Raw genomic sequence first — 223,127 nt, forward strand, 5'->3', positions numbered from 1 at the left:
TCAGGAGCCTGTAATTCAGTGATTGTCGTTTGTTTATGTATGTGCCTGTCCCAAGTCAGGAGCCTGTAATTCAGTGATTGTCGTTTGTTTATGTATGTGCCTGTCCCAAGTCAGGAGCCTGTAATTCAGTGATTGTCGTTTGTTTATGTATGTGCCTGTCCCAAGTCAGAAGCCTGTAATTCAGTGATTGTCGTTTGTTTATGTATGTGCCTGTCCCAAGTCAGGAGCCTGTAATTCAGTGATTGTCGTTTGTTTATGTATGTGCCTGTCCCAAGTCAGGAGCCTGTAATTCAGTGATTGTCGTTTGTTTATGTATGTGCCTGTCCCAAGTCAGGAGCCTGTAATTCAGTGATTGTCGTTTGTTTATGTATGTGCCTGTCCCAAGTCAGGAGCCTGTAATTCAGTGATTGTCGTTACATTATGTATGTGCCTGTCCCAAGTCAGGAGCCTGTAATTCAGTGATTGTCGTTACATTGTGTATGTGCCTGTCCCAAGTCAGGAGCCTGTAATTCAGTGATTGTCGTTACATTGTGTATGTGCCTGTCCCAAGTCAGGAGCCTGTAATTCAGTGATTGTCGTTTGTTTATGTATGTGCCTGTCCCAAGTCAGGAGCCTGTAATTCAGTGATTGTCGTTTGTTTATGTATGTGCCTGTCCCAAGTCAGGAGCCTGTAATTGAGTGATTGTCGTTACATTGTGTATGTGCCTGTCCCAAGTCATGAGCCTGTAATTCAGTGATTGTCGTTACATTGTGTATGTGCCTGTCCCAAGTTAGGAGCCTGTAATTCAGTGATTGTCGTTACATTGTGTATGTGCCTGTCCCAAGTTAGGAGCCTGTAATTCAGTGATTGTCGTTACATTGTGTATGTGCCTGTCCCAAGTCAGGAGCCTGTAATTCAGTGATTGTCGTTACATTGTGTATGTGCCTGTCCCAAGTCAGGAGCCTGTAATTCAGTGATTGTCGTTACATTGTGTATGTGCCTGTCCCAAGTTAGGAGCCTGTAATTCAGTGATTGTCGTTACATTGTGTATGTGCCTGTCCCAAGTTAGGAGCCTGTAATTCAGTGATTGTCGTTACATTGTGTATGTGCCTGTCCCAAGTTAGGAGCCTGTAATTCAGTGATTGTCGTTACATTGTGTATGTGCCTGTCCCAAGTCAGGAGCCTGTAATTCAGTGATTGTCGTTTGTTTATGCGTTACATACATGTACACAACAAAATGAACTTGTTTTTCGTTCATCTTTTTTTTACATAAATAATGCCGTTATTTTTTTGTCGTTTGAGTTGTTTTAAATTGTCATTCCATGGCCTCTTACAGCTGCCTAGAATCCTTTGACAAGTGTAATCGAGTTGTCATCATCTTTGTAACTGTGACGGTCAACCAATCCGTGATGTCGTCCGTAAATTTTTGAAGGGATGATTTCAACTTAATCACTTCGAAATCTAGGATTAAAAGATTTACGTTGTCCATTATTTTTTATGAAACATAACAGGACCAAGTCTTTAAATTTGTCTATAAGTTTGGAATGAGGAATACTTGTAAAATGTAGAAAAGTCAAATGTTTTAATATTAATATTAATGCAAGATGCAAAAGTCTTTAGAATAAGTTTGTCTGTAACAGATCTTCGGAAATTTTGTCCACATCCGATTCCCGCCGCCACTAGAATATTGTAGTAACTTTGAAGCCCCGGGTTGATTGCTGATGAAATTAATGTTATTTATTTAGAAAGATGTTTCGTGGAGCACTTGGGGAAATCGTATTCAAATTGTTTACTACAGCATGAACAGTAGTGCTAACTTTTATAATATGTTTATTCAAAGATTCGATAAGTTACTGCAATCAAACTAATTTTCGCGACGTTCGTGGAAAAATAACGCGATGATAAATCGTCGCGAAAAAAAAATTGGATTTTCATATTTAACTTATACTAATAATAACTGTACATCAAGTAAATTTGCGAAACGCGAATTTCAAATTAAATCACCGCGAAATGGGCTAGAAAATAATAAACGCGAAATAAAGTACTTAAAAAAACTAATAGGTTTACAGTAGTGAATTGTATTTAAATTTATGTGCTACGATATTGAGTCTCATTTGGTAACGTCAAAATTTGACGTTTTACGCCGATAATTGAGGATATTTGTTTTAGTTTAAAGATGTATATCAATATTAAGACTTCTAAATGTTTGATTGTACTGAATATATTTCACACTTGCAGTTACAGGAGCAATAAACACAATATATGTAAGTATTGAGTAAGATTATAGGGTTTATATAAAAATAAGAAGATGCTGTATGAATGCTATGACACATCTCTTTTGTGCCATTTTACAGGTTATTCAGGTATGCAATAACGGAAGCGTTAAATATTTATTGCTCTAAAAGCTTTGTCTCTACAGTATTCCCCCTGGATAATGGAGTGAGTGCAGTGCCACACTCATTTCTGAGGCTGAGAGTCACTAAAGTTTATAATTATATATGCAAGACTCAGATCGACGTCCGGTCCCTATTCGACGTCCATTCCTCAAATGAAAGTCCACATCTGATGTCACAGAAAAATATCCTTCCTAATCGACGGCCAATTTTAATGCTTATCTAATCGACGTTCATATTTTAGCTTCTCTAATCAACCTCCATTTTGGACACAGAATACAAAATTAACAATAACCGACAGCAGCTGAAACTTTTAGACATTTAGATATTTTATGTTGGGAAAATAATATATATTTAAAAAATAAAAAGAGATTTTTTTAAGATTCATAACATACTGGACTAAATATGTATGGCAAATAAGCAACCTTAAGACAAGGAAACCCAAAGTGAAACGACATCTAGAGGGCATTATTCAATCTTTAAAAATAGACATAAAACAGAATGCCGATTTCTTGCGTATATGTTTTATTCCAGGTGTAAACTCAGAAATTTGTTGAAAAATATCTTACACAGTGTGAATTATAATTCTGAAGAAGAAAAAAATGGCTGTACATCTTTATTTTGTCTATTGTTGAAGACAGAATAATGCCTTCTAGATGTTGTTTGGTTTTCGTTGTAGTTTTTTGTCGTTGTTTTTTCCTTGGAATACCCTCATAAGCATACCATGTATTAACATGAATAGACACACTACTTTGTAGATTGATTCGATTTGTTATCAAGATAAACTTTGATATGCATGATACCTATTTCGGGTTTAAAAAAATCTTTTTGAAAAGTATGTAAAAATGGTTGAACTCTACAAAACATGTACATATATAAAAAAGAAGATGTGGTATGATTGCCAATGAGACAACTATCCACAAAAGACCAAAATGACACAAACATTAACAACTATAGGTCACTGTACGGCCTTTAACAATGCGCAAAGCCCATACTGCATAGTCAGCTATAAAAGGCCCCGATAAAACAATGTAAAACATGTATATAAGTGTAAATAATTAAGTTTAGGAATTTATTATCGATTAAAATCAATCGGACGCAGTTTTTGGCAATACATGACTTCACATTGGGCGTCAATTAGAGGGTCAAAGTATTAGACGTCGATTTGAGAATATGACGACAGATTTGGGTGTCGATTTGAGGAACGGAGGTCAATTAGAGGCCGGACGTCGATCTGAGTCTAACATATATACAGTAGTTTTTCATATTCGAGGTGTCAAGTCGGACATTTTCAATTAAAACATAAAACAGGAAAATTAAGTGTGTAATATTTGATGAACACATTTTTAGTTTACTATCAGATCATACGTTCTGAAAATGGAGACCAAGTCGTTTATTGGTACCCCAAATAAATAAAACCTTGCAAAGCAAGTATATTTGTATAACAACTGACATAGATTGCAGTTCATTAAAAAACGGGCTATCTTATTTATCAATACTAGAACACACCTGTGGTATCGCGGGTCCGTCACTTAATTAAAGTATATAACTATGCGCAAGCCTTATTCTAGTATTAGTAGTGTTATCTGATAAAGTTATGCCGATTAAACGATACACAGTGTTCTCTACTTTCAAAGTCTGTTTGAACCCGTCGAACTGGAACATATCAATTATTGGTAATATTAATTATTTGAAAAACAAAAGGTCCTGGAACGGAGTATTTTTTAATCAACAGCATTGTCATATATTAGTTCTAAATTTGAATTCTTTGATTCGCTGTTTTACGTCATGCCGGCTAACACATTGAAAACTGTACCTATACGCCTTATTTTTAGTCCAGATTTTAGAATTCGTATTGTTATCTTAGAAAGTCTAAACTGATTAAAATTTGACAATTTAGAAGTTCCAACCCTGTGGATACGACCCGTGTATATAGCATATTAATCATGAATACACAGTTTGGTGGTGCGCCTGTCAGATGCGGAAAGTACAAATAAGGTTATCGGTAATAGGTGAATATACTATTGGTATCGGTATCGGACTCGATCCGGAACTTCTTAATTATTGGCAATATTAATTACGTGGAAAACAAAAGGGTTGGAGTGGTGTAATTTTTAATCTACAACTTTGTACTATATTAGTTATATATAAAGTCGAATTCTTTGATTTGTCGTTTTTACGTGATGATGGCTGACAAATTGGACCTCGTAATTTTAGTATTATAGATGGTATGCATTTGAGAGAAGGAATTTTCCAGACATGAATACATCAGGGCCGTCGCTTACAAGTTTTGTGCAAGGGTATACTAAACAATAGTGTTTCATGCTTTATAGAAAAACTCTATTATCGCGCAAATGAAATATTGTTTGTGGCGCAAATGAAAGATTTTTTGGGCGCAAATGAAATGCCAATTGGCGCAAAAGCAAAGCACCGATGAAAAAGTGTGTGGCGAATTACAAATTAAACGGGTCTTACTTCAAAAGTGTCCGATATGATACAAGCGAGGACGCTAAAAAATGTGTTAAACACCAAAATACCTAAACAAACAAACATTTCGATTTGATTTTAAAAGATACAAATTGTGTCCCGAATTGACAACGTTGGAAACGTAAGTAAATCGACCGACGAATGGATGTGTCAATTATGTCCCCACATAACTATACTTAATTGATTTTCATTATTTGTACGGTTTTTGTTTTGTGAATTGGGCAGTTGGTTAAAATTTGTAGAATAAACAAAGTTATATCTTTTAAAAAGAGAAAGGACACTTGTCTATAGCTATGCCATCAAATTACACATGTTACACTGTACTTGTCTAAATTCTTTTCAATAAGAATAATAAATTATGGCTTCAAACAAAATCACTACAATAAGCATTTTCGTGAGTATAAAAGTTTTTAGAAATTCTTTAATATTGCAATACACAATGTTATCATAAGTAATCACAAGAAATCATGATTACTTGAAAGAAAAGTAATCTAATGTAATCAATTACATTTGAAATAAGGTGTAATTGTAAAGTAATCGATTACATTTTATAAGTAATTTAATTGTAATTTAACTGATTACATTTCAAAGTAATCGACCCCATCTCTGGTTACAAGTGTCACATACTTTTTTGGTTACCTTATACTCTGTTTATTCATTAAGATAAAGAAGTCATATAAGCTGATATGTATTTAAGATTTTTATGACACTACACATGAGATCTCTTTGGTTGTGTTATTGATATAAACATTGCACAATGATTACTCACAGGTTAATAACTAGATTATAATACGTTGTATCCATTTACCAACTTTTGTAACATATTTCAAATGTAAAGGTTATATTTCTTTTGTATATGTGTTTCCTGCACAGCTACTTTTTGTACTATTTCTGTACTAAAAAATGCAGTACGATAAATTTACTTTTAATATTTACTACTATTTCTTTACTCTAAAGCTATTGTAATATTTAGGTACTTGTATTTTCCAGTACATGATTTGTACTAAATATTTCGGTTCAGAAATAATACAATATTCCATGTTTGAAAATCATAACATTAAGAGATTTGAAATAGAAAAACTTTCCAAATGCTGAAAATGAAACGGCAGTAATAAAAAAAAAATAGTACCTATATTTCAAGTACAAATAATGTATTGTAAAATACAGGTACTAGTACCTAAATATTACAATAAGTTTAGAGTAACAAAATAGTAATGAATATTAAAAGTAGATTTCCGGTACTACAATTTTTTATAGTACGGAAATAGTATCTTTGCAAAAGTAGCTGTGTAGGATTTCATGTAGTCATGATTTGGAGATATCAATTAATTTTGATTTTTATATATGATACGATAATCTAAAGCTTGAATTTTCTATTGTGCCAGCTGCGGTTGCTCACCAAATTGTGTCTATATGACATAATTTTTACAATTGTCTTACAAATAGGCGGTAAACAAGCTTGCTACAAAACAAGGTTTTACCACGATTATTTCCCTAAAAGTCAAGGGTAACATTTCCCCCTGTTCCGTTGATTCTGTTGATTAATAACATTTGATTTACAGGTCTATGCATTTTGCATTGGTTTGTATGCTTGGCGTTTGGCGAATGTAATACTTTGTTCCTTGAGATGTTTTAGTCATGATATGTTGGAGCTGATTATAGTTCATTAAAAGTCTGAAAGAGAGAACGAAGAGTGTTATTTCAAATAAATATGACGTCGTCGTAGCATTACTTTAAAGTAGCCTTTCAAGACCGCCATAATCATGGTAATTATTTAGACTATTATAATGGAAATAATTGTGAATTTTGGATCTCGTTCCATGTAATTGTTTGAATTTCAAGATTGTATATGAGAATTTGATTCACATCACAGAAATGCGTCAGCTTTTGTGGCGTGGTTCCATTCATATGACGTGCTGTTTAAAGTGTCCTATGCTGTCATTAGTTCGTGGGAGATATCTGTTGTTATTCTGTGGTTTACTATCAAATTAAGGAATAACAGTACTGTAGTTGAAGAGTTGCCACCGTCAATTGTAGATTTGACGGTCGCAAATGCAGTTTTACTGGCGACGCGTAGCGGAGACAGTAAAACGGAGATTTGCGACCGTCAAATCAAAATTGACGGTGGCAACTCTTCAACTACAGTACTGTTATTCCGATTCTAATGTATTGCAAAAAGAAAAATACGATAAAACTTGAAAAAAATGTCTAAATTTGTCAAATAAAAAAAAATCCGCGAAACTTCATGAATGATTTTGGCACAAAGACGTTATGGCTAAACGTGACGTCATACAAATGAAAACTTACAAACTGGAAGTTATTACGTTACCTGTACGCTTCAAATTCGGATAAAATTATATTAAAACGGCGAATTCGAGGTAGGTGTTGTTTTATTTTCGATTATATAGTAGTAATCGAACATTTGTTGATTCATCAATTCAAAATGGCGGGTCCCTCCTTAGTTACGCCTGGTCAACTGTGGATTTGACGGTAACTTTTAGCCAATGAAAAAGTTTGTTACATCTTAATTGCATTAGAATTATTCATATATGTATTTCTCATGTTTATTGTAGTATATTCTCGTCACGTAGTGTTGATTTTTAGCGGTATCTTTTTAACATTGCCATATAAACGGGAGTTGCGGATGCCTAAAACCCAGGTATAATCCCAAATTTTCTTTTCAAAACCGGAATATGGCAGCTGGTTCCCGTTACTTTGAATGTTAACGATATTTTTGTTGCAGTTTAGTGGTTGCGTTATTTTTCTCTTATAATTGACGTGTTTCCTCGGTTTTAGTTTATAACCAGGAGTTTTCTTCTCTTAATCGATTTATGACTCTTGAACAGTAGTATACTACTCTTGCATTTATTTAGAGAACATTTGGTGTGCATTTGATTATCATTATAGGTTTCAAGCTAGAACTTTGAATGCAGCATTTGATAACAATTTGTACTTTGTATTGAATAATTTGTTAGTTATACCGTATCTGGCTAAATTCCACCTTCGTATATTTGGGTTTGCCCTTTTACTGTTTTGATTCGAACACCACTGATGTTTCTTCAAAATTTAATTGTACGGTATATCACAGGTTAGATGATTGATTTGTGTTTTATTTATATGTTAAGTGGTGCTTTAAGGGAGTTTGCTTATCAGTTGCAAAGTAATTAACTTTTCAAAACACTAGTTTATATTGATAGGGTATTGATAAAGGAATCCAAAGAGTCAAAAAAATATATAGTCACCGTGCTTGTTTTCGAGATATTAGCCATTGACATTTTGGCGGGAAAATACTCTCTCTTGACTTTTCATGGCTTTATCATTGACAAGTTAAAGTTCTCAAAAACTGTTAAAAAATAATTAAAATTTTATACGACTTTTTCAGATGGCTTATCCTTATACATGTAACAGATTTTCAAAAAGAAAAAAGGGGGTCACCGGACAAATTTCAAGGCATTCAAATGGATAAAACCAGAGGATTCCGAAAATCTGACAAAAATCCAAAACATGACAAGCCAGCTTCCTTAAGCCAAAAGCTTGCTAAGCTTGAAAACATATGCATTTAGAGTCATATATAGATATAGGAAGATGTGGTGTGAGTGCCAATGAGACAACTCTTCATCCAAATAACCATTTAAAAAGTAAACCATTATATTGCATAGTTTTCCAAATAAATTTTAAAAGTACATTTGATTGTTTGTATGATTAAACTAAAGTAAATTGAATATGATCCATTAAGGTCATCTCAATATACTGTATAACTCTAGTTGTATGTCTTTCGAGAAGAATATTGACGATGTATGCTTTAAAGTTGCCGACATTTGTAACTAACAAACTTAAGCGTATTGACTTGACAGTGACACGGTCTTCATTTTTAAAATAATTTCCATACAGAAGTATAAAGAAATAACTCTGTCATGCCATGTTTATTTAAAAAATAAAGAGATGAGGTATAATTGCCAATAAGACAACTGTCCAGCTTTCCACAATGAGAAAAATACACACCTTATAGTCGGCTATCAATTAGAAAACTAAAAGTTTTCTTCATGACGAAACAATTTAAGAACAAAATATGACAGCCACATTAAAAATGAAGCGTTATAAAAACATGTTGATGTGCGTTCAACTTTTACACTACCCTATGACATTGCTGTTATCGCACAAAATAACAGCAAACTATAAAATCCATGAGAACAGAAAACAGAGCAGAAACATATCAATAATTAACACAGACCAGACATTGCAGGCTATCTATTAATCCCTCATCTTTGCCATCAATTTTAATAGTCAAAATCTTTATACTCAGCATCATATTTGTTAATATTTTTAAAACGAGCCTTAGCGAGCTGTACGATAATATTACTGTTGACAAATAAAAACATGATAATATGCCTACCATGTTAAAATGAGCATAGCATATGGTATGATATAATTATTTCGATTCGAAAAGACAATTTTCAACTTATATTTCTCGAAGCAGACCCATCATCCACGTTCAAAAAGAAGCAATTTTGATTCAATGGGGTCAAAAAGATATAATAATTCAAGCATTTCAGAATAAAAACAAATGTAAAATTCATGTACACTGATTTTCCGAATAATTGAATTTGATGTCTTATTAACAAAAGCGACATAAATATTCAATATGAACACCGGCGTTGTTTAGGATAATACCGTATAGCGGGTTATTTTTTGCGGGTGTATAATTTCGCGATTTTCCTTAAATAAGGTATACGAAATATTTTGGCGGTTATTATTTTGGCAGATTCAAAACTTTTATCAATACCTTTGCATATGCACTTTTAATTTGGCGGAATTTATTTTGGCGATTTCGTTCTATCCGCGAAAATAAACGAAAATTTACACCCCGCGAAAATATCCCGCTATACGGTAGTGACTTATCAAATCTTACTGTGACGTACGTATGTCACGTGCGACTCATGTACTGTTATAATTAAATAAGGGTAAAGAAGAACTGCATTTATTAATTCATTATAAAATCAAGAGCATCTAAACGAGTTAAGTATAAGAAAAGCCGTTACAGTTTTGAGAAGTAATATTAACAAACTGATAAGAAATAAGTGACGTTATTTAAACAATGAAATATAACAACATTATAGTTTTTTAAAACACAACACGAATGTTCACATGAGCTTATAAATGTACATTATACTGGTACTCGTCTGGACACAAAAATGCAGCAGTATTCTACATATCCGTACATCTTTTGGTAGTCGTCTACAACATAATATTATATACAATCATTTAATCAAAAGGTTGATTCAATTAATACATATGAGTTACGTACAAATTCTATAAAAACGTTTTGAAATCATACATTTGTGTACTATATATAAGTCAGCAGTTTAGTTGGTTAAAATATAATTTGACAGATGTTTCTATCAGATAAATCATTAGGCACATCACGGTACTTGTCTATCCCAAATTCATGTATTTGGTTTTGATGTTATATTTGTTATTCTCGTGGGATTTTGTCTGATGCTTGGTCCGCTTGTGTGCGTGTTACATTTCAGTGTTGTGTCGTTGTTCACCTCTTATATTTAATGCGTTTCCCTTGGTTTTAGTTTGTTACCCCGATTTTGTTTTTTGTCCATGGATTAATGAGTTTTGAACAGTGGTATACTACTGTTGCCTTTATTATATGCGATATATAACTTTCAGAGTTTTCATGAAGCTTGAAGAATCTGTACGAGATTGATCTCAACCCAGAATGTTTATAACATTTCTGTATTGAAATAAAAAAGAATCGGATGACATTGGTACTTAAAATGTACAATGGATTCATTAAAATATCTGTTGGCTAGAGCGTCAACATAAACGTAGTACATACGATTAAAGATATAAAACTGCTTGAAGTCTTGGATTGTGTAAATGGAAATCATATGAAAGTTGTCTCACTGGCAATCATGCCGCATCCTATTTTTGTTATATATGTTCATAATTTGGAAATGATACAACCTTAGACGCATACAATTTTACAGTTGTTGTAGTCCATTTATAGATTTAACAAAAAATAAATAACTAAGGTTATATCTCCCTTAACCAAGTTTGTTTGACTATTGTTAATATTCCCTGTGGGTAATATGTTTTTATGTTAATATATATAGAGAATAATACATGGCAAAATCCGTATCATATGTCGTATCATCCCGAGACATCAATACCAGCCCAAGGGCCTTAAGGCCCGAGGGATGATATTGGTCGAGGGTGATAGGAATTAGGAAAAATTTTCTTAACCAAAAAAAAACAACCAAAAACTGCCTTTATGTAAAAAAAAAAGTAGGGGTGTGATAAAGGGTGCGCACCAAAGTTGCGCGAGATGGATTAAACAGCAGGCTATTTATCAAACATGCAAAACTACTGTATTTACTACTAAACATATGATAATTATAGATTATCGTTGATCATCTCAACGAGATTGATTTTCTCGCTTGAGCTGGAACAGCGAAAGTGAGAAAAGCAATCGAGTTGAGATGGCCAATGATAATCTGTTAATCGCTAATTAACCTATGACGACGTTGTCAATTTCATTGTCAATTTCGTTAGCAACGCCACGTGGTCTCCTTAGTTTCTAGCGATAATTTTCAATCTCAAGCGAGAAGCATGATATGAAAATTAACACAAAAAAGATCAAAGAAAAAAATGCAAAAAAATAGCAATCAATATATATATATATATATATATATATATATATTTCCCTGACTACCAAATGTTTGGCTTTAGTTTATCTTGGAAGGAAACAAGAACCTAATTTGCAACGCATAAAATTACTTTATTGATATAATTTTGCATTTATATCGTTTGGTCAACACTTTCATTTAAAACACTAGTAGCAGCCATGTGTATCAGCTCAATAGTCACTGCATCGATTTTGACATAATTGATGCATACCTATCTTCATGTCTATTCCTAACCCATAAACTATGAAATGAATAAGGTTCAAATTACACTAGGAAACAATTACCCACAAGGATTATGTCATATATGTTTATATCCTTCTTTGTTATATCGCCCATCGAGTAATTCAGTGTTTATATTCATCCTTACATTTCAAATGTGATGCGTTGTTGTTTCCGATAAGCATATTTAGAAAAAAAAACCTGGTTGAACTCAACCATTATAGTGTATTACCATCATTTTCCTCACATATTCGGCAAAATTTAATGTGAACAGTATATCCCTAAAATATAATATGTGTTCTACCTTTTATTGTCAAATGAAACAAAATGTACAACACTGGGACAGGAAATGAGAAACACATATAATAGTAAGCGACCAACTACTACTATTAGATTCAAATGCATGGCTTGACATTTGGAAGGGTTGATATAATCTGTGACCTACACTGGTGGTGTAATATGACAAGACTAAAATGTAAAAGATCACCTCAACGATTGGAAAGTCATGTAGTGCACACACGATCCTTCACCTGATTAGGTAATCATTCTGTAAAAAAATAAAAACAACACATTTAATAATGTATTGCGTCCGAATCGCTTTATTGGATTTACCCTCATCAGGAATGTTCAAAGCCAAACATTTCAAATCCGAAGATGCAGAAGTACCGAATCCGTCAAAATGTCAAAAATACATAGAATAAATAGCCAATGTCATCTAAAGCTTTGTCTGAGGGAGTTGAAACCTTAGTTTCTTATTAATTTATGTAAAAGATGCAATCACAACATCAGATCCGGCCTGAAATATGTATAGTACTAAAATGTTCATCTGTATACGCAATACCAATGTTGACTAATATTTACCTTTATTGAGGACATATGCAGTGATGGTGTTCTCCATGAGGTTCGCATGTACATTGTGCTGGACACGCTATAGTAACATTTGAAGGATGGCACTCAATCGGAATTTCGCAGAAACAGCAGTTTGAAAACGAATTATTATAGTGACAGTGGGGTTCGTCACCAACATATTGACATGGTTTGGTGCAGTCATCAGTGTGCAGGTTGCATGGAATACAGCTAAGTGCAATGCCTGTAAAATACAACAAGAATACGTCTATCACATACATGTAGCTCTCAGCTAATATTTTGGAAATGGTAATAGTTAGACTTAGAGATAAAATTAGATTTCGATTAGACGTGATAACTTCGGAGGAAGACTATGTATCATACATTTTCTATTTTGGGATATAAAATAAACAAACATGTCATGTGCCTGTCCCAAGTCAGGAACCTGTAATTCAGTTGTTTTCTTTTGTTTATGTGTTACATATTTGTTTTGCGTTCATTTTGTTACACAAATAAGGCCGTTAGTTTTCTCGCTTGAATTGTTTTACATTGTCTTATCGGGGCCTTTTATAGCTGACTATATGCGGTATGGGCTTTGCTCATTGTTGAAGGCCGTACGGTGACCTATAATTGTTTATGTTTGTGTCATTTTAGTCTTTTGTGGATAGTTGTCTCATTGGCAATCATACCACATCTTCTTTTTTATTAACAATACATTTCAACTACATAAAGCAAGTAATCAAATATTTGATAGTACGTTTCGTATGCAGCAACCAAATTACAACAACTGTATGGACATAATAGACACGATACTAATTTGTACATACTTTGTTATAAACTTGTGGATAATACAGACGGAAACATGCATACACTAAATTTGTTTCTTAAAATAATAAAGCAAACCCATAACGATGTAACATACATGTAGCAGTAAACCATGTTCATAATTTAGGACAAACAATTGTTCAATCGACCTTTTGGAATATTCGTTATGAACATGATATCGGGTGTTATTTATGTCGTAAATACAATCCCATTCCCTTTCCATGAACACGATGAATGTGACCTACCGAATAAGACTATTTACTGGCTTTGTAAGAACCTAAGCAACACGACAAGTGCTAGTTTAAACAATTTTATTTATGTTTAAACTAGCACTTGTTGTGTTGCTTATGTTCACGACAAGTGTTAAATGTGGAGCAGGATCTGCTTACCCTTTTGAACCACCTGACATCAACCCCATGATGTGTTGTTGTTGGATCCGTATGCGTGACATTTTGATACCTTATCATTGTCAAAATAATTGAATTTGATGCGACTGTCATGCAAGTGAGAGGTTTAGTGCTAATAAAAACCAAGGTTCAATCCACCATTTTCTACATTTGTAAAATGCCTGTATTAAGTCAGGAAGATAACAATTGTTGTCCATTCGTTTTAAATGTTTTATTATTTTATTTTGCCATTCGATTAGGAAATTTTCGTTTTGAACTTTCCTGAGTTCAGTATTTTTGTGATTTCACTTTTTAAAACGTATTAAAAAATACAAATCAATTTGTGATTGGAAATTCTTTGACACTATAATACAAATTTAGTTAATGAAAAATATCAATTATGCCACAGTAACAAATCTTTAAGATAGGAAAGCAATATCAACAGCTAAACGTTTCGTTCTTCATAAAGTACCTATGACATTTATCCGTCTAGTGTTAATAGAAATAAGTTATAAAAAAGATTGTATATCCCCTTACTAGTTTGGTTGGTGGTTTGTATATTTTAAATAGTGTCTATCTGTTCAGTTCGGATTTAAACACAAGCTTATGTTAATTATGAATAAACATTTGCTTTGGTTATTTTCTGTATTGCATGAACATTGGTACAAAAAAAAAGCAAATAACACAATTGACATATTTAAAATTATTTTGTTATGTTAAATAATCAAAAGCAATCTTAATTATTTCCATTATGAGTTTTTAAAAAATGAGCACTTCATACATAGTTTATATATGAACTGTGAAATCAGGATTGAGTAAATACTGTGTATTTTAACCTACCATACAGACAAAGACTTATCACTCCAACAGCAAAGACTTTCATATCTAATGGTTATAACACGTGTTTGTTTGTGTTGCAACTTTTATGCTGTATTTATACCAAATTACACATTTTTGCTTTTGAGTGTATGATGACAAATCGCTAAATTCGATATGATTTATACATAAATTCAAATCAACAAAATTAAACGGTTGTGAATCTTCAACTATGACCAGGATCTTTAATAAATATATCGGCCCAATACAATAAAAAGTGCATTTATTTATGTAATCATTACACACACAAGATGCAAAGTGACAAAATATTTGAAGAGGTATTTTCGTTTCGTAGTGACTTGTATCCGTCTTCTATGGACATCAAATTTGACTTCTCCGACTAAATCCAAGATATACTGTTATAAGCTTGACATTTTGTAATAATATCAATTTGACTGTTAGCTTTAAACATTATATAAAAAAAAGAACTTCAGGAAGACGTGATAAGAATATTCAAATGAATCAGACATGTTATACGGACAATTGATGCTGACACGTACACGTTAAACTGAGGCATTTTTTCTACTGTATCCCTATGTGTGACAATTTTACCTATTATGTATTTTTGTTTTGTTCACGCATCGTCAATATAATCGATGTGTTTTCGACTGTCTGTCATACAAGTGAGAGGTTTAGCAAGCTATTAAACCATGTTTTCTCACCCTTTTCATGAAATGCATGAACGAAGTCATGAATATGACAGTTGTTATCAATTCGTTTGATGTTTGTGAGCTCTTTATTTTGTCATTTGCTAAGGGGCTTTCCGCTTACAGTTTTCCTCGGATTTCAGTATTTTTTGTTATTTTACTTTTTTCCCCAGTTCATTTATCAGCATACCTGTTATAATATGAAATATCATTGATACCATGGTCAGTTTAAGTTTTATCTTAAACATTCACTGTTTATAAAACAAAAAATCCGAAATAATAATGTTTCACCAACATAACTTTTTTTTCATCTTATGAATAAATTAATCGTCTACCAGATGTTTCCAACTGTTTTCACTCTAGCTCTACTGATGAGTGTTGTAAAGACAAAAGACGTGTCCGGCGAACTTATTCAAAAGTCTTGTAACTTCTGTGGGTGTAGAGGTTGTTTAATGCATAATGTCAAGATTTGAATTCACTATTTCTCTAAAATGTTGTATAATGGTGCTATAAAAAGTAAAATTACAAAAATACTGGACTCCGAGGAAAATTCAAAACCGAAAGTCCCTAATCAAATGGCAAAATAAAATGATAAAACACATCAAACGAATAGACATTAATGCTATGCGAGCATCTCTATAAAATAATCCCTTTTTCGGTGCGTAAATTTCAAAATAATGACAAAAATATTTGTTGAAAAGGTAACAAATTATGTATTTAGAAAAAAATATTATTATAAGATACTTAGCTTTGGTATTGCATATACTTTTCATTACTTCAATGGTTCTATAAAGATTATGGTCAATAATGTTTTAAATGGAAAATTTTGATTATCTAGCATTTGGTGCGTAAATTTCTATTTGTAGTTCGTCTAAGTTTGTTATTTGTTAGTGGATACATCAGATACCGGCACCTTATCCCGGCCTCGTTAAATGTTAGTAATATATACTAAATTTTGTTAATACTTGTTTGTTTAATTGATCTGTAATACATAAGTCTATAAATTATAAAATATCCAACTATTACCTTAATACATTTTTTTTACCTTAATACATCCTGTTGGAAAGATGCGTGGTTCCGTCTTCAGGTGAATCCTCCTTCCTCGGCTGTTTCGGCGCTGTCCACTACAACCTCCAGAGGTGCGCCGACTGGGGTGATCAAGTCCCAGCCCGAAACCACTTGGCTATCCATACCTGCCTCTACATTTATATACTATAATATACATGTGAACATATATATAATTGCAAATCATATACGTATTTTTTGTTCCGTATTTGACCTTTACTTTAAAATCCTTAAAGGATACAAGCTACAACTAAGAGCGGGGACTACTCACGTAACCTTAATATTAATCAAAAAGCAATAAATTAAGGTCATGGTCATATTTTCCTCTTTGACGAAGATTAAACTTTGCAAGTATTATGTATATGAAATGTAGGTATCCTATCATAAAAACAAATTAAGGGGATACAAATTCAAATGATTTAATCAGCGCCTGAACACTTGAAGTGGAGTATGATGAATAGAACTGTAAGACAATAAGCCATTTGAATACAAGATACATGTTTCAAGGATATTCTGAAATACAAATAAAGCAACTAGTACATGCACTTTGTTTAAAGGTTATCTTTTCAAATTTAATTTTTGAAATTGTGCCACAAAACGTTAGAAATTGACATTGTAAGTTAAGAGCCTGTTTCGGTCCATTCCTTTACACAACTCCGGCTTTTAATATCTTATCTGTCGTCTTAAATCACAGTTCGGTGAATGTTAAAGATAAATAAATACAAAAATAAAATCACAGTTTACTTGACGTAACGAGAAGGTTTTTTGTGGTAAATATTTTGTATACATTCGTATATATTAAAACATGACAAACCACACAAATCTCACTGTAGCAGATGAATCAGTGTTTTATATGTAATGTTTCGCTTGAGTGGGTTTTTTTTTAAATCTGTAGAATGAAGTAAATATTACGTCCTGTATAAAGTCATACATGTACATTATATCATTGATTAGAAGTATGAAATGAATTGGATTTATTTAAAGGTCAGTGATTTTTTATTATCAATTCATATTTTATGTAAAAAAAAATACGATCGATGTTAAATGATGGTCTATAGCCAACTAAACGGTTTGCGTACATTGTAAAATTGAACTATAACATGTAAGAAAGGTTATACGGTATAAATTAATTTTAATGAATATGTAAGAACACCTTGATGTCAGCCCAATAAGTAAGACCATCCCCCAAAAAGAAAGGATATTGGGTGAAAATGGAAAATGAGCATTTAAGTAAACAATACGAAAAGGGTTAAATGATGGTCCATAGCCAATTCAACGATTGCATAAATTACTTTAATTGTGGAGTAATACATGTAACAACAGTTATTCGGTATACATTTTGTGTTTGATGAATAACTTTTAACACCTTGCGGTCAATCCCAAAATGAGAACGGATGTGAAGATAAAAAAACAATAATGTCATCAACGTCATATGCATGCTAAATTAACTTTGGGAAATTGTGTGACATAAGCGTTTAAAATGCTTTCTTCAAGAACAGGCAGAGGATTAAGTAAGCGTTTAAATTATACTAGCTATTGTTACATGTATTTTACAAGTTATAAAAATGAGACGAATATAAACAAGATCTCCCAAGTAAAAAAATTAGGGGAAAATTGCGGTGTTTAAAAACTATGAAAATGTATTTAACACACACCATTAGATACATGTACATATGACAGCCTTTGCTTTAAGAAGGCATAATGTATTCTGGTCAATCCGTTCATCTGATAATTAATTCGTACGTTTTTCACGTATCACGTTAAAAAAAGGGGACGAAAGATACCAAAGGAACAGTCAAACTCCTAAATCTAAAACAAATTGACAACGCCATGGCTAAAAATGAAAAAGACAAACATAAAAACAATAGTACACATGACACAACATAGAAAACTAAAGAATAAACAACACGAACCCCATCAAAAACTAGGGGTGATCTCAGGTGCTCCGGAAGGGTAAGCAGATCCTGCTCTACATGCGGCACCCGTCGTGTTGCTTATGTGATTACAAATCTGGTAAATAGTCTAATTCGGTAGGTCAAATTCACGAAAGGGAAGGGGATTGTATTTACGACGTAAGGAACATATCCGATATCATTTGTGAAATGGTTATTCCATAACGGTCAACCAACTCGTGATGGCGTCCGTAAAATTTACGAAGGGATGATTTCAACTTCACCATTTGGAACTCTTGATTTAATAGCTTCATTGTGAGCAGTAACCCTCTATCAAGAAAATTATGATAGGAAATGCAAGCACGGGAATATCGTATCAATTGAGAGATATATACCCCGTATGCAGGTGCTGCTGGAATGTTGCTACTTAGAAATGGAAAGTTCACAATTGGAAAGCTGAAATCATCTCTTTTGTCGTAAAGTTTTGTCTTCAACCGACCATCATTGTCAATTTCTAGATGTAAGTCAAGATATGAAGCTGACTTAACTGTATCTGTAGTATCCTTTATCTCCAATTCGATGGGATAGATGCGTTCCACATAGTCACCAAATTTTGAATTGTCAAAGTTAATTCGATTCATTCGATAGAATAGTTATCAAAGGTACCAGAATTATCATTTAGTACGCTAGACGCGCGTTTCGTCTACATAAGACTCATCAGTGACGCTCATATCAAAATATCTATAAAACCAAACAAGTACAAAGTTGAAGAGAATTGAGGATCCAAAATTCCAAAAAGTTGTGCCAAATACGGCTAAGGTAATATATGCCTGGGATAAGAAAATCCTTAGTTTCATTAAATAGAATGTACATGACGTAATGGTAAAATTAACTTGCGCAAAACACATATCGCATAATCAGCTAAGTTCATTTCCTTCTCCAAAATGTGAAATACTCTTATATACGTATTTTTTAAAATTGCAACTTTATATATCTTCACGTATAAATATATAAATCTAGGTTTTTAAAGGTGTTACATTAATGTTTTCTCAAGCTGATTTGTATACCTTTTTTGATTGAGTTAAGTCTGCTAATTGATATTTTATCGTATGTTTTTATATGTTGTGATGTTATGCTATTGTTTCAGAAAAAGGGAGAAGGTTTGGGCCCATTAAAACGTTTAATCCCGCTGCAAATGTTTGCACCTGTCCTAAGTCAGGAATCTGATGTACAGTAGTTGTCGTTTGTTTATGTAATATATACGTGTTTCTCGTTTCTCGTTTTGTTTATATAGATTAGACCGTTGGTTTTCCCGTTTGAATGGTTTTACACTAGTAATTTTGGGGCCCTTTATAGCTTGTTGTTCGGTGTGAGCCAAGGCTCCGTGTTGAAGGCCGTACTTTAACCTATAATGGTTTAATTTTTAAATTGTTACTTGGATGGAGAGTTGTCTCATTGGCACTCACACCACATCTTCCTATATCTATATACCTTAACGATTTCTAACAAATATTTTAATATGTAACATTGAAGTGATAAAGTCACTTGACATTTAAAGATTCTAGTTAGTGTAAATTTACTGTTCATACGAAAAGAGGGACGAAAGACACCAAAGGGACAGTCAAACTCGTAAATCTAAAACAAACTGACAACGCCATGGCTAAAAATGAAAAAGACAAACAGAAAAACAATAGTACACATGACACAACATAGAAAACTAAAGAATAAACAACACGAACCCCACCAAAAACTAGGGGTGATATCAGGTGCTCCGGAAGGGTAAGCAGATCCTGCTCCACATGCAGCACCCGTCGTGTTGCTTATGTGATTACAAATCCGGTAAATAGTATAATTCGGTAGGTCAAATTCACGAAATTAGTTCAAAATATTTTAAGTCGTGTTACGGTTATATTATACGAAAATATATTTTCAATTTTATTCTTATATTAGGTGCATCTTGGGAATATTGTCAAATTATTCATTAAATTTGTAGCTTGACTAAAAGAATACAATCTCGTAGATAATATAAATATTTAAAAAATCGTTCAAATTTGCTGCTGCTACTTTATGGAACAGCCTTCCAAACCATTTCAGGACTGAAATAGTTTTTCATCAATTTAAAAGTCTTGCACTTGTGCAGTCCTGTAACGGATTTGAATGTCGCTATCGCTGTTCTGCTTGCAGATCATTTTTGAGCAGTTTTTAGTTTATGTTGCTTTTGGTTGCTCTGGTCTAGCATGTTTTGTTTTAATCTAAAACTGTTGTATAACTTTTATTGTATTTTATGTATGCGAGTTTCAACTTTGTATTACAGGTTGTTTCGAATGTCAAATTGGATTGTTTTTATGTTATTTATATGTTTTTATATTTGGTTAAAAGCTCCTTAGTGCTTGTGTTGTATATTTGTACTTTTATGCCGAATCAAAATAAAGTTTCTTATCTTATCTTATCTTATCTTATATGCACCCGTTCATCAATGAATTGTGCTTTGATGTACTGTTAATCAATCCAACTGTGCATGTATTGGTTGATTTTACGTCAAGTGGGAAATATCATAAATTCACAATAAATAATATGCAAACTCTTCATCATTTTTTGTGAGACAGAAATATGCTTTTACCGACTTTTATTAAATCTTAACACACGGAAGAGTACTAGATTAGTATTTTTGTATATTTTTTGGCGACAGTCCAAGCAGTTTTTGTTTTTGTTGTTGAAGTTTTGAATGTTTAGCTCATTGGTATTCTGTACTGATCTCCCATCTTTTTTTTTAATAATTATTTACCCTTTGACGTATTGAGTAATAACCTAGACTTATATTTATGTATGGAGATATGGAGATAATTTCATGTACATTTGTCCATTCTAATGACTTAGTAAACAGATCAAATTATTATATTGATTTTTTTTTTGTGATCAATATTTGACTTGAACATTTATAAGAATGAAGCAATAAAAACGTTACAGTTCACATTGACTTAAGGTCTAGGGGAGGGTTGAGATTTCACCAAAACATGCTTTAGGAGTTTAGTGAGACGTCCATGTTCACTGGACAAGTATATATGTTAAGGGGTCAGCTAGATCCCATTTCCGCCTGCGGAATTTCCTCGCGGTGGTGAACACCAATTGGTGGTCTTCGACTGTTTACTGTACTTTGGTCGGGTTGTTCTATCTTTGACTCCTTCTCCGTTTCCATTATCAATTTAATTGAAGATTAAACAAAATTCCCTCCAATTGTATGATGCAAGTATTTACATGTTGATGTAATTACTTTTTTAACTTACACATACTTTGAAACTATAGAGAAAAATATACTAGTACATAATAGTCATGACTGTTACAATAACAAACTCCGCATGTGACTACATTTGTATAAATCGTATGTAGCGGCTAATATTGTACATGGGGTTATTTTATGACAAAAGGCAAATACTCAATTGTCTGTATCTGAACTAGCAATGATAAACTGTTCTGAATACAAAATTTTGAAAACGTGGGACTGGGGACCATAAAGGAGTGACCGTTGGGAATAAGTATTTAAATTATCTATGCATTAACTATATCTTCGGCCCAATAAAGGGTCCATGGTCTCTTCCCCCTCATTACCTCTGATTGTTATTAAAACGCCAAAAGGATGACGTTGTTCTTATTATTCAATGTGTTCGGTTGACAACATGGAGTGGAAGCATGTTAGGGGGTCTTAGTAAATGTATTACTACTAACTAGCTTGTTCTGCATGACTATTAGTTATGATAATAGAGCTGCCGACTACATTAAATTTGATGGACTGTGTGTTGCAATTTTATAGATATCAGAAGATGTGGTATGAGTGCCTATGAGACAACACTCCATCCAAGTCACAATTTGTAAAAGAAAACCATTTTAGGTCAAAGAACGGCCTTGAACACGGAGCTTTGGGTTATGCATTTATGTTGAGTTGTTGCATGACTTCTTTGCTTGCTTTTGATTATCTTTTACAAAATTATTATTCGAGTGGGAATAAATAAATAAAACGAACTTGAAGCGTTTTAAAATTTTAAGAAGAATTCTATATGGGATGTTGGACTGTTGCCATTTTATGCATTTTGAATTTTTCAATATATAGCTTAAACTTGAGGTTTCGAGTTGAACAGATCTTTATCTAGTGGGAAAAGTAAATAAAACGCATTTAAAGCTAATATTAAAATTTTAAAACATTCTGCGTAGGACGTTTAAATACAGATTGGATATAGATTTGTACGTTAAGTTATTTTACGAACAATATAGGCTTATATGGCGATTCATTCAAATTAAGGACAATTTGTATTAAAATATTTACACTTAATAAATACCCAAATTAAAGCACAAATTTTCTGTAAAATATCAAGAATCTCTTTTATCTTCAGATTTAAGGACGGGTTTCAAACATGTCATTATTATGGATTTTAATGACATATTTTCTCCATCACCACAATCCACTATACTTTTTAGATATATTTACAGATTCTTTTGTTATATTTTATGTAGTTTAAAGTAAAAAAGAAGTAAATATCCGTGTTACACCCATAAATAAATTCAGTCATTATATTGTTTACTGCGTATTTTAAATATATCTGATTCGTCCTTGTTGAGTTGATTTATTTGAATTTTAGTAACAATGTTACAAATTTCCCCTTGTTACATGTGTAATAAGACCCCTTGTTTACAGTCACATAATTTTCACGTGTTTATTTACTTAAGTTACCCTTTTTTCTTATGTTTACAATATTTATATATTCTGACTTCCTGATTTGTATACCCTTGTGGTTCACACTTAGTACTATATACAGTTTGCGTTCAAATATTATTTATCATTACAGATTATGCTTGATACTTTAAAATCTTCTGTTTTTTATCATGTTTAATTAATGTACATTTAATTAAATAGATAATTATACACCATACTATTTAGTTGTAAATTTCAAATGTGAGTGAACCTAGCTCGCATTTATGAAATTAAATTGTCTGTCGCTTAATATGTTGAACAAGTACTTTATATCTTTATGTATTCTATTAGTCAAGTTCTATGACTGTGTCAGATTTTATCAATGTTTGTCTTGCTGTTTATGAAGATTTTCTATAAGGAAGCACAGACAGACAGACAGACAGACAGACAGACAGACAGACAGACAGACAGACAGACAGACAGACAGACAGATGTAAAAATATAAAACATTACAAGTACTTATTGTTGAAACGATTATGGTGATATGATTTGACTTTTATCTTCCAGTGGCAAATATCACATACATATCATGATGACTACAGCCATAGGACAGCAATGAGTTCCTACTCCTACAATGCATGTCCTTTCATTTCAACTAAAATCTAATTTTCCCCAAGTACCATTAGATGTAGAAATGTTTAAAGTTTTATTGTTTATTTGTCCTTGATATTGAGTATGCTCATTTTAATTATCTGACAAGGTGAACACAAAGAAAAGTATTTGTTGAAAAATTTGCTATGTATTCTAACCTAATCAAAATCGTAAAAACATTCCATTTGTGTTCAACCCTTCAAATACTGAAATCAAACCTCATAAAAATTATGGCCAAATAAACTATAAAACTTTAGAGATTGTTCTATCTTACATGTATGGCTTCTATTTTATAAATAATCGCTAATAAAGTTTATTTGATTTTTGTATTAGTTTTTTCTTTTAAAATATTGATTGTAGTTGAAATGAAGTGGGAACTCACTTTTGTCATATGACTGTATTTAGTGTCACATGCTAATATAAACGTTTTTCCTGGCGATATCGTCGTAAAAAATACATGACATATTTGCCACTGAACGTTTAGCAACCGACAATCAATCAACCTGTACGAGAAGACAAGATTTACTGGATTGTTAAATTCTCCTCCCATGCATATGATTTTTACCGTTTGTGTATGACCCTTATTAGAAGTCAATTTATTTGATCACATCCGTAGTGGAAGTATAAATAAGTTGTCTGTAAAAATTAACCGACCGTACACGTAGGTGACACTAAGGCCGGGTAGTTAAGGTCATAACCATCCGCATAGTAGATTAAAACACCAACGGAGTTTAATAGATATTATTATTCCACTGCATGTTGAAATAGGATTTTTTATTCAATGAACAAATCTTCATATCTCCCTCAGGCACTGGAAAATAAATGAGTAGTATCTATAACTGCGAAGTGTACATATTTTTAAAATAAATATTAAGATGTTGAAAAGAAATACTCCATAAGTAAATATAATTATTCAGACAGTAATAGTCAAATTACCATCAGTTCAACACTTCCCTATTCTACACTGACCAGGAACTGAAAGAAATACAATGGAAAGTAAGATATACATCAATGAACTTTGATACGACGAAAATTATTTCTCATCGGATTTCAACTACTGTTGTTAGAGAATACGGAATAATTACTCATTTTGCTGTTGTTAGAGAAAACGGAATAATTACTCATTTTGCTGTTGTTAGAGAATACGGAATAATTACTCATTTTGCTGTTGTTAGAGAAAACGGAATAATTACTCATTTTGCTGGAGCTTCACAGTTCAAACCCGTTTGAGTGAGGTTCGTATTGATAAATCTTCAGTTACATTTGTCAGATGTATTTCTTTTTCTATCAACTAATGACTTAAGCTTTTTACAACTGTATACTTTATTCTGTTGTTATGTTGTACTGTTACACCATGTTCCCAGGTAAGGACGAAGGTTTAGTGCCTACAAAATAGTTTTACCCCGCCAAGTTTTGCATGTGGTTGTTCAAAGCCAGGAGCCTATAATAGTTCAGTGGTTGTGGTTTGTTGCTACGTGGTATGGGTTTTGCTAATTGTTGAAAGTTATAAGGTGACAAATAGTTGGTAATGTCTGTTTCATTTGGTCTAGTGTGTATAGTTGTCTAATTGGCAATCATACCACATCTTCTTTTTTATATTTATATTTAAACGTAAAAATGCCATTATTTTTTTAATTATAATTAATAGAAAACGGATTGTTTTGTATCAAGGCTTTTACAGTATTTTATACTGTCATTTAAAGATACGTGTGTATAACTTGTACAACAAAACTTGTAAGGTGTTAAATACTATAGGACGAAAATGGATGCATATCAAGTAATCTGTGTAATGTGGGTAGTGTTACGGGTTGCTAAACGTTGTGAAAGCGTTGACCGTGCATGCATTTATGGAATTAAGCGCTTCCGCGATTCATACAAAACGTACTTAGATCAACGCATTTACACCCGAATGAAGTAACATAAAAAGCATGCAATTTTTAAATAAAAATAGAAGTTAATTTCAAATTCATTGAACGTTCCATAGCCAGTGTTGACACGAACTGTAGCCATTCATTATTTTTTTTTTTAATATTTACCTTAGGTATATATGTTTACGTATAGAAAGTGTATCAACAACTAAATGGTACAAATAGAATTTAAAATTAAAAATGTCTATCATTTGAATTTAAAATAGGCAGTATTAGTGTTGCGCATTCACCAAGGACTTATGAAGAACGTTTCGTTATTATGTTTAAGCTCTTTATAATGCGATTGAGTATTCCTTTTAATACGGTTAGACTTCCTTATATACTATTTCATTATAATTGAAAATTCAGTTCACTATATGTCATCTTTTAAATAACGTTGATACGTTATAATTATGAGGGTCACGATGGGATCCTCTGTTTGTTTACTAACTTATTTATTTGGACAGTTTTTCTCAATTTATTTATTTTTAAAGTGGTACCCAACACCTTGACTAAAATAACATGGTTCGTTTAATTTCCATAAAATTTTGACAAAATATCAACTTTGACCCTTTAAAAAAAATATAAACATTTAAAAAAAATGAACCACTTTGCCGGAAAAAAATCATTGGATGTATAGCTGATTGTCAAACACTACTTTTGATCATTGAGAAGCTTAATATCATTAGTTATATAACAAGTATAGACCGTAATTAAAACGTTCAGATGATGTTAAAGAGTTATCTCCCTGTAGTGTTTTGTACCACCTTAATTTGCCAACTATTCTCTATTCTTTTTATTATAGCACCACAAATAAACTCTCAATGCTGGATTGTTTTTGCTTATTTGTCTATTATAGTCTTTAGTATTTCTGTCCTTAATACTGCACATTTGACAATTATTTGCTACTCTGTAAACCCCACACAGACCCTCGTGTATATTTTTGAACATGTATATGAAAGTCCCATGAAACGGTCTAAGTGATACATTCGTTAGGTTATGATTTCGTTTTTGGAAATTCAATGCACGTAAAATGTAAGTAATTTATAATACTTTGGAAAATTTTACAAAAAAAAATATGAAATGTATGAACAATTTCTACTTGTAGAAATAAGAAACGACCAAATTTAAATCTGCAATAATTGAATCGAATGATGCACATGAATTTTGTATAAATGTAAAAAGACATTTATTATATCCGTAGATATTAGTTTTGTCTTTTACAATTGTGAGAAACTAATGTTAGTAAAAAACGTGCACAATGCACGTACAATTTCTACTTTGAAAGGGTGACGAAAGATACCAGAGGGAGAGTCAAATTCATAGATAGAAATTAAACTGACAACGCCATGGCTAAAAATAAAAATACAAACAGACAAATAATAGCACAGAAGACACAACATAGAAAAATAAAGACTAAGCAACACGAGCCCCTGGGAGTGATATCAGGTGCTCCGGAAGGGTAAGGGACAAATAGAAAATGACACTAGTCATATGTTAAACCGAATAATTCACGTGTATATTTCAGAGGATATTCTATTTATTTGTAATATTATACTTTTTGTTTAGTCGATTCATAGTATCTCCTTTTAACTGTAAGTACTTTTTTTATTCAACAAAGGGAAATATATATATATACATAATATACTGGAAAAACAAATCTTGTTCATATAAATCTGTAGTTAAATCGTAACAAAATTACCTTTCACAAATTTAATTTTTGAACCTAACATCTCCTGTTAGAACAAAATTCATAATCAAATTCTTAAATCTAAAGTATGAATATTAAAACCACCTTTTTATCCCAGTTGATGTTCTTTAAACAACTTAATAACCCCGCAGCATTTTGTCTGTCATGATACTGTATTGTAGTGGTTATGGTATGTTGCTGTGTTTCATATTTGTTTTTCGTTCATTATTTTGTACATAGATAAGCCAATAGTTTTCTCGTTTGACATTTGTCATTTCGGAACCTATACGATATAGCCTTTCCTTATTGTTGAAGGAAGTACGATGACCTATAGGTGTACATGTATGTGTTTGTTGGTTTCTTGTGGAAAGTTGTCATGTTATCATATTACATCTTATTTGTGTGTCCCAGATACGATAGTAGAGGAGCATTATCTTTCCTGCTCTGTGCGTTTGTTCGATGAGTCTTCGATCGATCGTCCATCCGTTCGTGCGTTCGTCCGTCTTTCGTCCGTCTGTTTCGCTTCAGGTTAATTTGGTTTTTTTTGTTGGTCAAGGGATTTTTTTTTAAGTTGAAGTCCAAACAACTTGAAACGTAGTACACCTGTTCACTGTGAAATGATCTTTCTAATTTTAATACCAAATTAGAGTTTCCATCCCAATTTCACGGTCCACTGACCATAAAAAATGATAGTGCGAAGAGGGCATCCGTGTTCTATGGACACATTCTTGTTTATATATATTTATATAAACTGGGTACAGATACATAATGTTTTCATTTCGTTGTATTTCAGAAACTCCCCTGAACATCATACAATGTTGACAAAAACGCAACAATACTTTAGCATTGCACTATTATGACTAGTGTTCAGTTTTTCACATGACCAAAGCCAACAGATATATATTTACAAAACACTTGATCAAAATGAATGTTTTGGTTCTGCTAACGTGTATTATTGGAATAAACTATTGGGTAAATGCTGACGATAACATTGATGGGAACAAGTTGGCACAGGAACTCAGAAAGATTAAGGAAGATATTGGCGTCAATCATATGCAGGTAATTTATATAGGTGGCAATGGTTTATTCCTTGAATGCCAACATCCTTTGATCTACAGACAATTTACCTGTAAAATTATGTTGGCATTCGAGGAATAGGTGCAAGAAGTTATCACAACAAAAGTGGATGCTTTTCAAAACAGTTATTCTAATTAAACAGAAAGGTAAATTCCAGGTAGTTATATCACATTGAATTTCATGTTTGTAAAAATGTTGAAAATTCATTTTTTGCTGTAACTGCTTGAACCAATATGCTCTTCTCTAAACTTTGAAATTGTTGCATCACTAAGTCTTTGGCTTTTTTCAATATTTCTATAGTTTTGTGTGCTGTAATTTTCTCCTATTTTATTTGATGGAGTTTTTCCAAACTTTGTGTATTCTCATACTTTTTTCATACCATAAAAGGAAGAACTTTTTGAATATTTGTTTGCAGACAGAGAACACAGAAAACAATACATATAACATAAGTAAACATATAAGCAGATTGAAAAAAGCATTATAAATCTTTATATGTGAATATTGTTGAATATTTTATACAAGCCATTTTCATTTAACAGTCTATTACAAGTGTAAAATTTAATTAATAATTGTTCAATCAAAAAAGTTAATAAAAGTTTATATTTACTTATATAAAATATTCAATATGAAATGGATTAAGATAAATCTGTAATATCCTTTTTTTAGTTTGAAATAATTGTATTTAACTAGAACTTTTTAATTTTTTTTAAATATGTCTTTAGTTAAGAAATATTTCCATTCCAAAAATATTTATTTTTAATAAAAAGTAATAATTCATAACACCTTTAACCCCAAAATCTTCTATAATTTCTTATCAAAAAGTGATTTAATGTTGCAATTTTCTCTAATTAAATTTTACAGTTTAATACTTATAAAATCATAAAATAAGTTATAAAAACACCTATTATTCTTAAGAAAACATCTATTGAAATATATTTGTTGGCATTCAAGGAATAGGTAACATATAAAATGTTGGCATTACGTTAGCACAATAACTTAGAAAGATAAAGACAGGTATTTGCGCTAATTATAAGCAGGTAATGTGCACAGGTAGCAATATGTTAAAGTAGAAAGATTAAGGAAGATACTGGCGTCAATTATAATTATGCCGATAATGTGCATAGGTGGTAATAGGTTAGCACAAGAACTTAGAAAGTTTAGGAAAATAATTAAGTCATGCAGGTTATGTCTATACATGGCAAAATTTGACACAGAAACTTTGAAAAATAAAGCAAGATATCCTTTTATGTCGTTAATATACATTAGCATAGTGACTATTGCATTCAATTTTAAATTTGATTTTCGTCCAGTTAAGTTAACGGAAAATATATGAAAAAACTGTCAAAATGTAACACTATAAAACTCAATTCAGAAATACCAATGTTAGGTCTATTAAATCTGTAAATAAAGATCGTTTTTGTAAAGTTGCTTTAATTTGCAAACTAAATATGCTGGTGTTAGTTTACGTTGAATTATCACAAGTATATAAAGCTTAGGAAAAGTGAGGCCCACAGCTGTTAACGCGAACTTATTTATCAAATAAAAGTAAATACGATTGCACTTTATATATTTTTTTTTATGTTCGAAGCGCTTTTTTGTATTTACTTTTATCGGGATGACTGAATAAACAGGCTAACGAAAATTCAAAAGCAAAGTCGGGATATACATATGTAGTATACAAATAGTTGTGTTTATGTCACATGATAATTTTGTCACGATTATTAAAGTATTATTAAAGCTGTATAAAAACTCAACAAATATACCTATATGTGTAGCATATATTTTTGTCTACAAACTCCTCATCAGTTACACCCGAATAAAAAGGAATCAAAAAGGTAAAATAAATAATCACAATTAGATTTTTTGATATTGATTTTGATTTCAGGAACAGTTCAATAATTTCCCCTATGAGATTAAGTCGGATACAGGGAACCAGTTATTAGAAAGGGTAAGAAACTTTTTTTTATGTTGTTTAATGTCCAGTGGCAAACATTTCACTCAATTTTAGGAATCGAAATCAATAATTTAACAATAAGGCAGTACTGCAAAGTAGGTTGACCGAAATAAATAGACCGGCGCTGAAAAAAAGAGTCTTCTCGATAGGGATAGAACATTTGTCCTGCAATAGGTCACCTTCTGCGCTAACAAGCCGTTGGTGTAATGCATTGCAGTTATGATTTTTATTGGACATGACTACACATAAATACATACATCCGACACCGCCAAACAGAAATATGCAATAATTTTACAACCATACGAGAATCAATTGAGGATCATATTCACATACATAATCAACGCTCCGGGGTAGGAATACTCATATCATCTAATAAAGTAATGCAGGGCAATACAAAAACAAATAAAAAGGGTCATGCTATGTAATATTAGAAAAATATTGTATATACTAGTATCCAGACTTGCAATACATATGGTTGTGGATGTACAATACTCGAAGTTTAAAATTCGTTTCTTATCAATCAATGGTGATGAATTTGTAATTCGAACTATTAATGCTGCACGCTATACAAGAGCACATAATCTAGTAAAATACTAAAAAGTCAACATAACCTTCCTTAGAAAAAAATATTTTCCTTTATTTATCACGTGATTACCTTGAAGTTTTCCCCCGCTTCTATTTAAACTTGCCAATATGACGTGTATCCTATGGAATGCTGTATTTTTTGTGTTCATTATTTCTTTTTTTATACCTGCAGATTCAATTAAGTTTAGACACGTCACTAAATGATTTGAATCGAGTCATTAACGATGTGTATACCAAAATTGTAACTGTGCATTCAAGTAACCCAGATTCTACGTCAACAAGTTTTGATCGATGCTGCGATTTACAGGATAGTGCCTTGACCTACTTACCAGAGTTCCAATCAAAAGTAAGTGATGTTTCATAATCCGTTTCTTATAAAACAAAACTCAGGAACCCCTGTACACATTTTTAAACATATGGTGACTCCCCCTAATGTAAGCACTACGTATTATCAGAGCACGATAAACTGATTTTTGAAACATTGATTTCAATTTGTTTTATCGATTTTCTTGATAATAATCAGATCAAATGGGACAATTTAGATTTCGACTTATTCTATACACACCTCTCTATTGTTAAAAACCATATGCTAATCTCTAGATTGTTTTGGTTTTTGTCATTGAGTTGCTGCCTCATACTTGTATACTAAGAATTCAAATTGTATCCATACTCACCTCTCGATAAATTCACACAGATTCAAGATGAAGTATGCTTTTTTATTTTATTTACATTTTAACTCCAATGAAAATTTGTATCAATGAAATTTAGTTCAGCGCAAGAAAACCAATGCCTTATGGACGCCCCCAATTTTATCAGAGAAAAACAAAAAAAGTTAAATACATAAATTTATCATTGATACTAGACGAGCGTTTTGTCTACAACAGACTCACTGATGATGATCCAATCAAAATGTTTAAAGACCAACTAAAGTATAAAGTTGAAGAGTTATGAATTAACGTGAAACAGGAATATATTTTAGTTATTTGTTTCTAATACCATTTATAGGTTGATCTGACCAAAGCATGTGTTACGACATCCCCTATAGCTGTAAACAATTTAAAATACCCGACAGAACAAATCGGTGAAACAATGAAAACCAACTACGAGTACAACAAGAACGTTTTATGGCAGCATTACAGCACAACAGAGGGCGTGTCTGTCATCTACCCCGCCACAAAGTGGCACAACTGTCAGAACTTTGATCCTAGATTTAAGTAAGATAAATTGTAGAGAATTAATGCTTTGGAGTGCATGTTTATGTTTGTGTAAGCATACAGTTGTAGGTGTATTAATGTGTTTTCATTTGTAATATCAAAGTATTGTTAACATGTCAATTAGTATTACTGAGAGCCAAAAGATTCAAAGGGATATTATAACTCATAAGTCGAAAACAAAGTGGCAATGCATGGCAAAAGAAGAATACACATTGTCAACATAGAAAAATAAAGACTGAGCAACATGAACCATACAAAAAAAAAATGGGGGTGTTCTAATGTGCTCCGGAATGGTAAGCCGACGATACTCTAATTTGGCACCCAAGACGAGATTTTGCATAATCTTCCAAAATCTGTCAAATTGTGTTATTTAAATAACACCTTCCGTGCACATGTTGATTTAGTGTGGAGATCAAGGGATTGTATTAATTCAATATGTTATGCAATTTTCGCGCGAAACCATCTCAATAGACGTCTATATATATTATCATTTTATTCAGGCATGAATTGTTAAATCGACTGCCAAATAGACACTACTGATGACAGAAACATTGATCATGCTTGTTGACGTCAACGAAAATAACATTATAAAAGTCGTATGCATCCAACGTGATTTGCTGTATTAACCTTCACTCGGAACATTCAAACACAACAAAAGAAAAACCAATTTGAAAGCGAAGGATGAAAAATACTTCTTATCCGTTAGTAGTTTTGTGATAACTTTTGTGTCTTTTATTTCCACCCTAAGGGGGACTTGGAAACATTGACGTTGATCTTATCACAATTAGCAATAAAACCTTGTTATAATATGGCGAGTGTTCCGCTGAACATGTGTGGATGTACAAGTACGCAAACACGTCCAGTCAGAATGGAGACGTTAAATACAATACACACTTTAGAGAAAATGCCACGCGCTGTTTACGATAAGAACCCTTGCCCAACTTTTTGAGGGAACTTACCTATTATTAAGCAACAATAAAAATCAAGGTTTAGTTAATCGCTTCAATTGTTACTAATCTTTGTTTTTTTCCTCGTTAGATCTTCATACGCAGCCGCTGCTTCGCCTACAGATAAAGATGTGGTTATAGTGATTGATACAAGTTCCTCTATGAGACAACCATCTGGAGTAATAGACAAAACCAAGATTGTAATAGCAAAAGAAGCAGCTAACAATGTCTTACAAACACTCAAACCAAATGATAGGGTAGGTAATTTTGTTTTAAAATTATTATGACCAGCTTTGTCGTTTTACTTCTGGCTGCAACTATTGTATGCATAAACGGAACGATAAAATTAAAGAGAACTTGGAATATACAAATTATTCTATCGGTAAGACATGTCTGGGACAACCGTCAATTTCTCTTAGTACCATTGAACGTAAATGGAGGAAAATAACACAAATCAATGTAAGTGTCTTCGGGTTTACCTGACTGGCCATGGAGACATCTAGAACTCAACATTAAATCTAAAAAAGAAAATAAATATTAGAAACTATTCTGATGAAATGACATCTATACAGTATAATACTTAGGTCCCTGTCGAATATGTTTCACTCTTTATATATTTTAAGTGACATGATCACATAGCCAAATAAATACCTCGAACAATATTTGATGATACAGAGTCGAAAGATGCGACAGGGATATCCTAACTCATAAGTAGAAAATAAACTGACAACATCGTGACTAAAAAAGAAACAGACAAACAATAGTACAAAATTTATTTAGAAAACTCAAGACTGAGCAACAGAAACCTCCTCAAAAACTTGGGTGATCTCAGTTGCTCCTGAAGGGTATGCAAATCCAGCGCCACGTGTGGTACCCGTCGTGTTGCTCAAGTAAGTACACATCTGGTAACATGTATATATAATTAATAAATAGAATTCAATAGAACTTTTTATTTTATAGGTAGGGATTGTTCGATTTGATAAAAATTCATATACCCCGACAGGAGATAACTATCATTCCTGTTATGAAAACCAACTTGCATTTGCAACAAAAGAAAATACGGACAAACTAAAGCAGTATGTGTTTTCAATAGTGTCAGGTGATTTTGAATCTAACTTTGGAAATGCTCTAGTATCTGCATTCGAATACTTTAACTCCACGGATGAAGTTGTTCAAGTTGAAAATAGAGGTAAATTTGTTTATTCTTTATGTATAGAATATATGTGTATATTTTAATTTATAATTCGTGTGCTTTGTTAAGGCCTTCTCATTTGCCGTATAGCATTATAATCCTGGTACCTTTGATAACTATTGAGTATATCATGATTACTCTCCAAAAAAATAATTTTATACATCATTTGCGAGGAATAGACGCACAAACACACATATGCAGAAAAAACATTCTTATGTCTTTACATGAAGCTGGAAATTTAGCAAGTTTTAATCATTTTAAAAGTTGTTGCTAGTTAAAATTCTCATATTTTTTATAATTATTGTGAGGTATTTAGAATATAGCTGTGTCCAGTTAATCTACCTCTCATCTGAATTTGGTTTTCAGAAATTTGTTTATTTCAAATGTTATATAAGTATTGTATTATAAGGTAATCTTCGATATATGAATATAAACAATATGAAGCAACACAAGTTCGATGTGAATTTAGAGTTTTTGAAATCGTGAAAAGCAATAACATAAAAAAAATTACCTTGTAATGTAGAAAGTTACGTATTTTATTAGCTCGAGTTTGTTTCTGCATTAGTTAACAGCCAATGTATTACCATATGGTCGCATATAGCCCCCGATCAGATAAAACATAGCACCGACAAACAAAGCGATTTAACATTTGCATAAATTAAACTTTTCAGAACAAATCATTCTTTTCATCAGTGATGGAATGTCCTCGTCTGGGAAAAACCCAATTCAAGTAATCAGCGACGAGAATTTGAAATATAGCAACAGAATTGCAATATTTACTTATCTGATTGGACAAGGTACAATGTAACTTAACTAATAAACATTTTTAAAAGATGCTTGTCCTCTTGATCACATAAAAACACTTAAGTGTTGTATGATGATTATAGAGCCGTGTGGTGAAAATGGAGGGACATATTTTGCTGTTTGGGATTAAGTTCACAAATTGAATGAACATGCTCAAACGATAAGATTGTCTCTCATGGGTATGTAAGACAGGAACTAAGCAATACACAGATCACGACATGTATACGCTACAACATCAGAACAAAAGGAAAACGTAAAAATTCGAAGCTCTATCCAGGTCCTCTTTTTTGCTATGTTTTAATAACAGTTCTTTCATATACACATAACTAAGAGACTCATAATTGGTTTATAGATATGTAGCTACGTTCGATAGAAGCTGACGTTACATTAATTTCCATGACCCAAATTGTATAGGGGAATTTGGAAAACAAGATATGCATCCAACATAATCGATTTTTTTTTTTAATTAGAAATTTAACATTTTATGCTGTCCGTAGCACGTTGTATAGCTAGTCTGTAACTCTTCTCTGAATATGCACTACATATTATCAATTGGACTCGAAGAAAATCTGTTCACAAAATCACAGAAAACTGATATGTCCAAACAACGACCTTGTTTTTTTGTATTAATTAAAACAAAAAAAGTGAAACACTAAATATAAGGTTATCATATTATTGAAAGATAAATAAACGTGTCTCTTTTTTTATTACGATGATTCTGTCTTTTATAGTCTAGAAAGTATATCTACCTTTTTGTCTTATTCTTTTGGTTTATCCAATTTGATCGGGTATACAGTTTAATATATCTATTAATAACTGATTAACCGTTGTACATTAAAAGAGGAAAATGCAAAGGCACAGTTACAAAGTATGGCAAACCAGGATCTATACAATCCATCTGCTGGACCGAAACAAGTAGGTATTTAAATTTCATCACATTTCGGAAAGTTTGTAAACAAGCATATTACACAATTTTCAATTATAATGCGGTTACAAATTGTTTAATGTTGTTTTACGATGTTTATCATCGAGTTTGTACTTACATACGCAACATGCAGCACCTGAGATAACCCCCATATAGGCTTCGTGAGATTAGTCTTACGTGCTCTACCTTATATTTTGTGTACTGTTGATTTGTCTTTTTATATCTTTTTTCGCAATGGTGTTGTCGGTTTGTTTTCAATGACTAAACACAATTCATCAGTCAACAACATATTGTTATTTCTATCCATTGCATTTTTTATTTTTTAGATTGGACATTTTGAATATTTTGACCAAACTAACCAGCAATATCTTTCAACTAGATTGGCTACGTTTTATGAACATTTGTCTACAGGAAGTCAATTAGGTGAATCCACATTCACTGTACCTTATGTAGATCCTTTCTCAGGAGTGGGTATGTATATTGAAAGAAACAGACACTTAATTATATATAAATAATGGAGGAACTGTCCCAATAAACGAAAAAGAAGTAATATGGTCTTCAAATACTACAAAAAGAGGAGATTTTAGCTTTTTTACAATTATTTTGTTGTTGAATTTTCTTGCATATCGTGGAAATAACGTTTCTGTGATATTAATTGACTTCTCTTTTAAATCCTTTTTGAACGAGTAAGAGGGAGAGAAACTAAAAAGTAAAATCACAAAAATACTGAACTCAGAGGAAAATCAAATCGGAAAGTCACCAACCCCATGGCAAAATCAAATGACAAAACACACCAAAAACGAATGGACAACAACTGTCATATTCCTGACTTGGTACAGGCATTTTCAAATTTAGAAAATGTAAAGGTTCTCAAGTAAAATCTTTGCATCTGCATAAAAAACTAAACGAAATTATTGAAAACAAGATAAGTGGATCGCACTTTTATTTTCTGCAGGATTGATCACATCATTATGTCGCCGTGTTCATGTGTCGACTGGTTTTCATGGAGTTATGTGCACAGACGTGAAAATAAGTAAACTATTAACCGAAATAGAGTACTTCTCCGAGGACGAGTTTACCTACGCTTTTCTGATAGATGGAACCGGAAGAGCACTTATGCATCCTCTGTTACCAAATGCAGCTTTTGTCAAATCTACAGAAGATCCTGTGTTATTAGATATAAGCGTTCTAGAAAGAGAACAAAATGCAAAATCAGTTATTGAATCAATGAAAAGGTAAAAACTGTCCAAAAATGATACCTCACTCTATAATTGGTGATATATTCATTCCACCTTGTGCGTCCATTCATTATATACGTATTTCCTTCAACACTTTCTCAACTGAACAGAATGGAATCAAATTTAGTCAGACGCATGAAAGTGACTTGTTTAAGCGATTTAGCAATTTCGGATTTGTTAAACCCCTTTGTAAGGTTTGTCGATATTTGAAACTGCTCATTGTGGTATAAGAGTTTAAATGTTTTCGTCATACTCCTCTAACGAACTACTTAAAATTATGGCTAAATATTTAGTCATTAACTTTGAAGTGATGAGTGTAGCTACTTTTCTTATGTTTTTTGATACATACATCTTGTTTTACCGAACAAAGATTTATGAGCGGGGTAATGCTTTATAATGCGTTATTTTTTTTCATCAATATTTACCTATACCCATGCAATCTACGAAAATTGATATCCCAGGATTAATAAGAAATTCACAGTAATATGTCAAACTGGACCTCCCTCGTCCATTATTAAAACTGCGGAGTGTTTAAATACGCAGCCATGTCAAGTCGAAAAAGGCTCATATACAATGTATGGATGAAATGACATGCTCTCATTACACGACATGCTGTTTGAAACGTTTGTATTTTTTGTCATTACAACGCCTTTTTCCGTTGCACTTGACATTCACCGGTAGACAATTTTGAAGAAATAATTTATTGCTCTGTTGTGTTATTTTTTTTTGACTTTTTGATTTGGATGACATATTTCTTCCCTGACGAAAATCTTGTAAGTCAGACCGACAACATGGGACATTGATCATATGAACGTTCGATACATAGATAAAAAATTAAGTTTGTTAAATCATGTTAGTTCCAAAATTCTGACTACTGAGCTGATGATACCCTCGGGGACTGACAGTCCACCAGCAGAGGTATCGACCCAGTGATGTAAAAAATTGAAAACAACACGTTTAATAATTTCTTGCGTCCGAAGCGCTTTTCTTGACTTATCTTCATCAGGAACGCTCGCAGCCAAACATTTGAAATCCGAAGATGTATAAGTACCGAAACCGTTGAAGAGCTATATGTCAAAAATACATAAAATAAATAGCCAAATGCATCTACTATAAATAGCCAACTTTGCCTGAGGGAGTTGAAACCTAAGTTTCTAAATAATTTATAAATTTATAAACGGACAATTTTAGTTTAGTTTGTTAAATCATGTCAGTACCGAAATACTGACTACTAAGCTGATGATACTCTCGGGGACTGATAGTCCACCAGCAGAGGTGAATGTTCTTCATAAAATGGACATCGTAGTAAGAATGAACATGAGTTTTGATATTCATCAATACACCTTTAAAACAGATTATTTATTCAGTTTGGCTTTTTCTTCATCAGAAAGATAGGATACAAATTGTTTATATACACAACATATTTTTATTATCCAGAGGAGGAACTGGTTCCAAATCTTTTGCTAAATTTTTCACGAAACCACGTGGTACACTGGTAAATGATGGTAGTAGTGATATCAGTCGACAGGCTCATTTCTTTTGGGGACCAGTACGTATATTATAACATTTGTCTATACAAGTTGGTGGTATTTCACTCTTCCTACCAGTTTTTGTTTGATTGGTTGTACGGTGTGGAACATGTAATTAAAGTGTAAGGAGACCACATATGCAAATTATTAGAAAATACACATAACAGATTATGTTTAAGACGAATGTAAGACCCGGCAATCTCATCGTTCAATACATAGATAACAATAATGTTTAAACAATCGCGCAACACTAAAATGTATGTTAGATAACTAAGTCAGCTAAAAGTATTTTAACATGTTTTTTTGACACACCCGATGCATTCGTGTTGCATTGAAAAGAATATGTCATCCTTTTATTTCGAATATTTAATTTTGTATTCATAAATGCCAGCATTCTGTAATATTTTCGATCTTGTTGACAGCAGCCTTTTGTGTTTTTATTTCTTTAAAACCAATCAGGTCTTTGATTTTTTCCAGTTTGAATATATTCATTTGTTCATAATTCATGTTTATTTATAGATATATTTGTACTGTAAGCGTATTTCTCATTGTTGAATACCGTACGTTTACATTATGTTGATAACCCATTTAATTTGGTCTGCTAGATAGTTGTTGCATATTGAGTATTTGACCTACCGAATTAAACTATTTACCGGATTTGTAATCACATAAGCAACACGACGGGTGCCGCATGTGGAGCAGGATCTGCTTACCCTTCCGGAGCACCTGAGATCACCCCTAGTTTTTGGTGGGGTTCGTGTTGTTTATTCTTTAGTTTTCTATGTTGTGTCATGTGTACTATTGTTTTTCTGTTTGTCTTTTTCATTTTTAGCCATGGCGTTGTCAGTTTGTTTTAGATTTACGAGTTTGACTGTCCCTTTGGTGTCTTTCGTCCTTCTTTTTTTGAGCAATCATACCACATCTTCTAAGTGTACTGTTCAATTTATTGAATTGTAGATTCCAAACAGCAACTTTTCCGTGTGTGTTGTCCTTGTGAACGAATCTTATGCCGAAATGACAGAATCTCAGTTCCCACTTAATGACGCAGATTTTGACAACGTTTTTATGAACCACGATCGGAGTTTGCTCACTGATTCATTTTCTAATTGTAAATTCTACAAGAGAAGGGTAACACTTGGTAGGTACCAGATCAATTTCAACAACCGTTATAACTAGCTAACTAACATTACAATTTCATATACACGAAACACATATTCTGGTACATGCATATAACAAATCAGATATTTTTTTTTTGCAATTTAGATGCTTAACTTTCAACAGGTACATAAGTACAGACTGGAAATGCAAAGTTTGCATAACAGACATAAATAAAAAAACCTTGTAATGGTTTTTGAAATGAATAATAGATAGAGATACAAAAAACTATGCTATTTAAGCAGTCATTGAGATTAAATGTATTTGTACAAGTGTTTTTGTACAAACAAATGTTTGAAAAGAATATGGAGGAAAAACAAATTAAATACCGTATTCCAAGGTATATTAACTATAGGGTGTGTCCATAAAACATGACAACATATATAGAACCCTAGACTAAAACAAATAACTTAATGAATAGAAAGAAACTGTTATATTGTTTACTTGGCACACGCATATTCCAGACAATTGTGGATTAAACCAGGTTTTATAGTTAGGCAGACTTCCTTCCACCGTGTATGACAGTTAGTTTTTTTGGGGACAAACTTAAATTCACAACCCAAACAGACATTATTGGTTAACTTAACAAAATATGTGATCCAAATAATAATAAATGCCATGTGACTCATTTAACATTTCAGATCGAAGTTGTGTCAAATTTTCACAAGCTGCATTTGAAAACCCGTTTCAATATTTGGACCGTGACGAAACTGCGAGGGATATTAGTAAATACAAGGATTTTCTAACGAAAACGAGCGTTACTAATCCCGGATTTCACGTAAATATCATATTTTGTCCATATATTATATTAAAAAAAACAAGGAGCAATTCGATACACGAAAGCTCAAAAGATACGGAAAACATGACATAAAAAAAGTAAAGAGGACAGACAAAGACCACTTCATAGAAAGCTTAAGACTAAAATACAGAAGAATGGCATACTGCTGATCAGTATTAAGCATAACAAATGCAATTTCACTTAACAAAAAAGATTGGTTTTTATCATGTGATTTTTTGAAATATATAGCACTTTTTAAAATGTATTAACTATGTTCTTATAGTCAACACTACGGGCATCGGTTTGGGCATCATACAAAGCTGAACAATTTTGGAAGAATCATCCGGCGACGTACGTGGCCTGGCGATACATAGCAACAAAAGCAGGACTTATCAGGGTATACCCCGGAGTTTTGTTACTAAAATCATATGACCATGAGAAACGCGCTTGGTAAGCATCACAAAACATTGATATACAGTTAATTAATAATAAATAGATCTTGCATACTGTTCAGAAATATTTGCGCTGCCTTTGTTTATTTTCTTTTAATTGCAAACAAACATCGTCCAAAACGAGACACGATTCTTTTTTTAGGAATCTCTCAAATTGATAAGACAACTTCTGAATCACTTATAAATTTGAAAGCTTTATACTTAAAATTGATTGTAATCTTATGAAACAACTGTTTCCAATACAAACAACAATACAATATAAAAAGTGCAATTCTAGATGTCAAATATGCTTTTAAAATTAAACACAAAGCTTACCAGAAGAGCAGAAGTCGACACTTCAACAACTAACCACAAGTCAATGTCTGGCAAAATGGACAATAGTAATTGTCATTGTATTTACAACAAGATGTCATTAAATAAGGGTGGATATCCTCCATGTATCATGCATTATCATAAAATTGATTTTATTTCCCACAGACCATCTCCTTAATTCGTAATTCTTGAAAGTTATTTAGTAATCTTCTATTACAATATATCGATATAAATTAAATACAAGCAATCGTATGTGTAATCTGACCATATAGATCTCGTCGTGAATATCTTTTCCAGGTGGCGACAGACAATGGCACATCCAGGCACCATGTTTCTAACAACGCCATATGTTGATGCCTGGGGATCTGGAATAGTTCTTTCCTTTGTACATACTATACATAAAAAAGGGTGAATAGTTCTTTCCTTTGTACATAATATACATATAAAAAGGGTGAATAGTTCTTTCCTTTGTACATACAATACATAAAAAAGGGTGAATAGTTCTTTCCTTTGTAAATACTATACATAAACATGGGTGAATAGTTCTTTCCTTTGTACATACTATACACAAAAAAGGGTGAATAGTTCTGTCCTTTGTAAATACTATACATAAAAAAGGGTGAATAGTTCTTTCCTTTGTACATACTATACATAAAAAAGGGTGAATAGTTCTTTCCTTTGTACATACTAAACATAAAAAAGGGTGAATAGTTCTATCCTTTGTGCATACTATACATGAAAAAGGGTGAATAGTTCTTTCCTTTGTACATACAATGCATAAAAAAGGGTGAATAGTTCTTTCCTTTGTACATACAATGCATAAAAAGGGTGAATAGTTCTTTCCTTTGTACATACTATACATAAAAAAGGGTGAATAGTTCTTTCCTTTGTACATACAATGCATAAACAAGGGTGAATAGTTCTTTCCTTTGTACATACTATACACAAAAAAGGGTGAATAGTTCTTTCCTTTGTACATACTATACATAAAAAAGGGTGAATAGTTCTTTCCTTTGTACATAAAATGCATAAAAAAGGGTGAATAGTTTTTTCCTTTGTAAATACTATACATAAAAAAGGGTGAATAGTTCTTTCCTTTGTACATACTATACACAAAAAAGGGTGAATAGTTCTTTCCTTTGTAAATACTAAACATAAAAAAGGGTGAATAGTTCTATCCTTTGTACATACTATACATGAAAAAGGGTGAATAGTTCTTTCCTTTGTACATACAATGCATAAAAAAGGGTGAATAGTTCTTTCCTTTGTACATACAATGCATAAAAAGGGTGAATAGTTCTTTCCTTTGTAAATACTATACATAAAAAAGGGTGAATAGTTCTTTCCTTTGTACATACTATACATAAAAAAGGGTGAATAGTTCTTTCCTTTGTACATACAATGCATAAAAAAGGGTGAATAGTTCTTTCCTTTGTACATACTATACATAAAAAAGGGTGAATAGTTCTTTCCTTTGTACATACTATACATAAAAAAGGGTGAATAGTTCTTTCCTTTGTACATACAATGCATAAAAAAGGGTGAATAGTTCTTTCCTTTGTACATACTATACACAAAAAAGGGTGAATAGTTCTTTCCTTTGTACATACTATACATAAAAAAGGGTGAATAGTTCTTTCCTTTGTACATACAATTCATAAAAAAGGGTGAATAGTTTTTTCCTTTGTAAATACTATACATAAAAAAGGGGAATAGTTCTTTCCTTTGTACATACTAAACATAAAAAAGGGTGAATAGTTCTTTCCTTTATACATATTATACATAAAAAAGGGTGAATAGTTATGTCCTTTGTACATACTATGCAAAAAAAAGGGTGAATAAAAAAGGGTGAATAGTTCTTTCCTTTGTACATACTGTACACAAAAAAGGGTGAATAGTTCTTTCCTTTGTACACATTATACACAAAAAAGGGTGAATAGTTCTTTCCTTTATACATATTATACATAAAAAAGGGTGAATAATTCTGTCCTTTGTACATACTATACACAAAAAAAGGGTGAATAGTTCTGTCCTTTGTACATACTATACATAAAAAGGGTGAATAGTTCTTTCTTTTGTACATATTATACATAAAAAAGGGTGAATACAATTTAAAGAGCTATAAGTAAATGTTGCGGAAACATCAAAACTATATAGCTAACGACAATATAAAATGACGAAAAAAAGCGTGAACTATAACGTATAAAAAAAGAAGATGTGGTAGTATTGCCAATGAGACAACTCTCAAAAAGAGACGAAAATGAAACAGAAAGTAACAACTATACATGTAGATCACTATACAGCCTTCAACAATGAGAAAAAGATACATTCAAAACTCATAAGTCGATAATAAACTGACAGCATCATTACAGAAAAACGAAGAATGATATGATTACAACCAATTCACAAACACTACATAGAAAAGAAAAAAAACTGCGCAACAAGAATCATATTATAATGCGGGTCGGTTAATTATATCTGATAATTCGTGGCACTCATCATGGTGCTCACTGAAAGTATAAAGGAAGTTGTTATAGTATCATGTTTATACATTTTGTAGATGTAACTAACGTTTTGCGCTTAGTACACACGATAGTATATATAACAGCAGTATGATATAAGCAAGCCGAGAACACCACGTGTACTGTGTTACCTGATTAAGATCGAGGGACACGAGATTCAATTTGATATTTCAATCAGGCATGGAGTTTGGCAGACGTCGTGGCATCTTCACACGTTGTTAAATGTGTTCACCTGCATTTTAAAACGTGTGTCTATGATGCAGAAATAACAGGATCTACCCAACATATTTGACAAACCATAACAACCACTACTATCTTAAAACTCTTCTTGATGCTATATGTTTGCATTTTTTAAGCTTGACCGAATGTCATAGGTATTTTTTACACAATTCAATATAAAAAACATGATTGGATCGTTTAAGTTTTTATCTGCATGTAACCAGTAATTTTCTCTTACACCCTACCGTAATCAGCTATAATCATTTTTGAATGAAAATAATTTGTATGTTTGGACATGTATTGTAGATCTGGATTCATTCTATTGTATTTTTGCATTTAACAATACTGGTTTTTTTTTGGTTAAAATTTAGAAATGTATAGTTCTACTTATATACTTATTTATGATTGTAGATCTAATATTGTTACTGCTGCAGCTGGTGCAGATTTCCCATTGGAGTACTTCAATTGGTTCATTACAAGTGTCTATCCATCATGTGCTGATAACAGGTAAAAAAATGAAAACCTAAGTATTTATTTTTAAAAAAGGTCAGAAAATGGCGAAACGAATTTTAGAAAATATAATAACCATAAACTCCTGAAATATTGTGAGTGTAAACATTTTCAAAACTTGTTTATCTGATTCTTACTGCATTTATAGTTCATACAGAATATATAAATATTTTATTATTTAGTGGGTACAGATGTATTATCGTTGATGACAGCGGATTTGTAGTTATGCATCCACGACTGAAGGAGACTACTGAAGAATCTGCATTTGAGGCACCAAAACATATAACTGTAGAGGTAAGATTACCCTTCCGGGGCACCTGAGATCACCCCAGTTTTTGGTGGGATTCGTGTTGCTTAGTCTTTAGTTTTCTATATTAGGACTTGTGTATTATTATTTGTTTGTTTGTCTTTTTCTTTTTTAGGCATAGTGTTGTCAGTTTATTTTCGATCTATAAGTTTGACTGTCCTTCTGGTATATTTCGCCCCTCTTTTACTTTTACTTTGCCATACTAACTGCAAATTGCTAAAATCTCAAAGGAATTTGAGAAAATGTATAACTATTAGTTTTAATTGTAAATTTAAATGTCCATTGTCTAGAGAACTACAGTTTACTTTTTATTTAAGCATGGTAGTGAGGGGTTGATATTACTAAAAGTTCTAAGGTTGCAATTTAACACTTTGTGATCTCATAGTTTGTGTGTCTCCAATCACTGGTATCATGTTCACCCTTTCCTGTATTCCTAATGTTAACAAATGCTTATAGCACAATGTAACCCGTTTTGTCATGTTCCAGTTTGCTATGTCACCATATCAAGGCAACAGCTACTTTTCCGTTTAAAGATGTTCAAAGTTATATTATTGTTCCCGTACTTTGTCTGTTCTATTGTTGAACTACTTAACTTATACATGGTATGTTTTAACCAACATGACCTATACAATTTGTGTTCAATTTTAGCATTGTTGCCTGTTCTACCATGCCGTTAACTACTGTAAGACTTAACAAAATTTACTATGTTTATACTTATTTACGAGTATAGTGTTTTTTTGTGTTTTATTTTTTACTTCCAATATATACAATGATAGATTAAACAAATGGTCATTTTAAACAAATGGTCATCAAATGTATAAAGGTAAAAAACTTCGATCAAATTTTGTTGACACCGTTATTAAAACAATGAAAAAATACCCGACAGCCGCAGTAGGTTAATAAAGTAATTGAATGCATTCAATTTCAGGAACCCGGTATTGCAAATATACTGAAAAGAGAAGGCGTGTTAAACTCAAAAGACTGCCAAGATTATTCGACGAATAAAGATCTTTGGTCCTATAGAGTGAGTATGTTTATTTGGTCAGAAAAAGGTCACAACCTATTTACAATGTCTTCATGGAAAACTGTTACTGGGATACATAATGGTTAACATGTCAGATATATGTATTTATTCATGCACTTCAATAAAAAAAACTACGAACACATTGAAAATAGCAACATACATTTTACGAATATTCGTTCCAATATCCCGTAAGATGAACGATTAGTACCTAGCATGAACTACGTTATTACCTTATCTGTGTAAAGGATTTGTATATTAAAAGTCTTACCATACATAGCTTTGTCTGTATCACTTGTTTGAAGCAATAAAATATTAACAGGCAGGTTCAAATAATATTTTTGAAATAAATTTGGTTTTCTTTATGCATTTATTTTTTTCTTTGTCACTACATATACTAGGTTTACATGTAACTTTATATTATCACCGTTTTGAGTGAGTTCAGATGAACAAAATACGAAATACATACTAAGTTCTGTACTTTTTTCAAAAGGTGACTGTACCATCCGGGAAATCTAGTGGACTAAATTTCGCAGACACAGATAATACATTTGAAATACGACCTATAACTGATACCAATCTGTTCATTATTAGAAGCCGGTCAACTCCAGCTACTTCAACGTGTACCTGCGTAAGTTATATTTCTGTTCAATTACCATAAATCGATTAAGAAAAAACAAATCTGGGTCACTAACTAAAACAAAAAAAAAACACCTATAAGAGGAAAACAACGGAACAAAAGAAACACTGACTGCAACAAACGCCAATATAAATAAAACGGACTATTGAGTAACAACAACAATTTGGTACAGGACATTTTAATATCAAATGGTGGTTGTATGGTTAGCAAAACCCCCCGTTTATATTGCAATGTTAAAAATAGCGCTTAAATGACAACTTTGCGTGACAGGAAACAGCACAAATAAACACACAGGACTTAAACATACACAAATGAATGAATATATTAAAATCAAACATTGGAATGAATATGTTTTTTTATTACTCAAAACACAATTAATATTTCATTTATATGTAACCAGTTGTTTTATTTTCTTTAAGCAGTCTTTTTTACATAATTATATACGTTGGTATATAAAACATGTCTGCTATTGAAAAATAAATAACAATTACATTTCCAGCATATAGATATTCAACCAATTTCATATACTTTTAGAAATCTATTTCTTTTAAATAGATTTAGCCTACATTAGTGGGTATAGTCATCCAATTACGTTGGTTTAAAATTTCAGAGTTTTAGTGTATCCATTCCAAGTTAAGGAATGTATATGCTTTGTAATGAAATTATGGTTTCTTACTTTTATTATAGAGTAATTTTGTCATAAGTTCTGATATTTTAAAAATTATAGGACGGGTCGAAGTCACCAGATATTGTAGAATGTAAGACCAACTGTAATTGTCTATGTCATCGACAAATCATCTACGATGTGTGTGCCAACAAGTATAATACAGAGTAAGTATCAATCGCAGTAACCTAGTTTCCAATGTTTGATGCTGTTTTGATTTCAATGAAGTTTGTCAAACATAGATACAAACTTGCTTTAGAATTATCAAAAACTCTGAGAAGATTTAAAGTTTAACATGTTTAAGAGAGACTACAGAAAACACCACAGAGCATGCAGAGCAAAACTAAGGACGGAGCAACAAACATCTCACGAAAAACTGAGTTGCAAAGTGGAAACTGCTTTTTCCGATTTTATTTAAATTGATTTACGGGTAATCATTGATAAGACACACCAGAACGATTTGAAAAAAAATCAATCTAGCATATGATTGTCACGATTGTTGATTCATTTATAATGTTAAGTTATAAAAGACCCAAGAAGCTTTTTATTTACATATCACACTGACTGTGATATATTTTTCGTCAACATGATGTTCCGTGAAATATTTATAAAAGCATAAGAAAATAATAAATACTAACGATATTTCCGTTCTAGGATATACACAGGGACGTATAACCCAAGAACAAAAACCCGTAGTATCTTCTCTTTTTCGAAAAGGGATATTTTACAATTGGATTTACCGTACAACAGACAGCTATATACTGATGTTTTTCATATCATAATTGATCAATTCATTTTGATGAATTGTAATAGCTGCAATATTTATTGCATTTTTCTTTATTTAGGTCTGCTACTTTACCATGCAGTGCAAGACTCCCTGATACATCAGGAGTAAGTGAACCTGACGTGACAGATGGACTGAAAGCATGCAATGTTCCAACTTGTCATCTCCAATCAACAAAACAGTAGGTTTACTTACGTTAAGACACAAACCTAAACCATGAAAGAGAGGGACAAAAGATACAAGAGGGAGAGTCAAACTCATAGACTGAAAATAAACTGACAACGCCATGGCTGAAAATGAAAAGGACAAACAGACAAACAACAGTACAGAAAACACAACATAAGTGTGAAACTAAAGACTAAGCAACATTAACACCATCAAAAAATGGGGGTGACAAACTTTAGGATTCAAGCTTTTGTCAATTTCTTGTCCCTCCCAGTGGTAATATAATCTCTGGTGACATTTGAATATCTTTAATGACTATGCGTGTGAATACTCACATTATACAGGTTTCATTGATAATGCTATTCTCCAGACGCTAAATACAACCAACAACCGATCCATTTTTTGTCTGATGCTTGGTCCGTTTCTGTGTGTGTTACATTTTAGTGTTGTGTCGTTGTTCTCCTCTTATACCTAATGCGTTTCCCTCGGTTTTAGTTTGTTACCCCGATTTTGTTTTTTGTCCATGGAATTATGAGTTTGAACAGCGGTATACTACTGTTGCCTTATTTATAAGAGAAAAAAACATCATTTTATATATATAAAAAAAAATATGGTTGCAAATTAGATAACTCTCCACAAGAGACCAAATGACAGAGAAATTAGCAGCATATTGTGTAATGCATGCTATCAAATGGTGTACTATAAAAAGTACAACACACTAACATACCAAAAACTCATTATAGAAACAGACACTCCACAGGTCACATGAAAATGGACGATTGTAATCGAGGTTAGCCGATGTCTTATTACCAAAGTGTACATTTATTCTGGTCTATCCGCAATTTAATTGAATACATGGTATTGAATCCTTCAATATGTTTGTGCTATTGTAGAAATTGCTTTAGCCAGTCAGAATGTAGCTGGTGTGAGTACACGGACACAGGTCAACAGATAGCAACACCATGCTGTAGACTAAAGGAGGAATGTACATTCGGTAAAACAAAGTCTACAAACAGAGATACGTGTGGTATGTTGTAACAAATAAATCAATCATCAACAATACAATATGGTGTTAGATTTATAAGAAAATTCAGATCTTGTTTTTCGAATCTTATATTTGACATCCATATGTACTTGTACTTTTTGTTGCTGTTTTTTAGATTAGGAACTTTCCGTTCTGAATTTTCAGCAGAGTTCAGTATTTTTTGTGATTGAACTTTTAAAAATGTTAATGCTTTAATGCCTCAAAAACACAAATGTAACTTGAAATTAAAAATATAATTCCTTATGAAAACACAAATAAGGTAAATAGAAATATACGTCAAGATATCAACACAATCAACTCAAATTTCCGAAACATATTAATTTATTTATATATCATTTGTACAACTAAGTTGCAGATTCCTAATTACCATTATTCTGTTAAACTAAATAAGGATTTTATTACACAGTTTTATTCTAAGTTCGTGTGTGCTAGTTTTGTATTGTTTTATCATCATATATTTGCAAGTTTATTTGAAAGCTTTATTCGTTGCTTATTAACTGTAAGATGTCTGAAACACTGATCTATATATATGCAATTGTCACGTGTGCTGCTGTTAGAATAATGTCAGACAGTTATCAGTAACTTTTGCATAAGCTTCCTATTAACTAGATGTATATCATAGATGATACATCGTGATATTCATTGCAAAGTTTCTATGTCATGTCTGTGCATGATCAATTGCTTTATTTGTTTTGCATACGTTAAAGAATTCGGTAAAATTCTACATTGAGTTTATATGAAAATGCATATGCATATTAAACCGCATTCAATTGAAGATTTCAATTTTTCAAATGAAGATCTCAAATGAAGATTTTCAACGAAGATATCAATTGAAGATTTCAAATGAAAAGTTCAATTCAATATCCCTATAACTGTTTTTGATATATTTTTAGTTTATATCACATGTCATCTGTGGATAAAAAAAAATATAATTTCAGGAATAAATTGTTATAATCTATCATAAGAAATATGTTTCCTAGGGAGTGATGATTATTATATATACTTGTCTTTAATAAAGTCCTTTTTAAAACGTTGTGTATTACATAAAATGTAGATGCTCAATACTGCAATCACTGCAGATGTTTTTAATTGGATGAAATAAATGAATTCAATTAAAACAGGATATGCATGTAATGCAATTTTGCCACTTTACCGTTTTTCGTTACAACATGTATAAACATCATATATTTATTCAAAGAAACAATTGTCATTTGAAATAAAAAGTTAAGAAACATTGTATAGTAGATATGTTATTATTTTATTTAACATTTCTTTCTCTCTCTATATATATATGATATGTAACGATATATATTGGCAGTTTAAATCATTTTCTTCTTTTAAAGCACCGGTGACCACAACATCAACAACAACTAAACCCCCACCAATCACAGAATCTAGTAAAATGGCAGCAATAGTTGGTGGATCTATAGCTGCGGGAGTATTACTAGTTCTCCTTGTATATGGAATCAGAAGATATTGTCTATATTATCAGAAAACACATGACAATGTCGACCCATATTTAAACGCTATTCCTGATAATCCGAATGAGCTTCATCAGTTTTCAGAGAAGGATGAATTCAGCGGTAAAGATCGGTATCCTCCACCATATCAGTCCGGACATAATCCTAACTTTTATGTCGATAATACAGGATTCACCGGTGAAAATGCTATCTGAACAAAAACCAAACAGATATATTATAATGCAAATTATCGAAACTATTAATAAAGATATATGATCACTCGATAAATCCATGTTAGTTGTATACTCATAACAAATATATTATATTCATCATTTCATACAAAGTTATGTAATTTTACTAAAGTAATGTTTATATCAGATATATAATGTATATTCTCATTATTTGAACATGTATACACATTACTGTAGATAGTACTCTTTATTTCAGTATTAGTTATTCATTTTCAAGTTCACTTTTTTTAAATTGCACTTGCCTGATTACAGGGGTAAGTGTTTTTTCATTTCCAAATTTAAACACATGTAATATTAAGGCACATTGAGTGGTCAGAAGGAGTGTATTTGCAAATTATCAATGTCTTTTCCATTTCGTCAATTTTGTAAAATTAAATTTGAATATCATTTCAATTTAATTCAATTCACAAATGTATTGTCAGATCAACTCTTTTGACAATAAGTTTATGACAAAGTATATGAATGCAAAAGTCAAACACAAAACATATTGTTATGCGTTTACTTTTCTACATTGGCTAGAGGTATGAGGGAGGGTTGACATCTCATAAACATGTTAAACCCCGCCGCAATTTTGCGCCTGTCCCAAGTCAGGAGCCTCTGGCCTTTGTTAGTCTTGTATGATTTTTAATTTTAGTTTCTTGTGTATAATTCGGAGTTTAGTATGACGTCCATTATCACTGTACTAGTTTACATATTTTTTAGGGGCCAGCTTAAGGACACCTACGGGTGCGAGAATTCTCGCTACATTGAAGACCCATTGGTGGCTTTCGTCTGTTGTCTGCTCTTTGTTCGGTTTGTTGTCGCTTTGACACATTCACCATTTCCTTTCTAAATTTTATTCACAAACAAAACCATAGTTAAACATATCCCATAAAACAGATAAAAGTAAAAAGCGTAACAATCTATTTATATATACATTCTTTTGTTTCTGATTAGTAAACGTGTATGCATGTGTACAGATATGGAATAAATCTGGCACATAATAAAAATATAAATAGTATTAATCTCGTAAGAAAAATGATAACATGATAAAACCTCTAAGTGTTTTTTATGACATTGATCCATAATTTATATGAAACATATGACATGCCGAAACTTAAATGTTTGCTAAGGATATAGGACAAACTTTAACGATATTTCAACAATAAACCATCATCACAATAAAACGGGAACGGCATTGTATTAATGTTTCCATAATCCATTTTATAAATATGTACTAATTATGTGTTTTTTTTCTTTCTTTTTTTTACGCTCATTTTATGACTTATCTATCAATAAGGATAGTATTAATCTTCAGAGCTTTCATCCAGAATGTGTGTGTCAAAAGTGATCTCAAATTTTCTTTTAAAAGTTATAACTTGTGAAAGAACATTATTTATACCTGTTCCCATCTATGGCATGTATTTTATAACGATCTACATATCTAACTGAGACGTTTCCTTTGTATTATGTTAATCTTTAGTGCGAAAATAAAGGGACAACAAACGTCCCCTGTCTTCTTATTTTCCATTCATACATTAAATGGCTACTACATAACATTTGTCAACGTAAAGTGTTGTTATTTCTCCTTATGACCGTTTCAATTCTATACAGTATAAAAAGAAGATGGGTTATGATTGCCAATGAGACAAATGTCCACAACAGACCAAAATGACACAGACATTAATTACTATAGGTCACCGTACGGCATTCAACAATGAGCAAATCCCATACCGCATAGTCAGCTATAAACGGTCCCGATAAGACAATGTAAAACAATTCATACGAGAAAACTAAGGGCCTTATTTATATAAAAAATGAAAGGAAAAACAAATATATAACACATAAGCAAACGACAACCACTGAATTACAGGCTCCTGACTTGGGACAGGCACATACATAAATAATGTGGCGGGGTTAAACATGTTAGCAGGACCCAAACCCTCCCCCTAACCTAGGACAGTGGTATAAATGTACAACATAATAACGAAATATAAAAATCAGTAGTTCTCTTTGTATTTGTACGAGATGTTCAGCTATCTTCACCATGTTTTGGTACTTTGTGGTTGTCTTGGTTTGTGTGTATGCTATATATTTTCAACGAGTTGGATTTAATAAATGGTCAGTGTGTAGTTGCTTTCCTCTTGTTTTGTCTTTAAATTTTGTCAGTTTCCGAATTTGCCTTGTAGTTCTGTATATTTGTTTATTCTTTTGTACTGTTTAATTCTGTTTACGTAATTTTTGCTATACTTTTTTTCTAATTAGCAATGTCTTATTAAAACAAGACTTTACTGCTTCTTTCTATTTATATTGTATAAGTCTTTAGAGGTGTTTTTGTTTTTACTTGGAGTTGTTGTCATATTTACATAACATTCTTTCTATTTATTATTAGGTGTGGTATTTCAATAATAACCTTTTTTTTCAAAATTTTAAAATGTCTTCTGTACATGCGTTAGTCTTTTTAGCTTTTGATTCTGAAAGTTTTTACTGACTTTCCCATTTTGCATTACTGTGGAGTTCGATATTTTTGTTTTATTTTTGTATTGTTCATTTTATTTTTTAATTCTATTTTATATGAATTATTTATGCTACCAATGTTTATTTAAAACAATATTCAACTTCTTCTATCTGTAATTATTATATGTGTATCATAGTGTATTTATCTTATACATGCTGTTGTTTCATTCATATACCAATCGTTCTTTTTATACTATTTTTCACACAACTGATAACATATGTTATGAAAGTATTGAGAACGGTAAATCAAACTTATAATGTACATGTAACTAAGGTCTTTAGTATTTTAAAATGCGAAAATCATCAGTTTTCCGAATACCGTAGCAAACATGAAGCATTAAAACTATAGATAAATCTTACTAATCTATCTAATCACAAAAAGACAAATTCTTCATTTGGGATATGCACATGCAATAAGATTCCAGTATAACATCTTAAAAGGGAGACAATCAAACTAACTAATAGATTGTACTTCCCTTTACTAATTTTATTGCGGGTAGATGTATCCTGTTGAGTCCATTCATACTTCTGCCTTTCAAGTTTGTTTTTTTATTATTTTTTTATAACTTTTTTAAAAGGAAAGTAATAATTTTTCCTTTGAATGTAAGTCATCAATTATCAATTTATACTTATAATACCTGCTCAATTTAAACTTTCTCTTTTTACGTATATGTGTATATGTAATGATGTGTGAATTACAAAAGTTTTATGATTTATCTTATTTTGTCAGGTTTGGACGCATTAGCGATTGACATTTGAAATGTATGTCCTGTTTTATATATGTAATCAGCATAAATTGTTAGAAATTGCTTTAAATTGTTTCTTTTCATAAAAATCTTAGAAACTAGTGATGTTGTTTTCAAACAGCCATGCTTTTTTTAAATTAAGGCTATGCCCATGTATCTGTTAGAGGGGAAGAACACATTTTATATATATTGTTCGCCATGCATTATAAATTCACTAATGAAAGTTATGATAACAGCAGTAAAGAGATCGACTAATGCTTCAAAATAATTTGCATTCTTTCGTCTGAAAACATTATTTTGACTTTAAAAGAGAGGCGAATACCAGAGGGACAGCCAAACTCATAGATTGAAAAATAACTGACAACGCTATTTTAAAGAAAGACCAACAGACAAATAATAATACACAAAATAGAAAAAACTTAAGACTAAGCAACACAAACCCCACCACAAACTGGGGTGATACCAGGTGCTCCAGAAAGGTAAGCAATTCTTGCTCTACATGTGGCACCCGTCGTGTTGATCGTGTTGATCATTTTATAACTAACCCGGCAAACAGTTCAATTCGGTAGGTCAAATTCGTGAAAAGGGAAAGGAATTGCAGTTATGACATAAACACATATCCGAAAGCATCTGTGAAACAGTCAACCAACTCGTGATGGCGTCTGTAAAATTTACGAAGGGACCATTTGGAACTCTTGGTTTTATAGTTTCCATTGTGAAAAGCAACCCTCTATCAAGGAAATCATGATATAAAATAAACCCCGGTAATATCGTACCAATTGAGAGATATATACTCCGTATACATGGGCTGCTGGAATGTTGCTTCATAGAAAAGGAAAGTTCACAGTTGGGAAGTTAAAATCATATCTTTTGTTGTAACATTTTATTTTCAACCGACCCTTAATATCAATTTCTAGATGTAAGTTACGATATGAGGCAGACGTTACTGTATCTGTTGTTTCTTTTGTAAACAGTTCAATGGGATATATGCGTTCAACATAGTCACCAAATTTAGATTATTTAATGAACATCGTCTACAGTATATATAGCAGAAGGTAAAATTAGGGGATAATGTTTACTTCTTTCTTCCTAAGAAATTTCTGTAAGAATTCAACCTTATAATAATAGAAAGAAACAAAAAGGCAATCAGAGGGACACTAATGGTATCCATCGAAATGCCGATAGTCTGTTAAAACACGCGTCCTCCAAACGTAACAAATATGTTGTCAACTATTATTTCACTTAATTAAACTGCATATTTTAAATCTCAAATATTAATTTCATATGATATAATGAAGTTCATATTATAGGTCCAAATGTAGGCTGTCTGTTCCGTTTTGTTTCTTGAAAAACATTGCTCGAATGCAACATAAAGGGTTCAAACTGCTGAAAACAAGTTTGAAATAAAAAAGAGAAATCAACATTGATTTTAAACAATTTTGTTTTGCATGTAACTATAAATATAGCAAGTATTCATTTAAAAAACAAAGGAGATGCGGTATATAAAGGCAACAGTAGTATACCGCAGTTCGGTATGATTCTCATTTAAACAACAATACATAAGAGTTCATATTAAATGCAAATGTAGGCAACTATACCGCTTTCCACAACGAGAAAATTATATTCCACTTAGCAGGCTATTAAGAGTCTCGACATGAAAAACATGAGTAATAACGATTGAAAAAAAAACAAAATACGGCTGAATTGATAAAAAAAAATCTTCAACAAACCTTTTAAAACAGACGTAAACTAACGACTGAAGCACAGGATCCTAATGTAATATGCACATACAGAATGTAAAATATTCTGTATAACAGACAGAACCATTCAACGGAATTGGTCTTGAAAACTTCTATAGTACCAGGCTTCCAGCTGTCAGAATCTCATAATACGTAAGATCCACATGCGCAATCGATCTCCAGCAGTTCTTGTACTACATGTCATAAGCATTCGGAGCCAACTATAGTTAAGATAATTTCTTCCAAGACTACAATGTATCAGTGCGCATTTAAAGCTAATGTTGATAAAAACTTAACTTAAATGACTGCTAATAGCGAATTTGCCAAAGAGACAACAACCCGACCATAGAGCAGACAACAGCAGAAGGTCACCAACAGGTCTTCAATACAACAAGAAATTTCCGCACCCGGAGACGTCCTTCAGCTGGCCCCTAAACAAATGTATACTAGTTCAGTGGTAATGAACACCGTACTAAACTTCTAATTGTACACAAGAAACTAAAAGTTAAAATAAAACAAGACTAACAAAGGTCAGAGGCTCCTGACATGGGATAGGCGCAAAAATGGGACGGGGTTAAACATGTTGGTAAGATCTCAACCCTCCTCCTATACCTCTAGCCAAGGCAGAAAAGTAAACGTATAACAGTACATACATTAAAATTCAAGTCAAGAGAAGTCCGAGTCTGGTGTCAGAAGAAGTAACCAAAAAAATAATTAAAAAAATGACAATAATACATAAATTACATCAGACTACTAGCAGTTGACTGACACGCCAGCTCCAGACTTCAATTAAACTGACTGAAAAAATATGTCTTCATCATATGCATATCAGGCAAAATCATCCCCGTGAGGGGTTTAGTATCATACCATCATAACATATATGAGAAGAACATAACCCGTATCATGTCAACAACTGGTTTTTAAATAAGTGTGTTTTTTTAGTTCCGATGCAAAGACCCTATAAGTGAATCAATATTAACGCCAAAATATGCAATCTTTAAAGACCTGACAACAGTTAGTCAAGGTATGAGACAGACTATATCTCGTTGGAATAGATTCGTTTAACATGATGTAGGTCAACGTGTAACCGGGTGGGGACGTTTGAATATTTTTATCCGCTGAGTTCGTACCAGTTTCCTGGATTAAAAAGTTCTTAAGTCAATAAAATGTTTCGCTATCACTATCAAATATGAAACAAATACTAAACTACACAAAACGAATTTCAACACCTATCAAACTAACCCGAACCTGTTAAATTAAAACTGCTTGAAACCTTTTCAGTCCGATACTGTTTGAAACTATAGTCTGAAACCTAAAAGTATGAAACTGGTTTGAAACATAAATATATGAAACTGGTCTGAAACATAAATGTATGGAAAGGGTCTGAAACCAACATGTATAAAACTGGTCTGACGGCTTGGAACTATTATCGGAAACCTAAATGTTTGAAACTGGTCAGACGGTTTGGAACTATAGTCTGAAACCTAAATGTTTGGAACTGGTCTGAAACCTAAAAGTTTGGAACTGGTCTGAAAACTAAATGTATGGAACGGGCTGAAACGTATCAAAACGAATGTATATAACTATTCAAATTGTTGTAAACTTTCGACGTATGAAACTTTAATAAATTAATATGTCTATAACTGTCGGATCATCAGGGGAGCACTAAGGCATGTTATGTAAGCAAACACTCACTGCAATAGTGAGAGATGTTAAAAGCAAAACCACTGTTTGGAAAATCTGTATCGAACCAACAGTCTCAGCCCCTTCTATATTCTGTCTGCAGGTTCCAAGGACTACATTTCACTAAAATTTAACCGTCTGCCTGCTATAAATACTTCCTTTCCAACCGTTTTGATGTTCACTGTCTGCTGTCTTCGGTACAAATGACAACTTAAACAACAAATGGAAGTTTTTAACGACCTTAACTGGCTATACAGCCCTTGCATGGTCGGTGAATAGCTACCCACTATATATAAAAGGCATAAGGGAATACCCCCAGATGAAATTCATTTTCTTCTTCAATGTCCGTCACTTAAAACTGAAAGGTCCAGTTTTATTTTAGATTTATCCTCTAAATTTACTAATTTTAAAACTTTAAATGACCAATCTAAATATGTATGGTTGATGTCAATTGTACAGGTGAAGATTCTGATAGCAACTAAGGATAAAGGGTTGATTTTAGATACAGTTTTTAACGATATAAAGATTAAATAGGAAACTCATAGAGATATCGGAAAATATATAACTGTAGAAATATTATAATATTCTTAAACAGTAAATTCGTAACACTAGTCACCAAATTTTCAATCATTTATTGAGAGAACAACTATATAGCGGAATGTAAAGTTTAAGGATATTTCTTAATTCTTATCTCTTTTCTGAAGAAGTGCATGTACGAGGTCAACCTCGAAATAGTAAGGAAACAAGTCGGCAAGAAGATGGGCACAGTTGACGCAATTTTGGCACAACTTATTTCTTCTGAAAAAAAGAGGATGAAATGGTACATTTGGTCTCAACATATCTTTAGTGATATGTATGACATATATTTTCCATTATGTTTATATTTTATTATTTTCTATTTGTGTCAGGAAATGGTCTTGTTATTGAGTTTTCAATGTTAACAAATTAAGTTTAGAGTATTTCCTTACATCAAAGGAAAACGGCCTGATACGAAAAGGAAAAGGGAAATTGTATATATTTTTTTTAAAATATTAATTTGAAAATGAAACATTTGAAGCGCTCATTTCCGTAAATATAAAAAAAAAGTTGGATCGGTCTGGAAGTACATGCAGGTCATAAAAGGGGTATTTTCTGCAGTGTATTCTTTGAATATAGGCTTTTTTTCTCTGGTTTTGTTATAAATGTTCAATTGTTTGCTATTCTTTATATTCTAGTACCTATTTTGTGCTCTATTCTTATCTTTTAACCGTTTTTCTTTTTCCTTATTTGTAAGGACCTCTATTATGTAGACCTCATCCATACCCTCGTATATTTGAAATTTTCTAAAAACTAAGGATTTTCTTATTCCAGGCATAGATTACCTTAGCATTATTTGGCACAACTTTTTGTAATTTTGGATCCTCAATGCTCTTCATCTTTGTACTTGTTTGGCTTTATCAATATTTTGATATGAGCGTCACTGATGAGTCTTATGTAGACGAAACGCGCGTCTGGCGTACTAAATTATAATCCTGGTACCTTTGATAACTATAGAACTTCAATGAATATATTAAAGTAATATTTCAGTTCATTCATTTCATATGATTATGACTGCTGATTAAAGGTGAGTAGTTTTAAGACTTGAGACGATTTAGCGCTTAACATGACTGTTAAGAAACCTGTCTTTTGTTTATACATGTATGGCAGTATGCTTCGTTGTTTTATTGTTGTCGGGTTTCTGTCGCCATATTTCTCCTATTCCTTATGTCGTGTTCAGTGAATAAGGGAAAACACGAAAAGACGAATTTTAAAAGATAAAGCACATAATGTTCATCTTTTACGGAGTATGGTTGGAGACGTTGTTTCTTTTCTAGGACAAACATTTTTTTTCTATTTTTTCCTCATAAACCATGTGTTTTTGATAGTATGCAGATATGATAAATTGTGTATGGAATTCTTTATCTTTTTCCTCCTTCCCCTTGATTTTGTCTATATAATGTGTACAGTGAATAAGGGAGCCCCAAAGTGATATTAAGAGGGTATAAATACACATCTGGAAATGTTTGTAATTATATACATGTATACAGGTGCACAAAAGTTGCACATATTAGAACAGCCATGTATTTACATGAATTGATGTATACAAGTTGTTTTTGGTCATGCTTAACGAACATTTTGGTTAATCGTAAAAATAACATTTCTGATGGTCACGTGATTTTAACATAAGACATGGTAGTTTGTAAATCTCTAAATGGATGTAACTTATCAACCATGTCAAACATCTAAAATATCTTAATATATCTATATTTTTAACAGTACCATTCCAATCACCGCAGTTTTAACTGTACGGGGAATATCCGTGTTTGCGTATCTATTAAAGTACTTTGTCACAGTCCATAGAATTTCATAAAGTAAATTAAATATCTATATACATAAATAGATCCTTTTGTACGATTGTACTTGTTTGAACGGAGTGTTGTTGTACGTCAAAGGATGACAATCGCATTAACACATCTTACGGTAAGTTTTATAGTGTATTTTAAAACGTAGCAATAGTGTACTATTTACATTTGTATTTACAATGATACATGGGTAATGAGAGAAAAAAAAACTACCCCCTTCAAAGTCGTCCCATAAATAACCAACGAGCAATTAAAGAATGATTGCATGTGATCTAGTGAAGATGTCAGATATTTAGAATAGTATAATAAAATAGTATAAAACCCACACAATTTTGTAATAAAAGTGGTATTAACAACTCGGAATAAGCTAATTACTAGAGGTTTTATAACGTTTAAGGATGTGAACATACATGAAATATTTGCCACTGGACATTAAGCAAGCGGCAACTAATCATTGAAAGTGTTCAACAACCTAATCCTGTGATAGTCCTTACAAGCGTGCTTTCTTTTATTCCGAATTTCTACATGCATGAAGTTTTTTTTTATTTTTTGGGGGAAGAAAATCGCAGGTTTTAAATCAACTGTGTTTATGTTTCACACTCAGGATACACATGAAGTTCTTTATAAAAATGTGGTTATAAGTGGTTAGCGCATCGGACTACTAACACAAAGGTGACGGGTTCGATCCCCGTTTTGGGTAGACTGATATAGTCTGTCGCAAGTTGACGATATTGGCTGGTCCGAGTTAAGAGAGCTATATATCTTGCACGTAAATGACACACTTGTAGATTTCGGAAAAGTGCAGGCCAATGTCGCTACAAGACAGCACTCGCACCTGCAAAGTAGAAAGGGGTTAATATAAATTGCAAAATATTGTTTCCCAATCCACTATAAATAAATACTTATAAACTAAGGGGAAATTAAACAAATCTTTAATCTGAAATTGATAGTATAAGTCAGAAGAGCCTTTATAGTTAAGAAACACAATTAACTAAAAGTATTGATAGGATAGCTCCTGTTCAATATATTTAAAATTTTCAAATGGCGGCAAAAGTCTGACTCGCACTTTTACTGTACATGTATGTATAAATTTGCATTCAATTTGGCATAAGTTGGGTCTCAAATTCAAAGGAAAGAAATCTAGATCAAATTTTGGTAAATGACCTTTTAGTCATATAAAAAGAAGATGTGTGTTTTGGTGTTGAATATTTTACCTTGTACCGTAGGGAAAAAGAACAAGGAGCCCGAACATCTGACAAAAAATCATAAACCTCACCTAAATACATTTATTATAGCGAACTTTGATTTGTAGAAAAAATGTCAAATTCTAAGTAATTTGTATTTTTATATATAATGGGTCTGTCAGCGTGCCACAAAACATGGCTTGGGGCAGTTAACATTTTACATCTAGTATAGTAAGATAACATATAATTTTACGAGGTGTGACCTCGCTAACCTTTCGTAAAAATGGCGACCTGTATAATTGAAAATATCTTAATCACGCATAGAAGATGTCTATTCGTTTTGTACTTCGATTTTTTTTTATTAGAAATTAACATTCTCTACAGGACCTCTGTGTTCCAACTAAGCTTAATTAGGCACCAACCATTTGATTTTCGGGGGGGGGGGGGGGGGCTATGTTTTTTTTTCTGTACAAATATTTTTTTTCGCGACAAGTCGAAAACAATTTTTTCCTTTCAATTTTAGCATTACATATAGTGGCAGCTGAGGGGGTAACACACTTTTTTTTCGGAATTCAAAACAAATTATTTTTTTCTCCAAAAACTCGAAACAAACTTTTGTTTCCAAAATAAACATAGCCCCCCACCCCCACCCCCACCCCCCAGAAAATCAAATGGTTGCTGCCTTAAGCACTTTCTTTGCTAAAACAATCGCTTACGACTGACTTTACCTCAATTAGTACAAAATGTATATAAAATTCAGTTTGACAGAACCGAAATTTCGACTTATCCAATTTCGACTCATCAGGGTTCGAATTACATACACTTATATGGAACAAAGTTCGGGACCACGTGAAAAATTCGACTCATCCGAAATTTTGAGTCAACCGAGTTCGAGACAACGAGAGTCAACTGTATTATACAATAAATATAATAAAAAAGGCAAACCTGGGACAGTTTTTGGTTGCTTGATGTCTTCAGACTCTATCCTGTATTTCTCTGTTATGTTTGTTTCTAAAGCATTGCAGCTTTTAAAGATGTTTGCTACTCCTGTTTTTTTTTTTTAACCTTTTATCACATATTCGGAGTTCTCAAATAGTTTTATCCATGTAGTGCCAAACAAATAACTTATCCGCTGACTCCTACTTTTATTTTCTTAATTCATTACGTAAAGTTTAAAAGGCAATTTATTTTAATATGAGAAAATCCTTGTTATCTGTAAATGCATTGTAGTTGTTCAAAGGAAAAGGGGGACAATATTGAATGTGTGAAAAATTTAGAGAGAAAAAAATAAAATTCACGCAAAATTTCGATTTGAATATATCCTAAAAACAAGGACACACGAGTACAATTTTTTCTGCTTACTAAGAACCATTATTTAATTACTATAAAATTATTATATGACAGTCTTTTTACAAATTTTACTATAATTGTTACCTGCATCTCCTGAAGGGTAGCCAGTACAAACGCACGCGTTTATGAATGGCATTTTGTAAATGATGCAGGATACGAGGGCGCACTACATGGTCCGAGAACACAATTAATCCGTAGTGCATTTCTTTTAGAACTTAAATGAAAATAAAAAAAATCCCACCTGCGCTTTCACAAAGAAACTTTCACAGTGTGTTGTACTACTTTTGGGACAAATTATATCAAATTTATAGAAAACTTCATCGCCTCTAACTCAAAATATGGACAATTTTATGTTTAGGACGTCTTGAAATCTTTTGACAGCTTCCGAAGTGCTCATTTTCAACCTTTTTCAGCTGGACCAAATCACTACTTTCCATTAAAATTCTGGACCCAAAATTTTTTACAGTGTAATTTCATCCCCCTACTTGCAATTTGTGGAATTGAACATGGAGAAATAAATTTGGAAGGGGTATAAAAATTAATGGTAAGTAACCCACTGTCAACACTAGGGACTATATTTGTGGACCACATGTACGACATAACAAATAATGTTACGAGAGTCCATTCGTCTCAACTCGACCGATTCCGTACTCTCAGAAGGAGAGTAGCGAATTCCACCGAGGATTGCCGAATGACGAGAGTTGTGATGGGGTGTACACTACAGAACGAGAATAGAGAATAACAGTACTGAATATGCTATTTTTTTTTCTTTTTTATAAAAATAGAAGAAAAAAAAGTAGTGTCTAAAAACATAAAGAATAACTAAGAAAATTCAAGAATTAAGCAATGGAGGTACTGATTACATAAACTAACCGTAAACGGAACAAAGAAAGCATGTTAAATTACAAATAAATCTTATGGTGAAAAGAGTTTAATGAGAATTTTACAGAATAAGCATTATTTTCAAAGATAAAGAAATAATATCACAAAATATTTAAACATACAGAGGGGAAAGGTCCCCTTCAATTCATTCAGTTATAAAGATTGGATGGCTGGTTGTAAACAATTTATCATATTTTTTTTTAAATCTAAGTTTACACCAATTTTACAGAATATTGAAATAGGATTTCGATTTAAACTTCTATTACGCAAAGGAGACATCAACATAACCATGAAAATCCTTATGCGCTTTCTTGTTACTAGTTTCCTAAAAATATCATACATATGGAATGGAGATTGTTTGGTATGCTACAGCTTATGATATCTATATAAATAAAGTGTTTAAGACATTCACAACATACATCATAAACCGTGTTGTATTAAAGATTTATTTGTAATTTAACATGCTTTCCTTGTTCTGTTCATAGTTAGTTTCTGTAATTAGTATTTTTACTTCGTAGGATTAATTGCTGAGATTAACTAACAGGCGATTGCCAATACAAATCTTTACTTACTTGATCAACACGACGGATGCTTAATATAAAGTAGGATCTGCTTTTTCTTTCGGAGCACCTCATATCAGCCAGCTTAAGTTGTTTATGTGGTGAACTGTTATTTTTTTACATTGACGTTGTCAGTTTGCCTTCGTGTTTGATTTACAATTGACATTCTCCGTCTCTCTTCTGATGTTTTTTTTAAACTTCAAGTCTGCTGCAAATACATGTTCATAACGAAAAGATTCGTGATTGACAATTTAAATCTGAACTTACTCCCTTTTCTGTCGGAAACCCGCTAAAATATATACCGGTAATGCACTTATCTTGAGATCATGCAATTAATAGGACTTTAAACTATTGTGATTCTATCATACATGTAACAACGCCTCTATTGTCCCTTTGGAGCCGCCCATAGCCAAAGGATATTGATGCTGGATTACAACAATTTAATTGTTGGTTGCTAAAAGTCCAGTGGCAAACATTTCATACATGTTCAGGACGATAAACCTTTTTGCGCTCGGATCCCTTTAAGTTAAGTCAGAACCCTATCATTCGAGCCCATAGCCCGAAATCATTGCACAAAAGATCCGTAGCTTATTTTTTTTATACCCAACGAAGAAATAAGGCTGGAGCTCAGATTCACGAGATTCAGGGTTTTCTCCATATTCGAGAGAGCTAGTGGTTAAAAAGTTGTAAAAAATAAGATCAAGTTGTTTCTTTAGCCAGCGATCCTTTTACCGACACAATTAAAATAGATGTAAAATTATTCTTTGATCATAAGAAGTAAAATAATTTTTGAGATCCGCCTCTGAAAATAAAATATCAAACTAATTGGTTTTTGCATCTTATTACTTACTAACTTAATCGATTCTACAAAAATGTAGTTCAATAGACTCACGGATATTTAAAATACACAACATAATACATTATAGTTATTCCAAGTGTATTTACCAATACCCATTATTTATTTCAAAATTTGATGACGGGTGGAATATTTTTTGAAGTCATTCATTTTACAACTACATACATTTAAATAATTATAAAGTTAAATCAATAATATATAGTCACACCAGTTGCATGTACATAAACAACAAAATGTTGACTCCGAAAAGGTAAGGTTTGCTTTATTAGTTAAAAAAGTAATTACTAACTAGTGGTAATTAAATTTAAAATAAAGCTCTCATAAATTTTTATGCTTACATGTTTATATATGTCCATTAGTAAATTTCTCATCAGGTTATATTTTTATCTATTAATTCCTTTTTCACCAAGCGTCATATCAATGTACGTATCTTTTATTATCAAATGATGACGTTTATTTCAAACCATATATATTTCAGTTCATTTATATCGATTAATATTTATGTTTTGGTAAAATTGGGATAGTGTGTGTTTATATTGAACTAACTGTTAAAGTACAAAAATATTTACGCGGTAGGCCATTTTTAACAGTTCACAGGATATCCGTAATTTGTTTGATATTTTTCTTCGTATCAACATAAAAATGTACACGAAATACATTTGTTTACTTGTGGTGCTCTACACAAAGTGTACAAAATATATAACAGGAAACAAAACTAACATAGGTATGGTGGACATTTGATTTTGAAAATGGATGGCACTTTATTTTTTAACAGTTATATATTCAGGTACTTTTATATTCTCTCATTTTATTGAAACGAATGTTGACTTTTGGCCTTATTTTAGTCTTATTTTTAACATTTACCCTCACCCATGTTGTATTACTAAAAGCTTCCAATGTACATGTATATCAATTTTTAATTCTAATAAATTCGATTATTTTGTTTGAAAAAAAGTTATAGCTTTGAACGTTTCATAAACCAACCATTTCCTTTCAGTACAGTATTTTAAACTTTAAGTACATGTAGCGCACAGACGCTTGGGTATATGATACAGGTATTATTATTATTTGTTTTTGTTGTTGATTAAAATACATATCGATCACTTCTGTGCATGTCTCACCTAGTTTAAACGACTTTGAGAAAATACCCAATTTTACTATCCATTTAAGAGTCGTTTAAATCACTCGAAACTTTTTAAAATGAGACATGCACAGAAGTGATCGATATGTATTTTTGGGTCAAAAGTATAATTTGGCTTTAAAATCAGAAAGATCATATCATAAGTATCATGTATACTAAGTTTCAAGTTGATTGGACTTCTGCTTCATCAAAAACTACCTTGACCAAAAACTTTAACATGAAGCGGGACAGACGAACACACGGACGGACGCACGTACCAGAAAACACAATGCCCCTCTACTATCGTAGGTGGGGCATAAACATACCGAGAAAAAAACAAAGTAAACAAAGAATAGCTACTAGTATGTGCTAAGATATAGACAATAGTGGATAACATAAAAAAATAATAAAGGAAAGAGAATAATGTGGTGCTAAAATATAAAAGAATGGTGAATAATAGTCTCCGTATGTTTTTGCTATAATCCACTAAAGCAATACTCTCCTTACCAGTATTGCCTGTGTCTTTGATAATTTCCGCTGTATGACTATGTTATTCTCTCAGCTAGTCTCTTAGTATTTGTGCTATTATCCATTTCTGATATACTCTTTGTTAGTCTTTTTGTGTACGTGCGTTAGTTCACTACTCGAAATCTCTCAGCCTCTCCTAGCTTATAACATGAAAACTCTCAGCCTCTGCTAGCTTATTACATGAAAACTCTCAGCCTCTCCTAGTTTATTTGTTTGTGTCTGTGATAAAGTCTCCTCAAAGAATACACTCTCGGCTAGTCTTTTTGTGCCTGTGTCATTGTCTACTTCAGGAATACTTGCTCGGCTAGATTTTTCTGTCTAAGATATAAAAAAAATCAGGAATATGCTCTTTTGGATACATTAAATTGCTCTGATACACGACATTGTGTTGTTATAACCTGCAGCATGCATGGACGGATCACAACATTTTGACATTTCCAAACTCGGTCTATGTTAGGTGTTGGCAAAGTGTAAATGAACTCTTCCTGAACAAATTAAAAAGTTCGTGTAAAAGATGTGTCAGTATTTTCCCCTCATACATGTAAGAGGCGCACATTCGGCAACTTAAAAAAATCAAGCTTTGTCGTATACTAAGCATATTTTAATAAGATATAAATGTACGATTATATTTGAATATAAAAGAGTTACTTCCTCGCAAATGGGTAAACAAACATGACATAATCCTCGTTCACTGTAGATAATCGGGCTTGTCATGACTAAAATGGGTCAAGTTGTAAAATAATACAGGGGGGGGGGGGGGCGGGGGGTAGCAAAAAGTAGTCATTAAAATTATTGCTTTGCAAGCATTTATTATAATTTTGTTGCATTACACAGAAGGTAACCAAAATATTATCATCTTGCAATATGAAATATTAATTGCAGATGAATGCTCATCCTAAAGTATATTTGTTTAAATTTAAATGTCATTTGAATAGAATTAGTGTGTTATAATGTTCATTATATGTTGTTCTAAGTGTACAAATTCTTTAATTTACACTATCACATATATCTATATTAAAAACTAGTACAAACCAGAAAACCACATGAAGTTAGTCAATTAATTGATGGCCTAATTTCAGCACTAATTGGCTATTTAATGTTTGTCAGTTTTATTGCCAAAGGAAGCTTAAGTACCCGGACAGGACCGCCGACCTTTGGTAGAAAAAAAAATGACATTCCTAGTCACTTTAGATTGGAGTTGCACGTACTTGTTGTGTGTTGGATTCGATCTCCCGACCTTATTGTTGAAATGCTACATGTAGAGGTCTAAGTGGTCGAATTACTGTATTAATGTAATCCCACAGGCAGGTGCTTTCAACTCTCATCTTAATTGACTATGATTATTAGCTTCGGATCTAAGGATGGTGGTTCTGTTCAGACACTCCGACTTCCTTCAATAATAAAAACTACCTCCACAAAATAGACAAAAGTGCTAAATTCGAAAGTGGCGTTAAACATCAATCAATCAATCAACCAATTGTTGAGAGTTATTATAATTCCGTGTAATAGCCAATCTAAAATGATACTTAACATTTTAACATAATTAATTAAAGATGGAAAGGGGTATTTATTATTGTCCATTGCTAGGAATATCATTTCTGTTGATGGCTCGCACTGCTTTCGCATATTAAGTTTATGAAATGTTTACTTATTTCCATTTCAGGTTGAACCATGACATCAAACACACATGTAATGTACTGGAGGTCACAATGAAAATAATAATTGTCCTGGCACTATCCTGTTATGCGTATGGAGTTATTGCTCAAGATTTAGACGCCAGTTTACTTTCAAATAGACTCAAGGAAATAAAACAGAGTATTGGGATTGATTACTTGCAAGTAGGTTTATGATTACGAATTATCATTGGAATACAAATTCCCCGTCTAAAAAAATGAAATTTAAAAAAAACTACCTCTTAGAAAGTATTACAATCCCTGCCAAAAATAAATACCAAGAAAACATAGTGCCTCCAAAAACAGAAATTCCGTACGTATATGAAAGTGGAACAAATCTTTAAGTATACGTACATGTAGATATTCAAAAAATCTTTTAGACCAAGTCACCAAGGACACCAGTGACTTGGTATATTGCCATTTATTCTATTTCTTTCACTGAATTTTGAAGCCATGAAGAACACATGAATTAATCAATCTGTTTGAAATACTTTCAGAACATGACATTGTGTCCATACTTTGCTGAAAACAGATTTGTAACCGCCATGACTGATTTGCCTTTTCGATTTGAAGGTCGAGGTGTTTTCTTCGTAATAACTCACCATCAAATGTTTGGCAATAAAAAAAAATCAAAGAATGACTACAGTTTTATTATTAGAAAAATATTTATTTTTTTATATATGCGTTTTCATTCACCTTCAAGATATTGTTGTTTTACAGGAAGAGTTTAACAAACTACCATTTACTACAAAAACCGGAAATGGAACGAAACTATTAGCTGATGTAAGTTTTGTTTGTTGATAACACAATATTTGATTGTGAATTTGAACATTAAGCATTTATCTGTTATAAGAATGCATAAATAAAATGGAAATCGGGAATGTGTTAAAGAAACAACAACCCGACCAAAGAGCAAACAACCGCCGAAGGCCACCAATGGGTCTTCAATACAGCGAGAAATTCCCGCACCCGGAGGCATACTTCAGCTTGTCCCTAACCAAACATATATACTAGTTCATTGTCAATGGACGCCATACTAAACTTCGAAATATACACAAGAAACTAAAATTTGAAATATACAAGACTAACAAAGGCCACAGGCTCCTGACTTGGGATTGACGCAATAATGCGGTGGAGTAACATGTTTGTCTCATATATACCTGTAGCCAATGTAGAAAATACAAATGCACAACAATACGCACAGTACAACAATGTTAATACTAATATATTGGGTTTTATTTTACATTTAAATCTAACAATGGACAAATTGAAATTAAACATCATATATTTTTTTTAAAGTATTGTATTTCAGTTTCAATTTTACTTTACAAAGACAACTTTAATTTCCCCCACGTCAATTCTGATACATGCACACACACTATATAGTGTCTATTAGATACTGATGCAAACCTATTTGTATAATTGTTTAATCTAATAGACCGGACTGTTAGTTTAATTGATCATATTCGTACATTCGAATACTTACCTATACATGTATATATACATTTATCAAAAAAGTATAGTCTTTTCGGAGTAAAACCAGATATCAACGTTTGCATGAACCTTGATATACGGTATAAATATTGGTATTTTCTCCTCTTTCTTGTATGTTATTTCAAGTAGACCTTTTCTTTCATATATCTGATTGAAAGATTGTCATGTATCTTTTTCGTGCATTGCAATCGAGAAAACACAATATACTATATATATAAACAATTAAGATCGTTGTATTGTACGTCACTTAACCTTTAACATCTTACCCAACCTCGATTTGATACTAGCGCGAAAAGTATAAAATGGTAAATAAAATCTCATTTCTTTTAGAGTACATGGATTGTTTTTACATATTTCGTTGTGATCATGTCTATCATTGTTTGTTTTCGTAAATTGTATTGTTACAAGGTATATATGAGGCCTTTGAAATTTGATATCTGCATTTGAATGTAGGAGCCTGTTATGCTGCATATAAGGCATGGGATTTACCCATGGCTTAAGGTGGTAAGGTGACCAACTACCTTAGCCTTTTCAGAAACGTCATTTGAACTTTGATGGAAAGTTGTATCATTGGCACTCATACCAATTTTCCGTTTATTTACAGAACGAAAGTTGCCTAATTGTCAATTATTCCACAACTCCTATTGTTATATTGAAAGTGTATATATATCATATGATGAAGCGTGCTTACATCCACCAATCTATTTTTAATGGAAACTGAACGGAGTAATTTTAAAACTGTTTGTTTTAATTGTGTCCGTTCTAAGTAGCCCTGACAACGATCATATTATTTATTAATTGAGCGCAGTTTATTGAAGAACTTTCTCACATATACATAAATTAAAGCTGCCCTTTATATGATCATTTGACACCCCACCCCCACCCAATATTTAATGTTTACGATAGTAAATAGTGTTTGATAAAATAGATCACATGTGTAACTGTCAACTAATTGTTGATTTTCAGATTCAATACAAACTAGCAGCATCACTAGTTGGATTTACGAATGTTCTAGACGCCGTGAGACACGAAGTTTTACAGAATGAAGACAGATTTACCACTCAGGCGACGCTTCCAAAATGTTGTGATAAAACTGGAACATACGTGTATGATCCAAAATTCAGAAAAGAGGTATTTCAATGCAAGGAAACTATTTACAAAATGAAATTATAACTAGCGTAGAGTCACACAAAGTCTCGTATAAGAAATCATTAATTTTACTAATTAATCAAACGGTGAGATTCGTTCCGGTGTAAAGGTTACAATAGGAATTGACCCCTTTTGGAATTCGTATCTGTTCCAGTGTACTGTCTGGTACCCAGTTGAGCAATTTAACAGTAATGAAAAGGAAGAAAAGAGGGAAACATGCATATGCTGTTTACAGTGTTTCAAATTTAAAAGAAACAAAAAACTGAAGTGTTCAAAAACCACCAATTAGGGTAAAACGTTTATGAACAATATACGTTATGTATATGATAAAGAATTCTACTATTAATTGCAGCGGCGAAATATTTGGCACACTAATTTTGCAAACAATTCCAAGGAATTGCATTTTGTAGCACATTTTATTATGTGCTTGACATTCAAATAGATATCCCACAACAAATAGTGTACTTCAACAATTGTGTAAGTACGATGTATACATGTACATCTGTTAAAACATTTTCTTTTCTCAAGGTTGATTTTTCTACAGCCTGTGTTACAAGATCTCCTAGTTCTACTTCTGATGCCAAATATCCACACAATACCGTAAGCGACATCATGAAGACCCAGTACGATCAGAATAAGAACGTTTTGTGGCAGCACTATGGTACCTTAGAGGGCGTGTCCATCATATACCCATCAACCTATTGGAACGACTGTTATAACTATGATCCACGCTTTAGGTAATAAAATAGATAATTTTAGTAAAATATGTCTATTGACTATATTAATGCATGGCAATAAGTTTTAAAAAGCTATAAGAAAAAAAAGAGTCAAAAAGTCAAATTAAACACTAAGCAAAATACAATAATGAAAAAGCTACAAGAACGCCACAACAATCTAGGAGATTCTCTGGGGCTCATGAATGGTTAAGAATAATAACAATAATAATAAATTCTTTATTTAACGAAGGTAACCCATTTAACATACAATTGTTAATATCACACAAGGCCTTCATACATTTAAATGAATAATCCACATAACAATTAATGCATATAACACAATAATCAATTATAGATATGTACACAATTACAAATATATATATACACAAGCATATCGTGCTCCACTTGTGTCACCCGTCATGTTGTATATGGTTGTCGATAAGTCTCATTCAGATGCACCTCTGAACATAGCAAAAACCGAAACCCTTGTTCAATACAAAGAAGTTCGATATTTGCAACATGCCAGTGACAGCTAACAAATCTAAGATCAAACAAGTAAACAATTCATTGTTTCAAAGTCTACTGCATTCTGGTTAAAAAATTAAAATTATACATCTTGACGTGTTAGTTGGCTTACAAAGTTCGATGCAATGAAAATTCAACCAATGCTATAACATTATTTAAGGTCAGCCTTCGCCGCCACAGCTTCACCAAAAGACAAAGATGTCGTGATTCTTATAGATTCAAGTTCATCAATGAAGCAGACTTCTGGCGTTACAAGTAAATCAAAGATGAGCATAGCTAAGGAGGCTGCTCGTACGGTGATAGAGACCCTTAATCCAAACGACAGAGTAAGTCTCTATATTGATATTACCTTGAGTCATACGGGATCACCTTCATACATTTGGGATCACATTTGATGTCAAAGTTGAAAAAAATGATTTCTGCAAAACGTCAGAAGGTTGTTTGCAGCTAAATATAGGGCAGTACGGAGGAAATTCATCTTTGTAGATAATGTTTATGACAGGGATCATTTAATTCTTTAAAGAAAAATTACAATGATTTCATGGTTTATATTTTTTGCTGTTAAGTGCACATAGTTAGTACCATTCGGTTTTACTTTGATACAGGATTCGCCGATTTTGTGTAAACGTAAGTCATAACAATTAAATCATATTACATGAAAATGAAAAACGAAGTCTGTCAGAACACTTGAAATTACAAGCGCTATTATTACAGTGATAATGATACGCGAGATATGGGATTTTGACAAAATAAGAATCGGGATCTGAGATTAGATCCCCCTAATGAGATATCCAATCTCAAGTGTTGTATGTTTATTTGCGTTGAAGCCTGAACTAAGTCGGGTGTGTCTATTTTTCTGTGTTGGTCTTTGCATTATGTATTCGGGTTGTGTTTTCTGTAATTAGTTTATTCTTCAGTTTCATTATGTATATCTTTATATTTATTTGATAAAATTTAGTGTTTGCTATAGCACAAATTGTTTTATATAATAAGGATGTTCTTATCCCAAGCATAAAAATATAGCTGTATTTGACACAACCTTTTTCAACTTTTGATCTTCAGTGCTGTACAACTTTGTACTTTTGTTCACTTTCGATCTTTTATATCTTGGCGTCACTGGTGATTCTTGTGTGGACGAGGCGCGTTTTTGGCGTATTGAATTTTAAACCTGATGCCTTTTGTTATCTATTGATTATGTGTTTCTGTGTCTAATACGTTCTCCTATTTATTTGTATTGTATTCCTGTAATATTATGTTGTCATTTCAATGATATATTTAACATTGCCATTAAAGTGCGAGGTTTGGCATGCCACAAAACCAGGTTCAACCAATAATTTTTATCATTAAAAATGTCCTGTACCAAGTCAGAAAAATGGCCTTTGTCATATTATAGTTCGTTTCTGTGAGCTCAACATTTTAACGTTGTGTTTCCGTTGTGTCGTTTTTTTCTCTTATATTTGAGTGTGAATTCACATTACTATAAGACGTGTCACGGTACTTTTCTATCCCAAATTCATGTATTCTGTGTGTGTTACATTTGAATGTTTTGTTGTTGTTTTCTTATATTTAATGCGTTTCCCTCAGTTTTAGTTTTTACCCCAATTTGTTTTTGGTAACAGATTTACGAGTTTTGAATAGCGTTATACTACTGTTGCCTTTATGTGTAGTACTAACCAATGACGTCTGATCATGCCGGTTACAACTGAAAAACAAATACTACATGTGTGACCGATACTTAATTATAATGCTAACACTTCGAAAGAACATATTAAGATCTCTGCTAGTTTTTGGTTGTGTTCGTGTTGTTCAGACTTTGGGTTTCTGTGTTGTGTATTGTGTACTATTGTTTGTCTGTTGGTCTTTTTTAACCATTGTGTTGCCAGTTTATTTTCGACTTATGCGTGTAAATGCCCCTCTTCAGGCTCTTGTATATCTCGCCTTGCTTTTACACCAGACATGTTTTTTCAGGTTGCAGTGGTATCATTTAATTCAGGAGTTACTGTTCCCAGTGGAGATTCAAATCACGACTGTTATAAAGACACACTATCATTTGCCTCCAAAACGAACATTGATAAGTTACAGGAATTTGTCAGTTTATACATCCAAGAATCTAACACTGGTAATACAAACTTCGAAAACGTTCTCATCAAGGCTTTCTCTTACTTAGGATCAACAAACAGCAATGTGGATGTTTCAACTAGAGGTAAATATAAGGCTATTATGGTACAAAAATCTGGTACAACAAATGGGTATTGCAGGATAATACCGTACAGGTTGGGAAAGAAGCGTAATAAATATGGGACTTTCAGTAATATCAGATATTGGAATTGATCCGTAAGTTCGACCAACCCTTCAATATATAATTCTATTCAACAATTTTCTATTGACTTTCTAATTGTTAGTTTTTTTCCATTTCTCTCTGTAATTTAGTGTACCCATCCGTTTGTTGAAGCTGTATTACTATTCTTTACTTTTCATAATATTCATTCCAGATTTTGCAATTTATTGAACCATGAAAGTAAAAAAAACATTACTTACAATGAATATATCATTTGCCTATCTTTTAAATAAACAAATTGAACAGAGCCTTTTGTAATACACATATGTATATAAAATAATATATATATGACATTGAAAATTGATCTAAAATTTAAAATTTAAACATCGCATTTAAAAGCTAAACATTATAGTGTTGTTCTATTTTACTATAAGTATAAACGTATAATAAATTTGTTTATAAATCTATTAACCTAAATTTTTTAACATTATAAGATGTCACTGTATTACATGTAAGTGTTTTGTACTTAATGAACCATCATTGTTTGTTAAATGGATAAAAACAGGTAAACAAATAGTAAGGTCAATGTATCCTGAATTTATTTCATACAAACGGAACATTAAACAATCTTCTTATCTTTAGAATATCTATAGGGGAGCTAGGAGGGAGTCTCACCCCGAATTTCCGAAAAATTAAACGCAAAATCTTGAATTCTCTATAACCATAATATATATAATAATATGTGGCAGGGTTAAACACGTTTGAAGGCACAACCTCTCTTCTAAAATCATAAGAGAAATACCAAATCATGTGCCATATCAGATTTATCTACTGTCGACAGATAAATATAATTATTATTTTTAACGCCGCTCGGTATTATTTCAATTCCATTAATTTTATTTTTAATTTGGAAAAAGATGCAAGAAAAGTATTCCTTTGGCCATGGTATTTATCTTCGAGTACTGCAAATATCGTCTTTGAATCAAACCATTTTGTCACGGAAAGGGACGGGGTCGAGGAATTTATTCAAATCAAATTCAGTAATTTTACAAAGTAATAAAATAATGAAATGTAAAAAGAGACGGATTTTTCATTTAAAATGTATACTTTATTAAAAAGGAAGTCGTATGCATCATGTGCATTCAAAACGAATAGTAAATAGTCAACAAAAATATAATTTAAATATTTTTTTGAATATCCGCCTTTAGAGTATTTTCTTTACATTCGGCACAACTCGACAGTTGTTTAATCAAAATAAAATTTGGTTCAAGGTACTGTATATGCCGCGCTTTTTCGATTGATTTCCTGTTATGTCAAATTTAAATTTTGAATAATTAAAAAAAAGACAACTAAGAAAAAGTATCTTCGACCATTTCCGACTTTAAATGTGTCGAAACATCATTTAAGCAACAAATACAATAAGATGTAAAGTATACATATACCTCAATGAGACAGCAACCACACTATTCATATACCGATTGTTTTCTTTTTCCAGATCAGGTTATACTTTTACTTACTGATGGTGGATCAAATGAAGGGCGAGACCCAAGGGAGGTAATCAGCGACGAAAATGCCAAATTACTAAATAGGGTGATCGTGTTTACCTACCTGCTCGGTCCTGGTAAGTCTAAACAATATGGTATGTATAGGTGAAAAAGCTATGATTGGTAAATTATGATGGATTAATCTCTCTTCATATGCATAGATTACCTTAGCCGTATTTGGCATAACTTTTTGGAATTTGGGTTCTCAAAGCTCTGTTACTTTGTACTTCTTTGGCTTTTTAACTATTTTGATCGGAAGATGATGAGTCTTATGTAGATGAAACGCACGTCTGGCGTATTAAAGCCTGCTACCCTTGATAACTATTTTCAATTCAGGATGGCAAAGCAAGGTGTTCGTAAGCTTTCGATAAGACTATTTACGTTTTAACAAGTGTGTCATGCACTTAAATTGATTTTGACTTTTAAGTCTTCTTGTAACTCTCAAAATCATATTTGATTTTTTTTTAATTAGTGTAATCTTATTCTTAAATGCCTCAAACTATGAATTAGTTATCCATTTCAGTGACATTGTCATGAGAAGCACGTGCTGTAATGCTTGTTTCATTTTATTGAGAAATAAAATCTAATTTCAGAATGCCTTGGGACAGTTGTCAGCCAATTAAAATTTCGGATTATTATGAAACACACATAAATAAACTCATCATCGATACCAGGATTAATTTATGTATTTACTCCAGACGCGCGTTTAGTCTACAAAAGACTCATCAGTAACGCTGGAATCCCCCTCCCCCCAAAAAAAATAATGAACGAAGTTGAAGAGCATTGAGGACCAAAATGCCTAAAAGTTTTTCCAGATACAGCTAAGGTAATTTATTCTGCCTTAGTATTTCAAAAAATCAAAAGTTTTGTAAACAGTTGATTTATAAATATGACCATATCAATGATAATTGATGCCAGCACAAGACATTTATATATATATCAATTATGCAATTGGGGCTTGTAAGACCTGATTCATAAATATCCAGTATAAGGTCAATGTCAGGAAAATATAAATCTTTTTTGTACGCGGCTGAGAAACTGAGTTCTATCGAGCCATTCCCCAGTTTTGTGCCGAGAACAAAAACGTTTTTTTTTATTTTTATAACATTGACCTAATATTGTTATTATACTGCAACTTAAATTAATACATTGATAGCTTTTTAAATCGTAACGGAAATGCCAAACTTATTTGCATGCCTTAATGGACCCCTGATTGTGGAGAAAGTGTTCCATGATGAAATTGACATTATACAAAATATAGCTATGTTACTATAATCAGGAAACAAATAAATACAACTAGTTGCAGTATAAATCAATACATTTTGCAGTTTTATGCATCGTGAAGGTATTATAACAAATTCCAAGACATTTTTATATATATATATATCAATTATGCAATTGGGGCTTGTAAGACATAATTCATAAACTGCTTTGAAATACCATGCACACTCGTCTTAAACTGTTTACAGGAGCAACGGACGAGATGAAACAACAATTACTAGAGATGGCAACTCAAGTGAAGTCAAATTCAACTTACGGAGACATCCGGGTATTTACCTTCACATTTTACTTAAACAAACAAAAACACATTTTACGCGGAAAAAATACTGCATTATTTCAATTATAAAAAGAAAGACCTAATATGATAGACTGAGTGTCAAACTGATTGTGAACTGACATTCAAATGACTTTGTCAACGTGATGCTAATAGTTATCAAAGGTACCAGGCTTATAATTTAATACGCCAGACGCGCGTTTCGTCTACATAAGACTTTGTTATAAAGCCAAAGAAGTACGTTGAAGAGCATTGAGGACCCAAATTCCAAAAAAATATGCCAAATACGGCAAAAGTAATCTATGCCTGGGATAAGAAAATCCTTATTAATTCGAAAAAATCTAAATTTTGTAAACAGGAAATTTATAAAAATGACCGTACAACTGATATTCATGTCAACACCGAAGTGCTGACTACTGGGCTGGTGATATCCTCGGTGACGAAACGTCCATCAGCAGTGGCAGCGACCCAGTAAAATTGTTTTAAAAAAGTGTGTTGAAACGGACGATATAGTCCAGTAGTAACTAGTGCAATGAATCTATATATGTTCTCAAGCTGCGTCTGTTCAATGAAAAATATAATATATGACATTGCTAATTGAAACGGGAACACTTCTATTCAATGAAAAATATAATATATAACATTGTGAATTGAAACTGGAACACTTCTATTCAATGACAAGTATATTTTATTTTATTGAGAATGGAAACGGGAAAAGCCTATTCAATGAATAATATAATCAACGCAATATTTATTGTAGGGAGGACTTTTTACTTACGTTGATCAGAATCAGCATGCGAGTTTATCAATGGAAATGGCCACGTTTTACGTCAAACTACGATCTGGTATAATAAATAATAACCCGGTTTACAGTATTCCATACGTCGATCCGTTTTCTGAAAGAGGCAGGTACATTATATTTATCAGAGGATGTACGACGAATCAAATACTGAGTGTCACCTTTATTCAGCTACAATTTCCAATGTTAATTGTATAGCTATAGTATTATACATGTTGTTTGTAAAAACAAAATCTTGATAAAACACTCGTCAGAGTTATTCTGATTGTAAAATATGAACTTCAATTTTATCGACAAATCTTTGGTATACAAAAACAGGTTCTATCTATTATTGTTTACCATTTCACTTAAACATGATTTATTAAGGTACACCATTATCGGATCCAACAATACTAAACACGAAAGAATTGGCAGAAATATTAAGAAAACTATTTATAAAACTTATCCATAATAGAAACATGAAAGGTAATTCGGAAAAAAATAAATACACTGTTTACATGGAAATGGATAAAGTAAAATGGAGAAATAAGGAATGCACATTAAATAATGATATTCAGAAAAAAAGATTGAAAAAATTGAACGATATACGGCAAAAAAAATTAAACAAGAACTAAAATATTTGTTTTGTCACAATTTAAATATCTTACTTTTTGTATTTGCATCACAGGGCTAATAACGTCAATGTGTAAAACCGTCTACGGTACATCGGGAAATATGCAAGGTGTATCATGTACTGATGTTAAACTTAGCGAGCTTTTAAAGGAAGTCGAATATTTTGAGGAGGGGAATTCATCATACGGTTTTATGATTGACAACACTGGGAGAGCTTTAATTCATCCATTACTTCCAGAGCCTGCCTTTGTAGAAATTAATGAAGATCCCGTTCTTGTGGATATAACTAGTCTAGAAAGGACATCGGGGACAGCAGACATAATTAATTCAATGAAAAGGTACATAATTACACAAAGACATTATAACAATGCTAAATGAAAAGTATAAACTGGTAAAAGAAAGATAAAAGATTTCTAAGGAATATTCAAACTCATAAAGACAAAAACAAAATGACACTGTCATGGCAAAACTGCCAATCGATGAAAATACAAAAACAGTATACAAAACTGGACATGGTAAAATAAACACTTGGCAGTACGAAACAAACAAAACCACGAGGTTACCGCAGGTGCCCAGAAAGGGTAGTCATATCCTGCGTCACATGTGACAGCCGATATGTTGCCCATGTAAGTACAAACAAGATGATAAGTCTTATTTGGAAGGTCACGTCATAAGAGAAGAGAACGTGATTATGTTTACGGCCATGCATTGTTACATTAGCTTGTCATCCGTAAAACAGATATTCCATAAACCAACTCATTATGTCGATTTTAATGTCTAGGGATGATTTCAACATCACCACTGGGAATTCTTAGTTTAATAGTTTCATCGTAAGCATCAGCCATCTACCAAAGAAGTGTTGATAAGAAATACAAAGCAGGAAGAAAGTACATAAAACCGATTTTGCTCCCTTTTTACGAGGATTGAATTGTTTATACTTTAACATTTTCAGTAGTTTTTGCTTGAGGCTTATGCATTTTAAATGCTACTAAGGTTTTATCTTAGTTTTTCAAATACGTTTTTTTTCTACACAGAGGTGAATCGGGTAAGAAGACTTTACCAAACGTGTATTTTACCTTGCCTAGAGGACGTCTTGTAAATGAAGGAAGTCGATATTTGTATTTACAAGCAACATATTTTTGGGGACCTGTATGTATTTGAATTAATGCAATTATCAATGTGAAAAAAGAAAATACTAATGTGTACTCATACTGTTATACTTCAAAGTATGCTTGCATCAACACTAATAAAAGAAATATACAGTATAAGGTCAATGTAAAAAAATATAAACTTTTTTGTATGAGGCTGAGAAACTGGGGAAGGCTGAGAAACTGGGGTAGGGCGAGGTTCTACCAAGCCCGTCACCAGTTTTGTGCCGAGGACAAAAAGGTTTATATTTTTAAGACATTGACCTAATATTGTTTTTATACTGCAACTTAAATTAATACATTCATAGCTATTTAAATTGGAACACACATTTCAAACTTATTTTCATCCCATAATGAACCCCTGACTGTGGAAAAAGTGCTCCATGATGAAATTGACATTGCACAAAATATAGCTATGTTACTATATTATGGAAATAGACACAACTAGTTGCAGTATAAAAAGGAGTAATTGAAAATTAACAGTACGTACTGTAACATGTGTAATACACAGAAAAATAAAGAAATGAGCAACTTTTTTTACTAGCCTTTTAACTATCATGAGCTCAAGTGTGAGTGATACATACCGTGGTACCAGCTCTAACTTAACATTACCCGTAATGAAAGGTCATAATCGGTAATTAGTGATACATTAGGACGTTGAAGACACCCTTTCTTCAATTTATTTTAGAAGAATATATTGAGGTATTTTGCAGTCACTGTATCCGTACCAATTTATTTGCTATTGCAATTTGCCGTCATATTTTGAAGTATGTTCAAATATTTAACTATTTTAGTCTTACATTTTTCCAGTACTCTTGGACTAAAAGGCTTTTAATATTGGGATCAGCTTGACAGCTGTAATGTGTGACCTTTTATCTTTTCTTTTACTTTCTGTTACCGAATATTTGTGAATATGATTTGTAATATGCTTCGCACAACACGTTCATTACACTTTCTTTCGATATATGTCATTGGTTTTACCTAGAAACATGTATCGTATGTTCAAAAATATTTTTTTTGTTTAAAAAAGAACTTATTAGGATGGTTGATTCTTTTTTTGAATAGGAATGTAAAAATACGCAGATGTTCCTGATCCGTCAAATTACTTTGACTCTGAAAGAGTGCTACTGCCTATATACTGTTACGGCTATTTTCCACAATCAGTGATGAATTCGTAGACACATCGACAAGAATCCCGATACGTCTTTCTGTTTGAAAAGTTTTGAATATTTTAGTTAGACTTATCAATTTTAATTATATCTTTTTTAGGTGCAAAACACAAAATTTTACTTATGTATTGTTTTGGGCGAGGAAACGCATACTGTCATCTCGGAAGCGGATTTCGATATTTCAAACTCAGAGCTTGAGAATGTTTTCTTATATCATAATCGAAGTCTTGCATCTGACGGTCAGCCAGATTGTAGATTTAATTATAGAAAAGTAACGTTAGGTATGTTTATATGTATATGTTTTGCCTTTAGATAACGGTTTGTTGAAAATCCTTCTATAACAAGGATATACCGTATAGCGGGCTATTTTCGCGAGGTGTACATTTTCGCTGATTTTCGCGGAACGAACAAAATCGCCAAAATAAATTCAGCCAATGTAATAGTGTACATGCAAATGTATTTAAAAAAGATTTGAATCCGCCAAAATAATAACCGCAAAATATATGGTATACCTTATTCAATAAATATCGCGAAATTTTACACCCGCTATACGGTATGTTGCAAAGACCATTTTAAAATAGAGTTAGGAAAGTCGGAGAAAATGGACAACATGATGAAAACAATAATGTGCTTTGTATCTATTTAAGACTCACAGTGACGCTCAAATCAAAAAAGATAAAAAGGCCAAGTAAAACAAAAAGAAAGAACGAAGATAAACAGCCCTAACGACACAAAACTTCAGGCCAAATACTACTGACTTACCAAGAGTGCTTCGTCGTAAACTCATCTAATCACAAACTTTAACATTTTGCGTTTTAAAGACAATATACCGTAACTGGGCAGTGGCAAAATTAAGATGTGTCACTTCTATTACAACTGCATATCAATATCCTATCATACAGTTCATAAGCCACATATGGCACCAGCTGTCATAAGTAAAGTATCATGATATTGTAACTAAAAATTAGAAATACCATTGCGATATTTTGTCATAGAAACAAGTATTGTTAGGTAAAAAAGAGGGGCATAAGATACAAGAGTTACATTCAAACTCATAGATATAGTTTCAAATAAAGCAAAAATTTGTGTATCCATCTATTTTGCTAAGAGTTTATTTGTTTTATAAAATTCATCATTTGTTTTTTTTAGCACAGTCGGCTATAAAATTTACACCTTCAGCATTTTCAAATCCGTTTCAATATATTGATGAAACCGAAACAGCACAGGATGTGAGAGAATATACAGATTATTTAACTAGGACAAGTTTTCAAAACCCTGGGTTTAATGTAAGATATTAAAATTCAGACAAATAATAGTGCAATGAAAACTAAAGTCTAAGCAACACGAACCCTACCAAAAACAGGGGTGATCTCAGGTACTCCTTATTATTTATACATTTCGTCTTTTAAATGATTTAAAATTTAGCAATACATATATGGTAATGACTATGACATAGCAAAAGCCACAAACGAAAAGACTTAATGAAATAATGTCTTTAATCGCAATAAAATAACAGTTTTTCATTGGTTAAATATATGGTGACATATTACACTAGCACAGTGCTCAGAAGGTAACTTTTAAAACAAATCATCATTTGCAAAGCAATAAAAAGTTACAAGATATTATAATTATAATTCATAGCACTTAATTAAATAGCACATAGATAAATGGATGATAAGGCATATTGTTACACCTTGTCATAGCATTGCAAACCTTGGAGAATCAGGGTTTCAATAAAACTGTGGATTCATCAATACAAATACAGAGGCGAAAGATACCGAACGGACTTTTGAAAATCGAAGAGAAACTGCCAAATTTAATATCATTGAAACATGAAATTACCGTGAATGAAAAGACAAACAGTGTTATCTTGTGCCCCGTTGAAGGAAACAAAAGCTGATATCAGTGTTACCGGCTGAACTCATCTAGTAAATATACATAGACATTCGGTGAATTTATCTATCGGTTGCCTGTTTTTATCAGAAACCGTTCGACCTTTTGTCGGTAACAATGCATGATTCTTTTGTGCTGTTTTATGTGCTGTTTTGTTTTGTTCTACGTGGTGTTCGCTTTTATTCTGTGGTTAGTCACCACTTCGGTGTTGACATTAACATCAATTATATGGTATTTTTATGCCCCACCTACGATAGTAGAGGGGCATAATGTTTTCTGGTTTGTGCCTCCGTTCGTCCGTCCGTCTGTGCGTCCGTTCGTCCGTCTGTGCGTCCGTTCGTCCGTCTGTGCGTCCGTTTGTGCGTCCGTTCGCTTCAGGTTAAAGTTTTTGGTCAAGGTAGTTTTTGAAGAAGTTGAAATCTAATCAACTTGAAACTTAGTACACATGTTCCCTATGATATGATCTTTCTAATTCTAATTCCAAATTAAAGTTTTGACCCAAATTTCACGGTCCACTGAACATAGAAAATGATAGTGCGAGCGGGGCATCCGCGTACTTGAGACACATTCTTGTTTTTTTTAAATTTACTGTTTGCAAAAGTTAAAATTATTCTAAATACGAAGGAATTTCTTATCCCAGGCATAGACAACCTAAGCCGTATTTGGCAAAACTTTTTTTTTTATAATTGTGGGTCATCAAATTGAATGCTCTTCAATTTTTGACTTGTTTGGCTTTCTTTGCTATTTTGATCTGAGCGTCACTGCTGAGTCTTGAGTAGACAAAACGCTAGTATGATGTATTAATTAATAAGCGTGGTACCTTTGATAGTTATAAGCATGTCGAAATGTCCCATTACAATGTTAATTTGTGTATTACTGTGTCCTGAATGTTCTTGCATTTATTTGTACTGTAGTCCTTTCATGTAATGTTGTTATTTTAGTGTTATAATTGCCATCAAAGCGCGAGGTTTGGCTAGCCGCAAAACCATATAAGTATCACTTATCACTGTTTGGAATATTACTGTAATATTTTATCAAAGCGCGAGGTTTGGCTAGCCACAAAACAAGGTTAAACCCACCATTTTTTTTCTCAAAATGTCCTGTACCTAGTCAGGAAAATGGCAGTTGTTATTTTATAGTTTGTTTATGTGTGTGTGTTGCATTGTCGTGTTAATTTTTTGTTGCACTTCATTGTTTCTGTTGTTTTGTTGTTTTCTTCTTATAGTTGATGTTTTAACCTCAGTTTTAGTTTTTACCCGGATTTGTTTTCTCAGAATCGATTTATGACTTTTGAACAGCGGTAAATACTGTTGCCTTTATTGACCTAATATTTTAGAAATGCTAGTTTTGTATAGCATATTACTGTAATTTTTGTATGATTAACTTCTTTTTGAATTAAGTTACAATCTTTATGTCGTCTACTATAGGATGATGTCAGAGCCACAGTTTGGGCTACGTATAAAGCTGAAATGTTTTGGAAACAGCAGTTTGAAAGTCAACTGGCTTGGAAATATATTGGAACCAAAGCCGGTGTAATTCGAGTGTATCCAGCCGTTTCGTTGACTAAGTCGTATGATCATGAAAAAAGAACATGGTAAACTTGATCTAAAATAGTTACATTGGTTACATTTTTTAAGTTTGTTATTAAATTGACGTTTTCGTGGAAACGCTGTGTTACAACAGTAAAGTTTTAGGTCAGATAATTATTTAATTTTCCATTCACCAGCATTTGTCCAAAGGGAATGCGTTTGTATATGTGTTTGGTTATTTAATAATATAACATTATTTCAAATTTTATCCTTTTTTCAAACATTATGCAATAAACCGAGTGCCAATAATTGGACAGGATCATTTGATAAACAATTTGTGTATTGATTTTTTATATATTTAATTTAATAGGTGGAGGGAAACGACATCTCATCCTGGAATGATTTATATTACCTCACCCTATCGGGACGCTTGGGGTTCAGGAATCCTGCTGACATTGGCTCACACTATATACAAGAGAGAGTATGTAAAATCATTTTTAGTAAACACAAATCAATAGAAGCAATATTTTCTTCAATGAAAGAAGATTGATTAGTATCAACACTTACACACACCAAATGGGTTGGAATGCAGTCATTTGATTGCTTACATTTTATTTTTATGCCCCACCTTCGATAGTAGAGGGGCATTATGTTTTCTTGTATGTTCGTCCGTTCGATTGTTCGTCCGTCCGTTCGTTGGTTCGTTTGTCCGTCTGTCCCGCTTCAGGTTACAGTTTTTTGTCTAGGTAGTTTTTGGATGAAGTTTAAGTCCAATCAATTTAAAACTAAAAACATTTTCTCTATGATATATATCTTTCTATTTTTAATGCCAAATTAGAGTTTTATCCAAATTTCACGGTCCACTGAATATAAAAAATAATAGTGCGAGTAAGGCATCCATGTAGTAAACTAGAAATACATTGTTACTATTTTTTTTAATGTACCTTCCACTAAAACAATTTCTTCATGAAACTTGTATATGAGTTTGACTGTCCCTCTGGTATCTTTCGTCCCTGTTTTGTATAATTATAGTCTCCTTAATCAAATCTGAACTAAATCAGTAACACATATTTAGGACATATATGTGTAATTATACCATTGTTAGGATTAACATTTAATGGGTCTTTTTTTCACTAGACGCGCATTTTGACAATGAAAGACTCTTTAATAATGCACATTTGAGAAAGATTGAAAAATATTTTTTCATGAAAATGAACTTGAAATGCACCAAAAGAAGCGTTAACCAGAGAAGGCATATTGATAATCATATCTTTTTTGGTATATTTCATCATAATAACCTATATATCTTTTACAAAAGTTCCGACTCAAAGTATAGGTTAACGAGATCGACACGCTCATGACCTTTTTTTCATTGACATCTGTTCTTTTTGAGCCATTTATTCTACACATTTCCCCAATCATTCTCTAATCTGTAAACCTCATCCAAACCATTTCATTTATAAACCGAAGGGACAGATATATTTAAAATTTATTATTGGAGTAATACATATTGCTCTTATTTTATAGTTCAAACCAAGTAACAGCAGTAGTTGGTACAGATTTTCCCCTACAGTATTTTAGTTACTTTATTGATAACATATATCCTGTTTGTACGACACAGGACTTCAAGTAAGTTTTGTAAAATACATCACTGTTTAGCAAAACACGTGTTAAAAATAAAGGACCTAAAATTATATACAAATGATATATAAGTAATCTTGAGATTCAATTTGAAATGAAATAATTTACCAGTCTGTTATGATAAATCAACTGCAAAATGTTGATATGCAAGTTTTTAATAATAATAAAAAAATAATGAGTAAACACTAAATTTTAATTAGAGCATGTTAATAAAATATAAGGAGAATAGAAATATTTGATAGTGAAGTTAGTTTAAATAACTAGTACGCTTTTTTTTAATGGCAACCATTTCTTGAATTATTTTCTACACAAATTGTAAACCTTCTTTTATGATGGACAGTGTACACATACCTACTTGAATTATCTGCATTAAATTAACAGAGGAATTATTTGTTTTTCAAAAGATGTATGATTATAGACGACAGTGGATTTCTGGTCATACACCAAGCTTTTAAAGAAACTACTGACCCAGAATATTTTGATGATCCTAAACACATCACTATTTTAGTGAGTATTCTGTAGAAGGTACTCATACAACAGTTGATGTGGTATGATTGCCAATAAAAAAACTCTTAACAAGAAACCAAATGACATGGAAACAAACAACTTACAGTCACCGAACGGCCTTCAACAATGATCAAAGCCAATACCGCATAGTCAGCAATAGTTAACTCCCATATAAGGTTAGAATTCTAAATAGATAGAGCAAAAACAGATAGAATCGGTAGGGCTCTAATGTAGAAAGTATTCTAGTTACTATTTATATTGTTATAGAAAAACAAAAGATATTTGATATTTATCTATACATGCACAGCAAAACCCTAAAATAAAAACCCGAAATTTAATTGCTATTATTCATCTCAAAGTCGTGGTTTTATTTATTATGTTTGAGTTCATTTATGGGCTTTGAATTGACACATGCTAATTTGTTTTAGTCTTCATTGTTCTTGATTCCGTTTATGCCACATAGAACAGTAAAGAACCTTTTCGGCGACGTTGGCATTGAAAATTTGATGTCATGCAGTGTTTGTTTATATTCTAAAATTCATTTGGTTATTGAATGTATTTATATTTATAATATAGTACATCAATGTGATTATTTTCTTCATAGGAACCCGCCATAGCAGATGCAATGAAACAATATGGCGTGTTTAATTCACTCACTTGTGAAGATTTGTCGACAAAAAAGGAACTTAAATCGTTCAGGGTATGTTCTAAATAAAATGTGCAATATGTATTATAGTTGTATAAGGTTATTGATTTACGTATCGGTGTAGCAGCGGCACCAAACGAATCCACCATTTGAATGGGTACAGGGAATCAGCCAGTAACATTGAAAATAAACATCAATATTCGCATCTGTCAGATCACTTTGTCTATTTGCTCTACTTTGATTGTCAATACATTGGTTGAATTGGAAATGTTTCTAAACACTTGTCGCAAGTATATGTACTAATAAAGTTTAAAATACGTTGTGATCATGTTCATGGCAGACTTCATTGATTTTTATTTTGTATTCAGCAACTTCTAGCATTCATTTCCACTTTGTCATAATTTTAGATAAAACTAAATGCATATTATATGTATACCTTTGCCTCGCTTCTTCGAAATAATTAAACGTACATTAAGGGGCATTAATGAGCACAAAACTTCCCAGAACTACAAAAAAAAATAATGCAGATGTGCGAAACAAGCAAAAAGTAAAATAACAAAAATACCGAACTCTGGGAAAAATTATAAATGAAATGTCCCTAGGCAAATACCAAATTCAAAAGCTCAGACTTATCAAACGAATGGAAAACCATTGTCATATTCTTTATTAAAAATGTTACTGGTTTTTTTCTCACGTAGAAATACGCTTTTCTATTTCATTTTTTACAAACCCGATTATTATTTAGAAATATCGAACACGGGTAAAAAAAATGATTTTAATTTCTTAACCTTTAATAGCACACTTTACTTTCATAGCATAATAAATTTCCTAGTTATTGCACACCTTTTAAAATGACAGCTTTTCGTAGGAACAATTGTTGTGTATTTACAATTTTCTGGTAAATTTGTCATGTCTTGTCCTAAATAAAGATTCTATATTTGAGCAGAATGCAGTATAATTTTGAATGGTGCGTTGAAATTTATGACCGATTTTCGAAACTCTCATACACATGCCTTATGTTTTCCGATACATCGAATTACGAGTAGAGTATGTTTAAAAAACAAAACGTGCATTTGTGTTAATATTATTAGGTAATACAAACAACGTCTGTCACGTTAGTAAACAGACACATTTAATATATACAAGAATATGTTATATGTGCTTCACAGGTCACATTACCAGCTGGTAGATCTACAGGACTCAGTTTTGACCAAACTGATAATAAGTTTGAGTTGAGGCCAGTTATGGACACAAACATCTTTATTTTGAGAATAGCGAAAGGATCAATACTTGATGGCACAACATCATCAGCATGCACATGTGTAAGAGTATAAGAATAAGAATACTTTATTAATCCAATTATGGACCCTTGCGGGTTTTAAATTTCATACAATGATTACAATGATTTGTGTTATAACAATGAAATAATAAAATGAAATACATCACAATAGAACACTGAACAGTTATTGCATACACATGGAGGAGAAAGTAATATGGGAGACAATCAATTTCTGTAAGGATTATTCCCCTTTAAACAGATATGGTGTTTTGAGCTGCATAAAAATGAAATGCAGCCCAAACTGTTTATATATAAGGGTATTTTTCTCCCATGTACACACAGCAACCAATTATTAGAAATTTATGTATATAATTATATTTCTTTTACAATTGCAAGAATATGATAAGCACCTTAGAGATTTGACTCAGTTTATTAATGCATATAAAGCATTTACATATTAATAGATGAAATATGCATGCACATAGATAGAGAAATATGTATTTAAATTTAATTTTTGAATTTAAAATATATATATGGATAAACTAAAAGAGATTTAGCCATTTACAGAATTTGTGGATCTCAATTCAAAACTCTGGATAAGAAAAATACTTAACTTTTTAAGTATATGTTTATCTTCAGTGGTCATTAACCATAAACGTTCTGATTTGCAGTCTAAGTTATTAAAATTTTGACGGTGCTCATGAGCTTGTGCAAACAATGATTCCCGACATTTATTAGTATATATTTATTTATTAATAATTTAAAGATGCATAACTACATCCAGCTGGTGCAACCAAGTGGTAAAAGCAGAATATGTACATAGCAATACATAGTTCCGTTTGAGTCAGACATCTTTAGCATACTGTATAGAGTTATATCATGTATATAGATTTCTAACTCTTCTGAATACGAGCCATGGAAAACAAAACTTTTCCTACCATGTGCGGAAGCAAATAATATTAAATGTGCTGCCTAAATTAAGTTTTAAGAAAAATAAAATGTGAAAAGTCAGATATCATATATCATATTTTTCTAACGGTTTCGTCGCCAAGATATAGCCTTTTTGTGCTAATGCGGCGTAAAGCAACCAACAATCAATCAATCTAGCGGTTTCGTTTTTTGTGAATAACTTATATACCTTAAACTTTGTTGTTTTGTCATATCGCTTATATCGACTTTAGATGTAAAAAGTGTGTTACTCTCTGACGACATCTGTTTGTTGTTAGTTTTTGTTTGCTCGTTTGGTGTTTTTATTTTGGTAATTTCTGTCGTTGGAGTGCTATTTTATTTTAGTTTAGTCCTCATCTGTTTGATAGTTTTACTTCATTAATATCTTATTTCTTTTTTCCCCCATTTTAGGACAGTAACGTTCAACCAGATTTTAGAGAGTGTAATAACAACTGTAACTGCATCTGTTATACACCTATAGTATACAATGTTTGTACGAACGTATACACCACAACTTCAGCGTACGTATAAAAACTATGCTTAATACGCTATGAGTATACGCTATATGTAGATTGTCTGATACGAGCATTATTAAAATACTACAAAATGACTTCTGTATCATATATTAGATTTACACTATCATTATTAGTACCCCTTTTCAATTCGGATACAAGCGAAGATTATCTATTTCAATCTATCTGTATTAAATTGAAGCTTAATATTATTATGTTGCTAGTGATAATATTTTGCTAGTGATAAATTATACAATCTATCGTTGAGCTCTCATGAAATGCACTTCCATTTCTTAGTTCAATATGAAACCGTATAACATAGTATGGATACAAACAAGACTGATATCAGAGTTAATTGACAACTCTCCATCAAAATCACAGTGCATAAAAAGATAAAACAAAATAAAGGTCAAAGTATGGCTTTCAACACGGAGCCTTGACTTACACTGAACAGACTGCTATAAAAAGCCCAAACAAATAACTAGTATAATTCAATTCAAACAGGAAAACAAACGATCTAATCCATATAAAAAACGAGAAAATCTCATGAATCACACCAACAATTAACAATCATTGAGGAACAAGCTCCTGACTGAAGTATGCTTCGATGTAAAAAGTAAAATCACAAAAATACTGAACTTAGAGGAAAATCTAATCGGAAAGTCCATAATCATATGGATAAATCAAACAACCAAACACATAAAAAAATGGACAAGAACTGTCATATTCCTGACTTAGTACAGGCATTTTCAAATGTAGAAAATGATGGATTAAACCTGGTTTTATAGCGCTAACCCACTCACTGTGATGACAGTCTCATCAAATTCCGTTATATGTACAATGATGCGTGAACTAAACAAACATAATAAATAAAATAGTCAAAATATGGGTACAGCAGTCATCATCGTGTAACGATTTTAAAAGGAACGATTTAACAGAACACAAAAACATCTATCATCAAACAGATTCATAAATTCGCGTGTCTGACGTCAGAAATTTTTATACGTCACATATATTTGTCGTTCAATGTATATTCAAACAATTTTAACATTTCACAGGCAAATAAAATGTTACTACAATCACTGGGGTAAAGCTGATGACCGTACCTGCGTTCACGGTCATCCCAAGATGTCTGATGAAAAATAGGTCAGTATCTGTATTGTCTGTTAAAGTGTTTCTAAATCATTTTCTTTTCAAAGGAGACATTGATACGATGTAAATTTGTAAAAGATTCACACGGAAATCACAAATTACTTCGGAGAAATGTTCATGAAACAGGAAATTCGATTTGAAAAAATCGCTAAGATGACCGTAAATCACAATCGAGATGACCGTAACAGAATCGGCGATTCATAACAAGGGTGACCGTAATTGGTTAAAAGATGACCCTAATTTGTAAAGAATGACCGTAACTTTTAAAGGATGATCGTCAATCTTAAGAAATATCCGTATTTGTATAACTACCTGTTTGTATCAAATGATTAATGGTGTTGATATAAAACTTATCTATATAAGAGTATTATTCTATAGGTAGAAGAAAATAAGACGTGCTTTAAACACATAGTTAACATATATTTTATTTTACGGTAGAAGGTATAATTTTTAAAATGAACATACAAGAAGACATGCACATGAACAAATGGGGAAAACAAAAGCGCGATTGAATGACACCTTACAAGTATAATAAAACAAAATTTTGCAGCACAGCCCCCAACTAAAACCAAAAGATTTGTTTTCTGGAATCCCTTGTTATGACATATAATAAATGCACTCTTTTAGAAATGCCAATGGATGTACACCCATTGATATTATATCGTCTTTGATTGGTCTTCTATTTTGTCTTGCAAGTAAAATAACAGAACCTGTTTTAAAATATTACGACCAAACTAGTGAAGGTGAGCTTCATCAAAGTAGATACTTAAAATTCTTGTACGTATAACGTATCACATGGGGCAGGGACGGATTCAGCCATTTTCAAAAAAGGGAGGGTCCCAATCCAGGGTAAAGGGGGAGGGGGGGGTCAAACTAAATGTCCAAATGCAAATGCATTGATCGGTGAAACAAAGGGGGTTCATACTATATGTCCCCATGCAAATGCATTGATCGGTAAATAAAAAGGAGGTTCTAACCCAAGACCCTTCCCCTGGATCCGCCACTGAGGGGGCACTTGTCAATTTGTATATACAGCAATGTTATTCATATATCAAGACAAATTAAGATTTTAATCTGTTTCCTCTGGAAACATACACATAGGCTCGATTACCGGATATTCATATGTTTGAATAATTATTTTTTTTGCTCCATTTATGGGCATTATGTGTTTGGTCTGTGCGTCCGTTCGTTTGTTCGTCCGTTCGTCTGCTCGTTCGTCCGTCTGTCCCGCTTCAGGTTACAGTTTTTGGTAGAGGAGGTTTTTGATGACGTTGAAGTCCAATCAACTTGAAACTCAGTACACATGTTCCCTATGATGTGATCTTTCTTATTATAATGCCAAATTACAGGTTTTTCTCCATTTCAACGATCCATGGAAAATCATAGTGTAGATGAGGCATCACATTCTTGTTTCTTCAACTTTTCATCGTATCGCTGTCAATCTGTATTTAAATTGTAACGTCAATATCAATAAATATTTTATTGTGTACGAGAAATATGCAATTTACTATCATTGTCATGAACTCAAAATACGACAAATAGTTAAAAAGAAATTGATGAAACATGTTTATATCCGATAACCGAGCCCCTATTGAGACAAACACAACAAAAAGCTATGAATACAAATACGGATATTCTTAGAATTGAGGATCATTCTTTCAAAGTTACGATCATCCTTTATAAATTACAGTCGTTCTTTACAAATTACGGTCATCTGTTTACCAATCACGGTCATCCTTGTTATCTTGAAAATATTTATTAATGATTTACGAACATCTTAGCGATTTTTTCAAATTGAATTTTCCGTTTCATGAACATTTCTTGGTAGTAATTTGTGATTTCTGTGTGAATCTTTTATAAATTTACGTCGTATCAATGTATACTTTGTTAAGAAAATGATATAAAAACACTTTAACAGACAATACAGATACTGACCTAATTTTTCATCCGACATCTTGGGATGACCGTGAATGCAGTAACGGTAATCAGCTTTACCCCAGTGATAATGTATATGAATAATTAACACTTAATAAAGTAAAATTTTCCATTATCTTAGAGACTCCAGTTTGCCATGCAGTGCTCGATTACTAGATAAATCTGGAATAAGTGTAAATGAAGATTTGACAGGACTACAATCGTGCTTTGATCCCAAATGTAACGAGAAAAAGTCTAAAAAGTAAGAAAAATAAAAAAAATATAATTAGTTATTCTGTAAGGATCAGATTTTTTTTATTTGTTATCACATGCCGTTTTTATGTCCCACCTACGATAGCAGAGGGGCATTATGTTTTCTGGTCTGTGCGTCCGTTCGTCCGTGGGTTCGTTCGTCCGCGTCTGTTCGTTCGTCCGTCTGTTCGTTCGTCCGTCTGTCCTGCTTCGGGTTAAAGTTTTTGGTCAAGGTAGTTTTTGATGAAGTTGAAGTCCAATCAACATTAAATTTTGTACACATGTTCCCTATGATATGATCTTTCAAATTTTAATGCCAAATTAGAGTGTTTACCCCAATTTCACGGTCCATTGAACATAGAAAATGATAGTGCGAGTGGGGCCTTCGTGTACTGGGGACACATTCTTGTTTGTCTCTTAATCTCAAAAAAACTTATCATCAGCTTTTGTTTTTATTTCTCCAATATCAAATATACTTTACATTAGTTTGGTTTTTTTTTTCAATTTTGCGTTAGATTCGTCAAATTCTGACCCCCTCCCACTTTTGATCCTTCTTTTGTATCTTTTGGTATACTCAGCCTATTTCGTTTAACAACTTTGAAATATGATTTTTGTTTTTTCAAAGGTTTATATGATGATAGCTATGTCATAAGAGTATATAACAAGTCAGTCAATAGGGGTTAACAATTAGTACAAACCGTTTTAACTAACCAATTAAACAAATATGTAAAGCGCGAACACTATATGATACACATGCAAGTATAACAACTACCAACTATAGTGTTGCATTTTAAATGTAAATTTGAAGCAAAAGCCTTGGGCACTAATGGTGCTTTTTTTTAAATTTTATTTCAACATATTATATTTTTTAATTGCTTCATATTTTTCATTTATTTCAGTGCTGTGTAATGTTCCATATGATTCGAACACCTTCCCTTTACAGGGTTAGTCGGATATATTACAATGAATCACCCCTTTGAACAATAAGCTGAAATGAAATTAATAATCCAATCAAATACAAACATGACAAATTAAGGGGGAAATATACTATACGATAAAGCGTAAAACGGAAAGTATAACTGCCGAGAATAAACTTAACACACATAACAAGGAAAATCTGAACAGACAAAAACAGGTGAATTTGCCGCTACAACATCAGCATACTTTAAATATGTTTTTTTTAATCTATCAGAGATTGCTACAGTGAGTTCCAATGTAGTTGGTGTGAGTTTACATTTAGAGGAGGAATTATTCCAGAACCTTGCTGTAGAATTAAGGGAGAATGCTCTTTTGGAAAGACTAAAGACTCAAACTCGGATATTTGTGATGGTATGTTTACATTATGATATGAAAACTATTTTGATTGGTTTTCAAAAGTTAAATCTAGGAAAATATTAAAAGTATTTAGGATAAATATACGTTATCATGGTACGTTATCAAGTTTCATTCTCCTTTGTTAACCATATAAAATGGTAAGGATATTTTATTATGTGAAGTTACAAAATATGAAAATTATATCTGCAAAATGATGTTACAAACATCCATATTATTTTCTATGTCCATCATTGACACAATTTTTTTAAAGCTAAATATAATAACAGTGGAACAATTTTAGTGGTGTTTTTCTTTGTGCGTATATTCGTATCGTGTTTTTTTCATAGACATTGATTAATTTACTTTTATATATATTTCATAAAAGTAACATAAGAAAATGCAGATGTACACCCCTGTGAAGAGGTACTGTGGAATCATTCATTTTCGTGGAATGAAGAAAACTTGCATGTTCGATTTGGCAAAGTCTGCATACAATGGTTTACTTTAATAAACTGTTATTTGGATAGAGAGTTGTCTCATTGGCACTCACACCACATCTTCCTATATCTATATCTTCCTTTAGGAAATTTGTAATTCTTTGAAAGTTTAAATGGTTCCCCTGTACTCACAAAATCCAACGAATATAAATGAATCTATAGCATTATTTTTTTTATATTATTAATGAACATAATTATAAATTATTTATAATGTTTTTCAATAGCTTCACATAATGACGTCCTACCTAATGAAGCAGAAGGACCAAGTACCGGTGCAATAGTTGGAGGAACAATAGGGGGACTATTAGCTGTTATTCTCATAGTTGGTGGAGTCATTTTTCTTTTGAGATACTTACACAAAAACGATAATTGTGATAAAGAAGACACGTACTTAGATGCTATACCTGACCATCTTGACTTACAAAATGCACAAAATTACGGGTTTGAATCTAATGGTCACTTTAATCCGCCATCCACAACCAGTAACTTTTCTTCTGGAAGTCTTTCAAATGGAGGAGGAGTAAGACATAGTTCCATTTCAGTGGTAAGTGACGAATCACGGTATGATAAACCTACTGAATAACATACATCGAAGAGAAGGATAAGATACTGGAATGTTTAATTGTGGATTCTGAAGGCCTTATTACAGGGTGTTTGTTTCTCTGCTCAGGATAAATTGTAGGATAAAAGCTGTACAGAGCTTATGTTGCAATGTTATGCATGTATGTATAACCGACTTTAAATAAATCTGTTATGCTTATTATGGATAACAAACAGGTATCAGCTGTTTGAGGTAAATTTTGTGAAACTTTTATTCATCATGGATATTAAAAGTTAAACAGACATAAGAAAGACATACATTTGTACTTGTATGGTATAGTGCTGATTGTTTTCCATACTTTAAGAATTCAGATCAGGAAACAATCACATGGACTGAATATTAACACCCATAAGTGTTACTTCAGGTACATGTAATGGATATTGTGCAATATGTCAATACCTTAGTAAACATTGTATCACATTTATACGAATCAATATATATTTTGTCAGGTTTAAATTGTATATTTTCACAACACTTGTAATTGTAATGTATATGTTATGAATGTGAAAATACATTTGTCATACTTTTCAGTGTATTCGATACTAATATGTATATACCTCAGGAATATATTACCTTAGCTGTATTTGGCAAAACTTTAAAGAATTTTGGTCCTCAATGCTCTTCAACTTCGTACTTTATTTGGCCTTTTTTAAATTTTTGGATTCGTTACTGATGAGTCTTTTGTAGACGAGACGCGCGTCGGCGTAATTAAAAATTTAATCCTGGTATCTATGATGAGTTTATTTAGTATGTATAAATTTTAAAGTAAATTTGCTTATACTAAGAGCTAATTTAACATTAAAGTTTTAGTTTGAAACAGATAATTGTTTTCTCTAACGACTTAGGAGTTTTGAACAGTGGTATACTACTGTTGCCTTTGTGTAATATTCCATTATACGATAATCATGTATTCATCGTCTGTTAAATATCATTTAAAGGAATGACTGCGATGCTTGTTCTGTCTATGAAGAAATAACATCTTAAATGGGTTGCACACTGAATAACTCGCGTCATTTCTTATAATTTAAGTCTAAGCCGCGGTAAATCATGAAAAACGTTGTTTACGTCACTGTCACATGATAAAATTATGTTTATAAGTTGAAAAACACTGTCAGCAAATCAGAAGACGCGTTTCATTCAAAATTTTATTAGTATCGGTTGTCATAAATGTTGTTACAAGAGGTATATTTCACGATAAGACAATATCTCCATTAGAAAAAAAACCGAGGATGTAAGCAAATGCATGCCAATGAACAGCCTTCATAATGAGCAAACATAATACTATATGGTATACATGTATGTATAATGCCCTACAACAAAAATATATTTACCTACATGTATTTGTCTGACAAATTTTTAGGATTGTTTGCACTCAACGCTTTTCAACTTCGTACTTTATTATTCTTTGTTAAATTTTGTTTTATTCGAGCGTCACTGATGTTTTTTTCTGACGAAACGCGCGTATGGCGCAAATACAAAATTTCAATCCTGGTTTCTATGATGAGTTTATTTGAATTGCATATAGCAATACGTGAAATAATTCAAAAGTAATAACATATATCATGTATAATATTGTTAGTTTGAATAAAGTAATATAAATAAACGAAAAGCAAATATTACAGACGAACACTAGCTTAGATCCATTACATTTTTTTTCATAAATCAGCAAATAAAATATGTTATACTTACTGATATACTATGTATATGGAATTCATGACATTTCAATATATGTTTATTTTTTCAATTTTACATTTGCCATTTTTGTATTGAATTTTATGCATGTATATTCTAACGTTGTTTTTCTTTTAGAGACAATAAACTGTTTTTGATTACCTAAAGGTTCAGAATTCGCCAATGAGAAAATGTTAGCATAAGGAAAGATTCATTTTAAAAAAAGTGAAAACACAAAAATGCTGAACTCCGAGGAAAATTCAAAACGGAAAGTCCCTAATCAAATGGCAAAATAAAATGAGTAAACACATCAAACGAATGGACAACAACTGTCATATTCCTGACTTGGTAAAGGCATTTTTAAATGTAGAAAATGGTAGATTCAACTTAATTTTATGGCGCTAAACATCTCACTTGTATGACAGTCGCATCAAATTTCATTATATTTTAAACGATGCATGAACAAAACAGACATGTATAATAGGTAAATAGTCAAAATATGGGTACAGCAGTCATCATTGTGTCACATTCTCAAAACAAACACAATCACATTGACAGATCATTTGAAAATAATATGATTTGTGTTCAGCAGCAAATGTTACTTATCTGTTTGTATGCACTAGCTTTTGGCATGATGTGTTTCCGTGTATGCGTCCGTTAATCTGTTCGTCCGTTCGTCCCGATTCCGGTTTAATTTTTGATTGAGGAAGTTTTAAAGGAAGTTGAAATTCAATAAACTTGAAACTTAGTACACATGTTAACCGTGAAATGATCTTTCTAATATTACTGCCACATTAGAGTTTTGACCTCTATTTTCACGGCCCACTGAATATAGAAAATGGTATTGCGAGTGGGGCATCAGTGTACTATGGACACATTATTTTCGACAACCTCGAGCTCTTTGTCAATCATTTGTACTAAACCAGCACACTGAGGTTAGAGATTTTAATCATTAACACATTATTTGTATGCCCCACCTACAATAGTTAATGGGCATTGTGTTTTCTGTTCTGTGCGTCCGTTTGTTCGTTCGTCCGTTTTGTTCGTTCGTTTGTCCGTCTCTCTGTCTCACTTCAGCTTAAAGTTTTTGGTCAGTGTAGTGTTTGGTGAAGTGTAAGTCCAATCAATTTGTAACTTATTACACATATTCCCTATTATACGATCTTTCTCAATTTTTTGCCAAATTTTTGCATTAAAGTTTTGACCCCATTTTTACAATCCACTGAACACTAGTTTGACGGTTTGGATGGGGGTCCTTCCAATCTAATTAAAATATAAAGCTCTGATGATTTCGGTAAACTCGTATAAAGTATAACAAAATCAAAGTTCTATATCTTAATTATTTTGGGGTACTTCTTTTCATCAGTCTTTTGATTTTTAGGCCATTTTTTCTCTCTTTTCTTTTGGTGAAACACCATCAAGACATTGACGTCACATCCAGTTGTATACGAAAATAGGTCGCAAAATTTATTCCCTCGAATTTTACAGTTGTAGGTGATTAATCCTAAAAGGGGGGTCACAACCCAGGGTAAAGGGGGGTTCGAACTAAATGTCCCCATGCAAATGCATTGATCGGTAAATAAAAAGGGGGTTCAAACTATATGTCCCCATGCAAATGCATTGATCGGTAAATAAAAAGGGGGTTCCAACCCCCAGACCCCCGGAACCGCCACTGAGGGGGAACCTTGTCAGTTTGTATATACAGCAATGTTATTCATATATCAAGACAAATTAAAATTTTAATCTGCTTCCTCTGGAACCATACACATTGGCTCGATTACCGGATATGTTTGATTAATTGTTTTTTGCTCCATTTATGGGCATAATGTGTTTGGTCTGTGCGTCCGTTCGTTTGTTCGTCCGTTCGTCTGCTCGTTCGTCCGTCTGTCCCGCTTTAGGTTACAGTTTTTGGTCGAGGAGGTTTTTGATGACGTTGAAGTCCAATCAACTTGAAACTCAGTACACATGTTCCCTATGATGTGATTTTTCTTATTATAATGCCAAATTACAGGTTTTTCTCCATTTCAACGATCCATAGAAAATCATAGTGTAGATGAGGCATCACATTCTTGTTTCTTCAACTTTTCATCGTATCGCTGTCAATCTGTATTTAAATTTTAACGTCGTTATCAATAGATATTTTATTGTGTACGAGAAATAAGCAATTTACTATCATTGTCATGAACTCAAAATACGGCAAATAGTTATGAATAGAAATACGGATATTCTTATAATTGAGGACCATTCTTTAAAAGTTACGATCATCCATTATAAATTACAGTCGTTCCTTACAAATTACGGTCATCCTTTACAAGTTACGGTCATCTGTTTACAAATCACGGTCATCGTTGTTATCTTGAAAATATTTAATAATAATTTACGAACATCTTAGCGATTTTTTCAAATTGAATTTTCCGTTTCATGAACATTTTTTGGTAGTAATTTGTGATTTCTGTGTGAATTTTTTATAAATTTACGTCGTATCAATGTATACTTTGTAAAGAAAATGATATAAAAACACTTTAACAGACAAAACAGATACTGACCTAATTTTTCATCCGACATCTTTGGATGACCGTGAATGCAGTTACGGTAATCAGCTTCACCCCAGTGACAATGTATATGAATAATTAACACTTAATAAAGTCAAATTTTCCATTATCTTAGAGACTCCAGTTTGCCATGCAGTGCTCGATTACTAGATAAATCTGGAATAAGTGTAAATGAAGATTTGACAGGACTACAATCGTGCTTTGATCCAAAATGTAACGAGAAAAAGTCTAAAAAGAAAGAAAAATTCAAAAAATATAATTAGTTATTCTGTACGGATCAGATTTTTTTTTATTTGTTATCGCATGCCGTTTTTTGTCTTTTAATCTCAAAATAACTTTCCACAAGCTTTTTTTTTTATTTAACTCTAATATCAAATATACTTTATATGCATTATTTTTTTATTTTTTTTTATCAATTTTGCATTAGATTCGTCAAATTCTGACCCCCTCCCACTTTGATCCTTATTTGGTATCTTTTGGTATACTCAGCCTATTTCGTTTGAAAATTGATTTAACAACTTTGAAATATGACTTTTTTTTCAAAGGTTTATATGATGCTAGCTATGTTATTAGAGTATATAACAAGTCAGTCAATAGGGTTTAACAATTAGTACAAACCGTTTTAACTAACCAATTAAAACAAAAATGTAAAGCGCGAACACTATATGATACACATGCAAGTATAAAAGAGGGACAAAAGATACCAAAGGGACAGTCAAACATTTACCAACTATAGTGTTGCATTTTAAATGTAATTTTGAGGCAAAAGCCTTGGGCACTAATGGTGCTTTTTTTATTTTTATTTCAACATATATTTTTTAATTGCTTCATATTTTTCATTTATTTCAGTACTGTGTGATGTTCCATATGATTCGAACACCTTCCCTTTACAGGGTTATTCGGATATATTACAATCACCCCTTTGAACAATAAGCTGAAATGAAATTAATAATCCAATCAAATACAACCATGACAAATTAAGGGGGAAATACACTAAACGATAAAGCGTAAAACGGAAAGTATAACTGCCGAGAATAAACTTAACACACATAACAAGGAAAATCAGAGCAGACAAATACAGGTGAATTTGCCACTACAACATCAGCATACTTTAAATATGTTTTTTTTTTTTTTTTATCTATCAGAGATTGCTACAGTGAGTTCCAATGTAGTTGGTGTGAGTTTACATTTAGAGGAGGAATTATTCCAGAACCTTGCTGTAGAATTAAGGGAGAATGCTCTTTTGGAAAGACTAAAGAATCAAACTCGGATATTTGTGATGGTATGTTTACATTATGATATGAAAACTATTTTATTGGTTTTCAAAAGTTAAATCTAGGAAAATAAACGTTATTATGGTACGTTATCAAGTTTCAATCTACTTTGTTGACCATATAAAATGGTAATGATATTTTATTACGTGAAGTTACAAAATATGAAAATTATATCTGCAAAATGATGTTACAAACATCCGTATTATTTTCTATGTCCATCATTGACACAATTTTTTCAAAGCTAAATATAATAACCGTGGAACAAGTTTAGTGGTGTTTTTGTTTGTGCGTATATTCGTATCGTGTTTTTTTCATAGACAATGATTAATTTACTTTTATATATTTTTCATAAAAGTAACATAAGAAAATGCAAATGTACACCCATGTGAAGAGGTACTGTGGAATCATTCATTTTCGTGGAATGAAGAAGACTTGCATGGTCGATTTGGCAAAGTCTGCATGTAATGGTTTACTTTAATAAATTGTTATTTGGATGGAGAGTTGTCTCATTGCCACTCACACCACATCTTCCTATATCTTTATTTTTAGGAAATTTGTAATTCTTTGAAAGTTTAAATGGTTCCCCTGTACTCACAAAATCCAACGAATATAAATGAATCTATAGTATTATTTTTTTTTTATTATTAATGAACATAATTATAAATTATTTATAATGTTTTTCAATAGCTTCACATAATGACGTTCAACTTATGAAGCAGAAGGACCAAGTACCGGTGCAATAGTAGGAGGAACAATAGGTGGACTATTAGCTGTTATTCTCATAGTTGGTGGAGTCATTTTTCTTTTGAGATACTTACACAAAAACGATAATTGTGATAAAGAAGACCCGTACTTAGATGCTATACCTGACCATCTTGACTTACAAAATGCACAAAATTACGGGTTTGAATCTAATGGTCACTTTAATCCGCCATCCACAACCAGTAACTTTTCTTCTGGAAGTCTTTCAAATGGAGGAGGAAAAAGACATAGTTCCATTTCAGTGGTAAGTGACGAATCACGGTATGATAAACCTACTGAATAACATACAACGAAGAGAAGGATAAGATACTGGAATGTTAAATCGTGGATTCTGAAGGCCTTATTACAGGGTGTTTGTATCTCTGCTCAGGATAAATTGTCGGATAAAAGCTGTACAGAGCTTATGTTGCATTGTTATATGTATAACCGACTTTAAATAAATCTGTTATGCTTATTATGGATAACAAACAGGTATCAGCTGTTTGAGATAAATTTTGTGAAACTTAAATACATCATGGATATTAAAAGTTAAACAGACCTAAGAAAGACATACATTTGTACTTGTATGGTATAGTGCTGATTGTTTTCCATACTTTAAGAATTCAGATCAGGAAACAATTACATGGACTGAATATTAACACCCATAAGTGTTGCTTCAGGTAAATGTAATGGATGTTGTGCAATATGTCAATACCGTAGTAAACATTGTATCACTTTTATACGAATCAATATATATTTTGTCAATCATTAAGTGTTCAATTTCACAACACTTGTAATTGTAATGTACACTACAGCTCAGGTGGATTTTGCTTTGTCCACCCGTCCACAGGTGGAGTGGGCACCGGTTGGGCAAAATTTCTAGCTTGTCCACTCTGCCCACCCATAGGAGTGGGCATGCAATTTCTTTTGTTTAAGCAAAAGATTTGCAAGTACAATCAATTAAAAAAAAACAGATAAGCAATTATAATCAATGTTTTTACAAAAAAAAGAGATTATAGCTGGAGTGGGCACGGGTGGGCTGTCCACGGTGAGCCGGTGGAAAAAGCAAAATCCACCCGGGCTGTTGTGTATATGTTATGAATGTAGAAGTACATTTGTCATACTTTTCAGTGTATTCGATACTAATATGTATATACCTCAGGAATGCATGTGAAGATTACCTTAGCTGTATTTTATTTGGAATTTTAGTCCTCAATGCTATTCAACTTCGTACTTTATTTGGCCTTTTTAAATTTTTGGATTCGTTACTGATGAGTCTTTTGTAGACGAGACGCGCGTCGGCGTAATTAAAAATTTAATCCTGGTATCTATGATGAGTTTATTTAGTATGTATAAATTTTAAAGTAAATTTGCTTATACTAAGAGCTAATTTAACATTAAAGTTTTAGTTTGAAACAGATAATTGTTTTTTCTAACGACTTATGAGTTTTGAACAGTGGTATACTACTGTTGCCTTTGTGTAATATTCCATTATACGATAATCATGTATTCATCGTCTGTTAAATATCATTTGAAGGAATGACTGCGATGCTTGTTCTGTCTATGAAGAAATAACATCTTAAATGGGTTGCACACTGAATAACTCGCGTCATTTCTTATAATTTAAGTCTAAGCCGCGGTAAATCATGAAATACGTTGTTTACGTCACTGTCACATGATAAAATTATGTTTATAAGTTGAAAAACACTGTCAGCAAATCAGAAGACGCGTTTCATTCAAAATTTTATTAGTATTGGTTGTCATAAATGTTGTTACAAGAGGTATATTTCACGATAAGACAATATCTCCATTAGAAAAAAAACGAGGATGTAAGCAAATGCATGCCAATGAACAGCCTCCATAATGAGCAAACATAATACTATATGGTATACATGTATGTATAATGCCCTACAACAAAAATATATTTACCTACATGTATTTGTCTGACAAATTTTTAGGATTGTTTGCACTCAACGCTTTTCAATTTCGTACTTTATTATTCTTTGTTAAATTTTGTTTTATTCGAGCGTCACTGATGTTTTTTTCAGACGAAACGCGCGTATGGCGCAAATACAAAATTTCAATCCTGGTTTCTATGATGAGTTTATTTGAATTGCATATAGCAATACGTGAAATAATTCAAAAGTAATAACATATATCATGTATAATATTGTTAGTTTGAATAAAGTAATATAAATAAACGAAAAGCAAATATTACAGACGAACACTAGCTTAGATCCATTACATTTTTTTTCATAAATCAGCAAATAAAATATGTTATACTTACTGATATACTATGTATATGGAATTCATGACATTTCAATATATGTTTATTTTTTCAATTTTACATTTGCCATTTTTGTATTGAATTTTATGCATGTATATTCTAACGTTGTTTTTCTTTTAGAGACAATAAACTGTTTTTGATTACCTAAAGGTTCAGAATTCGCCAATGAGAAAATGTTAGCATAAAGAAAGATTCATTTTAAAAAAAGTGAAAACACAAAAATGCTGAACTCCGAGGAAAATTCAAAACGGAAAGTCCCTAATCAAATGGCAAAATAAAATGAGTAAACACATCAAACGAATGGACAACAACTGTCATATTCCTGACTTGGTAAGGGCATTTTTAAATGTAGAAAATGGTAGATTCAACTTAATTTTATGGCGTTAAACATCTCACTTGTATGACAGTCGCATCAAATTTCATTATATTTTAAACGATGCATGAACAAAACAGACATATATAATAGGTAAATAGTCAAAATATGGGTACAGCAGTCATCATTGTGTCACATTCTCAAAACAAACACAATCACATTGACAGATCATTTGAAAATAATATGATTTGTGTTCAGCAGCAAATGTTTCTTATATGTTTGTATGCACTAGCTTTTGGCATGATGTGTTTCCGTGTACGCGTCCGTTAATCTGTTCGTCCGTTCGTCCCGATTCCGGTTTAATTTTTGATTGGGGAAGTTTTAAAGGAAGTTGAAATTCAATAAACTTGAAACTTAGTACACATGTTAACCGTGAAATGATCTTTCTAATACCACTGCCACATTAGAGTTTTGACCTCTATTTTCACGGCCCACTGAATATAGAAAATGGTATTGCGAGTGGGGCATCAGTGTACTATGGACACATTATTTTCGACAACCTCGAGCTCTCTGTCAATCATTTGTACTAAACCAGCACACTGAGGTTAGAGTTTTTAATCATTAACACATTATTTGTATGCCCCACCTACGATAGTTAATGGGCATTATGTTTTCTGCTCTGTGCGTCCGTTTGTTCGTTCGTCCGTTTTGTTCGTTCGTTTGTCCGTCTGTCTGTCTCACTTCAGCTTAAAGTTTTTGGTCAGGGTAGTGTTTGGTGAAGTGTGAGTCCACTCAATTTGTAACTTATTACACATATTTATAGATTATCGTTGATCATCTCAACGAGATTGATTTTCTCGCTTGAGCTGGAACAGCGAAAGTAAGAAAAGCAATCGAGTTGACGGATGACCAATGATAATCTGTTTATCGCTATTTTACCTATGACGACGTTGTCAATTTCAATGTCAATTTCGTTAGCAACGCCACGTGGTCTCCTTAGTTTCTAGCAATAGTTTTCCCATATCAAGCGAGAAGCATGATATGAAAATTATCACAAAAAAGATCAAAGGAAAAATGCACAAAATAGCGATAATCCCTATTATACGATCTTTCTCAATTTTTTGCCAAATGTTTGCATTAAAGTTTTGACCCCATTTTTACAATCCACTGAACACTAGTTTGACGGTTTGGATAGGGGTCCTTCCAATCTAATTAAAATATAAAGCTCTGATGATTTCGGTAAACTCGTATAAAGTATAACAAAATCAAAGTTCTATATCTTAATTATTTTGGGGTACTTCTTTTCATCAGTTTTTTTGATTTTTAGACCATTTTTTCTCTCTTTTCTTTTGGTGAAACACCATCAAGACATTGACGTCACATCCAGTTGTATACGAAAATAGGTCGCAAAATTTATTCCCTCGAATTTTACAGTTGTAGGTGATTAATCCTACATTTTATTGCAGTCAAAGATTTCTGTGTTATAAATATATGTCTTGTGTTTTATAAAGCACCATTATTTTTTATTTGGGGTTTCTTTAGAATATTTTGGAAACTTGAAGTTACATGGTTCTTAAAGCTTACACACAGGTTAAATAAGGGGGGATTAGATTGCTTAACCTCAAGTGATTGTTATTTTTTTCTATGCATGCCAATGAAATGTTATATGATATATATGACAGAATAAAACTTTACTCACGCCATGTATTTCTTTATTTGAAACAAAAATAAATTCTGCACGTTTCTTTGAAAGGACCAAATTTAGCAGAGACTGGTAGGGCAAAATTAATAGAGTTATTACACCTTTATACTTTTCGCCCATGAAATTGTCACACGTTTTTATGAGTTTGTTTTTGTTGCCAATATTGGTCAAGCAAGATAACTGATGGGGCATGATTAATGTTTTCCTAAAGAAGACAAGTCTTAGTTCTGCAGGCTGTTGTAGTCCATACAGTTCATGGGCGATATTTTGGTTTGGACAAGTCTCACAACGTGTCGTCAAACAACTATGTCGGTCATTTTTTTACAAGTACTAGTAAGCACTGAGACTTTTTAATTATTCACTTTTTAGATAAACGAATGAGTATTTGAAGAATGTGGTACATGCCTACATGTAGTACGTTATAATAAAAATGCACAATTTAATTCGTACGTAAAGGGTGTCAATGGGGATATACAGAATGAAGAATAATGGGCCAAAAATATAGTGAACAGAGACAAATGGACAGACAAAAAAGATAACAGAATAATTAGGCGCTGAAATATAAACAATAGTTTTTGGTCGAGGTAGTGTTTTATGAAGTTGAAGTCCAATCAACTTGAAACTTAGTATACATGTTCCCTTTGATATGACATTTTTAATTGTAATGACAAATTCACGGTCCACTGATTATAAAAAAAGGATACTGGGGACACATTCTTGTGTGTCTCTGCGCTGAAGATGCATTGGTTGCCTAGACCGTTCTGCTTATTTGTCGGGTTGATGTACCCCTGTCGCTTTCTCCGTTTACATTTTCAATTTTGAGTATTCCAAAATTCCTATTGGTTCAAGTCATGAGGGTCTGGTTGGGGTATACAGAATAGTCTATCATGAGCAAAATTAACAGAAACATATCTACAAAACAAATGAAGAATTATAGAGAAAAACAAGTCAACAAATTTAAAAACAAGATAATAAAGAGTTGTAAAAATATAAAGAATACCAGATACATTCAACAATGACAATTGATTTTAAAAGTATCCTAAGAAATGAAAGACAGAAATGAAGAACCCTCATCTACAATCGTCAATACATATGTACAACATGTTGCACGCTTAATATGGTACCTAACACTAGAGGGAGATATATAACTCTGTAAAATCAGCTTAACCGTTGTATACCGTTGGTTTTCCCGTTTGAATGGTTTTACACTAGTAATTTTGTGGCCCTTTATAGCTTGTTGTTCGGTGTGTGCCAAGGCTCCGTGTTGAAGGCCGTACTTTAACCTATAATGGTTTACTTTTTAAATTGTTATTTGGATGGAGAGTTGTCTCATTGGCACTCACACCACATCTTCCTATATCTATTAACGTTTTAATCACGTTATTATTAGATTCCGAATACTTTTCAAAACGATTATATAAAACTCTTGAAAAAAAATTCCTAAGCAGCTAGAAAGTGCTATACCTCTGTAGTTTGAGGGGTTATTAAAGCATCCTCCTTTAACACTGGTATTAAAGAGATAATCGTAACTGGAATTACGACTATCCCAATATGGCGACGGCAGATATATTTAATAGGTAAAATCTTAACAGTCATTTTTTCTCAAATGTAGCATGTTTTTGTCAATAGTAACTCATCTGCAAAGTTTTTCTGTACCAATAAATCATATTTGAATCGTAACAATGCACTAGAATTGACTAAGCGCTACGTAAAAATTGCCGTTGAAAAATTCGGAATGATAATCGTAAACTCGTAAAAAAAGATAACGTAAGTATGGTATTCAAGAATGAAAAGATAATCGTAAAAGGAAAGTGTTTTATTGATATTGACACTAAAAACATGTATATGGAGAGAGAGTTGGAGAGTTGTCTCATTGGCACTCACACCACATCTTCCTATATCTATATATGATAGCATATTATGAAATTATGGCGATGAATTAATTACGAAACGTTCAATATTTTTTGTTAGTAAATAAGGCCGTTAGTTTTCTCGTTTTAATTGTTTTACATTGTATTTCGGAGCCTTTTATAGCTGACTTTGCGGTATGGCTTTGCTCACTGTTGAAGGTCGTACGGTGATCAGATTTTTAATTTTTTGGTCATTTTGGTTTCTTGTGGCGAATTGTCTCATTGACAATCATACTACATCTTTTTTTTTATGTTAGCTACTTCCATGATCGTCACTGAAATTTCGATATCTCAGAAAATAACTATAATCAGCACCAATTTAATTTTGCAATATAATAATAAATCCTTAAAACATTTAATGCTATATAAGACTAGAGAAAGGTTGGGATGCTTTGTGTGTTATGAAGTTAAGCACATTCTAACGTGGAGTTCGTTGTCAAACATGGATTTGTGTTCTTTTATAGTTTGGCCAAAAGCCCGAAAATCAAGACACAAAATTGATGTGGATTTAAATTTTCTTACAAGTTATACTTTTTCAAAGAATGACTGCATTGTTCAGGAAAAAAGTAACGCATATTCCGACATATTAGAAACAAATTAATTCAAAAATTCAGTAATTAAACCAGTTCCATGCACTGTAATGATATTATTGGTTTTTTTCAGTCCGTCAAATGTAATTAAACCAGTTCCGACTGTGATGATCTACATGTTATGCCCTTTGATGTAATTTATCAATATACATATTTGTGTTTTTTCCCGTCTGTCAAATGCTTCATAAGACTATAGGTAAGGCTAATAAAAAAAAGTAACAATTAACAAAAGTAACTATGAACAAAAGTAACAATTAACAAAAGTAACAATAAACAAAAGTAACAATAAACAATAGTAACAATAAACCGGTAACTATTCTAGATCCTTTACCATTCACACTGTTTTAAGAAAATTAAGTTCCTAAAATACATGAGAATTAGATCAAAACATTTGAATTTAATTTTTAAAATCATATATTATATCAGTATGGAATAGAAAAAAGTGAATCCAAGGGAAAAAATATGGACGGGTATATTTATTGAATTATAAGAAAAAGGAAAATATGAACACTCATCTACCGATAAAAGTATCAACTGTTAAATCATAACGCAGTTATAAAGTTATTGATGGAAACTTTTGTTCATTTCGCGCAGAATTTTATTATACACGTGATATTGGAGGCAAAACATATGACCAATGATGACATATGAAAATGTAGTATAAGAAACTTTCATTTTGAGCAATGAATTGAAAAGATTGCACTTTTGGGATATGGGATATACCTAATCCCCTCTCCCCCGCCAAAATAAAACAAATTAAACGCGCACACAACATTGAAACTTTGAGAAAAAAATATCTACTTACCACAAGAACTGACTCGACAACTGCTTCATTTTTCATATATTTAACAGGTACATGTATATATTTAAATTTCATGAAACTTAATGAGACAAATTAAGTTTAGTCAAGGTGTTTGGTATGATCTTAATATATATAGTTATTAATTTTTAGTGTAGTGAAATGCGATTTTTTTTAAATTCACAAATGGATAGATAGGATCAATAAATATAACAAAAATACCCCTAAAGCAGTGCAGACGCTAATGATTTTAAATATACTTTATATATATATATTTATTTAAATGTATTTTCCGATTGAATGCATTGAATTCAACGACCTCGGAAAAATACGTATCCTGTAACTGAAGAAAAACGGTCACGCAAACAATGGAAAGTTTTCTATAAAAATACAGGTATGGAACCTTATTATAATTTTCATTATTAGTAATACATTTTTAATCAAAACCATAAGATTATTAAAAGTTTTTTTGTCATCCTCCTAAAACGACATGTATCTAACTACAAAATTAAGTTTTTCTATCAGTAAGTTGTGAAATCGTTCGGCTAATTCGTTAAATACGCATCTGATGTCGTGATTATTTTGTTGTTACATCTACATGTAAATGTAATGATTGTTGTTATATGTACACGTGATTGTAATGTTTGTTGTTACATGTACATGTAATAATGTAATGCTTATTGTTATATGTACATGTAATAATGTAATGCTTATTGTTATATGTACATGTAATAATGAAATGCTTATTATTATATGTACATGTAATAATGTAATGCTTATTCTTATATGTACATGTAATAATGTTATGCTTGTTGTCACATGTACATTTATAATGTGATACTTGTTGTTATATTTACACGTGATTGTAATGCATGTTGTCACATGTACATGGAATAATGAAATGATTATTGTTAATATATGTACATATAATAATGTAATGCTTATTGTTATATGTACATGTACTAATGTAATGATTATTGTTATATGTACATGTAATAATGTAATGAGTAGTGCTACATGTAAATAAAATAATGTATGGTTATATATGGTTTAGACGGTTACAAATATTTAAATGTCTAATAACTACATTTACGCTTAAATATCATAATGCATTAGTGTTCTCATAAAAGTACTTTGCAATGTCAAGTTCATGTTTATATAGTTTACGAAACCTGTTAGTCATCAGTTATAGGAGAAATAACAACTCAAACTTCTAAATTATAATTAAGTACGTCAGACGCGCGTTTCGTCTACATAAGACTCATCAGTGACGTATTAAACCTTGTGATTTGGATGGAGAGTTGTCTCATTGGCCCCTTATAAACACATCTCCCTATATCTAGAGTTTTTCAGATTAACCAGTGAATTTTATTTAAATCAAATTTGACATAACATGACATTGTATTCCCTATTTTCGGATACTATACATTTGTAAGTAGCAACATTCCAGCAGCACCTGCATACGGGGTATATATCTCCCAATTGATACGATATTCCCGTGCTTGCATTTCCTATCATGATTTTCTTAATAGAAGGTTGCTGCTCACAAGGAAGCTATTAAACCAAGAGTTCCAAATGGTGAAGTTTAAATCATCCCTTCGTAAATTTTACAGACGCCATCACTAGTTGGTTGACCGTTATGGAATAACCGTTTCACAAATGATATCGGATATGTCCCTTACGTCGTAACTACAATCCCCTTCCCTTTCATGAATTTGACCTACCGAATTAGACTATTTACCGGATTTGTTATCAAATAAGTGTAATGCGGGAAAAGGGGGAAGAATCGCTGCACTGTCGGGTTGTCTCCCCTTTTCCTCGAAAACGTTAGTAAACTTAAATGTCGGGGGACTGGCATCATTTACTGGGGACTATTCTCGCTTATATCGTATTCTCGGATAAGGAATCTAAATTAGCCTCGGACAATATCTTCGCTCTGTAATCTGGGGAATACTAGCTCGCTCATTTCAGGTCTATGTAATACCTTCTGCTGTCGTGTCCCTCATCTCGGACACTTTCTCCTTTCGAGGCCTAGCGCTGGTGAATAAAATACAATGATGTTTCAATTATTTATTCCAAACAGCAATCTACATTAAAGTGTGATATGTGATCTGTGATCTAAATAGTAAACTTTGTTTTAACTTATTTCTGTTAATGAAAATCTTTATAAATTTAAGTTAAGTTTTAAATACGAAACTAAGTTATTAAATCAGAAGTTAAATTCTTACTTTTAAAATACATTTGAAAATAGTTTATACTTTAACAATTTACATACCTGGTGAAAAAAATACAATGATGTTTCAATTATTTATTCCAAACAGCAATCTACATTAAAGTGTGATATGTGATCTGTGATGTTGGGAGTTTGTGGTGTTCCCTTTTTAACCCCAACATCACGTGCTGATTGGAATTATTTTATTCACCTATGAAATTTAAGCGTCAATTTTGAATTTTATAAAGTTACTTTTTATTGGTCAACTATTCTCTTTTTATGTTATAGATTTATATGATTAATATATATTTTATTTAGTTACATAAAAGCAATTAAGGGCATACGATACAGTTACAGGGAAGGCAGTGACGTTGCTAACGTAATTTGTTATTTTCGCGACGTCAAACTGTGACATATCGGGAAAAGATGCATTTTTCGGCTGATTTTTATCATTTAAACTGATTTAATTTGAAAACGAGTTCATGGACCCCTATTTTTCAAAACGGCTTTTTGTTTCATTTTTCAGGGAGATTATGTGACCCAAATTTTATAAAACTGTAAATAGAGGATTTTTTTTAATTTAGATAAACATGCAGTAAAAAATGACGTTTTTTCCTCAATTCATGAACATTTGATAAATATGAGTTATTTCTGAATAAAAAATTGCATATTTTTTTATGATATTTATAAAATACAGAAATTACCGATTATTTAACAAAAAGAAAATTGTGTTTACCTTTTATAACAAAAAAGTTATGTCTTTCTTTCCAAAAAGAAATTACGGCCACAAATCTGAATTTTGAGCAAATCTACAAAATTTCGACCGCATTTTACTCAAAAAGTAGCACATGAAGGTATATTTTTTATTACATATTTGATTTAATGAGGTAAAAAATAGCCTATTTGCAAATTTTCATGAACTTGTAAATACAGGATCAAAACTGTATCGTATGCCCTTAAAGGATTATCAAAATCTTAACTTACTTTACAGAATTATTAAGTGGACAATAGAAACACTTTAAGGGTTATTTTCCTACGGCAAATTACAAACTTTTTTGTTCTTTTAAAAGATGACAGTTTATTTAATTTATTTCTCAACGTCAGATTAATAGGTTTGATCAAAAGAACTCTAGAAATGAGATCAACTATATTATTAAAAAAAGACGAAACTATTTATAACTTAATCTTACGTCACATACTTTGCCTTGGAGCTTTAGCAATACGATTTAATTCAATTTTATTTATTTATTAGTTTATTTGTCTAAGTTTACTTTATTTTATTTTCCTTTTCCAACATACAATTTTCCATCATTATATAAGCACCACGACGGGTGCCACATGTGGAGCAGGATCTGCTTACCCTGCGATCACCCCTAGTTTTTGGTGGGGTTCGTGTTGTTTATTCTTTAGTTTTCTATGTTGTGTCATGTGTACTATTGTTTGTCTGTTTGTCTTTTTCATTTTAAGCCATAGGGTTGTCAGTTTGTTTTAGATTTATGAGTTTGACTGTCCCTTTGGTATCTTGCGTCCCTCTTGCATAATGATAGAAAAATCCAGTAAACCAGGTTTAGCAGCATCCACAGTTTTCTATATATAGTGTTAACACAAAGCAGTATCTGATGGTATTGCCAAATCTATCTTAATATATATTTTTTCTGGCTTTTTATGTTTATACTTAACCTAGGGGCATAATGTTTTCCGGTCAATACATTCGTTCGTTCGTTTGTTCGTTCGTTCGTTCATTCGTCCGTCTGTCCCACTTCAGGTTAAAAAAAATGTTTATCAAGGCAGTTTTTGGTGAAGACGAAGAATAAGTCCAATCAATTTTATACTTAGTACGCATGTTCCCCATGACAAGATCTTTCTCATTTAAATGCAAAATAAGTGTTTTGACCCCAATTTCAAGGTCTACTGAACATAGAAAATGAAAGTGCGAGTGGGAAATCAGTGACCGATTGACACATTCTTGTTCCGTATGATACTGTTACTCTTTTTTCTATAAAAAAGGTAGGGGTTGAGATGTCAAAAATCTAAATGCCGAGAAGAACAGGCTCAAACAAATAATTCCGTCTGAACAGTCCGACCCCCCCCCCTTTCCCTCCAAAAAAAACCCCATAAATAACTAATTGATCGCCTATGAAGCACGTAGGTCGGGCTGTTGTCTCTTTATAACATTCCATATTTCTGTTCTCAATTTTACTAAGACATTCGTAGAAGCAACCACATTTTTGTTTGTTATTTGAATACACAATTTTTCAGAATGATGTCCAGAACATTTTGTTTAAAAACGATTCACAGAAATTGAATAATGAATGTAGAAAATAACGAGAATGTAATTCGTATATGATTTCAGATTTGTTTGATAAAATGATAATGATAAATATCGTACGATTGTTCCCTTTTAAATGTTTTCTTCAGCTGAATGTATGAACAAGGAAAATATATGTCAAAACGCCTACTAATGATTTTTTTTCTAAACAAAATTGGATTCCAAACCTTTCTACGCATTATGTAAAATCATGTACAAATGTATTTCATTAGGTCAATAACAAAGAATTTTTGTGTATTATGTTTTATATAAGGAAAACTTATTTTTTTTATACTAAAGTTTTTAGATTTACAAACAAATTTCTTGCAGTGCAACTTTAAACTGCAAATCTCATTTCTAAAGAAAGGAAATATTTGAAGAATCGACGTAGAAAAAACATTAAATATTTCTAATAATACTGAACAAAAAAATATTTGGATTTTATGACAGATTCAAGATTCACATAATATGAAGACAATAGGAAAATTGGATTTAACATTGGCGCCAAAATGAAGTTTTTAGTGTTGATGACTTTCCTTCACGCCGCCATTGGCGTAGATGACATTTTGAATGGACAACAATTATCAAACAGATTAAAAGAGATAAAGAGAGGCGTTGGCGTCGATCATATGCAGGTAGTACAATTGTACTCCATGTACATATATGTTTCTACGTGTAAATAAGCTTTTCCCTTTTTTACGGAAAAGTTGTTTACCGTGCCTACATATTTAGAAACGATCCTGGTAAATTTATTGATCCTGTCAATAAACTTATTCTAAACGGTAACTAATTCAATACTGTATATTGAAACTGAATATCATTCTTATTTGGTATTTGAAAATAATGATTTTGTTATCAGTAAATTAAAATCAATTGATGAATACATATATGTATATGCATGGCTCTACAATTGGTAAATACAGTCCTGTATATTGGCACTGCGCATGATCATCTTCTTTTCCTGATTCTTCGATCCATTATCTTTGTAACTGAGTCTTAGATGCATGATATTTTTATTATTTATGATTGGCTGTCTTTGAAATGGCTTTACGTAACTACAAGTACTCTCCGATCTGTACATAGTGTCATTTTGTTGTTGGGATGTACAAGTACGCGACCTTGTCCACGTTCTGTTTTTGTTAGATGTGTTTCTATTTGTACCAATCTTGAGTTAATATAAAAAAGAAGATGTTGTATGATTGATAATGAGACAATTCTCCACAAAAGAGACCAAATGACACAAAATTTAATAACTTTAATAACTTAGGCCCTGAAAGCCTTTATCAACTGATCTTTTTATATAGTTTGTTCTTTATAAGATGAACTGTTACACCACTGTCTAAGGTTTAGCAAGAATTGGTCACCAACTAACATTTTATATCCCGCCACATACTGTTTGTGTCTGTTCCAAGTCAGGAGCATGTTACTTAGTGGTTGTCGTTTGTAGCTGTGTTGCATATTAATTTTGTTTTTTGTTCATTATTTGTACATAAATTAGGCCGTTATTTTTTTCGTTTGAATTTTATAACTGACTGTGCAGTTCGGAATTTTTTATAGTTGATGGCTATATGGTGACATAAAGTTGTTTATTTATGTGTCGTTTGGTCTCTTGTGAAGATTTGTCTCATTGGAAATCATACCACCTGGTCATAATGATATGTAAAAACACAGTATAATGGGAACTTAATTGAGGGGGGGGGAGGCAATACCTTTTTGTTTTAACCTGTTATATCCCTCAAGGTGTTGTTAACTGTTATCTGAGACTAATTTAAGCTGTTAATTTTTTGAACCCACTTTGTTAACTGTTATCAGCATTTATGCATTGTTTTGCTTTCTGTATTTGCAAAAATCGAGGTGTTGTTAACAGACCCCCTATTGTTCCCTCTTAAATAAGGATCAGGACAAAAGATGAAATACTTCGACATATAAATTCAACTTTCATTCCTATGAAAATTTTCCCTGTGTCAATACAGTTTCATAAGATCCTTTCATTAGCTATAATTATAAGAGACACAAATTTAAAGTTATAATTTCTTTCGTCGTGGACGATCTTTTTAATATAATATAATCAAAAGTACTTTAATTGTTCGTTTAATTGTACAGCAGACAAAAATTTGGAGCACAAAGCAAATTTAACCATAGCATTAATTTTTTCGACCTAAATGTTTTTGTCAAGTTTGTTGTGCCGACTACAAACTATGCACTACATACTAAAATTCGATTTGGCAATTAAAATGTTTAAAAAATGATATCTTACACAGTAACTATATTAAAGATCGGCGAAAGATACATGTGTACAACAGGGCATTAAAACTCGTAAGTCGAAAATAAACTGACAACGCCACGACTTAAAAAAAAAACAACAAAAAACCGATAGTACACAAAACACAACATAAAAAACTAAAGACTGAGCAACAAGAACTCCAACAATAAAATATGAGGTGAAATCAGGTGCTCCGGAAGGGGAAGGAGTTTCTGCTCCACATGTTCAATTATATCTAGAATGTGTACATGTTGGAATCGATAGTTTGCTACATGAACATTTTATAGTTTTTTTTTAGTTAGCAATTCATGATAAAACTAAATTAGAAAAAGGACTACTTAAATAACAATACAAAAAGTCCATAAAGATTGTTCGAAAATAGTCTCAGCAGCATGTATTACAGAGTCGGGAAATATCAACTAATTTTAAAAAAAGACTACTAATCGAGACGATTATGTGAGACACATTTTTAATGTGAGGCAGATAATGTGAGACAAATTTTTCAATTATTAGCTGCTCTCTTATGTACACTACCGTTTGTGTGTGGTCTTCTAATTTTTATCCCAGTCGGCGGGGATTGGGATTTCCGTTTGCTGCCTAACACCGCTGCTCCTCCGAATCTGCTAGATTCAAATCATTTAATTTAAAAGTTTATCCTACACTTTGTTACGTCATTTCTTGTAGGAAGTTTACAATAACATTACGTTTAACCCGAAGACAGACGATGGAAATGTATTACTTCAAAAAGTAAGTATATATATTTTTTTAATTACATTGTAATTATAATATAAAATTATGTATTATTACTACTCTTTGAGTTCAACGTCTCTGTTCAGCTATGATCAATTCTTCTTTGATCAAATTAAGAATGAAAATGGGGAATGTGTCAAAGAGACAATAACCCGACAAAAGAACAGATAACTGCCGAAGGCCAATAACAATGGGTCTTCAATGCTGCGAGAAACTCCCGCACCCAGTGGCTTGCTTTAGCTGGACCCTTAACCGAAGTGTTTACTGGTTTAGTGATAATGGACGTATATGTCTACATAAAATACGTCAACTAATCAATATTGAATATGCAGGTCTCCATGGGTTTGCTTTTAACCAATGATAATCTTAGAAATATATAGGAGATAAGATAATCATTGGATATTAGATCAATGTCAAACAATGTTGTATGAGGCTCAGACATTGTGGAATGGCGAGGTTTAGAATTAACTGTTTCGTGTCAGTTGATATCAATATCCTGACATTGACTTACAAACAAAAATTATATTATTTTTTATACAACAACTGAATATGGCTTCAATCAAAAATAGAAAAATGTCAACACAAAAAATAAACTTATTTTGTTAATCCTATGTGAAACTAGAACTAAGGGAAAAGTTACCTGAAATCGAGCTTGCACGAAATATCACTTTATTTCTTTAATTTGGCAGAACAAGAAAACAGGAAGTGTTCGAGATGAAGTACAAACAAATATATTTTCATTATATAATATTGTGTTTATTTCACCTTGATGAAGGACATATTTATGTTTCTTTTCAGTATGGTTACTGCAGCTCTCTATTATGTTTTTTTTTCTATCCTTTGTATTCACATGCACAATATAACGGGGTATCTTTTTTTTTTGTAGTCTGTATTCTAAAATTGTTGTTTTTTGTAACCAGTTTAATTTTATTAAATTCGTTAATTTTTGAAGTTATTCTTCATATTTTTACAAACCATTTTTCTTTATTCCCCCTCCCCCCCCCCCCCCCCCCCCCAATTTTTTGATTTATTCTTAATTTATTTTTACCAATTATTCCTTATTCTGTTAACACTATCCACACCATCATATAATCTGCAAGCGAAATTGAAATCATTTCAGTCTAAACAAAAATATATACATGTATATTATTGTTTTACTACATACAGATATGCACAATATAACGGGGTATCTTTTTTTTTTGTAGTCTGTATTCTAAAATTGTTGTTTTTTGTAACCAGTTTAATTTTATTAAATTCGTTAATTTTTGAAGTTATTCTTCATATTTTTACAAACCATTTTTCTTTATTCCCCCTCCCCCCCCCCCCCCCCCCAATTTTTTGATTTATTCTTAATTTATTTTTACCAATTATTCCTTATTCTGTTAACACTATCCACACCATCATATAATCTGCAAGCGAAATTGAAATCATTTCAGTCTAAACAAAAATATATACATGTATATTATTGTTTTACTACATACAGATACGAACAAGTATATCCTCAAGTTTGAGTGAACTGAAAAAAAGCTTGGACATAGTTGCTGAAAAGGTACTTGAACAGGAAGACAATTTTTTAAAAACATCGTCTCTTCCTCAATGTTGTCGGAGCAGCGATACCTATCAATATGATCCAAAGTTCAGAAAGGAGGTATGATTTATCTATTTTAAACGTTACCCATACCGTCAACGATTTTAAGTTATATACACGGTTAGTAAACAGATACGTATTTTAAGGGGACAGGAGCGACATACAATGCACATACGTAGTAAATTCATATACATTTACCATAATAAATTACGTAAGCTAGATCACGGCCCCCTAATACAAAATCCCGGACCACATTTCGTAAAGAAAGGTTTAAGATACCAAACGAACATTGAAGCTCAACAAATCGTTATCAAACTGATAATGCCATGACAAATTAAAAATACACCGAAAAAAAACAAACTTACAACAGTATCCCAAACATTTCCCACGTTTACATTGGTTAATGGTATACTGTTGGACAGCACCAATAGCTTCAGTTCCAATAAATTCCCATATAGTTGATTGGTTGTTGTTAACTTAACATCCATTGATTGGCAATATTTCATACATGGTCAGAAGGAAAATAAATTTACAACACTTACAAAAAGTATGCCTTGTAATAGGAAATGATCGGGACTACTGTTTGAAAATTTGGGCTAATAGAAAATTAAGTAAATTATGATTGGGACAGAAATTTTGCTCTGCAACAGTACCAAACCCTGAAAGTAATGTTACAGTAATTGCACAGAGCGGGCACTCTCTCTAAATGAGGCATCATATTTAACATCCTTAAAAAGTTTTGATCGGACGTAGCTGTGTATTTGTACATTCCGCACAAACAAACGTTAGTAAATTCAACTTAAGCAAGGGTTTCATCTTGTTTGGTCGTTATACATATTTGGCTTTCAAATATTTGGCTTTGAGTGTTCCTGATGAAGGTTAATTCAGAATAACGCTTCGGATACATGAAATTGATAAAGTATTGTTTTTTATTTTTACTGCCAATCAGAAGAAGACCAACAGTGACCATATTCTATTCAAAGTCGTCCTTGGCATCTATATCTATTTTAATATAAATTAAACCAGTTTATTCCCTAGTAAATGCGTCCTTAAAGGCATGTCAATTACACACAAGAAAATGATAAAAACGACAAACATATATACATTTATTAATAAAAATTGCATTAAAAACTGACATTTTGTAAAGTGAAGATCCGGGTTACTTTAAATAAGCTACAGGTAATAAAGTTCAGTCGTTAACTTTAATATATTTGGGTAGCAAATATACTTGAGAAATGGATTTCATAACACCGAATTTTAAACGTCATTTAAAGTATCAAGGGAATCCCCTTAACTTTTTTTTTCTATTTAGATTTTCTATTTAGATCAATGTGTTATGACAGGTTAATCATTTTACCGATATTTGTTTTTTTTCAAATTTCTAAAGAAAAAAAAATATTTACTTAACTATGTATAATACAGCTTAACAATTGAGAGCTGCTTTTAAATCTTTAACTATCATCAAAAAGCAATCATCTGAATTTTGTAAATCAATGCTTACACCGTAAAGAATTGAAAGAACTATAAGCATTTAATTTAAATAGCAGTTCAAGGATAGCAAATACTTATTTTATTGAGAAACGAATTCTTCTTTTGTATTTTTTTTGGGAGTGTATAAGTGTTGACCGAAGCACATTTCTTCCGCTCTTCATACTTTATCGACAATAAAAGTGTATTTACTTGACATATCAACGATAAATTATATTAAAGAATAATGTTTAGAAACGAGGAAAATCCAAGGCTCTAAAGAGCTTCCAACACCAATATGTCGTTGATATGTTATATCACAATACAGTATTATTGTTTGAGTATTGACTAAAATATAAGCAATAAGCATAAAACATAATGATAATTTACTGCCTTACCGACACACAATATTCCCATTTACAATTTATTAAAAATTAATTAATACAAATAAAACTGTGAAGAATAAATTGAATGTATACACACTTCGAATTCCCATAAAACTTTAGAAAACTTTGATTTTGTATTACACAATAGCATGTATAATTTTTTTTAAATATGTAAACTAACTTGAGCAAATGTCTATCAAGTTTAATAACTATATTCTATATCATATCATAATTCTATTCTTTTATAGGTGGATTTTAATACAGCATGCGTTATAAAGTCTTCCTATGCTGATAATGAGGCATTATTCCCACCAGCCGAAATCGGTTTGACTATGAAAAACAAATATGAAAATAACAAAAATATTCTGTGGCAACATTACAGTACTATTGATGGAACTTCGATAATATACCCCGCTACAAACTGGACCAAATGTAGCGATTTTGATCCCAGATGGAGGTAATACTAATTTCATAAAGAAGAAAACGCATATGTACGTTTTACACAAAACAAGAAATAAAATATCAAAGAACTTCATTCTAAATTAGTTCATTGAGAATCGTCGAATGTTTTTGGGGAAAAACTCGTGGCACAATGAAAATGCGGAATTGCCAATTGTTGTTCTTTGGCCAGTTAAAAAGTTGCTTCACAGAAGAAGCCAAGGTTTGACCATATTGCAATACACAAGTGAACCCTTGAGGTCGCGAACATGTCATTCTGTACTTCATGTACATGTATGCATACATTTGTATGATAATAGATTCCTGCACTAAAGTTACAAAATGGTCTTTACAGAATTTTTCGTCTTTATATTGCGATGTTTTTTATTCATAGGCAAGTGTCTAATTTTTAATAAGATAAACTTAATACCCCAAAACATGGGGCGGAAGATACATAATCGGTATTAAAAACTTAAGTAAGTAAGTTGAAGAAACAATGACAACATGAAAAATAACTCCACAAAGACCAAAATAAACACAAAGAAATCTACAATATACTAATCAGAAACGGAACCAGACGAACCAAGCCTTAATATCATTACATGTATGGCTTTATGTTAATATTCAATTACTGCATCGAAGACATTTGCAACATATCTTCATTCTCGCGGACATTAATTAATAAACAAAAGTATTTTACTTGCAGGTTGTAGTATTTTTGTTTTCATTTCATGTTTTTCAGGCCAGAATTTTCTGCAACAGCATCACCGAGACCTAAAGACGTCGTCATAGTAATTGCCTCAACACAGTCTATGAAAGCACCATCGGGTGTTCCAAACAAACAGAAGCTTACTGTTGCCAAAGAAGCTGCACATGCAGTTATAAATACACTAAATCCTAATGATCGGGTACGTTTATTGTGTACTGTGTATTGTGTAAGGGCACACTGTTTGACAATTGCACTTCAAAATTGTATGCGTTCAAAGCATGCTTTAGATTTTAAGAAACGCTGCTTTAACATGGCTTAGCAAAAGAGGGGCGAAGGATAGCAGAGGCACATTCGAACACTTAGATTGAAAAAAACTACCAATGCCATGGTTTAAAATGAAAACAACTAACAGAAAAATAATATAAATAAAGGCAACAGTAGGATACCGCTGTTCAAAACTCATAAATCCATGGACAAAAAACAAAATCGGGGTAACAAACTAAACCCGAGGGAAACACATAACACATGACACAACATATAGTTCTAAAGACTAAGCAACACGAAACCCACCAAACACTGGGGGTTATCTCAGGTGATATGGGGTGGTAAGCAGATCCTGATTCCAATGTCGCACCTATTGTGTTGCTCATGCAATTACAATGCTGGTAAACATTCTAATTTATCTATAAAAACACATTCAACTAATTTAGATATACAATAACAAAAATGACTTACAGAGTAAGGTTGAGACAACACCATGGCAGAGCAATGGATTACTTTCATAAAATGTATTGATATGTTTGTTTCCCAAAGGAAAGTTAGCCTACACATGTATACACTTTTCTACTTAAACAGGTCTGTGCTACGATCAATTTCTGGGGTGAAGTCATGACTGTTTTAGCCAAATATTAAACTTATTATGAACATATAAGAAGCTAATAAATATCAATTATTTTCAAGGTTTCTGCTATATCCTTCAATTCGGTCGTCAGGAGTGAACCCGGTTGCTATAGTGATACGTTGGCTTTCGCAACAAAACAAAATATAAAGACAGTAAAGGAATTCGTTAGTCTTCTACCAGATACTAATACAAATATTCAGAATTTTGAAAAAGCAATTACGGCCGCCTTTTCATATTTTAAATCTTCAAACAACGACAGTGTCTCAGAAAGAGGTAAATATACAAATACCATTCAGTGTATGTTCACTTGTGTTTTTTTTAATATATCTTTTTATTGAGTTAAGCCATTTCAATTGATATCTTATAGTGTTTATTTCTATTTTGTGATATTACGCTATTGTTACGGCAGGATAGAGTAAAGGTTGGCGTCTAATAAAACGTTTAAGTCCGCTGTTCTAGGTCAGGAACTCGATGTTCAGTGGTTGTCGTTTGTTGTTCATTAGTAATTCTTGTTTCTCGTTTTTAATGTAGATAAGACAGTTTGCTTTCCTGTTTAAATGGTTTTTACAATTATAATTTTTGGAGTTCTTTATAGCTTGCTTTTCGGTGTGAGCCAAGTATCCGAGGTGAAGGTCGTACTTTGACCTATAATGGTTTACTTTTATAAATTGTAATTTTGATGGAGATTTGTCTCATTGGCACCCAAAACACATCTTATTTATCAAATGACATGTTTTCATTTATGATCATTCTATATTTTTATACTTTTTACGGAAGGATGGGTTTATTAACGCCAAGCAGTATATATGCATGTATGACACCCTAATCAGGACGTTGTTAGAATACGATTAAAACTGACTATATGCAACAGTCAAGCAAGTGGTAGGTTTCTTGGACAGGAAATAAACTTATCATAGATACCAGGACTAAAATTTGTATATACGCCAGACGCGCGTTTCGTCTACAAAAGACTCATCAGTGACGCTCAAATCCAAAAAAAGTAAAAAAAGGCCAAATAAAGAACGAAGTTTAAGAGCTCAGAGTCAACGCGTCGAGAACAAATCTTTTCACTCAATGTTTGTAATAACATTCAACATATCTGACTTGGATATTTAGTTTGCCGAAGTCATTGCTGTATTTTTTCTAGGTTTAAATTTGATTGAGGACTGGACAGAATTGTCGCAAAAATCTCAATTTGTGGCAATTTGGGAAGTAAAAACTATAACTCTTTTTACTAAAACTTTGACAAAAAAAGTTCCATTTAAATTACTACATACCTTTTCGTCGCCTAAAAACTTTTTTTCTTCATGATACTCAAGTATAACTCTTACCCAAACGAAAACTTTTGCTTTTGATACTATATCTTTATGCATATCCTTATATTATGTAAATTTTTGTTAACATACGTGAGGCCTTGCATGCTTCATGGACAGTGAAGTGGATCAAAAAGATAGTGTTTACTGGTGTGACATATACTGTGATATTTCTAAGACATCCAAATGATCCAGATGCGCATTAAATTTTGATTCTTTGCATTTATTTAAATTGTCTTTCATCATCGAATCATTTGGTTTCGTTTACTGATTCACGCCTTTAAAATGTTTATTTTAAACTTATACGCAATTATAATCTTAGATCAGATAATTTTATTCGTTACTACTGGTGAAAAGACAGACGGTAGGAATCCAGTGGAAATTATTAGAGATGAAAATATGAAACTTCAGAATAGAGTTGTGGTGTTTACCTATCTTCTAGGTCCAGGTTTGTAAACAAAATTACATTGATCGAATTAAAGATTATAGTTTGATATCATCAGCGACGCTCGAATCGAGCTAATAATAATATTTATAATAATAATGATATCTTTTTTTAAAGAGAGTATCTCATTTGAATTAAATCAATTTTCAATAAAGCTCTCAATGTTAACAATATGAATAAAACATAATTAATGTACTTTTACACACATGTAAATGATAGACGTATATAAAGTGATATAACAACAACAACAAAAACACCTATGGTATGCATTGTGGCTTAACTTATAAATTTAACCCTTTAAAAAATAAAATGACTTGTAAGAGTTTTTTGGACCACTAAAAGAAAAACTTGATTTGTATAAAAGAGGGACGAAAGATACCAAAGGGACAGTCAAACTCATAAATCTAAAACAAACTGACAACGCCAAGGCTAAAAATTAAAAAGACAAACAGAAAAAACAATAGTACACACGACACAACATAGAAAACTAAAGAATACACAACACGAACCCAACAAAAACTAGGGGTGATCTCAGGTGCTTCGGAAGGGTAAGCAGATCCTGCTCCACATGTGGCACCCGTCGTATTGCTTATGTGATTACAAATCCGGTAAATAGTCTAATTCGGTAGGTCACATTTATGAAAGGGAAGGGGATTGTAGTTACGACGTAAGGAACATATCCGATATCATTTGTGAAACGGTTATTCCATAACGGTCAACCAACTCGTGATGGCGTCCGTAAAATTTACGAAGTGATTATTTCAACTTCACCATTTGGAACTCTTGGATTCATAGCTTCCTTGTGAGCAGTAACCCTCTATCAAGAAAATCATGATAGGAAATGCAAGCACGGGAATATTACATCAATTTGGGAGATATATACCCCGTATGCAGGTGCTGCTGGAATGTTGCTACTTAGAAATGGAAAGTTCACAATTGGAAAGCTGAAATCATCTCTTTTGTCATAAAGTTTTGTTTTCAACCGACCCTCATTGTCAATTTCTAGATGTAAGTCAAGATATGAAGCCGACTTAACTGTATCTGTAGTATCATTTATCTCCAATTCTGTATTTGATTTAGGGACAATAAAATTATCCGCTGATGAAAGTTGAGTTTTGTACGATTGTTACTAAGTGTAGGCACAATAAGATTGGACAAATATTTTGGTGCCAGTTGGTGTTTTGATTTATACGTTAATAATGATTTGTGGTAAAGTATTCTCTTAGTAACAGGAATAATTCCAGATTCCTTAAACAGTTCAATAGATAGTAAAGGAATACCGTGTTTGTTTAGAATAATTCTTGCTGCCCTTTTTTGCCATGTTACTAAACTGTCAACTAAAAACTAGTTACAGTTAAATGATCAAACAGCAAAAGAAAATGCAAGCTTGAGGTGAAACATTCGATTTTTTATCGAAAAAAAATAAATAAAATTGAATATAAATATGTAATCATACAAATCATTTATAATTCATGTCACCACAGAAAATTTAGTTTTTAATTAATATAATTTTTTCAGGGTCAACAGATAATTCAAAGAAACAGTTACGTGAAATGGCTCAACAAATACAGTCAAATTCGTCATATGGGGCTATTCGGGTATGTTAGAATACTATACATTTGTAATCAAAATAGTATAGTATAAAACAAATGATAATTGCCAACTAACAATCAAACACGATTATTGAAAAGAATTTACGTTTTCAGTGACGACAGTACATATTGTACATACAATTGATGTTTGTTTTATTCACACAGCATTTTCAATAAATGGGAATTGCATGCGATTGTCATTCAAGTGTGAGGTTTAGCTAGATATAAAACCAGGTTCAACCATTATTTTCTTCATAAATAAACAAGGAAATGCCTCTACCCAGTTAGCAATATAACAGTTGTTAGTCATTCGTTTTGTGTGTGTGAGCTTTTTACGTTGTCATTTGATCATTTGACTACGGACTTATAGTTTTATATTTTCCTTGGAGTTCTGTATTTTTTATTTTTTTTTACTTCTCACTTTTTTTTCGGTATTGATGAATACAAGTATATAGCTTTTAAATGCATTTATATTGTGACGATTCTGATTTAACAAAATTAACAATATCAGATATTATTTCGTATAATATTCATGAAGTCATGATATATTTAGGGAGAGGGGCTACTTTAACGACATCACGAGTTGGTTGACCGTTATGGAATAACCGTTTCACAGATGATATTGGATATGTTCCTTACGTAGTAACTACAATCCCCTTCTCTTTCATGAATTTGACCTACCGAATTAGACTATTTACCGGATTTGTAATTACATAAGCAACACGACGGGTGCCGCATGTAGAGCAGGATCTGCTTACCCTTCCGGAGCACCTGATATCACCCCTAGTTTTTGGTGGGGTTCGTGTTGTTTATTCTTTAGTTTTCTATGTTGTGTCATGTGTACTATTGTTTTTCTGTTTGTCTTTTTCGTTTTTAGCCATGGCGTTGTCAGTTTGTTTTAGATTTACGAGTTTGACTGTCTCTTTGGTATCTTTCGTCCCTCTTTTAAGTATAAGAATACACCAACAGTGACGATAGATGAATCAATGATCATCCTGGTACAGATTTTGAGTACTGTGGATTCATTAATATTCGTTGGATACCAATTTCGTGGGTTTCGTGGGTACTGGTGAACCACTCATTCAAATGTCCAATGAATAGCATATTTTGAATAGGCTTTGTATACAGTGATTGACATAACAACGAAATCAAACATCCACGAATTTGCAAGTTTTCAGCAATCCACGAAAATTGATATCCACGAAAATAAATGAATCCATAGTAATAGGTTAATGGTAACACAGTTTTACTGTCAAAAAGTGAGAACCAGTCACGATAAAATAAACTAAAAACAGACATCAGGAATCGCAGTACTATTGGACAATACAAAATACCACAACACACCATCTTTACAAGATACTGTAACAATGAAAGTAGAACCAACGAAAGTATCCAACGAAATACAAATAATTCGAAATGCCGATATTGATAAATGCACAAATTGTCACAATAAATACCAATCAACTTATTTTGTACTCCAAATACATTTTCCGATACTCAGCATTTACATTATACTTGGACATGTTGAATATAATTATATAAATATCTATAAGTACACATATACAATATGATGTAGTAGGGCAATTCCATTCGGTTGGAAAATATAAATCTATGAAACATTGAAACAATAGCTCTGAACATGTTTATGCGGGAATTTCTCGCTGCATTGAAGACCTGTTGGGGACCTTCTGCTGTTGTTTTTTTCTATGGTCGGGTGGTTGTCTCTTAGAAACATTCCCCATTTTCATTCACAATTTTATTTTGTAGATGGGACAATATTTATATTTTGAAAATCTGAAAACACTTGCTATTGACATGTCCACATTTTACCTTCATCTCCGTAAACCTTCAGCTGATCCGATCTATACTGTTCCATATGTAGATCCTTTCTCTGGAATAGGTAAGTTGTTTATTGTTTTGCTTCTTATATATTTATATGAAGACCCTTTTCCTTGAAAAAATGTTTTATTTCCTTAAGGTAGTACCTCACACTACATGGAGATAACTCTTGAAAATCAGCTAAACGTTTAAATTACGTTGTGTTGCAATTGGTAAGGGAATATTAAGCTTCCCAATTATAAAAATGGGTGTTTTTCAAAATGCTATATAACCAGTGTAATTTTTCTGATAAAAGGGTTGGTTCAAATTTTTCGAAATTTTTATACTTTTGTCAAATGGTCAAAGTAAATACTTTGTCGAAATTTTATGAAAATTAAACGAGCCAGATTTATTTTAGTGAAGGTGTTGGGTACCACCTTAATTACATTTTTCTAGCTTGATGCAGTCTAATTTCTTCACGGCGGGTACCATATTGACTAAAAGGAAAAATAGAACAGTTACCACAATAGAATGTCCCTTTGTTTAAAAAGTCAAAAACTACTTTCAAGTTTGTATTTAATAATCAATATCATGTTAACCGTAACGTCTTTAAGGGCCTTTCCATCTGTTTTAACTTATATATGTTTTAATGTAGGTAATAATTCTATATCATAAAGACATTTTGGATGTTCTCGTGAAAACGGAAATATCATTAAATAAATCTAATATTTTTAAGGATTTGTGATTCATTAAAACTTGCATTTTTTGATCACATGAACATTTGTATTTACTCAGTTTGCACGCCAATACTGTTGTGTTTAGTTTTTCGATCAAAAACCGGACATTGGACAGGGCATACAGCTTGTTACTAAAACTACATTCTAGAAGTCCCCAAATTTACATTGTTCATGCAATAGTTGTAGATTAATATTCTAATTTGACGTGCTTCTTTCGCTTTGTAAACAACACCGTATGAAAATTCTCGATTGATCTATACTTAGCGCAGACTCAGGAATATTCAAAATAATGGATGTTACAGTACACCTCCCCGTAAATCCACATGTATTTGAACTTATTTGCAAAGGCATTGCCGATTTTATTGTATTAAAAATTGAAATAAAACAAAATATAAAAGAATTTTTATTCTTATTCGGATGCATAATAAAAAGAAATAATATACTACAACTAGTTGTATTTATTACCTAAATATAGTAACACAGCTTTCTTTTGTGCAATGTCAATTTCATCAAGGAACAATTTCTTTATAAAGTCAGGGGTTCATTAAGAGATGAAAATTATCTTGGCAGATGATATTATACAATTATAGCCTTTGTATGAGGTCGATATAACATCGTATTGATCTCAACCAAAGGCTACTGTGTTATATTTAAGAAATAATTCATGGAAGCCATAGATTTAATGGACATTTACACATGGCCTGGGCCGTAATATTCGAATTTTATCCTGAGCATTTCCGAATACAAAATCCCACGAGAATAACAAATATGACATAAAAACTATATACATGAATTTGAGATAGACAAGTACCGTGACACGTATTATCGCAATGTGAATTTACACTCAAAATATATTGTTTCGTCAAAGACTCAACGATTACTATATTGAAATTAAATAACTCGGATTTGAACCAAACAATATCCAGTTCTCACTCTTTACGAAATCTGTTTATAATTATATTTTATCGAGTATCAACGATAAGCCCTTAATATATCCTTACAGTTGTATCAGTATGAACAAGATATTTGGTATGTTCTTTTCTTTTTTATTTATCTCGAAATCAAATACTATCATGGTACATTATTATGTTTTATGTTATCAAAGTCAATGGTAACATTGAGAATGGAAATACATTATTATCTTTTATCTCGCTTACAAAGAAAAAAAACATGATATAGTGTTGTTTGTAATCTTGGTACCACACACAAGGTCTTTGAATTGTTATTACTATACTTGGTCTTTTGCTTTTTTTATTCTAATGATTGATTCAATTGTATCATGTGTATGTTTCCCTTATTATTTAAACTAGGATTAATGACGTCGATGTGTCGACAAGTCAGCATTACACGAGGATTTAACGGTGTTGCATGTACGGATGTTAAGATAAGTGAACTATTGAAGGATGTTGAATATTTTGACGAAGGTAATTCATCTTACGCCTTCATGATTGACAGGAATGGTCACACAATTGTTCATCCTTTACTTCCTGACCCTACTTATTTGAAAACTGACCCTGTATTAGTCGACATTACAACATTGGAAAGGTCTCCTGGATCAGACAGTGTAATGTCTAATCTAAAAAGGTATTTTACTTTGCATACATATGGTAGTGTTTATCGTGTCAATACTATAAACTCGTATGATCACAAAAAATTCTAGGATTACAATTTACATGTAGAATAACAAATCCTTAAAAATTGTCAGTGTCGTATTTATTTGGCGTCACTATAAATATAGATATATATAATGAGGGTTTTTTCAAGCTGAAGGTGTAATACTACCTTTGATTTCACCATATTAGTCTTTGTTAAATTTGCACTTTTCAACCAGTTGTGCAGAATTTATCTTTGTTTCAAATAAAATGAGTTAACTTTTATCCTGTCTAGTACTATATACAAAATGTCACATACCATTTCCTTGCATATAAGAAATTGACAATCACTGGATGTTAACCAATCAAATTTCTCCCCTTGATTAACCTGTGTACAAGCTTTGGTAACCTTTTTACCTCAAGTGTACAAAATATTCTATGGAAACATGAAATAAAAATTTAAAGTGCTTTAAAAAACCCAAGACTTGTGTTAATATAATAGCAATGTTTAACTGCAATGAAATGTAGGATTAATTACCTGCAACTATCAATGTCAAGGGAATATTTTTCTGATCTGTTTTAGTATACAACCGGATGCGACGTAATATATGGTGGTATTACACCCGAAACCGCCTCTGACATACACAATTATTAGTCTGGTATCTTTAATGAGTTTAACTTTCAAAGTCTTAACTGTTTTCTATAATTAAAAACAAGATGATCTGTGAGGATACGTATTAGAGACTACAGCTGACCATTGACCTTCAACAAAGCACAATCATTATGCATTATATAAAGCTCCAATGGATACGTATTTATTTAATTTTTTATCACGTACATGTAATTCAGTATAAAAGTATCTCTAGATTTTACTTTTTTTAATACATAATATATTTGTATAAAAAATCATCATATATACCAGGACTAAATTTAGTATACGCCAGACGCGCATTTCGTCTACAAAAGACTCACCAGTGACGCTCGAATCCCAAAAAAGTTTAAAAGGCCAAATAAAATACGAAGTTGAAGAGCATTGAGGACCAAAATTCCTAAAAGTTTATACTATATGTTGTAGTGGACTATCTGGTAATAAGACATTACCATCAGTATATTTTACAATTCCACGTGGTAATTTGATAAATGATGGAACTAGTATCAGGGTTGTTAGTGCAACGTTCTTTTGGAGCTCGGTAAGAGACTTTGATATTTGTGTTTGTTTGTTGTATGATGGAAGCAAATTATGTATGTCTTACATGTTATAATATTTCAATTCAAAACTAAGGGAACATATATGTATTCTAGTGAGCTTCCCCCAGGCATGCTTGGAGAATGCTTCGTGCATTTTAGAGAAGCTACTATCGTTAATGCACCATTACACTCCCATTAATGTCAATCAAATAGAAGAGTTTATAGTTAAGAGCTTGTATGAGCTTTTTGTGAGCCTTTTGTATGCCTGTAATAATAAAGTTTTACTATGTTGGCCTAGAAATTTAGTTAATTGAAACAAAAAAAGATCCTTTAAGACTTGCGGTTAAACAGTTTAGGGATGAAAAAGCTCTAATATAACTTAAAAATATTTATATAAAGCCGATAAAAATAACACAACAGTGGTTTTAAATAAAATCGATTACATCCAAACAGTTACAAGTCACCTTAAAAGTTATAATTACATAAAAATGAATATTAACGTTGTTGTCAAATCTATAAAAGATATTGTTGAAAACTATATAGGAAAAAAGAAATTGATTCATAAACTTATACTTTTTTTGTAGAATGATAACGAATCAAAACATGGACACACATACCTTCTTCAGAAAATTCATAAAATCAATCTAGAAATAATTATTGATGCATTTCAAACTGGTCAAATAGGTAGCAATATAAACATTTCTTACTGACCAATCATCCATAAGTGTTACTTTACCACGAGATGCATTGAAAGATTACTGGATCTAATTCTAAAACCATTATTGAAGACTCATCACTTTTACAATCAAGATACGAAAGACTTCATTCATAAAATAGAGTCATACAAGGTAAAGAAAGAATGCATTTGTTTTTGCCTATGATGTAACGTCAATGTACACAAATATGAAGATTGATAACTAAGAAAAAACAGTTATCAATGCATTTTTGTCAGTTGATAACAAGAATATGCTTTAAAAATTTCAAACAAACAGAATAAACTGCATTTGTAAAGTTAAGAAACAATCAACGTGAATTAAATTGACAGCTATACGTCAAACAAATTATTGGAGCGCCTTTCGGTGGTATATTTTCTCCGACATGCAGATTTACATCAGCCTGTCCGATTAAAAATATCTTAGATACGTTCCAATGGATAAAAAACATCAAATTGTACTGCCAATACCAAAACGACAATTTTATGTTCTTCACAGGCACATTAGAACAGATTGAAGGTTTCGTTAACACAGCGAACAACATTGACCCTCTGCTTAAAATCACATTACAAAGATTCCATAATAATAACTTACTTTTTGTTAAATCAAATATACAAAAACGCAAAACGTATCAATATTTACCAATCACTAGTGTCCATCCTAAACACACAGTAAAAGTATTACAGTTTTTTAATATATATGTCATATTAGAAATAATAGTCACATCGCTGAATTAGATAAACAGTTAAAATTTAAATATTGATACGTTTCGCGTTTTTTCTTTATATTGGATTGAACATCAAGTATGTTATTATTATTGAATCTTTCACCTTTGTACACTTCGGTAAATAAATATGTCACACTAAATCTAGACATCTCAAATGTGATTTTAAGCAGAGAGTCAATATTGTTCGCTGTGTTCAAGAAATCTTCAATCTGGTTTAATGTGCCTGTGAAAGACATGTATTGGCAGCGCAATTTGATGTTTTCTATCTATTGGAACTTAGTATCTAAGATATTTTTAATAGACCAGACAGATGTAAATCATAAACCACCAATAGGCGCTCGTATTATTTGTTTGTATAAATGTCCATTTAATTCAAGTTCAATGTTTTTCAACTTTACAAATGCCGTTTATTCTGTTTGTTTGAAATTTTCAAAGTATATTCTTGTTTGTCAACTGATGAAAATGCATTGATAACTGTTACATAATAGACAATGAGAATGCATTCTAAATGTACTTTGTGGGACTCTATTTTATAAATGAAGTCTTTGATATCTTGAATGTAAAAGTAATGACACTTCAATAACGGTTTTAAAATTAGATCCAGTAATCTTTCAATGCGTCTCGTGGTAGAGTAACAATTATGGATGTTTGGTCGGTAAGAAATGTTTATGTTGCTAGCTTTTTGACCAGTTCGGAATGCCACATTAATTATTTCAAGATTGATTTTATAAATTATCGGAAGAAGGTACATGTGTCTATGTTTTGATTCGTGATCATTCTTCAAAAAATTATAAGTTTGTGAATCTATTTATTTTTTCCTATATAGTTTTCAACAATATCTTTTATAGATTTGACAACAACGTTAATTTTTATTTTCAAGTAATGATAACTGTTAAAGTGACTTCCTTCTGGTTTGATGTAATCCATTTTTTACTGTTTTTTACTGTGTTATTTTGATCGGCTTTATATAAATATGTTTTAGTTATATTAGAGCTTTTCGTTCTCATATTGATGAAATGTCCCGAAACTGTTTAACCTCAAGTTTTGATTTATCTTTTTGTGTGTCAATTAACTAGTTTTCTAGGGCAACATTTTAAAATTTTATTATTACAGGCGTACAAAAGGCTCACAAAAAGCTCATACAAGCTCATAACTATTACTTTTATATTTGATTGACCTTTATTGGAATTTAATGGTGTATTAACGATATTAGCTTCTCTAAAATGCTCGGAGGATGTGCCTGGAGGAAGCTCACTAGAATAAATATATGTTTCTTAAAATAAAAATACACATTGTGAACTACATTTACAATAAGAAATGAGTAATCATTTCGTGTGCTCTGGTGTGAAAATTCCAATTGTGTGATATTTAAGATTTGTTTTCTTCAGATGCACTCAATTTGTGTATTAAGATGATAGATATTCAATTGTGATTTTAAGATTAACGAATATCACAATCTCAAACTTACAACCATCTAAGTATTTACATTTCTATGAAAAACTTATAAAATGTTAAAGAAATCTAATATTTCTGACAATTTCTATTTCATTAGGTAGAAAATACAGACTTTTCCATTTGTATTGTATTAGGAAATGAAGAACATTCTGAAATTACGGAATTGCCAAAGCCTACTGGAGACTTAGGAAAAGTGTTTATGTATCACAACCGAAGTCTCTCAGATGACAATTATTCTAACTGTAGGTTCAATGCCAGGAGTGTAACATTAGGTTTGTAAGCTAGATGTTTTTTATGCCTCAACTTGTGGCATCATGTTTTTCGGCCTGTGCGTCCGTTCGTATATCCTTTCGTCCGACCGTCTGTCCGGATTCAGTTTAAAATGTTTTGTTGAAGTTGTTGGTCATATACTTTTTGATGAAGTTGAAATCTACATAATTTGAAATTGAGTCCTATCTGGGTTTTTTTATATGATAATGCGTTTAGTCCAGTCAAACTAATATGAACCTCACACTAATTGCAACAATAAATGTTTTAGTTATAATCTATAGCATTAAGCCCCAAATATACACAGTCAGTTTTTGATTGATTTTCTTAAATTTTAAATTTGATGTAAAATATGATACTAAGAAGGGGTTATAAGTTCGTATTTGACTACATTATATAATCTTCTGCAATGTACAAAACCGAAGTGTTATTGTTATATTTGTTTTGGCACATATTCATTGAAGAAATTGCAAATTTATGGCTTTGTGACCAATTTGAAAAAATAATGCGAATATTTGGTATTGTTTATATCTGTGAATTATATTTATGTAGCATCTTTCTTGTTTGAAGAAACTTTAAACCCCAAAAAGAATATATGATTTATTAGTTTTAAGGTCAATTTGAGATTCTTTCCTTGACATGCTGTAAAATCTAATAAATGGTTAACTCATTAATTATGAAATCAGGATTATAGCTTGACAAAAGATATGAAAACACCTTTAGAGTTGTTTGTTATACTCTAAAGACGGCTAAAATATCAAGAATCAATACATTTTGTTGAAAAGAAGCGGTAAAGCTCTAATTTTGTATCAATTTTAATTGATATATCTGGGTTTTTTTGCAGAGTTATCCCCCATATCAATGCTTATATCAGTAGAAATTTTAAAATCATGATTTTTTAGTTTTTCCTTAAGTTAATTATTATGGGGCTTTTTTATGTGCATATTTGGGGTATAATGCCTAAGATTAAAACTTAAAAAAGGGTCAAATTTATGCTAGATTGATTAATTAGGTTGACTGGACTAGTATGTCTAATTAGAGTGTTAACCCAAATTTCACGGTCCACGGAACATAGAATATGAAATGGAGAGTTGGGTATCCGTGTACAATTGACATATTCTTGATTTTATAATATACAGGAAAAGAAATCTTTAACATCGAAAATTGCCATACTAAAGAAAAAGAAAAATAGTACGTGCCCATTTTTGATAAACCTTTTTCTAACAAAATGCTTAAAAGCTTTCTCGTGAAGTATCAGCACCAAAGTAAGACGTTTTGATCTATACCAACTGTAACAACAGACAACATATACTTGCTTGATTTTAAGGAACTTAAAACTATTCGTATTGCATACAGCGAAGACATCCACTTCTGTGACTAATACTAATGTTTATCTAATTTAAAAAAAAATATGATAGGTTCTTACTACTGAGTTTTCTTCTTCGATATTTGTTTTTAATGATTAAGCGTGATCTGTTCTATTTTGTTTGAGATCTGCAAGGGTATATGATGTTTTTTTCTGTATTTTATTTGATTAAAATCAGGTAAAGGTTTAACTCTACTAAGAATACAACCTTCAATACATCCAAATAATCAAAGCTGTGGCGTAATTAATAATCGAAGACATAAAAAAAATGGCAACAGTAGTATACCGACGTTCGAAAATTCACAAATCGATATAGAAAAAACAAATTCGGGCTACAAACTAAAACTAAGGGAAACGCAATTAATCAAATAGTAATCAAACTGCACTTTCAGAAAGAAGCAGCATTAAGTTTTCACCATCTGCATTCGTAAGTCCCTTTCAGTACACGGACAAAGATGAAACAGGTGAAGATGTATACAAATATAAACAATATTTTACCACAGATTCTGAAGAAAATCCAGGATTTAAGGTAATAAGATTGACATGATAGTTATCAATAGTACCAGGATTATGATTTAGTACGTCAGACCCGCGTTTCTTCTTCATTAGACTCACCAGTGACGCTCTTATCAAAATATATATTAAGCCAAACAAGTTCAAAGTTGAAGAGCATTGAGGATAAAAAATTCCAAAAAGTTGTGCCAAATACGGCATAAGATGGAAAATTATACAGGTACATGTATATGTCAAATGCATGTCAAATGAATAAGGTTTCGTATTACATGATCATGCTACCTTAATTTTCGAAACAAAATTAGAATACGAGAGCAATGACAAAATATGATATTCTGTAAATTTCCTGTGAAATCAGGTGATTGTTTAAAAAAAAGGATCAGGACACAAAATGTTCAAGTTGCACAAAATGATTACAACCTTTGGATACAAAAAGGACGTTCAATACTTAAAGTTGAATAACTATAAAAATCTAATATCTTCGTTTAAGGGGTGAGAAAATACAGACATGGGTAGTCTGGTTTTATGTGGGTTGCCTTGTCTAATACATTCATAAAAGTAACAAGGCTTATCTTTTGGTATACAAAACCAGCGTTTAGTCTACATCACTATCAACAATGAAGCAATTTCTTATTATTTATTGGCACACGTTCAATTTAATTAGGTCTGTTTGTCGATTACTTTATGCAGGAGGATTATTGGTTTTGATGTTTGGTATGATTTGAAGGTGTTTATGTCTGTCTGGCATAGTCAATTTAACCTTGACCCCATTTACATTGATTGTTGATAATGTGTGCTAAGTACTAGTAAAAACTAAAAATTACAATCTTTATATTTAAATTTTGCAAATATAACACCTAATGAAAGCATAAGGATTATATAAGTTTCTCTGTTCTTAGACTTCAGAGTTTTGTAAACTGTAATTTGCCTTTTCAACCTTTGTTTTACAGGGTATTGATAATTTTTATTCACTTTCTCAGTTTACAAAATTTGAGATACAGAGACAAAGTTTGCTAACACGAATTTGACATGAATCTGACATGAAATTCACAAGAAAAATTTCACGTGAGATTCACCTCAATCGAGCTTATACATGAAACTCACGTGCAAATTGTCATGTGAATTTCACATGAATCTGATGTGAATTTTTTCCCGTGAAATTTCACGTGAAATTTACAACAACAAAAAAATTGATATATATCTTTCATGATTTTAATCAAATTTGAAAACTTCAAATGTTAATTGAAATACTCTATTTTGAAAATTCATGTGAACTTCACATGAAAAAAATTAAGTGATTTTTATGTGACATTCACATGAGTTTCACATGAGAATCACGTGAAACTCACAAAGATTGATTTTACGTAAGTTTCACGTATATTCCTCGTTTGAGGTGAAATTCACGTGAGGTTAACAAGAATTTAAATTCAAGTGAAATTGATGTGAATGATATTTGCCTGTGTAGATGATTTTACATGTAGGATCCAAATGACCGATTGTATTTGACTGAACTTTTAATCAACTTATTTCATGAAAATTAACAATAATGCAGTATCTTTAACTATAAAGTATCTCTAGTGAGACTATTTACCTCCAACTTCTTTCAGCGTTAACAACAGGTCGGCATGATAAAATAGAAGAAAAAGTCATTGACGTTTAACAATCTGTCAATCAACAATTTGAATAATAAATCAAATAAATATATTCTTGTGATTCTATGGATTTATTGATATTCGTTTGGATACCAATTTTCGTGTATGTCGTGGGAACAGGGAAACCATGCATTTTTAAAAATGTTCATCGGATTCAATTTTTTTCTAAAGATATGTATGTTGACTTTACCACATCCACGAAACTTAATATCATCGAAAATGCAAGAATTCTACAATCCACGAAAGTTGGAACCAACGAAAAGAAAGAAACCCACTGTATAAAAACTGTTCAAAACTCTTTGCTGATAGTTCATAATAATATCTGTTATAATATTTACCTTAGAGTTCAATAAGACCAGATGTATGGGCTACATATGAGCTAGAAAAATTCTGGAAGCGCACCAAATCATCACATCTTGCATGGAGATATATAGGAACTAAATCTGGTGTCATGCGTGCATATCCTGGTGTTTCATTGGAAAAGACGTATGATCACGAAAAACGAGCATGGTAAGGGATTACTATTTTTTAACATTCATAATTATAATTATTATTGCACATTTTGCTGTTTTAACACATTACTTAATGTACAGCATTCCATCAAGTATCGCCGTTACATGTAGAATAACCATACATTGTCTCGAAATATCAATGTTATTTGTTCAAGGCTTAGAAACAGGCAGAAAGCCGGTGTCGAGCATTTCTACCTGTTTCGAGCCGAGTACAAATAACCGATTGATATTTCGAGACAAGGTATGGTTATACTTTATATACTGCAACTCGTATAAGTGTTTTAAATGAAGTATTTAGGGTAAAAATCATCTTTTTTAATTTGGAGCGAACGACGTAAAATTTCCGCGAACCTGTATGTTTTATTGACGTCATAAATAAAATTCTACGGAAACGCATTATCAACCTCATAAACAAGGTGATATACGGTCAGGGACTGTATATGACATCTAAATATACATTCAATGCAATTTAACTGCTCTAATAGCACAGCTGCAGTATATATACAATCATAACTGATATCAAGGGAGAATATACAGTAAAACTTGTCTTATATGAAACATAGCCATTTAATACATTTTTATTTTCTATAATTAATAAATAAATAAACATAATATCATATAAAATCTTATCGAAGTACTAAATAAAGGCAACAGTAGTATACCGCTGTTCAAAACTCATAAATCCATGGACAAAAAACAAAATCAAGGTAACAAACCAAAACCGAGCGAAACGCATTTAATATAAGAGGAGAACAACGACACAACACCGAAACGCAACACACACAGAAACGGACCAAGCATCAGACAAAACACCACGAGAATAACAAATATAACATGAAAACCAAATACAAGAATTTGGGATAGACAAGTACCGTGCCACGTCTTATCTCAATATCTCAAAAATAAGAGGAAACACAAACGACTCAACGTTAAAATGCAACACATAGAGAAACGAACAATAATATAACAATGACCATCTTCCTGACTTGGTACAGGACACTTTTAAAGGGGAATACAAGTGGTGGGTTGAACCTGGTTTTATGGCATGCCAAACCTCGCACTTTAATGGTAAAGTTAAATATAACATTGAAATGACAACATAATATTACAGGACTACAATACAAATAAATAGGAGAACATATTAGACAAAGAAAAACATGATTAATAGATTAACAAAAAGCATCAGGTTTAAAATTCAATACGCCAAAAACGTGCCTTGTCCACACAAGACTCACCAGTGACGCCCAGATATAAAAGATCGAAAGTGGAAAAATTACAAAGTTGTACAGCATTGAAGATCAAAAGTTGAAAAGGTTTCGCCAAATACGGCATTGTTTTTATGCCCGGGATAAGAACATTCTTATTATATAGAACTATTCATGCTATTGCAAACAGTAAATTTTATCAAATGAATATGAAAGAGATATACACAAAGAAACTGAAGTATTAACTAATTACAGAAAACTAAACCTTAATACATAACGCCTAGATATAAAAGATCGAACGTGAAAAAGATACAAAATTGTACAGCACTGAAGATCAAAAGTTGAAAAGGTTTTGACAAATACGGCATTATTTTTATGCACGGGATAAGAACATCCTTATTATATAGAACACTTATGCTATTGCAAACAGTAAATTTTAACAAATGAATATGAAAGAGATATACATAATGAAACTGAAGTATTAACTAATTACAGAAAACTAAACCCGAGTTTATCACAAAATAGACACACATAAAAGATGTTACAGACAATGTGTCGTGTTATTTGCGGAACAAATCCGTTATCGGTTCTTGTAATGGTAAGGGATTACTGTTATGTTATAGAAAATAAAGGAAAACAGACAAAAAATAATGCTCAAAACACAATGTTCAAAGATAATTAAAGACTGACCAATACAATTCCGACGTAGCTTGTTCGTAAAAACTGGCCAATATCATCATAAATGCGAATGCATAAACGTTCTATTAGTATAATATCTATGTTGATTTTTTCATTCTACGCTAGTAATATGAGTACTGACCTGAATATATTTCATAAATAACGAAATCCTTTTACGTGCCCCATTTATTTGCATTATGTGTTCTGGTCTGTCCGTCCGTCAGTATGTTCGTACGTCGGTCCCGGACGCGTTTCAGGTTCAATTTCTGGTTACAGTTTTTGGTCGAGGTAGTTTTTTATAAAGTTTTACGACATTAATTTTTTTAAATAAATTTTGTGGAGCACCTGAAAGATCAAGCGATATACCTTTGTGTGTAAAGACACTTATATAGCAAAAGAGGGACGAAAGATACCAAAGGGACAGTCAAACTCATAAATCTAAAACAAACTGACAACGCCAAGGCTAAAAATGAAAAAAAAAAACCAGAAAAACAATAGTACACACGACACAACATAGAAAACTTAAGAATAAACAACACGAACCCCACCAAAAACTAGGGGTGATCTCAGGTGCTCCGGAAGGGTAAGCAGATCCTGCTCCACACGTGGAGTTATATAGTTTAGATATCCAATATAGTGATGGAAGATTCAGTGTTTCATCTTTGGTCGAAGTTCTTAATAAACAGAGAACAAACCTATGATTATCTATGATTTTCTCTTTAGTAAGTGTCAAGGGGTATATCTTGAGTTTCAAAGTGTATTGTCGATAACAAGTTTATGTATTGGGATTTACACAGGAAAACAATGCTGTTTTGTGCTTTTTCTGTGGTTACAAAAAAAAACTTATGTCATGGAGGTATGGATAAAACTTTTGCAGCATTTGGTTCTTTGAAGATTTGAATAGCATGGATTTGATAGACCCATTTAGTGTCTTAATCTGATTTGTATTAAAGACTTATCAGCTTTAATACACTCAGAAAAAGTATCTACGTATCCCTTGCCTGACTTTTCGACTGAATCCATCTGTATTTTAAAACTTTTGTTTTTATTTGATGGATTCAGGGTCACGATAATTCGGGATCGCACGAATTTCTTATTGTCAATGTTAGGTCAATTTCCTAAATTATGTTTGTTAAGTAGTCGACTTAATGTCTTTCTATTCAAACATTGTCTTGAGGAAACGATGATAGTCCGTCGGAAGGGACGATAAATGGCTGACCCGTGTTATTAGAGCCATATCTATTGCACGTTAAGGACACCCTTGTAGATTACGAAAAAGAGCAGGCTAATGCCGCTTTAAGGCATCAATCGTACCTGCAAAATGGATAGGGATTAATATTAGTTGAAAAAACTTGTTTCCCAATCCGCTATTGAAAAATATGTTTAAATTAAATTAAAATTAAATATGGTCTGTCTAATTATTATAGGTTTAGACAAACCGTTGCACACCCGGAAACAATGTTTGTCACACCGCCATATGATGACGCTTGGGGATCAGGGATATTGATTTCCTTAGAAAATACAGTATACAAAGGAAAGTAAGATTGTTTAGATTTATATGCTGTTTTCAAACTTGCAATTATTCACTTTTAAAATCAGTTATATTGTTAGATATCAAAGGTACCAGGATTATAATTTAGTACACCAGACGCAAGTTTCGTCTACATTAGACTCATCAGTGACGCTTATATCAAAATATTTATAAAGCCAAACAAGTACAAAGTTGAAGAGCATTGATTTGTGAAAGTATATTTTTGAATTAACTTCTTTCTTTAAATTCCAATTAAAAATTATATGAGATCGATGTAATTTTCGATACAGCTAGATGTCTAAGAAAGCTATCTTTCAAAATGATAGTGCAGAGTTTATATATTTATGAACGTTTTCATAAGTTGTTGTCTACAACATAAACTCTAAAGAAAGGCATTAAAAAATTAATGATTATTAATTTATTTAATACAATTCTTTTTATGGTCATTTTCCTCAACTCAATAATGTTTTTATTAAAGTTCTTTTATAATCAATAATACTTGTATGATCTGATTTACGGGTTCTTTCATATATTGGATGACCTTGAAATTATATTACGAGTGTTCTGTGCGTAGTATAAGATGAAAACTGAGTTGTTGCACCTGTTTATTTTTTAGTGTTTATACGATGCTCTCAGCTTTTGTACATTTATCTTGCATTGTATCTTCTTGATTGATTGATACGATAATATAATAATTAACTACTTTAATTTGACACTAAATACCATAGTCTCCTTTTCGAATTCACAGGGAATGAAATGTAAAAAAAAAAAACCACATTTTTCGTAAATATGCTGGTATTACATAACCGAATAAAAATCTAAAAGTATGAATAAAATTGAGAATAAAAATGGGGAATGTGTAAAAGAGACAACAACCCAACCAAATAAAAAAACAACAGCAGAAGGTCACCAACAGGTCTTCAATGTAGCAAAAAATGCATTTGGATTTCCGGATAAAAACTAATAACTTTAACATTTGAAAACTTTATAGATATAGGAAGATGTGGTGTGAGTGCCAATGAGACAACTCTTCATCCAAATAACAATTTAAAAAGTAAACCATTATAGGTTAAAGGACGGCCTTCAAATAACACAGATAAAAGGGACATTAGCATTTCTTCACTCACCTCAGTAGATTTAGTTATTTTATTTTCAATCTTCTTGCATAAAATTGAGAATGGAAATGGGAAATGTGTCAAAGGGACAACAACCAGACCATAGAACGGACAACAGCATGTTTGTTTCTATCCCCCCTGTTTTTGTCTCCTTTTTTTACTTTGAGTGTATGAATGTCCACTTGATTTATAACTGCCTTTGTGTTATTTAGATCAAAACAGGTAGCAGCTGTCGTTGGAACAGATTTCCCACTACAATATTTCAGCTGGTTCATTGACCAGGTATACCCTTCCTGTTCCATGCTAGCATACAGGTAATTTAAATAGTTATCAAAGGTACAAGGATTATAATTTAAAACGACGGACGCGCGATTCGTCTACAAAAGACTCGTAAGTGACGCTCAGATCAAAATAGTTATAAAGCCAAAACAAGTGCAAAGTTGAAGAACATTGAGGACCCAAAAATTCCAAAAAGTTGTTAAAACAGTTTTGTGCTGCTGACTGTTGAACAAACAAACTACGTACTTAAAAATTTACCACAGAATTAAATTTAAATGCAAGTAAAGGAACTATCAGTAGATACTAGTATTAATTGATCATGAGTTGTTCTTAATAGTTATCAAAAGTACCAGGATTATAATTGTATACGCCAGACGCGCGTTTCGTCTACATAAAACTCATCAGTGACGCTCAGAGGAAGGACTTAAAATTCCAAACAGTTGTGCCAAATACGGCCAAGGTAATCTACTCCTGGGGTACGAAAATCCTTAGTTTTTCGAAAAATTCAAAGTTTTGTAAACCGAAAATTTATAAAAATGACCATATAATTGATATTCATGCCAACACCGACGTGCTGACTACTGGGCTGGTATTACCCTCGTGGACGAAACGTCCACCAGCAGTGGCATCGACCCAGTGGTGAAAAACATGATATATAATTATAGCATAAAATATGTACATGTAAGGGCCTTTTCAAATATAACATCTAAAGTAAAACGAAGTAATTGTTGTTGCATTTTTTTTTAAATAATTTGGATTTATTGCACTTATTGATTGTGTAGTAGGTCGAGCACTACCGTATAGCGGGTTATTTTCAAGGGTGTAAAATTACGCGATTTTCATTGAAAAAGGTAACCAAAAATATGTTGGCGGTTATTATTTTGGCGGATTCAAAACTTTATCAATACTTTTAAATGTACAGTTTTAAATTGGCGGAATTTATTTTGGTGATTTTGTTCTATCCGCAAAAATAAGCGAAAATAGCCCGATATACGGTATTTAGATCATTTTCATAAGTATTTGGTAAAAATGTATGATAGACTGATCATCGTTGAAAATTGGAGAAATAATGTTATGTGTTGTTAAAGAAAAGGATATCCACAAATAAATAAATGCTTTAAATACATTTCTTTAGGTGTATCATAATTGAAGACAGTGGATTTATCGTGATGCATCCAACATTTAAGCAAAGCACAAGTAAAGAAAAGTTCGCAAAATTTATTCATATAACAGTCCAGGTAGGAATAATGCACATATTACTATCCAACCTTTAAGCAAAGTACAAGTAAAGAAAAGTTTGCACAATTTATTCATATAGCAGTCCAGGTATGAATACTGCTAATATTACAATCCAACATTTAAGCAAAGCACAAGTAAAGAAAAGTACGCAAAATTTATTCATATAACAGTTCAGGTATGAATAATACACATATTACCACCAGTAACTTCAATCAACTTTAATAGAAATTATCGATTATTATCCGCTAACGTTAACTACTGTTAGTATGCAATATGAGGAATTTGATGGTATACGCTCATTTCAGGTTCCGTATATTTTTTTGGCGTCCTTTCGAGTTGTTTTTCGTTTTGAGAATTGAAAAATTCTTAAAAGGAAATGTGAGCTTTTCTCATCACTTGGCCTCCGTCGTCGTCGTCGTCGTTTGTCGTCGTTAACAATTTTTCAAACATCTTCTTCTCTGAAACTACGAAATGGATTTGGATGCAACTTAGCATGATTGTTCCTTGGATTATCCTGCACAAAGTTTGTGCTTCGATTTTTGATCCGACAAAACACATGGCCGTCATGGCTAAAAATAGAACATGGGGGTAACATGCAGTTTTTGGCTTATATCTCAAAAACGAAAGCATTTAGAGCAAATCTGAGATGAGTTAAAAATGTTCATTAGGTCAAGATCTATCAGCCCTGAAATGTTCAGATGAATCAAACAACCCATTGTTGGGTTGCTGCCACTTAATTGGAAATTTTAAGGAAGTTTTGCCGTTTTTGGTCATTGTCTTGAATATTATTATAGATAAAGATAAACTGGAACAGCAAAAATGATCAGCAATGAAAGATCTACAAATAAGTTAATATGACTAAAATTGTCAATTGACCCCTTCAGGGGTTATTGTTCTTTAATGACAATTTTTCACAATTTGTTCATCATATTTGCTTACTTTAAAAAATCTTCTCCTCTAAAACTACTCAACTAAATTCAACCAAACTTCAACTGAATGATCAGTAGGGTGTATTAAATAAAGTTTGTGTTTTATTTTCTATTTGTTCAAAAAACATGGCCGTCATGGCTAAAAATAGAACACAGGGTAAAATGCAGTTTTTGGCTTATATCTCAAAAACTCCAGCATTTAGAGCAAATAAGACAAGAAGTTAAAGTATTAATTAGGTCAATGTATACCTGTCCTGAAATTTTCAGCCGAATTGGGTAACTGGTTTTTCAGGTATAATGCCCCTGAATTTTGAAGAAAGTAGGACGATTCAAAGAACATTTGAATAAATTGAAAAGCAAAAAAAATCATTGATGAGAGATTTAACCAAAAAAATTAAGGTGAGCGATTCAGGCTCTTGAGAGCCTCTTGTTTTTTATTTCCATCATTTTATGGTAATGCAAACATATCATAGTATTGAAAAAATACATTTTAATCCTGTTATCAATGATCAGTATATATATTACCATTACAAAAACGGGTTTTCAAGAGCAAGGTTGGAATATGCTAATTCAAATTGGAGTTACAAGGAGTTAAATGGCTTTAGGGGACATTGTTTCCTCTGTTCTATATCTGACTTTCCCTTACATTTTTAAATCAATATGGCAGTACTAGACTTAAAGATTGAAATAAGTTTAGTGTTGACTGACTATTTTGTAAACTTCTAGGAGCCAGAACTAGCCAATGAATTAAAAACGAAGCTTATACTTAACAAACAAGAATGTCAGGACGTAGCAGAAAACAAAGAAAGGCGTTCTTTTCGGGTATATTGTATTATTTGTAAAATGATATTGATTCTGTGTTTTGGAAATAAAGAAAAGTTGTATGATTTGTTAATTTCTTTTCAAAATATATAAAATATCTTCTTCCTGTAAAGCTCTGATTCTTCGGTCGACTTTTGTTTTAACATTTCGATTGATAAATAAGCACCTCTAACTAATATTTTTTCTCATATGTTGAAATCGATCATCATTTATAAGTCATCTCTTATCGATATGTTCATCCGATGTAGAACAAATATTACCGGTAATACTATTCAAAAGAGGGACGAAAGATACCAGAAGGACAGTTAAAATCATAAATCGAAAATAAACTGACAACGCCATGGCTAAAAATGAAAAGGATAAACAGACAAACAATAGTACATGTACACATGACACAACATAGAAAAGTAAAGAATAAACAACACGAACCCCAACCAAAACTAGGGGTCATCTCAGGTGCTCCAGAAGGGTAGCAGATCCTGCTCCACATGTAGCACCCGTCGTGTTGATTCAAACATGATACCAACCACAATATATAATATAAAAGCTGAGCAACGAGTTCCCTCCAAAAATATGAAGGAGAGATCAGGTGCTTCAGAAGGGTCAGCAGATTTCTAACAAGTGATACCCACATATTTACACGTAGTAAATCTTTTCATTAAAGGACGAGTGAGCAAAATTTATGAAGAATTTTGCATTGGCATAATGTTTATAAAGTGTTATGTTCATAACTTATCGTCATACATATCCGATTTGAACGATAATGACTGCATCTACATGTTCATTTGTACAATGATAGATAATATTGATAAAGGTAGATGTGAATAATTTATAGTGGGATTTATTTATCTCATTTGCTCATATCCGATTTGCACAATTCATTGAAATTGATCGACTGTGCGATAAATGTCGGTACACTTTTGACATATTCTAAATTAAAACTTATACCGTTGCTAAATTTCATATTATATCTTTCAGGTTTAATCCACCATTTTCTACATTTGAAAATGCCTGTACCAAGTCAGGAATATGACAGTTCTTGTCCATTCGTTTTTGATGCGTTTTGTTATTTGATTTTGCCATGTGATTATGGACTTTCCAAATTGATTTTCCTCTGAGTTCAGTATTTTTGTGATTTTACTTTCCTGACAAAGAATCTTTTGAACTGTTGAGTTTTCTTTTTTATTTTAAAGGTGACTTTGCCAAACACAGGTGGATACGGCTTCGCAGACACAAATGACAAGTATGAAATAAGACCCATTCCGGAAACCAATATTTTTATTATTAGACAGAAAACGTCAACTTCATTATCAGGTGGTTGTGATTGTGTAAGTGCTGTTATTTTTGGTAATACCAGTTTATCTTCTTAATAGATATAATAAATGTGTCAGTGTTCACTCGGATGTCAAATAACAAAATATAAATAAATAGTATTCGTTATTGTTGTACAATAAATATTTGGGATATACATGTAGACATGTTGGACAATCATTTTTATTTTTTTTATAGTACACGATCTAAATTTACTGTTACTAGTATATTAAAATTCTTATCGTCAAAAACAGAAAATCTCAGTTCCCTTTGTTAACTTAAAATATAATTAAAACATAGGTGAGAATAATTCATATGTTTTAAAATAGATTCTGAAATGGGGTTTTATTTATTTTCGTGGTTTACAATTTTCACCACTTGAACAAAATTTAGTTTCTTCATGTTCTATGTATAGTTGATTTTAGAGTTTTCCTAAGTATACCCTATAAAATTAGCACTTCGTTGATCATTTAGATTGGTTGTATACCTTAATTCACGAAGTGAAATAAAATCGGTATCCAATAATGATAATATATGAACTTATACATGTTATTGATATAGGAAGATGTGGTGTGAGTGCCAAATAACAATTGCTCACACCGAACAACAAGCTATAAAGGGCCCCATAATAACTAGTGTAAAACCATTTAAACGGGAAAAAAAAACGAGAAACACGTATAAATTACAGAAACAAACACCAACTTCTGTGATCAGATTCCTGAATAAGCACAGGTGCAAACATTTGCAGCGGGATCAAACGTTTTAATAGTACCAAACCTTCTGCCTTATTCTGAAACAATGGCATAACATGCATGTTATTATGTGTATCAAATTTGTTACAGGATGAAAATATAAAACCAAATTCCAGAGCATGTGGCGATAGATGCGAATATTGTCTTTGTTTTAAGCCCATTGCATATCAACTCTGCTTAAATATTTACAACAAGTAAGTTAAATTCAGACGATAATGAAGTATTCTAGTTAAGGTGGTACCCAACACTTTCACTAAAATTAATTTGGCTCGTTTAATTTTCATTGAATTTTGTCAAAGTATTTACTTTAACACTTTAACAAAAATATAAAAATTTAAAATTTTTTGAACCAACCGTTTTGTCAGAAAAATTACACTGGTTATATAGCAATTTGACAAACACCAATTTTGATCATTGAGAAGCTTAATATTCCTTTTACAACACCACGTATTTAAAACGTTAAGCTGACATTACAGAGTTATCTCCCTGTAGTGTTAGGTACCACCTTAAATAATGATGATAACATATTTTAGGTGAAACATTACTAAAAGGTTTAATTGGAAATTACATATAAATATATAATGCGAATAACATACAGAAAAGCAATGTTATCACTAAAAACCTTTTTAAATAATTCGACGTTAACCATTATGGCATTTTAAACGAGTTTTAAAGAAATAGAGAACATTAAATATGGTAAAGAAATGAATATATAGAGTGACATAGTAGGAGACACCCCATAAAAGAATAAAAAGGAGGGGCGAAAGACGATACTAGAGGGACATCAACCTAATAGATTGAAAATAAACTGAAAACGCCTTGGCTATAAAAGAAAAAGACAAACAAACAAATAAAAAAACAACAGACACAATTTCGAAATCTAGAGACTAAGCAACACGACCCCTTAAAAATCTGAGGTCGATCTCAGGTGCTCTGGAAGGGTAAGCAGATATGCTCTTAAACAAATGAAAGAGAATGCACATTATTTTTTTTTCTTTTACCATTCAAATAAAGTTTGGGGACACATTACATTTCTGCATATACTCGAACACATAGTTTTCATAGGGTTTTCCGGATAGGTGTTTCAACTAACTATTCAAACGTGAACTGTTTTCCTGTAATCTTTCAATATTGTTATAAAACCCTTGAGACTTTTTTAATTTGTTTGTAAGTGCTTTCCAGTCATTATCAATGAGTATAAGAGTATCCGATATGTAATTAATATACTGGTTGATTGTTTTTAGTACTATTTGTACATTTTAAAATGAAATAAAATAAAAATAACAGAATAATGCGTGGTTTCTTATCAAAATGAGCGTAACTAAAAATTTTCATATATATCATATATTTGAAGGTTATGTCACAATTAAGTACAATAAATTTATGAGGGTAGATAAATGCATACCAGGACATTTATTTTACAACAGCAAATTTCATGCATAATAATAAGTTTTACAGCTGATTTCCTAATGCTTGCAAAGTAAAACTTTGGTTACCTTGGTTGCGTTGTTTGTATATTGTACAATTATTAGAATAACACCAAATTAAATTCAAATATGATATATGCAGATTGAGCTATGCCTATATATATATATTGTTTAAAGATGTCAATTTAATTTACAAAGTTTGCATAAACAAATCTACTAACCAAGGAAGCAAGCTAAACAAAGTTTTACTTTGCAAGCATTAGGAAATCAGCTGTAAAACTTATTCTCGATTTGATACAGACACTTTACAAATTCACACGAGTGTTTTTACACACGAGTGTTTTTACACACAGTTATCCTCTAAGCTATTCGTCTTCTTTTATGTTTATCACTTCTGTAACTGTATTGATAAACTGTGATTCGACGTTCTCATTATCTAGAATAACATACTGCCAAGTATAAAAGAAACATTATACTAGTAATACAATATAAGAAATACATCCAGTCGACAGGAAATATGAACTGTTGTTAATCTTTTTATGCACGACTCAATGTTTGTTTTCTGACTAGCTTTATATGATGCCATGACTCTTATATGAAATATACATTTTTCGAGAAATAAAAAAAGCAACACAATTACAGTTTTGTATAGGTGGTACACAATATCCTCACTAAAACTTATTTGACTCGTTGAATTTTCATAAAATTATATAAAAGTATTTACTTTGACCCTTTGACAAAAAAAATTTAAATTTAAAAAAAATTAAACAAACCGTTTTATCAGAAAAATTACTCTGGTTATATAGCAGTAAGACAAACACTGATTTTGATCAATGAGAAGCTAAATATCTCCTTATCAACACAACGTAATTAAAACGTTTAGCTGATTTTACAGAGTAATCTCCTTGAAGTGTTAGTTACCACCTTAAACATAACATCTAATTATATTGATTTTCTTTATGTTTCTTAAGCAATTCCAGCTATCCGTGTAGTGCATCTGTCCCTGATACTTCCGGAAAAAGTTCACCTGACGACTTCACAGGGTTGCAAACATGTTTCAACCCAAAATGTCACGAAAAAGACAGTAAAACGTAAGTATTCATGCATGAGTTGATAACATTTACATTTTATCAATATTAGTGTAAGTACTAAAACGGTCAAGTATGTTATTTATTTGTTCCAAATTGTTGGTGATAATTAGATATCAGAGGTACCAGGATTATATTTTATTACGCCAGGCGCGCGTTTCTTAAACATAAGACTCATCAGTGACGCTAATATCAAATTATTTTTAAAGAAAAACAAGTACAAAGTTGAAGAGCATTGACTTTGCGGTATGGGCTTTGCTCATTGTTGAAGACCGTACGATGACCTATAGTTGTTAATGTCTGTGCCATTTTGGCTTTCCACAAGAGACCAAAATGGCACAGTATTCGAGTACTCGTTGACATCCCTAGTTTTTGTTCTTTTAGGAAATGTTTCAGTGAAGCCGAGTGTGGATGGTGTGAGTTTACTGATGAAGGAAGTGAACTGAAATCAAAATGTTGCCGACTTAAAGAAGATTGTTCTTTTGGAAAAACCAAATCAACAAACAGAGACACATGTGAAGGTAAACGCATACAACATGTTACTGTCGATATGTTCACTTGATTCATATGTATAACAGATCCTATTTCGGTAGCATACAGTGTTTCAATGTTTTAACTAACTTTAGGTGGGTTGAGTGAGAAGAGAGGAAAACAACAATCGACAAAATGAAAAAAAGTTAGGCAAACAAAAAAATCGAAACAAAACCTGTGAATCTACTCCAGTTCTTCTAGAACTAGACATTTTCGTCGATTTCTGGACTGACAAGTTGAATCCGCTGATTATTTACTATTCGCCACAAGTTTGAAAAGCAGAACGTATTACGAAATTAAGCTATGTCAAACGGAGTATATCCAACAGCAGCTATGACAGAGTAAAATTGCAAGATTTAATTAGGATTATTACTAAACATTGAATATTCAGTAAAAGGGAAATAATTCATTCAAGGAGTTCAATAAATCGATTTTTCATACCACTGGTTTGTTTTTTTCTTTTTTTCTACAGAACGACAGCAGGAATTATTTAAGTTATTATAACAACACAAATATGGGAGAGTACCGTATAACGTGTTTTTTTCACAGGGTGCAAATTTTCCCATTTTCGAGGCTAAAAATAAATCGCCATAAAAATTCCGCAAAAGCACATGCATAGGTATTGATAAAAGTAATGAATCCGCCAAAATAATAACCGCCATGTATGTCTTATACCTTATTGCATGGAGTTTTACACTCGTCACACTGCCCCTTTTACGATATCCATGTTTTAAAATAGATTATGAACTGGGGATTTATTTGTTTTGAACGTATGAACATATTGTGACAGATAAACCACAAAGAACATAAATCTATATTTTTTCGTAAATGACATTTATCAGCTATTGAGGTCTTATATGAAAAGAAAAATTGGTGCTTTGGGGTTAGAAGTTCAAACATTTGACCAAAAAACATACGCCTCATCTTAGTTTATCATTAATGGTTTCTGCTTTTTCTTTAAATATTTGATTGTTTTTTCTAGTACCTGTTTCACCTGTTTCAAACAACAACCCGTCTGATTCCTCATCATCAACTGACACAACAGCATCGCTTGTCGGTGGATTAGCTGCATTAGCAGCTATATTAGTATTATTAGTTGTTATTGGAACTATTTATTGCATCAGAAAAAATAAATTGTGTGATGGTCGGTATAAAGACAATGATGATCCCTATATTGATGCATGTCATGTAGACGATGGTACCGGGTCAGGGGTGTTCGAAAACGACGGTATGTCCTGCTCCAGTAGTAACGATTCGTCAAACTACACACGGACAAGTCCGTGTCAACATCAAGTACCTGAAAACAACTATACGGATACAAAGTTTAATCACGTGGGATGATGAAATATGTTGTATATCTTTGATTTATTGAAACATTTGTGATTATGTAATAGATGAATACTCAGTACTCTACGTATAGGTTTAAATCTGTGAATTAATCATGAACATGATGTATGGTTACATATCATTTTAGCCTTGTATCTATTTAGTGTTCTAGTATTTTTACTTTTTCATCACTGTTATTAATGATTGTGATACTTTCTGATTGGTGAAGATGCCCTATTAGATATATTGTGCTAGAAAACAAATAAACAATGACATAATATTTACACATTATATAGTACATCTCTACTTTCTGGAATACAGTCCTCTGTTGTCACAATATAATTTAAAACATTTTTAAGCATACAAATCGTTGTGTTGTAGTCTTCGAAAATAATTTTGGGAATGCATTACATTAACAAATAGAAAATTAGTTGAAACTACTGAATTTAAACAATTTAAGGTAGATAAGGTGCCTTCCTTCATCTTGGATTTTGAAATACGAGAAAACAATCGTTCAAGATCTTATATAAAATGTGCAAATTTTAAGAGTAGAAGTTAATTAATGTGTAAGAATTTTCATTTCAATACAGAAAAAAAGCATGTTTTCTATATGTATGGTTGTATTCTACAAAATACTGAATTCGTTTGTTTGATGTTTTGTTTTCAAATTTACCACATAAGGGGAGGAAACTCAAATGTAAGGTAATATTATTCAGATAAAGTAACTTTTACAATAGAATGTGAAAGAAATTTGCATATTTTATATGTAGCAAGTAAACATAATATATGAGTTCATTCTTTTACTATTTAATAAAAACCCATGATACAGAATAAATTTTGGCAAATCATTAAAAAGTTCTATGGATTAAGTGTCGAAAAAGACAACCACTTTGTTCATGCAAATATATCAGAGAGCGCATACACATAAATACCTATTTGTCGTCCTCACTAATAAAAATTCAAATAGATTTATTAGGATTTTGTAATTTTTAAGAACTTGATTTTATTGTTTTCTCGGGTTTTATAAAGACAATCATATGTGTTATTTATTTGGTTAAACAAACGTATATGAAACAAATATAAGAGTGTATGTCTCATCTTTATTGAGTACCCTTCATAAACGACACTCCAAACAAAAACAGATTGTTAAAAAGGAACCGCATTCCGACAACATTGTAATATCTACATCTATGTCACTAAAGAAGATCCTTAACATCTGTCCGAATCTTGTATGTACAGATAAACAACTGGAGACTAACACTTTTTCATTAGCATAACCATGTCAATTATACGTTGAGTCGTTTCTGTTTTCTTTTATTTTTGAGATAAGACGTGGCACGGTACTTGTCTATCCCATATTTATGTATTTGGTTTTGATGTTATATTTGTTATTCTCGTGGTGTATTGTCTGTTGCTTGGTCCGTTTCTGTGTGCTGTTGCGTTTCGGTGTTGTGTCGTTGTTCTCCTCTTATATTTAATGCGTTTCCCTCGGTTTTGGTTTGTTGCCCCGATTTTGTTTTTTGTCCATGGATTTATGAGTTTTGAACAGCGGTATACTACTGTTGCCTTTATATATAACTGTTTTTTTTCTTTTTTCATTAATACACGTAATATATTTGTTGTCTGTGACATATTTTGATAGGCAAATTTATACTTACTTTTTACAGTTATTTACATATTATTAACACTACTGTTTTAAAATGGTGTTGAATTGTTACTCATGTTTATATAACAACATTATATAAATTAAAATTGATAACAGTTAGATCTTTAAAACATACTGGATTTTCATTATAACCCATTTGATGTTTTGTAAAATATATTTTGAAATGTGTAATGTGAATTCGGTGTATTATTACACTCGGATAAAAGCTGGTATTTGTACAGAACTGTTGTTTTCTAAGAGAATGAACAGATCTAGAGAACCAGTCCAAAGATATATATATCAGATGGTTATGATACATAGTGGTCACGTTCATTCATACATCACATTTGCAACATTCCAGCAGCACCTGGATACAGGGTATATATCTCCCAATTGATACGATATTATCGTGCTTGCATTTTTTATCATGATTTTCTTGATAGAGGGTTACTGCTAACAAGTCAGCTATTAAACCAAGAGTTCCAAATGGTGAAGTTGAAATCATCCCTATGTAAATTTTACGGACGCCACCACGATTTGGTTGACCGTTATGGAGTAACCGTCTCTCAAATGATATCGGATATGTTCTTAACGTCGTAACTACAATCCCCTTCCCTTTCATGAATGTAACCTACCGAATTAGACTTATTACCAGATTTGTTATCACATCAGCAACACGACGAGTGCTACATGTTGAGCAGGATCATCTGTTTACCCTTCCGGAGCACGCACATAAGAGCATCCCTAGTTTTTGGTGGGGTGCGTGTTGTTTATTCTTTAGTTTTCTATGTTTTGTGATGTGTACTATTGTTTGTATCGATCTGTTTGTCTTTTTCATTTTTAGCCATGGCGTTGACAGTTTTACTTTAGATTTATGAGTTTGACTGTCCCTTTGGTATCTTTTGTTCCTTTGACATTATAACTTTAAATTTAATATTTCCAAGGAAAACTTTTGCACTTCGATTGTTTTACTTATGTTTATTCCATATTAAGTGTTATCGTTCCTTAAACCTTCATAAACATAAAGTATTGGTCTAAACTAAGTTAAAACTTAAAATAAATACAGTATTTTATGAAAACCAGTATTATATTGTTAAATGCTGAACGGTGACCCATAGTTGTTGATTTGTGTCATTTAGTCCTTCGTGGAGAGTTGCATGCAAACTACATCTTTTTTTTTTTTTTTTATCTATGATCTTAAATGTAATTAACCGATAAAAATAAAAACGGAAAGACATATGTAAATATTCTTTTGCATGATATAACATAATATTACATTCTAATTACAAAGCAGACACTGGAAACGGCAGTTAGATATTATACTTTTTTTTCGATTATGTATATTTTGTATGTAAGTTTTATGGACAATTACGTGTAAGGTAAAATTCATTGATTTTTTATACTGCAATCAGCCACCTATTGTATAGATAACATTTGCACACATAAATAATTGCTTAATTTGTACCATACAATTCTCCTGAATGCTTCCTTTTATTTTGCTTAAGTCGTGATTTGATTAGTTTTGTTTCTTTTACAGTTCGTTGTGGGGTTCCCATCGACGTATGGTCCAAGTTAAAATTTGTGGAGTTTTTCGATATAAAAATTCGATTGAATTTGCAGTATACTTTTTTCTTTAAGGATTTGCTTTTTATTTTGTCTTTAAAATTCGAACATATTTTTGTATATATATCATCTGACAATGCACATACATATTATAGATATGTTCTTTCATTCATTCATTCAATCTTTCATTCATAAATCTGCTAATTTATGAGCGTTTTAAACTATGACTAAATAGAAGAAAGTGTTACAGATTAAATCATTCGCACGACAGAAATATCCGTATAAGGAAATAACAGTTCGGTATACTGTTTTGGGAGGTAGGTTAGAAGCATTTTGCAGATTGACCAATCATTTGTCATTTCTGTTGTTACGCATACTTTTTTGTCATTGGCAATTGTATTCTACATTTTCAGAATTTTCATTTTAATCCTGTCAAATGAGAGTTATTTTTTTTTCAGCTCCTACTAGGCCATTAACATATTTTTAAAAATACACTTGACTCTCTCATCCTGGAAAATCAAATGGTCGTGCTCTACGTTACAGCTGAGCCTATGTAATTAATCATCAAATTATCTGTTTACTCCCATGTTGGTACGCATTGCAATAACTTAAAATCTGTTCTAGAGTTATGAAATTAGTTTTTTGTTTTAATTATGTTAAAAATATTAAGGGCATACTATACAGTTTCGTTTCAGCGATGATTTTTTGACGAAAGTTTTCATATAAACTTGTTTCCACCTAAACAACTCTTATATGTAATAAAAATTTATCTACATGTGCTACTTTAAGAGATAATTGGGGTAAACATTTTTGGAAGTTACTGATTTTTTTTACATTTCGAATTTTATCCTTTGCGTTACTGATGAGTCTTTTGTAGACAAAACCAGTTCATTTACAACAGCCTTATATTTTTGCTTGAGTTGCGCACGTAGCAAATGTAAAACTAATTTTTTTAGAAATGTCAGTTATCCTGCCAGAGAGTGAGTGATAAATGAGAAAGTGAAGACATCGGTGAGGATATGGAAAATCCTAAGTCAAAGAAAAATTACAACATCATGCCAAAAAGAAAGGAAAGAAAAACGAAACATTTATTTTACAAAACATTTCACAGATAAGTGAATCATTAAATAATATAATTTATATATTTAATCATCTTCAAATTATCTTTTTGGACTTGCATAAGGAACATGACGAGTGCCGTGAGGGAAAAATTACCGGCTTACAAATTCTGAGCACATTAGATCACTCTCTCGATTTGTAGGGGTTCGTGTTTTTTAGTCTTTACTTCTTCTATGTTATAGTATTTAATTTGTTGTTTGTTTTTTATGTTTGTTTTTGCCATGAAGTTGTCAAGTTATCATCGACTTACTGTAAACCAACTTAATTTCGCGAGCGATTTATTTTCGCGACTTTCGCGAGTAGAAAAATAACGCTAAAATTAAATCGTCGCAAACAGGAATAACTTGGATCTTTCCCTATCAAACTACATTAAGTTAATAAGAAAATCGCGAAATTAAATTGCTGCGAAGTTGACTAGCTGGAGATAAACGCGAAAAAAAGTATCCGCGAAAATAAGTTGGTTTACAGTATAAGTCTGACTATCCCGTTGGTAGTCTATTGGTTGTGTCCATTCTTCAATTTATTTCTGATACTGAATCATCAATTTTCGTTGGATTTCAATTTTCGTGGATTTCGTCGATACAAGTGAACCATGAAAAGACAAATTTTCTATCGGATTGTTCGCTGAATTCTGGAAACCCGAAAAATTAAATATCCACGAACAACCAAGTTTTCCCTTATCCACGGAAATTGCAATTTTTTTGGTAGCCCCAAAATAAATCTGGAATCTATATGTATAAAAAGAATATATGGTATGATTGTCAATGAGACAATTTCGCCGAATAAAACAGAAATTAAACACATTTAAGTCAACGTACGGTTTAAGAATGAGCAAAGCCCTTACAGCATAGTCAGCTATAGAAGGCCCAACAATAAAAATGAGAAGCAATTCAAATGAGAAAACTAGTTTTTATTAAGGAAATTACAAGTCGTATTTGCAGACCAGATGATTGACGAAACAAATCGCCAGTCGTCATAATTAGTTTCGGTTTAAGGATGTCTTTTTCTCCTGGAACATGATTTTTTCCAAAGTGGCCTCGGCTTTTCGGTTGTTGTCAATGGCGTTTTGGTGGTTGCCAATGGCTCTTCACATTTGTTTCCTGCACCAGACGTGCAAAAGTAAGGAACATCGCATTTAATCGGTATTATATCCGTAGGTTGTGCATCTGAAAACAAATTTAGAATATCTTTAAAAACATCTAAGAACGATAACATATGTGTTATTTTATTATAAAAAAAATATCTGATTCATTTGCATTTGATGTTTTACTAATGAAAAGTAAAATGCAGAGTCATAGGTCGTACAAGTAAGAATTTGGAGCACCATTACCACAAAAAACATGACGTTTAACAGTTTAACTATACAATACATCAACCATAATGTAGTATTTTGACCACTGCAACCAATGGAATTCAATGTCCTTTTTTTTTTTTTTTTATTCAAATCAATTAAATTAACGGTACCAATTTTCTTGCACCAGATGCGCATTTCGACAATACATGTCTCTTCAGTGATGCTCGTGGCCTAAATATTTGAAATCCAAAGCTTATATAAAAGATGAAGAGCAATAATCCAAAAGGTCCAAAAAGTATAGCCAAATCCGTGAAAGGAATCAGAGCTTTGCATGAGGGAGATACATTCCTTAATTTATGATAATCTTCTGACACTATAATAGAGCTATACACATACACGGCTGTCACACAAGTATGTGTTTGTATGAGTGGAGGGGAGCTAGCAATAAAACAAATTTTAAAAGACAACTGTCTTCGGAAATTTTCCTATTCCAAGTTAGAGAAAGGGCAGTTATTTGCTTTCATCATGTTATTTAATAACTACATTTTTTCTTTAATATGTTTAATTCAGATATTTTTGTCTGTAACCAATTGAGCCGGTTATACTTCTAGTATATGTTTATGCTGTTATTTTTTTATCTGAACATCACTGTACATTTTACTTCATACTTTTTGATATTTTACAAGACATGTCCTGAATTGCTCCTGTTAATTGTTAATATGTCTGTCAAGGTCAGGTACCTGATTTGTTGTAGACCTTTGTCTCAAATGGTATAATTTCAATTAAACATATCATAGGTTTGCTTAGTCTAATGTTAAGCTTCGTGTTTTACTATTCAATGGTTTACTATTCAATGGCTGTTTATGTTTTACCTTCTGTTTTAATGAATTGTTTTTAAACCAATTTAACTTTTAATTTTGTGATTCTCAATTATTATTTTCTTACCGACCGGTCTTGCTGCAACAAACAAAGTTACAATTAATCATGTGTATAATATTCCAGTGTACATATGTATTCATTACGAATGGTACCTCGTCAATATACACCAAGTAAATATAAATATAATTTGAATTACAATGTGTTAAAAGTAATCCTTTATTGACGACACCTTGGCTCACACTGAACAGCAAGCTATAAAGGGCCACATGATGATTACATGTAAAACACTAAGGATGTTCAAATCAAAAGCATTGGTAACATTAGCCGTATTCAGCACAACCTTTTGATATGGCACTCAATGCTCTTAAACTTTGTACTTGTTTGAATTTCTTACTATTAAATTATAAGCCTGGTATCTTTGACAACTATTCTAGCATATAGACAAATATGATGTACATACCAATGGCAATCAAATTTTTTGATGTAGCTTCAGAGCAAATGTTGCACAAACCAGTTTCATTGAAAGCTCCTGAAGGCAGGGGATTGATTACTCTTGCATCTGTAATCAGTGATAAAAATATTAATGATTGCAACAAGCATGTTATATCTTGAACAATATTGCAAATATGGCATCGTTTAATATCAAATGTTTTCCGAATTGTTTAAACTTGTAAATCTTCACCTCTCACTTCGCATCATTGGAATTCTTAATACTTTGATATTGTTCATGTTTTCAACATAAATTTACACACACAAAAAAAACCAAAGCCATATGTCTTTACTTATATCTGACTAGTGACTGTCAGCTTAAGGATAGCAGAAGAATTAACACTGAAATTTCCTGCTAAAATGAAAATAGGATTCTGTTTTATTACGTCCTATTAAACTTATTCAATGTAATGATTTCATTGTATCCCTACTCCTACGCCTACGTTATATAAAGTAAAACGACGTATCAAGAACCATACAGAAATAGGTTGCACTCATATGTGACGGATCAATAGTTCCTTCTCTACTAGTGATGTGTAGGTCTTAACAAACAAATGTTCATATCCCATATAAAAGTAACACATATTTATTTGGCCTTTTGAACCAAAACCAATATGGTTTTGGTACGTTTATTTGAATTTTTTAACAATACAGATCATGTATCAGCCACAAAAATAAATCATTTTATATCTTTTCTCTAACTGTTTTAAACTTTAATTTTGTTCAAAACACTAAGGATTTCCTAAGAGATCACTTAAACTTTTCTGAATAACGGGTCCTCAATGATCTTAACTTCGTACTTTTTTTGGCCTTTATTGATTTATTATTCTAGAGTCACTGATGTGTCTTATGAATACAAAAAGCTTGTCTGTCGTACAAATGTCAATCCAGGTATATATTATTTGTATCATTAAAGCAGGTATCAATTCGCCTTTACAGAATCTAAAGGACTATGGGTAATCTCATAGTTCGTATACAAAAATGAAAATTATGTTACGTCATTGTTTGAATTTCTATTGTTTGTCACGATTTAAACCAATAACAACATTATAATGTACGATTTTCGAAATATTACCCAGAATGCCTTAGAAATCTGATTCGGCGAATTTGAATTTTTAACTTACTTCCTTTGTCACCAACTGTAAAGTTGTTTTCACCAGGAGTAAAGTCTATAGTAAAACATTCAAATTTTCCTGCATGATCCCTTTAAATACAATATACTTCCATATTAATAAAGTATATATTGGAAGCTAAAAAAGGAAGGGTTTTGGTTTTGAAATAGAATTTTATGTGAACACACTTGCTTGTATGTATGCGGGTCAAATGTAAATAACAATAACATATGATGTACATTTAGCATTCTTGTTTTTTCATTGGTTTTTACGACCACGTGAAAAAAATGGTATTCCATGGTCAGTTTCTTGTTTTGATTATATGGACTATATGTTTCCATCTGTTTTGACGGTCAGCATTTGAAAAACGTGAAAAATATAATGTAAAATACACAGAGAGAGCCTTGGGTCCATTTCCATGATACACAAAATACATTATGTTATATTCAAATTAATTTGTTATATTATACTGGTCCCCGACCTCAGTACATGTTCTATCAAGTCCCGCTTAGAAGATGGGGATCTATTTTTTATTTACATCATAAATGAATTGTTTTTATCATTTAGAAACGTGTTGCAAAAATAGACTAGTGTATTTTACTTCCGTTTTCAAACAAACCTGATAACATAAAACTGATCTCTGATCTGATAACAAGTTGTTGGAGCACCTGCTGTGGTAAGTGTAATTCCGTCAGATTCAAACGTCCAAAATGCAGAGAGCGCAGGGGGTGACCCTTCGTATAATACAAAAGTTTTATCGATCCACTCATCTGGAAACTTGCATGGAAACTCAGTCAAGCCTGTACAAATATCATTTACAATTTTACAAAATTAAAAAAGTGAAACTAAAATAGATATAATGTCTTTATCAAAACAATTATGAATATTAATGTCATTCTTTTTTTTTTGGTACGTTTCAATTGCTTACAATTTCATCTTGAGGTCCAAATTCTGTTCCACTTTTATGTAAAATTACTAATTTTAAATGTAGAAGAATTTTTTTCAACGGAAAGATATATAACATTGCATTAAACCCTTTATTACAATTTTGAATACAAATATATGCAAGTTCCCTATAACGTACGTTACAAATAATGTACATGATTAACAATTAATGAAATATCGAGAAAAAAAACAACAAAAAAAAAAACATCATTTTTTTTAATGCATGTCAGAACAGAATGATAAAATCACCGAACCCCGTATGCATTTAGAAAGGGAAACACTGACATAATCAAGCTTCTGCTGTTGTTTTTTATTTGGTCGGGTTGTAGTCTCTTTGACACATTCCCCATTTCCATTCTCAATTTTATTATCGATCAACAGAACGAGTAAAAAATAACTGTTAAATTCCTAATTTAGATCAGGAATGTTTCGGAGAAATTTAAAATATATGTAGTGTTTTAAATGTGTGTTATACCTAGCTTAACCTATATAAATTAGAGCCATACAACATTGAAATTTCTTACAAGGTAAATTAGCGCGTACATCTATTTAAATTTCACCAAGTAAGAAATTGGTAGGTTTTTTGTTGTTCAGTATTTGGTCTTTTTTTAAACGCGTGTTTATTTCGTAATGCTGTTGTTTTCTTCATGTTTTTTGTTTGTTTTTTGTGTTTTTTATCTATGACGTAGTGTTTTTTCTCGTGTTTTGAGTTCCTTTTGCCATTATAACATGTATATTACAATGATGGTATCTTAACAAAGTAAATAACACTGTTAAACATGTACTACCAGCAACAATAGAAGTAAATATATATGCCTTCGAAAGAATTCATAATATTTAAGGAATGACTGTAATATTTGTTCTGTCTATGTCTAATAACATCAAACATAAGGTCCACACTGAATAACCCGCGTAGCTGGTTTTTTTTTTAAGTATGCACCACACTTTTTATTTTATTTTGAAAAGACAGAATAATGGCAACAGTAGCATACCGTTGATCGAACAAATATTAAAGTCATTTCACATAATTTAATTCTAAATTCCATTTTTATAAATTTCCTGTTAACAAAACTTTGAATTTTTCGAAAAACTAAGGATTTTCTTATACCAGGCATACAAATGTAGATTACCTGAGTCGTATTTGGCACAACTTTTTTAAATTTTTGATTTTCAATGCTCTTCAACTTTGTACTAGTTTGGCTTTATAAATATTTTTATATGAGCGTCACTGATGAATCTTATGTAGACGAAACGCGCGTCTGGCGTACTAAATTATAATTCTGGTACCTTTGATAACTATTAAGGCGGATGAAAAACGTTGATGACGTCATGGTTAAGGAGGTTCGTGGGTACAAAAAAGGTCAGCAAATATTTAAACATTTTTTTTACAAATTTTATTCATTACACTTTTAGTTGTAACATTATGATATGGTTCAAAAATCAGCTAAAAAAAATGGAGGCGTTTTAGCCCCAAATGATTTTTAAATCTTTGATATCATTGAAAAAGCTCCAATTTATCTCCCTTTGGTGAAAAAATGACATTTTTTGGCATTAAAATAGAAATATCTTTTTAAACTCGTCGGTGACCTATATTTTTAGCTCACCTGGCCCGAAGGGCCAAGTGAGCTTTTCTCATCACTTGGCGTCCGGCGTCCGTCGGCGTCCGTCGTCGTCCGTCGTCGTCCGTCGTCGTCCGTCGTCCTGCGTCCGTCGTCGTTAACTTTTACAAAAATCTTCTCCTCTGAAACTGCTGGGCCAAATTAATCCAAACTTGGACATAATCATCATTGGGGTATCCAGTTTAAAAATTGTGTGGCGTGACCCCGCCAACCAACCAAGATGGCCGCCACGGCTAAAAATAGAACATAGGGGTAACATGCAGTTTTTGGCTTATAACTCAAAAACCAAAGCATTTAGAGCAAATCTGACATGGGGTAAAAATGTTCATCAGGTCAAGATCTATCTGCCCTGAAATTTTCAGATGAATCAGACAACCTGTTGTTGGGTTGCTGCCCCTGAATTGGCAATTTTAGGGAAATTTTGCTGTTTTTGGTTATTATCTTGAATATTATTATAGATAGAGATAAACTGTTAACAACAATAATGTTCAGCAAAGTAAGATCTACAAATAAGTCAACATAATCAAAGTGGTCAGTTGACCCCTTTAGGAGTTATTGCCCTTTATAGTCAATTTTTAACCATTTTCCGTAAATCTTAGTAATCTTTTACAAAAATCTTCTTCTCTGAAATTACCAGGCCAAATTTAAACAAACTTGGCCGCAATCATCATTGGGGTATCTAGTTTAAAAAATGTGTGGCGTGACCCGGCCAACCAACCAAGATAGCCGTCATGGCTAAAAATAGAACATAGGGGTAAAATGCAGTTTTTGGCTTATAACTCAAAAACCAAAGCATTTAGAGCAAATCTAACAGGGAGTAAAATTGTTTATCAAGTCAAGATCTATCTGCCATGAAATTTTCAGATGGATCGGACAAACCGCTGTTTGATTGATGCCCCTGAATTAGTCATTTTAAGGAAATTTCGCCGTTTTTTGTTATTATCTTGAATATTATTATAGATAGAGATAAACTGTAAAGAGCAACATGTACAGCAAAGTTAGACTTAAAAATAAGTCAACATGACCTAATGGTCAATTGACCCTATAAGGAGTTATTGCCCTTAATAGTCAATTTTTAACAATTTTCATAAAATTTGTAAATTTTAATTAACATTTTCGACTGAAACTCTTAGGCCAAGTTCAATATAGATAGAAGGTTTGTAAGCAGCAAGAATGTTCAGTAAACTAAGATGTACAAACACATCACCATCACCAAAACACAATTTTGTCATGAATTCAAATGCGTCCTTTGTTTAATATTCACATAGACCAAGGTGAGCGACACAGGCTCTTTGGAGCCTCTAGTTTATTATTTTTTTCAAATAAGCTGCACTTAAACTAAACAGTTGTAAATTTAGGCAATTTCCTATATTAGGTTCTTTTTTTATTTCACTTTTTTTCTCCTATTAGTTCAACAGAAAAAAGTACCTAAACAAAAATGCCTGTTTTTTTCGATTGCAGATTTTGAGCTTAAATGAACGGTGACCCCATATTTTTTTTAATTTTTCTATAAGGTATAGGATGGATAAAGTTTTTTTTAGAAAAAATATAGCGAAATCCTATATTAGAATTATTTTTTTTATTTATACCCAGGAGCCCCCTTAAAATTACAAAATTATGTATATCAGCTGATAAACAAAGCAACGTCTGCCAATCAGAAGACGCTTTACATCCAAAACTAAATTAATTCTTCATTTTACTGACACCAATTAGAAACGAACACTTTGAATAGAGCAAGAGCCGTTTTTTGTAAAGATTCCGATTCTCACCATGAATGACAATTTCAGAATTAATACGAAAAGTTTTGACTGTAAGATCTCTTCTACACATTGTGTAGAAACAAACAATAAAAACTCAACGCATCATTGTCAATGGTCAAAACATTTACCTCCATGAGATGGAATCCAATGCTAGTATTTCATCTATTTTACAGCTTAAACACTCTTACCTTCGACTACCAGTGCAGCACCAACATATAACAATGAAGCAACGAATTTCATTGCGCAGTAATGGCAAATGATTGGAATTTGTAAAGATATGACTAGTCTAAAACGTTATGTAAAACTAAATCATTAACTATTGTATATGTATATATGGATATATTAACAACGGTTCAGTCTATATATAGATTTCATCATGCATATGTGACCTTTTTTTTTGACGACTTGTTAATTATATTCAAGAAAAGCACCTTTCTTAATGCGTCGGCAGTTTATTATAACGTAGGCAGGAGTTATGGAAATAGGCCGTTTAGACTATATATAGATTTTATCATGCATATGTGTACTGTTATTAGAACGACTTGTTAATCATATTCCAGAAAAGTACATTTCATAATGCGTCGGCAGTTTGTTATAACGTAGGCAGAAGTGTTTGAAATAGGCCGTTTAGACTATATATACATTTCATCATGCATATGTGTACTGTTATTAGGACGACTTGTTAATCATATTCTAGAAAAGTACATTTCATAATGCATCGGCAATTTGTTTTCACGTAGGCAGATGTTTTCGAAATAGGTCGTTTAGACTATATATAGATTTCATCATGCCTATGTGTCCTTTTATTAGGACAACTTGGTTATATTCTAGGAAAGTACATTTAATGTGTCAACAGATGATAATCAATTAGTCAATTACTTCTTTAACATCCAGCAACAAACTATTTTGATTGAGTTAAGTCTGCCAATTGATATTTTATTGTATGTTTTTCTATGTTGTGATGTTATGCTATTGTTTCAGAAAAAGGGAGAAGGTTTGGATCCATTAAAACGTTTAATCCCGCTGCAAATGTTTGCACCTGTCCTAAGTCAGGAATCTGGTGTACAGTAGTTGTCGTTTGTTTATGTAATATATACGTGTTTCTCGTTTCTCGTTTTGTTTATATAGATTAGACCGTTGGTTTTCCCGTTTGAATGGTTTTACACTAGTAATTTTGGGGCCCTTTATAGCTTGTTATTCGGTGTGAGCCAAGAATCCGTGTTGAAGGCCGTACTTTAACCTATAATGGTTTACTTTTTAAATTATTATTTGGATGGAGAGTTGTCTCATTGGCACTCACACCACATCTTCCTATATCTATAACATGAACACATACTCATGTAACAATAATAATACTGGTTTTTTTTTTAAAGCACCTATGTTAAAGATAAGAATTACTCTAAGGCGCTGTACACGTTGCAAGGTGTATCAAACAATCAAATACATGATAAAAGAATAAAACATTTTCCAACCATAAAAAAGGCCAATTTAAACAAATATTATAAAATTAACAATCTCTAAAACGATGCAAAATATGCTAAAAACCTTAAAAAAGAATACGAAATGTTGCATTGAAAGAAGATACTTCAATAAATTTAATTAAAAAAATAATGCGATAAATATTGGCTTAAGATGAGATTGATAACACAAACACATTCTTTACTTCGCGTGTCTGACGTCCAAAAAATTTTAAAAGTCACATATTTTTGTCGTTCATTGAATTGTTTGGCTTTTTAAATATTTTGTTATGAGCGTCACTGATGATTCTTATGTAGACGAAACGCGCGTCTGGCGTACTAAATTATAATCCTGGTACCTTTGATAATTATTGAGTAGAGCTTTGAAGGAGATATTGATGTGGCACGTGTAAATTGACTACTTTCCGAATATAAGCTGGACCGGTGCCATTCAAAGCACTGTACACACAATTAAGTCGATTGTGTTGTGGCCTGTATGAGACGGATACCCAACATAAATCATCAAGTATCGGAGTAATATATCCACGTTTTTTGTGTCCTGGTTAAATGACGAGCTGCTGTATTTTACAATTATATCAGAGACTTACCGTTCTAAGTGATATGAAACTTCAACTCAGATTGTCTTTTACGTGCTAGTACGCAAAGAGAACAATCGAAAAATGAGATATTACCCTACCTGAATACATATGAAACAATTGAGAACAAACATTGATTTATTTCAATTGGTTATTTATTTAGTTTGGCATTTTGGCTGTACAGTTTGTAAGATATTTTATAAATTAAATGCAAACTCATAAATTGAAACATGTGTTATATTAATCCATATTGAACATGGTGAGATAGTTGCCACAAATAGCTGATAATCCTCAATAACTTTATCGAAAAATGTTTTCGTCTGAATAACAACTTCGAAAAATCGATCGGATTGTGGTGATAGGAATCCGATTTATATGAAATAATAATTTATATATTTGCTGTGTTTATTGAAAAGGATAATCCAGTTTAGTAAAAAATAATGTATTTAAAGCATCGAAACTTTCAAATAATGAGCTAGATTATCTTTCATATAAGTAAAAAAAATCAAAACATAAGTTTATTGAAAGAGCTGCCAAATACTTTTTGAGATATATTTTCAAACGAAAAATAGATTTCGACCAGCTTTCCACATTGTTCAAGTACATTTTTGTATACCTCTTGAATTTAACTCGATGAGTTTTAACGAAGACTACAACAGCTGGCCCTCCTGCTTTTTTATATACTAGTATTCCTTCCCATCAAATTGAGTTTTCAGAGAATACAACAAGAAATTGTTTTTCGAGCTTATGTATCTGATTTAAGATAAATGCTTTGCAAACACGATGCATAGTCTTATTCCTTTATATTTCTATAAACGTCAGTTTTAATAAACGTGCGCGTAAAAAGCATGTATATTTTATATTGTGATAGTATGTATGATATATTAGTACACGGTTAGTAGTGGTGTTACGACCCTTTTATAATAAAACAAGACTTTTGAGGAAAAATCAGAAACGTTTCGCCCAGACAACAGTTGAAGAAATTGATGATAAAAGATTGAAATTTATGAGGAAAACAGAAAAAAAGCTGATAAATTGTTATTGTTAGCACTTGTTTGTACTAATAGAACTAGGTTCTATCAATTGAATACTTGGTAATGTTGATGTGCCACTAGTGAAACTGCCACATGTTAAAAATAGTCGATAAGATAAATTCGTTGACACTGTTGACCTTATACAACATATATTCTACAATTTTACTTCAAATGGCCAGCCTTGCCATGCAGTATTCTAACAATTTATGCATTCATTATTTTTTTAAATTGTACAACCATGGCATATTGCGTTCAGTGCATCTTTCTTGTCTGTGAAGGGTGATATGTCTTTCCGAAGACAGCCACGTTGTTCACTAGCACGTGACTGCCACGTTGTTCACTAGCACGTACCTTCTCCGTGTTGCGGTATAGTACATTACAGTATGAGGTATGTCTTTTCGAAGACTGCCACGTTGTTCACTAGCACGTACCTTCTCCGTGTTGCGGTATAGTACATTACAGTATGAGGTATGTCTTTCCGAAGACTGCCACGTTGTTCACTAGCACGTACCTTCTCCGTGTTGTGGTATAGTACATTACAGTATGAGTTAATATGCATAACTTGTTCTGAATAAGTAAATAATTTGCCACCAGATGTTCAATAAACGTCAATCATCATGTGCACTTTAATTTTCTATTTTAAAGTGTAAATAACACGTTTTCCTATAATAATTAGTCATGTGTTTGATGAAATCGATATACTAAGTCTATACTGCCGAAGTTTCATGTGGTTAATTAACATATAGAGTAGTTGGTGTCTCACTTTAACAGGACGACTGACCACAACTAGTCAAACCATACAATAGCAACAATACTGTTTATATTATCCCGTGATGAAATTCGTGGGTACGTTAGTATTTGTTTGTGCTGCATTGGTGATTGGTGAAGGTGAGAAACTGAAATGAAATACAAATAGTGAATTAACTTCTTACTATACGTATTGTTTCAATCATTCACGACGAGTTGGTATATATTACATTGTGTGTGTAATTTAATATTAATGCATAAAAGTTAAATTTCAAAAATACCAAACATTGATGAAAATTTAAACGGAGAGTCTCATTGATGATGAAAATCGGAATCGTTACCGAAAAAACGGCTCTTGCTCTATTCAAAGTGTTCGTTTGTGATTGGTGTCAATAAAACGAAGAATTAATTTAAATATGGATGTAAAGCGTCTTCTGATTGGCTGACGTTGCTCTGTTTATCAGCTGATATACATAATTTTGTAATGTTTACCATGACGTCATCAACGTTTTATATCGTTTTTCTCCGCCTTAATAGTTATCTAAGGTACCAGGATTATAATTTAGTATTTCGTCTACATAAGACTCAGCAGTGACGCTATTTCTAAATATTTATAAAGCCAAACAAGAACAAAGTTGAAGAGCATTGAGGATTCAAAATTCAAACAAATTTGTGCCAAATACGGCTAAGGTAATCTGTGCCTGGGATAAGACAATCCTTTGTTTTTTAGAAAAATTCAAAGTCAAACGTTTCAATAAATCGTTGCCCAATCCTGTCTGGTACCCTAAATTCATAAATCACAAGGTGTTTCGAGCATCAGTGCTGTGGTGCAGTACATGATGTGCACAGTTTGTTCTAGCACCCTCCAAATCCTGCGGTACAGTACACGATGTGTACCTTGTCCACAAGCACCCTCTCATTGCTGCGGTACAGTACATGATGTGCACAGTCTGTTCTAGCACCCTCCAAATCCTGCGGTACAGTACACGATGTGTACCTTGTCCACAAGCACCCTCTCAGTGTTGTGGTACAGTACATTACATGATGAGTTAATATGCATATCGCATAACATGTTCTGAATAATTGATTCATTTGCCACCAGATGTTATACAAACGTCAATCATTATGTGCACTTTAGTAAATACACGCCTTTCTATAGTAATTAGACAAGTGTTTGCTGAAATCAATGTCGTAAGTCAAGGCTGCAGACGTTTTACGTGGTTAATATACATATTAAGCAGTTGATGTCTTATCAAAAAGACTGAGGACAACTAGTCATAAAATAAAACAATACAAACATGAAATTTGTTGGTACAGATGTTATTTTATACAAATGGAAAAAAGTATTGCAACACCAAATTTATTTTTTTGTGATATAATTTGTTAAAATAGAACTACTAGTAGTTAAACATTAATGAAGTATCACCTGAGTTTAATCAATAAATATCGACTCGATACGATTTTACCTGCATATGCGGCTACTGTACCCGTAAACATCAAAACAGATGTTTTTATCCTCATTGTTTCCAACACTTTAAATATCCAAGTTTTTAAAGTTATGTGATTGTCACCTTGTAATGGGTCCTTTACAACTCTTAACTGCAGCAAGATGGCAGATTTTCAGCCTAAGAGAAGTAGAGATGTCGCTGTAACAACTGCACGTAATGTTGGTCATCAACATTCCACTATAAGTCGTTTTGAGAATAAAAATCAGGCAATAAACTCTGTTAAAGACCTTCCGAGATAATGAAGACCCCCTATACCATTTTCTAGGGAAAATTAAGCAAAATGAAGGTTGGTCAGAAGGAAACCCATTGCATACAAGACAATCCTAAAAAGAGAGTGGTGGCCATACAGGAGCATTTTAACAAGAACTGTTCGAGATCGACTCATCACTTCTAGTTATCGTGCGATAAGACCATTTCGGAGACCATTGCTAACGAACAGACATACAGTTTTCCGTATCCAATGTAGTGAAACTCGCCAAAGATGGAAATTAGCATCGTGGAGGAAGATCCAATGTTCAAAGGGAATTCGGTTCATCTTCCTTGGCCCGATCGTAGCCCAAATATGAACCATATCGAGCATATTTTGGACATTATTGGGCGGAAAGTACGCGAAATGACACCCCAGTTCACCACATCATGAAATAAACAATTCTCTTCATCAGAAAAGGTTACTGATACCTTAGCAACAAATTAGTCGATTTATGGCAGGAATCAGAAGACGTTAAGATGCGGTGATCCGTTTGAATGGAGGCTGCGCACAAAGTACTAATTCTTTGGCGTATAACGATCAACCATGATGTGAACAGTCATCTGAAGATTAATTTAGAAATGTCTGACATTGTAGAGTTCAAATACAGTAAAAGTTGTAAAATGCAGTTTTTTGCACAAAAAACTCTTCATTTTGTTATTTAAATGGTGGTTATATAAATCATTTGTTTATTAAATATGTTTTGTTCGTTTCAATGCCAATGTTATCATAAACTATGTTTCAATAATGTTATTCACATATTTTGTTATATTTTATCGAGAAAAAGAGGCTGATTTTTCAAGTTTTAAAAAATCAAGGTGTTGCAATACTTTTTTCCATGTGTATAGGGTGGTGCTGTATTACTGATTGGTCAGGCTGAAGGTGAAAAACCTTAATATTTCATTGTGTGTGTGTGTTATCATTATTGCATAAAGTAAAATACCAAAAATACTAAACGGTCATGATAATTTTGAGCGCAATGTCCCGAGGAGGCATGTGAAAAAATCAAATGACCAAACACGTTATAAATGTACAAATGCATAACAGCTGGTTCTGACTTGATATATACTAGATAATTTGCTTTATAAATAGTTAAAATACGTCAATTCTAGATTTGTATTCATACTTTGCTTAACACTACCATTTACCTGGTATAATCGTTGAACAATAGCTCTACATGTAACTATAATGAAATTTGAGATTTTATCATGGTGATTGGTTTTTAATGGTACATACATATAACCCACAAAAATCAAAAAAGGAGAAAAGATGTAGATAAGATACATGTAATATTTACCTTTTTATACAGGATCTAACGATCAATGTATCTAAGGTTATAACGTTTGAAAATAAGTAAAATGTTATTGATAATGTCACTCGAAGGTGTGTATTGTACCTCAAGATTTAGAACTAAAATAAGTTCAATTTCAAAACAGAATGGCAGAAATAGATAACTCTCATGTTTTCGATTATATCATCTTCATGATTTCCAAAACATGTGATACAAGTGGAACATATCAGTGAATTTTTAAAATATTTTAATCAAACACAAATCTGTGAAACAATTGTATTTTCACGATAAATAGTTTTTGAATTATCCAGTTTTCAAATTTTACGACCAATCAAGTCAGTCCTTTCAGCCAAAATTTTGAAAAAAATGGATGAGGGGTACAAGAAACATGGACATCCAATATCATTTTTGTCTTTTCAAATTTCTTAGATATGAACCTTTCAATCATTTATAACAAAAAGATAAAATTAATATGTATTTTGACCTTAAACTGCAAAAAATAGAAATTTACCAAATTGACAGCATGTTAAATATGACACAAACAAGCATCAAAATATGATCTTATATTAACACCAACCTATAGTTTGTTTAAGCTTAATTAATTCAGTGTCAATTGTGGACCTTTTATTTTTTTCTTGATGAAAACCCCAAAATAGGAAAAAAAATCGAAAAATGAGAAAATCATCAAATTTGGGTTTTTTCAAACGATCTTAGCAAACAAAGAAGTGCACAACCCTATGATTTTTTCTTCACCTATTTTTTTTTTAAAGACTTATTAACCCAAACGTCAGGTTAAGATAAAAAATCTAGACATTTTCGGTTCCTAGGAGAATCGCCAAGACTATGACAGAATTGTGAAAAACTCAACCTTCAAATAACTTCGTAGAAAATCGATTTTAATTAAAAATGAAATTAAAATCAATATATCGGTTATTATTTTGTTCCTTATGCAAGTCCTAATGGTTACTGTCAAGCACTGCATAATTCAGGGGTTGTGAAATAGTTATCAAAAGTACCAGAATTATAATTTTGTACGCCAGACGCGCGTTTCGTCTACATAAGACTCATCAGTGACGCTCATATCAAAATAGTTATAAAACTAAACAAGTACAAAGTTGAAGAGCATTGAGGATCCAAGATTCCAAAAGTTTGTGCCAAATACAGCGAAGGCAATCTATCCCTGGGACAAGAAAATACTTTTTTTTTAAATTTTTTTCGAAAAATTCAAAGTTTCGGAAACAGAACATTTATAAAGATAACCACATCATTGATATCATGCATTTAGACACTGTCCTGTTGTTAGAAAAATAGTTCGACAAATTCCTTGTTTTATATCGATTTTTGTTCTAGACTGATGAGATTCTCTCAGTTTTTGTTGTTACCTCCATTTGTCCCCTGAAACAATTTGAAATTATATGCGACAATCATACAAGTGAGAGGTTAAGCTAGCTATAAAGCCAGGTCTAATCTATCATTCTTTACATCAAAAAATGTCGCATCCAAGTCAAGAATATAACATTTGTTATACATTCTTTTGATGTGTTTTGCCATTTGCTAAGGGACTTTCCGTTAAGAATTTTTTGGTAGAGGTCGTTATTTAAGTTATTTTGCTTGATATTTGAAAATCAATAAACTACTCTTGCTTTAACTTATCATTTCGCATTCAAATGTTAAAATCAGGTAAATTTTAAATGTCTTTAATTTCTTCTAATTTTATCATTAACGACTCATTATATAATTAGTTAAGTAGTCTTAAGCTTAAACAACATGTGTATATAACCCTAGGGTATGTACTTTGGTCTTTAGACATGAAATGCATAACTCATGAATTAAGTTAAGTTGCAAATATTCCTTCGACTAATTGAATCAAATTTTAATGAACATAAATGAAGAATCAACTAATGTTATCTTAGTATTCAACAAACAATTAGGACCGATTGGAGAACGTTCCAATTATCATATTTATCAAAGTTGTACATATATCGATGCTAGTTTGTTTTGTTTGTAAAGAAACATGTGTTTATGCTATTTATAGAAATGTCTGTTTCATTGGATATATAAAGTATGTGGGAAGAATTCCATGCACCGGTGGTTTGATTGTAGTTATAGTCATTCAATTCATTGCAGTCAAGTGCTCTAGATGCTTTTTTCCAAATAAATAATTATGAAAATTATGTATTTGCAGGTTGATAGTCCACGAAAAGTCGCAAAATATTGATGTTGCTGTGCTAGTTAGAGACGAGACAATTTTCATAATTCTCATTGATATAAAATGAATTACGTTTTCTTATTACCTGAATAAAAATGCACTTGACTTTTGCAAGTGGCTACTCCCATGTGGCAGTCTTGTATTATATTGATAAATGTTTTATGTTCAGTTGAGGTTACGAATTATAACATAAATAAAGGCAACAGTAGTATACCGCTGTTCAAAACTCATAAATCCATGGACAAAAAACAAAATCGGGGTAACAAACCAAAACCGAGCGAAACGCATTAAATATAAGAGGAGAACAACGACACAACACCGAAACGCAACACACACAGAAACAGAGCAAGCATCAGAAATATAACATTGAAATGACAACATAATATTACAGGACTACAATACAAATAAATAGGAGAACATATTAGACAAAGAAAAACATGATTAATAGATTAACAAAAAGCACCAGGTTTAAAATTCAATACGCCAAAAACGCGCCTTGTCCACACAAGACTCACCAGTGACGCCCAGATATAAAAGATCGAAAGTGAAAAAAGTACAAAGTTGTACAGCACTGAAGATCAAAAGTTGAAAAGGTTTCGCCAAATACGGCATTGTTTTTATGCCCGGGATAAGAACATTCTTATCATATAGAACAATTCATGCTATTGCAAACAGTAAATGTTATCAAATGAACATGAAAGAGATATGCACAAAGAAACTGAAGTATTAACTAATTACAGAAAACTAAACCTGAATACATAACGCCTAGATATAAAAGATCGAACGTGAAAAAGGTACAAAGTTGTACAGCACTGAAGATCAAAAGTTGAAAAGGTTTTGACAAATACGGCATTGTGTTTATGCACGGGATAAGAACATCCTTATTATATAGAACACTTAATGCTATTGCAAACAGTAAATTTTAACAAATGAATATGAAAGAGATATACATAATGAAATTGAAGTATTAACTAATTACAGAAAACTAAACCCGAGTTATCACAAAATAGACACACATCCGAATCAGTCCAGGCGTCAACGTAATTAAAAAAATGTGACGTCACATACGATGGCGAAAAGGCAACAACGTTATGCCACATTTGAATTTATGAAATTTAGAAACAACATGACGTCACATATGAAAAACTATCATTCAAAAATGAGATAGAATAGGATTGATTTAGAACTAAATACTGATAATTCATTTAAACAAAATGCATATTGCAATACTTATTAATAGCAATTAACTGTAATATATATATATATATATATGTCCAGTTTGTTATGAATCCAACTTCAAACGTAAATAATCGTACAAAATTTAACATAACATAGTTGTTACCGCAGTTATATACGTCTCAATTTTATAGCGTTTACCGTAGTGGTATACGTCTCAATTGCAAAGTATTTGCCTCAGTGGTTACGTCTAAATTACTTAGCATTTACCGTAGTGGTATACGTCTCAATTGAATACATTGTATATTACTGCAGTGGTATACGTTTGAAAGATAATGTGAAATAACTAAGCTTTCTTTCAAAATTGTGTGTTTGTATTTTAAACATGTTAAATAGGCTTTCTAAATTACTGTGATAGAACTTTTATTCGCGGCGTACCAATTTTCGTTGTATTCGTGGATGACTTTATACCCGAATGTAAGTGTCCAACGAAATAAAACAGCCATTGTCCAAAATTAATCCAAATCAAGGTATGAATGATCCCCATAATTTGGATCGAAATGATTCGATGAAATTTTATAGAAGTTATCTGCCTTTACAAAATAAGTTTCACTGTATTTTTTTACTCATAAACCGTTAACCGTATCACCCTCGGTTATTTTTTTTATTTGAGGCACTTAGATCCTAACTTAAAAATGAGGTCAAGATCAAAGGTCAAGGTCCTGTCCTCAATTTGGACATTTCCTTTTTTTGTATTTTCTTCGACACTTTTAAAGATGTATGTATAAGAACAAGAGGGAAAATGTTTGCTTTATTGTAATTAAGATATGTTACATTGGGTTGAAACACTTTAATGGGTTCTTACAGGAGTGCCAATGAAATGTCTTAATATAAAGTTAGATGCTTTTTTCTTCAACTTGGTTCATTATGAAGCCAGATGATCTTTGACAAAAGGTTGGAAGACATTAACCTAGACAAATGACAACCGTAAGTGACTTTCAGAAAACCTGAAGTAGCCATGTTTGCACTTGTTTATGGAACAGTACTCGGAACCCTTAAATTATGTAGTTTAAACCATGAACTTATAACTTAAGACTAGGAGTTACTTTCGATAAACCGGAAGTAGCCAATAATCTCCAGGTTTACATGCAAATGTATAAAAAAAATTCATATTTGGTAATCAGTGTGACAGAAGTTATCATATCAGACCGTAAGTGACATGCACCGGAAGTACCACATTGTCTCCCTTACCTCGCTCAATAGTCTATAGAAACTATTTATTTTTTGCGTTAGTATAGAAAACAATTATGATTGGATACCAGTTTCAAATGAAAGCAAACCAGAACAGTTTTTTTTTTTTAAACATTGAAAAATTGATGTGGAAAGACCTTGAATTGTTCTCTGAACATTTAAAAAAATATATATTGGGATAGGAGACAGATATAGCAAGATGTGGTGCGAGTGCCAATGAGACAACTCTAAACCCAAATCACAATTTTAAAAAACTAAACCATTACAGGTCAATGTACGGCCTTCAACACGGAGCCGTGGCTCACACCGAACAACAAGCTATAACGGACCCCAAAAGTACTAGTGTAAAACCATTCAAACGGGAAAACCAGGTTCATTTTAAGGCACGGTTTGTTTTGGTGTTGCATCCGTTTTTATAATAAAACACGACTTTGAGTAAAAATCAGAAACGTTTTGTTCGGATAACAGATGAGGAAATCGATGATTTGCCGAAAGTGTTATTGCCAAGTCAAGATAGTCGGTAGGATAAATTCTTTGGCACTGTTGACCTACTCCAATATATATTCTAGAATTTTAATTCAAATATCCAACCTTGCCATGTTGTTTTATAACAACTTCATACTTCATCTATATAAATTAAACAATCATTACATATTGAATGCAGTTCATATTTCCTTGGTATCATTTCACTTGTACGTGAAGGGTACTATGTCTACACATAGACTGCCAATTGCACCGTCTCAGTGTGGCGGCCGGTATAGTACATAACAATCTGAGTTAATATGCATATTGCATAACATCTTCTGAATAAGTAATCAATTTGCCACCAGATGTAAAACAAATGTCAATCAGTATGTATACTTAAATTTTCTATTTTAAAGTGTAAATTGCACGTTTTCCTATTATAATTAAGCATGTGTTTGATTAAATCGATATAGTAAGTCTAAACTGCCGACGTTTTACGTGGTTAATGTGCATATTCAGCAGTTGATGTTTCATTTTTACAAGACACAACTGATCAGTACTAGTCATAAAATACAAGAAACACAATTCAGTCTTTATCATCCTGCGATGAAATTCGTTGGTATATTGGTATGTGTTGGTACTGCATTGATGATTGGTCAGGCTGAAGGTGAGAAACTTAAATGAAATATTAATAGTGAACTCACTTCTATGATCTTCAACTTTTTATTTGTTTAGCTTATTACTTATGTTGATCTGAGCGTCAATGATGAGTCTTATGAAGACGAAACGTTTGACTGGAGTATTAAAGTATAATCCTGGTACCTTTGATAACTATAAACACCACTGAGTCGATGTCACAGCTGGTGGACGTTTAGTTCACCAGCCCAGTAGTCAGTACTTCGGTGTTGACATGAATATCAATGTGCTTGTCATTTGATATATTTCCTGTTTACAATTTTTTTTCAAATTAATAAGGATTTTTTTATCCAGAACATAGATAACCTTAACCGAATTTGCCTTTTTTTGGGTCCTCAGTGCTTTCCAAATTAGTACTTGATTAGCTTATTACTTATTTTGATAACGATTTACGGTACTAATTGTGACGACATGCCGAATTGGTATACATGTATTTGTTTGTATGTGTTAACCTTAGCATATAAAAGTGAAATAGCAAAAATATCAAACTGTGATGGAAATTTTAAACGGAATGTCCCGAGGCAAATGGTAAAATCAAATGACGAAACACATTCAGTAAAACCAGCATCCAGGATGTACACAAACAGTTTGTGAAGGAATATAACGTAATAATTTTTTGATCATTTACATATCTATAAATACTTGAATTGAATTGGTCAATTATAATTTTTCTCTTGGTTTAAACTTCCATGTTTCCGAACTTTTTTCGTAATCTATTCCTGCGCGATACACATTCCTGCAAGGATACTGGGATTTTCAGCAAATTGAAATTAGTCTCTGTTGCATTTATCGGACATTTATTGTTTCTCGAAGGTCCAGATGGCGGCGTACTCCTAAGTTACGACTTGCCATTGTGCTTCTGATGGTACATATACTAGCCGTCAAGCAAATAATATAAACTAATAATGGCGTATTTTTGGCTGAAGAATTATAAGGATTACATACATTTTTTCTAGAGGTTACTGATGTGTAAACTGGGTCTGTTCCTCACAAACTTAACATAAAAGTCCTTTTTATTCAGTTTGTGAGTTGATCGCCCTGGCTGGTTTACACATCAATAACATCTACAAAAAATGTGTTAAATCCTATGATAAATATTTCATATTAATCCTTCATGATGAACACATTGCATGGCACCTTGAGACTCAACTCTGAATGGCGTATAAAAGTGGACGGAAAGAAGCGTAGTTTGAGGTTGTTGAAAATGGCCATCTTTACACGTTCTTTGCGTGTCATTCGAAAAACAGAAAATATCATGTCATTTTTCTTTTTAATTATATTTTTGAATCGCTGTCTGGTGTTTTGTTAGATAGTAATTGAAACTAAATTTGCGCTGTCCCCATATGTCAATATCAATGAAATTAACTACTGACGTAGAAGCCTCGTTCTGAGAATCTTCCAGGATCGAAATATGCATATATGAAAGGTCGATAAATCGTTGAATACAAATTTTATCAGATATTTGACAATCATATTAGACCTTAAAAACATGTTTATATTGTTAATGATATTATTACAGGCGTAACTGAGTTTCCGTGTACGTTTCCTGATGAATGGCGCGGGAATGAGTTTTATATATACAGTGGGTCACCCCCCATTTTATCAGCAATTTGGTACTTTGAGGAAAACGGTGATGAATTTGAAGCAGATGGTGATCCAGCTTTTTGTTATCAGATTACAGATCAATTTTATGTTATCAGGTATGTTTTAAAGTCGTCGTATAAGGACAACTGTTCAATCAAGTTAAAGAACAATTTATTTTTTGCAACACTTTCAATACAATATAATTAAAAGCAAAACAAGTATCCGATGCGGGAATTTCTCGCTACATTGAAGACCTGTTGGTGACCTTCTGCTGGTGTGTTTTTTCTATGATCGAGTTGTTGTCTCTTTGACAAATTCCACATTTCCATTCTTTATGATTTAAGACCGTTGGTTTTTTCCGTTTGAATGGTTTAACACTAGTAATTTTGGGGCCCTTTATAGCTTGTTTTTCGGTATGAGCCAAATCTCCGTGTTGAAAACCTATAATGGTTTACTTTTTTTAAATTGTTATTTGAATGGAGAGTTGTCTCATTGGCACTCACACCACATCTTCTATTTATGATATGAATGAATGTTTGATGTCCTAATACTAAACTTGACTCTTTTTAAACCGGATTAGGGCGTGGTTGGTGGTGCATTCAGTAAGATAATATGTTGACGTACTTCATTGTGTCTTCATATCTTCCATCTTTTCAGTATACTGTCAAACCTGTTGTAAGAACCAATAAAGGGAGAGCAAAAATGTGGTCTCTTAAGACAAGTGGTCTTTTAAGGTAACACAATACAAAGGTTTATTTACTTCCAATTTCCAACCTTTAAAATACTGTTATTTTCTTAAGACTGCAAATAAATTAATAATTTATAGATTGATAAATGATAAAAATTTTAAATGAATGACATTTTTTTGTTATGAATCATTATGCAATCAACTATTATGCAATTAATGATAAAAGTTTGGTAAGACGACTTACATAAATTTAGCTCTATCATCTCTATAGCTATACCGGAAATTTCAGGATATTTCAACGAAATCTCAATCAACACAGCAGGAGCTACAAGAGGGTGTCTCAAATTACCGCTTTCAGATTCCATTCTCTAATGAAGTGGAAAGCTCTTGTAAAATTTGGTACACACAGTTCACATTAAAATTGATTACATAATTGTTAAATAATACAAATATTGCATTAATTTGAAAGTCTAAAAGACGGACGAAAGATACCAAAGGGACAGTCAAACTCGTAAATCTAAAACAAACTGACAACGCCATGGCTAAAAATGAAAAAGACAAACAGAAAACAATAGTACACATGACACAACATAGAAAACTAAAGAATAAACAACACGAACTCCACCAAAAACTAGGGGTGATCTTATGTGCTCCGGAAGGGTAAGCAGATCCTGCTCAACATGCGGCACCCGTCGTGTTGCTTATGTGATTATACAAATCCGGTAAATAGTCTAATTCTAATTTATTAGCTATTCATAAATATTATACCACTTTTATAAATTTTCAATGATTATAGAAATGTACAGCATTTTAAAACTTGGTAATTGGAGGTATACAATCTTTGTATTGTGCTACCTTAATACGAGTTCAGTCTATTTGAAATGTATTCAAGAGGGATCTTAAACTGGTGGTCTTTTAACACTGGTTTTCTTAAGTCGGTTTGACTGTACTTTGTTTCTGTAGGTTTTGTATCATTTTTTGTTTGGTACTCTTCAAAAGAATTTTTTTAAACGAAAAACGTATTATAAACTTGTATGCAATCTATTATTCGACATAAAGGTGAGAAAAATAAGTAGGAAAAAAAACTATTGTGTTGTTTTGTGTAGATGAAAAATGTGACATGTTTCAAAACACTGCACAGAAAGCATTGGGAAACTATCAAACATAAATTTTTATAATTTATAACTTTCTGAATTTTTTCCGTATGTTTTGATTCTAAATTGTTTCCGTATGTTTTGATGGTGCGATTACGACCTCTTGTAAAATGTATGTAAATGCTTAAGTCATTAACATAAATACAAGCAAGTCATTGATAATGCAATCAAATGACTTTTACTGGTTTAACACTATACTGCAATGATCAATTCTTAATAATTTTTGGTTGGATTCGCATTACTTTAATTACTTTTCGATGTTGTGTTTTGTAAACTGTTGTTTTAATATATTTTACGTCATTTATTTTGACACATATCTATATAATTTGTATCGGAATACATTATTTTGTAGATACACTGTACATGGTCAAGACACATTTAAATGTTTGACGATAGATTATACTCCAGGTGAAAAATCATTTACAATTGGAAACAAAGGCAGTAAGTAAGAGTTAATTTACAATTGGAAACAAGGGCAGTAAGTAAGAGTTAATGTACAATTGGAAACAAAGGCAGTAAGTAAGAGTTAATTTACAATTGGAAACAAGGGCAGTAAGTAAGAGTTAATTTACAATTGGAAACAAGGGCAGTAAGTAAGAGTTAATTTACAATTGGAAACAAGGGCAGTAAGTAAGAGTTAATGTACAATTGGAAACAAGGGCAGTAAGTAAGAGTTAATTTACAATTGGAAACAAGGGCAGTAAGTAAGAGTTAATTTACAATTGGAAACAAGGGCAGTAAGTAAGAGTTAATGTACAATTGGAAACAAGGGCAGTAAGTAAGAGTTAATTTACAATTGGAAACAAGGGCAGTAAGTAAGAGTTAATTTACAATTGGAAACAAGGGCAGTAAGTAAGAGTTAATGTACAATTGGAAACAAGGGCAGTAAGTAAGAGTTAATTTACAATTGGAAACAAGGGCAGTAAGTAAGAGTTAATGTACAATTGGAAACAAGGGCAGTAAGAAAGAGTTAATTTACAATTGGAAACAAGGGCAGTAAGTAAGAGTTAATGTACAATTGGAAACAAGGGCAGTAAGTAAGAGTTAATTTACAATTGGAAACAAGGGCAGTAAGTAAGAGTTAATTTACAATTGGAAACAAAGGCAGTAAGTAAGAGTTAATTTACAATTGGAAACAAAGGCAGTAAGTAAGAGTTAATTTACAATTGGAAACAAGGGCAGTAAGTCAGAGTTAATTTACAATTGGAAACAAGGGCAGTAAGTAAGAGTTAATTTACAATTGGAAACAAGGGCAGTAAGTAAGAGTTAATTTACAATTGGAAACAAGGGCAGTAAGTAAGAGTTAATTTACAATTGGAAACAAGGGCAGTAAGTAAGATTTAATTTACAATTGGAAACAAGGGCAGTAAGTAAGAGTTAATGTACAATTGGAAACAAGGGCAGTAAGTAAGAGTTAATTTACAATTGGAAACAAGGGCAGTAAGTAAGAGTTAATGTACAATTGGAAACAAGGGCAGTAAGTAAGAGTTAATTTACAATTGGAAACAAAGGCAGTAAGTAAGAGTTAATGTACAATTGGAAACAAGGGCAGTAAGTAAGAGTTAATGTACAATTGGAAACAAGGGCAGTAAGTAAGAGTTAATTTACAATTGGAAACAAGGGCAGTAAGTAAGAGTTAATTTACAATTGGAAACAAGGGCAGTAAGTAAGAGTTAATTTACAATTGGAAACAAAGGCAGTAAGTAAGAGTTAATGTACAATTGGAAACAAGGGCAGTAAGTAAGAGTTAATTTACAATTGGAAACAAGGGCAGTAAGTAAGAGTTAATGTACAATTGGAAACAAGGGCAGTATGTAAGAGTTAATTTACAATTGGAAACAAGGGCAGTAAGTAAGAGTTAATGTACAATTGGAAACAAGGGCAGTAAGTAAGAGTTAATTTACAATTGGAAACAAGGGCAGTAAGTAAGAGTTAATTTACAATTGGAAACAAGGGCAGTAAGTAAGAGTTAATGTACAATTGGAAACAAGGGCAGTAAGTAAGAGTTAATTTACAATTGGAAACAAGGGCAGTAAGTAAGAGTTAATTTACAATTGGAAACAAGGGCAGTAAGTAAGAGTTAATGTACAATTGGAAACAAGGGCAGTAAGTAAGAGTTAATTTACAATTGGAAACAAGGGCAGTAAGTAAGAGTTAATTTACAATTGGAAACAAGGGCAGTAAGTAAGAGTTAATGTACAATTGGAAACAAGGGCAGTAAGTAAGAGTTAATTTACAATTGGAAACAAAGGCAGTAAGTAAGAGTTAATGTACAATTGGAAACAAGGGCAGTAAGTAAGAGTTAATTTACAATTGGAAACAAGGACAGTAAGTAAGAGTTAATGTACAATTGGAAACAAGGGCAGTAAGTAAGAGTTAATGTACAATTGGAAACAAGGGCAGTAAGTAAGAGTTAATTTACAATTGGAAACAAGGACAGTAAGTAAGAGTTAATTTACAATTGGAAACAAGGACAGTAAGTAAGAGTTAATTTACAATTGGAAACAAGGGCAGTAAGTAAGAGTTAATGTACAATTGGAAACAAGGGCAGTAAGTAAGAGTTAATTTACAATTGGAAACAAGGACAGTAAGTAAGAGTTAATGTACAATTGGAAACAAGGGCAGTAAGTAAGAGTTAATGTACAATTGGAAACAAGGGCAGTAAGTAAGAGTTAATGTACAATTGGAAACAAGGGCAGTAAGTAAGAGTTAATGTACAATTGGAAACAAGGGCAGTAAGTAAGAGTTAATGTACAATTGGAAACAAGGACAGTAAGTAAGAGTTAATGTACAATTGGAAACAAGGGCAGTAAGTAAGAGTTAATTTACAATTGGAAACAAGGACAGTAAGTAAGAGTTAATGTACAATTGGAAACAAGGGCAGTAAGTAAGAGTTAATGTACAATTGGAAACAAGGGCAGTAAGTAAGAGTTAATGTACAATTGGAAACAAGGGCAGTAAGTAAGAGTTAATGTACAATTGGAAACAAGGGCAGTAAGTAAGAGTTAATGTACAATTGGAAACAAGGACAGTAAGTAAGAGTTAATGTACAATTGGAAACAAGGGCAGTAAGTAAGAGTTAATTTACAATTGGAAACAAGGGCAGTAAGTAAGAGTTAATGTACAATTGGAAACAAGGGCAGTAAGTAAGAGTTAATTTACAATTGGAAACAAGGACAGTAAGTAAGAGTTAATGTACCATTGGAAACAAGGGCAGTAAGTAAGAGCTAATGTACAATTGGAAACAAGGACAGTAAGTAAGAGTTAATGTACAATTGGAAACAAGGGCAGTAAGTAAGAGTTAATTTACAATTGGAAACAAGGACAGTAAGTAAGAGTTAATGTACAATTGGAAACAAGGGCAGTAAGTAAGAGTTAATGTACAATTGGAAACAAGGGCAGTAAGTAAGAGTTAATTTACAATTGGAAACAAGGGCAGTAAGTAAGAGTTAATTTACAATTGGAAACAAGGGCAGTAAGTAAGAGTTAATTTACAATTGGAAACAAGGGCAGTAAGTAAGAGTTAATGTACAATTGGAAACAAGGGCAGTAAGTAAGAGTTAATGTACAATTGGAAACAAGGACAGTAAGTAAGAGTTAATGTACAATTGGAAACAAGGGCAGTAAGTAAGAGTTAATGTACAATTGGAAACAAGGGCAGTAAGTAAGAGTTAATGTACAATTGGAAACAAGGGCAGTAAGTAAGAGTTAATTTACAATTGGAAACAAGGACAGTAAGTAAGAGTTAATTTACAATTGGAAACAAGGGCAGTAAGTAAGAGTTAATTTACAATTGGAAACAAGGGCAGTAAGTAAGAGTTAATTTACAATTGGAAACAAGGGCAGTAAGTAAGAGTTAATTTACAATTGGAAACAAGGGCAGTAAGTAAGATTTAATTTACAATTGGAAACAAGGGCAGTAAGTAAGAGTTAATTTACAATTGGAAACAAGGACAGTAAGTAAGAGTTAATGTACAATTGGAAACAAGGGCAGTAAGTAAGAGTTAATTTACAATTGGAAACAAGGACAGTAAGTAAGAGTTAATGTACAATTGGAAACAAGGGCAGTAAGTAAGAGTTAATGTACAATTGGAAACAAGGGCAGTAAGTAAGAGTTAATTTACAATTGGAAACAAGGGCAGTAAGTAAGAGTTAATTTACAATTGGAAACAAGGACAGTAAGTAAGAGTTAATTTACAATTGGAAACAAGGGCAGTAAGTAAGAGTTAATTTACAATTGGAAACAAGGGCAGTAAGTAAGAGTTAATTTACAATTGGAAACAAGGGCAGTAAGTAAGAGTTAATTTACAATTGGAAACAAGGGCAGTAAGTAAGATTTAATTTACAATTGGAAACAAGGGCAGTAAGTAAGAGTTAATTTACAATTGGAAACAAGGACAGTAAGTAAGAGTTAATGTACAATTGGAAACAAGGGCAGTAAGTAAGAGTTAATTTACAATTGGAAACAAGGACAGTAAGTAAGAGTTAATGTACAATTGGAAACAAGGGCAGTAAGTAAGAGTTAATGTACAATTGGAAACAAGGGCAGTAAGTAAGAGTTAATTTACAATTGGAAACAAGGGCAGTAAGTAAGAGTTAATTTACAATTGGAAACAAGGGCTGTAAGTAAGAGTTAATTTACAATTGGAAAGTAAGAGTTAATGTACAATTGGAAACAAGGGCAGTAAGTAAGAGTTAATGTACAATTGGAAACAAGGACAGTAAGTAAGAGTTAATGTACAATTGGAAACAAGGGCAGTAAGTAAGAGTTAATTTACAATTGGAAACAAGGACAGTAAGTAAGAGTTAATGTACAATTGGAAACAAGGGCAGTAAGTAAGAGTTAATGTACAATTGGAAACAAGGGCAGTAAGTAAGAGTTAATTTACAATTGGAAACAAGGGCAGTAAGTAAGAGTTAATTTACAATTGGAAACAAGGGCAGTAAGTAAGAGTTAATTTACAATTGGAAACAAGGGCAGTAAGTAAGAGTTAATGTACAATTGGAAACAAGGGCAGTAAGTAAGAGTTAATTTACAATTGGAAACAAGGACAGTAAGTAAGAGTTAATGTACAATTGGAAACAAGGGCAGTAAGTAAGAGTTAATGTACAATTGGAAACAAGGGCAGTAAGTAAGAGTTAATTTACAATTGGAAACAAGGGCAGTAAGTAAGAGTTAATGTACAATTGGAAACAAGGACAGTAAGTAAGAGTTAATTTACAATTGGAAACAAGGGCAGTAAGTAAGAGTTAATGTACAATTGGAAAGAAGGGCAGTAAGTAAGAGTTAATTTACAATTGGAAACAAGGGCAGTAAGTAAGAGTTAATTTACAATTGGAAACAAGGGCAGTAAGTAAGAGTTAATTTACAATTGGAAACAAGGGCAGTAAGTAAGATTTAATTTACAATTGGAAACAAGGGCAGTAAGTAAGAGTTAATTTACAATTGGAAACAAGGACAGTAAGTAAGAGTTAATGTACAATTGGAAACAAGGGCAGTAAGTAAGAGTTAATTTACAATTGGAAACAAGGGCAGTAAGTAAGAGTTAATTTACAATTGGAAACAAGGGCAGTAAGTAAGAGTTAATTTACAATTGGAAACAAGGGCAGTAAGTAAGAGTTAATTTACAATTGGAAACAAGGGCAGTAAGTAAGATTTAATTTACAATTGGAAACAAGGGCAGTAAGTAAGAGTTAATTTACAATTGGAAACAAGGACAGTAAGTAAGAGTTAATGTACAATTGGAAACAAGGGCAGTTAGTAAGAGTTAATTTACAATTGGAAACAAGGGCAGTAAGTAAGAGTTAATTTACAATTGGAAACAAGGGCAGTAAGTAAGAGTTAATGTACAATTGGAAACAAGGGCAGTAAGTAAGAGTTAATGTACAATTGGAAACAAGGACAGTAAGTAAGAGTTAATGTACAATTGGAAACAAGGGCAGTAAGTAAGAGTTAATGTACAATTGGAAACAAGGGCAGTAAGTAAGAGTTAATTTACAATTGGAAACAAGGGCAGTAAGTAAGAGTTAATGTACAATTGGAAACAAGGGCAGTAAGTAAGAGTTAATTTACAATTGGAAACAAGGGCAGTAAGTAAGAGTTAATGTACAATTGGAAACAAGGACAGTAAGTAAGAGTTAATTTACAATTGGAAACAAGGGCAGTAAGTAAGAGTTAATTTACAATTGGAAACAAGGGCAGTAAGTAAGAGTTAATTTACAATTGGAAACAAGGGCAGTAAGTAAGAGTTAATGTACAATTGGAAACAAGGGCAGTAAGTAAGAGTTAATGTACAATTGGAAACAAGGGCAGTAAGTAAGAGTTAATTTACAATTGGAAACAAGGGCAGTAAGTAAGAGTTAATTTACAATTGGAAACAAGGGCAGTAAGTAAGAGTTAATGTACAATTGGAAACAAGGGCGAGTTAATTTACAATTGGAAACAAGGGCAGTAAGTAAGAGTTAATTTACAATTGGAAACAAGGGCAGTAAGTAAGAGTTAATTTACAATTGGAAACAAGGGCAGTAAGTAAGAGTTAATGTACAATTGGAAACAAGGGCAGTAAGTAAGAGTTAATTTACAATTGGAAACAAGGGCAGTAAGTAAGAGTTAATGTACAATTGGAAACAAGGGCAGTAAGTAAGAGTTAATGTACAATTGGAAACAAGGGCAGTACGTAAGAGTTAATGTACAATTGGAAACAAGGGCAGTAAGTAAGAGTTAATGTACAATTGGAAACAAGGGCAGTAAGTAAGAGTTAATGTACAATTGGAAACAAGGGCAGTAAGTAAGAGTTAATGTACAATTGGAAACAAGGGCAGTAAGTAAGAGTTAATGTACAATTGGAAACAAGGGCAGTAAGTAAGAGTTAATGTACAATTGGAAACAAGGGCAGTAAGTAAGAGTTAATTTACAATTGGAAACAAGGGCAGTAAGTAAGAGTTAATTTACAATTGGAAACAAGGGCAGTAAGTAAGAGTTAATGTACAATTGGAAACAAGGGCAGTAAGTAAGAGTTAATGTACAATTGGAAACAAGGACAGTAAGTAAGAGTTAATTTACAATTGGAAACAAGGACAGTAAGTAAGAGTTAATGTACAATTGGAAACAAGGGCAGTAAGTAAGAGTTAATGTACAATTGGAAACAAGGGCAGTAAGTAAGAGTTAATGTACAATTGGAAACAAGGGCAGTAAGTAAGAGTTAATGTACAATTGGAAACAAGGGCAGTAAGTAAGAGTTAATGTACAATTGGAAACAAGGGCAGTAAGTAAGAGTTAATTTACAATTGGAAACAAGGGCAGTAAGTAAGAGTTAATGTACAATTGGAAACAAGGGCAGTAAGTAAGAGTTAATGTACAATTGGAAACAAGGGCAGTAAGTAAGAGTTAATTTACAATTGGAAACAAGGGCAGTAAGTAAGAGTTAATTTACAATTGGAAACAAGGGCAGTAAGTAAGAGTTAATGTACAATTGGAAACAAGGACAGTAAGTAAGAGTTAATTTACAATTGGAAACAAGGACAGTAAGTAAGAGTTAATGTACAATTGGAAACAAGGGCAGTAAGTAAGAGTTAATGTACAATTGGAAACAAGGGCAGTAAGTAAGAGTTAATGTACAATTGGAAACAAGGGCAGTAAGTAAGAGTTAATGTACAATTGGAAACAAGGGCAGTAAGTAAGAGTTAATGTACAATTGGAAACAAGGGCAGTAAGTAAGAGTTAATGTACAATTGGAAACAAGGGCAGTAAGTAAGAGTTAATGTACAATTGGAAACAAGGGCAGTAAGTAAGAGTTAATGTACAATTGGAAACAAGGGCAGTAAGTAAGAGTTAATGTACAATTGGAAACAAGGGCAGTAAGTAAGAGTTAATGTACAATTGGAAACAAGGGCAGTAAGTAAGAGTTAATGTACAATTGGAAACAAGGGCAGTAAGTAAGAGTTAATGTACAATTGGAAACAAGGGCAGTAAGTAAGAGTTAATTTACAATTGGAAACAAGGGCAGTAAGTAAGAGTTAATGTACAATTGGAAACAAGGGCAGTAAGTAAGAGTTAATGTACAATTGGAAACAAGGGCAGTAAGTAAGAGTTAATGTACAATCGTCACAACTCGGCCGAACCCGTTCCTCATATTAGGAGATAAGCGGGATCAACCCAGGATTTCCGATTGAGTTAATGTACAATCGTCACAACTCGGCCGAACCCGTTCCTCATATTAGAAGAGAAGCGGGATCAACCCAGGATTTCCGATTGAGTTAATGTACAATCGTCACAACTCGGCCGAACCCGTTCCTCATATTAGGAGAGAAACGGGATCAACCCAGGATTTCCGATTGAGTAAATGTATACATTTAGTTAGTTATCAAAGGTACCAGGATTATAATTCAGTACGCCAGACGCGTTTCGTCTACATAAAACTTATCAGTGACGCTCATATCAACACATTTATAAAGCCAAACAAGTACAAAGTTGAAGAGCATTGAGGATCCACAATTCCAAAAAGTTGTGATAAATACGGCTATGGTAATCTATGCCTGGGATAAGAAAATCCTTAGATTTTAGAAAAAAAATCAAAGTTTTGTAAACGGGAACTTTCGAAAAATGACAAAATTATTGATATTCATGTCAACACCGAAGTGCTGACTACTTGGCTGGTTAACATCCACCAGCAGTGGCATCGACCCAGTGGTGTAAATAGTTATCAAAGGTACCAGGATTATAATTTGTTTACAACTGAAACATGATGTGAACGAGTCATAAAAGTAATATTGAAATATTAAAACCGTAGTCTTGGAGTTCATATAAAAACATGTGTTAAAATAAATTCTACGATATAAAATAAAAGGTCAATTTAGGTATCTGGCTGTCAATTTGTTTTAACAGAGAAAGAAAGATACCTAAAGTTAAACAAAATGACAACGTCTTGGCAATATAACAAAGAAAAATCAGAAAGCATACAGAAGTACACAGATATCTACATAAAAAAATGAAGTTGAGCAACACGGACTCCAACAAAAATCGGAGATAGGGATCTGAGTTGCTCAAACTGGGTAGACAGTTCCTGCTCCGCATATAACAGCTGGTGTTAAGGGAGTTCGTTTTTCTAGTTTATAAAAATAGGGGATTCATACAGGAATCAACAGAGCAAAAAAACATATGTAGATAACCATGCTTGATTTCGAGATAGTACTCATTGAAACTTTGGCGGGAAATTCTCTCTTGCCTAATCATAGCTTTATCATTTACAAGCTTAAGTTCTAAAAAACAAGACTTTAACAGATGGCTTGTTTCTGAATCCTGAATATTATTTCATTTGTTTAATATCGTTTCATTACGAATTATCTGAATAAATATTGTTTAAACTAACAGAAGGCTGATCATTATACATGTAAAAGATTTACAAAAAGAAAAATGGGGGTCGCCGGGGGAAATCTTTCAAGGCATACAAATTGATAAAACTAGATGATTCCAAAAATCTGACAAAAACATCCGAAACATGACAGGCCAGATTCCTTGAGGACTAAAACGCTGTCAAATACATGTGTACTGAGAATAAAATTAACGGTACCAATTTTCTTGCACCAGATGCGCATTTCGACAATACATGTCTCTTCAGTGATGCTCGTGGCCAAAATATTTGAAATCCAAAGCTTATATAAAAGATGAAGAGCTATAATCCAAAAAGTCCAAAAAGTTTAGCCAAATCCGTGAAAGGAATCAGAGCTTTGCATGAGGGAGATACATTCCTTAATTTATAATAATTTATAATATTGTGTAACAGTAAATTTTAATAACACAAAAAATCCGTATTTTAATGCCAGTATCGAAGTACTGGCTACTGGGCTGGTGATACCCTCGGGGACTAATAGTCCACCAGCAGAGGCATCGACCCAGTGGTAGTAATAAAATTAACGGTACCAATTTTCTTGCACCAGATGCGCATTTCGACAATACAATTCTGAGAACGCATTTATTTTCGTGGATATCTTTTTCGTAGATTGACATGACTGATTAAAAACTGTATGTGTGTGGACATTTAATTTTATTTCCTGGAATTGTTCAAGTTTCAAAAGAAGCGCATGGGAAAATAAAATAACTGAGTTGAACACACACACATATCTATATATATACAAGTAAAACTAACTAAGAGTCCCCTGTTCTCTGCTCTAACGACTGTTTTATTAAGGAACCTGTTTTTTTCATTTGGTTTATATTAGAAGGATTTAGTAGGACTACAAGTTTCTCAGTATCAGATAGATTTGGAAACATTGAATGATCTATGTTATTCTATATGATAAACAATTCTTCACGTTAAATGTTAAATCAAAGATTCTTTCATTTCTGGTTACAGATCCACAGACAGTAAATCAACTGCAACGTCGAGCTTTCAATGAAACTGTTGTGTGCAGTCTTTGTGCCGACCTTACAAATCAGTTTCAACTTGCCATTGGTATGTCATTATATATATTCGTTTTCTGCTTGAAAATCGTTGAATAATTTTGATGTATCAATATTTAAACTCCGCTATTTTATACAAAAGTAAATATCTGTGACCAGCTAGGAATATGACAGATGTTTTAAATTCGATTGATGTGTTTCGAGATTCTGATTTCGACAAATGATGAGGGATATTCCGTTTGGAATTTTCCTTTAATTTCGGTATTTTTGCTAGTTTATTTTTTTACTAAACTTCTGTTTATAAATAAGGATAACAACGCAAACAGAAACCTAAAATTGAAACATGAATGAAATAGCAATGCGTTGATAGTAATTTTCAAAAGCATATTTAAATTTAGAAAACCTTCGACATATGTATTCAGTTTCATTTCCACCTTGTCTATTCAATCAAAATGTTATTAACTTGCTGTATACTTTTGTGTATACATGTACTTTTATATTCTATTATAATTGTAAGTTTTTTCTGTAGTTTACCTTTGTTACAAGTATAAACATGTCAAAAACTTTTAACCGATATTATTGAATTTCGGGATAGAATTACACATATTGTATTTTGATGAGGTATATTTGGTGTTCTCTACATAAACTCTTGAACAATATACACATAGGTTATTTGTTCCCACTATATTTCTTCCAGAAAATCCAGTCCGTAAGTACATAAACTCATTTTCTATTAACGCCAAACTCGCGTTTCGTCTACAAAAGACTCATCAGTGACACTCGAATCCAAAAATGTTTAAAAATGCCAAATAAAGTTCCAAGTTGAAGAGCATTGAGTACCAAAATTCCCAAACGTTTTGCCAAATACAGCTAAGTTAATCTAGTCCTGAGGTAGAAAAGCCTTAGTATTTAAAAAAAATCACAAGTTTTGTTAACAGTTAATTTATAAATATGACCATATTAATGATAATTCATGTCAGCACCGAAGTGCTGACTACTTGGCTGATGATACTCTCGGAGAATAAAAACTCCCACAGCAGTTCACGTCACGTGGTATCGACAAAAGGGTTGTAAATAAACTCGTAATATATAGTTACCAGGATTAAAGGAATAAAAAATCTAAGCTTTATTAAACAATTTAGAATATTCTGAAATAAATTTGGAAACATGAAGTTAAAAAGGTTATTTCATATCAATTCCTAACCTTAGAATAGACGAAATATGAATTTCATAAATATCACTATAGATCAAATAGACTTATTGGGGAAATTTAATAGACAGTTCGTGCATATTTTGGAACATACATTGTATTGTTTTATCTCATTGTGTGTTTTAATTTAAAACATGTTTAACCAAAACCTATACTGATGTGATAACACGCTTATAAATGTATATGTTTATACAATTGCCCTAGATATACCCGGAAATATTCCAACTGCATTGGCTGCGTTGGTAAAAAATGTTCAATATTGATTGATGTATTGGATTATAAGAGTTATATTTGAGTTTTGGCAATGGTGTTCTATAGTCTGTTATGTATGACTAACTAGGTATACACACCCGTCTATAAAATTGAGAATGGAAATGGGGAATGTATCAAAGAAACAACAATCCAACCATAGAGAAGACAATTGACATGATTGACGAAGGCTTCCAATTGATCTTTAATGCAGTTAGAAACTGTTATGTTATTTTTGACTTAATAGGTACATATTTACACACACGTCTTTAACATGTGTAAGTGACCTTTTTTTTTATCTTATTTTGAAAATATCAAAAACAAATGAATAAGATAATAATTTGTTATGATATAACATGTTAAAATTATGAAGTAAAACAAAACCTTTTAAGAATTAAACTTTTTTCAGGCAAGGAACCTACGGAAATAGTACCGCCCAAATGCGATGTTCCTTATTTTTGCACGCCTGGAACAGGAACTATGTGCGAATCGCCGATCACAACGACCAAAGCACCGATCACTTCAAAAAAGAAGAAATCATGTGCCAGGAGGAGAAAACATCCATAAAGCGGAACAAGTGATTTGGACTGATCATTACATAATTGGCTTTAATTACAAATTAGTAGATGTGCCGATAGATCCTCCTGAATAAAGACTTAAATTAAAATTTACAGCATACTAGTAATTTATAACGCATAACATAAAAGAAGTTCCTTTTAATCCCCCTACAATATAGATAACACCCATAAGATGCGCAGACTCTAAAGTCGATGAAAACTTACAACTCATTAGCATAAGAAAATTTGTAAGGGTTCTGCGGAACCCAGTGTCCCGCCTACTTTTGCTGTAAATCGCAGGCTCAACTAAAATGAGGAAAAAAAATAATAAAAACATTCCTCATGATACAATCTTTTGATTGTAACAAGCTACTGTCCAAGTTTGGTAAAAATCCAGCATATTCTATGAATCTAATAAATGCTTTAAAAACTTTAACTGCAGACTTTACACATATGTAATGTTAACTGGAAGAAAATCTAAGTCCATATAAAAGTAAAATATGGAAAAAGTGGATTTTTTTTTCTTCAAAATTTACTTCTGGATACTATCTTATGATCATAAATAAGCTTCTGTCAAATTTTGGTACAAACCCAGGATAGTTTAAGAAAGTAATTAAAATTTTAAAAACTTTAACCACAGAGTGAATGTTATAATTCCCCACAGAAAAACTAAGTCCATTAAAAAGTATAATATAAAAAAAATGGATTTTTTTTTTTTCAAAATTTACTTCTGGATACTATCTTATGATCATAAACAAGCTTCTGTCCAAGTTTAGTACAAACTCAGAATAGTTTAAGAAAGTTATCAAAATTTTAAAAACTGTAACCACAGAGTGAATGTAATGTTTCCCCGCAGAAAAACTAAGTCTATTTACAAGTAAACTATAGAAAAAATGGATTTTTTTTTACAAAATTTACTTCTGGATACTATCTTATGATCATAAACAACATTCTGTACAAGTTTGGTAGAAATCCAGTATAGTTTAAGAAAGTTATTAAAATTTCAAAAATTTTAAACACAGAGTGAATATTTGTTGACGCCGCCGACGACACCGACGACGACGGAATGTAAGATCGCTTAGTCTCGCTTTTACGACTAAAGTCGAAGGCTCGACAAAAAGGAAAATAAAAAACAATCAACATAATGCACACTACAACAAAGAAAACGAAATTCGGATCAACACGAGCCCGATAATATATTGGATCATCTTAGGTGTATCTTGCGTGCTCCGGTACTGTAAACAGACCCTGATCATCATGATAAAGAAAAAATAAGCAAAATGACAATAAAACATACATCAACAAAGGACTTCAAGCAGTTACTGACATGCCAGATCCAGAACTCAATTAAACTGATTGAAAGATTGTCTTCATTATATGAATATCAAGCACAATCCCTCCAGTTAGGGGTTAAGTATAAGGCCTTCATAAGTATTGAGGTTATACACTTTTGACTTATAAATATGTCTAGTCAAATGACACAAGATGCATTGTTGACATTAGGATACACTATATAATAAATAATATAAGCGATAAGAGACAAATTGGCTATTGTGGGAGCCAACTGATGTCCGGGTCCTGGTTCGGTATTTTATCGATGTGTAGAAGACCCATTGGTTGCCTTCGGGTTTTTTTTAACTCTTTTTCGGTTTTTGTGTTGTTTTTTTTTTTTTGCTCTTTGACACATTTTCCATTTCCATTTTCTATTGTACATGGTATAAACTAGAATAATATACAATAAAATGAACGGTTCCAATTGTATTGGACCGGATAGACATTTCGGCAGTAAAATTACCTTCAGTGATGTCTGTGGTCAGAATATTTGAAAACTCTTGCATTAATGATAAGTTAAATCTTAACTTCCTTTATAAAAGAATCAAATATATTAGTATATTATAATCACATAATATTCATATTTCCATGCCAGTACTGAGTACTTGTTACTGGGATAGTGATATCCGTTTGGGACTTATAGTCCGACAGAAAAACCTGAGGTATCGACCCAATTGTAGTAATAATAAGAATGGTACCGATTTTGCTGCAACAGGCTGTTAGAACACATCTTCATTAACAATACGAACTAAACAAGCAGTGATAATTTCCATTTGTATACTATTGATACCACGATGAATGTCACCCGATAAATTGTTTTCAAATGATACAGCTTCATGTGTTGAACATTCCTGCACAACATCTTTGGAAAATCTCCAGTATTAAAAAAAGATACCAAAATTGCCAGGAGTGCAACAGGATAGGAGAAATAAAGTACCTTATTACGGTATTAGTTTTTTAATAATAAGAGTTCAGAAAAACTTTGAAGATTGCAGATCTATTTTTAAGTTTTAACAATTCTGATGAACAATTAATTACAATTAGTTCATAGTTTGATGCAATGCCGATTATGGCATTTCCTAATGCACCAAATGGAGGTTTAAGGTGGTAGGGGTGTCTTACTCCATCTTGGATTGTGAAAAACAGTGAACCAAATGTCCACATTTTCTATCAAGTTAGCAAATTTGATACAGGAATGCAGATATTTGATATGAATTTTCATTTAAAAGAACCAATTAATAAGAATATAACTTATAAATATTAATACTTTTGCACATGTTGATTATTTTTGTTTGTTTTTTATTTATTTTTTAAATTGCAATTTTAAGGGGAGGTAACTCTAAAATAGTGCATTTTCTGAAGGATTCTACATGGAATTTTCTTATTTTCTATTCTAGCGAAAAATACTCACTGTGATCCTATCTTTTCTTTTGAAATTCGCAAAGCATTGTCTGAAAGCTATCTTTTCCATAAGTATTTAACAATTCTATCATTTTTTTTAGTTTCTAACCACAAAATGGTGTTGTTTCCCTGTATAATCCCTACAAAATGTGTAATTTTGTTGCGACCTGTAGCTTGAGAAAATGCGCGGTGACCTATCATTTTATTATATATTTCAACATTTATCAACAGATACTACGTTTTGGCAAAGTATGAACAAATTCTATCATTTTAATTCAGACTCCCATACCACCTTCAGCCTGGTTTTACAGCTAGTCAAAACTTTGACTCCTATGATAATCACATTGCACTCCGTTATATTAACAACGATGTTGCATTGACCACATAAAACAGACATAATAGGTACAAAATATAATTGGGAAAGCTTTAAGTTTGATAAACAGGAGAATAAGCCTATGTTTTTTATATTTTTCTTCAAAGTAGCACAATTTGAACTACACATTAAAAAAACAAACATTAAACAAAGTGTCATTTTAATTTGGATAAATTTGGAATATACAAAAATGTTTGAACTTTGCTATATATTTGCCAAAAATGTATTTTAATTCGTCTTTGTACTTCAATCAATTAACAGAAAAAAACAGATGCACATATCCAATTAAAATCAAGTAAGACCACACATCTTCATAGAATAGTCCCATAATTGTTGACATGCTTCATCATCCTGTGCTAGTTTGTTTTCCCAGGCAAGTCTACAATGACCGAAATGCTTTCCTGTCACAGAGTTTAAAGATTCGTCAACTGCTGCAAAAATTGTTGTCTGTGCACCACCTGTACTATCTAAACTTATAAATCTGTAAAACAAAGCAGAATGATAAAATTTAGAACAAAAATAAATAAACAACAAAAATACCGAACTTCAAGGAAAATTCAAAACGGACCGACCTTATTGCTTATCAAAAGGCAAAATTAAAAGCTATAATTGGTTATCAAAGGTTCTAGGCTTCTAATTTGATATGTCAGACGCGCGCTGTGTTTACATCAGACTCATCGGTGACGCTCAAATCAAAATATGTATAAACCAAACGAGTATATCACATTTAATGAATGAACAGCAACTGTACTACTCCTAACTTGGTACAATATTTCCTTGTGTAGAAAACACAAAAGGTTTTTTTTAATCATTAGCCAGAAGTGAGTATTATTAACATCCCTAATTTCAATGAATGGTATCTTTAAGCATTTATTAAAGTCAAATTTAGTTAGTAAATTGACGAAAACATGGATAGCCCAATAGTGAGTGTGGCAAAGTTTGTTTAAATATGCCTCGACAAATAATAATGTTCCTGCTTAATGTACAATTTAATTTCAATAAAATGATTACCTGAAGAAGGGATCAACAATCGAATACAACGTATCTGGTAAGACTGATTTTAAAGGTGCCATTAAAATATCTGTTGCAGCCAAACCTGGATGAACGGAGTTTACCATTACAGGACATGAACATCCAGGAGAACCTGAAAAATATTATGTGATTGTTTTGTATAGGCCCGTTAGAGACAGGGCTTGAAAACAAAAACAGGTTAAGAAAAAAAAAGCTGACTTTGAATCCGCAGTAAATACCACTTTTGATACATTTGATTGCCCATCTTGTTAGGACGGTATATTGGCGTCACTTTCGGCACACATATTCCCTATCAATCTTCGAACTTATCTTCCAGGGTGTCCATCTAGTGGAAAAGTTAATTTTTCTCGGCAAAGTAGAAAGACCGCAAATGCAATCCGTTACATCAACGGACACATCCAGTATAATGGGGACGTTAGATGCTAAAGTGAATAAGACAACGTTCGAAAGTGGATTAGTACTTTTAAAATTGATACGTAAATTACCATTATAAAAGTTTATCACAGAGACATGTCTCGCTTTTTTGTAATGTCGATAATGCAAATGTTGAAATCAAAATACCATGACTGAAGGTACATGCTAAAACAATCTCAATGGACATGAGATGTGCCAATGATGACGGGACTTCTGGGTAGTGGAAGATGGCGGACGTACACTTTTAGCCCACAGATTTAACAACGTTCTTAGTGTCTTAATTCACCACAACATTTCACCTGTAGTTAATGTAAAGTACTGAAGCACCATTTTATCGTTTAAAATCCATTTTGACTATTATATTGATTTAATCACCAATTTATCACCTTAATTACCAAGGCCACAAACAAAGAGACACCATCTTTAACAAGAACTATCTTTAAAAAAGATATCCGACGTATTTAGATTTGAGTATATGTTCAAAACTATCATTTCGATAACCTTCAGAAGCACAATGACTTATTGATGCAGGACCTATTTAATAAAATCTCCATCTGAATGTAACTACAAGGAATTCTTTACTAAGTCTGGTTATAATATATTAAGGCAATAATATATAACAATATTGTGATGACACCTAAAAAATTTGTTTGTCAAAAAATCCAGTGCAAATAACAAGAAACAAATATGCATTTACTACTGTTTACATTAAACTTAATTCATGGTTAACAAAGCTAGAAACTATTGGTAAAGAAGTATATCAAAGTCGTGTCTTTCTGTTTACATTCACTAAAACCCCGCAGAAATCTCACATGCGTAGGTGAGTTCTAAAAGTCAGGTACGTTCGTACAACAAAGTTTACATTAAAAATTATATAATTGTCCCGAATAAACAGCTGTCCCATGCAAAGAACTGTTGGAGAAACAATTACTTTAATAAAAATATAAATCTTCGTAAGATCTAGTTCAAATATTTATAGTTTTTCACTTGCTTTCCATCCCGATATAATTTTTGAGACGGTTTTTTTCAAACACAACCAAATCACCCACCATGACAGCATTTTGTCCAATCACAGAAAGGATTTTCGAGCATGCGTATTCTGTTGCCATAGTTAAGCGTCCTTAAGTTCAAAGTGCACAAACCGAAACTATACCCACTACGTAGGAAAAATAATTAACATTTTCGTGATTCTGGCTGTGCAAAAGAGATTCTTAATTTAGCTCACACATTAGATAATCCACACCCACTTTGAACTCAAGTTCGACAGAACTTTTATGGAACTTTTAATGGGTTTTTAAACATTATTCCACGAGCATCATTGTCAAAGTCTTCAAAAATACTGAGTGGCCCAGTAAACTGTATATATAAATATTTTTGTCTATCATTTGTGTTTTGTTGACTTTATAAAATATCCGCATAATTTTAATAGATGTTTTAACAGTTAGTGACCTCTGAAGATCACATTATCCTCAGTCACTCATATTGAACATGGCAAAGGAAATAAAAGCAAGAAATAGTAGTTGTCATGAATTAAGTTGTGAACGAACAATTAGCACAAGGTATACAACACGAAATAGAAACAGCTTATCAACAAATGAGAGCCGTGGTGTAGTGGTTAGTGCATCGGATTACTAACACAAAGGTTCCTGGTTCAATTCCCGTTTGGGATGAAAATTTCAGGAACTCAATTTTCAGCTCTCCCTTGACACCATTTGCAATTATGGTCTTGAGGAAACGATGATAGTCCGTCGGACGGGACGATAAATGGCTGACCCGTGTTAAGAGAGAGCCACATCTCTTGCACGTTAAAGACACCCTTGTAGATTTCGAAAAAGAGTAGGCTAATGCCGCTACAAGGCAGCACTCGCATCCGCAAAGTGGAGAGGGATTAATATAAGTTGCAAAACTTTTTTCCCAATCCACTATAAATAAATATGTTTAAACTAAACACATGATCAAAATGTGTCATCCAAACAATCAGGAACAATACAAAAACATGTCCCATACACAATCAACCTTTTAAAAGCTGCGTCACGTAAAATCCATAGGGCATTAGATGTAGAAATGGAGGTTAGGTTTAACAACATTATTTTCAAATTTACTGCAGGGGCATATGAACAATTTAAATCTGCTCTAAATGGCAGCCTCATTGTGGCGAAACTGAACACAACAACAACCACCAAACAAGACCGACAAGGTCTCATCGTTGAAGAGTCAATCTCAATTCGACCCCACAGAAAACAAGCATACAGAATAAACTTTAATCACACTACCTTACGTGTTATGATAAATGGGCAACAGACTGAGCTATATGTGACTGATTTAGCACCTTAAATCACCAAAATTATGAGTAAAAATAAAGAACTTAAAGCTCTGAAAGACAAAATTAGGTGAACTATTTAAGAATTAAAAAGAAATCGGAATGAATCTAATGAGGAGAACAAAAGTGTGAATATAGAAAAACAAATAAAACAAATTATACACCTAGATAAATGTATAGCACTAAACAGTAACAAACAAGAGGGTGGCTATAAATTAAGGCAACAGAAGTATACCGCTATTCTAAACTCATAAATGCTATGCTATATGCCCGATCTGCTTTACGTACTGTGACGAAAGAGCTGTTGAGTGCGCATGTTGTCTAAACTGGTATCAATATATCTGCCTAAAATTAACAGACTATTGAATTGTACAATTTGAAACTAGCTCTACTGAACTATTCACATGCAGTAGTGGCGCACAAATTAAACGATTTTGTAGACACTTGAACCATCTCTCATGATGATGAAGTCACGAAATTGAAACATTGTATGTAAGTCCAGGAAAGCATAACACTTCCAATATGATTCGAGATATTCAAACCACAAAACATTCTGAAAAGCATGGCTGTCAAATCAAGGAACACGAAAGCCAGAACAAAGCATTTACTTCCGAAAATCGTCCAAATGTAAAATAGAAAAAAGAGGCACTATATCTCAAAATCATATAGACCAGCCGATATATGAATGTAACACACACAGGTACATGTACTCACGTGTAAACACAAACACGACAGCCTAGAATGAACACTCAAGATAACTTTGGACAGCTATCATTATTATCACAGAACCACCAATAGACACAAACTTGTCCTTCTCTACTTCCACCTTTGGGTCATGAAAATTGTGATAGATATTGATAAGAAAACGAGAGAGACTCGAGAACATGTTACAAAATTACGAAAAGTTGAAACTGAACTAGCACAATACAAAAGTCAGCTTGTATAGTTATCTACTACAAAATCGTACATTGCTAGCTCAGAATTAAAATTAAAAGAAATTGAAGACTCTAATAGAAACCTGAAAACATATATACTTTTGATGCAGGATAAAAATCCAAAAATAACTTCGGATCAACAAACATCTCAACACGTAGATAGCTTAAATGACATTAAATAATTGCTACATGAACAGCGTGTAAGACAACTCAAGCATGAAAACTTAAAAGTCAGTATACGTATGAAGAAACTAGAAACATTGAGTTCAACGAACCTGTCACATACAAAGAAGCGTAACACTAAGACGGCTAAATCGTACAATATAAAGAAGTCAAAAGAACCACTTCACACACTGAATCTCCGAGTTGTCAAGTCACTAACTGACTATCTGATACAGTAATAGATCAAAATCGAAACTTGAATGCATCTTTAATTCAAACTCCAATCATGCAAACATCAGAAATTCATCCAACTCAAAGTCCATTCAGCTCGGCAACATATGTCCAAGCCCCCAACTTTTCGCAATGCTCACATCTGTCAACCATAGCTTACCAAAACAAAAATCATCATTTTTTAGCGACAGGGATGGCTCAAATGCAACCACCGTGGATACCACCACCAACCACTCAGAGAGTTTCCATATCGATGCAAGTAATGCCCCAACCGACCCTGCAAATAAGATCATTTCCGACACAAATGCCGATTGTACGCTCAGCATTATATCATACAATATTGAATGCTTCCATAGCAGTAAACCTTATTTAGATAAACTGTCAAATATTGGGGACATCCTAATACTTCAGGAACCTTGGCTCTACAATTTTCAAAAAAATTGAAATACTGGATTTTCTTCCCGGTTACAGCTGTTTTGTTAAGTGTGTTGACGATGCAGATAATTTGCCTCCATCGCAACGTCCAAGAGGGTGAGGGGGCATAGCTATTTGCTATAAGAACAATATTTCTCTTGCTATAGATGAACAACAAGACGGTATCAGTCGAGTCACAGTAGTAAAACTAAACTAGGACTTAACCACCCATAATTATTGGTGTATATGTGCCGTGTAGCGGCTCGAAAAATGCAGATGATGAGTTCAAAGCATTTTTAGAGGAAATAGGGGAAATAACATATAAATTCAAGCCAACCTGTGATATAATAATGGCTGGTGATGTAGATGCTTCAATAATGAAGGAAAATATGAATCGGAGAGAAAGTTATTTTTAGATTTTAACCATGAGTTTGAACTTCACCAACAAGAAAGTAATGAATGTGGCACTTATTTTCACCGTAGTGGGAAATGTTCGTCAAGAATCGACTACATATTACAAAGTAACCATCATATCAAAAATCAGTTTGTGAACTTGGAAAGAGACTATATGAACACTTCACAACACGATCCTATCATTGCTCTTCTCAAAGAGGGTATCACTGCAAAACAGATCGAAGAAAAACAACCATATTGATTCGAAAAAGATTAACTGGGAAAAAGTACTCGTAAATCGAACACAGTATCAATCATTGTTATATGAAAACTCGAAATAATATTAGCAATGTCAATATCTTCACAGAAATGCTCTGTAACATTATAGACACTTCAGCTAAGGAATTCGCAAAACCAAATACCGTAAGCACAAATCTCGCCCTCGAAAAATACTGGCCTGATAAAATAAAAAAAAGGCATATTGTGAAAATAAACACTATTTTTGGAAGTGGAAGATGGCTGGTCGTCCAAGAGATCAGGGAAACATTCACTTTAGAAACATGAAGAATGGAAAGCCAAACTAATGTCTTCTCAAAGGCAACTAAAAGCGGTAGCCAGAAAACAAAAGTTCAAAAACATAATGAAAGCCAGGGAAGGTGACCAAAAACTCTTCTTCAAGTTAGTAAATGATCAACGAAGAACTGGTATGGAAAAAAAACCAACAGAACTGAAATTTAAGAATGCTATTTATGACAACCCTGACTCAATAAGGAAAGGGTGGACTGAGTACTTTGAGGAACTAGCAACACCTTCAAGCTCTAACACATGTTATATATAACAACCAAGTAGAGTTAGACTGTCTTTTATTTGAAGATACATATATTTCAAATCTGCAAAATAGTGAAAAATATCTGTAACTGAAAATCAGGTTGAAAATGTTATCAACACTTTAGAGAGCGGTTACGCAGCAGATTGTGGAAACTTGACAAGTGAACATTTAAAGAACGGTGGCCAAATAGTAATGTCAGCAGTAACAAAACTAATCAATATGATTTTTGATGTATGTTCAATACCAGATCTTCTCAAACTTGGTATAGCAACGCCAGTATATAAAGCGTAAAGGGAAACCACTAGTTGACCCAAAATCTTATAGGAAAATAACTGTAACCAGTACTAGTATTCTAAATAAAATACTGAAAAAAATATATTTAGAAAATAAAGATAAAATACTCAAAAATGCACAGAGCCCACTACAAGGGGGTTTCACTAGGGGTATATCTGGACTACATGCAGCTCTGGTACTTAATGAACTAATTGCAGAGACGCAGGACATGCACATGTCATTACATGTTGCCTTTCTTGATGCCCAGAAGGCATTTGACCTAGTTTGGCACAGCTCACTACTACGAAAGCTACATCAAAGTGGTATTGAAAGCGACTCATGGCTGATGTTCAAGGGATGGTATACACATTTAACATCTCAAATAAAATGGGAAAGTGAACTATCAAAGGTATTCTCTGAACAACAAGGGGTACGACAAGGTGGAGTTATCTCTCCTGCAGCATATCAACTTTTTATTAACCCAATGTTAGACCATGTAGAGACTCAAAATCTAGGAAGTTATATAGGACCAATTTTATTGTGGCACACCAACAGTAGCAGATGATGTATGTCTGGTGTCAAACAACCCGGAGGATCTGCAAGTTATGCTTGACGTACAAGGGGATTATGCAAATAAAGAATATTACTGTATAAGTAAAAAAAATCGTATGTGGTTCAATTTAACGACAAACAACCTAGGAATTTCACCATGAACTCAGCAGACATTCTAACTTCACAATCTGCTGTGCAACTAGGTACTATAGTATTGAAAGAGATAATTCATCAAAGTTTGGAACAAACAATGTAAGCAACGCAAGGATCAGTGCTGCAAGAAAAGCAACATATGTACTGATGGGAGCTGGCGTCCACGGTCTGAATGGGTTAAACCCCACTGTATCCATCCATTTTATCCGTATATTTATAATTCCAAGACTCAAACGTGGACTTGAAGTAGTTAGATTAATGGTTAGTGATATAAAAGCACTGTCGCCTTATTTCAAACAACTTTTAAAACGTATTCAGCATCTACCAGAAAGAACAGCTGATTCAGCAGCTTATCTTCTGTCTAGCCAGATGCCAATAGAAGCAGAAATGGATAAAAGAACTTTAATTTTATTCGGAAATATTATAAGAAATCCAAATACAGTTGAGTTTAAACTAGCACAGAGACGGTTAGCTATCAAGGACAGATACTCAAAAAGCTGGTTTTTTTTTTTATGTACAACAGTTATTGCAGAAATATAATCTTCCTTCTTCATCAGTACTTCTACAAGAACCACCAGGAAAATTCACATTGAAAAACATATTTGACTAACAAAATACATTCTGAAGCCTGTGAAAAATCATCTCTACAATATATAAACTTTGAACAATTAACCTATGATAATCCACATCTTGTTTGAAAATGTGCAAAATTTGAAAATTTCTCAATCCAGAGGGCAGGTATCAAATGCAGACTTATGTTAGACACTTATTTACTTCAAATCCATAAACAAAAAATTAGTAAGTATGAAGTAGACTCAACCTGTTTATTATGTCATTATAAATAAATTTGGAGTATTTACTGTCTTCTGATTGGTTAAAATTATTAGCTTTATTTTCAATGTTATCAATTTTTATGAAGACACGCCCACTCTAACGTTGTGTATTCATACGCAAACATCTGTGTACGTTGTTATTCATATTAATATATATCTTTGAGCCTTATTTTTGATAGAAATTTATTTATAATGAATGGCAATAATTTATTTTGAATTTATTGAACCATAAAATTAATTTTTGACTCTTCACATTTAACATAATCCGCTTCGCGGATTATTCAATGTGAAGAGTCAAAAATTAATTTTATGGTTCAATAAATTCAAAATAAATAACAGCCATTCATTAAATAGTGCTGAGGATAGGAAATATTTCCTTATTCAATGTGTCGCTCTTGACAGTATAAGAAGTCCATTCTTGAAAATACTACGGTAGTAAGAGATGTGAAACTCAATGATGCAATTTTTGAACGGCCGAATGAATTGTTCTTTTAAATTCTTGACTGTACATGATATCAAGTAATTCCTCCATCTCGACAAGAAGAATTTGAGGCCGTGAGCAGAGGCCTGTGCTTTGCATTAGACATTAAGAGCAGTGATAGGATTAAGTCATTACAATAACTGTGGTCGTAGCAGATGTGCAATTTAGTGTCACAGGGTGACAGGAACATTCATTATTTAATTACAAAATATTTAGTGAGAGCAGACATGCAATTTAGTGTCACAGGGTGACAGGAACATTTATGTTTTATTGTATAGTGAGAGTATACATAGGGTTACCGTGAGAGTGACGGAGGATTAATGATCTCATTAGAGGATTTAAATAATAATAATTTTATTTTTAGGATCTTTATTTTAATAATAAGTATCTCCCCAGACGATTAGGTGGTGTTTTTGTTCATAATTGAAGAACAGTAGTGGACGTATTACGTTGTATTACCAACGGTTCTCCAAGATAGTGGAGGAATACTACAAAAACAGAACAGAACAGTGGTTCCCCGTAAACTGACATAATCACAAACTAATACATGAAAACTAAGCAAAGTTTCAAAGTCAAAAGACCATAATCGAGAAGGCGGGGCCAAATTATCTCCATGGTACTGAAATGTTCCAATACAAATACAACTACATACCAAATATCTTTGATTTACCACTAGTGGTTCACCACAAACTAGACATTATAACAAACCAAAACATAATTGTTTGAGTAGGAACTGTTTTGTTTGAATATATATGTACTACTTTCCAGTATTTAACGGTTCTTTCGTTTTTTAAGCCTTTCCAAAATATCGTTTACAGGGCCGTCTTAAACATGGAGCAAGGAGAGACTTTTTATACTCCGTGTTTAAGGCTGCATTGTGACTTCGAGATAGAGAACGTCAATAAAAGCACTGTGTCTATGCTTTTGCGTGTTTTTTATATGCATGTACTGATTTTGTGTCATGGATGGATACCCCTTTTTTCTAGGTGAACGTTGTTTGATGATCATTTACATTTTAATGTTAATATACATACCTTGGAGGATGTTCGATAACATCTTTGAATGCATAACATTGGCCAATTTACTTGTGTCGTAACCTGCCAGGTCCGGATAAAGTATACCATCCTTATTTGGCCCTCTGTCATATCTAAGCGGGGATCTCCTCCATAAATGGCGAAGTGAGCTGACATTTATTACACGAGAATCTGGGGTCTTTTTCAAAAGGTCAAGTAAAAGATAGGTCAACAGGAAATGTCCTAGATGATTTACCCCAAAAATCAAATCATAATTCTGCTTCGTCTTCAGACCTATTGTTTTATAGGCCCATCCGGCAATACCTTCAACAAATATACACGATTATATAGGGTATAAAGATATAAACTACTAGTTATTCTTTTTCGCTTGGCTAGTTTTTCTGCATCATTCTTAATTGCTCAGTTCACACAAAAAGGAGATCAGTGTCATTACATTGTATTTAGCTTCTGCCCTTTAACCAACCTGATGTTTTTTGGTATATGAATTCGTTCAGTTCTGTTTTATGTTTACCGATAAGCTATGTAAATGATTATATCATATTCACAACAAAACTGTTTTAATAGAACTACATTTAATACATTTAATACCTGCCCCTTACAAGTGGATGCCCTTCAACCATGAATTCGTGTTATACACGAAAGCAATAAAAGGCACCGGTATGGAGCATTTAGAGTAATACCAGAAAGAAACCTAAAGGCTGTATTTATCAAATGACAGCAGACAGCAATCAACGACAACAACAGGAGTATATACTCCTGACTTGAAAACTTAAAATAATGTGTCAGGGTTGTTAATATGTATTTTGATTTAGTTCAGCAATTTCAATTAATATGTTATAGAGTGTCTTGCTATGTTGTCATGTAAAACTATTGTTTCGGGCAAGCGTGAAGGTTGGTACCTATTACAACGTTAAAACCAGCTGAATTTGTTTCACTAGTAAGCAACCTGAGCAGTGGTTGTCGTTGTTGATGTGGTTCGTAAGTGTTTATAATTTTTGTATAGATTAGACCGTTGATAATTCAGTATGAATAGTTTTACACTGATCATTTAGGGACCCTTTATCGCTTGCTGTTCAGTGTCAGCCAAGCCTCCGTGTTGATGACAGTACTTTGACATATATAATGGTTGACTTGTACAAATTGTGACTTTGATGGATAGTTGTCTCATTGGCAGTCATGCCACATCTTCTTATATCTATTGATATACTAATAAGGAGATGTGGTCCGATTGTCATGAAACAAGTACATTGTATCTACCACAGACCGAATGACGACTTTAAACATTGAATATGTAGGTGGATTTCGGTTTTTGCTAAGTATGTGAAAAGCATGCATAATTAACATGTTAGAGCAAACCCTGTAATCGTATTTACGTGTCTAAGTGGCATCTCCAATTTGTTTCAAACTGGTAACAAGAGCAAAGATTATACATTGACAAAGTACAAGGCTATTTAGGCTGTTATCCAAATGCCAGCAAGTTCAATGTTTGGTTGACTTACCTACTTTGTTTGTATAAATGTTTGCTCAAGCATCGTTATTAAGATTGAAATCTACAATCAATAGATAGACGGGGCTTCCACTTGTATACATACAATGTAATACTTAATAATAAGAAATGTATACTGTATGAGGCATTGTGACAGTCTCTGTTAACAATTGAATTTCGTCAGTTATTTAAGAATTGAATGCTTCTTTTTGTAACTTCATCGGGGTGTAAAAGCGTTGACCGACGTACATTCAAACGCTTCATTATAAAAATGTACGCACGGTCAACGCTTTTACAACACTATGAAGTTACAAAAAGAAGCATTCAATACTTATAGTTACATTTTTTAGCTGTGATCATGACAAAACAAATTTTATATTGTTTTTTATTTAATTAACCTGTGCACTTTATTGTGGAACCACGTGTTATCATGGATGATAAGTTTTATTGAGTGATGCAATTGCTGAAGGAATAACACGTGATGTGCAATTAGCCAATTATAATAAAGTATTATAATGAAACATACATCTAATGTAATTATATGAAAGTATATCAATCTATCATTACCTGAATTATTAATGAGGATGTCAAGTCGTTTTTCTTCCTTTAAGAATTGTTCTACACATTGTCTGACAACCTCCAAATCCATTAGATCTAAGTACATAAAACGTACATTATCATTTCCGGTTTTGTCTGTAAAAAGATAAAATTATCGAATGACAATCAAGACATTTTTAATGCTTTTCGACATCATACTTTTTTTTGGCCTTAATGGTTAGTCCAGCCCTGGCACCAGTGACTTTTTTTTTACTTTGGTTGTCACTGAATAAAAAAAATGAAAAAGTCACTGAGGTCAGGGATGGACTAGCCTCAGTGATGAATCTTTTGCAGATAAAATGTGCGTCTAGCGTACACAATTGTTATCCCGGGACATGTATTTATGATAATGAAAAAGAGTTGAAAAAAAGAGGCATTTCCTTACTTCTATGGATCAACATTTTAAATTAAATAATGCTTATATTCTTCCCTAATTTGATTCGAATATATTTTCAAAACCGAATTATCAAGTTAAATATATGTATATCAAACGAATTATTCATCGATCAACGTGCAAGACAATTATTTGAACATTCAATTTTCAAATTTCTATATACCTTAGTATAACATATAGGATATTTCCTGTGTCTGTGGTATTTAGGTAATTTATACGGTTTTGTTGCTGTTTTGTTGACATGTATAGCATGCACCTCATTTACAAAATGTACATCGTGTTCTCATATTTTAATAGCGGTCGTTATTTTTACGTTCAAAATGTTTTTTTAAACAAAACGTTGATATATCAGTTTTGCAGTGCAATAAAACAGACAATACAATTTTTAGCATTCTTGAAAAAAGAACGAATCTCTGGTTGGTTTCAAATACAGTGGAAAAAAGTAGGTGCTCCAATATTTTCAAATTATTGAAATAGTATTCAGAGAACGATTTAGAAACAAATCAGACGCTTTACCGTATATCTCTTTAATTGTTTGGATTGCCTTTTCCTTATTCCTGCTGGCTATGATCACTCTTGCTCCTCGGTTCGCTAAATCAATGGCAGTAGCTTTGCCTATACCTAAATTACCACCTGGAAACCATGAAAAAACACAGTGTTTCAAATTAATTAATAAAACGTCCTTAAATTTAAGGAATAGAAGTCTTTTCTACAATTGCTAGCGATTAAAAGTGGAGGGATAAAAAAAACTAGTTTAAATTCGCTGTTTGTATGTATTCATTTCAATGACTTTCTGATTAAATAATTTTTATGATGATCATGATGACACGTTTAACAGGATCGGTTTAATTTTAGACTTGTAACGGCTTTGCGGTAGCCAACGTCTTATAGACCCGTGTTTGTAACTTGTGAATACCATATTGCTAACTAACCTGGAAGTGCTAACTAACCTGGAATATTCTTTATCTTACCTCCTATTTTCTAGGAATATGATTGGTTAAAAGCGTCCTCGTGGAAACCGTGTACATTTAATATATTAAGGTTAGTTGGGAGGCGGGGCTTATTCCATATACACGGTTAGTAGTGGAGTTGATCCCTTTATATTCCATATAAGGTTATAAGGAGACGGGCTTATTTCACACACGAGTGGTGTAACGTCCCTTCAGAAAAACAAAACAGTACTGAGAAAAATCTTAAAGGTTTCAACAGGCGAAGAAAGTGATGATAAAGTGCAATTAATTCATAAAACACATTTAAATCTAACAAGTTGTCATTGTTGGCATCTGTTTTGTAGGATCAAAAGTAAGGTGTTTATATTTCACAGCTCGTTTGCTATGCCCGTGTCTGTTGTGACGTTTTTGATTTTAACGAACGCAATCTATGTATTACTGAAAAATTATTAATCCTTATTTATACGGAAATGTTAACCGTGCCCGGATATTTAGAAATGATCCATGTAAACTTGTTGCTCCTTTAAATAAACTTATTCTCAAAGGTTACCTATTCAATACTGTAATATATTAAGATTATTGAATATTGTTTTTATTGGTATAAATATTGATTTTGTTATCAGTAAATTAAAAGCTAACTAAATATTACTAGTATGGGGTCCTACTAAAATGCACCCGGGTGAAGAAAAAGCGCCCGGAGAAGAAAATATAGCGCCCGGGGAAAATATTTAGATATTTTATTGGCATGAGACAACTTTGTTAAGTTATGGACATTGATTTTTTTTTTAAGACAATTTATTTGCAAAAGATAATAGACATCTGTAATAAAGCACAAATCAGTAAGTATGAATATTTCAATATTAACAATAACAATAATATATGAATACTATTCCGAAAGACTAATAATAATGGTTCACAGTTACACAAAATACATGTTTTTAAAAAAAAAAACGATATCAAAATAAGGCCGTAATTTTTCTCGTTTGAATTGTTTTACATTGTCTTGTCGGGGCCTTTTATATCTGACTATGCGGTATGGCCTTTGTTCATTGTTGAAGGCCGTACGGTGATCTATTATAGTTGTTAATGTCTGTGTCATGTTGGTCTCAAGATGAAATGCTTACCTATTTATGCTACTTAGATATAGGAAGATGTGGTATGAGGGCCAATGAGACAACACTCCATCCAAGTAAAAATTTATAAATTATAGTAAACCATTATAGGTTAAATTACGGCCTTTGACATGAAGCCTTGTCTCACATCGAACACCCTGCTATAAAGGGATAAAGGGACACAAAAAAATACTAGTGTAAAACCATTCAAACGGGAAAACCAACGGTCTAATCTATATAAAAACGAGAAACGAAAAACACTCATAAAAGCTCTAACTACAGATCTACAACTGAATACCATAAATATTTATCTTTAAAGCATTTAGCTAAAGACTACACGTCTGAGTAAGTTAAACATTTGTTAAACAGTTCGATTTTTTGCTCGTGCTTCAATGGTGAAGGTCGTATAGTTGTCTAAATCCAGCTCAAGTATTAAAATTAAATTAATCAAGGTGTAATTGTCGATCATCTCAGTAAATGTTTGATCAAGTTAAAAGTGTATAACCTTATCAGCTCCCAGGGTGGATCGAAATGTGTGAACAGTCATGTGTTCGGGAAATTGACAATTTAAAATAATCTTTTAGTACACAGTAGTTCGATCTCAGAATTTGCTGTTCAAATTGTTCACTTTCATTTAATTAAATGCATAGCTTGCTGCTCGTATTTTGACCTATAATGGTTTACAACTTGTGACTTGAATGAGGGAGTTGGCTCATGGCCACTCATACCACATCTTCTTATATCTAAATATGTTCTTCATTATAAATACTAGGCTTTTAAATAATTTCAGTTTCCATTTGACCATTGCATTTCCATGCAGTGAAGCATTAAGGATATTTTTGCGAATCAATTTCGTACTAAATATATGACGCAGAAATCATGAAAATGCTGACAACTGTAAAGGATTTATTTTTGGTTAATCAAAAATGAAAGTTAGATGATAATCATTTAAAATGAAAGTTTGATGATAATCATTTAAAATGAAAGTTAGATGATAATCATTTAAAATGAAAGTTAGATGATAATCATTTATTAACAGAGATATATTTTCATTTTGTAATTCGTGGATTATCGCATCAATTAATATCAGTAGTAACATTATCAAAATTAAAATTTCCTCGCCAAAGCTCGGATTTAGCTATATATCGATTTGATTAATATGATAATCTACTGGTATTAATGTTAAAGTATATTTTTATAATTCAAGCTCATTGATTTTAGACAATAGACTGAAGTTTATCATGTTTGTAAACATGCTCTTTTCTGAGAGGGTTGTAATGTGTACAATTCCAAAAATACAAGTTATAACATGTACAAACATGACAAAATATTGCTTAATCAAAGAGCAGATTGCTCGGAGGGATACGATTGTCGTTGTTTCATTGACACATGTATTATACATGTACATGTAGCTGGATATTATTATTTTCAAAACTAATTCAACTGTACATGTAAAATAGTTACAAGATAGCCAATCCCGGATAAAAGTGTAATAACAATGTAAATAGGCCTATTGTGTTTTATTTTTGTACTATCAATTCCAACTTTACTTTCCGCAGCAGTCACTGAGACTCAGAGTGAGAGAAAGTATTCCACTTCGCCGTATCTTAGGCAGCAACCTTTTGATTCTCGGGGGGGGGGGGGGGGGGGGGGGGGGGGGGGGCTATGGGTTGTTTTTTTTTTTTAAGTTTGTTTCCAGTTTTTGGAGAAATATTTTTTTGATTCTGAGAAAAAAAAATGTTTGTTTCCCCCTTAGCTGCCACTATATGTAATGCTAAAATTGAAAAAAGAAAAAAATGTTTTCGACTAGTCGCGACAAAAATAGAAAAATAGAAAAACCATAGCCCCACTCCCCCAGAAAATCAAATGGTTGCTGTCTTATCACCTATTTTCCTACGTTAATTCTAGGAGAAACCCCATTCCTAATTCTTTAGATATTTAATTTCCTTTGAGTCAGTGATCATGACTCCTTTCCGTACACATTTATCGGTTTAAATTGCGATCGTTTTTAATATAATACGACGTTTATTGACAGAACGAGCTAATACTGAGAGGGTGGAAAGGGTATCGGGAGACAGAGAGAAAGGGGGCGGGATAAAAGAGAAAAAGGGCGGAAGAAAGGAGGGAGATCTATCAAAGAGAGACGAACTTTAATTTAGACAAAAAAAATAAAGAGGTAAACTAGAGGCTCTAAAGAGCATGTGTCCCTCACCTTGGTCTATGTGAATATTAAAAAGAGGCCGCAGATTCATGACAAAATTGTGTTTTGGTGATGCTGTCATTGTTTGTAAATCTTACTTTATTGAAATTCTTGCTGCTTACAATTATCTCTATCTATTATGCACTTGGCCCAGTATTTTCAGAGGAGATGATTTTTGTAAAAAGATTACTAAGATTTACGAAAAATTGTTAAAAATTTACTATAAAGGGCAATAACTCCTAAAGGGGTCAATAGGCGACGTGTTGTTTAATTCAGCATTCACGGAAGTTACTTCGGAAGGGAGACAACTCGAAACGATAATATGGAAGACTCCATTTCGCCTGAAGGGGTGTTCTACGATGATGACTACATTTATTTGTAAATAAATGATGCATATGATTTAAAGATATGCAACAACAATAACCCTCAATAGCAGATATGCGTAGAATAGATCCCAGAATATTATACATGTAGGAAAGTTCAATCCCTTTGATTGTTTTACCTTTTTAAGCAAGACAATCATAATAATCTGAAATGTTTCTTAATGTTTAGAATAAAACGATTGACGTTAGGGCATTGCTGTGAGCCACCGGTATAAGTCTACAGATTGCTTGAAAGCAATCGTATCCCAAAAATTATTTCAATCTGTTAAAAATTTAAATTAAAATTATAATCAAGCAGAATATACATTCACGATCATGACGATTGAAATTGATCAAATAATAAAAAACAATTATGATAATCAAATGTAAAAGAAGGTGCATTATTTACAACATGCATAAAATACTTCATTTTCATACATTTTAGATACAAGTTATTTTTACTCATTGCTACAAGACAGAGACATGTGACAACTTTGGGTTTCACAAAACTTTCATTCTTCTTCTGCATGTGACTACATTTACCCGAAACGTATTCTTCTGTTTGAAAACCAGGTAAGAATACCGAATAATGTTTATTGACTACACAATTGTGTATTTTTTAAAGTTTAAAAGTCTTTTAGGTACTAAGCAATTATAAAAACTATTTATCTGGTCATTAACTTTATCAATAAGGAATCACACTAACAGGAATTTACAATACAAAAAAACTAAAGAAAATATTATTGAGGTTAATGGCATGTGCTGTAATATTAGAAACCTATTCTATTTATAAATTCTGTACAAGTTAAAACCATTTTTAAGCAATATTTTAAGTAATGTTTTGTACAAGTTACAACATGTATGAGATACTTGTGTACACAATCTAATTAAAAACCGATCTCTCATCGCTCCCGTTTTCTGATATGTCGAGTGGGAGCGACATATCAGAAAACGAGAGCGATGAGAGATCGATTTTTAATAAGATTGTTTTGTTCATGCTATAAAAAAAATCCATTTGACGAATTATTACATGAACACACAGTCACTTGTCTCTATCAGAAATGTCACCTACTAGAATATATACATCAATACAGAACACAGTCAGTATTAGATAAGACATTTTTTTCTGAGAAAAATGCCTGCATGTGTATATTCAATATTTTTGAACATGGTATAACCTGTACACAATTGCAAACGGTTCAAAGCCCAAAAAAGCGTATCGGGGCCTTTTATAGCTGACTATACGGTATAGGATTTGCTCATTGTTGAAGGCAGTACGGTGATCTATATTTGTTAATGTATGTGTCATTTTGGTCTGTTGTGGACAGTTGTCTTATTGGCAATCATACCACATCTTCTTTTTTATATCCTTCCAAAACATCACTAAATATATTATGATCCTTACGGCTTACCTTACCAAAAGTTGTAAACAAAAATGTTCGATTGAATTACCTGTTATTAAAACCGTTTTCCCATTTAACTTTACTGTACTTTTACACCATCTTGTCGTTCCAAAATAATACTTAAAAGTCAAAACTAATAAAACAAAAGTGAAAACAATCCAAAGAAAAATCATCATGTTTGCCAAACCCACTATTTATTTTTAAAGTTTATAGTATGAAAAACAAATCCGGTCAAAATATGTTTACAATCAATAACCATTCTAAAAATAGGAAAGCGTCAACTATATATATATATATATAGAAAACAAAAACACACATTGACGGTATTTGTCATTCTAAATGTGTAAAATAAACACAATGTCTTTTATCATATTTTTTTTATAAATGGACCTAAAATCACGAGGCGCCGTTTCTATTCTCTATTTTCTGATTATGATACCAAATTTTTTTGTTTGAATTAGAAAACCGAATTCTTGAAAAAATAATGATTTATTTCTGTAATTAAAACTATATTTTTGATATGTGTACAAAAGTGAGAAAAAACATGTTCAATCACCAATCGTTCAAATTTGAAGTATATATAAATCAGGTACGGTTGGTTTTCTGTTTTGTCATAATTAAACATTGTGCATTTGATGACAGTCGTACGAAATTGGTTGAATCATGTGACTGAACGATGTGCATGGCATATGTTGTATAGTATAAACATTTAAAGGTTATCGTGAATTTGATAAAATACATTCAAAGTAAGCCCTCAAAGTAAGCCTAAAGGACAATTTATCAGGGTCTGGATTTGGTCCTAGTATATTTATCTTTTTTTATGTTTTAGTTATCTATATATGTATTTTCCTCTATTCTTTTATTACTTGGCTATTTTATTCGCTATTTTCTTTAAATTTTTGTACGAAAGCGTATTAGCGCCACACATGTTTTTTTTAAATTTTTCTTCCTATGTTTGCGTTACAACGCAAACCTTTGCGTTACATTTGCGTTAAAACGCAGAAATATATCTTGATTTCAATTCATTAAGTTTTGTATCTATGTCCGTCTGTCTTTTATTTCGGATTTGATTTACTAGTAGATAAAAAAAGAAACATACATGCAAGGCCAAATCATTATAATAAATATGCATAGGAATAATGGAATGCTTGAAGTGCAATTATACATAAATTAAGACTGATTTTTGCATCAGAAAAGTATATAATTTAACAAGAAAATAGATAAAGTTTAGTATATAGTCATATTTAATTTGAAAGATAAAAAATAATGTCATACAATTGTGAAACCTCCTAGACAAATAGACAAAATGATCTTTCTATATACTTTTTTTTTAAATCTCAATAGAATGAAGTATTTTTAAGATGCTTGGGTAGCAATTTGAATAGAGAGAACACAATTTTATTAATAAAACATCTTCATTCTATACATTTATTGCCAAAGGGTAGCTTGTTTGAATCTAACCTACTTTACACAGTTCTCAAACGAGAGCTTACTTTGGAAGTATATTCATATTCGGTTATAGCTTTATTAGCAGGGTTGATTTTTTGCTTAGGTATAATTAACCTCAATTTACTCAATTTTCTTTGTAATATATATACTAGTAGTAACTTGGAAATCGTTTTTGTGGACCTTTATAGTTTGTTGTTCGGTGTGAGCCAATGCTCCGTGTTAAAGACCGTAATTTGGCCTATGATGGTTTACTTTTACGAATAGTGACTCAGATGGAGAGTTTTCTTATTGGCACTCATACCACATCTTTTTATAATATTCTGCACATTATTAGTCATTGCTATGATCTAATTATTTAAGTATTTTACTTTGCAATGACTACAAAGGGGATAAATTTTAAAATATACAGTCTCCTCCATTAATAACTACTGTTTCCTTTGAATCTTAAATAAGAAATAAGATAAAAACAAATGTTTGCGTTACAACGCAAAGGTTTGCCTTATAACGACATTTGCGTTATTACGCAAAAGGTTTGCGTTATAATGCAAAGGTTTGCGTTACAACGCAAACATAGGAAGACAAATAATAAAAAAAAATGTGTGGCGCATTTTTTACTATTACCACTTTTTTACCTTTTTTATTTGTTCTTTGATTTTGGGCCCCTTATTTTCTTATCATTAAACCCCATCCAGATACTTAATTGCATCAATGTTCTTTTTACATTTAATGTATAATAAGCATGTTAATTCACATCTTTTACATGTACATATTTTACAACTCTTTAACCGAATTATCCCTTAAGATCTATGGAAATTCGATCTTACAGTCCGATCTCCTAAACAACGACTGCCTGTATTTAGCAAACATCTATGTAAATAGATCAATAATTTTATGTCATTATATTCCAATAGTGCATTTCATTTAAACCAGTATTTTTAGTAAAATCATCATTTTTACCAGGATTAAAATTTATTTTTACGCCAGACGCGCGTTTCGTCTACAAAAGACTCATAGAATCCCAAAAAGTTGAAAAGGCCAAATAAAGTACAAAGTTGAAGAAAATTGAGGACTATTAGACTATTTTTCTAACCTCCCTTACGTGGTCTCTTTAAACCGGTTACGCTGTACTTCAGAATTTGCCAGATTCAGAGATAAACCAACAGCTTAAATTTCTCCAACTTTAAATACACACGAGTACAATAACTAGTATTTTATATACATTATAGTCGCTTGAAGATATAATTCAATTTATTTCTAATCTTTTATTGATCGGTCAACTGACAAGACCATAGATACCTGGGAAGTGGACAAGACAGGTCACGGATGAGCTATATCACTGACCGTTGTGGATAGTAAACTTGGAAATGATAGTAAATAACAAATACCAGTTATTTGAAGTATAGTGATATTGTTTTTCGTAAAATACAGGAAGAAAACGAAAATAGTTGAAATTATTAGAAAAAAAATTAACGGGTTTTTGAATAGAAGGGGAGGGTAGGCAAACAATTGTCCCGTTTCCAAGTGCCTATGGTACACAACTGGTGGTAAATTGTTTAGAGTTGTCACCTATGATATGTCTATTCATTACGACAATGTTATACATACATGTATATTGACAATAATTCTGTTTTATTTTACAGACCAACATAGCTGGGCTCGTATTCTAGTTTCGAGCAGAACATTTTATTGTTTTGCTCTTTTTCTTAAATGTCAAATTTCACCACGTGTTCACCATCAGGTTAAAACTTTGATTTATTCCTTATTAGAAGTGTTTAACGCCAATTTCCGCACTTTTGACTTCATCGTGGAGGACAGCTGTAATTAGTGGAGAAGACTGGACTACCTGGATTAAATCACTGACCAGTGACAAAAAAAAAATAAACAGAAATTATTGTCAATCAATTTAGGAGTCGAACACACATACCACAGGAAGACAGTTTGAGCTCACCGTCTTAGTGAACTTTGTATTGCTATCAAATCAAATCTGTGGATAGATATTAAACGACATCTTAGTTGATCATCTTCGCTAGCCAAGGGTTACGATCCACTCTCGCTCTCTTCACAGAAAATGAAAATGTAGTTGACAAGCTTGTTACTATTTTTTAAAAACATAAAACAAAATTCGTGGTTCACCAAACAAATAAAAGCTGCTATCTTTTATGCAATAATTCGAAGCATTCGCTGAATAAAGCAATATATGGTCCGCAAATAATCAAAACATAACATAAGGACCTAAGAGCTACGGTTCCGCAGCTTTTTGCCATTCTGACTTTTAATTTTGATAACTCATTAGATCATGAGGGTATGAATGGGGTCTTTTAAATTCTTGAACTCTCAGCCATTACTCTGACTATTACTTTTAAATCATTATCTTGTCCATTTCCCTTTTCTTTTTATCCTACCTCCTCATTATTATCACCTTACTAGTATTTTATTATCTTGTGTCCTAGTCTGTATTTGAAGCTTTTTATTCTGCACTGTTTGCCCATTATTCCATAGTCAGATATAAAAGGCCCCGAAATGACAATGTAAAACAATTCAAACGAGAAAACTTATGATCTTATGTATATGAATAATTAAAAAAAAAGGGGGATGAACACATTTCTTAACACAATGACCTATTATCGATAGTCTCATAAGAACGCCGGTGTTTGGTCGTGCTTTTTGTTTCTGTAGGCAGCTAGACAACCATTATTTGTCTTAAGTGACTCCTCCGCTAACACATGCTGATACTAAATATGCAACAACTGGTTCGTTGGAGACAAGTTGTGTGTAGGGCCTCGTTCTGAACTGTCACAAAATGGCAAAAGTTCTGGGCCGCGTTCATAACCGTAGCTGATGCACTACTTAAATATTAACTATTGAATGTGTAGCTATAGACTTGACAATTTAAAGTTATTTATTCAAAGTGCAGGGTCAAATAAATTCTATGGAAATTAGAAATGTGAATGCTTGTTTAACTGAATAACTTTCAAGGTCAATGAAATATGATAAAATGGGCCTACATATATTATCTTGAGCAAGCAAAATGTTTATACAAAATATCTAAATATATGAGATATTTATATAATATGAATTTTGCTTAAATATAAATATTGTAATGTTTGTCTTGGTAACAATCCAATGTTTTTTTTATTGGTGAAACAACTACATATACCAAATATCATTCTGTATGTGACTTTCCCATATCAGGAGCCTGTAATGCAGTTGTTGTCGTTTAGTTGCTGCATGCATCACATATATATTTTTAGCTTTTTGTAATGTACATCATGTTATTCTAAGTTTCTTCTCTGGTATAATGTGATTATAGTCACCGTACCCAATTTTCTTAATTTTAATGTGTTGATGACAATCTCGCCTTTTTAACTCATGTAGCGAAACAAATATCCACACTTCCACATGGACCATAATCAGTACATAGAATACAGTATGATATTATTTCAAATATTAGAAGAATTAATTTTTTTTCCAAAAAATATTGAAAAATTATATTGAAATGTATTTAATACAAAAGTCATGAAATTTATCAATATTACGCATTTGTCATAATTGAACATATTCGCTTACATATACTTATTTTGCACAGTGAATGGAATTACTATTGCTACCATTTCCAACAGCAAGTAAAGTTGTATTATTAATACTGGTCATACTCGTAAACTCGACACGTGGCTGTGTTTCGTGATCTTCGTTGCGTGTAAGACAAAATATAATCCTAGAACGAAGGTTTTTACTCATTATGATATAAATCAAGAAGTTTGCTGCAAATCCAAACTGTAGAATCAATAGCTCAAATTGGTGGATGCCGGTGGAGCAGAGTTGTTTCAATCGAGCACTAGACCGACAGGAAAACGGAATAAGTTCTATAATCAAACAAAACCCAGCTACCATCAATACAATCATGGCGGATCTGTGGTGTCTTTTTCTTATTACTCTGTTGTCGTGTTTTTTTCGACGTTTACATGTTAAACTGAATGCTATATATATTGATGATGTAACTAGCATTGTAAAGCATACCATGTAGAAAACTAAGAGAACCTGTTTGTGCCCACTCGAATTCCAAACTTTTACAAAATTATTTTCACGACAGCACCATGTTTTATCTTGTGATGGGTATACGGTATATAAAACGAGGGAAATATTTAGAATAAATGATAATAAAATCAACACAAAACAGCTAACGAAAGATCTCTTAATTTTCATTATGTAAATTTTACTCCATATTGGAAAATGAATTACGATTGCTTTCTGCACAGCAACTAATGACGTAACAAACAGAGAAGAACTATGAAATGCGTGAGCTAGAAAATACGATATTTCCGAAAATATACAGAATGGATATTTCACTCTGTTTATTTGTAGGAAAACTTCAGTTTCTCGGCTTTCGTCGAAATGAAACATGTCAAATACAAAACTAAGTTCATTCGGGTAAAACATGAATACGGAAGCCAATATATCACAAATTGCTAACATAATGAGTGGCGCTGTTGCCGGGGATAGCAGCCCTTTCTGTCTGAAGGCTCTTACAACCATACTATTGAATATTATAATGATAATTGTTATAACTGATCCCGTGTGAAACACCCAAGGTTTATAAGAGCGCATGCGGAACATATATCCAGTAGGTCCACACGTTAAATTTAGATCTTCAGTTTCATTACCCAGGAAAACGGTATCAGTATCAAAGTCTTCGATGTCTGACATATTGATGCTGATGATCGGCTTATTTTTGTAAAATGTTTGTTTCTGGTTTCTATTCCGTTCTCAAATTTGTAGGCAGGTTAATAAAATACTGTTATTAATGTTGTTCTACGTAGAGTTGATAATAAAAATCCTTTTAAACGACACCCCACTTCCACAACACTATTCCCTGAATGTATTAAGAATTATCAAATGTTCATTGATTGCTATCCTTCATATTTTAACAGTGTAAGGTAATTCATTTTTCATTAAATTTCATACGTTCAAGTCATAAAACCATATTGATAACATTAAAAGTTAAGCCTTCGGCGCTTTCCGTTTTTCTTGAAAGTCATAGTATAGTAGTACATAGATTTATCAATTATAGTCAACATCCCAGTGTACGAAATGAATTCTTAAAACAAATCGTGATGTTGCATGACGCAAAACGATTTAAAAATTATTTCTCCGGGAAAGACTTCTAAATTTCACAGAAAATCCGTACATTTTTTTTTATCTTACACCTACGGATGGAATGTTCTATAGCTCAAATTGAATCGACAATTACGGTTACTGAGCTATTATAGGAGGGACGTGATGGGGGTTCTTTATGTTTTCTTATTTTCTAGGTTATGTTTCTATATTCTAAATATTTTTTTTTTCGTAATTCTGTATTCCCGTTAATTTTTAGCACCCACTAGTTGTGTATTCGTAATGACGCAGTGGCGGATTTTTTTTTTTTTTTTTTTGGGGGGGGGGGCTGCCTCCCTTCTTTTGAGAAAAAAAAATGTTGCTTATATAGGGATCACTAAATCATGACGTAATCGGGCCCCCTCTTAGGCAGCCAGTGGGCCCCCACTAATGAAAATATCTATCCGCCACTGTGACGGTTTAGATTTTGTGTGTCCAGTTTTTCCCATCCTTTATTATTTGTATGTCAAATTTTCCCTTCTTTATTTGTGTGTGTATATTTTTCCTGTCCTTTATATTTTGGATGTCTAGTTTTCCTTACCTTTATTTTTTGTTTGTTTAGTTTTCCTATCCTTATTTGTGTGGGTTTAGTTTTCCTATCCTTTTTTGTGTGTTTATTTTTCCTATCCTTTATTTTGCATGTTTATTTTCCTAGCCATTTTTTTGTGTGTCTAGTTTTCCAATCTTTTATTTATATTTTTCTAGTTTTCCATTCCCTAATTTTGTGTGTTTATTTTTCCAATCCTTTTTTTTCTTTTCTGGTCTTGTTTTCCCATGCATCCTTGTTTTTTTTTGTCATTTTCTGTAGTATTAGTTCATTGTTCAGTATTCTGTAAACACCATTAAGAACCTCAGTTATTATATATATAATGACATCGACATTTGAAAATTCAACAACTGGACATGTAAATAATTTAAACGGTTGCAATTTTGATAATTTATAACGTTGTAAAACTAGATACACGATTTCTAAGTACGTATTTTGTGCAATATATGTATGACGAAATGGATGAGGATTCATTCATTTTTTTCTGTACTGATTGATTTTTTTTTCGCTCACTATTCG

The 223,127-nt window shown here is 32.2% G+C and overlaps 4 protein-coding genes and 3 long non-coding RNA genes across 9 annotated transcripts; 5 read left to right on the top strand and 2 right to left on the bottom strand.

The window, feature by feature from the left end:
* Window positions 1-9,888: 9,888 nt before the first annotated feature.
* Window positions 9,889-14,789, bottom strand: LOC134682148 (uncharacterized). The gene is made up of 3 exons (XR_010100808.1): window positions 14,675-14,789; window positions 12,639-12,867; window positions 9,889-10,095 (listed from the first exon to the last, which is right to left on the bottom strand). It is a non-coding gene; the product is annotated as an uncharacterized LOC134682148 (long non-coding RNA).
* A 2,490-nt stretch (window positions 14,790-17,279) lies between these two features.
* LOC134681433 (VWFA and cache domain-containing protein 1-like) lies at window positions 17,280-54,339 on the top strand. Of its 3 annotated transcripts, none has more exons than XM_063541063.1 (24): window positions 17,280-17,406; window positions 28,040-28,305; window positions 30,209-30,271; window positions 31,035-31,208; window positions 31,868-32,076; window positions 33,115-33,280; window positions 33,984-34,212; window positions 34,887-35,012; window positions 35,861-35,934; window positions 36,271-36,415; window positions 36,900-37,179; window positions 38,620-38,731; window positions 39,669-39,849; window positions 40,508-40,644; window positions 40,928-41,094; window positions 41,706-41,816; window positions 44,561-44,656; window positions 44,842-44,953; window positions 45,895-45,990; window positions 46,481-46,618; window positions 47,355-47,458; window positions 48,137-48,256; window positions 49,134-49,267; window positions 50,629-54,339. In XM_063541063.1, exons 2-24 carry the CDS (start codon window positions 28,126-28,128, stop codon window positions 50,958-50,960), a joined length of 3,486 nt encoding a protein of 1,161 aa, XP_063397133.1. In that variant the 5' UTR covers window positions 17,280-17,406; window positions 28,040-28,125; the 3' UTR covers window positions 50,961-54,339. The 3 variants fall into 3 exon arrangements, with proteins under 3 accessions (XP_063397133.1, XP_063397134.1, XP_063397135.1); XM_063541064.1 differs by lacking the exon at window positions 17,280-17,406 and adding an exon at window positions 24,534-24,884; XM_063541065.1 differs by lacking the exon at window positions 17,280-17,406 and adding an exon at window positions 26,497-26,591.
* Window positions 54,340-65,455: 11,116 nt separating this feature from the next.
* LOC134728039 (VWFA and cache domain-containing protein 1-like) lies at window positions 65,456-97,700 on the top strand. The gene is made up of 24 exons (XM_063592438.1): window positions 65,456-65,660; window positions 68,185-68,359; window positions 68,915-68,977; window positions 70,655-70,819; window positions 71,366-71,574; window positions 72,239-72,404; window positions 74,047-74,281; window positions 75,852-75,977; window positions 77,370-77,449; window positions 78,216-78,360; window positions 78,922-79,204; window positions 79,901-80,015; window positions 81,284-81,464; window positions 82,333-82,469; window positions 84,504-84,670; window positions 84,976-85,086; window positions 86,133-86,234; window positions 86,651-86,753; window positions 87,358-87,453; window positions 88,569-88,721; window positions 90,038-90,147; window positions 93,347-93,466; window positions 94,649-94,785; window positions 95,492-97,700. The coding sequence occupies exons 1-24, from the start codon at window positions 65,623-65,625 to the stop codon at window positions 95,848-95,850; spliced, it is 3,576 nt and encodes a 1,191-aa protein (XP_063448508.1). The 5' UTR covers window positions 65,456-65,622; the 3' UTR covers window positions 95,851-97,700.
* A 3,534-nt stretch (window positions 97,701-101,234) lies between these two features.
* LOC134681434 (uncharacterized) lies at window positions 101,235-104,536 on the top strand. The gene is made up of 2 exons (XR_010100631.1): window positions 101,235-101,373; window positions 102,053-104,536. It is a non-coding gene; the product is annotated as an uncharacterized LOC134681434 (long non-coding RNA).
* Window positions 104,537-114,666: 10,130 nt separating this feature from the next.
* On the top strand, window positions 114,667-152,994 carry LOC134728040 (VWFA and cache domain-containing protein 1-like). Its single transcript, XM_063592439.1, has 23 exons — window positions 114,667-114,862; window positions 117,175-117,237; window positions 118,724-118,888; window positions 120,930-121,138; window positions 121,862-122,027; window positions 122,789-123,002; window positions 124,365-124,490; window positions 126,006-126,085; window positions 127,847-127,979; window positions 129,945-130,218; window positions 131,302-131,416; window positions 134,407-134,581; window positions 136,335-136,471; window positions 138,451-138,617; window positions 141,930-142,040; window positions 143,361-143,462; window positions 144,563-144,665; window positions 146,322-146,417; window positions 147,611-147,745; window positions 148,571-148,674; window positions 150,879-150,998; window positions 151,380-151,516; window positions 152,509-152,994. Exons 1-23 carry the CDS (start codon window positions 114,737-114,739, stop codon window positions 152,865-152,867), a joined length of 3,417 nt encoding a protein of 1,138 aa, XP_063448509.1. The 5' UTR covers window positions 114,667-114,736; the 3' UTR covers window positions 152,868-152,994.
* Window positions 152,995-179,479: 26,485 nt separating this feature from the next.
* LOC134682149 (uncharacterized) lies at window positions 179,480-191,831 on the top strand. Its single transcript, XR_010100809.1, has 3 exons — window positions 179,480-179,654; window positions 181,733-181,821; window positions 191,733-191,831. It is a non-coding gene; the product is annotated as an uncharacterized LOC134682149 (long non-coding RNA).
* A 4,345-nt stretch (window positions 191,832-196,176) lies between these two features.
* Window positions 196,177-215,659, bottom strand: LOC134728042 (retinol dehydrogenase 12-like). The gene is made up of 6 exons (XM_063592440.1): window positions 215,511-215,659; window positions 209,951-210,067; window positions 209,011-209,136; window positions 206,958-207,260; window positions 197,913-198,045; window positions 196,177-197,382 (listed from the first exon to the last, which is right to left on the bottom strand). The coding sequence occupies exons 1-6, from the start codon at window positions 215,635-215,637 to the stop codon at window positions 197,193-197,195; spliced, it is 996 nt and encodes a 331-aa protein (XP_063448510.1). The 5' UTR covers window positions 215,638-215,659; the 3' UTR covers window positions 196,177-197,192.
* Between the last annotated feature and the right edge of the window lie 7,468 nt (window positions 215,660-223,127).

This window comes from Mytilus trossulus, chromosome 8 (assembly GCF_036588685.1).
Source record: "Mytilus trossulus isolate FHL-02 chromosome 8, PNRI_Mtr1.1.1.hap1, whole genome shotgun sequence".
Classification (NCBI taxonomy): Eukaryota; Metazoa; Mollusca; class Bivalvia; order Mytilida; family Mytilidae; genus Mytilus; species Mytilus trossulus.

Coding starts and splice junctions, on each gene's coding strand:
- LOC134681433 (XM_063541063.1), top strand. CDS start 28,126: ATGACCAAAGCCAACAGATATATATTTACAAAACACTTGATCAAAATG. Junction 30,272..31,034: donor GGAACCAGTTATTAGAAAGG/GTAAGAAACTTT, acceptor TTATACCTGCAG/ATTCAATTAAGTTTAGACAC. Junction 48,257..49,133: donor CATCTCCAATCAACAAAACA/GTAGGTTTACTT, acceptor GTGCTATTGTAG/AAATTGCTTTAGCCAGTCAG.
- LOC134728042 (XM_063592440.1), bottom strand. CDS start 215,637: ATGATGATTTTTCTTTGGATTGTTTTCACTTTTGTTTTATTAGTTTTG. Junction 198,046..206,957: donor GTTATCGAACATCCTCCAAG/GTATGTATATTA, acceptor AATATTTTTCAG/GTTCTCCTGGATGTTCATGT. Junction 197,383..197,912: donor ATTGTTGATCCCTTCTTCAG/GTAATCATTTTA, acceptor TTTGTTTTACAG/ATTTATAAGTTTAGATAGTA.
- LOC134728040 (XM_063592439.1), top strand. CDS start 114,737: ATGAAGTTTTTAGTGTTGATGACTTTCCTTCACGCCGCCATTGGCGTA. Junction 121,139..121,861: donor GATTTTGATCCCAGATGGAG/GTAATACTAATT, acceptor CATGTTTTTCAG/GCCAGAATTTTCTGCAACAG. Junction 147,746..148,570: donor TATCAGGTGGTTGTGATTGT/GTAAGTGCTGTT, acceptor AATTTGTTACAG/GATGAAAATATAAAACCAAA.
- LOC134728039 (XM_063592438.1), top strand. CDS start 65,623: ATGGATGGCACTTTATTTTTTAACAGTTATATATTCAG. Junction 75,978..77,369: donor TACCTACCTGCTCGGTCCTG/GTAAGTCTAAAC, acceptor AACTGTTTACAG/GAGCAACGGACGAGATGAAA. Junction 78,361..78,921: donor CGATCCGTTTTCTGAAAGAG/GCAGGTACATTA, acceptor TTTGCATCACAG/GGCTAATAACGTCAATGTGT.